Raw genomic sequence first — 288,358 nt, forward strand, 5'->3', positions numbered from 1 at the left:
AGTGCTTTGTTCTCCACGAACATTAATATCAGAGAAACCAGATGCATGTTTCTTAAAATATGTAATAGCAATATTGCCCATTCCCTAAAGACTGTCCGACTGTACAAAATAATTGCATTCCTCTGGAATACGGGTGAAGTGTTAATGTTCTTGGTTGGCTGGAGAATCAACAAATTCCTCTAACATCTAGATTGGCAATCTTTCTTGGTGTATCTGCCAGAAATTCCTCAGATATCCTCGTCTAAGATTTATGGACTGAGAGGTTTATGATATTTCAGAGTGTAGAATTGGCTATTGTTTTACATACAGGTTGACAATAGCCATATTCCATGCAAGTTCCAACAGGCTTCAGCCAGGCAAAATGCAAAGTAGTGATCATAACTACTTCTCGGCAATGTTGATTCCTACTTCTAATTTTGGCCTTTTAGTACAGCTCCGTAACAGTCAAAAAGGTTTTAATAGTAGGAGGTAGGATGATAAAGCTATTGCCATGACGATGATTCTCGGTAAATAAAGGTGCACTATGTGCCACAGAACAAGCACAGATATGAAACTTAACCTCAGACTGCTTATCAACCAAACAGTTAAGGCAAAGGTAAAACAGTAGCCCTATAACTTTCAAACATGTGTATAATCTGGATATTGAACTGGGCATAGTAAGCCCACCTTCAGAACCTTTGCTCAAGCCCACCTTGCTGTGGACACTTCTCACTCACTCTACCCCAAGAACGGGCCCTGCAGGCTTATTTGTAAGGGCCCCGACTCCACCTATCCTCTTGATCTACAGCTGATTGGACCAGACATACGCACATGACTCAAGTTGAGCCAATCATATTCTCTCTATTTGGAATTGAGCCGCACATGCTCCAAAGGAGAGGACTTGCAGGACTATCTGGGCAGGCGTTTGGGGTGAAAGAGTGAACCAGCGAAAAGTGGTCAGCAGGGAGAAAGTAGAGGCACGGGAAACCACCGTGGTGTAATAGCAGGGTGGCAGGAAGAGAGATCAGTTCCTGACACCTTTCCTGTTTCTGATTCCAGTCCCTTTGGCGACATCTGATACGTTCTGTGGCCAACTCTGGCCTCCTTTTTATGTTTACGCTGGTGTGGGTGGTTTTCCGAAGTCCCAGGCCTAGGACACTTGCACTCTGGTGTTCAGGCAGGAGGACTGTCTCTGATTCTTGATGTCACGTCGGCGGAGGGGAGGGCTGGACTGCGGGAGGCATCGCACTGCAGCAACTGGTAGCCACGGCCAGGGGCTTACTGGAGTTTTAGCTCTACCGCTGGGGGCTTGGGAGCTGTTGGTTAGTGGGGGTGTTAATTTTGTTCTTTAAAAAAGGAAGCATGACACTGTGAGTGATGACATTTGAACGTCAACAATACAACATTAAGCCTGTGGAAAGTTTTAATTATGATAGCTAACACAGGAAATTGCATTTATCTATGGAAACTAAATTTAGAAGCCTGGACAGATTGACAGGATCCCTCTTAAGTCCATGTGAATAGCCTTTGCCAGGTGCTAGGAAGTAACAGCAGTAGCAGGGGCTGGCTAGTCCAGGCGATCTTCAAAAGTCCTATCTTCCAGGTTAGGGGAGAATGAACAATTTCTGAAAGAACCCCATTTTCAAGGCTGTTCCTATTCTCTCCCTGCTTTGTGTCCATAAACAAGGAAAGGGTGTGGTCATGACTTGGATTTGTTCTGAGCAGTGTTTGTGTATCCAAGGCCAGAGGCGGGACCCAGTGGGAAAAGGAAGTGTGGGAATGAGTGAGGGAAAGCTCTCGGGCTCCTTCCCCTCCTCACCCTCCATCATCCCCCACCCCGTTCTTAGGGTTCCCTCTTTCCCACGGTGTTCCCTCTACCCACTTCGAATCTCAGTGGCATGAAAACTGGAGGCAACAGAGGCAAGGGAGTGACAGGAACAGTGGTTTTGTGTAGCAAGGACATTGGAGTTGGCCAGAGGTAGGTAAAGCCCTGGCACTATCACCAGCACCACTCTCTGACCCAGACAAGAGGGTCCTCTGCCCTGAGCTATGACCTCTAAAGGGCCCTGGCCCTCCTCAAGGCTCACTCCACCCTGTGAAGAGTCCACCAGAGCCCATATATACCCCTCAAGACCATGTTCCAGGTCCTGAGACTCCAGAATTCCCTGTGCGAGCGGCCCTGCGCCTGTTTCCAGGGCCTGTATGGGCCTCTTATGGGGTCTGTCCTCCCAAGGATGTGTATGCCCTCGAGTTCTGGGTGCCCTAGGGATAGCCGTTTGCAGACAGTATGAAGAAGAGGTGGATGGCACACACTGGAGTATCCATATTTGAATTTCAAAGGTGAGAAGAGAAGGGCACCAGGCCAGGGGCTAAGGTCTGATTCTCTATGGTATACTGCCTCTTTCTGGCTCAGACCAAGGAGTCTGAATATTCTAAATTTGAATCTAGGCTTCCTGGTTGTTACAAAGGTTTATTTGTCAAAGTAGGAGGACAGAACATGTCTAACTGTTAGCCTGATATATAACTTTTGCATATTTATTCAAATGGAATATGAACAAATATTCCATTTATTCATGGAATATTTGGGGAGCTTGGGACAAGAGTACAAATAGGCTCTAACATTTGGGGAGCTTGGGGCAAGAGTACACATAGAGTCTATTTGTAACTCCAAGCTCCCCAAATTTTAGAGGCAGGCCGTGCCATCACTTCAACACTGTTTGACTTTTAGATAAGTATTTCAGGCCTCTGAGACTCAGTTTCCTCATCTGCAAAATAAGGGCACTAACAGTAATAGATATTGTGAGAAATTAAAATGTAATAAGTTGTAATTATTGTTGTGTGCAATAAGTAACTTGGGTAAGTTACTTAATCTCCTTAGTGCCTCAGTTTTCTCATCTGTCAAATGGAAGGACAGTAGTAGTACCTGTCTCTAAGGATTGTTCTCAATGAATGTATGTAAGGGCCTTTGAACAGTGTCCGGCACATAGTAAATCCTATGGAAATGTTTGTTGTTGTTATTGTCCGATACTCACGGCCACTACTATTACCTGGCTGATTGGATTAAAGGAAACAGCATATGTAGCATGTAGGTCACAGTGAGGCACACCTCTGCCACATTTCTGAGCTTATTTGAGATTTGTCTCATACTCCAGACTTATCCTGTGATTACAAAATCCCTACCAGACTTCTTAGGAAGGATGGAGTCTGTTCCTGCTTCCAACTGTGACTGTGTCTTTAGCCAAGTGTAATCTGATGAATACAAACTAAGAGTTCTGTCCTGGGTTAACCCTCATTCTTGTCTGTAAAAGGCTTTCAGATCCACTCAGAAAGGTGCAAAACAAATCTTGCATCTCTGGGCAGAGACATGGTGGTGGCAGAGAGCAAGGAACGGGGGAGGGATGTTGGCCCATCTCCTGAGAGCCACTGATTGCCACTCCTCACTGTGGAAGAGCTTCTGCAGCCCTGCGCATTGGCAGGATCTCAGGGCTGGGCTGGGTTTAGGAATTAACTTGAAGTGTTAATTTTGTAAATATCTAGACAGGGTTGATCCTCCACAAGAGGAGAGCTGATCACACAGAAAGACCTAAAAGCCATAGAGAGCTACAACAGTGTTTCCCAACCGCAAGCCCCATTCATTTCTACTACACAACACGACCTCTGTGGATCAGTAGCTCTTTCCTTTGCTCAGCAACTGAACAGCCCATTCCCTGTTTGTTTCAACTTTGCAGGGGATCACCAATGGGGAGCTGAGATACTAGAGCTTTCCATGGAAATGAAAGTTAAGAAGGGCACCAGGGAGGCCATTGGCACACAGGTGAGCATCTAGCCCCCTGATCCCCACCTTTCATAGCATCCTCTTCCCAAGGACCCATTGCAGTCAGGTTCTCCCTATGTCCCTGTGCCCTATGGACACATTTTGTTTTAGGAATATTCTCCTCCTTATTCACATTAGGGCACCAGTAAGAGGAGCATACGGTATTATATCTCTCGCAAATATTTTTATTTTAAAAATGCTGAAGAAAGCCCTAAGCCAAAGAAAATTAGAATTTACTTGTGCGATTTCAGACAACAGTCAGAAGTTGGAGAGGATTTTTGTCAGGGTGTGGCCCTGAGGAATGACAGACCCTTTGCAAAGTCCCTGTCATCTCAGAATCCATTTATTCAACCTAAATGTTTTCTTCCAATGCTTTCATGTATGATGTTAGGGACCTGCGAGTTCATTGACTTCACTGCGGTTTGGGGCCGGCTGCACAGCCGTTCCCTGGGGCCCATGACCAGTGACCACTAAACCCCTGTGCCATGGTTTCCACTGAGGTTTTTGCTTCGGAGTTCTCTTTTCCTCGTGGCCAAAGCTTCAAGTCCTGTGGACAGTCATAAAATGGTGCCCTGACCACCTTTTATTTACATTTGGTGGTTTTGACCACATATGTGCACTCATATACCATAAGAATGGCATTATTTTTACATGTAGAAACATGTTAGAGTGAGGAAAGTCAGCACCACAGTGTTGCCAGTGAGGGTACACCTGCTTTGATTGGCTTGAGCTGTGCCTTTGTTTTTAAGATCACATTTGATGCGGGATAGAAATATATAAGTTGGTTTGTATGCTTTACTGAACAAGCCCAGAAATAAGTTATAAACATCCTTGTGACATTTCTTTTTTTTTTTTTTTTTTTGAGACAAGGTCTCCCTCTGTCACCCAGGCTGGAGTGCAGTGGCTCAAACATGGCTTACTGCAGCCTCGACCTCCTGGGATGGGATCTCATCATGTTGCCCAGCCTGGTCTCCAGTTCCTGAGCTCCTCCCACTTTGGCCTCCCAAAGTGCTGGGATTATAGGCATAAGCCACTGCACCCACTCATGACATTTCTTAAGGTAGTTGTTATGTGTGACTGGTAACCATTTTTTCAAGAGTTAAACATCTGAGCTATCTAAATTTCACTGCAAAGTATGAAAAGCAAATTAAGTAATCATGACACAATCACTCAAATCAGAAGAATGAGGAGTGCAGTAGTTTTTTTTTTAAAACGGGTGTGGGTAGGGAAACATCAAACCTGATGGTCAAAATTCAGTCAAAATTTCCAGCAACTGGAAGTTTTTAGGAGATCAGTGATACCCCATACAGATGATTGGTCGGTATGATTATCCTTATGGTACAATCAAATTTAACATGTATTTGGTTGCCAACTGTTTGCTGGGTAGGACAGAGTGAGTATGGAAGTCTGGGGTGTGGGAAGGGCATTCTAAGTATGTGTTCTGGGTGTGTCCATGAAGCAGAACGGTTTTTCTCAACTTTCTGTCTATGAAGCCTGGTTAGTTGGACAGCTGCTGAGGGGTTGAACCAAAGGGTATGACAGTCAATATGTTTCATCCATGAGACCTAATTTCAGTGAATGTTTCAGTGGTATAAGAAGCCATATTCTATGCCAGCTCTCCTCTGCTCAGAAGAAAACAGAGCTATTGGTAGTTTATTTCCCATGAAGAAAAAGTTTTGATTCCACCCTGAATGTACCTTTGTTTGTAGAGCTGTTTCCTGTTTTCTCTTATCAAAATATTTCAACTGTAGCTTAACAAACTGAGAGGGTATAGGAGCTTCTGTCCCAACCAAGTCAGATGAGCGTGCTTAATCACAGCTTTGAAGCGCATCCACTGTGTTAGCAAATAGAACACTTTTTTAAAAAAGGGAAAAATATTTTTATTTCATCGAGTATCTTTGATTGGAAAAAAATGCACATGGAATGAATAGCAAGGATGAAGCAAAGTTAATATAGCTCTATTATGTAACAACCAAAACAGTTGCCATGTAACATTTCTATATTTCCTTTTATAAATAAAATACATGGTGTTTTTTCTTTGAATATGCATTTATACCTGAGTCCAGCAGCAGCCAAGCCTTAAAGCCCTAAGACAGATCATTGAGTTCTGCCCTTTTAAAGAGATTTTACATATCTCTGCTCAGTGCCATTATGTGTTGATTTCATAGTTTAACACTTACAGAGTGTGTTTATTTCTCTAATTCCCATTTAGTGTCTGTGTGCATATATTTCTCTATTTCCTATTTCTTCACTACATTGGGGGCTCAGGGTGGATAGTTTACTTTTACTCTCACGGACCACCTGTACATGTGAAATCAAATTCTGAGAAAATATATTCTAGCTCCCCCAAAGCAACATATGAAAATGTTTTATGGCCGGGCGCGGTGGCTCAAGCCTGTAATCCCAGCACTTTGGGAGGCCGAGACGGGCGGATCACGAGGTCAGGAGATCGAGACCATCCTGGTGAACACGGTGAAACCCCGTCTCTACTAAAAAATACAAAAAAAAAAAAAAAAACTAGCCGGGCGAGGTGGCGGGCGCCTGTAGTCCCAGCTACTCCGGAGGCTGAGGCAGGAGAATGGCGGGAACCCGGGAGGCGGAGCTTGCAGTGAGCTGAGATCCGGCCACAGCACTCCAGCCTGGGTGACAGAGCAAGACTCCGTCTCAAAAAAAAAAAAAAAAAAAAAAAAAAAAAAAAAAAAAAAAAAAAAAAAGAAAATGTTTTATTATTGAAAGCTGAATATATTCCAGTTTTCTGGCGAATATAGCTTTGCGGGCTCGAAAATTGAGGACTTTTTTCCTCTTGTTTCTTTCTATAGAGCAGTCAATAGTATTGAACAAGAAAAAGCTGCATGACTTTTAGACCGGAGGAGTGAGGACAGCACTTAGAGGAGGTAAGAGAGTTCATCGTGTGTTCTACATTGAGCTGACAGCGATGTACCTAGAGCATCCAATTAACTAATCTTTAATTTTTGTACCAGGCACACAGCCAACATGTCCAGTTAACCAGGATAAATGATTTAAAAGAACTTTGTAAAAATGCTGAACATAATTTGCTATCACCAAATATAGGAATCTCTGAAGCCAACTGCCTTGCTCATATGAAATGCAATGACAAGATCCAAATTGTGAGAAAAGGAATCCAACTTGGTTGGAATAGGAAAGAAACAAAAACAAAGAATCTCTGGCCCAGAGTCATTTCTGTTTGGAAAAATGTCTGAAGATTAAACTTAGGCCCTGAGTGCACCTAACAGTGCAATCTGCAGGCTGCCAATGCAGCCGTGGAACTAAATCCAGCAGCTCAAGGTGAGAGAAAATTAAGTGGATAGAGTCTACCTCCTGAAGATACTCTTCTTATCAGAGCTTCCTGAGACCTTCCAGACTGATGAGTTCCAAATTACATACAGCCATAGGAAAATAAATACTTGGCCAACTGTAGACATTGGATTTACTTATCTGCAGCCTATTTCTAGCTTCAGAACAACTTCTACTTCCACCTTATAATCCACCACAGCCCAGGAGTTTAAGAATCTTATATTAAAGTATCTTCATGTAGTTTATTTTTTGAAACAAAAATTACCACTGAGAAAATATTTTTTTAAAACCCTCTCCAATTATACATAGTGTACATGCGTATGTGTTAAATATATAACATATATTTTACTCTCACATAGAGGTTAAAATCAAGTCAGTGCCCTGGCCTACTCCCTATGTGGAAAGTTCAGAGAGAAGGGTCTGAACATGGCTTTTTCCTAAGTTTGTTAAGTTTTTTGGAACATGTTTCACAGGATGTTACTTAGGGCTCCAATTGACTGGACAAAATAATCATTACACATACAGAAAAGAAATTACTAATTTCTTTAATATAAAAATGCATCTTACAAATCAATAAGAAAAGATAACTCTCTAGGAAAATAGGCAAAGGAATATCCAGGCAGTTCAGGAAAAGGAACAAAAAGCAGGAAATCAACATGTGAAAACATACTCCACCTTGCTTGTAGTTTAAAAATTTAAATTCAAATGATGATGAGAGAGAAATTTTCACTTCCAATTGGCACAGATTTTTTTTTTTTAAAGACAGAGTCTCCCTCAGTCACCCAGGCTGGAACCTCTCTCTCTCAGGTTCAAGCAATTCTCCTGCCTCAGCCTCCTGAGTAACTGCGACTATAGGCATCCCTGACCATGCCCAGCTAATTTTTATATATTTTTAGTAGAGACAGGGTTTCACCATGTTGGCCAGGCTGGAGCTCCTGACCTCAGGTGATCTGCCCACCTGGGCCTCCCAAAGTGCTTGGGTTACAGGTGTGAGCCACTGTACCCAGCCAGATTTTTAAGGGATAAAACCAGGATAAGATATGAGAAAACAGTCATTTTCATACATTGTTCGTAAGTGTATTAATTGATATAATGTTTTGTGTTGGCAATCTTGCAATACTTACTAAAATTGAACCCCACATTTTACTTCTACTAATGTAACCTATAGAAAACATTTCCCTAAGTACACAAAGACAAATGTACATGAATGATGTGCATAGTTCCTAATAGCTAAACACTGGAAACAAACCTCTGAAAAGAATTTGGTAGATCTATATGTACTTACACAGAAAGGGTTCCAAGATACAGCAACATGTAAAAAGAGCAAGTTATAAAAATGATTTAGAAAATGATTCAATTTTGTTACATGCAGAGGAAAAAAAATCTAGTGTCATATATACTAAAATATAAATACTAGCTATTTCTGGGGGGTGGCATTTTGGAGTATCTTCCGTTTCTATCTCATGTATTTCTGTAATATTTGGTCATATACTAAGGGTAAAATAAAAACAATTTAAAAAATAACAGTATGAACATCACTTATGTAGCTTTCTTGCCAACCCCTAGAAATAGCTAGATTAGATTCAGGATCATGTTAAATCTGAAGCTAAACATGAGGAAACAACAATCAGAGAAATCCAGATTGTGTGAGATGCTACAAGATAACTAACCTGGACTCCTAAAATGTGTCGATATTATGAAAAATGAAAAGAGTCATGGGTTCTAGATTACGAACAACTAAAGAGACCTGACAATTAAACACAATATGTGATATCTGACTGGATTCTAAATTTACACACATATGGAAAAAACATTATAAAAGACCTTCATGGAACACAACTGCATGGGTGAATCTACATGACAGAATAGTATTCCTAGGATCACATTTTGGGAAATGCTGGGATAGAAAATGTCCCTTTAACTGAAGTTTATTGTGCCCCTTCATGCTAGATGTTTCTATATATTTTTTTTCTTATTTAATCCTGGTAATTTAGAGAAGAACAAGATGATTTTCTATCAAACTTAAACTCTAATTATTACTCTGATTGTTGAGAAATGCCAATATATTCATTTCTAGAATATCTTTCCTGGTTTATAGATTTTTCAGTTAGTGCTTAGATATGAATTGTAATTTGTTATCAAGTTGGGGAATTGGGGAATTTCTGAGCTGTAGGGGATCTTATAGGAATTGTGGGATCAACCCTTACCATTTTACAGATGAGCAAAGGAACTCCGATGGGCTATGTGACTTACACACATTCAATTAGGAGAACTGGCTTTGGAAACCTAGCCTCCAAATTCGGTACTCTCACCATAAAACTATTATGATTTACTTAACCCTTGCTGAATGCCAGCAGTGGACAAGGCATCATAACGGCCTGCCCTAACACACCCTTCTGCCGGAAAGGGGCTCAACACTTGAGGAGGAACTGCACGACCATCTTCAGGGAGCAAGAGTATCCAACTCCCCGCACTTCTAGTCATGCAGGCAGTCTGCTGAGTCCACGTTGCACCAAGGCATGCCCTTTGCCTGACTTTTTTGTTACATAAGAAAGCACTAGGAGTTTGAGCCAACACTTTTTTTTCTTTAAAAAAAAAAAAATACAAAAGACAAAGCAAACTGACTGCTTATGGAAGATGGATCACAAAAGAGTCCTAAGTCCTTTCCTTATCCTCCTAATAAACATTTCCCTCACAACATATTCCCAGTAGGCCTCAATCCATCTGGTAGAATGATGGAGGAGATTAAATCATTTGTTCTTTATAAAATGTGTGTAACACTTTCTCAACTACACTAAGACTCCAGATTTATACAACCCTCATTTTATATCTCCCTCTAAGAATAACCTCCTGATTTACAGAATTTAAAGAAGGCAAAAGCCCTTCTCCCTAAAACAGTTTTCTTGACTGGCTTATACCCATTCTTCTTTTAGATGGAGTCTCTCTCTGTTGCCCAGGCTAGAGTGCAGTAGTGCGACCTCACTCACTGCAACTTCTGCCTCCCAGGCTCAAGCAATTCTCCTGCCTCGGCCTCCTGAGTAGCTGGGATTGCAGGCACATGCCACCACAGCTGGCTAATTTTTGTATTTTTAGTAGAGAGAGGATTTCACTATGTTGGCCAGGCTGGTCTTGAATTCCTGACCTCAGGTAATCGGTCTGCCTCGGCCTCCCAAAATGTTGTGATTACAGGCATGAGCCATCATGCCTGGCCTTATACCCACTCTTTCGGAGACCAATGGAATGCCCCCCAAATGTTGATAGTGAAAGGGTGACTTCCCTTGTTGAGGGGGTAGGACAGGCACAGGGCTCTTGAGAGCACAGAGAGCCACATAGGTGACCAAGACCAAGGTTTGTAGAGGTAAGTTCAAGTTTAAATACCTGGAAGAGCACATACAACCTCAAATCTGGAGACAACCAGTATTGCAGTTGAGAATCAAGGGTTTGGAATTGAATGGAAATGGGTTGGCTGCACAGACAGGTCAGGGCCAGGCAAGACTCTCTTGGAAAATAGCCCCAGATTCTAGCGGACATGTGTGGTTTGCCATGTGTGGCTGGCAGGGTCTTGTGTCTTGAATTGGCTGACGTGGCCAGGATCAGGTGGGACCAGAAGAGCCACTGCATGATCAGTGAACTACTGTTGAGATCGCCAGGGCCTGAGTTAGGGTCTGGAGTAAAAACTGGATCCCCACATCCAGGGGGGTCAGCAGGGTGTGAAGTCAAAGGTAAACCCATTGTTGATCTAATAATCAAATTTGACAAATCAAAAGAGGAGTAAGAATCCAAGCATGAAGCCACGGAAAGCAGGCAGCCCAGGCAGCCAACCTTAGAAGTGTATAGTGCAGGGCTGGGGTGGAGAGGGGTTGGGAGGATCCCAGGCCCAAAGAGTAGATGGTACGGCCACTTTTCATTGTGTTCCTGCTGTTCCGATGGGGGCGTATCTGTGTCATTAAAATACCACTGGACATTTGTTTACTCTGTTTCTTTGCAATTAACTGAGAGTATGAAGTAGAGAGGAGAATTTTGCTTATGGGGAGAGTATGTTTGTGTTGATAGGAAGCCCTATGAGAGCCCTTCAGAATTTCAAACATGCAGGCATTTTTCTATGCCGGGCAGGAAGAAGCTGGGAATATGGCTGAAAGGACTGCTCCTTGATTAGCCATACTGAGTTCTCCAGCTGACTAGTTGGAGATCCATGGATCAGATCACGTGCTTGCAATTTGGAGAGGGTATGTAAAGTTCCTCCACTCAAGTCTTAACAGCTCAGCTCAGACAGACACATTTATGCCTAAGCCCCAAGGAAGGGAACCAGGAAGCCCGAGTAGTAGGGAAGGCTATGTTCCCAGCAGGAAAGCCTGAGAACATAGAATGCCAACAGCACAGGGGAGAAAGGGAGAGTGAACCCCAAGGGTGCTCCCAGCCCTACTCAGTGAAAAGGGTAGATGGTGGGGTCCAGCTCACAGGATGCCAGTGTGCCCACCTGTACCCCAGCCTCAACCGCAATAGCTCAGTTTTGTCTGTGTCACATAATGGGTTTTCTGTAACTATCATTCGGCTTTAGATCATTTGAAAATGACCACCCTGTACCAGCAATGCCAAATGCCATCCCCGTCTTAGCTCTGAGTTGGTTGCCATGTCAGACCCTCTCCTCAAGGGATTTACAATCGCTCTGGAAAGCCCAGTTTTATGCAATGGCAAAAAGGAGAGAACAATATAGGATGGGCCTTAACTGAATGATAAGTGATATGTTACAGGCTGCAAGTGACTCACAGTTACCAGAAAAAAAGAGATCCATTGGTTGTGGGGGGTGGGAAGATATGTCAAAAAGGAAAGAAATTTCTACCAAAAAAAAGAAAAGTGGAACTTGAGCTGAGCCTTAAAGGAGGAGAAGATTTGAAGAAATGGGGAGGGCATCCCAAGCTTTGGGAACAGCATGAACAAAGGTATAGAGACAGGAATACTTAAGGCCAGTTTAGGAAACAGTAAATTAAAAAACATATGGATGATTGACAGCATTTTCCATTTTTAAAATGACTTATTCAGACTGTATCCTGAGCAAGAACAATTTCCTGTGGTTTATAAATAGGCCCCAGTTATTTTAGTAGAACTGTAACACTGGTGATCATTCATGAAATGTTCCATGGAGACTTAGTTTTCCAAGGGCCAGGAGAAAATGTATAAATGCATAAGAAATGGTCCAGAACATGAAACACCATCAGTAAAACCTAATACAAGGTTGATGCAGAAACTTTCTCTTCCTAACCAGGTACTTGTCTCCTTCTCCCTTCTTCCTTCCCAGATTTGTTCCAGATTTACTATGCAAAATGCCTAAGGTTTTTTAAAGAACTAGAATAGAAATTGGGAGATAAAGAAATAGGCACAAGAGATGATGTCATTTGTTTAAGCTCACAGGGAAGGCAGTGCCAAGGTTACAATTCAGGATGCCCATCTCAAGTTTCCTTTAACTGATGATCTTGAACACAGAATTCTACCCGCCTCCATAACCCAAGAAGCCATCAGCATTGTACAGAATTCTAATTCCCTCAGTTCCTATGATGAGAACCTTCTCACCAGTCTGGTATGTTTCATAGGTTCAGGATCCCACTTGCCTATACTTGAGAAACATTTCAAAGTTTTTGTGCATGTTATATGGTGAACAAAAGAAAGAAAATACTTACATTGGTAGTTATGTAGTTAATTAGGTTAACCTAATTAACTTGTATTTTGTTTGCAATCAACATCATTCTCAACTTTCCTGTACAATACTGCTCTGTTTTTCAATCTGTTCTGATAGCATTTGCATCACAATATAGTGTTCATTTTGGCCTAAGAGAGATTATGAATGAACAAATCTATTTTATTTGTATTTTTCATTTGGGTTCCACTAACTATAGACTTAGGTCAAAAATGAGCCCATGATTATCCTAACTATTCTACCTCTAAGTCTTAATACAATTGGTAAAAGAGGGAGCCTAGACTTTGCTTACAGCTTTGAGTGATTGAAATTAAATTTCAGTAGCAGCAGAAGCAAGCTACCTTATTACAAAAACTTTCCTAGGAAAAATACCTAACAGTCAATCCTAGCTTATATCTGAAGAGATCACCATTCAATATCTCCAAAACTATGAAATAACACTACTAACTAGTGATTTTACCTGTTTTACAAGCATCTGGAGTTATATGTAAGCCTTTACCGAGATCCCAGCTCTCTAAATAAGAACAGATGTTAAGCATCACTCTCATCCTTGCAACGAAGTCATTTTATGGTGTCATAAAACCACCACCAACAGCATTTCTGCCTATTCCAACAATCCTCCCAAGCACCTCAAAATTCTTAAAATACTGAAATTGAAAAGGAAACTCTACCCAATGTATCAAATGCAATAATAAATGTGTACAAGATGTCATTTAATAGGCAGAATTTGGACCCAAAGAATATTATTTTCATACGATGTTTAAGATTTGCAGGGTTCCTTTTTAGTGACAAAGGTCATATTTGGTTCAGCCATACCACATGTGTAAGTTTTACATTTCATGAGGATTTTCAGAGGAAGAGTGTGAAGGTATTCTTTTTGGACAGATTCTCTTTTATAGTGATATGATAGCAACATTGGATTATATATTAAACCACCAGTTAATTAGAAATTACGTACACAGCCATAACCTAAGAAAGCATGTCCTGTATATATTTTTTGGTTCTCAACATCCCAACATCTTTATCTCAGGGTATAAAAGAACTAGAATAGAAATTGGGAGATTTTTACATTAGACATAACATTAGAGTTAAGTGCAATGTGTGCCCTATAGTCCCAGCTACTAGAAAAGACTGAGGTAGGAGTATCACTTGAGGCCAGGAGTTAGTTCAAGTCCAGCCTGGACAACCCAGGGAGACCTCATCTCTGGAAAAAAAAAAAAAAAAAAGAAAATCAAGTTCTTTTCATTTTGAAACAAACAAACAAAAAAAAACGAAAAGAAAAAACCTAAATGAATGCGCATATGCAAAGACAAAACAAAAAATACCACTTTTCTGAGATATGGAAGTTTAGATAGCTTCTGTGCAGCCCTCAAGAAGTATTTTTTACTCAAGAAGTAAGATTCAACAGCCTTTCTGAATTTTAGCATTACGTATCTGTGAAGAGTGGCAACAGACACAGGTGATCAGGAAATACACCTTTCGCTTCTCTAGTATGGCCTCTTTAGGCCTTCCCAAACTGCTAGCCCTCTCAGCACGATTTCCGCTGAATGTGAAATGCAAACGACTTGGGAGGAGTGGGAAAGGAAAGTGTTGTGGCAAATTTAGTTTTGGAAATGTGAGATGCTATGTCTACCTCTTGGTTGATGTATGAAGCACAATAGCATATTAAAGTACCTGAAGGCCTAACTTGGTTATCTTAGCATTTTCCAAGCTGAGCTGACCACAAAACCCCATCCCCAGCTAGGCTGGGCATGAGTATTCCATGGGTTACTTTGGGAAAATACTGTCTGTGAAAGAGCATGGGCTTTTGATCAGACACAGGGTACTCAACGCTTTCTTCACCACTTAAGAGCTTTGAGGCTTTGGGCAAGTTACTTACCTCCTCTGAACCCTAGTTCCCTCATCTGAATTCTCTGGGAAATAACATCTATTACACATGATCTTTTGAAAACATAGTATCTACTTCATAAATGTTTATCCTCTTCTTTTTTTTTTTTTTTTACAACCCATGGTAGGAGAAACCTTTTTGTGTCTCCACATGAATTCCAAGAACCTCTCAAATATGATCACTTTCTGTCTCCAGTCTCATCTCCCGGTAACACGGAGAAGTGTTAATACTATTTTAGATTCAGACTTCCCAAAATGTAACCTTACTAGCTGTGAGCCTTATGACCTGAGAAAATTCCTACCCTCTGTGTGCCTCAGAGTCCGCACCGGTAAAATGCAGGATAATAATGGCACCTACATCGTGGGGTTGTGAAGATTAAAGATTAACATTGAAGAAGCATTCAGAATAACACCTGGCATAAGGTAAGTGATCAATAACCTCAATGAAGTTACTAGTATTCTTCTAATCACATATTATGCACCAATCATACTCGACTCCTTGCTTCCCAAAGATGCCTGACGTTTTCACGTGTCCATGTCTTTGCTCTTGCTGGCCTCTTCATTTGGAATAACCTTCTTCCACGTTTTCTACTTGGTGAAATCCTAACCACCCTCCAAGGCCCATCCTGAATGCTAACTTCTCTATGCAGCCTTTCCAGATTTCCTCTAACCAGGTGTCTTCCCCCTTAAAAGAATCCCCTCTAGGCCTTGTGACTCTTTCTTGACTCTTACCATGTTCTGCTTTGTATCTAATGAGTTTTATGCTCCTGGAGGAGCCAGTGGTATTTATATACCTTCCCCACACCCCAGCACCCAGCAGTGTGATCCAGCAGGAACAATGTCAGCCTGGGAACCAGGAAGCCTGGGCTCTGGACCCAGGTCAACCACTCTGCAACTTGGGGAAGTCACTTCATAGGAGCCTTGGTTTCCTCTTATTTAAACCAGTGAGTTGGAATAGACCAGCTCTAAAACCACTTCCATCTCTAACCTGTGAAAGTTTAATATATACTCCTTGAGCAGCCACATACGTGCCTGTGGAATTTTGAGCGACTGGAAGGAACAAGGTTTGAGCCCAGAAATAACTTTTCAGAAACCCTTGATTGCTCTGCTTGTGAAAGCAGAAGACTGAAATAACCCAAATAAAGTGTGGCATATGATGGAATACTATGCAGCTCTAATTTAAAAAAGGAAGCATATCATGTGCTGATAAGGAAAGATCTCAAGGGTGTATTAACAAAGAACAAGGAACAGATTGGTATTTGTAGTATGCTGTCTGTTGTGTTAAAAAAAAAAAGAAAAAAAAAAAAAAAAGGAAAGAAATGGCCAGGTGCGGTGGCTCACACCTGTAATCCCAGCACTTTGGGAGGTGGAGACAGGCAGATCACTTGAGATCAGGAGTTTGAGACCAGCTTGGCTAACAAGGTGAAACCCCGTCTCTACTAAAAATACAAACATTAGGCTGGGCGTGGTGGCTTACACCTGTAATCCCAGCACTTTGGGAGGCCCAGGCGGGCGGATCACGAGGTCAGGAGTTCAAGACCAGCCTGGCCAACATGGCAATACCCCGTCTCTACTAAAAGGCGTGGTAGCGCGTGCCTGTAGTCCCAGCTACTTAGGAGGCTGAGGCAGGAGAATCGCTTGAACCCAGGATTCAGAGGTTGCAGTGAGCTGATATTGTGCCATTGCACTCCAGTCACTCTGGTGAAAAGAGCAAGATTCCATCTCAAAAGAAAAAAAAAATACAAATATTAGCTGGACATGGTGGCATGTGCCTGTAGTCCCAGCTCCTCTGGGATCGAGTAGCTGGGGCTGAGGCAGGAGAATTGCTTGAGCCTGGGAAGCAGAGGTTGCAGTGAGCCAAGATTACTCCAGCTTGGGCGACAGAGCGAGACTCCATCTCAAAAAAATAAAAAGAGAAATAACAGGAATATATATTTGATTTTCTTTATATATATACCTAAAGAAACACTAGGCAGGCACCCTGGAAGAGAAGTACATAAGAATATTTAAAACACATTTACTTAGGGGGAATGGGGTTAGGTTGTGAGATGGATGGTGACGGGGCGAGAGTGAGACATTCAATTCATTCCTTTTAATATCATTTACATTGCTAAATAATAAGTACTGCCTATTTAAAGAAAAAAGCTAAAATTAAAAGAGAAATCTCTGATTGCAACAATGAGTATTAACAAAACAGATGTTTATCTTTCTTGTTTCTTTTCTCCTTCCAGAGGGGCTAGGGAAGAACTAAGGAATGATTTGCTAATTTATTGATGTAATTTTGTACTGGCTATGAATTCCTGTAACAAACTTGTCATTGGAAAAGTGAGACTTGGACACTTCAGGTATCGCTGGAGTTTTCTTCTCAAGCCAGCTACATTGATCTCCAGTTCATGCTACTTGACTTAGATGGCTCAGAAACTGGAGGCTTCCATCCATCTGGGATGTAGCTGGTGATCATGTGAAAGGCCAGGGTGGCAGTAGCAGTACCTCTATTCTCTCTGGAGCATCTAGGAGAATTCACTTCGGGAGGAGGCAAGTGGAACCCAGTAAATTATCAAATTAACAGAGGAACTGGAGAAGGCTCTGATTCCTCTCTTAAGTATGGCTAAAGATGGTAGGGCCTGCACTCCAATAGCTAAGAGATAATTCATAGAATGCTTCCAGATAACTTTCCTAGGCTTCCCATAGAATCTACCACTCAGACAGCATAAGTCTGTCTACCAAATTGGTAAAATTCCAGGTTCTTCTCAAATTCAGTTAACCTGCACCACAAGAAACTTAGGACCTACAAATATTTTTATTCCTTCTGTGGTGTCCCATCACAATTTGAAATTCAGTGTATGATTTTTTCAGCCTGCTTTGGTCCAAGGTCCTCTTTGGAGAGAATCCTGAAAGTGTAAATGACTTGCAGCTGAACCAGGCCCCTACTTCACGGGTATGTACTGCATTAAACCCCACACCCCTGCTTGGCCTCGCCTGGGAAAGCTTCAGAAGAGCTCTTCAAAGCAGACCTCATCAAAACAAACACCCCTACCTCTACCCCCATCTCCTGTGCTCTTCAGAAAACAAACAACAATACTTCTCTGTTCACCAAACAGAAGGAGAATTTTCTGTTTAAAGTATTTTTTTCTTATTCCCTATTGGCAGCACTTACTAAGGAACGGATGACTTTCAAGTTGAGTGAACTCTGTTTGAAACATAAGCACATAAGAATCCAGGTGCTTAAAACTTTTTCAAACTTAGAGACATCCTTACAGCCTTCATATAAAAAACATATTTTTAATGTTTTATTAAAACCTCTGTCAGTTTAAAGGAAAGGATCTCTTTGACCACAGATTTTGAGTAACTACATTTACAATGAAAGCTAGTAAGCAAAATGTCTAAGATGCTATTTTCCTTTCAAACTTTTGGAAACAGCTTTGGTGTTAGATGGACCTGGGTTTGAATCCTGTTTTCCTTACTTCCTAGCTGTAAGATCTCAAGCAGCTGACCCAACCTCTCTGTGCCTCAATTTCTTCATTGGTAAAATGCGGATAAGAATAGTACATAGTAGCCAGGCATGGTGGCTCATGCCTGTAATCCCAGCATTTTGGGAGGCTGAGGTGGGTGAATCATTTGAGGTCAGGAGTTCAAGACCAGCCTGGCCAACATGGCAAAACCCCAACTCTACTAAAAATACAAAAAAGTTAGCTGGGCATGGTGGCGCACACCTGTAGTCCCAGCTACTTGGGAGGCTGAGGCAGGAGAACTGTTTGAACCCGGGAGGCAGAGTTGCAGTAAGCCGAGATCGCATCACTGCACTCCAGCCTGGGCAACAGAGCAAAACTTAAAAAAAAAAAAAAAAAGAATAGTACATTGTACATATAGTTATGAGGATTAAATGAATGCATGAAACTCCTTAGCAAAGTGTCTATGTATACATATATGTAGTAAAAATAATAACATTCAAACAATAAAAAATTACTATACTTTATTAGCTAAAATTTAGCAAATGTTTCTTCATTTTTATGAAAGTCTCCAATTTCAGACTTAAATAAAAAGGCCTTTCATTAAAATCAAACTCTTGCTTATGCTAACTCATGAGTAAAAGAAAGAACCCAAGAGAAGAAATCAGCCTGCAATCCATGAGAAGTGAGCAAGGAAAGAATTTCATGCTTCCATGACAAATGTTCAGATAGTCTTAATGTTTTTTATGATCTCTAGTCATCCTCTGAGAGTGAGATGTCTCACTTATGCCATGTATCTATACCCACGCAGCATTTGAGAGTATTGGATGGGAAATGAGATTACCCCAATATCACAAGTATGGTTTAGGGGGCAAAGTGGCCAGAATCTAAGGACTCAATCCAGACAGAAGAGTTTCTCCTCAAATAAGCTACGTGGTAAACCTCTCTGTCTGACCGCTGTGGAGAAGTGATTTTTTTCTCTCTGTTTCTTACCCATAAGCCTATGGATTTCTGCAGTTTCTTGAATGAATTCTAGGTATGAACCTAACCCACTTCTGGAATGTTTTTCTTTTTTTTTTTTTCCCAGACAGAGTTTTGCTCTTGTTGCCCAGGCTGGAGTGCAATGGCATGATTTTGGCTTACTCAACCTCCACCTCCTGGGTTCAAGCGATTCTCCTGCCTCAGCCTCCTGAGTAGCTGGGATTACAGGCATGCACCACCATGCCCGGCTAATTTTGTATTTTTAGTAGAGATGGGTTTTCACCATGTTGGTCAGGCTGGTCTCGAACTCCTGACCTCAGGTGATCCACCCACTTCAGCTTCCCAAAGTGCTGGGATTACAGGGGTGAGCCATCGTGCCTGGCCTGGAATTCTTTATGTAGGCCAGCAAATGATGTCAAATGTGGGGTAGGGGAGAAGCTGGTGAGTTATCTTGAGGCAATGGCACTCTGTCATTATCAAGGATTTATTTGGACTTCCAAAAGAATACCACCAGGCATGAAAATATTAGCCATGCCTACCTTCTATTTATTAAAAAAAAAGCATCTTGACTTGCCACTCATAGATACCAAGGCCATTGTGATGGGGGCACTATGGGAAGCCTGGAGGTTGAAAACGACCTCGTTTTGGAGTGCTTACTTTGTGGCATATTCCAAATTCTAGTTGCCTTTCTTCAGTTTTCTTGAGTCTAAAGCATTAAGGATGCCAATTACTAAAGACCTCATTGACAAAGTCTAGAACAACATTGAGTAAATGGAATACAATGTGAGGCACATATGTAATTTAAATTTCTTTAGAGACAAGTGCAATGGTGTGCACCTGTAGTCCCAGCTACTTGGAAGGCTGAGGTGGGAGGATCATTGCTTGAGCCCACTAGTTCAAGTCTAGTCTTGGCAACATAGTGAGACTAGTTTCAACAAAATTTTTTTTTCCCAGTAGCCACATTAGAAAAAGAATGGTAAAATAATTTTAAAAGTACATTTTATGTAACCCCTTAAATAAAATACAAAAAGATTAATTGCAACATATCAATATTTTTTGAGTTGAGATATGTTGCTTTTTTTTTTTTTAACTAAGCTTCTGGAATCTGGAGTGTATGTAGATTTCATAAAATGTACAGTTGAAACATGCAGATTCAAATATCCAAATTGTTCCAAACATGCTTAAAAGTTTCTCAGTAACTGAAACAATAATAAATTTTTAAATCTTAATTTTAATTAAAATCAAGTAAAATGAAAAATTCAGTTGCTCTGTCACTCTAGCCACATTTTAACTGCTGAACAGCAACATGTGGCTATGGGAAATAACTGGTGGAGGCCGGGCACGGTGGCTCATGCCTGTAATCCTAGCACTTTGGGAGGCCGAGGCGGGTGGATCACCTGAGGTCAGGAGTTTGAGACCAGCCTGGCCAACATGGTGAAACCCCAATTCTACTAAAAATACAAAAAATTAGCTGGGCATGGTGGTGGGCATCTGTAGTCTCAGCTACTTGGGAGGCTGAGGCAGGAGAATTGCTTGAACCCGGGAGGCAGAGGTTGCAGTGAGCCAAGACAGCACCATTGCACTCCAGCCTAAGCAACGAGAGCTAAACTCCGTCTCAAAAAAAAAAAAAAAAAAAGAAAAAAAAAAAGAAAATACCTGGTGGCTACTGTATTGGACAGTGTAGGTTGAGACGATGAGGAAAAACTGCACATTGTCACGTGGAGAGTCATCACACTCTGAGATTTTTCCCTTCATTCTTAGATGCTACTTGCCAAAGGGAGATTTCAAAAACTTTTTTTTTCTTAATTTCTAGTTTGGCTCCAACAGTACAGGCTCAGAATCCTTCTTATATTTCTGTGGTGGGATAATTAACATCAAGCTCCCTGAAAGCATGCAGGTGGAATAGTTCACCTGAGAAATGAATAGTAATAAATCCTTTCTCAAGAGGCACATATAAGAAAATCTTAATGAACATGTAGGAGCCCATTTACCTGATATGACTAGTGCTTCATTGGTCATTGATAAATGATGTTAAATGAGAAACTAATAAAAAATAATTTTTATTTTTGAATTAAATTTCTTAAAAGATCGAGGTGATAGGCATATAACATAAAATTAACCATTTTAAAGCAAACATTTCAGTGGCATTTCATGTGTACTATGTTGTGCAACCATCACCTCTAGTTCTAAAACATTTTCATTACCTCAAAAGAAAAGCCATATTGGCCAGGCGCAGTGGCTCATGCCTGTAATCCCAGCACTTTGGGAGGCCGAGGTGGGCCAATCACTTGAGGTCATGGTTGAGACCAGCCTGGCCAACATGTGAAACCCCGTCTCTACTAAAGATACAAAAATTAGCGGGGCGTGGTGGCGCACGCCTGTAATCCCAACTGCTCGAATCTCTTGATTCATGAGGGGTAGCATGAGAATCTCTTGAATCTGGGAGGTGAAGTTTGCAGTGAGCCAATATCGTGCTACTGCACTGCAGCCTGGGCAACAGTGCAAGACTCTGTCTCAAAAAAAAAAAAAAAAAAAAAATCCATCAAGCAGTAGACCCCATTCCCCCACTCCCCACCCATCCTAGCTCCTGGCAGCCACAATCTGCTTTCTATCTCTAAGGATTTACCTATTCTGGATGAATAAAATCGTATGTGACCTTTCGTATCAGACTTCTTTCATTTAGCATAATGTTTTCAAGGTTTACCCACACTGTAACATGTATCAGTACTTCATTCCCTTTTGTGGCTGAATAATGTTCCATTGTATAGCTGTACCACATTGTCATTATCTATTCATCAGGTGATGGACATTTGGGTTGTTTCCACCTTTTCGCTATTGTGAATAGTCTCCTATGAACATTAGTGTACAGGTATTTATTTGAGTATCTGTTTTCCATTCTTTTGGGCATATACCTAGAAATGGAATTGCTGGGTCACATGGTAATTCTATGTTCTTCTTTTTGACAGACTGCTAAACTCTTCTACAGCAGCTGCACATTTTACATTCCCACCAACAATATACAAGGCTCTCAATTTCTCCACATTTTCACCAACGCTTGCTATTTTCCATCTTTTAAATAAAATTAAAGCCATCCTAGTGAATGTGACATGGTATCTCAAAGTGGTTTGGATTTGCATTTTTCTAATGACTAAAAATGTTGAGCATTTGCTGTGCAGAAGAGCTAAACAGACAACCTACAGAATGGAAGAAACTATTTGCAATCTATGCATCTGACAAAGGTCTAAAATCCAGCGTCTATCAGGAACTTAAACAAATTTACAAGAAAATAAGATAATATTTGACAAAGCCCATTAAAAAGTAGGAAAAGGACATGAACAGACACTTTTCAAAAGAAGACATACATGTGGCCAACAAGCATATAAAAAAAAAGCTCAATATCACTGATCATTAGAGAAATGCAAATCAAAACCACAATGAGATACCATCTCACGCCAGTCAGAATGGCTATTATTAACCAGTCAAAAAATAACAGGTGTTGGAGAGATTGTAGAGAAAGAGGAACACTTTTACACTGTTGGTGGGAGTGTAAATTAGTTCAATCACTGTGGAAAGTAGTGTGGTGATTCCTCAAAGAGCTAAAACCAGAATGACCATTCAACCCAGCAATCTCATCACTGAGTATATAACCAAAGAAATATAAATCATTCTATCTTAAAGGCACATGCACATGTATGCTCACTGAAGCACTATTAATAACAGCCAAGACATGGAATCAACCTAAATGTCCATCAATGGTAGACTGGATAAAGAAAATGTAGTACATATATACCATGGAATACCATGCAGCCACGTAAGAACAAGATTATGTCCTTTGCAGAAACATGGATTGAGCTGGAGTCTGTTATCCTTAGCAAAGTGATACAGGAACAGAAAACCAAATAGCGCATGTACTCACTTATAAGCAGGAGGTAAATGATTACAACACACAGACACAAAGAGGGGAACAAAAGACACTGGGGCCTTCTTTAGGGTGAAGGTTGGGAGGAGGGAAGAGAATCAGAAAAAAATGACTATTGAGTACTAGGTTTAGTACCTGGGTGATGAAATAATCTGTATAACAAACCCCTGTGGCACAAGTTTACCTGTTTACAAACCTACACATATACCCCAAACCGAAAATAAAAGTTTTTTTTAAAAAAAAAACAACAGAATTTTCTGAATGGTTAAAAAAAGTAACATATGCACAACATAAAACTTACCATTTTAACCATTTTAATACAGTTTAGTGGCATTATGTACATGCACGTCATTGTGATACCATCACCACCATCTATCTCTAGAACTTTCTTCATCTTGCAAAATAGTTATGTTTAATAATTAATATGCAATGCCCAGGTATACAGCTCTGATATGCCACCTCCTAAGATATCTCTGGCACTTAACTAGCTGTGAGAACTTGGGCAACTCATTTGGCCATTCGGTCATCCACAGAATGGGGTTAATATTTACCCCACAGAACTGGCAAAAGGACAAAATAAGATAATATTTGATAAAGCATTTCAAAAACTGGAAAACATTTTATGGTTGATACTTATTATTAACATATAAAATGTGAAGATCTTTTATAGAAAGCTGACACCATTTATTGTGATCATTTTATAAATAGTATTGTTACACATTTAGATTACCATCTATTCAGATTTATTACACATATCTTTTACTTTTTGGTTGATTGATTGTATCCCCTACTAGAATGGAAGATCCATGAAAGCAATGATTTTTTAAAATTATTTTACCCATTGCTCTATTTCAGAGCCTAGAAGAATATAAGGCATATCCATCTCTTGGATAATGAAAGAATTACTTTATACAAGAGTAAATATGTTATTAGTGGTTAAAGAATATTCATTCATGATAATAATAGTTTACATATAAGTCTTTAGGTTTTCCCAGTGCAAAATTAATACATGTGAATTCCCAAATGAAATATATTTTAAGTATGAGTAAATTTCCCAGACTAGTTCAGGGCTAAAAGGAAGCAAGTTTAGGAGTAAATAGGAATTTTTAAAATATATGCAAGTTTTCAAAATATGTTCTGATTTTAAAGTTTTGGGCTATTATCAGTACAATAAAAGAGGTTTTAATTGGGTTAATATAATATAAAAAAAGGAAATACTTAGAATATCATTCTCTTTTCTAAATAAAACAGGTTGTAGTAGACGATACTGTTTATCAATATCTTTTTATTTTATTTCATTTCATTTTTTGAGACAGAGTCTCGCTCTGTCACCCATGTTGGAATGCAGTGGCGCGATCTCGGCTCACTGCAACCTCTACCTCCCAGGTTCAAGCGATTCTCCTGCCTCAGCCTCCAGAGTACCTGGGACTATAGGTGCGTCCCACCATGCCCGGCTAATTTTTGTATTTTTAGTAGAGATGGGGTTTTGCCATGTTGGCCAGGCTGGTCTTGAACTCCTGACCTCAGGTGATCCACCCACCTCAGCCTCCCAAAGTGCTGGGATTACAGGATGAGCCACTGTGCCCAGCCTTCCCCTACGTTTTGAATGGAAAGTTAAAATGATAATTTATATCTGCAAAAATTTTGTAATAAAGTATTTGGATGGGAGATAAAGCCATATGCAATCACATGGTTTTAAAAACGGAGAGCAGTATGTTACAAACATGCTATTGCAGACTTCTAGGTTCCTTTAAATCAACCCCGATTCTAATATGAGAAGAAACTTAACAAAGCCGCTTCTGAGATATGTGGGAATAATCCTTCCGAACTGTTATCACTGACTAAGGCTTTTTATCTTTTTCAGATTTTGCCTTCCATAAAGATGTCTTCTCCAATAATTTTTCCAGTTGTGCTATCTTTTCTTTGAATTGTTACTTCTTTTTGGTCGTTGGTATACTGAGTTCTACGGGGTGATTTTTTGCACCTAAGGGTAAGAATTCAAAATTGTGAGGCAGGTATTTATAGTAGAACTCTGAATCCTCGTCTTTCACATTTTTGGAATAATTACTGAGGCTTTACTAGAGTACCTTGCTAAGGTGTGTATGGCTTTTTTTTTTTTTTTTTTTTTAAGGAAATTAAAAAACAACATAAGTGGGAGTGGAATGGGGTAAGAGAGGCGAATCATCCATCAATAAAAATTTATTTAAGTACCGTTGTCTGTGATAAAGGAATTATTTAAGAGTCATTGTTTCAGAATAACACTGGAAGAATTAGTTTAAATGGATGCACTTCCCAATATTGTTACTGTTTTCTTTAGTATCTCACTAACATTGTAGGTGGGGAGGTGCTGGGGTCTATGGTAAAAAATAAATAAGTGCTTTATTTTTTGCTTTCTAGTGGATTTCCCTTATTACCTAATGAGGGCAGCAGCTTACAAGTTGATTCTGTTCAATTCAACAAATGTTTTTTTAGTATCTCCTAAGTGCCTGCTATATGTACAGAGTGAAGAAAGAACGAACCCTACCCTTAGAGAGTTTACCGTGTGGCTGTGTTGATTCACCTTCTGAGAAAAAATGTTATTTGTTTTCCTCAATTTTTTTCCTATCTATCAAAAGTAAACGTAGGTTCAAACATTCAAACCTATGAAGGCCTAAAACGAAGAATCACCTTCAGTTTGCTGTGTAAATTTCATTAAGTTTTATTTTAAAATATTCATTTAAAAATACATACAAACATATAAACTCATCAGACCAGGTTCTAGTGATCTGAGATAGAAGCATGGTCCAAACTACTTGACTGCCTTGTATTTTTGTTTTGTTTTAATCCAGGTGATCAGGTCTTTATGGGGAAAATCCCTGGTGTTTTTTCAAACAGGAAGGGCCCTCCTCCCTCTGAATGCCCGCAGTGCCGTCTTGTGCACCTTACAGAACAAGGAGAAAGTCAGTTTCTTCAAACTGTTTTCTAAAGAGCGTTTCCATTCGGGTTCCTGGTGATTCCACCATCTTTTCTTCACAATAGTGACGGTTCTGGAATTTCTACACAGTCTGAGGGGCTGACGGGGTAGACCAGGTGACTGGGAAGGGGCATGGCACATGACAAAAATTCGAGGAAACGTCCAGTTTCTTTTTCAAGGAATGCGCACAGGGGAAAACGCAAGTCCCCACGCCATCACGGGCCCTCCACCGCGGCCGGACGACCCCACTCTCGGGAATGACTGGGCAGGGCACCTGGCCTCAGGTTCGAGCGGAGCCTGCGCTGAGAGGCAGGAGTTGGGTGGATGAACCACTTGTAGGGTCTGCTCCCAGCTACCCAAAGCGAAAGGGTGGGCGAAAAAGCATTTGCAAAAGAAGAATACGTTAACCTCGCCAAGGAAAGACCCCCACCCCCCCTCCAGCGCCCAAGGTTTCCCACGAAGAGGTCGCCGTCGCCCTTCTCCAAGCTGGGCAGAACCTGTAAGGCATCACCACCTGCATCTCAAACCAACTAAGCAAGTGACGCTCCAAAGCCTCCCTAAACACCCTCTCTCCCCCGCATTCCAAACGCAACATCAAGGGCGAAAAGAGGCTGCACAAGTCACGTAGAAAATTAGACCGCCTCTTTCCATGGCGATAATCGAATTAGCCTCAAATTAAACGTGAAATTGGCCCTCTCCAGCTGTGGGGACAAAGCCCCTATTGTCCTGCTCGGGTAGCGGCAGCAGCAGTGCCCACCCCGCCCCGGCCAGCCTGGTCCCCGCCGCTGGGAGGATGAAGTCCGGGATGGGCCCTGGAAAAGCCTCGGCTGGAGAGGACGAGAACGCGCCCGAGGCTCGGCTCCCTGGCCGAGCGAGCGCCGGGTGGGCAGCTGCGGGGCTCGGGGCAGGAGGAGAGGGCTGGCGAAGCCGAGGGAGCGGGCGGGAGCGGGGAGGGAGGAGGGAGGGAGGAGTGCGGAGGGCGGAGGGCGTGCGGGAGGGAGTCCGCGAGTGCGCGTGTGTGTATGTGCGCGCGCGCCCGCCCCGCGCGCTCCTCTCCCCGCCCCTCGCCCCCTCCCTGCGAGCGCCCTCCTCTCCTCCTTCCCCCGCCCCCCGCGCTCCCGCCCAGCCCCCGGAATCAGTGCAGCTGTTGCCGTGCAGGCTGCGGATTCCTCCAGTCCCTCCCTCGGCCGCCTCTCCTCCCGGAGCTAGCGCGCAGCCCTGCGCAGCAGCGCCCACTGGTCCCGTCCTGTGAGCCCCGGCCCCAGCCGCGGACAGACCCGCGGAGTCGCCTCCCGGCCCACCCGCCCGGCCGCCGAGGAGCGGGAGGAGGACGGGACCCCGGCGCCCCCACCCCATCCCCGGGAGGTAGGTAGGGGGCCCGAGGTAGGGAGATGCCAACTCACTGGGGCTGCCTCCCGGGCAGGCTCCGCGGCGGCGGACTGGCGGGAGGAGGGGCGCGGGCCCAGGGCCGGAGAACGCGGCTGCCCGCCTGCCCTGCGCCCGGGGAGCCGCGTGGGGGCAGGGAGGCTGCGGAGCCCGGGCGGGGGCGGCGCGGGGAGCCCGGGTCGCGGGTGCTCATTGGTACTCGGGTGATGCGGGACGAGGGGCGGCAGGCTCTGCGGTGAGGTGGCCGCAGATCCGCCGTGCGCACCGCTGCCGCCCGGCCCCGGCCCCAGCCCCGGCGATTCCTCCTCACTGCCTCCGCTGTCGCCTCCCTGCAGCCGGGCGCGGCGGCCCCTGGCGCGGAGGTGGGTGCGGAGCGGGCAGCAGGAGGGTCTATTTTCAGGTGCCCTCCCTGTGGCCCCGCGGGTGGGGAGCGGGGGCGGCTGTGACAGGGCCGGGCTCTGCGCGTAGCGGTGCAGGGGATGCGGCCAGGCGTGGTCCCGGCTGTGCCGCGCTGCAGCTGAGCTGGAGGCGGCGGCCCCGCGCCCCCACCCCCGCCCAGTCCCAGCGCTCGCTACCCTTCTGCGCCCGCCCCCCCGCCCTTTCTGCCGTCCCCACTCTCCCAGGGCTGGGCGTGAGCCGCCTCCGGGCGCCGAGCCGCCGCTGCGCCCGCCCTTCAGCTCCTGCCACCCTCTCTTCAACAGGTTTGTCTCAGCGCGGGGACCCTCCGGGCCTGCCTTGGGTAGGTGGGCTGAAAGCCCCTCTCGTCATCACCCCCCACACCACGCCCACGGCCCTCTTTTAGGGGGCGCCTTCTCTTTGTTTTTGTGATAGGAAAGGTGCCAACTGCTGCCATCAGATGGGGAGGGGGTGGGGATCAGAACCCAAACCTCTGTCCATTATTTTTCCAACCCAAAGCCAGGCCAGATAGTGAGGACGGGGTGCGTGTGGGGGTGCTTTGGCGGAGGAGAAAATTGAATTCGGTGGGGTTTATTTGGGAGGGGATGTGCTTTTTTGGCAAGATGGATGGCTCACGGTGCCCTCGCCGTGATGCAGCACAATGCAGCAGTATCGCAGCTTCCTTGGTTCTCGCTGGCGGGGCTTGGCACGGCCGCTCGGCGCCTGCGGCCCCCGCCCGGCCCCACCCAGGCCCGGGGCTGCCCTTGGCCGAGGCCTGAAGCTGCTACTACGTTGTCCTGCAGCTTCTGCTGGATGTGGCGTCAGGAGGACCAGGTCACCTAGGTGTGAGCAGGGGAGAGTCTTCTCTTTTGGGATCATCCCTCCTGCACCTCTCGTTGGGCTGCGCTCGTTCGGAGGGGCGCCCTGCAGCACCAATGCAGGCAGAGGGGAGCCGGCCTGCGGATGCGGATCGGAATCTGATCTGCGACCAGGGGACCTGAGCCATAGGGAGGGGCTGCAGGAAGGACGGGGCCCAGTGGTGTGCGGAGGCAATGGTGCAGTCAGTGTGGGGAGTCGCAGCGTTATTCTGTGGATCATCCATAATGTATAACCACAACCCAGCTATGCATTAATTTCTTTCTACATGGAAAGTTGGTGTTTATTAATTGGACCTTCGCAACTGTGACATTACAGTACCTCTTCTGTCTTTGGTTAATACCAAGCATGCATTTTTTCTATAGGAAACCATTTTATAAATGAAATGATTAATGTGTTTTAGTTTTTATGTCACTAAGACATTTATAAGTATGTTAAAATTCAGTAGGTTGTTTTAAAAGGAATGTATATGTTTTTTAATGGATAGTAAATGATTCCTTTAGCCTGTATTTGTTTTGTTTTCATCGTTTGCTCTAAGTCAAGTACAATTGCATTATTTGGATGCTTTATTAAGGATTATTAGGTGTATGAGTGTCATGATGGAGGGTAAGTTGGTATTCAGATTTCTGTTGATTCAGATAGCCGAGTTTAGTGTCCAGGCGTAACTAATGGGATTATGACAGTAACAGGCTGCATTTGTGTTTGTTTATATGTATTTTTTGTATACATATTTTTCACAGCTGTGACTGGGGAGAGGGTGGAGAAGGGCAGACCACCAAGGCCTCTTGACTGGTATCTAGTTAGGAGGAGATGGTTCCCAGTGTTCTCATGTTTGGTCTCGGCCAGGACACAGGGAATTTCCCTTCTAAATGCCATTTCTATAATTCATTTATTCCGTGTGGGATGGCAAATGGGATATATTTCAAATGTCAACCCAGGCTTTTCTAAAATGTGTAGGTGAAAAAGGAAATTTCAGTATGCTAGTTGGAAGGGAAGGTCAGTGTTTGCAAGCCAAGGGCGTGCCTGCTTGTGTTTTTAAAAATTTCTAGTGAATCCAAGTTAGTGGCTTTTGATTTCATGTGGCTCTGCAGAATAGAACTGCATGTACATTGTGTGGTGTATGTGCATTATTTTGAGTTTCTGTTAGAGAAACTCAAAATATGAAACTCCCGTTAAAGTATGGGACTTTTTGTGCTGGTTGTATAAAATCGTGTTGCGTACAGATTTTTATGAATGTTGTTCCCATGGATCATCCAGACGTTTTGGATTTACTTTGTTGTAAGAAATATCCTGTGTTGATGTCACAGGAGGTTTAGCTGTTCTGACTTACACACCAGGTGCAGAATTCTGTTGGGTTAAGCTCTTTGTAACTCTGTCATTGCTGGAGTGACCAAAACCTTCATCTGAAAGGAGAAGTATTGGGCAGTGAAGGAACTGCTGTCACTAGGTCGTCTCCCACAGTTGAGGTTTTCTGTGAAGAGCTTCTCTTGGGCAAGACTAGTAACAACTATCTGTGATGTTGTAGAGCAAATGAGAAGACCTCACTCTGCTTGTGACACATCCTGAGCAGAGGCTTGGCATTGGCAGAGCTTCCTGGAAGGGTTTGTAGAGTGGTTGCTTTGTCTTGATGTATGAATGTATGACTTTACATGTGGAAGTACTATTTTGAAGTGGAAGGATTTTACTACTACTCAACATAGACATGATTAGTGGAAATCATTCAGTGTGGATACTGTCGAAATAATTTTAAGCTTTTCTTTTTAATAGCGTATTCTTATAGAACATTTTAAAGCCTGTTTTTTTTTTTTTGTTTTGTTTTTTTTGTTTTTTTTACGTGCAATGGCGTGATGCTCCTTTAATTATGTTGCACCGTAACTAGTATCTTCATTTTAATTGGGCTTTATTTAATGTTCTGTGGATCTCCCTATGGTAGCCCTAGTTTCTTTCACTACGTTTTTGGGAATGCAAACCATTCTTCCATAAGGAAGGGGCTAACTACCCCTGTTAGAAGAGTGAGCTTTGTAGGTCTGTGGAAGTGAGTAAAGCATCTCATGGATTTTTCCTGTAAGTTTTCAGTCTTTGCTTTTTCTCAGGGCATCTTTTATTTGCAAAAGACCTAGTTTAGTACTCTGATTTTTCTGGTAGCACTTGTTATTATATTTAAATTTTTATTGTGTAGGAATAACATCATCAATTTTTTTTTCTACTCAGTGGTTAAAGGAAATTATGCCAGTTAGATATACCTGTGTTTCTATTTTTTAAACATCTCTCGAGAAGCCATTTTCATAATGTCCTTTGCTATCATAGTGAGATTCACGGACCTCCAACATTAGAATCTCCTGGGAGCTTGTTACAAATGCAGATTCTTAGGCACCATTCTGAACTCAGCCAATCGGAATCAACATTTTAACAAGACCTTTAAGTGAGTTGTATACACATTGAATGAAGAAACTCTATTCTATTCCTTCAGCAAAGGGACCTCAATATCAAAAGTTTCCTTCTTGCATTTTCCTTTCTTTTGCTGAAGTATCAGCACATTTTTTTTCTTGATGATGGTGACAGAAGTGAGGCACTCACTGTAAAATATTTAATACAAAATTATTTTATAAAGCTGTTCTTTAATTCTTGGTGGAAGAGTCCTATATACCATGGTTTATTTATATTAATCAGTGTTTTAGGTTCTTTTGTTAAACACCTCTGAAGTTGAAAAACAGTTTTTTTCCCCTCTGAAAGAAGAAGGCATTGGTTTTGAGACATCAGAGCTGGAGCCCAGGAAGCTCACCCCTGAGCAAAGGGTCCCCTCTGCTCCCTCTGCTCTGCTCTGGCATCTTGATGTCTGTCATCTGATATAGTCAATGTCCTGCCCTCTCGTCCAGTCTTTTCTTAGAGTTGTTTTTTGAATCAAGTAATTGGTAGGTACAAAATAATGTTCCTAAAATATATGTTAAAGAATCGTAAACCAGCTGGGCGCAGTGGCTCATGCCTGTAATCCCAGCACTTTCGGATGCCGAGGGGGGCAGATCAGTTGAGGTCAGGAGTTCAACACCAGCCTGGCCAACATAGTGAAACCCCATCTCTACTAAAAATACAAAAATTATCTGGGCATGGTGGCAGGCGCCTGTAATTCCCAGCTACTCGGGAGGCTGAGGCAAGAGAATCACTTGAACTGGGGAGGCGGAGGTTGCAGTGAGCCAAGATCATGTCACTGCATTCCAACCTGGGTGACAGAGTGAGACTCTGTCTCAAAAAAATAAAAAGAATCATAAACCAATGGACACTCAGGTAGCCACCAGCTAGTTCAAGAAGAGCCTTGTACATCCAGAGCCCACCTCCATCATCCCATCTGAAACAACCCCATCCTGAATTTTATGCTTATCATTCCCTTCTCTATGGTTTGTCCTTTTTAAAAAATCTTGATTGTGTATGATTTTGAACTTTATATCAACGAAATTATACTTTATGTATTTTTCTGATTCACCTGTTTAGATTAACCTTCTATTCCCAAGGTTTATCCATTTCATGGCTGTATTTCATTGAGTTTCGCTTGCTGTATAGTATTCTACCATGATTTATTCATTCTACTCTAGATGGAGATTTGGACTGATTCCAGTTTTTTTGCTATTGTACAAGGGTTGCTGTGAGTGGTTTTTGTATATGGCTCTTGGTACATATGTGGAGGCACACACACCCACTTGCTGTCTCTAGGGAATGAAATTTTCTGGATCACAGGGCATGTGCATCATCAGCCTTAATAGAGAGTACCAAACTGTTTTTTACGAAATGGTTGATTGTGTTCCCACTAGCCGTAAGTATTACAGTTGTTCCACAGCCTTGCCAGTGCTTCACATACCAGGCTTGAAAATCTTGTCCAGTGAAATGTTATCTCATTGTGATTGTTATTTGCAATTTCTCTGATTATTGAGGTTGAATGTCTGTTTACATTGTTAACCATTTGGGTTCTTCCTTTTGCGAAGTACCTGTTCAGTCTTTTACCCATTTATCGATTTGTAGTTCTATATGTAGGTTACCTACTAATCCTTTGTGGATCTTATGTCTTGCGACAATTACTTCTCAGCTTGTGTTTTTTTTTAAACTCGAATTTGTGATTTCTTTTGATGATCAGTTATTTGTAATTTAGCAGAGTCGTAATCAGTATTTTGTCCTTTAAAATTTGTGAGGATAATTTTGTTATTGCAGAAAAGTTTTTCTTTGTTTGGAAAGAGCATTCGTTTTGGAATCAAACAGGTTCTGGGCCCAAATCCTAATGGTGTTGTATACTAGCCTTATGGCTACTGCTAGGTACTGGCTTTGAGCTAGTTAGTTACTCAAGACCACAGTTTGCTCATTGGAAAAATTGAAATAGTATTAGTTTATCTTACAGTTATGAGGCAGCAGTGTACAGTTCCAGGCACATAGTACGTGTTTGATTGATAAGAGTTCATTCCTTTCTCTTGGGACTGCCTAAGCACTATGACCCACTGATCCCTTTTGGTATACTTTGCAAAAACTACCTTAACATTTTTATGTCTGGAGAGCTATTAAATGGCTTATTCTAACTTTTATTTTTTAAAAGGCTGCATTACCAATGGCATTTATGTATTGATTACTACAGTCTGAAGAGACCGCTTACTAGAAACCCTTATCAGTTTAGATTCCGCTTCTTGAAAGTAATATATTTGTACACAGTTCTTTTGACCATTAAGCATTTATAGTATTAATGATCTCCCTTTGCTCCTACTCTGAGATTACTTTGTAATATTGTTTTTTATTTAATGAATAATTATTGGATACATTATCTTGCCAGGACTTGAAGTTGTTATGGTTTTTGGACTGGCTTAAAGTTGAATAAGAATTAGTTCCTGAATCAAAAAACTGTATACTTTAGTATATAGAATACATTTTATGTACCATACACAGAAGGTAAAATACCTTTTACAGGCTGGATGTGTGACTTTGGCAAACCCTTAACCCTCTGGTCTCAGATCTAATTTTATAAAATGAAAGACTTAGATGAAATCATAGTAGGGGTTAAAACATGGCACATGGCATCACTCGCTTCTGTTCCTGGCAGCCATCGAAAATCAGTAATGGTACTCTTTTTCCGCTGAGCTGAGATAGAGTCTCAGTCATATTCTCGACATGGTGTTCTAGGCAATAACTACCAGTGGATTAAATCTGGCATTCAGTTTTTAAGCTCCTGTACACTTCTAAATTCTGTGATTATAATATACTTGAGAAACTCATTACCTTGGCAGTGTTCAGAATACAATGAGACAGGAAGAAACTAGAAGCAAGGAGACAGGAGAGAAGTGGGAGTCCAGAAGTAAAGGGAGCAAGTTACAGTGGTGGCCAAGGGAACAAGAAGGAGAGGAGAGATGGGAGAATGGTTGTGAAGGCCCAATCCTATGCCAAGCTATTTGTAGGGTGAATGGATGGGAGGATGGATGGGAGGTGGTCCTAGTGGGTGAGGAGCTAAGCTAAGGTGATAAAGATTTCAAATTTGAATAATGACAATGAGCGTGTTTGGTGATGATGACGGAAATAGACAAGTCAAGGGCATGAGTGGATATTTGGGAGGACTATCAGTTTCACTTTAATAGCAGTGTTTGAGTTTGAAGTTCCAGCAGAACCCTCAGTGGAGGTGGAGAGAGGTCATGGCTAGAGAGGCTGATGGGAAGCTTTGGATGGAGGGGCCCTGGGCCCCAAGCTTCAGGCTCTTTAGTTACACAACCCACCCACTTCGCTCACACACTAAGTGACCTTGGGCAAACTGCCTAGATTTCTTTGTGTCCCTCAACATCTTCATCTGTAAAATAGTCGTAATGAGAGTACCTAGCACATAGGATTATTAAAGCCAAATGAGGTAATTCAGCACTCATCACAATAAATTTTAATAATTATAAAATGTCGAATTTTTGCTTAGTTTGACTTAATTTTATGCTTTCTTTCAAATAAGCAGTTTGATTTGTTTAGAAAAGCAAATAATCATTTAGGTAAATAATACTAAGTTCAGTCTGTATTAAACATGTCCCTATACATCATGTCAAAATAATAGGAAAGGAAAATCTGATTAATATATATGTATTTTTTAAACAAACAAGAAAATGCTAAAGCCCTGGAAGCTAAGGAAAGGATATGAGCAGATAGTTTATAAAAGAAGAAATCAAGGAGGCTGATAACTGTAAATTCAAACTCACCAGTGTATGAAATACAGACCAAAATAATCAATTAATTTTTCCACTTAATGGATAGATAAAATGCTCTGGGCTGCTGTGAGATGGGAGCTCTGCATCACCTGTTGAGAGCATATTTTGATTAATACAAAGTTAGGGGAAACAGTTGGGTTATATATACGTAACAGAAGCCTTAAATACTTACACCTCTTGAACTGAAATCTCACATGTTACTTGGTAACCTAAAAAAGCAATTAAAAATAAGGACAAGTTTTTAAACAAGGATTTTCTTGGCAACATTAATAGTGAAAAGGGGACATTTTTTTAATGGAGCATAATCAGATAAATTATGGCACAGCTGTGGGGTGGAATTCAATATAGTGCTTAAAATAATGGTTTGGAAGAATATTACTGAGATGGGATGATGCCGATAATACAGGGGTTACTGGAAATATTTGGATGCAAAACTGTATAGTGTAGTATAATCCTAGTTTTATTGTATTAAGTAAAAGACTGGAAGGAAATACATTAAAATGTTAATAGTTTGCTTTGGATGGTAGGTTGATGAGTGATTTCCTCTCTTGTATGGAAGGAAATTCCCATGACTTAATGTTTCTCTTTTTGAGTTTTGAAATATTTCACGGTAGAGAAGAATACAGTAAATAATACAGGTGACCATAAGGACCATTTTTGTTTGTTTTGTTGTGTTGTGTTTTGTTTTGTTTTGAGACAGAGTCTTATTCTGTTGCCCAGGCTGGAGTGCAGTGACACGAACACAGCTCCCTGCATCCTCGACCTCCTGGGTTCAAGCGATCATCCCGCCTCAGCCTCCCAAGTAGTTGCAGGCGTGTACCACCACACAGGGATAATTTTTAAATTTTTATTTTTTTTGTAGAGATGGGGTTTCACTGTGTTGCCCAGGCTGGTCTTGAACTCCTGAGCTCAAGTGATCTGCCTGCCTTGGCCTCCCAAAGTGTTGGAATTACAAACGTGAGCCACTGCGCCCAGCCTTAGGCACCATTTTTTAATAATTAAAAAAGCAATCAACACTTTAAAAATTCTAATTTTTAAAAAGGAAAGAAAATGTAAATCTGTCCAATTGTAGATCATTATTAAGAAATAGTTTTAAATCCAGTGATTGTTATATCTGTCCTTCTTTGCAATTTTCTAAGAGCAATGATATAATGTGTAAGTTAGCATCTTAAGGGTATAGGTGTGAGACAAATTAGTGTATTCAGATGTATTAATTCTCTACACTAACCTAGGCAGCTTAAAAAGTGCAGAGGACTGGAGTTCTTTGGTATTTCCAATCTCCACACTTGAGTGCAGAGCAGTGGAATTCCATGACGTGCTTGTTCTCACTTGTGGAAACCTAAACACTGCTACTGGTGCTAGTTTGTAACCACTAGACCATCATGTTTCATTGGAATTGGTCAGAAATGAAGATAAAATTCCAAGTGAACATTTTAAAATAAAAATCACTTCAGATTTAGATTTACTTTCAGTGAATGGTATCTCAGCATCTGGGAATACTGTAGGCTGAGATTGAGAGGAACTAATTTTAATATTCTTCCTTTTTTCTATGAAAAGAAATTATTATACAATGTTATGTTTTTGTATATGTAACATGTATGATGCATACATATCGTGTTTATCATATATATCTCTCTCTCACACGTGGAAGAGAGATGTGTGTGTTTGATTGAGTAATCTCTACCACGAAGGGAGGGACAAGGCTATTTTAAAACATTTTAAATGGGGAATTTTATAGAGACAGTATTTTGAAAATGAATCCCATGAATGAGTCAAGTTGTCCTTAGCCAGTGGAGGAAGTGTTTGGGAGGGAGTAGTACTTTCTGTTTTGTGGTCCAAAGTCTCTAACTGTATTGGTACTTTGTAAAATGTAATTTACAAAAATTAATGAATTTCCATGAATTTTGTAATTTTTCTGCCATCAGCTTTAACTGAGTGGTTGTTTGAGTAAGCTTTCAGGATTAATTGTGCTTTGACATAGGAAAATAAGATGTTATCAAGATTGCTTTAAAACTGACCCTTGTTTATGGGAATCATACTTCCATTCTTAAGAAACTCTCAACTGTGAGAGTAAACAGCTGAGCGATTTTTGGAATCGTTTAAATATCTCTGCTCTAGAATCGAGAGTGCCCTGTTAGTTTTGATCTTTAATATACAAATTTGAAGCCACTAGTTGGGCCGTAAAATATGTATTAGAACATAACTATAGATTTTTACCCAATAGATCAACTAGTATGAAATTTAGAATGATATATAAGTACAACAGAATTTATTCCTTTGAGGTATATATGTTCAATGTGTAATTTGTGTAATTAAGTATGTTTATTCTTAGAAAGTTCATGAGCCTATTAACAGTGGTTATCTTGGGTAATGGAATTGCAGAATATTTAATCTCTGTATATTTCTTCTCTCCATATTTTCTAAGTTTTGGGAAATAATTAATAAAGTCTTGCTCTTTATCAAAAATATCCTAACACTTCAGACCAAACCTCATTTTAGCAGGATACGAACTAATCAAGTGATTAATCAGCTAAATATACTTTCTGGTGTTCAATTTTTTTCTACCAAACTTACAAAAAAGCAGTATTAATAATGAAGATATAAAGAACACTGAAATTTTTAAAAGATCTTTTCATTCCTTGTTTGAATGTTCATTTTTGTTACAGCCTTGGCAGTTCATTACTTCTGCAGAGTGTGGGAAAAGCTGTAGGAACTGGGCTGCGAGAGCGCCTGACAGAAACATTTTCCAGGAGGAATCAGCCACTAATGGCCACTGCCTTTGGCTCTGGATGAAGTTTCATTTCCCTACAGTACTCTTGGGTGGCTGTTTCAGGGATACACTTTGTTCTAGTGTGTTTGCCTCAAGGCCAAATATAAATGTTGAAGGGCTGTACATTTTTCTGGAATGTTCTTCACCAGCTGTAAAGTCTTGGGCTGGGATAGGGATAGGGCATTTTTTTGCGGGGGGGTGGGAGGTGGCTTTTTTCTCTTTATCTTATCTACTTGAACGGGAAGGAAAACTTAGATTCTTCCTTAAAACAATACTTATTTATTTTGATCTGTGATGTTTAAACATTTTCCACAGCATTTTGAAACCTGCAAGCATAAGCATAGGAGTGCTTTTTTTTTTTTTTTTTTTTTTTTTTTGAGACAAAGTCTTTTCTTGTCCCCCAGGCTGGAGTGCAGTGGCGCGATCTCAGCTCACTGCAACCTCCACCTCCTGGGTTCAAGTGATTCTCCTGCCTCAGCCTCCCGAGTAGCTGAGATTACAGGCGCCTACCACCGTACCCAGCTAATTTTTGTATTTTTAGTAGAGTCTGATTTCACCGTGTTGGCCAGACTGGTCTCAACCTCCTGACCTCAGGTGATCCGCCCTCCTTAGCCTCCCAAAGTGCTGGGATTACAGGTGTGAGCCACCACGCCCAGCCAGGTGTGCTTTTACAGTGATTACAGTAGTCGTAAAAATTAAAATATTCTTTGTATTTTTATCACTTTAGAATCGCTGATTTTTTTTGACAATGTCTGCTAATATATACAGTATATGTAGTTTTTTTGAATAGCTGATGAAGAATATATACCATCATAAAGGCATAAGTTAGCATAAAATCATCATAACAAAAATAGAAAAGTATTTTTAAGATATCTTTTTATTGCCGAAATAATAGATGTTCATTTTAGATCATATGGAAACTAAAGATGAATAGAAAGAAGAAAATTAAAATCACTAGATGCTACATGACCCCAGAAGCATGCGGTTAATATTTTAGTGTTTCTCGGCTGGGTGCGGTGGCTCACGCCTGTAATCCCAGCCCTTTGGGAGGCCGAAATGGATGGATCATGAGGTCAGGAGTTTGAGACAAGCCTGGCCAACATAGTGAAACCCTGTCTCTACTAAAAATACAAAAAATAGCCGGGTGTTGTGGGGGCGACTGTAGTCTCAGCTACTTGGGAGGCTGAGGCAGGAGAATCGCTTGAACCCAGGAGGCGGAGGTTGCAGTGAGCTGAGACCGCGCCATTGCACTCCAGCCTGGGTGTCTGCTAATATACACAGTATATTAGCAGAGGGATTCAGAAAATAAGGGATTCAGAAGAATCCCTTATTTGGAGAAAGTCCACCCAGCCCAGCTCAGATTTTTCCCTCTTAACTGTGAAAAGGACCATCACTGACCTTTAGTGTTTAAGCCCCAGAAGAAGGCCATTTGTCACTTTTCCTTAGGGCCCGTTATCCAAACGAGACTAACACACACATGTGTGTTTCTCTTTTAAGCCTTTTTTCCTTCTGTGCATTTTTCTTCGTCTCACAAATATGTATTAAGGGTCAATCCTCAAATCTTAGAATGAAGATATAGAGTTTTGACAGTCTGTTGATCACATGATGATGCTCAGCACTCTTGCAGTTTATGCATGTCACATGGCAAAACATAAAATCTAATGACTAGTCTATAGTTAAAGCTGTAGCATGAACACTATCTGTTGCCCGGAGCTGTTTTAGGGGTGGGATGTTAAAGAAAAATGGCGAAGGAAGAGAGAATTCAAAAATTGGTTTATTGTAACTATTTCTCTTTTCTGAATAATGTCTTTTTACAATGGAAAAATACCAGAAATTAAGTTCTCATTAGATAACAATGCTTTCTGTTTTGTTCTGAAGGGAATTCCCATCACAGTTGCATTAATTCCCCTGAGAGAGGTCTCCATATGCTTTGGACAACATCTGATTTTACTTTTGTCTTCTGATTTCAGAGAGTCTTTGAAATGGCTATCCTATAATGTGTCGCAGTGGAATGGATGTGGTTATTATAATCTTGATTTGAAGTGTAATGAATTTTACTGGGCTGGGTTTGGTTGTAACTGATGAAAGCATGTAATAGAGCTCAACTTTCTTGGGGTCTTTGTATTAGCTGGATTCTTTAAAATTCTATCTTGGGATTTAGGATCTGTTTCAAGGAGAGAAAGCTTTATCTATATTTGATTATGCAAGCCAGTTCTTTAAGCCTTTAGGACGTCAGATGGATGGAGGTGACTTACCAGCCTTTGTTGCCTTAACTCTAATATTTGGCTTCTTTCTGAGGAAGGTGCCAAAACGACTTCCACATCTGCGGAAGGAAAAGAGGGAGTGGGAAGAGGGGAGAAATATTTCATTGAAGATAAAAAAAAGCCCTTTCCAGCAATTTCCTTTAGAAACTTGGGGGGTTGCTGTTAGTCTCGTTTGGATAATAGGCCCTAAGGAAAAGCGACAGATGGCCGCCTTCTGGGGTTTAAACACTAAAGGTCAGTGATGGTCCTTTTCACAGTTAAGAGGGAAAAATCTGAGCTGAGCTGGGTGGACTTTCTCCAAATAAGGGATTCTTCTGAAACTCCCAACATGATGGGAATCATTCTGTGTGCAGGTGGCTAAAGCCCATCAAGGAAAATCCTTGATGGTTGCTGTGCCTGAGCTGCCTGAAGCCTGGTGTAGGAGTCTCAGCTTGATCTTGAAGCAGCTGCAAATGTTAGGTCTGGACACTTGGGATGGCAGCAAGACCAGGCGGTGCCCAGAGTGGTCCCAGTGGCCTAGGTTAGGGGAGGGCAGGGGGCTGGAATGTGGCCTTAGCCGGTCCTCTGAGCAGATGAGAATACCTGTCACTATTTTGGGAGATGAATTTTGGTCAGGGATACTAGTCAGGTGACTTCTCTGAGAAGGCCTGGTCCTTCTCACAGCAAGGTTGACAAGTCTGTACTGCCAGTTGTCCTTAAATACCCAATTTATCTCCTGGAGTGGAGTTGGGGAAGTGCCTCTAGCCTGGAGCAAAGAGATTTGCCTGCCATTTGGGAAGGAAAGAAACCAGCACACATCCTGTGTTTCATTCTTTGTTTTGAAGGTAGGTTTTTGTCTGTTTGCTTGTTTTTAAATCAGCACCCACTGCTAAAGGAGATCCCGAGTTTCCCTGATAATCAGGATGATTTCTTATTTTGAAAGGCCTATTTTGCCTTCAAAGTGTGTGTTTCTGACATAGGTTTCATCCTAGTTCTATAAATCTTAATTCATAAAAGGTAAAAGTTTAATTAGAGAGAAGGCTGATGTATCATCTTGTTTCAAAGGAAGACTATTCTTGTCTGTCAGTTGAATTTTATATATATATTTTTCTGGCTGTGAAGAAATATTTTATTGGTATATGCGTACATGCATTTTTTATTCTTAATTATAGTATGTATTTCCACTGGACTACACTCTTGTTAAAGGAAACCTTTGTTCACATGAAGTAAACATATCTTTGGTGAGTCATACTTGAGAACTGCTTCTCAGTCTCCTCAAATTTTAAAGTCGGTGGTATTTCGTGTAAAGAGTGTATCGGTAGCTGGCCTATCTCTGGAATGTTGTGCAGCTGTGCAGAGCATGAGGCTCACGTGTGCTAATTAAATATGTTTTTTAGCAAGAATGGAATGTAGCAGCCTTTGGATGGCTTCAAAAACCATTTCATTTTGTTTCTGAAGAGGGCTTTTTTTGTTTTTGCTAACTATTAACCATTAGAGAGTACACTGACTTTTAGAGGATGTATTACTATGTTAAATTGTTCTGTTCAGCTGAACGGGGTGGCATGTGCCTGTAATCCCAGCCACTCGAGAGGCTGGCGTGGGAGGATCGCTTGAGCCCAGAGCTTCAAGACTAGCCTGGGCAGAGTAGAGAGAACCCGTCTCAAACCCCAGAGTGTTCTTTTCGCAGAGTTAATGGGGCTCATTAAACACTGAGATTATCCTTTAGAACAAGCTTGTCCATCCTGCGGCCTGAGACGGCTTTGACTATGGCCCAACACAAATTTGTAAACTTTCTTAAAACGTTATGAGGTTTTTTTTTTGTGTGATATTTATTTATAGCTCATTAGCTATCATTACTGTTAGTATATTTTATGTGTGGCCCAAGACAGTTCTTCGTCTTCCAGTGTGACCCAGGGAAGCCAAAAGATTGGACACCCCTGCTTTAGAATATACCCATTATTAATAATCTTCAAAATGTGGGGGTTGGGTGGGGTGGTTCATGCCTGTAATCCCAGCGCTTTTGGAGGCCAAAGTGGAAAGATTGCTTGAGTCCAGGAGTTTGAGATCAGCTTGGGCAACATGGTGAGACCTGGTCTCTACGAAAACAAACAAACAAAAGAACAAAATGTAGGCAGTGGTGGCATGACTAAGGTTCTAAGGTTTACCATCTTTAGTTAAGGTGTCCCTTGATCTTGCTCATTTCCCTTGGTATCAGTTCTCCTTCCTTACTTGATGAGTGCTTAACCTTTCTTTGGGAAGTAAGGCATGACATTTGTCCCCAGTTTGAGCAGTTTTCTGATACATGTTTTTTGGCTGAGTGTGAGTTGTATTTTTTGGATTAAACTCCATTCACTCAGACGGTGGTCTGATTTTTTTTTCAGTCAGGCATTGTGCAAAGTGACCTGATGGGGATAAATGGCAGATTGGTTGTGTAATGTGGCAACATCTTACTTGGTTGTCTTTAGAGATAAGTGGGACGTGATTCCAGCAAGGCTGTGCATCAGATGTTGGAATGTGTTGGAGAATTGCCAAGAGGTTGGGAGCAAGCTGTGTGACAGGCACTAATGCAGCCTTGGCCTGCCTTAAAATAGCTGCAGGTTAACAAATATCTTGAAACGTGGCATTTCATTTGAACAAAATTACTCCTCTGAATGTGTTACCAAGAGATGCTTTCCTCTTTTTTATTGATGTTTATTTATTTATTTATTTTTGCTGTTTCAGCTGTTTTAAAACATCTTATGAGCATATGAAGAAGATAATTCTCTATAACATCTTATCTTGAATGATTTTACTGGAGTAATTAGTAGCACATTATCCGAAACTCACTTGTAGTTCTTCTGCCCTGCTCACCCGACTCACTGCAGAATATATAGTCTTTGTAGTTTGAATAAAAACTGGGCCCTGAAGTTTTTTTTTTTTTTTGGTAGACTGAGTCTTACTCTGTTGCCCAGGCTGGAGTGCGGTGGCAGCATCTGGGCTCACTGCAAGCTCCACCTCCTGGATTCACACCATTCTCCTGCCTCAGCCTGCTGAGTAGCTGGGATTACAGGCACCCACCATCACGCCCGGCTAATTTTTTGTATTTTTAGTAGAGACTGGGTTTCACCGTGTTAACCAGGATGGTCTCGATCTCAACCTCGTGATCCGCCTGCCTGGGCCTCCCAAAGTGCTGGGATTACAGGCATGAGCCACTGCGCCCAGCCTGAAGATTTTTTTTAAAGTCCTATATTTTATATATTTGATAGGCATTTGGAAAGGAATTATTGCTATTTGATAGGCATTTGGAAAGGAATTATTGCTGTTTGAACACTAACACATTAGAGAGGCAGAGTGAGTGGCATTGGTTACTTTTCTGTGGAATCTTGTCTTAGCTGATTCACTTTTAGACTTCTTAGTAAATTCATTGGTAGTTTGTCTGCAGTACTTAGTTCTTGTTTGTAATTAATTTACTTTCTAACTGTAGTCTCTCAATTTTTTTCAATAGAAAGGCTTGTTTTTTAAGTCAGAGTGGTAAAAACAAGGGGGGTTGGGAGTGGTCTTTGGAATGGGTCCTGTACTGACTTGAGCCTGATGCTGATATGATCAAGGTTGGGGGGGGCATGGGTACCTGGGTGGAGGTGGGGCTGCCTGTGGGACTAATCTAAACAGCCAGTTAGTTTGGGTGCTCTGAAGATGAAATTTTAAAAAATGCAATATTTGGGTTAATGAGTGGAAGTAAACTAAGAACTTCCAGGATTTATATGTTAAATAGCAGATGAAAACAGTGAGTTATATGTTAAATAGTAGATGGAAACATTGAGTTAACTTTATTTTGAGAGGCTTAAATACAATCCAAGTATGTATACTTAAGGATTTCCTAAAAGATGATATTAGCAGATATGTTAATTATCCTAAAACTTAAAGTCGTTTAGACATTTAGATTGAGACTAATTGTGATAATTTCATAGCTCTGTAGCATATCCTGAAAATGGCTTTGTTTCTTTTATTTCACTGTCTTCATATGTATAAGTCTTGAATTTTGCTTTGTCACTTTCAGTATTTTACACGTATTTTAGAGGTCCTCTCCTTGTATAGAAACATTATGTCTGGTTCTATGTAAGTGCCTTACACAGAGATTTATAATTTGTAATTACTATACTTTTTGGTAAGTAGAATTGAGGTTATTTGGGATATGTTTTTAGAATATGTAAAAACCACATTTTGTGTTTTTATAACATAGAAAAATATCTTTTGGAAAATACGTGTGTGGGCAGCTTCTTTAGATGTATTGATTTTTTCACTTTTAGATGGCAGATGAATTCTATATGGCATTGTTGCCATGTTGGAAAATTTCTTTATTGAGCCTATGACCTATAAAGTATTAAAAATCTGTTTTTGCTTTTCCATTTTATTGGACATCTCCAGTTTTTTTGTTGTTTTGTTTTGTTTTTTGAAACACACATGGCCGGGTACACTGGCTCACGCCTGTAATCCCAGCACTTTGGGAGGCTGAGGCGGGTAGATCACGAGGTCAGGAGATCGAGACCATCCTGACTAACATGGTGAAACCCCATCTCTACTAAAAATACAAAATATTAGCTGGGCGTGGTCGCAGGTACCTCAGCTACTCAGGAGGCTGAGGCAGGAGAATGGCATGAACCCGGGAGGTGGAGCTTGCTGTGAGCCGAGATCTCGCCACTGCACTCCAGCCTGAGTGACAGAGCAAGACTCCATCTCCAAAAAAAATAAATAATTAAAAAAAAATAAAAATAAACCCCCACACACATCTTTGGATAACTGAACTGGTAAACTGAATTAAGGAGAGGTGAACTATAGGCCACCATTTCCTTTTTACTTAGCATACCATTATCTGGTCTCCTCATGTGAAAATATGTTTTGAATAGTTTTCACATCCAACTGTCTGTTAATTTAGAGTGTGCATTCCTTTAATCTTGCAAGAGAATTCAGTCATTCGTTATACGATAAGCAGACAAAAAGTTAAATACTGAAATGTCCCTTTTCTGGGTTATTGTCTGAATTAGGAAAACATTCATTCTAAATTTTACACATGCATATGGGATGTTATCTCTCCTCGTCTCTATGCCTTGTACTGGCACAAGCTTATAGGACTAGGAACAAATAAGCTTAGCATTTAAAATATTCCAGACCTAAAAAATCTATGGAATTTGCTTATATCTGCTGGGGGATGCACAGTCAGACAGACCCAGGGTTTTAATTGGCTCCTTCTGCAGTGTGAAGGCAGATGGAAACATTCCCAGAGTCTGCTGCAGATGGCAGCGGGGTGGACAGGTGAGGCCCACGTGGAAGTTCATACCACTGGTAGGCGGAGTAATGAGTTGGTTTGTGAAATGCTAGCCATTTTAGATGTTTCTACAGCTGTTGTTGGCTAGCTGAAAATAAATTGAACTTGTTGGGATGGTAAAAGTTTTGCTATCTGAATAGGCTTAGGCAAAATGGTGCTTCAGATGCCTATAAAGATATCTATTGTAACATTATTATGATTTTTTAAAGCAGTGATAACCTAGATATCCATCATTGGTAAGTTACAGGGTGGACTATATATATATTCTGGAGGCAATACAGTATGTGGTTAAAAGTGCTGACCGTGGAGCTGTGGTGCCTGGGTCTAAATCCTGATTTCATCATGGGCCCACTTTGTGACCCTGAGCAAGTCATTAACCCTTCTCTGTCTCAGTTTCCTCATCAGCAAGATCAGGATAATCATAGTACAGACCATATAGGGTTGGTTGGATTAAATAAGTTATAGGTAAAGCAGTTAGACTAGTGCCTGGAAAAAATGTATTATTTATTTACTGTATTAATAAAAACAATATTATTATGGAAAACCTTCTAATAACATGGGAAGATTTTTAACATAGGGAGAAAAAGCAGAATGCAAGATTATATAAATGGAATTACCACAACTGTGTAGAAAAATATACAAAATGGATAAGGAAATACTACAAATATTAAGGTTTTGGGGAGAGGAGAAAATGGATGAGATTGCTTGTGATTTTTGCTTTTGTCTCAGAGCTGTTTTGTATTTTCTGTTGTTCTGCAGTAAGCATATGTTATTTCTGTAATTTGAAAAAGTAAACTTTGTTTTGAAAAGTGGATGTAGGCTGGGTGCAGTGGCTCATGCCTGTAATCCCAGCACTTTGGGAGGTCGAGGCGGGTAGATTGCCTTCAGGTCAGGAGTTCGAGACCAACCTGGCCAACATGGTGAAACTACAAAAACACAAAAAATTATAAAAATACAAAATATAAAATTGTAAAAATACTAAAAATACAAAAAATTAGCTGGGCGTGGTGGCACGTGCCTGTAATCCCAGCTACTCAGGAGGCCGAGGCAGGAGAATCACTTGAACCCGGGAGGCAGAACCGAGATCGTGCCACTGCGCTCCAGCCTGGGGGACAAGAGCGAAACTCCATCTCAGAAAAAGAAAAGTGGATGTATCCCTTGCAAACAATTAGTTTGTCAATTATAAGAACAGCTTATTCTTTAAAAGCTTAGGGCCTTCCATTTGGCAACAGTTTGTCTCCTTTTGATTCTACAGTACTTTCACATTCTCATAGAAGCGGATGGGAAATGCTGGATTAGACCACATTATCTACGCTGTTATCTATGTTTAGAAACTTTTAATGATGGCAGATATGCAGTCCCTTCTCTTTGTGGTCACATGGGAGAATTACTTTTGCCTGCTCCCCTTGCATTTCGGTGGTGTGTTTGACTAGTTCTGAGGAATGGCCTGTGTCCAGCCTGTAGTTGGCAGAGCCTCCTGCTACCATATGATAGACATGTAACATGAGTGAGAAACATGCTTCTGTGAGTTTGAGCCATAGAAAGGCATTCTTACAGAGTGCCTTGGAGTAATGAAACTCAAAACTATTTTTTAAGTTCATCATTTAGTGTTTTCTACTAATTCAGACTGATTGTGTAGTGAAAAGAATACAGCCATCAGTAAGTCACATGACTGTTATTAACAGTATGAATTTAGACAAATTATGTAATAGAGTTTTAATTTTCTTGTGTCAAAGGCCTCACCTCCACAAACTACAAACAAACAAAACTTGATGACTTCAAATTAGTCCATACTAGGGTGTTTAGTTTTAACTCACTGCCCTTTAGTGCTTGAAATGAGATACTTTAGACCAAAGTGACCTTCTTAAGGATTCATTCTTGTTGTATGCTTATTCCACATTTCTCTGTATATTTATTTTGTCACTTCTGGTCACTATATGTAGGTTTATTTAAGAAAAATTCCCTTCCATAGTTTATCAGGCAGGTTAGGCTGGTGCCGCAGTAACAGAGATCTCCAGAATCTCAGTGGCTGAAACTCACAGATGCGTATTTTCCACTCATGTTACTTGTCCGTCACATGGTGGCAGGGTGTGCTGCCATCCTCAATCAAGGACTCTGGGCTGATGGGCTAGACACAGGCCATTGATCAGAATAATCAAATGCCCCACCCAAATCCTAGGGTAGCAGGCAAGAGTAATCCTCCCATGTAGCCACAGAGAGAAGAAACTGGGTGTGTGTGATTATTAAAAGTTTCTAACTAAATATAGATAACAGTGTAGGTAATGTTGTCTAATCCAGCATTTCCCATCAGCTTCTTTGAAGCACCAGTTTTGCAGTATGTTAATGTGCGGTTTATAAAGGGCATTTCCTCATCAAGTAAATCTGGAGAATGCTGGGCTTAGTAACATGTACTAGGCCTCTTTAGGGAAGGTCGTCTCAGAGCTGTTATATCCTAACAGGCATTCTAGAGGTAGAGAGTAAAATACGACGTTTCCCGAACTTACCTGACCTTTGAATTATTTTCTTACTTTTCATAGCCTCTCTTGGATGCAGGGTTTCGTAGAATATGCTTTGGGATACCCTAATTTGTCTAATTTGTTCTCATACAAAGCAAGTATTTGGAATTGCATTTTAATTAATACTTGCATTGGGAAGAATCTTTGACTTTATTGTTTGTTAAAAGAGTTGAGTATTTGAAGAGAGATTTCTACTATTACAAATTAAATTGCAGGCAGTTTTTAAAAATTAGTTATTACTGGTTATATGCCTATGTTGAATCCGTAGGACTTTTTCTTCATTTAGTTGCCTTTGTGTTCTAAACTTACCATTGAAAAAAGAAAGGTAAATAAACCTTGACCACATATCTTAGTGGTTATAAAAAAATTAAATTGGTTTGGACAGATGGTCCAAACACACAGAGGTTTTTTTTTTTTATTAGCTTCAGTGTTTTTCTTGGTTCTGTTTGACTTTCTATAACAAGTTTTCTAGAAGTTTTGAAATGAGATACTACTGAAATGAGGGCTCTGATAAGAAACAGAGATAACTTTTGTCAAGAGGTATTAAGTATTTCTCTACCAGAAGACTTTGGATTTAAACACAACATTCTTTGCCAGAGATTTTATGCCTGCGTATGTAACAAATCTTAGTATGGAAGTTTTCACTTAAATGTGTCTGTAAACTTCATGTAATAAACTTTAGGTAAGAAGGAGCCCCCCTCCCAACCCCCGTTTTATAACTGTACATGGCTAAAACTTTATGGCGACTAAACTCTCTTAACTCCCCAGACTTTCGGATTTGTGGCATTACCTTTTTTTTTTTCTTTTAAATAATGTATTTGCTTTCTATTAGAAATCATGTGAAATCCAGGCCAAGAATTCTTTTTTCATTTTCTGTTTTGTTTGCTTTTTTCCTTTGTGAGTAAACAAGTGTGAAGGACAATTGCTGTTTCGTGACAGGAAACACTTTTAAAGCTGTCAGTTACCTCACAGCCCTATCCTACCCTTTTCCTGTTGCCATTACGACTACAGTGACTGGTAGGCTGGGTGCGGTGGCTCATGCCTGTAATCCCAGCACTTTGGGAGGCTGAGGCAGGCAGATCATGAGGTCAGGAGTTCAAGACCAGCCTGGCCAATATGGTGAAACCCCATCTCTACTAAAAATACAAAAATTAGCCGGCATGGTGGTGGGTGACTGTAATCCCAGCTACTCGGGAGGCTGAGGCAGGAGAATCACTTGAACTCGGGAGGAGGAGGTTGCAGTGAGCTGAGATCATGCCACTGCACTCCAGCCTGGGCAACAGAGTAAGAGTCCATCTCAAAGAAAAAAGACTGGTGGTAGGTAGACTTTGCTTTTTAAAGGCGACTTGTGAGGATTTGAGGCAGAGAAAACCTTCAGAGCCACAGTTCCCAGTCTTATCCTTTGTGTTGATATTAGTATTGTTGTGAAAAAAGCATTCATGATCCTTCAGAAAAACAAACATTAAAATACATTTTTTCATATGGTCTGGGGCTGACAGGAATCAGGCTTAATATATCCAGGGATATGACAAACATGGGAACCTGCACTGATCACCGCAGAGCTGTCGATCCTGGTCCCACGGCCCTTGTCTGTGGCAGGTCTTCCTGGGGGAAGAGATTTCACTCTCTTATGAGAATGCTCGTGTTTGATGCCCTCGGATGCTTGTGTCAGGTTCCAGTGATGGTAGCCTTGGAGTCTGCCTTTGAGAGAGGATTTTTTTCCTCACTCTTCAAGGACCTGTAGTGGGTCGCCTGATGGTCCACCCTCTGGACCAGCTCAAATGTTGAGGAGTTTCATGGAAGAGCAGTGCTTTCACATTACAGGGTGCAGCTCACAGTCAGAAGGATTGTAGAGGATTATAGAATTGGGAGTTTTGGGGCTGGGCCGAACCCTATAGTTAATACATCCACATGATTGTATCAAAGAAGAATCCAGAGCTCAGAGAGGCTAGATGCAGTCACACAGCTTCACACAAGAGTAAGGGCTGAAACTATCGCCGTTAACAGATATGTGGAAATGCTCGGTGTCCTTGCAGCTGTTTCCAATGTGCTGAACCTTTTGAAAGGCATCTTACTTCTGGTTACTGGAACCACTTGGGATGCATTTTAAAATTATATAAATGAAGTAAGCCTACAAGTTTATGCTCATGTTTACTGTTTTCGTGTTGTCAAACTATTAATAGCATGAATGGTTAAACATTTGCTGGGAAAATAGAAAAGTGTTCTGAAAATACACAATACCAAAGGTAAAAAAGATACATGTCTGTATATGTGAGTGCGTGTGTATATATATGTGTGTGTGTGTGTATATATATGTTTTATTACTAGGGAAAGGAAGAAAGTGCATTGTGTATGGAACTAAAAGCCAGGACCTACTGCATATCCATCTTTGTTTTAGTAAAATTAACAAACAACTGAGTGTCCTGGCTGCCTGACCAGGCTGAAGGAAGGCAAAGGTTGTTTTAAGATAGAAAAAGATCTGGTTAAATATTTGACCAGATACTTTGATAAGTTGAAATGTTTAAACATTTTCATGCCCAGGGTTGTCAGTGAAGGCTGACTGCAGAGTCTTCTCTGCCCGCAGATGACATGTGCTGTGTATAGCAATGATTTAAAGGCGGATGTAGTTACAGAAAACATGACGCTTACCAACCGCCCCGCAAATTGGTTTGTAACCATTTAAGAAATTTAAGGTATGATTAGTAAAAGTGAAAAAAAAAATGCCTTTTTTCCTATCCTCTTCTGTGGAAAGTAGGACTTGGGAGGGAGTATTTTATAGTGGGTGGGTTCTGTTTCTTGGAACCACACTGCCTGGTTGGAACCCTGCCTCTGCCGGTTACTGACTCTGGTCTTTGGTAGGTGAACACATAATTTATTATCCAAACTAGGTAATTTATGAGAATGAAAGGAGACACTTTTTATAGTTGTACCAGGACAGCAGGCATAAACTAGGATGGTCTGAGGCAAACCAGGTAACATGGTCACTCTAGTCTTAACCAAGTTACCTAATCTTGGTGTCTGGGTTTCTTCACATTGTGAAATGGACATGACTCACTTAATGGGGTGTTAAGATTAAATGCAATAAAACATGTAAAGTTTTGCAATGTTGTTTGGCACATAACTATTCAATAGATGTAGCTATTTAAACAAATTATTTAGGACACTTAATTCATGTAATAACCACTTAAGTATTCAGTTTGCTTTCTGTTGTCTTTGTGTTATTTCTCCCAAGCAAATTTTGCTTTTTTTTTTTTTCCCAAGAGGCAAGGTCTCACTGTGTAGCCCAGGCTGGCCTCTAACTCCTATGCTCAAGTGATCGTCCTGCTTCAGCCTTCCAAGCAAACTTTGCTTTTAATAACATTAGTATTTACTAATGGCTTCTTCCTTTTATGACACCTGCTCAAACTTCATTGCTTGCTTTATCTGAGCCCTTTACTCAGATAAAGTCTCAGAAAGTAAAATTGACTTCTACTTTTTCAGCTACCTGTATATCTGCCACTTAATTATATAATTAGCACCTATGGCCCAGAGATGGCAGCTGGGTATTGGGGCACTCATTTATCAGGTTGTATCTAATTAACATCTGCACTGGAGAGCACCTTTTGAACAGCTGGCGCTGAGATATTGGAATGGTTGGGAGGTTGAGTGGGTGGGGAGTGGCAAAGCTCGACCTATTCTGCCTCTTTTAAAAGTTGGATTTTGGCCGGGCGCAGTGGCTCAAGCCTGTAATCCCAGCACTTTGGGAGGCTGAGACGGGCAGATCACAAGGTCAGGAGATCGAGACCATCCTGGCTAACCCAGTGAAACCCCGTCTCTACTAAAAAATACAAAAAACTAGCCGGGCGAGGTGGCGGGTGCCTGTAGTCTCAGCTACTCGGGAGGCTGAGGCAGGAGAATGCTGTAAACCCGGGAGGCGGAGCTTGCAGTGAGCTGAGATCCGGCCACTGCACTCCAGCCTGGGCGACAGAGCGAGACTCCGTCTCAAAAAAAAAAAAAAAAAAAAAGTTGAATTTTTCCCAGTATAGTGAGATGCAGGGTTGCCAGATGTAGGAAAAACAAAATCAAACAAAAAAGAAGCCAGAATGCCTGGTTAAACTTTAATTTCAGATGAACAGTACATCATTTTTAGTGTAAGTATATCTTATGCAGTATTTGAGGCATACTTATCCTAAAAATTCATTGTTTATGTGAAATTCAGCTTTAACTTGATGTCCAGTATTTATCTGGCAATCCTAGTTTTGTAATCCAGAAAAAAGTTTTATTCTATTCAGCATAACTCACATTCATATGTATATGAAACGTGTAGTCCAGATCCTTTCATAAGTATTGTGTTAATTTTTTAAAAATCCCTCTTGTCTACCCTCCATTGGAATGGATGGTTGAGAAGTCATTACTGAGTTGCTGCGGCTGGTTCCCACAAAGGCCAAGATGAAAAAGAGTTCAGTCTGGTTTGCCACAGCAGCAGGGATTATATTTGTTCTTTGAGAACTTCTTGGCTGTGAATGTGGATGAACTTAAGCCAGCTCTTTCTCCTTGGAGGGGAGTCCGTTAGTTAAGGTGAGTTATTGAAGCCCTGGCCAACTCTAGGAGTTCTCAGTTTTGTAATTGAATTACTTTAGTAATATTAAATAATTTGGGGAGAGAGTTACTTTTAGGTCATTTATGTTTCACTTGTCAATGTAGAGGGAGCTACTTTTATTGTCATTAAGAGTGACATTCAACCGGGTGCCATGGTGAGCACCTGTGGTCTTAGCTACTTGGGAAGCTGAGGTGGGAGGATCACTTGAGCCCAGGAGTTTGAGGCCAGCCTGGGCAACAAACAAAATCCACATCTCTAAATAATAATAATGATGATGATGATAATAAAATCCTAGAAATGAAGAACAGATTTGGAAAAAAAAAAAGTAACCTTCATATACTCTTCCCATTAGAATCTCTCTTGCTGCTTTTGATTTTCAGCAGTGCTGCCCAGAAAACGCTGGTGAGCTTTTTGCCCCAGCTTTGGAACTCTGTTAGCAGTCAACCCTGAAGGGCATGGCATGCCTTTGGGAAATGCTGATTGGAAGATTAGAGGCTACAGAAACCTGAATTTTTTTTTTTTTTTCCCCCAAACTCTGGGTATGATGCCTCTGTTAAATCAAGTCCCCGAGGAAAAGCATCACCAGGTTAATGATACACTTGGTGAAATTAGTAATGGCAAGTAAAGGTTGAGATTCGTGCCTGCTGGACAAAAGTGAGCCAGAGCAAATGGATTTTGGACCAATACTGGCTTTTTAATTGCTGCCATTTAAAGAGTTTAATATCCCCAATGAAAAAGCACAGGTTTCAGATAATCTTTTGAAGAAAAATGCATAGTGGTAAGAGCTTACTGTCAGGCACAGATAGTGTGTGGATGGGTTAGCCAAGGGAAGGAATCCAATTAAAGCTGTTTGTTCAGAGTACTAGATTTGGAGGTGTATTTTATTGTTAACTGGTGACTTTCCAGAAAATGAATTATTTGTATATAAAGATTGATGCTAGCCAGGCTTTATATACTGACAGTTATTTGAAAAACCTCTTTCCTTCCTCCTTTTACCTTCTTTTCTGAGCTCTTTTCCTCTGCATGGCTTCCTTTATAAAGCAGCCCATTTGTTGGACGTGGTTTTGTTCTTGATGAGCCTGAGGTTTGGCATAGTGCCACAGGATTGCATGATGGGGGGAATATTTGGCCTCATTATTTACATGGCTTAGATTTTGGTTTTTGAAGTGTCTGGTTGGATAGGGATTGACTATTAATGGTAGACATTTTCACATTTTGGAGCACTGATCCTCAATCTTGGCAGCACATTGGCATCCCCTGAAGAGATTTTAAAAATGCAGGTGTCAGCCGGGCATGGTGGCTCATGCCTGAAATCCCAGTGCTTTGGAAGGCTGAGGAGGGAGGATCACTTGAGTCCAGAAGTTCAAGACCAGCTTGGGCAACATAGCAAGACCTCATCTCTACAGCAGAAAAAAAAAAAAAGAAAACAATTAGAAACAATTAGGAAAAAAAAGCAGATGTCTGGGCCCCACTTCCAGAGAATCTGATTGAATTGTCTGGGGTACAAAATGGGCACCAGGACTTGCAAGGGGTCCTCAGGTGATTGGCCAAGCATGCATGTTATCCTCTGGCCTCCCCTCAAAATTATGTCACTAGCCTGTGCTGTCCAGTAGGGAGCCATGAGCACCAGGAAGTTACTTATGTTTACATGAATTTAGATGAAATAAACTGAAACTTCATTTCCTCGGTCACACTAGCCACATTTTGAATGCTCAGTAGCCACACATGGCTCATGGCTGCTCCATTGGATAGTACAGATATAGAACATTTCCACCACAGCAGACAGTTTCATTGGGTGGCCTAGATCTAGGATGTCAACAAAACATGGGAGGAGCACGAACATTTAAGAAGCCTGACACAGGAAGGGCAGGCTTGGAATACAGCTAATCCCACAGGACTTGGCAGTACTGAGTTACTCCATACTTTTTTAAGCAGCCTTTTTCTCAATGGTCTTTTGGCACCAGAACCCCCACAGCAGTTGGTGCGATGGATTATGTGTCTCATCTTACAGAAAGGCCCCGTTTAAAGCAGGCTGGTCTGAAGGGGTGTGGTGAGGACTCAGGGCAGGCAAATGTGACCCTGAGGAGGCCAGGCCAGGGAAGAGAGAATGCAGCTTTATTCCTTCAGAGCCGAGGAATGCCCTGGAAGGGAACCGAAGCCTGAGTATTGGGGTTAAACTAGGTGAGAGGAGGTTTTATCTCTCCTGCTGGAGAAAGACCTGCCTCAATAGTTTGCCTCTGCTTGCTCATCTCTAGTGTGTGGGAAACAAGGACAGTGCGAGCACATATTTCCCGTGAAATAAACTCCCATCGTGGGCCCCCATGTTCTTGGAGCGCTGGGCACCACAGGGTTGAGAATGGAATCAATTATGTCCCATGTTTGTTCAGACATAGCACATAAGATCCCAGGAAGGTAGGGTCACGGAAGAGCGAGGGGTTAGAGGAAACATGAAGTATACCAAAGGATGTAGATTTTCTACCCGTTGCTTCCCTCAGCAGGACCTTTTTGGAGATTGTTCCTCCTGCAGGCGTGAGAAACCCTCACGTGGAGAGGCTGTCTGGAAGCCAGCAGTCCGGTCTGTACCATCCAGGCTCTTTGCTGTGCCTTCCTGTCTCCTGCATTTTGCTGGACATTAGCACCTCCCCAGGAGCAGATTTCTGTTGCTTTCTGTGTGCCCACCATAAAGAAAATGCCAAGTGTTCCTGGGTGTGGGAAGTGGGTGGGAAGAGCTCTGAGAATGCATGGATCAAAGGCACTCAGGTGATTTAGGGGTATGACTCCCAGTGGCTTCACAGGGCCTGTAAGTCATTTCAGAGAGTTTCTCCTGTTTTGTCATTGTCTGCTATGAAACCAGGGTGAAGTGTAAGTGCCTGTTACAGACCTCATTCCCTTCTTGCTTTGTTCTTTGTCATTGTCTGCTATGAAACCAGGGTGAAGTGTAAGTGCCTGTTACAGACCTCATTCCCTTCTTGCTTTGTTCTGCTGATCAGGTTAGTGTTCTTGATGGGGTTGTATCCAAATATCTGTATTGGGGCTGGTGTATGGTGGCTCACGCCTGTAATCCCAGCACTTTGGGAGGCCGAGGCAGTCAGATCACGTGAGCCCAGGGGTTCGAGACCAGCCTGGGAAACATGGTGAAACTCTGTCTCTACAAAATATACAAAAATTGACTGGGCATGGTGGTGTGCGCCTATGCCTTGGGAGGCTGAGGTGGGAGGAGTAATTGAGCTCAGGAGGCTGAGGTTGCCGTGAGCTGTGATTGCACCACTGCACTCCAGCCTGGGGGACAGAGTGAGACCCTGTCTCAAAAACAAAACCAAACCAAATATGTGTATTGGCAAGTGATAACTGCACAGTATTAACTGCCTTTCTCCGAGGAATAAATGATCAGGGCCCTCCTAGGAATTTTATATGCTTAGGAATTGTGTTTATTTTCCTCTCATTCACTTCAGTCTTGCTTCTGACTGCCAGAAGAGGCCTGCTTTCCTTCCTTTCCCATTGTGAGTAAATTTTAGACTTTTTGTTAATACTCGTCTACTATTTTTAATTATGTTTCACACTTTTATTTTGCCATTTTCTATATTCTCTTTCCTCAAGCTGAGAGAGCAAGGTAGGAAATGTTAACTTCGCCTAAGAACAGGAATATGGGAAGCTGGAAAGACCAAAAAGAATGCTAAGAGGAATAATAGGAAAGCCAGTGGTAATGACAAGTGTCTTCTGTAATTGCCATCCTGGTAACTTTTCAGGGTACCACTGTTCTTTTATGCTTTATGGATGTTTGAGGCCTTTTATAGGAGAGAATTTTAAAGGACAAGTAGAGAAGTGTTAACTCCTGGAAGTAGTTCATTAATTTTCCCTTCATCCTTTTGCCTGCACCCGGCGTGGGGTGGTTGTGGTTTCGGTGACGAGCTCCCAGAAAGGTGCAGCGTGGCTCATTCCAGGCCTCAAGCACCAGAATACGTTTAGCTTCAAAAATGACAAGTTCGATAAGAGTGTTCAGACCAAGGAAATTAATGCAAAATTTCCTGATGGAGTATGTCAGCGCTATAAAGAAGTTCTTGAGTGTTGTGTAAAATACAAAAAATATGAACCATTATCAAAACCTAAAAAATGTGTTAAATGTTTATGAAAGACAGTGAAGGATTCTTATTACACAATGTGTAGACCATGCGCCTGTGAACTTGAAGTTTGCACAAAATGTGGAAAGAAGAGATTGTTATTCCGTTCAACAAGGAACCAGAAAAAAGCAAAATATTGAAAACAATCTAAGTTCCAACCATAGAAGAAGCTGCAGAAGAAATGAAGAAAGGGATGATAATTTAGATTTTGATGTTGATTTTGAAGACACAGGAGGAGGCCGGGTGTGGTGGCAAGAGCCCTGCTGGGGTCTTCTGATGATTGTATTGAAAAAACTGCTTTTGCTTTGTAACAAGCAAACATAAATGTTGGTACTTTTGCTATGAGTCATTTACTTGAGATCATTTATCAAATGGTGCTGAGGACCAATTTTTGCGGCTAGCAATATAATAATGTCATCTTGTTTCTATATGAGCTAGTTCTTATAACCGTCCGTTCTGAATCTGGTTTACTTTGGTATTAGGTAATATATCATACACAATTTATATTGTTCATGTATAAAATTTGTCCATTTTTCTATAGCTTTTTCTGATTTCCTCATTAGGATTTCTTTTTTTTTTTTTTTTTTTTTGCTGTTTTTTAACTTTTTCAAAAATCAGCACAATGTTTTCCTTTGAAATTACATAGATTACTTGGTTTCCAACATTTAATTAGGTCTCTATCATCAGAAAAAGTTTTCACATAATGAAATTATTTAAGCAATATTATATTAATGGAAAACATTATTCTCAGGACTAATTACTACACACCTTTGATGTGTACTTGTTTGCATTTACTGTATGCATGACATACTACTGTACAGTGAGTTGCAGAGTAATGATGATTCAATAAACGTAGATCTATTTTGCATATTTGTACAGCTTAAGAAATACCAACATCATTTTCTCTGAGAAGCCTTCCCTGATTTTCAGCCTAGATCCAATTCCTCTGACATTTGTTCACAAAGCTGCATACTTTTCCTTCACAGTATTAAGTATCTAATGTCACATTTCTTCATTAATAATTATTGTCAGTCTACCCACTAGACTAGAGCACCATTGCTTTTCTAGTGTTACAATAAATGAATAAATGAATCAGTGAAGTCACGTATCATTAGGATTTCACAGTATCTTTTATGAAATACTCAAAGTCAAAAGTTGGTCAGAATTTCACATTCTTAAATTGACTTTTAATATCATGATATTAATTCACTTGATGGTCTCCTCCTGTGTCTTTTTTTTTTTTTTGAGACGGAGTCTCACTCTGTCACCCAGGCTGGGATGCAGTGGTGCAATCTCAGCTCACTGCAAACTCCACCTCCCGGGTTCACACCATTTTCCTGCCTCAGCCTCTCGAGTATCTGGGACTATAGGCACCCGTCACCATGCCCGGCTAATTTTTTGTATTTTTAGTAGAGACAGGGTTTCACCGTGTTAGGTAGTATGATCTCAATTTCCTGACCTCATGATCTGCCCGCCTTGGCCTCCCAAAGTGCTGGGATTACAGGCGTGAGCCACTGCGCCCGGCCCATCATATCCTTTTTGAATAAGAATTTCTAGGCACCGGGTCCAGGAGTCTGTCTTTTGAAATTCCTAGGTGATTTTGGTGAGCATGCAAGTTTGAGACCCACTGGCCTTACCCTCATGCCTCAGTTTTCAAATGAGGAAACTGAGGACTAGGGAGGGAAAGTGATTTCCTTGCAGTTAAAGGCAGCCAGTGGTAAGATGAGACCAAGGACCTTTCTAAGGTCCCTTACACCCCTGAGAGTCAGTGGCTCTCTGTTTTCACTTTGGATTGCCGTGATGTCTGACTCATACTGTAGTCTTCTTCCTAAAATCCTCTTCTTTTTATTTTTTATTTTTGGCAGCATGTTGAATTCCGCTCTAGTTTCATTCGGTGAGTGCTATTTCTGCTTCATTATAAAAGGTGGTGTGTCACAGGTCCTGTGTGGTCACATAGGCTTAGTGTAAGCTTTGAGAATGATCTCTGGGACCCTTTTTCTCAGATTTCAGTGTTGTGCATTATCTCATCCTGGTGGCTTCTTTGTGATTTAGTTTCCCCTCCTCGCTTCACCATAAATAAAGTCCTATCTCCTGATGTATTTTTGGCTTCAGAATAACTCCAGATGGTACATTTTGTATAGGGAAAAAAAATAACAGAATTTTTCACGCTCTTCTGTGAATTATTTTCCTACTTTCAATTTTAATGAAGTTATTAATCTTACAAAAGCTTGCTTTGTAAAGAGACTAATCTGAACAAACTTGCTTATATACAATAAGTCCGATGGCAAAAATTAAGAGTACAGTTATTATCAGAGGTTAAAATAACAATTTAATTTTCTACAAATAGAAAATTAAGAAAAATAACTTTTAATGCTGGGATTTGACATTGAGAAATGGCTGACAAAAATGGGACCAAATAAAATGCCGTAGTTGGCCAGACGTGGTGGCTCATGCCTGTAATCCCAGCACTTGGGGAGGCTGAGGTGGGAGGATCACTTGAGCTCAGGAGTTCAAGACTAGCCTAGGCAGAACCTGATCTCTATTTAAAAAAAAAAAAAAAAGAAAAGCCAGGCGTGGTGGCATGTGCCTACAGTCCCAGCTACTCAGGAGGTAGAGGCAGGAAGATCACTTGAGCCCAGGAAGTTGAGGCTATAGTGAGCCATGATCATGCCACTGTGCTGCAACCTGGGCAACAGAGTGAGACCCTGTCTCCAAAGGAAAAAAAAAAGAAAAAAAGGAAAGAAAATGATATAACTGAAAGCACTTTGAAAAATACATGGCAATATGCAGATGCAAGTTGCTGCTGATTTTTACAGTCATAATTCTAAGCTGGGTGCGGTGGCTCACACCTGTAATCCCAGTACTTTGGGAGGCCGAAGTGGGTGGATCACTTAAGGCCAGGAGTTTGAGACCATCCTGGACAACATGGTGAAACCCCATCTCTACTAAAAATACAAAAATTAGCCAGGCGTGGTGGTGTGCATCTGTACTCTCTGTTCTTGGAAGGCTGAGGCATGAGAATCACTTGAACCTGGGAGGTGAAGGTTGCAGCGAGCCAAGATTGTGCTACTGCACTCCAGCCTGGGTGACAGGGTACCCTGTCAAAAAAAAAAAAAAAAAAAAAATCATGATTCTGATTTGAGGGCTGATGACAGTTTCAGACGATTAAGAGCTTTTATGAAGAGCATGCATACATTTAGCAATCTCTAATTGGGAATGTTTTGGAAAACACTCCTGAGAATGTAGGTTATTTATAGAAGATGTCCTTTAATTTGATATAATCTTCCTACTGTGGTTTTTATCAGTTGGATTTTTCTGGATCAACGAGAAGACCTATGAGCCTAAAATATTTGTAATTCTAGTTGTGTTTCCATAAGAACATGAGAGAACCTCAGAATTAACCGTTCTTGCTGGTCTCACAGAACACCCCAAAAATCTGTTCAGTTTTGCTAGAGTGATGACAGGGAATGGAAAACAAGTTTATGAAGTTTTTTGTTTTTTTTTTTTTGAGACAGAGTTTCACTTGTCACACAGGCTGGAGTGCAGTCTCAGCTCACTGCAGCCTCCGCCTCCGAGGTTCAAGTGATTCTCCTCTTTCAGCCTACTGAGTATCTGGGATTACAGCTGCGTGCCACCATGCCCGGCTAACTTTTGTATATTTAGTAGAGACAGGTTTTCACCATGTTGGCCAGGCTGGTCTCAAACTCCTGACCTCAGGTGATTGACTCGCTTCAACCTCCCAAAGTGCTGGGAGTACAGGCAAGAGCCACAGCACCTGGCCTGTTTATGAAGATTTTATAAACAGATTTCTAAATTCAGAAAGTATTCAAGGGATCCCCTGTGGTGGCACTTTAATTCAGGTGGGGTCCTGAATTAAAATAGGAAAATTTTAATAGGAAATTTGGACGAAATAGGGAACAAAATAGAAACAAAATTGAGCAAAACAAAATAGGAAAATATCTAGTAGGAAATTTGAACAATCTTGTAAATGGTGATGTGATTCTCCAGAAATTTCTGATTGGGAATAAGCACTTTGAAATATTTGGCTATGTTATTAATCTCCTGTTCCTGAATTTCCCCTCAGTAGTGGATGTGCTTTATTGCATTAAGTTGGATAACCACCTTAGTAGCAAAGATGGGCTTGGGCTTCAGTCTGGTCAATAGGCATCTTATTCAGGTAGATGCCAGATGGGAGGGATGGGGACGGCTTAGTGAAAAAGAATGAGGCTGGAGGTGACTCTTGAAGAATGATTAGTGTTAGCTGGAAAGATTAAGGTGTGGGAGAGTCCCACGTAGGGGAACAGCATGCAGAAAGCCAGAGAGAGAGAAAACAGTGTGTTTTGAGGACCTGTTCTGCTGTGGCTGAAGTAAAGAGGGCTGTGTTGAGGAGTGAAGGGAGCTGAGGCCAGGCAAAAACTCTTGCATGACTTGAAAGGAGGTTTTACCCAAAAGACAAGTGGGGAGGGTGGTGAAACATTTTAGTCAAGCTTGTGTGTTCTTCAAAGCTCATTTAAGCTCCAGCATGGAAGAGGATGGATTTCACTTGGGCAAAATTCAGAGCAGGGAAACCAGTCAGGAAGTTGTGGCAATAATTCGGTCAAGAAACGCTAAGGGACCTTATTAAGGTCAAGGTTAGACTTTGTAAATTTTTGGGTCCAGGAAAACTGTTATTAAACCTGACTGACAGGAAGATTCCCCTGGCATCATAGCCTGTCACTGTGAGGATTTGCCTTCTTTTTCACATAGTAATAGATTGTGAAAAGTCTCCAAAACCATATTCAAGGGTTGACATTCACCCACATTATTATACAGGACTTTAAATATTTTCTCTTTCAGTCATTCTACACTTAGGTAGAAAAAAATTTCATTGCCAGCTAGCTAATAGGATTTGAGCTATTGTGATGTTGACATTCTTGGTGAAGGACTGATCAGAAATTCTTGGTCATCTTATGTGAGAATAACTTCTTGGAGTAAATATGTTCCCAAAGTGCTGCCATTTAAAGTAAACTTTTGAATATCATATCTTAAATGCTTTATAACCATGAACATTTAAATTCTGTGGTTCAAATAATCATTTTTAAGTAATTTACTTCTTCTCTTTTTTTTTTTTTTTTTTTTTTTTTTTGTGGAGACAAGGAGACAAGCCTGTTACCCAGGCTGGAGTGCAGTGGTGCAAACACAGTTCACTGCAGTCTCAACCTCCTGGGCTCAAGCAGTCCTTCTGCCTCAGCCTCTTGGTGTAGCTGGGACCACAGATGCATGCCGCTGTACCCAGCTAACTTTTCTTTTTTTTTTTTTTGTAGAGACGCAGTCTCGCCATGTTGCCCAGGCTGGTCTTGAACTTCTAGGCTCAGGCAGCCCTCCACCTCGCCTCCCAAAGTGCTGGGAGTACAGTCATGAGCCACTGCACCCAGTTTGTTTCTCTTTTTTAAATCCAGATTTTTCTATTAGGCTTTGCAAATAGGCCCTTAAAGAAACAGACAGCATGGCTGGTAAACAAATTTTGTTCTTTAGATTTTCCAGACAAATAATGTGGTATTTTAAGAGCTTTTAACAAAAGACCTCAAGATAATTATTTTTAGGATATACTGTAATTTAAAAAATAACTTCTGAGTATGAGAGTAATACATTAAAGAATATTCCTATAATCCTAGCTCTAAACCATGCTATAATTCTGGTCCGGTGTACAGTTTGCACTCATATACACTCACATTTTTATACCCTTTGTTTTTATGGGTTGTATTCATGTTTAAAAATTGTTTTGAAGACACTTTTTATGGCTGTATAAAGTAGTGTACCCTATTTCTAAAGTAGGTGTGCCCTATTACTGGACATATAGTTTGTCTGCAATTTTTTTTTTTTTGCTACTATAAAAAAGCACAATGATGAGCATCATTGCATTCATATTTTTATTTGAAGTTACCTTTTCCTTATATCCCTAAAAGTGAATTTGCTGGGTCTGAGGAGTTTTACTTAACACCTGTTTCAAAGACTGTGTCATTCCTGTGACCTCATTGCAGGTGGTGGACCTACTGCCCTTTGTACTGACTGACTGACTGCTGTGGTAGATGCCTTCGAACTTAGGCAGACTAGTGACATTTTATATGGGGTTTGGAACATTTATGTAAGTTACAGGAGTCAGAGAACACAAGAGACGTGTCTCTTATGTCTCAAGCAAAGATACCCGCAGCCTGCAGTAGAAATGTAATTGACTACTGAGTGGATTTCCTTTCATGTGGAATAGAATGAGATTTATTGGCTTGTATAAACTAGAGCAGAAAAGTTAATAGAAATAATAAAAGCTGTCAGACTCTGTTTAGCTCTATTATGCTATTATACTCAGATCCTTTAAAAACTGTGTTTAGAAAATTGTTATGCAGTTTAATATGTCTGCAGAATATTGAATGCAGTGTCCATCAGAAAATCGAATCCTTTTTTAAAGTTTAGATAGAACTAAATAACGTGTCTTTTTTTTTTTTGAGATAGGGTCTCACTGTTTTGCCCAGACCGAAGTGCAGTGGCATGATCACAGCTTACTGCAACCTCTGCTTCTTGGGTTCAAGGGATTCTCCCACCTCAGCCTGCTGAGTATCTGGGACCACAGGCGCACAGCACCATACCCAACTGATTTTTGCATTTTTTGTAGAGATGGGGTTTTGCCATATTGCCCAGGCTGGTCTCAAACTCCTGGACTTCAGCAATCCTCCCACCTCAGCCTCCCAAAGTGTTGGAATTACAGGCGTGAGCCACCGCACCCGGCCTAAGGAGCATATCTTGATGTTTCTGGTTTTGTTATAATTTCCTTCTGTGTTCTGGATTGCTCTTACATATATATTCTATTAATTGTGTGTTTTGTGTTTTCTTTTTTGGGAGGTGGAGGGGAGACAGAGTCTAACTCTGTCACCCAGGCTGGAGTGCAATGGCATGATCTCAGCTCACTGCAATCTCTCCCTCCCAGGTTCAAGTGATTCTTGTGCCTCAGCAGAGTAGCTGGGACTACAGGTGTGTATCACTACGCCAGGCTAATTTTTGTATTTTTAGTAGAGACAAGGTTTTGCCATGTTGGCCAGCCTGGTCTTGAACTCCTCGCCTGAAGTGATCCACCTGCCTTGGCCTCCCAAAGTATTGGGATTACAGGCAATGAGCCAGTGCACCTGGCCTTATTTTTATGTTTTTTGAATTTTGGTTAAAATTGAAGAAGAGGGTCCAAGGCTAAGTGCCAATGTAGATATTTGCATGTGAAATTGCTTTTCTGTAGCCCGTGTTGTATTACTTAATAGCCTCTTAAACAGGAGACCCCTAATATCTTACATCTATATGTGAGTGATGATAGGGTGTCTATCAAAGGCACAGAAGTTAATATAACTTCCCCAAAGTCACATGAGTGGGTTACTCTCTTTACTTGGAACACATGCAAAGAAAGGGTCCTCCTTCAACACTCGAACATAATCACAGTGTCACGCGCTTTCTCATAAAGGCCGCTGTAGAGAGTACAGAGAAAAACACAATTAATGGTGCTACCCAAATCCTAAAAAGAATGAGGTACAGTATAGGAATTGGACAGCAGAGTGTTAAGTTTTTATATAACTGTAATTAATATAGACATGACTTACTTGAGAAACTCCAAATGTGAATATTATATTTTAAAAATTACAGGGATGATTATTCACATTATAAAGTGACTCATCATCCCTTTTAAAAAGGATTTATCTTCCTTTTAAGAGGATATTGCCTTGGTATATTTGAGTCCTTGTCTGCTCATTGTTTTAAAAAACTTGCAGTTTCTTTAACAAATTACGGTATGACCTGTGATATTACCCAGACATTCAGTTCCTAGGTATTTAACTAGAGATACCTGTTAATGAAATGAAAACACATATCCATGCAAAAATAATACACAAATGTTTATAGCAGCTTTATTTGTAGTAACCCCAAACTGGAAACAACCCACATGTCCATCATGGGTGAATGGATAAACAAACTGTTGTAGCCATTTAATGGTATACTATTCAGCAATAAAAACAAACTGTTAGTATATGCAGCAACATCAGTGAATCTCAGAATAATTATACTGGATAAGTAGCCAGACCAAAAAAAAACTGTATGATTCCGTTTATGTAGAAATTACAAACTAATCTGTAGCAACAGAAAGCAGATCCATGGTCGTCTGGGGGTGGAGGACAGGGGTAAGTGAGGATGGGCCAGGAGGCATGGGAAACTTCAAAGTGTTGGATATGCTCATTTTGTTGCTGGCAGTGATGGTTTCACAGGTATATCCATATGTCAAAACTTACCAAATTGTGTAACATGCACATTGTATGTCAGTTATGCCTCAATAAAGCTTCTTTTTTTTTTTTTTAAGAATGTCCTGAGATAAGTTCTGTCTCCACTTGTCTGCCAATTGTACCATTCTTTTGTATCTCATCCAGCCTGCTCACAGTCAAGAACGGGGCAGAAGTGGGCCGACAGGTGTAGTGCAGTGTGTGGAATGCTGTGACAGATGTGGGCACAGAAGGTACAGTGAAGACCCCCTGGAGGAGGTGAGCTTGAGGCGAGGGTAGAGAGGGCATCTCAGCGGCGAGTCTGAGAATGGTAGGAGGTTGTGGGTGTGTGGCAGGGGTTGGTATGGAGGAAAGCAGGGACTTGTGTGCCTATCATACATTTAGAGCATTGTTTTGAAAGCGCTGGACATCACTGATGGTAAGCAGGGGACAGACAAAATCAACTTAGGGCCTTGCCCTCTCTGGGAAAGTAAGGAGGCAGGAACCTCAGGTTCAGAACTCAAGGAACCCTTATGTGATGCCACCCCCTCAAATCTGTTTAAATCATGTTTCCAGGAGAACCTTGTTGTCCAAAAAGGCTCTGTCTTGCCAGACAGCTCTGCTTTGTCCAGGAAACTGCACACTACATTGGAATCCCACCTGTACAAATACTTAAGATTTTTCATTTCAAAAATAAAGTGTACTCTGTAGAAACTAAGGAAAATACAGTTAAGAAAAATAAGACAATTTAAATTGCCTTTAATCCCACCACCCAGTGCTAAATACTTTTAACATTTTGGTGTATATTGTTTCAGATATATATATGTTTTAAAACAAAATTAGAATCATAATTTGCGTATGTTTTTACCTTTCTTTCCTCTGAGCATTATTCCGTGTTTTAAGTAGACATAAAATATCATTATTTTTATTTGATGCATGAGAGTCTACTTATATATATGGTGATTTATTTAACCAATAACCTCTTTTGGGGATTTTTTTGGTTGTATAATTTTGTTTAAAAATTCTGGGAAAACCATAATTACTTTATTAAAAAGCAAGTAAATCAAAGAATATAGTTAATTTTTTTATTAACAGGTGCAATTTCTGAATCCATATTAAGGAAAAATAGGCTTGGTCTAGTAGACATTTTAACTAAATGAAGGGAGGTGATCCCCTTCTAGAAGTACCCGTGGGCTTATACAGTAGTTCTTTGTTACCCAGTGATAATTATTTCATCTGTGCTGTTCACAAGAAGTAACCACCTATGTGAACTCTGTTGTTCCCAAAGGAAGATTTATTCCCCATATCAGAAATATGTTTAAAAAGTATAAATAGGCCAGGCACGATGGCTCACGCCTGTAATCCTAGCACTTTGGGAGGTCGAGGCAGGTGGATTGCCTAAGCTCAGGAGTTCGAGACCAGCCTGGGCAACACAGTGAAACCCTGTCTCTGCCAAAATACAAAAAATTAGCCAGGCATGTTGGTGGGCGCCTGTAATCCCAGCTACTCGGGAGACTGAGGCTGAAGAATTGCTAGAATCCGGGAGGCGGAGATTACAGTGAGCCGAGATCACGCCACTGCACTCCAGCCTGGGCAACAGAGCGACTCGGTCTCTTTAAATTTAAAAAAAAAAAAAAAAGGTACAAATAACAGTAACAGTTAACATTTTTTTTTGGAGGGGGGGAATGCTTTTTCTTCTATATATTATTAGAAGCATTTCACATATATTAACTTATTTAATCCTCAAAACAGTTCTAGATGTAAGTTCAGTTTTTTTTTTTCTGTTTAACAGATACGTAAACAGAAGTACAGAATGTTAGTAACTTACCCAAATAAATGATCAACTTATATGAAAACATATCCATCATCACTAGTAAGCAGACTTGCAAATTAAAATAACAAGCCATCACTTTAGAGACCTGCAGTGATCTTAGACAACTTAATACTGGACGCTGATTAAGGTAGAGGGAAACAGGCCCTCTTGTACAAGGTCAATGAGAGGGTCCATTTCTGTAGGAAAGTTGGTTTCTCTCTAGAAAATTTATCCTATGAAGATAATTGGACAAGGTTATAATGATATTACTGTGCTCGTGGAAGTACTGAGAATAGTGAACAACTATATGTCCTGTAGTAGGGACTTGGTTAAATAAATTTTGGCATATCCGTATGGTAGAACACCATACAGCTATTACATATGACAATATGGGCATGTGTTTATGGAGGTCGTTGCTCAGGAAATTGTAAATGGGGATAAACAGACAGCATGGAACATGAATACTCGATATCTGCTTCTGGCTGTTGGTCTTGGGCCCCCACCAGGAAACCAGCATGCCCGGCTTCTTTCTTTGTTACCATAAGGCCAGAGAAACCCTAGAGCTGCAGTGAGGAACTGTCTTGGGTTCTCTGAAAATGAGCATCATGAAAAATGCTTGGCTTAGAAGAAGAAGAGAAGGAATTAGTACATTTTGTTACAGATATTATATTGGTTTCATTTAACAAATGCAGAAACAGTTTTATAACTGGAACATTTAGCCACTGCAAAAACTATGAATTAATTTTTTATTTTTTTTTCAAGTTTTCCACTAAGCTCAATTGAGTACTTTCTTTCTTCTTCCTTTGAGACTCACTCTAACCACCAGGGAGTCACCTCTTTATTGATCTGCCTCTTGATGCCAGGAATTTCCTTTCTTCTACCATAGTTTACCTGTGCTTGACAAAACATTTGGATTCAGGTGTTAGTGTGAACAGTGACTTGATGTGTTAACCTTCTTAGGTTTTTAAACTTTGAACAACTGCGTTTTCTCAAAGGCGAAACTAACTTGTTTGGGAATTGCAGAAATCATAACTCCCCAAGGATGGCTCAACCCTCAGTCCTCCAAGCCATAGAATTTAAAGGCTGCCTTGATGCCACCAAAAACGTCTGTTCCTTTTGTTACAGAAAGAACATTGTGTGGTGTGCTTCCTAGGTTTTGAAAAATATCTGCAAATATTTTGGGAACTGAATTTTGGGAAGGGCTACCCTCTGGCTGAACTCTGCTTACAAAATCCATAAATACAGGGTTCCAGCTCTGCACAGCAGGACAGGTGCAAGTGTGCGCCAGTAACCTCACAGCCGGAGACCATCTCCACAAACATCCTGCCAGGAGGAGAGTAGAGAATAACAAAGGAAAAAAACAAGGCCTCCAGTTGGCATTCTTGTTGAGGAAGTCCATCAATAATCAAGTTCCCGTCAACTTGTTTCTGTATTCTTTTGCTTAAAGAAACATGTTAGTGAGTCCCAATCTGAAAAAAAAACTTTGAGTTTTATTTCTTAGGTTGGGGAATACATACAGCATGGAGTTGGAGCTTCAGTCTCTGGAGCCAAACCCAGATTGAAAGGCAGCAAGAGAGTAGCAGCTAAGAGCATAGACCAGTGCTTCCTCTGGCTGGAGGATGACCAGTGCATTCACAAGATGGGAATGTTCGGTAGACTTGCTGCGGGCCATGTGTGTGACTTCTGAGCATGTGGCTGGTGTGAATTTTAAATTTAATTTAATTTAAATTAAATGTAAATAGCTACACATGGCTTGTGATGATTGTGTTAGACAGCATAGGATAGACTTAGACGCTAGACTACTTGGATTCGAATTCCAGCTTCACTATCGTTTACCTCTGTTACCTTGGACAATGTTCCCGAGCACTTTGTGCCACAGTTTTCTCGTTTGGAAAGTGATAGAAAGATAATAGTGCCTACCACGAAAAAGGTTATTTTGAGGATTAAATGAATTAATATTTGTAAAGGGCTCAGAATTGGGCACATAGTAAAAGCTATATCAGTGTTTCTTAAATAATGCAACTATACATACATCCCTAAAGTGAAAAATTGAAGCTGGATCCATACTATGTTTTCTTTCAAGAAGCTCCCGTGCATCCATTATCAATGCATTTTTCTTAAAGATTCCTTGAATACTGGGGAGAGCAGAAAAGTCATTTATTCGATAAATATGTCTGGAGCCCAACTTTATGCTAAGTGCTGTGCTGGGTGCCGGAGATACATTTGGTGGTGCATAGAGACTTGGTTCATCCTAATAAAAGGGTAACAGTCCTGCAGTGTTTTCACCTAGTGGTTATGGAACTTTAGAATACGAAGGGACTTTAAAAGTAGGGTAGAGGTGTAGATGTAGACAGAGAAACCCAGAGAGACTTTGTGTTTGTTCCTAGTCAGCTGGTTAGGACTTCACCCTTCACCTCCTGTTAGCTCATGCTTTTGCCTTTGCACCTGTGGAGCCCAGGTGTGTCCTGAGGCCCTCACCACCCATGCAGAAGCCTTCAGGTAGGGTTAACATTTGCCCACTTCTGGAAGGCATCCATCTTTCAGTTCTCAGATGACAGTGATAATTCTTGGCCTATTTTGACTCCTCTTTATAAAATAGTGGCAATATTCGTAGTTTTTTTGTATTTGTTTTAATTTTTTTCTCCTTACTTAAGGAAAAGTTGGAAACTCATGATGGTTCCTCCATTTTTTTGTTTGTTTAAACTTTGCTGGTTCATGAGATAGAAAAGTCTGTGCTTAGACCATACCACCCCATGCGGTTTGTGTAAGCCTTAAAAAATAAATATTTCAGCCCCAACATTCATGTAGTACTAAAAGTGAGAGGCTTTTGAACCATAATTGATTTGACAAGAAATGGACATAAGGGAGGAAGGTGACTAGTTGTTTGCCTGTTGATTTGCTTTCAGCACTTGCTAAAACGTAGAGCGAAGGGGAGAGAATCCACTAGTTTCCTTTACATATGAAAAATATTCAAATGTCAGCATGGCCCAGCCACTGACGTAAGAAAACTGTTTCACAGTTAAGTCTCTAAATAACGTCCTGAAAACACAACATTTGTAATTATCTAATTAATAAAGGATACAGGTAATGGAAGTAATATGGAAGGCATTTTCTGGCAGATAAAGCTTCAGAAACCTTCACATCTGCACATGATTACGAAGCCCCTGTTATTACTTCGCTTCCCCCCTTCCTTTAGCCCATGTTTCTCACTATGAACTAATAGTACATAATAATAAAACCCTGGATGTCAGCCAACACTGAGTTTTGGCTAACTTTTCCAGTGTTTGTTAAAGTTGAAAAAGCATTGCAGCTGTTACGCTGGGTACTTTCCAATGGAGGATATGTTTTCCAGATGAAGGCGCAAATGGTAATTGAAATGTAATCAGTATTTTTGGCATCTTGGAATTATAATTCTTTTTACTTTTGTAATGTTAATTGTTCATTTCTTAGGATTTGTTTTGTGTTTTTCTGTGATCTGTAATCTACTAAAAGTGAGAGAATGAACAAATGTTTTAGGCTGTTTTTCATTCTTTGAAAGAAAAAACAATGGCAAGTAGTCACATTTATTAGGTGATGGCTTATTTTAAATAACCACAAAATTTGTGTTTGAAATATTTTATTGTAAGACTCATGTTTCAGGCAACAGAAAAAAAGAAAATCTAAATCTCAAATAGAACAAAATTTTAGAGCTGACTGGAAACTGTCGCTTGGATAGGCTGAAGACTCAGTGGGCTTCAGGTGTTCCCAGGACCAGGCTGCTGGAGATGTGCCTTTCTTTGAGAGATTTGTTCTGGTTTTTTTTGGTCTTGATCCACCGTGCTAAGGAGGGGTGAGGCGTGTCTGCTGATGATTTTATTGGTATTTGAGGTTTATAACATTTTTTGTTTAAGCTAGAAAGAGCTCTAGCTGATTAGCAGTTCTCAATCCTTGGCTGGATATTTTATTTTTTGTTTTGTTTTGAGACGGGGTCTGGCTCTGTTGCCCAGGCTGGAGTGCAGTGGTGCAATCATGGCTCACTGTAACCTCTGCTTCCCAGGCTCAAGGTGTCCGCCCACTTCAGCCTCCTGTAGTAGCTGGGGCTACAAATGCAAGCCACCATGCCCAGCTAATTGTTGTATTTTTTGTATAGATGGGGTTTTGCCATGTTGCCCAGGGTAGTCTCAAACTCGTGGGCTGAAGGGATTTGCCTGCCGTGGCTTCCTAAAGTGTTGGGATTATAGGTGTGAGCCACTGCGCCTGGCTGGCTGCGCATTTTAAAGATCTCGATGCTCACTCATACCTGAGCCAGCCTAATTAAAAATCACAGTATCCCCACAGGTGACAGTGATGTGCAGCCAAGAACACTGTTCCTGTCTGGTCCTCTCTTTATAGACAAGGAAATTGAGGCCCTGAGCAGCTAGGTGACTTGTCCCAAGTCACCTGCTGGGACTGACCCAAATAAAGAATGGCTGATTTCTGGAAGGGATGTCAAATTCTCTGATTACAGATCTCTTGTGATCTTCTCTCGAGGCCTGTGGACTGCCCTGTCAAGGCTAGGCTAGGCAGCTGCAGAGAGCAGGACTCTGGGGTCCCCAGTGAAGAGGAAGCAAGGAGTCCTCATCTTCCTGTCCCCTTTACCCAAGTAGAAATTGCCCTTCCTTCTCCCACATGAGCTATCTGAGGCATGATAAACTGCCACTGGGGCTCTTTGGCTCTTTTTTTTTTTTTTTTTTTTTTTTTAATTGCTTTAGAAACAAATAGGTTTGTAATTAGCTAAATGAGACTGGCAAATTTCAGACCAGTTGCTATATATTACAAAGGAGCTTCTTGAATAGCTGGTCACCTCTGTATTTTGTAGAAATCTTCCTTCTCCCTTTTAGGGAACACTACACATTATTTAGTTACAGTGTTAGGGATAACTGATCATTTCTAATGCTGTGTATATCCATTAAGGATAATTTAAACCAATTAAATGCTAACCTGGCTGGACAGCCAGGTGCAGGTTTGTGGCATCCAGAAAGAGGAGGAGATGGACTTGGTAGATTCTGAGTTGGTCAGTTCCAGCTCTTCGTGTTTCGGAGGCTTTGTCTCATTACTTGCTCACCTTTCTGCTCAGTGCTCCTTGACATGGCAGGTCAGGTTGATGGGAGGTGGTACCTGGATGCCCTGTGCTGGCACTGGGCACTGCACCAGAGAGTTCCCACCCCTGCCTGGGGATGGAGCCTCTCTGGGGAGAAGAGAGCACAAAGGTGGGGGCCTGGGGAGTTGTGAGAAGTGGAAGCTAGAATCTGGAGCAACTAGTGTGTGTAGATACTTCGTGAGAAAAGCTTGATCACGTTTTGGTAAGTATTTGCAGCTCCCTGAAAATTTGTGTTGGGGGTGATCATTAGCATCTTTTGGACTATTTGATAGGAAAACATTTGCACAGTAAAGCAAGACTAGATTAAGGAGCTTTGGTTCATTTCCAGACCTGTCCTTTATTCTTACAGTATGACAACATCACTCTCCAAATGTTAAACTCTGAGAGAAAGAGAATGTGTATTTTTCTTTGCAGGATGTCACTCAAATAATTCACTCATTCCTTCCCCAAACACACTGGCCTCTGAAATGACACCCTACCTCTGCCAAGAGTGAGACTGGTTCTGATTGGGGAGCTGGTGAGTTTCTGCTTTCTAGCCCCAAAGGCCTCACCCTTGTTCTTATCTGGAAGTTGATGGGAAGGTTTGCTAGTCTTCTCAGGAGCCAGTCACAGGACCTCAGGAATGTAGCCTGTAACGGGCAGCTGGCATCAATTTAGTGCTGTAGGGATGGCCAGGCTGTCAGAGTGGTCGCACTTTACCTGCCCCCACCCCTCACACTCTGTGAAGGGTTGGTTTACATCAGGGATGGCTGCTCCTGACATAACTGTCTATTTCTGGCAACAGAGGAAGATGCCTTCTGCCATTTAGGGGAAGAGAAATAAATATTCACTTCAGAGAATACACTTTGAAGTGTGGCTGTGTGTGCATGGGTGACAGCTCCCTGCCTACTTTTCCTGCAAGGTTCTTGTACATCAAGAAAGATTAATAGACTTCCCTTGAAGTCAGACAGAGATGTGTTCATAGAAAATCTAAGTGCAAAACCAAGGGCAAACTCTGGCTTTTCTGGTTTTTTATTGTTGTTGTTGTTGTTTCTCTTCTTGGAATGGACACTGAAAGCAAGGGGAAAGGGCTTCATCATCCCTCTTTCGTAAAGCCTGTTGAGCAGGAACCTTCTGGAGCTTCTAGATGGAGGTTCCTGGAGATTGTGTGAGTGGTGAGCAGTCTGGTTGAAGAGGGCCGGTGTTTGTTGCTTTGCCCTCATTAAGTGTCAGAAATGAGCTCTGCACGGACTCAGAGAACTAACAGATCAGCCAGGGTACCTCAGAGAAGAATGCACTGGAGGCGACTGCCATGTTCCCTCTGTGGTCATGAGGAAAGAAGAGAATTGCTTGTGTGGCCTGGGAGCTTCCCTGGCATAGTAATCACACTGGATTTTACAACTGGGCACATTCTTAGCCTTCAGTTTGGTGATCCCTGTGTTTAAAAATAAATAAATAAATAACTTTTGTTGTGTGGAGCTTAATCTGCTGAGCTTATTTTTGGTCATCCATTCTCACCTGCCTCAAGACACTGGTCACTGGCGTCTCCATGTTGATTTATTATGCTCAGCTTTTTTGCATGCTCCACGTGGAGATATGAACACAATTCTCATGGGAGCTTGGCCCATCTTTCAGCACACTGTGTAAGCCCCTGACTGCCTTCCTGTTCATGGAGGACTAGGCATAGTGTGAGGGGTCTCATTGCTCATCTGGTTAGTGCCTTTGCAGTCAGAGCAAGCTAAGGGAACAATGCCCCCTACCTGTCTATCCTCCTGCAGGCCCAGTGTGGGAACAAGATGCTCTTCAGAGAAATCTCTTTGACACTGGCTGTCTCACCCAGCACCTACACTCTTGAGAATCTGAGGGCCTTAGCAGAATTTCAAAGTGTCCAAGGATTAGAAATGAGAAGTCTCCATGAGCATGAAAGTGACCATCCTTGTAGGTCATTATTTTGATCCATGCTCTCATCACTGGTTTCACAAACAGCCCTTTCCTTTCTAGTCTTTGAACACATCAACTCTTTTTGAGTAACACAGCAATATTAAAAACATATACCCATTGCCAAAAAGCAAAACCAACCCACTTCTGGCTGAGGAACTGCTGAATATCTAACTGTACATCCCTCAGTAGCTGAATATGGTTACAATGCATGGCTTTCCCATATTTTCTTGATGCTTCTAAATGTATTAGTTCACTTTTGGGGGGAATATTTTGGTGCTGTCATAATCTATATATAGAAAATGTTAAGGACATTTCCGAGAACTGCATTAAAACAACCATAACAAACCATATTCTGCAGACTTCAGGTGTAGTATTTTGATTGCTTGGTTTGGTTTATCACCAACTCCTCTCTTCTATCTATTCTCTTCTATCTAATGCCCCACACTATATTAGGAATTTGTTACAATATGACTAATGCTAAATGTGTGTGCATTGATTTTTAAGTGACTAGGTGGGACTGACTTGTTCAAATCTCCTCCATTAAAGCAAATATCTAATTAGGAGAAAAGTAAGGGGGTAATTTGTTAGGAAAACTACTTTCTGAGGTGCCACCACCTCCCCTCCTTCCAACCTGAAGAGGCAGAGAGGTTTGTGTAGACAAAGGACTTGCGAGGCACAGCTGTTTTACATTCTGATGTTCTATGACTTTCTTAAATAAAAACCTTTTGGATTTTCATATCTGTTTAGCTAGTACGAGTATTTCCTCCTTTTTCGAAGGATAAAATCCTAGACTCAATGATATTCTTTGGGTGACTGAGAAGTCATACCAGCATAAGCAGTACAGCTGGCCCCCTGTATCCGTGGGTTCTGCATCTGTGAATTCAACCAACCATGGATAAAAAAAATCCACCAAGTTCCAAAAAGCAGAAGTTCAATTTGCTGCTTGCTGAAAACTTCATTGAATCCATGTGAATGAGGTGATGTATAGGCATTGTATTGGGAATTATAAGTAATCTCTAGGTGATTTAAAATATATGAGAGGATGTGTGTAGGTTATATACAAATACTGCACCATTTTATATAAGGGACCTGAGCATCCATGGATTTTGGTATTCATAAGGGGTCCTGGAACCAATCACCCATGGGTAGTGAGGGATGACTGTATTTTCTAATTAAAATATTTTTTAAAAATAAGCATATGTTTTACTTGGTACCTTATAATACTTTAAAAAGTATAAAATTCCTAAATAAAATAATTGGTTTCGTGATAAATATTTCCAGTGGTGTACTTAAAATGAATGTTTTCATCAGAATGCAGAAGCTGTTTTGAGAACTTTTTGTGCATTATTTTCAGTGGGGTTGTGAAATCCAGTGAAAACGTGTATAAATGTTTGTAGAAGAATACTTTGTTTATGAAGAGAGTGCAAATATTTTCTTAATATGACAACACCCCAAACAGAGGATGGTTACAATTAAAGTAATAGTGATTCAGTTAAACATAGGGATGGAAAAGCCATTATTTTGAAATATCTTCTGAGCCCCATTGAAGAGAGTGTTTTACACACCTTGGCAACCAAGTTTTACTTATTGTAGTATTACTGCATTGTACTGGAGCACAAGAATGGTGTGAATACTTTGTGGTTAAACAAATTATAGATGCCTGTAGTTGTATGAGATCTTGGAATACATGCATTCCGGCTTCCCACACAGTACTCAGTCCTTTCTGTAGCTATCCTGTTGAATATATGGGGAGTACAGTGTACTTTCAGGCAAGATAGTCATTTAACAGGTCGTATTTAAACATTGTTTCAGTGCGTGCTGTGAAAACAACAACAGTAACAACAACAAATCTAATACCTGTCTGCTCTCTGCATTTTTGGAGGGCTCTGGTTGTTAGAAAGTACCTCCTAACCCTGAGCCACTGTGAAGTTGTTGCTCCCTGCCTGCTGGGAAATCTGTGCCAGCTCTCCCAGGGCGGCTCCTGAAGCTGGCTGCCTGCAGATACCTGCTAGGTGTCTCTCCTAGACTTTTCCCCAGGGGTCGTAGCTCCAAGGCTGGGTCTCCTAGATGTCTTACAGCCTGGCTGCCCCTTCTGGACACTCTTGGCTTGGTCAGTACCTGGGGTGATTTCACTTGGTGTCTAACAATGAAACTTCCTTTGGTTATATCTTCTGCTGTTGCTTCACATTGAGCTTGCCACGTTTCCTTGAATTGCTGTCAGTTTTTATCTTTTCTAACCTTGGGAACTTTATTTTTAAAAATCTGGGCCAGGCGCGGTGGCTCACAGCTGTAATCTCAGCACTTTGGGAGGCCGAGGTGGGCGGATCTCGAGGTCAGGAGATGGAGACCATCCTGGCTAACATGGTGAAACCCTGTCTCTACTAAAAATACAAAAAATTAGCTGGGCAAGGTGGCGGGCGCCTGTAGTCCCAGCTACTTGGGAGGCTGAGGCAGGAGAATGGCATGAACCTGGGAGGCGGAGCTTGCAGTGAGCCAAGATCGCGCCACTGCACTCCAGCCAGGGTGACAGAGGGAGACTCTGTCTCAAAAAAAAAAAAAAGAAAGTCTGAACACAAGACCGTATGTGTGCTTGAACAATTTGAATCCCCTCTCGGCCCTGGGACCTTCCCTGTGCTACATGTGCTTTCGGAGGTGGTGAGGAAAGGGCTGACCAGGCCGTGGACCTGTCCCAGAGCTGGCACGCTTGAACATGCCTGCTCAGCCAGCAATGAAAATTTGTCTTAGAAATTTGAAGTTGCTTTTGAAGCTTTTTGGTCGGTGAGAGAACTTAAAAATTCTCATGTAAATATAATTTAAAAACTGAAGATGACTCAATCTACAAGAACTTATCTGTTTTGTTTTTTGGGTTTTTTTTTACTTATAGTTTACATTTGGAAAAATTTACCACTGGATGAACTGAGTAATTTTTTCTTCTTGATAGTAGAGGAATTGGTAGGTAAAGTGCTTCTAATACTCCCCGAAGCTGAGAAAATTTTAAGTATAAAGTTTATTCATTGAACATTTATGTATTGTCCTCTGTGAGCTAGGCACTATATTTAGGGATACATTGATGAAAAAGAGAGAAATACCTAACAGTTCATGGAGAGTATAGTATACTTTCAGGCAAGATAGTCACTTAACGAATTATTACACAGGTAATTATTTAAACACCATTGTAGCGTGTGCTGTGAAAAAACAACAACAACAAACCAATAGGAACATAGGAGAGGCCCAGGGCTGGGACTAGGGGCTTCAAAAGAGTCTCTCCAGATAAAGTTTAGGTTGATGTGGTTCTCATTTATCCATCATCCTTATCTTTAAAATCACAGGATATTGAGAGTTAGCAGTGCCATTGCTAATGAGATTAGAAAGCCTTCATTAATTACAGGATCCTTGGATTGAGATTGGAGTTTAATGGCACAGAAGGCAGCTTTAGGGTTCACTTGGTGAATTAATCTGCTCAGGCTGCCATAACAGAATGCCATAGACTGTACGGATTAAACCACAGAAATGTATTTTCTCACTGTTCTGTAGGGTAGAAGTCCAAGATCAAGGAGCTGTCAGTTGATTTCTGATGAGGCTTCTCTTCCTGGCTTGCAGATGGCCGCCGCCTCACTGTGTCCTCACCTGGCCTTTTCTTTGTGCAGATGGAATGGGTGCGGGGGGACCATAGCATCTCTTTGTTCCTTTTATTTTTATTTTTTTTAATTTTTAATTTTTTTTTTTTTTTTGGTGATACTGGATCTCACTCTGTTGCCCAGGCTAGAGTGCAGTGGCGTGGTCTCTGCTCACTACAACCTCTGCCTCCCAGGCTCAAGCAATTCTCCTGCCTTAATCTCCCGAGTAGCTGGGATTATAGGCACCCACCACCGCACCTGGCTAATTTTTGTATTTTTATTAGAGATAGGGTTTCACCATGTTGACCAGGCTGGTCTCAACCTTCTGACCTCAAGTGATCCGCCCACCTCAACCTCCCAAAGTGCTGGGATTATAGGCTTGAGCTACTGCGCGGCGCCGGGCCATTCTTTGTTCCTTTTCTGATAACTACACCAGTCCTATTGGATTAGGGCCCTACCATTATGACCGCACTTAACCTAGATTACCTCCCTACAGGCTCAGTCTCCGAATACAGTCACATTAGGGGTTGCTCCTACAACATGTGAATTTGGAAGGTGAGCACAATTTGGTCCATAACACTCAGGCTCCACTAAAAATCCAGCTACTGCTCATGCCCAGCCCGTGATTTTTCTCTCTCTGCAGAGTCATAGAATATTAACAGAATTTAGTTCCCTCCAAATGTTCCAAATTGCCCTGACATCCGGTTCATTCTTCTGTGCTGCTGATTTTGACAAAAGAAGCAACTGCTTCGAAAGCATTTTCAGATAGGAAAAACAAAGCGCATATGATGTTGCAGATATTTTGGGAAATAGAAAACTTGTTTATTAGTAACATATTTCAAGGAGATGAAGTTATGGGCTTGATTTTGGTCAAGTAAGTAGTTGAAAAATGCAGTTTCAAAAATCACATCACCAGGGAGATTTTAAAGAAATTCAGAGTGGTGTGGATGCCCTGATCTTGCCTTCTAAGTTTTTTCCCCCTATTGGGAGAACACAGAAACTTGCTGATTCCTTTTGCTCTTATGCCTGATTGAAGACTTCACCAGCTAAGATCTTACTTTCATTTTGCAGTCGTTTGAGCAATAGTAGGAGCCAGGTAAGTTGGACTTACAAGCCCATGCAGCTTTGGACAGGCTGTGCATTATCCTGTGACTTTCTGGAAAGTGTGGTAAGGTATCCCCAGCCTGAGTGTTGGGCTGATTGGCTCGGTTGAATAGGGTCTGGCTCCACAGTAGTCATACTTAACATACTTAACTTGTGGCTGTCACCTATGATAAATGCATTGTAAATCAGAGATCTCTTTTGTGGCTCTAAACTTACGGCAATATTTTAGGCACTATGGCTCATTTTTCTTGTATACTCATGTTTAGATATTCTGGAGAGCCAAAGTGAATCCACATTTACTTTAACTGACTTTTGTTACCAAGCTTGATATTGAGTACCTTTGAAAATAAGCTTTTAAGCAGTCATGTGCAGGCCTCTAATGGATTCCAGACTGTATAGACTGTATTGTTAAACAATATTTTGTTTCTTTTTTTTTTTTTTTTCCAGCTTGATCAGGTTTAAACAGATTTTAGTACCATCCTGGCTAACATGGTGAAACCCCGTCTCTACTAAAAATGCAAAAAATTAGCCGGGCGAGGCGGCGGGTGCCTGTAGTCCCAGCTACTCGGGAGGCTGAGGCAGGAGAATGGCGTGAACCCGGGAGGCGGAGCTTGCAGTGAGCCGAGATCGCGCCACTGCACTCCAGCCTGGGCGACTAAGCGAGACTCTGTCTCAAAAAAAAAATAAAATAAAAAATAAACAGATTTTAGTAATAGAGCAGTGGTCTCCAACCTTTTTGGCACCAGGGACTGGTTTCATGGAAGACAGTTTTTCCACTGACGGTTGTGGGGATGGTTTCGGGATGATTCAAGCGCATTACATTTATTGTGCACTTTATATCTATTATTATTACATTGTAATATATAATGAAATAATTCTGGCGGGACATGGTGGCTCATACCTGTAATCCTAACACTTAGGGAGGCCAAAGTGGGCGAATCACCTGAGGTCAGGAGTTCGAGACCAGCCTGACCAACATAGTGAAACCCCATCTCTACTAAACATACAAAAATTAGACAGGTGTGGTGGTGGCACATGTCTGCAATCCCAGCTAGGGATTGCAGAGGCTGAGGCCGGAGAACCTCTTGAACCCAAGAGGCGGAGGTTGCAATGAGCCAAGATCATGCCACTGCACTCCAGCCTGGGTGACAGAGCTGGACTCCATCTCAAAAAATAACAATAGTAATAATAATAGTTTTACAACTCACCATGATATAGAATCACCTGAGCTTGTTTTCCTGCAACTAGATGGCCCCATTGGCGGGGGTGATAGGAGACAGTGACAGATCATCTGGCATTAGATTCTCATTAGGAGTGGCCCAATCCCAATCCCTCTCATGTGCAGTTCACAGTAGGGTTTGTGCTCCTGGGAGGCTCTAATGCCACCACGAATCCGACAGGAGGCAGAGCTCAGATAGTAGGTATATGCAAACCGTGGGGAACAGCTGTACTTCGCTTGCTTGTCTGCTGCTCACCTTCTGCTGTGTGGCCTGGGGGTTGGGGACCCCTCTAATAGAGGTTTGATCGTGTTAAAATGATAATTATTTAAATGTTTTTTCTAGGATTGATGTTTTCTTCCTTTCAAGTATCATAGGCCAATCTTTAGTCATTTTGTTTATTTGAAAGGTTATGGATTTCTAAGTAAGTTTGGGAAACATTTACCAAGCATACAAAGGGGAAAGGCTTGTTGCTGCAGTGTTAGTGCAAGCAATGGTAGTTACTTAAACAGCTCTTTGAGAAAATTTAACTAATAAAGTGTAAATCTCTGGAAATCTGGGTCGCCATGACAGTCTAGGATTTAGGATATTTTACAAAGGGAAATGATCTTAAAACCATATGTATTTAAGGCCGGGCGCGGTGGCCCAAGCCTGTAATCCCAGCACTTTGGGAGGCCGAGACGGGCGGATCACAAGGTCAGGAGATCGAGACCATCCTGGCTAACCCGGTGAAACCTCGTCTCTACTAAAAAATACAAAAAACTAGCAGGGCGAGGTGGTGGGCGCCTGTAGTCCCAGCTACTCGGGAGGCTGAGGCAGGAGAATGGCGTAAACCCGTGAGGCGGAGCTTGCAGGGAGCTGAGATCTGGCCACTGCACTTCAGCCTGGGCGACAGAGCGAGACTCCGTCTCAAAAAAAAAAAAATCTGTATTTAAAATAAATATATTAAAAGGCAAATACAGATGACATTGTGAAATTAGTGATTACTGCAATCCTATCCAAATATGACCCCTCGTTTTGTGACAGTTTAAAATAAATTTATACTTTTATAACTTACAAATTTATAACCTTCGATGAATGAATCTGAGTAAAGAGAAGGTTGTTCCTATATAACATAAGAATTTTACTGGGATCCAAAGTACATACACTTTAGGTAGGAAGAAGCACTGTGCTTTAGAGTTAGATTACGCTGCGGCAACACAGCTCCTACCATCTGCGTTGCATTTCACGGTTGTCTTTGAGCGCCTGCTGTGGCTTAGGGGCCCTGCTGGGTACTAATGGTTTAAAGAGGAACAGAATAGGCTGGGCGTGGTGGCTCACGCCTGTAATCCCAGCACTTTGGGAGGCTGAGGCGGGCAGATCACTTGAGCCCAGGAGACCAGCCTAGGCAACATGGCGAAACCCTGGCTCTACAAAAGATACAAAAATTAGCCAGGCGTGGTGGTCTGTGCCAGTGGTCCCAGCTACTGGGGAGGCGGAGGTCCTGGAGGCAGAGGTTGCAGTGAGCCAACATTGCACCACTGCACTCCAGCCTGGGCAACAGAGTGAATCCCTGTCTCAAAACAAACAAACAAGAAACCACTCTAGAACAGAACAGAGAGGATGCTGGCCCTTGCAGAGCTTGTGGTGGTAGGGGGAGGTGTATGTGTCCCACATATCACTTAGTATAGTGTTGCTTTTCAGTGCAGTTTTACATATTTCTTTCATTTCATTCTCTTCCAGGTAATTGAGATATGCATTTCCACTTGATAGATTTGCAGAGGATTTTGGCATTGGGATGCTCTAGGAGAAGTCAGCCTACAAATAAAAAGTTCTTTATTGTTCCTGTGTTGTTCAGGCATATGATACTAACTTATGAAATTTCACAACGCATAAGGCAATGAAATGCCAAACCCACCGAAATTCAGGATTGGTATTCTGGCAGCAGCACCATTAGAATTGTACTCTAATGTAATTTAAAACTATTTAGAATTAAATGTAAGACCAAATTTTTATTTATGGTGGCTTAGAAACACCCCACATTAGCCATAAGACCATGGTGCTAGTTCTCTATTGATTTAATAATTTCTATTTTAAAAAATAATTTAGTCAACCAGAAGACATCAGTTAATTTCAGTTTTAATAGCTCTTCTCTGTATGTGGAACAGAAACAAGGATGGCCTTGAACTGCCGTATATGTGAGAGTAGCTGTGTATTTATTTGGTAGGACTTAAAAAATATTTTAGTTGGTTCAAGTTAGGTGATTTTGAGGCTTATAAATGAACACTGGAAAAATTAACCTTTCTCTCTAGATCTACTTTCAACATTCAGCTGATTTTTCAAAGTATTAGAACTTATAAAATTGTATTTAGAATTTAGAGAGTATTATATGTAAGCAGAGAAGAAGTAAGGTACTTTAATTTTTTTTTTTTTTTGAGATGGAGTCTCACTCTGTCGCCCAGGCTGGAGTGCAGTGGCGTGATCTCAGCTCACTGCAAGCTCTGCCTCCCAAGTTCACGCCATTCTCCTGCCTCAGCCTCCCGAGTAGCTGGGACTACAGGCGCCTGCCACCACTCCTGGTTAATTTTTTGTATTTTTAGTAGAGATGGGGTTTCACCGTGTTAGCCAGGATGGTCTTGATCTCCTGACCTCATGATCCGCCCGCCTCGGCCTCCCAAAGTCCTGGGATTACAGGCGTGAGCCACCATGCCTGGCCTGGTACTTTACAACTTTAATGTGTGAATAGTGAAGAAGGATAAATTTCTATGCAGCATATAGAGAATTTTCTTGTCAGGGACTCAAATAATAAATCCATTTGTAATATCACTGTTCCTTGTGCAGTTTGCTCTGTAAAATGGAGGAAGGTGAGGGGGGGTGCCATGTTTCTCTCTTGTATTATTTTTTGTCATAGAGTGTATTCATGGTTATACTGTATAATAATGATAAGTTTTTAAACCATGGTGATGAGATCTTTTTGGCAGAATGTTTTAAAATAAACAGTGTATTTCCCACAAGTGAAATCTTTAAAAACAATTAATTTCCATTATAGCGAGGGTGAATTTTGCCCCTTCAAAGAGTATAGAGCCTGGTTGAATTTGCCCATTAAGAAAAACAAAAAGTGTCTATTGGACTGTATTGTTTATAAAGCTAGAACCACCTTCCACCTTCCAGTGGCATCTTCCATCTTTATAGGAAAGTTATAGGAAAGAGTTTTATCTCTGAATATTGAGAACAGAAGTTCATAATGGGCGTTTTAGCATTTGAATATTGTAGGGAGAAGATGACTAAATCTTCACTGCTCCCCTAAAGTGTACACGTTAGTTCTGGTGGGGAGTAGCCACTCTGAGATTTTGTATCAGAGACATAATGAGTGGGACCCGTGATATGTGAAATTCTAGTTCTTTAGTACAGAGAAATGTGCTCTTCATCTTTCTCTCTTTTGAGGCTTTTTTCGAGTGTTTGAAACCACCATTGCAAAACTTTAACTGAGACAGCAGAAGAGATCTGTACTAACCAACTCCATCTGACTTCTAACCTCCAAGCAGTCCTTGTTCTTTCCTGGGCATAGGCCAAAGTAACTTTGGGAGGAACTTAGTTTGTAGTTTAAAACAAAGATGATAACAAAACCCACTTCTTGCCTGGGGACTAGATTGCCTTTGTAGGATTAACAAATTAACCACACTATTAGAAAATATGGTTTAGGAGTCATGCTGATGGAGGCTGCAAGATTCTAAACCTCCCCAAATGGTTCCTGGGGAGAACATCAGTATTGCAAAACCTAAGATGAGTGCTTGTGACATTTTGCAGACCCTGTCCTCGATGGATCAGCTGGCACCACCCAGATGGATAAACTGGCTTATCTGGTCTTGTGGCCCCCACCCAGGACTGACTCAGTGCAAGAGGACATTTTCAACTCCGTATTCATCTCCAGCCCTACCAATCAGAACTGCCAACTCAGTGGCCCCCTACTCACCAAATTATCCTTAAAAACTCCAGTCTTCAAATTCTTGGGGAGACTGTTTTAAGTAGTAACAAAACTCTGGTCTGCTGCACAGCCAGCTCTGTGTGAATAACTTTATTGCAATTCCCCTGTCTTGATAAATAGGATCTATCTAGATAGCAGGGGAGGTGAAACTGTTGGGTGGTTACATCTTCATTAAAGGAGATAAGCATTTATTTCTTTAGCTTGGATAGTGTTTCTCATCATTTTTTCCATTATTCCCATCCCCAGTAGGAATTTTTTAGATTATTTGTTTATTTTTGTGACAGGGTCTTGCTCTGTCGCCCAGGCTGTTGTGCTTTGACATGATCACAGCTTGCTGCAGCCTTGGCCTCCCAGGCTCAAGTGATCCTCCCATCTCAAGCTGAGTGTCTGGGACTACAGGCTTGTGCCACCACACTTGGCTAATTTTTAATTTTTTTGTAGAGACAGGCTCACTTTGTTGCCCGGGCTGGTCTCGAACTCATGGCCTCAAGCGATCCTCCTGCCTGGGCCACCCAAAGTGCTGGTGTTACAGGTGTGAGCCCCTTAACCCAGTGTGACTTTTTTTTTTTCTTTTTTTGAGACGGAGTCTCGCTCTGTTGCCCAGGCTGGAGTGCAGTGGCGCGATCTGGGCCCACTGCAACCTCCGCTTCCTGGTTCAAGTGATTCTCCTGCCTCAGCCTCCCGAGTAGCTGGGACTACAGGCGCCTGCCACTGCGCCTGGCTAATTTTTTGTATTTTTAGTAGAGACTGGGTTTCACCATGTGAGCCAGGATGGTCTCTAACTCTTGACCTCGTGATCTGCCTGCCTCGGCCTCCCAAAGTGCTGGGATTACAGGTGTGAGCCACCGCACCCGGCCGACATTTTTTTTCTCCTAATTGCCCACCCATGAAATTTTCATGCCATAGATACATTGTATATCTATGCTTATATGAAAAAGAATACAATTTTTTGCCTCATCCCTAAAATGAATTTTCATTCCTTTTGGGGGCGATATCAGCCCCATTGTGTATGTACAGGGAAACCTGGCTGGGTGGGTAACTGTCCTAGGCGTAATTAGACTTTGATGGGGGTCATTCATTTCCTTATTTAAGAACCTTGAGTCTTTTTGATATTTTTCTAACATGGACCACTATTAAAGGGTTCTTGCCTTAGAGGATAGGCCAGTTTGTTCATTTAAAGCATGGGCTTTGGAGTCATACCCACTTGGTTCAAGTCCTCTTGGTTTCTTCATTTTTTTGCTGTGCCACCACCAGCAAAACTTTAGTTTATTCACCTGTAAAATAGGGCTAATAGTAGTATCTATTTCAAAAGGTTGCTGAGGAGGATGGAATGAGAAAGCAAATAAAATACCATGCCCCAGAAAGTATAAGCCATCCTCCCAAAATGTAATTTTTAACTGTGTTAGGGTTTAGTCTTCACCTCTGCATTTTAAAGATTAGATTGTGTTCTGATGGTACAAGATTCAGTAGTGATAAAGATATTACGATAGAAGCATCATACCTGTGTGACTTGATCGAGTTGTTTAACTCTTGGGGCCCCAGTTTCCGTATTTTTGTTATGATTGAAAATACAAAATAAATGGACTGAAACGTCAAATATGGTAGTAATCCTAATAAATGCAAATGGATTATGCTTGCCGACTAAATGACAGAAACTCTTGGGTTAGATTGAAACAAAGAGAAGCATACCTAAAACAAAATGACTCTAGAAGTGTGAAATCAAAATGTCTGAGACAGGTCTCAGTCAATTGAGAGAGTTTATTTTGTCAAGGTTAAGGACACACCAATGACATAGCCTTTGGAGGTCCTGATAATATGTGCCCAGGGTGGTCAGGGTACAGCTTGCTTTTATACATTTTAGGGAGACACAATACATCAATCAGTACATGTAAGATTTCCATTGATTTGATCTGGAAGGGCGGGATGGGGGGAGCCTTCCAGGTCATAGGTAGATTTAAATTTTTTCTGAGTTCTTATCAGTAGAAAGGAATGTCTGGGTTTTGTTAAGGGGTTGTGGAGACCTAGGTTTTACCATGCAGATGAGGCCTCCAAGTAGCAGGCTTCAGAGAGAATAGACTTTTGAGTATTTCTTATTCCACTTAAGGTCTGAGTTGATGTTAATGCTGGAGGGGGATAGTGAGACATGTCCAACCCCCCCACCTCCTTCCATCATGGCCTGAAAGAGATTTTCAGGGATGTCCTTGGCCAAGAGGGCCCATTTCAGATGGTTGGGGGCCTCAGAATTTTATTTTTAGTTTGCAGAGGGTTTGAAATAGTGGGATAGAAAAATACATACCAGGCAAATATTACTATCAATCAAAATAGAGTTCACATGTTAATAGGGACAAAAACTATATTTCATAATGTTAACAGCTCACCTAGAAGCTAAAATAATTATGATCTTGTAACATACTCAGGGAATGAGAAAGAAAATCTGATAATCATAGTGAGAAATATTACTATACTCTGCCACTGATAAATAAAAGTTAGTACAGCTATAGATTACTTGAAATCCAAAATACTTCATTAACAAGAGTTTAATAATTTAATAATTATTAATAGGTCTGAGAGAAACTTTCCCTCTCAGGATGATCTGATTTTCTGAATTTTGGCTGAACTGTATGCAGCTCTATACTGCCTTTTTTTTTTTTTTTTCTTTTTGAGACAGTCTCGCTCTGCCGTTCAGGCTGGGGTGCAGTAGTGCTGTCTCGGCTCACTGCAACCTCCACCTCCTGGGTTCAAGCAGTTCTCCTGCCTCAGCCTCCTGAGTAGCTGGGATTACAGGCACCTGCCACCATGCCCAGCTAATTTTTGTATTTTTAGTAGAGACGGGGTTTCACCATGTTAGCCAGGCTGGTCTTGAACTCCTGACCTCATGATCCGCCCTCCTCGGCCTCCCAAAGTGCTGGGATTACAGGTGTGAGGCCACCGTTTTTTTTTTTTAAACAGTGGATGTGTTCCTGTAAAGCTACAGTGCACTGGATTGTTTTAAAAGTGAAGGCTACTTTAATAACAGACATTGTATGCTTGTGACTTTTCTTGTGTTGTTAATTATCATGCTGTGACTTTTCATGTGTGTCTTTGTATTTATGAGTAGAGAACTCTGAATGGGATGCAATGTCGGTCCCTTTTTGGCACTAGCCCCATGTACCTGAGTAATTATAGGTCAGGCAGGTTATTAAGAAACAGTGGTGGCCGGGCGCGGTGGCTCAAGCCTGTAATCCCAGCACTTTGGGAGGCCGAGACGGGCGGATCACGAGGTCAGGAGATCGAGACCATCCTGGCTAACATGGTGAAACCCCGTCTCTATTAAGAAATACAAAAAACTAGCCGGGCGAGGTGGCGGGCGTCTGTAGTCCCAGCTACTCGGGAGGCTGAGGCCGGAGAATGGCGTGAACCCGGGAGGCGGAGCTTGCAGTGAGCTGAGATCCGGCCACTGCACTCCAGCCCGGGCGACAGAGCGAGACTCCGTCTCAAAAAAAAAAAAAAAAAAAAAAAAAAAAAAGAAACAGTGGTTTCTTAATAACTTGGACACAGGGCAGGGAACATCACACACTGAGGCCTGTGGTGGGGTGGGGGAATGGGGGAGGGATAACATTAGGAGAAATGCCCTAATGTAAATGATGAGGTAATGGGTGCAGTAAACCAACACGGCATCTGTATACATATGTAACAAACCTGCACATTGTGCACATGTACACTAGAACTTAAAATATAATTTAAAAAAGAAACCACTGTTTCTTATAGATACTCCTTGTTGGCAACTGAACAGTTGAGATAGTTGAAGCAAAATTCTCAGACACGCAGTTTGCAGTTTGGTGCCTTCAGAGTCCTTAGAAGGCCTTTTTAAAGATAGCATACCAGCATCCGGTGTACACTTTTTCAATTCTTTTACGAATAAAGTGGGAGAGTTTCAAGTGTTTGCAGAACATTTGGGTCTGTGAATTCTGCCAAAGTAATTGTTACATAGTTTTCTTCCTCGAAAAGGATTGGCGAACGTTGGTCGCCTTCTTCATTTGATTTAATTTGAGCCTTTAGGATTGGGTATTAAGGAAGTGTGTGTATATGTGTGTGTGCATATGTGTAGTGCTAATGAAAATTCCATGTGTTCTCTATTTGCTGCTTTACTCTCTGAAATCTGAGTAGTTCAGATAAAAACATTTTTTCCAAGGGTAAAAACTAAATTAAAAAGGGAAATCTAAATTTTATTGTATGTATGGAGAGGCACCTTATTAAATATTCACTCGTTCATTAGCAGCCCATTTTAAAAATGTGACTTCCTTGAAAGCAGAGTGTCTACCAGATCTATGTAAGTCAGAAGAGTATATGTTTCAGGCGTTGTGACTGATGGAGATAGTACCTGAGTGGCAGCTCCAATTAACTTTGCCCCTGTGCTCTCACCTCCCAATCCTCCCTCCACCACCCGCCCAGGCAGCGCATTCAGAAACAAATAATTAGCAAGCACCTAATGTTACCAGGCACCCTGCTAGGAGTTATAAAGACAGAATGATGGGATTGTGACCTCAAGAGGCTGTGGCTTATTGATGGTAAGTAAATAGATGGTTTGTAATTATGAATCTGTCTTTTAATGACAGGTCAGCGGTGCATAAGGTGTCGGAGGGAGTGCATGTGGGCACTAAGGTTGTCTAATTCAGACCAGGTGGTGGTGGTGGTGGTGGTGGTGGTGGTGGTGAGTGATTCCAGGAGGTTCCTGGGTGTAGTGATACCTGAGCTAGGATTTGCAGGAAGAGTAAAGAGCTGTTCCAGGTGATAGGTTTGGAACTGAGACAAGAACATGATTCTTCTCTCTCAGGAGTTGCAAGAGCTTACGACACAGAGAGTGGGACCAGGCTAGAGAGATGGACAGAGTCCTCATGGAGAATCTCATTTTCTCTCCTAAGGCTTCTCGGCATTCTTCTGAAGGCATCGGGAGCAAACTGGTAGATTTTAGTTTTTAGGGGGTAAAATGACTGGAATTACATTTTAGCACGGTCCTTCTGGTAGCATTGTAGGGGAATGGATTAGGGATTACAATGAGAGATGAGGAGCTGGAATGAGAAACTCCTGCTGGAACTAACTCATGAGATTTTCAGGAGGTACAAGTTACCTTAGGACCACCCTGTGGAGGGAGAGGGAGAAATGAAAGGTGACTGCGAGGTTTCTGGCTGGGGCAACTGGGAGAAGTGGGGATGCCATTCAGTGAGGGAGTGGTGGAGGAGATGCGGGGCCTAGAGGTGGGGGCTGTGAGTTCGGTGTTCGCCAGGTGGAGTTCGTGATTGTTAGGAGACACCTGCACCTTACTGTCCAGGGAGCAGCTGTCAGCACCGGGTAACCAGCAAAGACAGGGAAGTGGGTGATGTCACCAAGGCAGATTCTGTAGAGTAACAGAAGAGGGTGCTTGAAAGGAGCCTGGGGATTATTGTTTCTTCATAGAACAAAAACCTGCAAGTTTATCTTATACCTGTGCAACTTATTTAAGTGTGGCATGTTGGGAAGTAGGAGAACAGGTAAAGTATTTTCCCTCTGGGCTGTTCCAGGTATTGCCTTTACGAATTTTAATTAATATAGAGGAGAACTAATAGAATACTTCTAAAGCCAAACTTTCCATTAGGAAAGTTTCTTTCCTAATGGTTATGACCTGTGGTAGCTCATGCCAGAGCTGTAGAAACCTCTTTGCCTCAAAGATTCAGGATAATAATTTCCATATCCATTTCTGCCTTGGTCCACCTGTTTGAAGAAATGAATTTAGTGTCTGCTTATTGAAGCAGAAAAGAATAAAGCATCTGGAATTTCATCTTACGTGCATCTTATGGAAAATTCCAGTTCATAGAATGTAGGATTAGAGAAGAGTAATTTGAGGGGGAGGATCTTGGCTTTTCTACATATTCCTTTTTATACACACACACACACACACACACACACACACACCACACACACACACCCCCCACACACACACCCTACTGCATCCCACCCCACCCCACAATGGAGAAGAGCGGGGAAAGTAGATAGACACTTTCGAGTATCTTTTTGAAACCTAGTCACAAAATGTGGGCATTACCCGTATCACATGCAGGGTATTACTGTTTTTATTCATTCAAAAGTTATTTAATGAGCTCCTACTGTGGTGATCAAGTCCAGTGGAATCCAGGCCCTCGCTCTGCTAGTAGAGGCACGAGGGCCTTTCTCTTCAAGGGGAGATTCCCTTTTCTTGTGTCAGCCTTACATAGTCCCTTCCCGGTTTCCTAATGGTGGAACCACCAGGCAGAGTTCCAAGATGGCCAAGGCTTCCTCCCTTCTCTTCCTAACCTTCCCACAGCTATTTAAGAAGTACAGATGACTTCACAGCCCACGGGAGGCATGGCCAATAGCACCTGGAGAAAACCCAGCCCTTTTTAGATAACCTCCTGGGACACCTGTATGTGTGATATAACTGTCCTCACAGCTGGCCCAGTCCCGTGTGGAAGTGGTTTAGAGGATGATGATGTTTATAGCATACTGGAGTTTGGAGTCTCCATGCCATGGGCACACTCTTCCATATTCTTGTCCTGACTCTGACTTCTTCACCCTCACATCACTCCCTTGCTGCTGTTGAGTGCCTAGAAGGGACCTTTCCACGATGGCTATGGTGGGAGCGAGGGATATTTTGCCTTGAAATTGCTTTGAAAATAAAATAATGGGTTCTATCACTGTAAATACTCAGTTTTGTCTTTGGACAAAGGACATTGTCTTTGGACAGATGGAGAATATTGAAGAAAAAAGATGTCTGTCTCTAGTAACAAATTCTGTACACTTGAGTGAAACAGTTGAATAAAAAGAAGAACTCAGAGCATTGCTTTTTTTGTTGTTGTTGTTTTTGAGACGAGTCTTACTCTGTTGCTTGGGCTGGAGTGCAGTGACGCAATCATGGCTCACTGTGACCTTGACCTCTTGGGCTCAAGTGATCCTCCCGCCTCAGCCTCCCAAGTACCTGGGACTACAAACACGTGCCACCATGTCTAGCTAATTTTTGTAGAGACAGTGAAGAGGAGTGGGGAGGGCGTCTCACCATCTTGCCCAGGCTGGTCTCAAACTCCTGGGCTCAAGTGATCTGGCCACTGTGGCCTCCCAAATTGTTGAGATTACAGGTGTGAGCCACTGGTGCGAGCCACTGTGACTGGCATATATATATGTATTTATTTTGTACACAGACTAGTGGATAATTTGGATTCTTTCACTTCCCACTTCTGTTTTTTGTTTTGTTTTATTTTTTTCTTTTGAGACAGAGTCTGACTCTGTCATCCAGGGTGGAGTGCAGTGGCATGATTATGTTTCACTGCAACCTCCACCTCCCTGGCTTGAGTGATCCTCCTACCTCAGCCTCCCAAATAGCTGGAACCACAGGCACATGCCACCCCACTTGGCTATTTATTATTATTATCATTTTTGTAGAGATGGGGGTCTCACTGTGTTGTCGAGGCTTGAACTCCTGGGCTCAAGGGATCTGCCTGCCTTGGCCTCCTAAAGTGCTGGGATTACAGGCGTGAGCCACCACTCCCAGCCTAACCTTTCCGTTTTCAGGAACAATAACTGATTTTAAGGAACACCATTAAGAAAGAACATTAGGGAAAAAAGTGCTTTAGTTCTCTGAATGACTTATTTTAAGCTTAAGACAAGAATTATCACTTACTTATTAAGTAATCTGTGGGCTGGGCAAGGTGGCTCACACCTGTAATCCCAGCACTTTGTGAGGCCAAGGCACACGGATTGCCTGAGGTCAGAGTTTGAGACCAGCCTGGCCAACATGGTGAAACCCTGTCTCTACTAAAAATACACAAATTAGCTGGGCATGATGGTGCACATCTGTAATCCCAGCTACTCAGGAGGGTGAGGCAGGAGAATTGCTTGAACCTGGGAGGTTGTAGTGAGCTGAGATCACGCCACTGCACTCCAGCCTGGGCAACAGAGAGAGACTCTGTCTCAAAAAAAAAAAAGAAAAAAAAGGGGGAAATCTGTGGAAAGCAGTTGTTGGTTCAGTGATAGAGAGATTCTCAGGTCGGGGCGGGGCAGGGCAGGGGGCCAGGCTGGGCTTCTGCAGGAGTCAAGTGCGGTGGATGTTGCAGCGCAGGTCTAGCTGCCCTGGAGGTTTCTTCTCATTGGTCAGCAGGTGGCACCAAATAGCTAAAACTTATCTGGGGAGAGGCATGCCTTGCTTGGGTTTCACCTTGGGTTGGGTTGGATTAAATTTTACTTTCGGTACTTTCAGAATTTGGGATTGATAGCACTTTCACATTTTCTCCCTAGAGATAGAATCCTCCAAGGTTGAATTTTATAAAAGTTTTGATATTGATAATAGTCATGAAAGTTAACTATATTCAAGGTCAGATGATTGCATGACAATATTAATTTTCATTTTTTAGAAGGGTTTATGACTTTGAATATTAAATGCCACTGTAAGATCATTCAGTGGAATATACTGACTGGATTAGGTTTCTGAAGTTTTTGTGTTTTTATGAAATCCCATAAATAAATTGCTAATGTAGGTGTGAAAACTAATATACCCATGAATGTACTTAATTGGGGTTGAGTATGTCTATCTGATGAGAACCCAGGATTTTACTCCCATTCAGGGTTTTTCTGTTAGAGCAGAGGTGGGTGACAGTTTGAGTCACAGATGTTGTGGCTCAGTTGTAAGGTGGATTCGGTGCTTCTTCCTCAGGAACATGTGGGATGTGTCGGCGATGCTCTTGGATAGCATGTGAGAAAACAGCTATGACAAAAGAGCAGGCAGTTGTGTGCTGGTACCACCCAAGAACCTACTATTTATTTAAGGTGTAGTTAATTTGTTTCAGCTTATTTACCATGGAAACTCAGTTGCATGTGGCATGTGTGGTTATGTGCTGGAACTTTTAGAAAGCTGCATTTCAAGCACGATAAATGTTTCTTTTCTGCATATATAGGTTTGTTTATTTTTTGTGTGGTGGCATATGTGAGGGAGAAGAATCATCTCTTGGATGATCCTTCTGTGTTGCTGAGTGGTGTCTGGTTTGATTAGCACGCAGGCTGTCGTGAGGAGGCCTGCTGACTCTGGCCCAGGTGCACATCTTGGTGCACACTGAATAAGGCTTTCACTAAATGAGCATCTAGGTACAAAAACCTGACAATAAATTTTTGAGTTTTAAGATGTTGATAACAGCCAGGCATGGTTGCTCACGCCTGTAATCCCAGCACTTTGGGAGGCCAGGGCGGGTGGATCACAAGGTCTAGGAGTTTGGGGTCAGCTGGTCAATATGGTGATACCCCGTCTCCACCAAAAATACAAAAATTAGCTGGGCATGGTGGCTCACGCCTGTAGTCCCAGCTATTGAGGAGGCTGAGGCAGAAGAATTGCTTGAACCCAGAAGACGGAGGTTGCAGTGAGCCAAGATGGTGCCACTGCACTCCAGCCTGGGTGACAGAGCGAAACTCCATCTCAAAAAAAAAAAAAAATGTTGATAACACATGTTTTTTTCTTGGGATATCTTCATACCACTTTAAAAGGGAGGTGGTCTTTTTCCTCCTTTCTTCTTATGTTTGCAGGTTAACAACTTACTTAGATAGCTTTATATACCTGACTGAGCCTGATTCCCCACAGTGAAATTTAAAATATGCAGGAATTTAACCACACCCACAGGCTTCAGGCATAGCACTAGCTCAGTTTCTCAATGCTGCAGGTCTAGTCAGTTCTTTACCAGGTCCTGTCAGTTCTCCCTCCAAAGCACATCCACCTCTAAGCACATCCACCTCTTAACCATCACCACTTCTCCACCCAGAGCTGCACCGCCATCATTTCTGGAGTAACCTTCCAAGTGGCCCCTGCTTCCATTATTGCCGCCTAGAATCTGTTTTTCCACACAGCCCTGGGAAGAATATTTTACAAATACACTCAAGGGTGGTGTCGGTTATTAGCTTAAAATCCTGCAGTTGCTTCCCGTCACACTTGGGCTCGCCCACATCCCTCCCTAACCTTGTCTCCGAGTCTCTCCCACTGCCCACTAGACTTTGCCACACTGAACCTGCTGTTCCTCCCGCATGCTATGCTGCTTCCTTTGCCTGTAACACTGTTCTTCTTGATCTGTGCGTGATTCATTCCTCTTGACATTGAGTTCTCAGTTTCAGGACCCACTCAGAGAGGCCTTCCCTGATCACCAGATCTAAAAATCACTCCCTCTATCACATGACTCTGCTGTCATTTTTTTTCTTTGAACTGTCTTGCCTTTTCTTGTGTGGTTTTTGTCCAACTCCTACCACTAGGATATAAGTTTCCCTAGGGCCAGGTCCTTATTGTGTTCGTTTGTATCCCTAGCATCTGGTGCAGCACAAGTGCATAGTAAGTCTTCATTGTATTTTGGCTCAATGAGTGAATAATGCTATACTGAAGGGAGAAGCTATGTTTAAAGCTCATCAGTTCAGAATAAAGAATAGCAATCGTGTATTGAGCATCTACTGTGCACTGGTACTGTCCTTGGTTGCCATATACTTACATCTTAATTTTTTTTTTTTTTTTGAGATGGAGTTTTGCTCTTGCTGCCCAGGTTGGAGTGCAATGGCATGATGTCGGCTCACCAAAACCTCCAGCTCCTGGGTTCAAGCAATTCTCCTGCCTTGGCCTCCCGAGTAGCTGGGATTATAGGCATGCGCCACCATGCCCGGCTGATTTTTTATTTTTAGTAGTGATGAGGATTCTCCATGTTGGTCAGGCTGGTCTGGAACTCCCGACCTCAGGTGATCCACCCACCTCAGCCTCCCAAAGTGCTGGGATTACAGGCGTGAGCCACTGTGCCTGGCCTTACATCTTAATCTTAAGCATCAGTTTTCTAATATGTAAGTGAGATGTTTAGATAAAATGATCTGCTAGTTCTCTTGTATAACGTTTTATGAATTTCCAGGAGAAGCTTAAAGATTATAATTTATGGTGATACACTATAGGAATAAATGAGTTCATTCAGAAGCCCACATAGGTGTTGATCTACCTCCGATAACATTTCTTTTTTTTTTTCCTTTTTGAGATGGAATCTCGCTCTGTTGCCCAGGCTGGAGTGCAGTGGCGTGATCTCAGCTCACTGCAAGCTCCACCTCCCAGATTCGAGCAATTCTTCCTGCCTCAGCCACCCGAGTAGCTGGGGTTACAGGCATGCGCCACCATGCCCGGCTAATTTTTGTATTTTTAGTAGAGACGGGTTTTCACCATATTGGCCAGGCTGGTCTTGAACCCCCAACTTCAGGTGATCTGCCCACCTCAGCCTCCCAAAGTGCTGGAATTACAGGCGTGAGCCACTGCACCCGGCCCTCCGATAACATTTTTAAATTGCGGAGTTTAAACTTTAGAAAAAAGGAATAAACCCACTATTTTGGGGGCATCCATCATGTCATTCAATCCTCTCAACAACCTCTGAAGTATCTTCCCTCTTTAATGGTTGGGGAAACTGAGGCTTAGAGCTACTAAGTAACTTGACTGAGGTCACACACCTATTACGAGACAGTGCTAAAATCTGAAACCAGCGTTGCTCCAGAAGACCTATTCTTGGCAAGCACTGTTTTACTTTCTACTCAGTCTTATCCCAGTAGGTTCCGTGGGGACTGTATGTACTTTAGACGTCTAAATGTTTTTCCTCTTCTTTCTCATAGAACTCTAAGAAGGAGCTGATGTGGAGGAGCAGCTGAGACAGTTCAAGATGACGACCACAGTAGCCACAGACTATGACAACATTGAGATCCAGCAGCAGTACAGTGATGTCAACAACCGCTGGGATGTTGATGACTGGGACAATGAAAACAGCTCTGCGCGGCTCTTTGAGCGGTCCCGCATCAAGGCTCTGGCAGGTGAGTCCTTCATGCCTGTCAGAGGCCCAGGATGCCTAAAATCAGGATGTCCCTTAAAATCATCCGCCCTGTTCCCGTGACACTGTCCTGTTCGAAGGTTGTCTCACCTCTATTTAAATGTGTCCTGCGAGAGCCAGCTGACCATTTTGTAAGGTAGTCAGTTCCATATTTGGAGAGCTGTCAACTCTAATGGCCAAAATTACTCAGAGCACAGAGTGTTATTTATAGCAATTCAATAACAGCTGCCCTAAGTTTGTAAGAATTCTTTTATTTTTGACAAATCTTACATATCAAAATATCGAAGCATATTATTCCTTATACTCAAAAATATACAAATTTACCTGTGTACTTAGTGCCTGTGATACATTAACTGGCCTGACCTGTACCAAGATGGGTTAGTATCACACGCAAGGATTTTACATCTGAAAAGCAATAGCTTAATCTGGTAAAGGCACGTTTAATACAGTAACAGGTAAGTTTGCCATTGGTTCATCAGTTCGTGGAACATGTCCTTACTTTGTGATTTCTCATTCCCTTGTTGCTGGTGAACACCTAGAGCACACTTTCTCCATGGCCCTGGTGGGGGTGAGGAGTGTTTTACCCTAAAGTTGCCCTGAAAATCAGGAAAGCATTCTGTGGGTCTGAAAACTCAGCTGTACTGAATATATGTAAACCAAGGATCAAAACAGAGTTTATTCAAGGTCCTGCATCTGTACTTTGAGATTTCAAATGAAATTTCAAGTGAAATTTATTCCAAATGATTTTTTTTCTTAATGTCTTTAATTGTGATAAGTAAATCAAAGTTACGACTTGAGAAGTTAAGTTTACTGTTAATTCTAACTGTAACTCCCATTTTTGTTGCCTTTATAGTGGAATCTGATTATGAAGCATGCATCATTTAGAGTCATCTTTATTGTGGACAAAGGAAACCTAACCCAGAGTGGTTTAAGTGACAAAGAGGATTTATTGGTCACACAGTAGGCAAATTCAGTCTTTAAGCAAGACTTACTCCTGGACTTAAATGGTGTGACCATGATCTAGTTTCTTTCCCTCTGCTCTGGCGTTATTTTCTAGTGCAGGCTCTGTTCACAAGCAGGCTCCATCCCGTAGTCCCAAGATGGCTACCCCAGGTCCCAGGCCCCCTTGGACTGTGGACATCCAGCAGAAAAGAGGTTGCTTCTCTGCTTTTCATGGCCCAGATATATCAGTCTCACTGGCATGATTGATCGTGACTTGGGTCATGTGCCTCTCCCACTGGAGTTGGAGAATCTCATGTGCCGTTAACTTCTAAACAGGATGCAACCCTTAGAGTGAAAGTTTGGTCAGTCTCAACCAAACAAGTTGGCTAGAAAAATTGGAATATAACAGAAAAGAGGAAGAGGAGAATGGATGTTGGAGGTACAGCTAACTATGTGCTACAGAAAAACTATTCAACTGCTTTAGGATAATTTGTCTCTTGAGTGGTGTTGATTTAAAGATCTTTCTTGAGTTTGCCTGAATGAATGATTAATCAGTCACTCTAGAATTTGGGCTTCATTACCATTCATTAACATGGAACTGTATGGAAATCATAACCCTGGCTTGTGCTAGTAAAGCGATTTGTAGATCATGAGTCTTTTACTTTCTCATTCCAGGCTGTGTATTATCTCCTTTTTAAAGGACCATTTTGTTTGCAAAATAGAACAGTTCCTTGTTCTTTGCATGTGGTCTTTTCCTACAGTTTGAGAGGAGACCCTGCAGCTGTCCTTATTATCCATCGTTTGTCTTAACCTTTCTAGGATGTTTATCTAGGTCCCTCAATAACTGTAGTCATAATAATAGCAAACACTCAATATGGTACTTACACTGTGTGCCAGGCACTGTGGGAAATACTTGCATATATTAACAGTTAATCCCATAACGATCATATGAGAGAGATTATTACTATCTACGTTGTATAAATGACAAAACAGGTTCGAGAGAGATTAAATAGCTTGCCCAAGGGCATACTGCTGCTAAGTGGCTGAAGGCATACTGACTTTGCAGTGTATATTCTTTTTCAGTATTCAATAAAGTGAAAAAAAAAAAAAAAAAAAAGGATGTAAAGCTCATTGGCAGAGAATATTGCTAGTGAGGTAATTCGAACATGTTAAAAAGATCTTTGGAATTCTCAGGAATGCATCCTGTGGTCTAGAAGAAACCATGAGGAACCATGGCAAGTTATTGAAAAGGAAAGATGCTGCTTCCAGGTTAAATGATATTGGGTGGAGGGGGTGGGAATTGTATTCATTGAATTTACAAGATACCAGGAAAACCATCTGTTGGAGGAAGGTAATGAAGGAAATTATCTTATCCTACTTATTCTTTTACTTATTCTGTGGGACAGAAAAATCTCTGAGCCTTCTAAAAAACTATATGCTGATAGCAGGAGTTACAGAACAATCCAGTAGTGTCTGGAATAGAATAGTGGTTCAGTGGTTCGAAAAGTGGAGGGATTGTTAAAGCACGGGATGCTGGGCCCACCCCCAAAGTTTCTGATTCAGTAGGCCTTGAGTGGGGATGATAATTTACATATCCAACAGGCCAGGTGATGCCCTGACTTGGGGATCACCTTTTGTGACTGATGCAGAGTACTGATGGTCATCCGGTCCCCTTCCTTCGGTGTTTGAGACCACTTCATCTGAACCAAGCTCAAGTCTAGGAAGAAATAAAGTTTCAAACCCAACAGAATTACCTTAAAGATACACTTGGGACCCTTTTCAGAAGATGGCACTGAAAGTAAAGAAGAAAGCTCCTGGCCCTGCTAAAGCCAAAGCCAAAGCCAAAGCGAAGGCTTTAAAGACCAAGAAGGCAGTGTTGAAAGGTGTCCACAGCCACAAAAAAGAAGATCCACATGTCACCCACCTTCCAGCAGCCCCAAGACACTGCGACTGTGGAGGCAGCCCAGATATCCTCAGAAGAGCACCCCCAGGAGAAACAAGCTTGACCACTATGCTGTCATTGAGTTTCTGCTGACCACTGAGTCTGCCATGAAGAAGATAGAAGACAACAACACGCTTGTGTTCACTGTGGATGTTAAAGCCAACAAGCACCAGATTAAAGAGGCTGTGAAGAAGCTCTAAGACATTGATGTGATCAAGGTCAACACCCTGATTCGGCTTGATGGAGAGAAGAAGGCATATGTTCCACTGGCTCCTGATTATGATGCTTTGGATGTTGCCAACAAAATTGGGATCATCTAAACTGAGTCCAGCTGGCTAACTGTAAATATACATATCTCTTTTCACCAAAAAAAAAAAAAAAAAAAAAAAAAAGAAGATCCACTTCATTTGGGAGTGTTGGGAAAGGCTAACCACTTGACTTTGAGAAAAGGGAGATATCTTCCTGTCCCTTATAGGGCAGTGATACAGTGATAGGCCCAACAGGAGTGAGTGCTATTGTGGGGTTTCTGCTGAACGTGCATGTTCTAAAGCTTTGCTTAGAGCCATAAAAATGTACATATTCACATTTCCTGTGTCCCTCTAGGGCTTTTTTTTTTTTTTTTTTTTTTTTTGAGGTGGAGTCTTCACTCTGTCCCCCAGGCTGGAGTGCAGTGGCACCATCTCGGCTCACTGCAAGCTCCGCCTCCCGGGTTCGCGCCATTCTCCTGCCTCAGCCTCCCGAGTAGCTGGGACTACAGGCGCCGCCACCGCGCCCGGCTAATTTTTTGTATTTTAGTAGAGACGGGGTTTCACCTTGTTAGCCAGGATAGTCTCGATCTCCTGACCTCGTGATCCGCCCGCCTCGGCCTCCCAAAGTGCAGGGATTACAGGCGTGAGCCACCGCGCCCGGCCCCTCTAGGGCTTTTGGTAGGTACAATCTAATCTAGGCTTCAGTCTGAATTCTGAGGCAGATTTACAAAAGATGCAGGAATTCATCTTTTAATGGTGCAGTTCGTCTTGTACTGATAGTGGAACCACCACCTGTGCCCTTTACTAAGCTGCTTTCAAGGTTTATGTATCTAAGGAAATAGGGTGAGGTAAACTACTCGTTACTAATTTTCACCCAGTTGACAGATACTTCCTATTATTAGGTTATCTGTGAGTTGTAAAAAACTTTTTTTTTTTTTTTTTTTTTTCTGAGATGGAGTCTCGCTCTGTCGCCCAGGCTGGAGTGCGGTGGCGGGATCTCAGCTGAGTGCAAGCTCCGTCTCCCGGGTTCACACCATTCTCCTGCCTCAGCCTCCCGAGTAGGTGGTACTACAGGCGCCCACCCCCAAGCCCGGCTAATTTTTTGTATTTTTAGTAGAGACAGAGTTTCGCCGTGTTAGCCAGGATGGTCTCAATCTCCTGACCTCATGATCCGCCTGCCTCGGCCTCCCAAAGTGTTGGGATTACAGGCGTGAGCCACCGCGCCTGGCCTAAAAAACACTTTTATAATAACTTTTACTTTACTCGTCTTCGTCTTATTCACCCTCTGGAATTGCTTTTAATTCAATGCAGTGTGATAAGAAATATATTTGGTCTTGGTTCTGGGTTCCTGGCATAGAGCTCCTAAAACCCATGGAGTCTCCTGAGTGATGGGAGTGTCTGTTGTTATCCATAAGGTGCCCCTTTTCTCGCACCTGAGTTTGTGCTAATTCCATGACTTTGGGTAGGGATAGTCTCCCATCACTAGCTAGCCTCAGGATGATGCTGTGCACCCAAGACTGAGCAATTAGAGAAGTGGAACTTTCAGCACCATCCACTCATCTGTGGGGAGGTGGTGCAGGGAGGGTGGGGTGCCCTGAGAGGACATGGAAGCCCCACCCCACCCCAGTACCTGCCCCGTGTACTTTTCCATTTGGCCATTTCTGAGTTGTAACCTTTATAATAAATTGGTAAACATAAAGGGGAAAGTGTTTTCCTAAATTCTGTGAGTTGTTCTAGCATATTATTGAACCTGAGGAGGTTCTTGGGAACCCCTGAATTTATAGCCTGTGGCCTGAGACTTGGAACTGGCATCTGATGTGGGGGCAGTCTTGTGGGACCAAGCCCTTTATCCTATGGGATTTAACAATAATGGTAGGTAGATGGTGTCAGAATTGAATTGAATTGTAGCATACCCAGTTGGTATTAGGGAATCAGACTAAGATATTTCACAGGAGCGATAGCATCTCTGTATAGTATGCACCATGTCGACTGGTTTTCTTGTTTGTTTAGAGATGGGGTCTTTCTGTGTTGCCCAGGCTGGAGTACAGTGGTGGAATCATAGCTCACTACAGCCTTGAATTCCTGATCTCCAGTGATCCTCCTGCCTCAGCCTCTTGAGTAGCTGGGACTGTAAGTGTGTGCCACAAAGCCTGGCTATACCAGTTTTTTTTTTTTTTTTTTTTTTTTTTAATGTAGAAATCAGGCCTGTGATCACTTGTCAAGTACCAGCTTATCATTACAAAAATGAATTGTCCTGGAATCGGTCACTTCCACTGCCTAGTTCTTCCATTTTCCTTAAACTCTGCTGCTTGAAAATCAGTCTGATTCATGTGTGAGTCACTCATCACCACCTCCGGCTCCTTAGTAGCCAGAAACATCAGCCTGATGATCAGGAGGAAGTACAGAGAACTTGACCTGGAGCACCTGGCAGGATTGAAAGCAGCAGCTTTTTCTCCAAGTAGAGAAAAGCTTCATCTGAAAGCTTCCCCCTTAGGCAAGCTGAGTGATAAGAAACCTCAACTCTTCAGCTTGTAAAAGTTTAAGACTTAGATATGTTTTAAGAAAATAATTAGAATTGCCGGGCACGGTGGCTCACACTTGTAATCTCAGCACTTTGGGAGGCCGAGGCAGGTGGATCATGAGGTCAGGTGTTCAACACCAGCCTGGCCAACCTAGTGAAACCCAATCTCTGCTAAAAATACAAAAAATTAGCCGGGCATGGTGGCGGGCGCCTATAATCCCAGCTACTTGGGAGGCTGAGAATCCGTTGAACCTGGGAGGTGGAGGTTGCAGTTAGCCGAGATTGCAACACTGCACTCCAGCCGGGCAACAGTACCAGACTCCATCTCAAAAAAAATAATAATTAGAATTAACATTGACTATTGTCATATACTCCAAAATTTTATGTTTATATCCAAAAATATTTATAGCTATCCAAAATACATTACTATGCAATCCTCATTAAAAGTTATTAATGAGATGCTTTACATTTTTTATACTACGTCTTTGAAATATATATCTTTTGTGTATGTGACAGACTGGCAAGATATATACTTATTCCTAAAGTGGAATGTGCAGTGAAAACATGATAGATGGTATGCCCCACTTCTGAGGTGTTACTGTTTACAGTTTGGAAGGAAGCTGAGGAGAGCATTGGTCAATCCTGTTAACTAGCGCTGTGAAGTAGTTTTTATGTTTTCTGTAAATGATTGCCTGCATCCCGTGATGGCAGGCCCACTTTCCTGACCTCTGACCAGTTGCCTTCGTATCATGGAACATGTGGTGATTCAAACTAAGCTGGACTTTTTGGAAACCAGCTTTTTATTTGAAGTAAAAAGAAAACAGTTACAAAATTTTTTAAAGACTACATCTTCCCCTATTTCGTGTTGATTCTACTACGAGACAAGAAAAGTGCATTTCTGCTTGAGGTGCAGTAACAAAACTAACACGAATTTCTTTCCTTCTTAACTATTTCTCGGATAGAAGATTCATTCTTAGCATAGACCTTATCATTATAGGATTTTTTTTTTTAATTTTCTTAGAACTTTTACTTTTTCACTTAAAGGAGGCACTTGACAGTGGCTTCTTTTTAGCATATCTGAATTGCCAGCCCAGAGCCATTATTAAGTCAAATAAGGGTTACCTGACAGTCAATCTGATAACCAAGACGGCTGCTAAGTGACTAACAGGGAGGAGCGTCTACAGTGTGTGTCTGCTGGACAAAGGGATGATTCACGTCCCAGGCGGGATGGGGCGAGGTGGCACAAGATTTCATCACAGTGCTCAGAATGGCATGCAATTTAAAATGTATGAATTGCCTATTTCTGCAGTTTTTCATTTCATATTTCCAGACCATGGTTGACTGAAGGTAACTGAACCATGGAAAGTGAAACCCAGGGTAAAGGGGACTTGTGTGTGTGTGTGTGTGTGTAAAACATTTGACTTTTAGTGAACGAACAGAGCCAACCTCTTATTGAATGTGTAAAGAAATCTATAAAACATGGCCTATAATGATCTAATTAGGAAGAGGAAACCTATTTACATGAGACTATATATGTATACAACTGCCAGGAAGTTAGTACAGGCAATTATTGCTGTAGTAAGGTGGAGGTTTGCTCTTGTCGCCCAGGCTATAGTGCAATGGTGTGATCTCGACTCACTGCAACCTCCACCTGCTGGGTCCAAGTGGTTCTCCTGCCTCAGCCTCCTGAGTAGCTGGGACTACAGGTGCCCACCACCATACCTGGCTAATTTTTATATTTTTAGTAGAGACAGGGTTTCACCATGTTGGCCAGGCTGGTCTCGAACTCCTGACCCCAGGTGATCCACTCACCTTGACCTCCCAAAGTGCTGGAATTACAGGCGTGAGCCTCTGCGCCTGGCCTGCTATAGTAATTTAGAGGGAAAGATTGATACACACACACACACACACACACACACACACACACACACACACACCCTGTCATTTTAAGGGGTAGGTAACCTAAAGACCCCTGGAACTTGGAGAGAGGAGGCTGGGACCTGAGCCTCGTCATAGCTGCTTCGTTTTCCACTGCAGCAAAACTGAAGAGGCTAGGCTGCAGGTCTCTGAGGACACCTCTCCTTAAAACAGAAAGTCTGCTTTGGGCTGCTCAAGATAGTGTATGCCATCTCACACCTGGACTCACCGTCTAAATCATGTTAGGGCTCTTCTTCTTCACACACCTAACATTCTGTTCAGACGTGACACTTTCCTGCCCCGAGGGAAAGAGAACAGCTTCTTGCATGGTGGAATGAGTTTTTACAGAGAGGATTAACAGGGATTTAATAGCTACCCATTATTTTCCTCATCTACTTTTCAGGCTGTATCCCTAAATTATGCATTATTTGGGATTCTTTGTGAAAGAGGTGTGGTCCCTAGCACACAGTAACTATACTACCATTGTTTGTGAAATCTGAATCTGAAAGAGCATTTTATATCCAAGTCATTCATGAAAGCTATTGAGAGAAAGTCTGTTGGAGTCTTTACACGTAGTCCTAGATTATACCCTCAATTTACTTTTCGCATATAAATGGCTTCCATAGTTTTCTCACCATAGGGGTGGAAGAATCTTTGCTTTACTTTTTTAGGTGTAGTTTTCCTCTGGTTCCTTCCCCTCCCTCCTCTGTCTCTTCACCACTATAGACCCAGTTTCTCCCCTGCTTCCGAAGTCAGCTTGGATTCCTGCTCCTGTTCTACCTCAGATTCTTCTCACCTCAGCAATGGCTGAAATCTCACAGTCGCTGAGGTGAGTGATGCAGGCATGGGAGAACACGCAGATGGAAGCCTCATGCTCCCAGAGTTTCTGACTATTCACCATGCAGTCATCCCCCTTCCTGGCCCAGCCCCCATTCCTGCCCCTCACTCTTTGGGAGCCCAGGTTCTGCTTCCTCAGTCACTTCAGAGAACGAACCTCTCTTGATCCTCATTCCTCTTTTTGTCTCCTGTTCCACCCCTAGCCTTTGTCTAAACTCCTCATTCTCTCCACCCCACCAGAATTCTTTCCCTAAGTCAGTCACTTACTTTTGAGGCGCTCCATTCTTCTGTGAGAAAATCTCATAGAATTGAGAGTTGATTTATGACTGAATTTAAGGAATACAATTGCTCTTTATTTGGGGACTGCCTGTGTAAGCAAAAGAGGAAAAATGTATGTGACCTTTCTGCCTTCTTATCCTTTTCCTGACTCTGTCTGCATGTGTGTTCTCTCTCTCTCACACACATATCAGCTTTATTGAAGTACAATTTACATACTGTAAAATACACCCCATTTGAAGTATACCATTCAGCAGTTTTTAAAATATACTCAGAGTTATGTGACAATTAGCACTGTCTAATTCCAGAGCATTTTTATTACTCCCCAAAGAAATCCCAGGTACATTAGCAGTTACTTCCCATTTTCCTTTCCCCCAGCCCCAGGCAACTATTAGTCTACATTCAGACCCTATGGATTTGCCTTTTCTGAACATTTCCTAAAAATTAAATCATGTAATCTGTGGCCTTTTTGTGTCTAACTTCTTTCACTTAACAAAACGTTTTCAAGTTTCATCTGTGCTGTAGCACGTATCAGTACCTTATTTTTGTCTGCTCTCTTAGATAAGTAATAGTGGTAGATTAGAGAGAAAGAGCAGAAAATACTCTGTAAAAGCTACCAACACCATAGTGCTGTGATTTTTATTTGGTGGTTGTCTGGAAACAGATGGCAGATCTGTTGTAGACATCAGAAACTACTGTAGGCCGGGCGCAGTGGCTCACACCTGTAATCCCAGCACTTTGGGAGGCCGAGGCAAGTGGATCACCTGAGGTCAGGAGTTCAAGAATAGCCTGGCCAACATGGTGAAAACCCATCTCTACTAAAAATACAAAATTAGCCAGATGTGGTGCTACACACCTGTAATCCCAGCTACTCCGGAGCCTGAGACAGGAGAATCACTTGAACCCGGGAGGCGGAGGTTGCAGTGAGCCGAGATCAAACCATTGCACTCCAGCCTGGCTGGGTGACAAGAACAAGACTCTGTCACAGAAAAAAAAAAAGTACTGTAGACTTAGGAAGTTTTTCATTTCCCCAAATGTTGTCATCATAAGGGCCTATTGATGGGTGTTTGGTGTCTCAGATGGTTCTATTTGTTGCCGTTGTTAAATTCACTTCCACAGTTAACCCCTTTGGCAGTTTTCTACCAAAGTGGACCTGTGAGAAAGTTCTATTATAGGGTGATAAAAGGTAGAAATTTAATTTATATATAATGCATTTGTAAAGTTCTGTATACTTTAAAAATAAAACATGCCCCATGATAAAAGCAAACTGAAAATGATGCAAAGTATATTTTTAAATTTAACAATGCAACGCAGCTATCTAGAATTTTATTTAACCTCCATCTTCAGTGATACCATTCAATTTAATTTTCTAATTAGGAGAGAAAATTGATGCTAGGTAGATGTTAAATAGTTTCTTAAGTTGCATTTGATTTTTGATACCAAGTCAATTAAAGAAGATAGTTTTGATTATTAAGCTGCAAATTCACCAGTACTTTTGACATGATCATATTCAATAGTAATCCAGTGGACAGGGGTCCAGGTAACAGCAGAGCTAAATATTTGGTATATGTCTAATGATTGACTTCTGTGAAAAAAATCATTCATAGAAAATTATTTTTGGTTAGGTCCTTCTCGTTATAAGGAATACAGATTCACTTGAGTTCTCTGAACAGCAAAGAGGTGTGTGGTGGAGATGGGGGTAAAAGAAGGAGAGGCCGGGAGCTGTGGCTCATACCTATTATCCCAGCACTTTGGGAGGCTGAGGTGGGAGGATTGTTTGAGTCCAGGAGTTCAAGACCAGCCTGGCCAACATAGTGAGACCTTGTGTCTCCGAAAAGTAAAAAAAAATTAGCTGGACACAGTGGTGCACACTTATAGTCCCAGCTACTTGTGAGGCTGAGGTGGGAGGATTGCTTCAGCCCAGGAGGCTGAGGCTGCAGTGAGCCATGATTATGCCACTGCACTTCAGACTAGGCGACAGAACAAGACCTTGTCTTTAAAAAATAAATACATACATACAAGAGAGTTATTACAAAGTTTCATGCAAATGAGCCCTGAAAAATCTATGTGACAGTGGCTGCTGTGGGGCTGGAGGCATTACTTACATTTCTAATGGGCCATGTGCCTCATTCATTGGAACCCTCTACTTAGTATCTGGTCCTCCTTGACTCAGCTCACATGTGGCTTTGGCATACTGTCGTTCCAACCCCAGCTCTTGCCTGTCCTTTGTCTTTTGTCCTCATTGCTAAATGACCGAATATCCTTGTTTCCTCTATTTCAGATGTCTGTAAGGCTGGGTATGGAGATAGGGTTCTGATTGACCTGGAAGATCCTTTTATACCAGGTCATGGCCAACTGGATTCTCAGAATGGCTGCCTTCAGAAGAGGTGTCCCCAAACATTGGTGAGGAGCTGGAAGCCATATGTACAGAACACATCAGCTCCATCCATCCACAGCTCAGAGGGCCTCTGACTGGCAGTTGGAGGATATCATTGACATGCCTAATGCAGAAGAATTGTGGTGGGGTGGAGGAAGGCATTTTATGTTAGGACTTTGGGAGAAAGAGAATGGAGTATCTTGGATGATCAAGGGAAGGGCTAAATAGCCAATCTGAAGAAAGAGTGAAGGGCCCCTGGGACAGCAGAAATTAAGGCTTTTCATCTCTCTGTCTCTTGTTGTTAGCGACCTTGTGTAAGTGGGCTTCTGTCTCTGCCCCTTGTAGGTAGTCTTCTAGATGACAGGAAACATGGCTGCCCTCTGCTCCTGGGCTTCACTCTCCACCACCTTCCATTTTTTCTGGTTCCAGTTGGAAATATTAGGGGTGTTTGGGAGAAAGGCTGTGATTTACCAGGCTTTACTCAAATGTCTAGAGCAGTGAACTGGAGTGTGGAGTGTGGAGGGATGTAAGAGCATGGCATCTCTCCCCGGAACCACATGGAGCTGTTTCCCCAAAGGGGAAAGGTTGCTGGGAAGATGACAGTAAGTAACAATGAATGTTTACAACACATTTTCAGATAGACTGATGTTCTTGATTCAGAAATAAAGACATTTTATAAAATGCAAGGTGATGTTTACCATTGGTTGCTTACTTAAAAAAAAAAAAAAGGGAGTCCAATAATGGACAGTTTCTTTTGAGATTTTTGAATAAATAAAATAACAGAAACATTAGCATTTCAGTCATTAGAATATGCCTTTAATATGGTGTTTCATTTGCACTGAAGTTACTCTCTTGTGAATATGTGTGGTTGATGTTGTAACTTGGAAACAGTCTATCCCAAGCTTGCTTTTTTGGATTCTCGAGAACCAAGCATTACTCTGAAAGCATGACAGGTGCTTGGTACTAGAGTGCCATTCTAGATTCTTTAGCCGTACAGTGACATAATTACTCTATTAATACACGTTCCTTACTCACATGTAACCTCTTTTGGGGAAACAGACAATGTGTATAAAGTAAGCAATGAATTTATGTAAAAAATGTTGTGATACTTCCCGAAAACCTGAATCTTAGCCTTTTCATCCTCTGGTTGAGAAATACATCTGTTTTCTACAATTCTTACTTCTTACGTATTTTTATTAGTTAATCTTCAAGGGAATTTGCTGAGCTCTAAATTTTGACTTCTTTGCTGCAAGCCTCTGAATTTCCAGAAGTCTCAGATAATGACATAATTCAGTGATGGGTACCTGTTACTGGGTGAGGCTGATAAGAATTTTGCCATTCAGGTTTAAATTTCTGCAGACGCCTTAGACTTTTTGACCATGTATGTGAAGTTGCCTTATTAGTCACAAGATTGTGTCTTTAGGCATCCTAAGAAACAGATGGACTGAAGTCAGAAATGCTGGGCCATTTGTGGAGTCTCAGCCCTTTCTTGTGTTGCATGTTTACCTATTGGTTCACTCTAAGTTTGCAGGAAACCCAAGCTGTCCGCACTGCCTCCATTCTGAGCTCCAGCCCCGGCCGGGAGCCCTCTTGCCTGTATGGTTCACAGTAACCTTTCCTCTTCAAGAAACTTCCTTGGCCCTTGCTATTCTGTACCCCGTATTCTCTGTGTCTTACTAGAGTCATGTGTGTACTCAGGTGGGTGTATCCATAATCTCCCTCCAGCTGATGACTAAATTCCTTGAAGACAGTGACAATGGTAACATTTGTTTCCACATTCCCTACAGCACCTCACCTAAGTCTGAATGCACCTCTGCTTTTTATTGAGTGCTGGTCAGACTGAAGAACTCATTCATGGTCAGAGCTATTAATTATCACTTCATCTGGGGAAAATTTCTGCCTAATTTTTGTGATACCTATTATAGAGTTATTTGTGTTTAATAATTTTACATTAAAATGCATTATAAAATAATGTATTACTTTGTACATTACAATGCACGCATTGCCAAAAAAAAAGTTCAAACACTACAGAAGTGGACAATAAATGTTTCTCCTTCCCCAAACCCTTTCCCATCTTTCTCCCTAAAGATAATTCCTCTTAAAAGTTTGATGTGTATCTTTTGAGATATTTTCTATGTGCTTTTTTTTTTTTTTTTTTTTTTTTGAGACAAGGTCTTGCTCTGTCACCCAGGCTGGAGTGCAGTGGTGCGATTTTGGCTCATTGCAACCTCCACCTTCCGTACCCAAGCCATCCTCCCACCTCAGCCTCACAAGTAGCTGGGACTACAGGCACACACCACCATGCCCAGCTAATTTTTATATTTGTTTGGTGGAGACAAAGTTTGACCATGTTGTCCAGGCTGGTCTTGAACTCCTGGGCTCAAGAAATCAGCCCATCTCAGCTTCCCAGAGTGCTGGGATGACAGGTGTGAGCCACTGTGCATGGACTCTGTGTACCTTCTTGAAAACATTATTATGGGCTGACTATGTCCTCCCACTCAGATTCATATGGTGAAATCTTAACCCACAACATGAGGGTGTTAGGAGGTGGGATCTTTGGAGGGTAATTAGGTCGTGAAAGTGGAGCCCTCATGAATGGGATTAGTGCCCTTATAAAGTAGACATAGGAAATGATCTTTCTCTCTACCATGTGAGAATCTGAGAGGATGGCTGTATGTAAACCAGGAAGAAGTCCTTCACCAAGAACCTGACCATGCTGGCACCCCGACTTCCAGCCTCCAGAACTGTGAGAGAGAAATGGTTGTCAGTTCATCTCCCAGTCTATGGTATTCTGTTTTAGCAGTCTGAACTAAGACAAATTTTTCTTTTCTGGTAATAAACAGAAGTAAGACCAGCTGACTGATAGAATTCTGGAGTTTAATCTTTCTCCTACCAGAGTATTTGTCTTAGATTTTCATTCTAGCAGTATCTGTATGAGGTTAACGTGCTGCAGTGTTAACTTGGTAGAAATGGTTTGGGAAATTTAAGGCATTGTTTGCTAGGATGTGTCTGGAGCTCTTCCACCTTTGTCTCTTTACCTTCCATGTTCCCTGGATATCAGGGATGCTCAGTAGAGAGCATCTCTGAAGAAACTGTCTCCCCAAGGTTGGCCTGCAGTTTGCCTATGTTTTTCTCTGTCATCATCAGCCTGGAGTAGATGTTAGCAGTTGGAGTTTGAGAATTTCATGGTTCGTTTTTCCAGATGTTGGCCACGGTTTTCCTGGAGTACTGTATTGTGACAAGGACATAGAGTATTAGGTGACTATAGTGACCAAGCAAGATAGGGAATGGAATGTTAAAATTGTAGTAGTTTGTATACAGATTACCTCTATTTTGCTGCAACACCAAAGGCCGTTCATCTGCCCCTCACTCTAGAGCACAAGTGGAGGAGAATGTTATTGTCATTTTAACTGATGTGTAATTTAAGCCTTTTTTCCTGTGGTTAATAACAACAAAAACAATCTAGTAACTTCCTAAATCCATGGCACTAGCAGTATGTTATTTGGCCATTGTGGCTCTCCAGTTAGCTTTTACCTTTTTCTCTAGCCAGGGACATATATTGGACAGTTCCATGGATTGACAGTCCCAAAGCTGTTTTATGTGCTGATTTTGGAGAAGTAAACCTACAGACCAAATCTATTAGCCCCGTTACATGTCTCTACTGTGAACATACACACTTTTATACCTGGAACTGCAGAGGATTTGTGTGTGCCTCTAACATTTGCCCTGGTCCCCTACACACACTGTCCGTGAAATTATAATTATTGTCTCCAAGCATTTGAAGGAAGGCCAGTGTTAGTATGGATGCTTGTAAATAATGTAGAGGCATTCAAGACTGCCTTGAGAAATACAGGATGGCGGAGAGGCGAGGCTGGAGGATGCACTTGATACCAATGCGAAACCTAAAACCCCTCACACTGAATTAACAGGTGTTCCCGTGCAGCTTTCTTTGTGCATTCATTTAATCAGTCGTAATCTTCAGGCATGCCCACATGTGGATTTTCTTTTTAACTCCCTCACATTCAGGGAGCCATTTTAATTGACACACACAACACAATTATTGTCCGAACTGAATTTTATGATGGGTGATGATGTTTCTATGTTTTGAAAAACTGAATGGATGACTTCAGAGTACTCATGGAGATGTAACGTATAACTGACTTGTGATTTTGAAAGAAACAATTTTCTTTTTTTTTTTTTTTTTTTTTTTTGAGACGGAGTCTCGCTCTGTAGCCCAGGCTGGAGTGCAGTGGCCGGATCTCAGCTCACTGCAAGCTCCGCCTCCCGGGTTCATGCCATTCTCCGGCCTCAGCCTCCCGAGTAGCTGGGACTACAGACGCCCGCCATCTCGCCCGGCTATTTTTTGTATTTCTTAGTAGAGACGGGGTTTCACTGTGTTTGCCAGGATGGTCTCGATCTCCTGACCTCGTGATCCGCCCATCTCGGCCTCCCAAAGTGCTGGGATTACAGGCTTGAGCCACCGCGCCCGGCCTTGAAAGAAACAATTTTCAACCCTATCAGTAAGAAATATATTTTATATGGCAACATAGTACACACATAAATGTGTGTATATTTGAGAATATACATACACATAAATGTATGTTTACGAGTGTATTTGTGTGTATCCACACACATTTAAATTTCACGAAGTAGTGTTTACATGCACCACATGAGATGCTCTGATACTTTCTATTCTATTCCATTTTTTAAAATGCTAGTATTGATCTATTAATTCAATTTTATTACATGGTGTTGGAATACCCTGTGGTAGTTAGGTACATTTCAAAGTACACCTAAGTGATCTCTTTATTTTTAAGCTTTATTAGAATGAGTGCTTACTGATTTTGTTTAATTCATTTATTAGTGAATGAATGAGTGAAATATTTGAGTACTTACTATGTGCCAGGCGCTGTGATCAGTGGTAGAAATAGTTAGGTGATTAAGTGAAAAGAAGTCTGTGGTCAGCAGAAAAGATTTTCAGTTTTCACCGAGGAGAGTTGATGTCAGTAGACAAAAGGGATTTCAGGCCAAGCAAGTGGTGCCATGAATGGCCTGAACGTGCCTGGCTGTGTCGAGGAGCCACGGGAAAAGCTGCAGAAGGAGCTCAAGGTAGGACTATAGGAGTGGACAAGGAGGGCCGTGGTGCCAAAGAGTTTAGCCTTTATCCTGTAGGCCAGTGGTTTCCAGAATCTAGCTCAGGAGAATTTTTATTTTCAAATAGAAAACTGTTTGTTAATCTCAATATGTAAAACTACCAACTTGGAGTTACGCTAGAAGCGGCAGAGGACCCTCCCCTAGGCTCAAGGCCCTTGTGACTGCCCCTGAGAACCACTGATGCGGAATTTGTCTCAGAAGGATCCCTCTGGGGACACTGCGAAGGAAGGCACAGGGAGGAGGGGAGTTGGAGGGAGGAACACCATTTTAGGGGACTGTTGTGTTCTTCCAGGGAAGAAACAAAGCCCTGAAGCTGAGATTGTGGCTGAGGGCTTGAGAAAGCAGGGCCTTTTCAACTGTTGAATTAGACTCCCTAGGACATGCTCTCCAAGGGGATGGGAAAGGGAAGAGGAAGGAAGAGGAATTTGGTTTGGGTTCTATGAAGCCTCTGGATGTTGGATGCTTGGGATAGATGAGGGTCGTGAGGTATTTTGGTCACAAATCTGCAAGGCAGGCCACTGCTTAGAATGTTTCCCCCCTTTATCATGTGGCCTCTAGTTTTTAGGATTATGTTTTTCTTAGCTCATATTTGTCCGTATTCTGTCCAGCCTTTGGAAACTGTACAGGCCCTGAGGCTCTCTTGGTCTGCCTGTCTGAATACACTTTGGAGGTCCTCCCACGGCTGGAGCACCTGAGTGTTCCTGGGTTTGGATTCAGTTATCCAGGACTGTCAATCTCGGGGGTGATGCTGAGGAAGGAAGGAAGGATGGCTTCAGAGGCCTGGGGTCCCACATGAGGTCCCTGCTCTGTCACCTACTAGCTATGTGATGGTGGGCAATTGACTCTTTTAGGATGAGGATAATATACACCTTATGGGATTGTTGTGGGAACTTAATGTGGAAGATGCCTAGCTCGGTGTGTGCACACAGTGAACGTGCATGTGAAGTGTTAATTATAACATTTCATTATGGAAATAAATCTTTTGAAGGGAGGGCTCCTGTTTCCTCCCTGCAAAGAGGCCTTCCATATTGAGAAATACTGCATTCATGCAAGGGAAGATGAGGAGAAGCCAAGGAGGAGTCAGGAACATTCAAAGGGCACATGTTCTGATGGCCTGGCGACACTGGGGACCTGTGGTTTTGTTTGCTATGAAGTTTAGAGGGCATTTGTGACTCTCAGTCCTTCTGGGAAGCAGGAAAAACACTGAAAAAGACTTTTTTTAAAATTTAAAAAATTAATAATGGTCTTTGCATTTGTATCTTCTCTCACTGTATTTTCCTGTTTCAGATTCACACTCAGTGCACATTAAAATGATCCTGCGTAATCCTAAACATTTATTGAGAGAATGATTTAATGGAAAAATACAATAAAAATATTTTAAACTTTTGATAAATTGGTCCCCCCTCCCACCCCAAAAACAAATGACTGAGGTTGGAGGGAGAGGCAGATGGGATTGGGAGATGCATGTTCTTTGGAGGGAGAGAGACGTGATCAGTGTAGAAAAATCCAAGTCAGACAGTCTGGCTCTTACCGGAAGAGGGTTGGTCCTTCATGGGGGTTAGTTAGCTTTAGTGCTCTGTTCCTCTTGTTGAGACAGCTGTAGTTTGGTATAAAGGGATAATGAAGAAGAAATACTACTAAATTTCCAGGAGGATTATTTATAATACTTAAAATGTGTGTATCACTTTCATCTTGGAGAACATTATAGAACATTACTATAATACTAATAGAAGTCTTTGGAAAGCATTATCCCCCATGTTACAGATTTCAGTCTGAGATTTTCTGAATCAGGTTGTTGTTTACCCCAGCTTGCTCTAGTGGTAATATAAATCAGAGTCTTCTGGGTTCCAGGGCAGTAATTGAAAGCTTCTGATGCCTATCTTTGACCTGCCTTTTCCAACCTTCTTGGAAATTGCCTTCCTTCATGTAAGTATTTGTAGGGCTCTGAATACCCTTTAATTAATGGGGGGAAAACTTGTACCTCTCCCTACAATTATTCCATATTAGAAAATTATGAGTAAGACTTTGAGATACCTCAAGTGTCTCATTTGTGACATCAGAGTGGTGATTGAACTTATTAAACCTTTCCCCGAAGAGCCAGACCTTGCCTAAACTTAACAAAAAGGTTTAGAGTTGAGAATCAGATACGTTTACAGGGTCATTTTTGTCTGTTTGTTTCTGACTGTCAAGCACAAGAGATCCACATGACCAATTTAAAACAGGAGGCCTAAGTGACCTATTAAAAATGTCAAACATTTATTTGTACTAAATACTACACCAAAAAGATATGGCAATATGAATGTTAAGATACAGAGATATAAAATGTATCCTAGATACATTTTATCTAGGATTTTTGGTAGGCTATACAAACAAACTTGAACAAAGTTTTTGAAAAGGAGTAAACTTTGATTTTTTTTATTTTTATTTTTTATTATACTTTTAAGTTCTAGGGTACATGTGCACAACGTGCAGGTTTGTTACATATGTATACACATGCCATGTTGGTTTGCTGCACCCATCAACTCATCATTTACATTAGGTATTTCTCCTAATATTGTCCCTCCACCAGCCCCCCACTCCCCGACAGACCCCAGAGTGTGATGTTCCCCACCCTGTGTCCAAGTGTTCTCATTGTTCAAGTCCCACCTATGAGTGAGAACATGTGGTGTTTGGTTTTCTGTCCTTGTGATAGTTTGCTTAGAATGATGGTTTCCAGCTTCATCCATGTCCCTGCAAAGGACATGAACTCACCCTTTTTTATGGCTGCATAGTATTCCATGGTGTATATGAGCCACATTTTCTTTATCCAGTCTCTCATTGATGGGCATTTGGGTTGGTTCCAAGTCTTTGTTATTGTGAACAGTGCCACAATAAACATACGTGTTCATGTGTCTTTATAGTAGAATGACTTATAATACTTTGGGTATATGCCCTGTACCCTGTTGGTGGGAATATAAATTAATTCAACCATTGTGGAAAACAGTGTGGTGATATCTCAAGGATCTAGAACTAGAAATACCGTTTTACCCAGCAATTCCATTACTGGGTATATATGAAAAGGAGTAAACTTGGCCGGGCTTGGTGGCTCACCCCTGTAATCCCAGCACTTTGGGAGGCCGAGGTGGGCAGATCACGATGTCAGAAGATTGAGACCATCCTGGCTAACATGGTGAAACCCCGTCTCTACTAAAAACACAAAAAATTAGCTGGGCGTGGTGGTGGGCACCTGTAGTCCCAGCTACTTGGGAGGCCGAGGCAGGATGGCGTGAACCCAGGAGGTGGAGCTTGCAGTGAGCCGAGATCATACCACTGCATTCCAGCCTAGGCAACAGAGCGAGACCCCGTCTCAAAAAAAAAAAAAAGGAAGAAAGAAAAGGAGTAAACTTTTATTTAAGGAAGGATGAAGTTAAATAAGCAAAGGTACCCAGAGACCCCACTAAGTGATAGATACTAGCTGAGTGCTTTATTTAATATGCCTACTATTCTATCGCTAACCTACCATTAGAAAAAGCTGGCAGATGGACATTAAAATCTAGCAAAACTATTTTTAGATAACAAAGCTTTTTGATGGCATGTACAAAAATGGATTCAGATGGTGGTGGGTAGGGGGCACTGTCAGTACTGTTACTGCAATCAGGAGCTCTGGGAGTCCACTGGGCTTTTCTAGCTCGACTTTAGAGAACTGCATCCAGCCTCTCTGTCTCAGTGTCCTTATCTGAAAAATAAGGGGGTGAGCTGGATGGATTCTGAGAGCCCTCAGACCTCTAAGATTATGTATATGCTCTTAAGGAGTTAGCACGCTAACGGGCCATTGTTACCAAGGTAAGTTTTGGCGTCTTTTCCTGGTGGTTTCTGTGTACACAGTAAGACACAGAGTATGTATTGGTATAGGGATGATAGCAACCTTTGTCCTTCTCCAGGAAATAATGCCCCGTGACTCTGACTCAAGACCTAGTCTCATGTTAATTTTTGATAATGTTTTATGTTTGATGAGTCAGAAATGCAGGCTCTTGTAGAGTGTTATTAACAAGAACTAGTGTAACTTTGATTATAATCACTACAAATTACAGACCTCTTTCCTGTGTAATGATTTTTGCCGTTTGCCGTTCCATAATCTCTAATAGGCCAACTATTTGGACAGTTTTTTGATCAGTAAGAACCTTGGTCTGTTGCTTCCTAAGCCCTTATTATGAGAAAATTATTTGTAACAGCAAACTATGTATGTACCCACATTGACAGGATATCAGTATTCTTTAGCTGGCTGGGCAAGTCTAAGTGTTTCAGGATAGTTGGTGATGGGGGTATCACAAAACCTTCGGAGTAAGAAGAACTTGTCTGGTATCTGTTAAAGTGATCTGTTTACATGTAGGCATTCTCCTGTATATGTGCATACACACACTCCTAAGTTGTATAAATATGTACCTGCCTGCTTGAATATGATGCGTTCCTGCTATTTCTAAACTACCAATTTATTTCCCCTGTGTTTTGAGGACTCAATCTCAAAGATGCTGACTGAAAAATAAAGTTTTTGAACAATTTCATGAAGGTTGGGTTTGTCGAGATCATGAGGTCTGACTGTAGTGACAACTCTGTGGGAAATGGATAAACTCTGATAAACTCTACTGCACTGCACACAAATGTGAGGCTGGGAGGCAGTAACTAATTAATGAGGCCTTTTGTTGTAAAAATGAGAGTTGGCAGGATTCTGAGTAAATATCTTTTTACCTAAGGGTGGAAGATAGGACTTGGAGAGATCAATGTGTTGGTTGTCAGCATTTGAGAATGTTTGGTTTGAGCTTCAACGTCATAGCTGGGGATCATGTGGCTTTAGAGCTGCTGTTTCTTCCCCTGCCCAGTGGTGCATTCCTTGTCTTTACTGAAGTATGTTTTTAAAATTCATTTTTAATTGTGGTTAAAAAAAACACACACACACATAACATAAGGTTTACCATGTTAACCATTTTTAAATGTAACTTCAGTAGAGTTAACTATGTTCACATTGTTGTGCAATCAGATCTCTAGACCCTTTTCATTTTGAAAAACTGAAACTCTACACCCATTAAACAATAACCACGTTTGCCTTCCCCCAGCTCCTGGCAACCACCAGTCTACTTTCTCTTTCCATGAGTTTAACTCTAGATACTTCATGTAAGTGGAATTATGAGTATTTGGGTTTTTTCCAACTGGCTTATTTCATTTAACATGATGTCCTCAAGCTTCGTCCATGTTGTAGCATATGACAGAAATTTTCTTCTTTTTAAGTAATATTCTATTTGTATACCACATTGTGTTTATCCATTCATCCACTGACGGACATTAGAGTTGCTTTCACCTCTTGCTATTGTGAATGATACTGCAATGAACATAGGAATGCAAGTATCTCTTTGAGATCCTGCTTTCAATGCTTTTGGATATATATCCAGAAGGGGGATGGCTGGACCATATGGTAGTTATATTTTTAATTTTTTGCAGAACCTCCATACTATTTCCCACAGCAGCTGCACCATTTACATTCCTACCAACAGCGTACAAGGGTTCCAATTTCTCCACATCCTTTACTGAAGCTTTTAGAATGTTATCAAAATATGGTATAATGGGAAAAAGGCACCAACATGGTCTCAAGTTGTGTTTTTCTTGGTAAATGGTAGTTAAAAGGATAATGGTGATTAAGGTGTTGGTAATAAAAATAGTAATGAAAAGAGGTGAGTGGAGAGAGAGTTACAGGTGAGCTTGGCAGGTATTAGAAAAGAGCTTAGTCTTTTTCTTCTTTCTCTTCACTCTTCACCTGTCATTAAAATTCTAGTTGTGATGAATAAATCCATTTGTCAGGTATTTTTTTAAAATGCCTCCTGAGTAGGCTGTTCCCTTAGGACACCATAAGAATAATAAAGGAAAGGTCAATGTATAAAACTGAGAAAAAGGATTTTTAAACAACAAAATTTGCTGAGGCCAGCTTTGTGTATGGTTCTACACTGGGCTGGAAGGATGAGATGGAAGCTGTGCTTGTACCATATCCTGGGCTGTCATTCTCTCTGAGCTGGTGCAAGTTGGACATCAGAGAACATAGAAAGATATCACTCATCTAGCACTCAGGACAGGCCTTTTGGCTCCACCTTTGTGTTGGATGCTGGAAGGCAGTGAGTTTTCCCTGATTCCAAACCCTGGGCCCACTTCATTGACTGGCATGAGAAATGCATGCTATTTCCTTTGTCCTTAGCTTTCTCTACCTTCAGATTTGCTCTAGAAATGGCAGCAGGAATTCAGAAGGCCTGCTTTCTAATCACCAGCATGCCAGTAGCTTGCTTTGTAACTCTGGGCACACGGCTCTGTGCCTCATTTCTCATTTTTCTTACTATAATGAGATAGTTGGCTTAGATAAAGTTTTAAAAGGAACTTCTGACACTTGTTAGGACTTTTAGCTATCATCTTCTAACTGTGAAGGATTAAGGTATGGATGAGGGGGTGTTACCTAAGCTCTGTGATTTACCATATGGTGCTATCTCCCTCACAGAGTTTCATCAGTGTTCAGGTTTCAGAAATGGCTAAATCATTTTGAACTGTTCCTTAAAGAACTGGGCTGGGGGTATGGGGTGAAGGTTCTGTAAGACTTGCATCTGGCCAGGCGCGGCAGCGCACGCCTGTAATCCCAGCACTTTGGGAGGCTGAGAAGGGTGGATCACTTGAGGTCAGAAGCCTGGCCAACATGGTGAAACCCTGTCTGTAATAAAAATACAAAAATTAGCCGGGCATGGTGGCATGTTCCTGTAATCCCAGCTACTCGGAAAGCTGAAGCAGGAGAATCGTTTGAACCCTGGAGGCAGAGGCTGTGGTGAGCCAAGATCATGCCGTTGCACTCTAGCCCGGGCAATAAGCGTGAAACTGTCTCAAAAAAAGAAAAAAAAAAACAAACTTGTATCTGTCCTAAAACAGCGTATAATATTTTCCAAGAGCATTATGTCCTCCATGCTGCAGCATATGACAGGATTTCTTTGCTTTTAAGTAAGATTCTGTTGTATGTATATACCAGTTTTTAGAGATTTTCTATTTCTGATCCTTTGGTTTTAGGGGAAACGTTGGAAAAGCCAAGTGAACGGCTCATGGTCACATAGCCAGTCAGTGTTAAAAGCTGAGAATGGAGTGTGCTCTTCACTTCTCTTGAGTCTATGTCTGGTGCACTTTCCATTATTTTAATTAAGCAGATAAGACTGGTACATAAGAAGAGATAAGCAATGCTCTCATAGAGTGTATGATATGTACTGGATGAGGGAGGCTGACATTGCTGGTGTAGTGTTTCTAGGAAGGAGCCATCATCCCAGCTGAGTAATCTGGGAAGCTTTCCTAGAGGAGGGAAGGCTTTGAGCTGGGCTTCAAGGATGAGTGGACTTGGGACGAAGAGGTGAGGGGAGTGTCAAGAGCAGAGGCATGGAAAGCCCAAGACAGGTGGGGCACTGATCAGTTTGGTTGGAGCAGAGGGGACAGTTAGGAGGAAGAGATGGGGACAGACATTTATTGAGCATCTGTCTTGTGTCAGGCACAGTATCTGGTCTTTGCCTGTGCCATCTCAGTAGCCTGAGCATAGGAATGCCATCCTGGTCATGCACTTGTTTGAGGACATCACTTTCTCCCTGGTTTAAAATGGGGAGATAAAGAAAAGAGGGAAGGGTGTTTTATGGTGTCTGTAAAGGTCTCAGAGGTAGCTATAGTATTTAATTATTTTACAGTAAGTCTGGAGCGTGCCTCCTACTTACTAGGCAGATGGCGGGCCTTGGCGCTCCTAAGTGACTGGGTTGTCCATGAATTATTCAGGGCCTGTGCCCAGCAATGGCTGCCTAGCAAAGTCTTATGCAGGGAGGCTGTGCTATCTCAGTGAGAGATCAGCAGAAGCTCAGGTGCTAAGGAGGAAGAAATGACTGCACCCTTAAAATATTTCACATTTTAACACGCCAGGGCTGCACACGTTGTTCCATATCCCTGCAACTGGGTAATCGGGACCTGTTTTTCAAAGAGCAAGAAACACACCTCACACCCCCAGTTACACTACCTACACTCTCATGTTAGAATGGCACACGTCAGCAGGGATTTGGTTAGAAGCAACATTAAAATTGCACAGGTAAGATGGAATAGGAACAGAGTGTTTGTGTGGAAGAAATCCTGCTCTGCTCTGATATTTTCTCAGCCAAGTAGAGAAATGTAGTTGTTGCTTAATTTAGAATGGTACTTACTGTAACTATCAATAGCTGGTACTGTCACTAACCTGTTATTTGCTATGTATTACACCCTTGTGTTTCTGTATGTGTGTGTCCTAGTGTGTCTGATTTCCTCAGCTAGGTTAAAAGTCCCTGCAGAGACGAAATCACTTCTCACCATGTCATGAGTCCCTCCAATAGCCTGTGCCCATGGTTGGGGCTGAGAACGTATCGGATGAGTTGACTTTGGTTCTCTGTAGAGGAGGAGTATGTCTTGATGATGAGATTTGCATGCCCCCCACCTTTCTCTTTTCTCCTTCCCTCTCCAGGTGCCTGCCTTACCTGCCCTCTTCACATTTTCTCTTCACAGCTCCTGGAAAAGGTAATATGGGTGTGAATATACTTGAGGGCAGGGCCCAGAGTCCTGTTTTCACAAAGAATAGATTTGTCTTTATTCCTTACCCATTTCTTTCCCATGAGCTCTGCTACCCAGGGAACAGTATCTTCTCACTGCCCCATATCACTGTCGTAAAACTCTGGCTTGATGGCTGTGAACACCTGTGTGTGTGTCAACTGTTTCCTTCGATGTTGGAGGTGAAAAGCAGAACGAAGAACTCTGGGCTAGAGCAGGCCTGGCCCCAACTGCATTCCTTAGATGTTATTTTCCTTTAAACCACTCTACCTGCAGCAGAGGAGCCCAGCCCTGGCTCTGGCTACTGTTACATTCACAGGCATAGCAACACCTGTTTGCCAAAGCCGGGGCCTCTGGACCAGGGCATTCTTTTGTCTGTGCAGGGAAGCTTTGCATGTGTAGATAACAGACACGATAAGAATGCAGAAAGGTTTGGCTGGGGTAGAAGATTCAATAAACTACATTCCTTCCCTAGGACCTTGGGTGCTTGTTTCCAGTGTAACTTGCCGTTTTTCTCCTGCTCAGCAGTGATCTCAGGTGTTTTGTATTCAGGTCTGATATGACCAGTTAGGCAAGAAACGGAAAGGATATAAATGGAAACCAGCTTTGCCCTGGTATTTCAGATTCGGCTGCATACTTAGATGGTTTTATGGGTGTGGGGGGAAATAGGGGACAGGTGTAAAGAGAGGGATAAAGAACCATCCATATCCTTCACGGAACAGAGATAGTAATTGCTATGGATAGAAAAATACCTTTCGTCCTCTCTCTAATTTTTTTTCTAGTTATTTTGAGTCCTGAAGTTTCAAATCTGATAGTCCCACCTCAAATAAACATTGGCTTTTCTAAAATATAGGACTTCTGTAACTTGTTTCATAGTAAGTATTGTGTTCTGGTTATCTCTGAAGTGTCACTGCTATAAAATGTGATTCTGAGTATGCCTTTCCCAGTGCATGATGGGCTGAGTTAAAGAGAAGGGAATGGAGTGTGTCAGTATATCCCAGAGGGAGGACTGGTCCTGCCACTGAGAAACGCCCCTCTCCAAAAATCCAGAGGGGTGGTTCCCAGCCTTGGTCTTGTGTTCCCAGCCTAAGGTCTGTGATTCCACATGAAACCTGCAACATTGTGCGGCTGATAGCTTCCTTGGTGAAGTAAGAGATGGCCAAAAGTGGGACAGAATTAATTTTTGAAATTTATCCTACAAGGAGTCTAAAGCCTAGCAATCGTAGCCATGAGGACGGTACTATAATAGTATCTTTGTAGACATTTATCTCCCTTAATTTATAAAACAGCTCTATGAGGTTGGTCCCATTATTGGCATCCCAACTTTTCAGGCATAGAGAACCAAGATTAAAATGTGGCAGAGCCAGCTTCGTAGGTCCCAGGTCTGCTTTTTTTTTTTTTGGAGATGGAGTTTCGCTCTGTTACCCAGGCTGGAGTGCAGTGGCGCGATCTCGGCTCAGTGCAACCTCAACCTCCCTGGTTCAAGCGATTCTCCTGCCTCAGCCTCCTAAGTAGCTGGGATTACAGGCACACGCCACCACACCCAGCTAATTTTTGTATTTTCAGTAGAGACTGGGTTTCACCATGTTGGTCAGGATGGTCTCCAACTCCTGACCTCGTGATCTGCCCGCCTCAGCCTCCCAAAGTGCTGGGATTACAGGCGTGAGCCACCATGCCCGGCCCCAGGTCTGCTTTTAACTACCTTTTCTCCTGTAGCTTCACATGTCCAAGCCCTGATTCAGATGCTCACATGGGCAGTACTCTAAGTTGAGAAGTGGTCTCACCCATGGTTTTCTAAGAATAGTGTGAGTTGTGAGGGAAGGGGAAGTGCTCCTGACTGCTTCCAGCTGCCCAGGCCATGGGCCTTGAGTGGGAGGTGCCACTGGGGAAAAAGGAGACGTTCTAAAGAGGTGGCAGGCAGGTAGCAATGGCATAGAAATACCATTGTCAAATATGCTATGCCAGTAGGGCTTTTGAAAATTGTTCTTTTGCGGGGAAAAGGAGATTTCATATAATTTCTTCTGTCTTTTGTTTTTTGCTGGATTTCATAGTGGTATGCTTGGTTAGTTGGTTGAGTTTTCTGGTAAGTGGGGAAATTTCCATTGAAACAGGGTTAGGTTTTTAAGAGGCAGGTTTTAGGGAGAAAAGAAGGTGGCAACTAGTAGTCAGGGAGTGGGAGGCTTTTTGGGCGTTAGTGGAAAGAAAAGAATGATCTCAGTTAAGGATTCAAGAGTGGGAGAGGTGGGCAAGGGGTTCCTAGGAAGGGAGTGGGTGGGCCAGAGAGGTACGACAGAAAGAGAATTAGAGAGATGAGACAGAAACGTAATATAAACCAGTGCCTAGTGCAGCATAAATGCAGTGGCATGGTTTGGAGCCGCTTTTCTATCTGGCCATGCTAATGGAAGAGGATTATTTTAGCATTGTTTTGGTTTCCTATAAAGAAATGCTTAGGAGTAATTAACTGGCTGTGGTCACCCAATCCCAAGGGACTTGACACCGATGAAGAATGAAAGACAGTTGTGGAGATGGCAGTAGAAAGTGGCAGAGAATTTGGCAAAACACATCCTGTGTGAAACTTTGTTGTTTTCTGTCCCTCCCTGTTCCCATCACTTCTTTCCCAGCTCTTGGATTGGTTTTTCAAATCCCAAGGTTGAATGTGAACAAATCCCATCACATTTTGACATTTTGGACATCCTCTCCCAGACATACTGAGTCTTGATAGTGTCTGGATGTTCAGGAAATGAACATCTAAAGTTTCACCCACTCGAGCTTGCTGTAATGCAGGAAAAGCATCCATCTTTCCCCTCAAGACTGTGTAAAGCCTCTTAGAACAAACAGAGGCTTAATCTTACCTTGCCACATGCTAAGTCATACAGAATCTTAGTGTACAGGTCCACCAAGTATGAGAAGAGGAACAAAACCAAACAAGACCTAATAAAGCCCACTCAGAACCACAGAACCCTGCAAGCAGCAAGCTCTGTGTGAACTAGCAGAGCATGTGCCTAATCCTGACTCAAAACTAAATGTTGTAGAGGTTCGTGTAGAGGCCTGCTTAGGTTTAAGGTTAATCGTGATACCACTTATTATGTGATTTTTCAGAAAAGCTTAGGAACCCATAGTAAGCTGGATATACTCTGAGCATATAGGAGAAACAGCAGAGGTGGGGAGATGGGGAGCACGCTGACTTGGTGGATCTGGGGTCCATGTGTTGGCTGTGCCACTCAGCAGCTGGGGCCCTGGGCAAGACACTGTATTTCTGTGAACCTCAACCTTGGCTGCAAACTGGAGACCACACCTGCCTCACAGGGTTAGTCACTTGAGAAAATGTATATGGAAGCATTCTGTAAGCTACCAAGTATGATGGTTCTGGTTAATATGGCCTTTCAGTTTATGTGGAGATTGATGATAACTGGGACTGCAGTTAGAACTGGGACCTAAAGGTGAACCCAAATCACTAATACATTTAATACTAAAAATTCCAGAAGGAATTTTTTGTGACCATAGATTCCAAACTGTTTTGTTTGTGGACAAAGATTGAGAGGCCCAGGGAACATGAGAAACATGCTCAAATTACATAGCTCCTTGGCACTCAGAAATTAGGGTAAGCCTGAGTCCCTGACTCTGGACTTGAGTCAGACCACAGCACTTGATTTGTTCCATCCATACCTTTGAGCCATTTTCCCACTGACCTTTTCCTACCTGTGCCAACTTAGGGCTGAAACCTGTGCACAGAGGACATGCTCAGTTAGGCCCTGCCTTGGAACATCTTCCCCTGAGTCTGATAACCCTCATTCACTAGTCTCATCTTCATAGCTTCTTCCTCTTCCTCCTCCTCTCTCCTCATTTTCTAACTCCCTGTAACCTAGCCTTTGCTTTTATTAACCCAGTTGACCGACTAATTGGCACACTGAATGCCTCTTGTCTAAGTTTTATTTTTTAGTTTGTTTGTTTTGCAGCACTCAAGACCATCTACCCTCTTTCCTCTTTGAGTCTCTCTCCTTAGATTTTCATTCTGTAACTCCCTGGCATCTCCACTGGTTTTTCTTCTTCCTCCCAGACCCAAGCCTCCCCCAGGGCTCCGTGCTTAGCCCCTTGCCTCTTACCTCCTTTCCTAGATTTAACCCCACAACTATCTCAGCTCCCACCTCTGCACTCAGGACTGTATCTTCAGTTTTGAGCTCTAGTTCCACATCCCTGACTTCTCCAGACATGTCACCCAGTGGTATTGCAGGTAACTCAGATTCCACCTGTCTAGAAGGAAATGTGCAATTGTCCCCTGCACCCCTCTAGCCAGCTCTGAAACCCCGAGAGTCTTCTTTGTCCCTTTCCTTTGATTCTCCCACATACAGTTAGTTACCAAAGTCCTTTGGATTAACTTTTACGTCAGCCCATTCTTTTTCATTTGATTGCTCCTTTGACCTGGACTATTGCACTAACCACCCCGTTGACCTTGCTGCCTTCATTTCCTCTCCTTTCTGCCTATTCTTACATACCACTTCCAGATTAATCATCTCTAGAGTCCAGCCCACACCCTCTACTCCCTTGGCTCAAAAGTCTCCAGTGGCTCTAGACCAATCTTAGTTCTAACTTGCTTTTCGGGGCTTTCCTCCCAGCCTGACGGTTCCTTATCCTCCAGCCAAACTGCAGCACTTGCTGGTGCTGTTTCCTGGGCGTCCATGCTTTTACTGTGCTGCTTGAGAGGAGGCTTCTCCCTTGTTCCAGCCTGTTGATGTGTTTCAAGGTCTGATCAAAATGCCAGTCCCTCCTAGAGTTCTTCCCACCTGCCTTCCTCCAGAAGGCAGATGTGTCCTTCTTGTCCTCTGAATTCTTACAACTGCCCTCCCCTGGCCCTTACTGTATTCTTTTGGTACTTTACTGTTTGCACATTTGTCCCATTTCCTTTGGCTAGCAACACTCCTGGTCATTTTTGAATCCTCTAAAACACCTGGCAGTGTGCCTTGCATACATTAAATACTGTAAATACAGAGCAGTAAACACTGAAGAAATAAAGAATGAATACCTCTGGCCTTCCTTTACCTCCTCCGCACTGCTGAACTGGAGGTGGTCAGATGGGCCATCAGGGATCTGTCCTATTCTTTCCTGGTCCCAACACACCAAATGGATTTCCATTTCTTACCTCTGATCCCTATGGGGTTATTAAATGTGGGGTTATTAAACCCTTCCCCAGTGTCCAAACCTTTCTAATACTTGCATGTGTTCACTCTGCCTGGTTCATTCAGTGTTGACTTTGCAGGATTGAGTGTGGCTACACTCGTCCCAGCTCCACTGCCATCATATTATGTGCAACCTGGTTAATTAAAAAGTATTTCATGTACTACCCCATACTAGAGGAAGCTGAAAGGGAGATAATGAGTGGTGACTCCCTTTCTTCATTAAGTGGCCCAAAGATTAAAAATAAAACGTTATAATTTGGCAAAGCACTTTGTAATCTCATTTTCAGGGCCAAAGCTGGGACACTTAAGAGACTTACCATTTCACCAGTATACTTAGTTGTGAAGAAGGGCTTGTTAAAAACATCTTCATTGAGACGGTTCCCAATTTAACTTCTTTTGTAGTCTTGATGGTGGGGGGGGCGGGTGTGTATGTGGGTGGGGGATGCAAGGAGGGGTGCATTTTTAAGAATATACTCTTTAATTTTGAAAGTATGATAATTTTTAGAACATTTCCACATCATCTCCTCAGTGACCCTGTGGAGGTGGGCATTAATTATTACTCAGTCTGACAGCTGAGGTTTAGAAAGAATTCAGGGTTTCTTGTAAGGCCACAGGGTAATGAAGAGGCTTGGCCAGGACTAGAAACTTAGGTCTTGGGAATCCTAGTCAAGTGCTTTTTCCAAGACCAAATGTTTTGTAATGCCCTGCCTAGCCTCCCATCAGCATTGTGAATTGGCAGCACTTAGGGGCTTTAAAATATGTTCTACATCTTAGATGATAAGAAATGTTGTCTTCTCCTCCAGGTTGGGCCTGGCTTTCAAAAGCCAAAGGCTGACATGTGGAAGTATTAAAAAGCTAGTTATGTGGCTGGAAAGAGTTGGGGGTTGTTCAGTATTGAACAGTTAGGTAGGCTCTGGGTTTGTTTTAACTCTAAGCCTGGACAGGATGCAGTTACATCAATTACAAGTGCCCTGGGGACTGAGGTGAACCTGGGGTGGGGGCCCACCTCTTTACTGCAGATTGGAATCCCTGAGGAATGAAATTACCTTCTTCAGTGAGTATTGCTGCAGGGCTCCAAACTGGAAATGCCAAAAGTGTAATTTGTTGTGTGCCTGTTTAGGTAGTGAGGAAAAAGCGGGGACAGGAGGGTGGAGAGAGGGGGGAGAACTAGAGTCAAATGATTTTCCAAGAATACATTTTGATTATTCTCTTTTCTATGTAGAAGATTTCATTTTTGGTTGAGATTGGTGGGAGAAGAAGCTGGGAAGGAGAGATTTAAATTTTTGGAGGACCACAAATTTAGAGGCCTTGTTTTACAAATCAGAGTAGGAATTTGAGGGTAGTTTTCGGTTCCCTCATCTCCCCACCGGATCATAAACAACTCCAGGTCAGGGATCTCGGCCGTGTTTACCTGTGTACCTTTTTCCCACAATGCCTTGCAAATCGGTGTCCTTGCGTCGAATTCCTATCATAGGCCCGTGTTATTCCAGGAAACCACCGCCTTAATATCCCCTGATGGCCGCGTAAGTCAGTCGAGATTCTTCACTGAGCCCGAACTTACACCTCCCCTGTCTGTGGCCCTGCACTGCGCCCTGAGAGTGACTTTGTCTGACTTCTTCCCGGTGGCGCGCCGGACCGCCGCCGCGTGGTTGGCGCCAGCGCACTGGGGCCGTCGCGCGCGCCCAGGTGCGGGCCGCGTTACCTCCGCAGACGCTGGAGAGTGAATGAACCGCGCGGGCCTGGGACCCTCGGGGCTCCTCACTCTCCCGGCCGTCCGGCGGGCACGCTCGCCTTTTCAAGTGATAGTAATCGGAGACTTTTCCGTTACATGAGGCTCAACAAAAGATTGTAATTCCAGCAGCTGTGTGTGGGAAGGCACCACCAAGGCTCGGACCGGCGGCGAGTCCAGGGCCCGGCCCGGAGTCGGCGGCTGCCGGGCGGCTGGGGCGACCACGGCCCGTGCAGGACCGGCAGGGGGCCCCGGGTCGGCCAGGCTCCCCCGCCCCCCTCCTCGTGGTACAGCCTGCGTTTCTCCTACAATGCTGTTATGCTAATCAGGTGACATCACCGCCGAGCACACGGCGAGTGGCTCCTGATAAAATTACAAACCGGCGGCCGCCGCGGGCAGCCGGGAGGAGGTGTGCGCGCTGCGCCCGCGAGCTCCCGGGCTCGGCAACCGTGGCATGCTTAGGATTGGCCATATTTAAGAATTCTTTAGTAGAACCTGCGCCTCCTCTCTGCTTCTTCCTCCTTCTCAGTAATTTATTTCGAGCTTCCAGGCAAGGGCCACGGAAGGAGGGAAAGCACCAAGAAATTAGATGCCTGTGTGGTAACTCCTCGCCGGGCTAAGGTGGACTCTTCTGCAGCGAACTTCCTATCAGATCACCCTGCTGGACTTGCAGACCGGAATGGGGTTCGCCTAAGGATCCGAGCGCTGCGGAGGCTGCTGCGTGTTGGATGGGAGTGGGAGGGGTCTGGAGCGGGATTTCCAGGGCGCAGTCCGCCGGGGCGTTACGCTGGGCATAATGGAATTGCAGAGGACGTCTAGCATCTCCGGGCCACTGTCGCCGGCGTACACGGGGCAGGTGCCTTACAACTACAACCAGCTGGAAGGCAGATTCAAGCAGCTGCAAGGTAAGCCCCCTCCCAAAGGCCGGGCCTGTCCTGGGGCCTTGCCAACGGGGGTTCTTGGAGGCTCTATTTGTGCCATATGGTACGTGACCCTAATGAAGACAGGCGGCTTCACAGCTCGGCCCCAGACCCTGTGGTTGGCTGCGGGTACCCCATTCACGACTTAGGGAAGGCAGTTGCTCATACTTCTCTCCAGAAGAGCCACCATTTGGAGTCCCTCTCTCTCCAGCACCCTTTCGGCTTTCTAGGTTGTCAAATATCTGCTGCACACACGTTTTCTTTACTTTTAGCTAACTTTACATCCTAGTAGATCAGTACTTACAGACTTATTAGTATGCAGGTATTTGATTCCGGGTCGCCACTGCCTCCCAGCCCCCAGCCTCTTACCTCTGGGAAGCTTTAAAGGTGTAAAGTGCACTGCTCAGACCCAGTCCTGTAGAACAATAGCAGAGGGGAGGAGGGAGTGGTCTTTTTGTTCCTAAGCCTTCGGTAAATTAGTTTTTTATTCAGAAGCTTAATTTTAATTTTTCTGATGTGTTGGGAAGACGCTTCCCATTTAGTGGGCTTTGTAATTTCTAATGAAAGCCAGTTATTGTCATTTCAGTGCTATGGGTTGGATTAGTTGGATCAATTACAGGTTTCTTGGAGTCTGTTTCAGGCTTAAATAATTGAATGAGTCCAATATTTTACTGAACATATTTTTAGGGAGAGCAGGAGCCTGCGTGTGCACCAGTGTGCTGTTTGTTTTCCCTGCAGCCCCTGCAGCCCTCAGCTGTCCCTGCCCAGCCAGCAGGCCCTGGCCAGCAGTGTCTCAGAGCTTGTACGTGAAAAAAGGTTGCTAACTGAAAGCAGAACTCCTTCCGTTTGGAAGCCCTTGGAGTCAGTAGTAGGCTGGGAATGGCTCTCGCGCTGTAAAAAAGTAGTATTCGAGGACTGTGTGTTTCTTATTTTAACTCTTCTCAGTGCTGCAAATGTGGTTCCTGTGAGGAGGAAGGAAGGAAGCCGCTCAGCCCTAGAATGTTTTCATTGGGAAGAGGGGGGAGGATATATTTCATTCATTGGTTTATTTGTCTTGTGAAATAGTTGACAGTAATGACACTTTTCTGGAAAACAAGAGGCAGAACAGGACGTGATTTTAAACATTTGCTGGGCTGTGCCGCATTCCTCTGGCAGTTAGCTCAGAGGAAGCTCTCTTCGCTCTGGGGAACGGCTCTGTGTCTCTTCGGTTCATTCCTCTTGAACTCTTCGGCAGTCAAATTTGCTTTTTTCAAAACTTAAGCTGGGGGCGCTTGCAAGTAGTGAATAGAGAAGTTGGGATGGGGGGGGGCGTTCATTATCTAGGTCTGTGTGAGGCCTCTGGGTTTTCGGGTCGGAGAATTCACTGCGTGCTCCTCCTCTTCCCCTGGCCCGGACTCCCTGCTTCATTGTGTCATCCCGCCTAGGGGGAAAGCACCCACCCGGATCGTCAGCCGAAAACCAGCACCACTCCCCCGCCAGCCCACGCCTGGTAGTCTCAGAAAAAATGCAAAACTAGGAGAAAATAGAAGAAGGTATGAGGGAGGAGCGCACCCCTAGGCCCACCCATAACAAAAGGCTGTTATTCTGAAAAGGCTGAGGAAGGTTGTAAAACTGCTCGCGGGAGAAGGGTGGAGCCTACACACAGGAAATCTTAACTGTCCTCTCTGGACCACGTAAAGTTTAAATTTAAAAAAATCGCCATGTGCCCCTGATATTTTATCTCATACGCTTTTTCTCAAGGAAATCCCTTTGAAAGGGGTAAACTTCGTGTTTTGTGTGGTAGCTTTAAAATTAATTTTTTTTAGTGTGACCCTTGTCTCCTAATTTAGCTCCAGTAACTTTCTTATTTTTAAATATTGTGGTTTAGGAGTTGCACAAGTTTAGTGTTGGTATTTCTGTAACAGAAAACCACCCATGCTGAGGAATTGAGAAAGGGTGAATTAACTTTCAAGTATGGTGGACCTCAGGAGAATTACACATTTGTCAGCATCCTTCAGAACAAATGGACCGATTGCATTTTAAACAACCCTAGGAGAATTTTGATAAAACACACACGCACACACACACACACAAAACCTTTCTTTAATTCCCATTCCTGGTTTTGTATTTTGTTTGGTATTTGTAGTTCAGATTATCACATATTTTTGATAACATATAATTTCTATCCGCTGATTTAATTTTGTACATTCCTGCAAGGGTGCCTTTTTTACTCTTCTCGGTATAATCTTTCCTAGCACATAATCTCTAAATATTGGCAAAATGCTCCTCTGAAACTGTATTGGGTTTTTTGTTTTTGTTTTAAGAGACAGTGTCTCCCTCTGTTGCCCAGGCTAGAGTGCAGTGGCAGAATCACGACTCACCGCAGCCTTGAAGTCCTGGCTCAAGCTGTCCTCCCGCCTCAGCCTCCCAAGTAGCTGGGACTATACCATTTCTGGCTAATTTTTAAATTTTTTGTAGAGACAGAGTCTCATCATGTTGCTCAGGCTGGGTTGAACTCCTGGCCTCAAATGATCCTCCCGCCTTCACTTCCCAAATTGTTGGGATTACAGGTGTGAGCTACCTTGCCAGTCCTGTATTGAGTTTTCAATGCCTCTGATATGAATTTATTTATGTATTGTCTGTGCCTGATAGTGCTATGATTTTTCTGGAGTTGTTTCTGCATTTTGGCTGGTTTCAAGTTACTTTCCACACTGGGTCCTAAAAATTTCAGGAGGTGTACCACAGAATGAGATTTGGAGTTCTAGCTAAGGAGAATATGATATTAAAATGAGTCTGGTCTATTTAGGTAAAATAGTTTGTAGAGATTTATAGTTTATAAATTTATAGAGATATAAATGTATAGTTTAAAATAAATATATAGTTATATATTTATATGTAAATATAAATAGTTACATATAGTTTAAAATAAAAAGGATGGTCATAAATTTATAGTTTATAGAGATTTATAGTTTGTAGAGATTTATGGGTCAGTAAATAAGTGTGTTAAAAAAAAAAAAAACCTCATTGAGATACGAGAGCGATGGCTTTATCACACGAAGGCTCCTGGCATAAGAAGACAAGCCCTTCAGCCTCTCATGGCTTTAGCATTCACCACCAACACACACACACCCCCCCTTCCTCTTTCTCTTTTTCAGATTTTCACCTGCAAAATTAAGTTATCACATTCCTCAGAATCAGTTCATGTATTGTATGAAGTTGTATTTTTTTCTCTATTAAAGAGGAATGTTGAAATACAACAAAACCCAACCTCCCATATTTAGAGAACTGTGTAATAACAGAGGTGCAGGTTCATGATAACCATCTCTCCACTTGACATCAGGCAGCTTAACTCCTCATGAGAGAACACTCATCATGCAACTTTCCCCCTCAGAAACAGTTGCTTGTGCCCATTGTGTAAATGAAATTCTAGACTCTAGCTTGGCCTTCAAAGATTCTCCCTAAAATGACTCCACTCCACTTCTTACTCTAACATATTCCAATCAAACCTAGTAGGCAGGCCTACAGCTCTTTATAAAACCCATCCCTGGGTTTCACGCTTATCTTCTACGTTTTGCCTCAAATGCCCTACTCTTCCATTTCATCAATAGAAATGCTTACCTTATTTTTTTTATTTTTATTTTTATTTTTTTGTAGACACAGGGTTTCACCATGTTGCCCAAACTGGTCTTGAACTCATGAGCTAAAGTGATTGGTCTGCCCCGGCCTCCCAAAATGCTGGGATCACAGGTGTGAGCCACTGCACCTGGCCTAGAAATGCTTACTTTTTTTTTTTTTTTTTTTGAGACGGAGTCTCGCTCTTTCGCCCAGGCTGGAGTGCAGTGGCACGATCTCGGCTCAGTGCAAGCTCTGCCTCCCAGGTTCACACCATTCTCCTGCCTCAGCCTCCCAAGTAGCTGGAACCACAGGCACCCGCCACCATGCCCGGCTAATTTTTTGTATTTGTAGTAGAGACGGGGTTTCACCGTGTTAGCTAGGATGGTCTCGATCTTCTGACCTCGTGATCTGCCCGTCTTGGCCTCCCAAAGCGCTGGGATTACAGGCATGAGCCACCGCGCCCGGCCGAAATGCTTACCATTTTTGAAGACTATACCTGCATTCCAATCATTCCATAAAGTTTCTTCTTTCTTGTTACGGTTAGTGGGGAAAAAAGATTTTGTTGAGTGCTTACCATGTACCAGTAAGAGCTTTCTATATGATATTTTGTCTGGTCTTTATAACATACCTGTGAAGTTTTAGAGGTGAGAAGATAGAGGCAAATAACTTGTCCAAGGTCATAGACATTGTTGAGTTTAGGCTGCACACTGTTGTTCTGTAACTTTCTCCTTTCAGACTTCTAGATGTTCATATTCATATATATTTTTTTCTTTTAAATGAAAGAGTGACAATATGAAATGTCCACCCTAACCTGGTTCCCTCTCCTGCCTACCTGCCCCCTGGAGGACTGATTCTGTTGGCTCTGGCTGTGAGGTTGTAATGAAGACAAGATCTAGTTTAAAAAGCATCAAAATGAACTTTTTCTGCCTGCTTTGCAGCCAGACCCTGACATTCAGCATCTAATCTTTCTGGAGAAGGTGCTTTCTCTTAACTATTCTGGCTCAATGCGTTTGCACCAGGAGAGGTATGAAGGGCTCTGTCTTCCTTGGGACATAGAGATTCAAGAATTTCAGGCCGCGAAATGCATTACTGCCAAGTTTATTACATATTGAGAGTTGTCTTGTTGAATTTCTTAATTTTTTAAATTTCTTAACTCTTAGAAAAAGTAAAGTGCTGATTTTGTACCTCTGAATCATGAAGAAAATTTATTCTTAAGTTTTTAGTAAATCCAGTTTGTTATGCTACCTAAATGTTTGTCTTACTTTCTTAAACCGAGAGAAAGAAGATTCCTGGATTTACAACCATTTGTCATGAAGAAAATTTGCTTTTAAGTTCTTAAATTCAAAGTAATATCCTTCGAGTATTTCCCATTGTGACACTGAAAAGAATTAGTGACATATGGTTATTTGTGGGGAGGGGGAATAAGAGGAGACCGGATTTATATAAGAACATTTTGGGGTCTGATGAAAGCATAAAAGATTGGCTTTTTGGTCTGGATACCTGCCAATACTGTAGTTTTTATAAACCCGGACAACTTGGTTGGATGTCCTCCCCCAAAAGAAATAAAAATTCCTTTTACCAGTTTACCAGACTGTCAGCTCAAAATTTAAGTTTCCTATAGTTTTGTGAATTACAATCCCTTTTGAATGGTGTAGTAATAATTGTTAATGACTATAGCACTTAACTTTGTTATAGATCATCTTGCTTAATTAAATGAGATTATTCACAGTACATAGTATGGAATCTAGTACTTAGTAAATTCTAAATAAATGTGTTTACTTGTAATAATAATCCTGCGAGGGTAGATATTCTTTTTTTTTGTTTTTTTTTTTTTGTTTTTGAGATGGATTCTCACTCTGTTGCCCAGACTGGAGTGCAGTGGCGTGATCTCGACTCACTGCAACCTCCGCCTCCCGGGTTCAAGCGATTCTCCTGCCTCAGCCTCCTGAGTAGCTGGGATTACAGGCGCCTGCTACCACGCCCAGCTAATTTTTGTATTTTTAGTAGAGATGGGGTTTTGCTATATTGGCCAGGCTGGTCTCGAACTCCTGACCTTGTGATCTACCCGCCTTGGACTCCCAAAGTGCTGGGATTATAGGCGTGAGCCACCACGCCCGGCAAGAGTAGCTTTATCTACTTTTGTAGATAAAGAAATAGATCATTGGATTATTATCCATCTGCATGAGGCTAGCTTTCCAGAATTCAGGTTTTCTGACTCCAAATTTGATGCTCTTACCATAGTACCACAAAGTGTGGGTTAGTGTGGATGATGGCACCCAGATGACATGAATACATACTGCTGGCATGGAACATTAATGTGTTAAGGGAGCTGCGCAGATTTCTGGACATGGGCTGCTCTCAGTTTTTGTTGCATTAGGAATATTGACAGTCAAGGGAATACCAATTTTTCTTAAATCTTTTAAGAACATTAAAAGTATTATTGGAGGCTAGTTATATAGAAAAGGAGGGTGATAGATAACTCCTTTTGAGGAAAAGATAGCACTTTTCTTAGGAGAGTGAGCCTAAAATCTCCCTGGCTGCTGAGAAAGCTTTCTGGATGATGGTTCCATGTCATCACCTCTCCTCACTCCTCATTCTTGGAAAAAGGGATCTGTGCACAGCCTCACTGCTGCTTCCTCTGCTTTAGTCTCTTTTCATGGCTTCCTAAAGTGTCCCCATGCAGTTGTCCCAGTCTTCCCACAGCTGGGCCCTGAGAAAAGTGCTCCATGCAAAAATGTCTGGGATTCATCTTTGCTGGGATTTGACTCTAGTCCCAGCTCCAGCTCCTGCCACACCTCTACCCACAGAAGTGGTTCCTTAAACCTGCCCTGCGTTTTCGCACCCTTGACACCCTACCCTGTTGGTTTCTTCTGCTGGGAATCATTTCATGTGTCAGGATCATTCTTTGGAGGTTCAGTTTAGATGCCACTTATTCTAGGCATTCCAGGAGGGAGGGGAGGTCAGCATCCCTGCTTGGACTCCCTTTTAAGATTTGAAGTTTCAGCGCTTGATCATTCACCTGTGATTTTCCAATACTGCCTTTTGTTACAGTTCCTGTCTGTCTTTTTGTTTTCCGTATATTTCATGAAGTCTGGGAGCCTAAAGACCAAAGTCTGAATAGTCTGTCGTACACATAGAAGCCACTAAATATTTGCTAAAGAGCAAAATTAATGAAGTCAGTGTTATAGACTCCCTTGTTGCTGTGGTTCCCAAATTAAGATTCTCAAAATGAAGTCCCCATATCAGCTTCAGCATCATCTGGGAATTTGCTGGAAATTTAAAACCTCAAATCTCCACTTCTCCCCTACTGAATAAGAAATTCTGGGGTGAGGCCTACAGATAAATATTTCCGGCTACTCTGCCAGGTGGTTCTGGTGCATACTAAAATTTGAGAAATATTCCCTTATTGGATCATTTGTACAATCTTTGCAAAATTTTGTGGGGGTTGGAGGAGCAGACTCCTTAAGTTGCTCCCAAACAGGAGCAGGTATTATACCTGATTTCTTATAGAAGAATGAAGAATTGGGGGAAAATATGTTTTTCAGAACAAAATTGTGTAACAGTGGGAAAAACATGAGCTAGTCAGGAATGGACTCTGTGCTGCTTAAATTACAGAAGCCATTGAACATCTGTCTCAGTCACCTCTTCTACCTCAGATGACCCTCACATGGGGTCAGTTATTTTCCTCAGTTCTCCCACAGAGTTGGCTCAACAGCCACTATAGAAAGAGATGTAAGTTTAGAAAAAACAGCGATAAACATAATAGTGTGTGTAGGCTCTAAGGATAGTTCAGTAAGGCATCAAGTTTAGTTTTACTTATATTCTTAATAAATAATCTGTTGAATTTAACCTTAAAAAACAAAAATCCCAGCAACTTGGCATCTGTAAGGAGAGGGGGGCAGATCGATATCTAGGCTGCTTTCCTTATTTGAATAACTGCCAGGTCTACTTCAAAAGACTGTGTTGACCTTGGCCTCCCAAAGTGCTGGGATTACAGGCATAAGCACCTGGCTCCTGTAAGCACTTTTTCCAAATTTTTAATATTCTTTGCTGCATTGACCTAAAAGTTTGACAGGCCAAGCATGGTGGCTCATGCCTATAATCCCAGCCTTTGGGAGGCTGAGGCAGGTGGAACAACTGAGGTCAGGAGTTCGAGACCAGCCTAGCCAACATGGTGAAACCGCGTCTCTACTAAAAATACAAAAATTAGCTGGGCATGGTGGTACACGCCTGTAGTCCCAGCTACTCGGGAGCCTGAGGCAGGAGAATTGCTTGAACCTGGGAGGCAGAGGTTGCAGTGAGCCAAGATTGCGCCAGTGAACCCCAGCCTGGGCGTCAGAGCGAGACTCCGTCTCAAAAAAAAAAAAAACAAAAAAAGTTTGATGGTTGTTAAATCATTTTGTTGTTGCAGAGAACCTGCCATTTAAAATGGCAATTATTGGCACTAACTTAGACTACTTTAAAAGCAGTAAGGATCCTAGGAAATAAAATACTAAAATAAAACTTTAAAAAATACAGGACTTGCTTTTTTGTGTATTCTACTTATTAACAAATATTTATTGATTACCTGCTTTTCAGTGAGCAGCTGTCATCTGGTTAAAAAGTATGTGGGTGTGTTTCAGCTGTGCTGGAAATGCTGGCTAAGCCAACTGATTAATAGAAGCAAGTGGAGAAATAAACTTGATCTAGGTAAGAGGTGAGGAACTGAGGTAGGGGAATCCATGCAGGTTCAGGATTACTGGAGCTTAAAGTACAGCATAAGAATGGGGTGGTAGGAAGGATTCTAGAAGGATAATAAAGGATGCAAGGCCCTGTTAGGTTAAGGAATTTGGACAAGACAGTGGGAAGCTACTGGAGGATTTTTATTTATTTTTATTTTTTGGAGACAGGGTCTCTGTCATACAGGCTGGAGTGCAGTGGCACAATCTTGGCTCACTGCAACCCTCCACCTCTTGGGGTCAAGCCATCCTTCCACCTCAGCCTCCCAAGTAGCTGGGACTACAGGCATGAGCCACCATGCCCAGCTATACTGGAGGATTTTAAATAGGAGAGGATTTTTAATTTAATTATTTTTATTTGTATATATTCATGGATTGCAAGTGCAATTTGCTACATTCATGTATTGCATTGTGGTGAAGTCAAGGCCTTGAGTGTATCCATTACTGGAGCAATGTACATGATACCCACCAGGCAGCCTCTCATCCACTTTATAAACATAAATATATATTTTTATGTTTTTATATATATATTCATATTTATATATACATTTCTTAACTCTGGTCACTGAGGCATGCTTTATTCTGTATATATATGTATATATGTATAGAAAGGCTAGTCTGGCTCTTGGTATGATTGTTTTGGAGGGTGCTGGTCAAGGAAGGAGACAGAATACCAGTGTTCTATTTGCTGGAGTGAGAAACTTAGAAATGACATAACCTCCTTTAGTTTTGAAAGTGAAATAGGGGACTTAGAACCTTGTTACTCAGTATAGATAGATGACTTGGGGTTTGTTGGAAATGTAGGATCTCAGGCCGACCTCCCCACAGACCTACTAAGTCAGAATCTCATTTTTTAAAAATCCCCAAGTGCTTTGTATGCCTGTTCAAGTTTAAGAAGCACTGCTGGCAGTGCCTGGTGGCTCACAGCTTAATCCCAGCACTTTGGGAGGCTGAGGCATGCGGATCACCTGAGGTCAGGAGTTTGAAACCAGCCTGGCCAAGATGGTGAAACCCCGTCTCTACTAAAAATGCAAAAATTAGCCGGCTGTGGTAGCGCGTCTGTAATCCCAGCTACTCTGGAGGCTGAGGCACGAGAATCACTTCAACCTGGGAGGCAGAAGTTGCAGTGAGCCGAGATTGCGCCACTGTATTCCAGCCTGGGCAACAGAGTGAGACTCTGTCTCAAAAAAAAAAAAAAGCATTGCCTTGAAAGTAATAGTGTCTACCTGCCTTTTAGCTCCTATGAACAGACAAGGAAATAGTTTCATTAAATGGAGGAGGTTTTGTTTTTTGGGCTTTTTTTTTTTTTTAATAAACTGGATTATTTTAACTAAATATAAAAATAATCTTAAGTGTAATAGTTAATTAAAGGAAGTTTAGTATTGCTCTAAGAGATTACAGGGCTTTAAAACATAGTTGACTAATTCTGAACTTTAGAAGTCTTTATAGAATTTGGCTGGGATTTTCCTATTTGCTAATCCTGCAGTTCTAGAACTTTGTGAGGTTAAAAAAACAGTTTCTTTTCATATTTACCCGTTGATATTAATGGAGAATTACAAAAAATACCCTGGGCCAGTTTCTCTAAATTATTCCAGAATTTCAGCATATGTCCTGGGAAGTAGAGATTTATGAGTCCATACCTGCTTTACGACTTAAACCTTTTAAATACTTTAAAACTATGTTTTCAGAAACAAAGCAAAAATACTCTCCTTCAGCCACACTTCATCTTAGTAGAATGATCCTATATTAAATGAATGTTCCTGTTCTTGCAGTTGGTTAGACTTCAGTCTAGTTTCATGCACATCAAACTTATCTAGTGGTGCCTTCAGGTTTTAGCGCTAATAGGGGATTTGAAGTATGTGAAGTATCTGTTACATGGTAAGTGCTCATTTCCTCCGAGTTTGCAGGTGAAACTTTAAAATTACTGGTTATTGATTGGGTAGGGGAGAAAAAGCACCTGCTGAAACTTGTTGGCCGGAAGTTTTTGCCCCTGAGAAGAAGAAAGGAACAGGGTGGGGGAGATAAGGGACTTCAGTTCTTGGCTGGCAACACTCCAGAACCATCCTGATGGAAGGGATGTGGCCAGTTGAAAGCGGCAGTACTGAAGAGGGTACTGGGGGATGTTCTTTCAAAGACAGCGTTGAAGGTTATTAATGGACTAAGTTGAATTTCTAGCTCTTCCTTCCTATTACTCTAGATACTTTTTATATATTTATTATGTCACAGCAGTATTGACACCCTGAAAAGAAATAAAAGTGAAAGAATAGTTCACGTAAGATCCCACAAGTCCTACAAATTTTAGCTTTCAGTAGTTAATATATATAAGCACATACATATACACACATGCGCAGTTTAATACTATTATGTAGATCAGTTTTGTCTTGGCTTTTTATTTTTTACTTAACATCATCTTAAGCTTTTCATATGTGGTTATTTCTGTGCCTCTTACCAAATATTGGCAATTCACTTTCCAAATCAGACAATTACTTACCAATCTGAGAGCCTGCTTCTCATCTATGGGATGAAGGTCATACAAATTCTGTGTAATGAGATTGTTGTAACAATTAGGTGAGATTCTCTGTGAAAACTGTGTTTGGCACAGTCCCTGGTACCTAATAAGGGCTCGTAGGATTATTACAGATCCTAGTTAAATGGCAAAGCAGGGCCTAGCAGAGTGAGCCTTAAGAACTTGAGTGCCTCAACTCCCACCCCCACCCCCACCCCCAAATCTGTTCTGGGTGTGGTTTCCTTTAGCATGTTAGAAGAGTGTTTAGTTTGCCTGAAAATGCACCCAACTGAAACCATCTCATCCCCTTCCCCCGCTCCCCGGCCGCTTTAGAAAAATCACAAGATTCAGTCACTTGGGCCCGTTGACTTTTGATGTAGTTTGAAGGTCACAATGGTGGTTCCTCTCCCAAGTTCATAAAAGCCTGTGGAGCAGCTACTGCTGCAGCCAGAGAGCATCCAGCACTTGGTCAGAGAGCTGCTTTTGTCAGAGAGCACTCCTGTAGCCAGACTCATATTAACTGCCCCCATGGGTGTGTTGAATGCCTCTACTGTGTTTGCTGTTGAAAGGCCCTTCTTAGCCTTTCTGTCTCCCCCAACCCCATTTTCAAGAGGCACAAGACCTTTAAGTAGCAAATCCAGTAATCACAGTAGCATGGAGACACAGGCTGGCCTATATTTGGTTTCACAAAGGCCTTGTGAAAGATCTGGCCTTAAAGTCCCTTTTTAATGCTGAAATTATGCAAGTGGAAAGTTAATTTGAGGATCACTGAGGCACGCTTTATTCATGAAGAATGTGAGCAAAACGTAAATAAAAAGTCTGCAGGCTCTGTTCTACTCTGGTGGCAAGGAAATTACATAGGCTGTATCTTTTTTGGCTGAATCCCCCTCCCTCCACCAAGAGTGCAACTGTGATAGAATTTTGGAGTGAGAGCTATTGTTTTAAGCACCGAGTGGTTGCAGGTGTGTTTGTGCATGTTGCCTGAAATCCTTTACAAACCATAGACTTGATTTTGGTGGAATTGACGTGCCAATGGTGGTTACAACTAAGATTGTAGAAGACCAAACATTCTGTTGGAATGTGACCTTAGTATTTTGAATTATGTTTATTAAGTAACAGAAATTTCGAAGGTCTATTTTATTTTTATCTTTATTTTTTGAAGGTCTCTTGAAGTTTACAGTGTCTTTGAAAGTCTATGTAGTCTGTTGAACTCTTAAATCCCAGTGAGTTCCTATAGATGCTAGCTTGAGGGTATAGTATTTGAGATGTGAATACAGTCTAGTGCAAAGTGTGTTTCTGGTGCTTGAAAATGGTGCCCTGATTTCTATTGAGAGAGACATTTATTCCTATAAAGGTTTAAACGACTTGCTGTAAAATTCAGTCTTGCAATGACAGAGAGATTACACGCTATCTGCAAACAACTGCCAACCAGATGAAATCCCGGCTGTGCGAAGTCTGCGGTGAAGAATGGTGGGGGTGGCCAGGAGAGCAGTGGAAGGGAAGTGGCTCAGAACCTTGTAGTGGTGGTTTGGCGTGCCTGTCAAGGGCTGTCAGACGTTTTCTCTCTCATTTCAGAAACAAGGGTGGTGGGAAGCACATGGGCTGTGGATTTGCATAAACCAACAGTCAAATCCTAGCTCTACCAGTGACTTCACTGAGCCTAGTTTTCTTCATGGGAAAAGAATAGCCCTTGGGGTAGTTGTGAAGCCTAATTAGGTATGTTATAATTGTATTAAGAGGATGACCAGTCATTGTTTGCCAGGGAGTTCTCTGGTTTTAGCGCTGAACATTCCACATCCAGGGAATCTTCCTCAGTCCCAGGCACACTGGGTGGTGGGTCACCCCAGTTATATATGAAGATACCTATTACTGTTCCCTAATTGTGTGTATATACACACACACACACACACAAAAATACAACAAATACATATATAAAGGGCTTCTGGAAACTGGCTGCCTATTACTGTGTACCTGATACTCAGTGGGTGTTTGTGAACTCCCGGGAGGACAGAGTGTGTGTGTGTGTGTGTGTGTGTGTATCTCTGTATTCCTTCCTAGGGATGGCATACAAATAAATGTTTCGTGAATCAAAGGATGAATGAGTAGGTAAAGTAATGTAAGCAGTAATGCATATGTTTTAAAGTGACTTAGCTGGTTTTCCTTCCAGGGGCCTCTTCTTCCCTGAGAAAAGAGCCACTTAATAAATGATGTGTTGAATGAAAGAATACATCATGAAAATAATTTTGTCCATGATGTGGCTAAACTAAAACTTCAGGAAGGGCTTAGGCTGGGCCTATCTACTGTTTTTGATAAAATGAAATTTAATATGACCCTAGTGACAGCCTCCCCTCACCCCCTTAAAGCTCGAATTTAGGGAACTCTCGTGGTTGGACTCTCACATACTCCCTAGGACTCTGCTGGGTGCTGGGGAATTTACTAAACTTTGGTGAGGAGGAGAGGAGAGGGAAGCCCACGGTACTTAGAGAGACAGAAACAGTTCCCTAGAAATTAGACATCAGATTGTCTTTTTCCCCCCCCTTTCTTTTGAATGAGATGGAGCAAGAATATTTGGACCAGGAGAAAGTTTTAAGGTACATTTACACTAATGTAATCAGGTTACATAGTAAAAAATGTACCCTGGGAAATTGAAATCTATCCATTCTTTTAGGCGTGGCAGCTTATTCACATTTTTATGCTATATGACCATAAAACGAACACAGCTTTTCTAACCGCGAGTGTCTTTGCTTACAGAGATAACAGTGTGACTAATGCTTTGCTAGAAGCCAGGCAGTTAAATCACACTCTGAGCAAATAGAGGCTGGGCTTCAGAAACTTAGATAACACATGAATGTGCAAACTTGGTCTTTTAAACTGAAGACTATCTGAAAGAAAACTGCTTTTGGCCCATGAACTATTTTCCCAGCCCTTTGTGCCTCCCAATCCCTGCCCCCCTTTAAAAAAATATTTGTTTTTCCTCTGCACATATACATATATGATTTCAATTTTGAGATGGGATGTTATTTTTTTCGCTTGAAACACAAGGAAGCAATTTTTTAAAGTCATACTCGTTCAGCAGTGGGCTTGCCTATAGCCAGTTTGACTAGGAGTTTTTGGCCATAGAACCATACAATGCAGTCTTTATCAGGATAGTAAATTCAGATGGGTTTTTGGAAAGGGAGAGGGCTGGAGTTGAGGGAAGGGCACTAGAGCAGTGTGACCCATGGGCCCAGGAGCAGTGTGAATGGGAAAGGGCTCTGGAAGCTGACTGCCTTTGTTTTTGCCGCAGTGTGCTGGGAATCAGAGGGGAAGGCAGGCCCAGACCCCAGCAGATACTCATCTCAGCCATTGTTGTCATTAAATGATTCTGAAATGACCTTTCTTACCTCAATTTCCTGTGAGCTCATAGTTGTCTGCAGACGTGAATTATGTCATTGATCTTTGCTCCCTCTTTGCTTATAAGGGGTAGGTGTTCTCCTCCATGTTTCTGGAAAAGGAAAGCGATGCACAGGTCTCTTAGTAAAGTGGTCCCCAGCATTTTTGGAACCAGGGACTGGTTTTGTAGAAGACAGTTTTTCCACAGACAGGGTGGAGGAAATGGGGGGTGGTTTCGTGATGAAACTCTTCCACCTCAGATCATCAGGCATTAGATTCTCATTAAGGAGTGGGAACCTAGATCCTTAGCATGCACAGTTCACGACAGGGTTTGGCTCCTATGAGAATGCCGCTGCTGATCTGACAGGAGGCAGAGCTCAAGCGTAATGCTCCCCATCTACCACTCACCTCCTGCTGTGCAGCCGGTTCCTAAAAGGCCACTGACCAGGCTCAATACCGGTCTGCTACCGGTCTGCGACCTGGGGGCTGGGGACCCCTGACTTAGTGATTCAGCAGTTGATTTGGGATCCTCTTTTGTTCCTCCTTCCTCAGTGGGAATTCAGTGTTGTAACTCATTTACTAAGGTTGTCTACGTTAGAAACAGAACTCCTATTGGACTACCAGGAGACATGGTCATTAGAATAATTATGATTCTTAGTATGACTCAACCCCTTTTTAATACTCAGTCTTATGGAGGGCCTCTCCTGCAGCTCTTTGCTCAGGGTCTAGGGCCACAGGGGTGTAATTTCTATCTCTGCCCTCAAGAAGCTCACAAACAAATCAAGAGACAGGAAAACAGATCCTATTTTTCTAATAGGATTTGAATGGGTGTATTTATGGGGGGATGCTTTGTATACCTGCAAAACAGAGAACACCTGCCCTCACTACTCCTCTGGGGTTGCTGGGATAATCCGTTACAATAATGTGCATGAACCCCCTATGGAAAACAGAAACTCATAATCAAATCTAAGAAATTTTTGTGAGGGAACACAAACGTTGGGGTTGTCTTTGTTCTCAGGTCCCCTTAACTGGTCTAATGAAGGAAGCAGACACCTTTCCAGTAACAATAGCCAACATTTATTGGACACTTATGTACCAGACTGTGCTATTTATGACATATATTATCTAATTTCACAATCAGAAGAATGCTAGAGATAGGGTCAGGCATTATCTCTGTTTACAGATGAGGAAAGCAAGGCTTGGAGAGAATACCATACAGTTATTAGTGTGGGGGAGCCGGCCTTTGCACCTGGCTGTTGACCACGCCCCAGCATTAAACTATTACCTCACACTGCTTCTCTGAGATAGTTATCTTCTTGGGAGCATTTAGGTGTGGCAGGATCTGGAGGGAGCAGTTGGACCCAAGTCTCCTAGCAGCAGCCTACACGTTTCTTGAGTCTGTTTTGAAGCAACTTCCTCAGCCCTAGCTGCGCAGAAAGCATCCTCCTCTCAGAGTGATGATTTTTATCATGTGGTTTCCTTCCTCCTGCCTTTGGAGGTCAGGTCTTCTCACCCAGGGTCAGAAAGCCCATCAGCTGCTGATAAGCTGCAGCACTTGAGTCACAGGATGCAGGCCTGTGTTTAGAATGGGTCATGCTCGTGTTGGGCACGTGGGGAATCAGTGATCCTGTGGGAGCTCGATCAGTTTGGTTTGGAATTGCAGATTACACCCTTCCACCACTTGGCTCATGTGTCTACTGATGCCTGTGATGTAGTTAAACCACTAACTTCTTTCTCCTGCATCAAACATGACTTTTTGAAAAAGTTTGTGGGGCTTTCCAGCATGAACCAGGCATAAACCAGGTACCTTCACGAACATATTATTTATCCCTTCAGTCACCCTGTGTGCAAGGTGGTATCATAACTGCTTTGTAGATTGAGGAACCTGAGGACCGGAAAGATGACTTGAGGCGGCAGCCTCATTTAGCCAGCAAGTGAGAAAATGGGTGATGGTGAACTTCTGCAGCAAGAGGGGGCCGTTTTCAACATTTCTGTGAACTCAAGGTGTGTGCTTCGTCTAAATGGGTGGAGACACGTAGGAAGGCATAGTGTATACATCCATCAGCACATGAGTAGATTTTACTGAGTTTTTTTGTTTTGTTTTAAATCCGGAGCATTGTGTATTTGATCATTCTTAGAGATTCAGCCAAATTCACAGGTATTAAGTGTCACACCTAACCTAGCAATACAATACACAGCTGAAAGAAACCAGTCAGGTTTTCCCAATATCAGTTTCTTTTTATTTTCTGTTGTGCAACTCCAGAGGATTCAATAATGTCAATTTCTGATAAAGCTTTTGCTATTGATGAGTAAATTCCTCCATTAAAAAGATACAGTCTGCTAATTTGCTTATCATTGATATTGCAAGAGCATAACATTGAAGGGATGAGTAATGCATCTGCATATCTTGAAGGACAAAACTGACGTGTCCACCCACATGTGGATACCGTATTTGGTAAAAAGCAACTAAGGTAAAATTGCCTAAGGGCATGTAACTTGAGCCATAGCTTAAATTCAGGTGATACTGAACGTTGACACATCAGGATTCTTTTGTACACAGAGACGTGGATGTAGACCCACTGGTAGCTATTGCAAAGGCTCTGGATTTTGAGCTGCTGGATGAAATACCTGCAGCTGAACATCTGTTATGATGCAATTAAGCAGTGACTCAGTGGCGTGAAGGTTCAGTTTCGACGCATCAAGGACTCCTTTAAATCTGTCCACAAACCTCTCAACCAAAAGGAGAAGAGAAATATGTACAGATATTTGAGAGAGACTGGGTCCCAACATGCCTCTGCCTAGGCCGTCATGGGAACCCGGTTCTTTCTCTTGACTGAGACAGGAATTAACCTGAAGTACAAGAAACGTGGTTGGATGGGTGGTTAAAGCAGGGCCCAGACTTTGGTACAGTTTAGGTTATGGCAGCAGGGCTAGGGAGAGAGGTGGATGGATGATGGTAATGGTCTGTGTTTTTTTTCCTTTTGTCACTCAGATCCAGCTTTTATTTATTTATTTATTTATTTATTTATTTATGAGACAGAGTCTGGCTGTGTCGCCCAGGCTGGAGTGCAGTGGTGCGATCTCAGCTCACTGCAACCTCTGCCTCCTGGGTTCAAGCGTTTCTCCTGCCTCAGCCTCCTCAGTAGCTGGGATTACAGGCGCTTGCCACCACGCCTGGCTAATGTTTGTATTTTAGTAGAGACAGGGTTTTACCATGTTGGCCAGGCTAGTCTTGAACTCTTGACCTCAGGTGATCCGCCCACGTTGGCCTCCCAAAGTGCTGGGATTATAGGCATAAGCCACCGCACCCGGCCTTTTACTCTTCTTTCTGCTATTGCTTCGGCCCAATTAATAACTTAAAGCTGGAACATTGATGTCAGGTATGAGTAGGTCCAGGAAAATAGCTGTTGGCTCTGTTGCTTCAATTTTTTTTACTGTATACTTTGAAGAAGTAGTACTTTCTAGAACTTGTACTCAAAACTCAACGGACAAAACTTGGAAGGCTGTTGCTTATAATACGCTCTAGTTGATGCACCACAGCTGCCTGGCTGTGAGAATGGAGTAGCATGTACCTCTTAATTAGCCAAGAGTAGGTGTTGTGGATGAAGGCAGGATGACTTTTTAGAACCCATTTTTAGCTCTAAGATCTCTGAGGGAGCCATCAAATCCATCCACCTGTTCAATCAATATTCAGCCAGCAAGTGGGTGTCAAGGTGAGCAGCTTACAGTGCTGAGCACACTGGAAACACAGGTGTGTAAGGGACAGCCACGGTCTCAAATTACATTCTGAAAGGGAATACTAGGTAATTGATCCCAAACATGCAAATAACATTCCTTGGTCCTGGGATGTGGGGGAAGCGTTTTGGAGGAATTGACATTGATTGAAACTTTTTAAGTATGACCTGGATTAGATTATGAGATGATGGGTGCTTGGGAGTAGAGGTGTGTAGAGGGAGTCATGAAACCATGGAGGATGTTGGGGAATGGCTAGAAGTCTACTTGGGACATCATGCAAGTTTATTTTCCCCTTCCATTTCATTTGTTAATGCTTATTATAAGTTGGGGGTTTTGCCTTCTTTTTGTTAGCCAACATCCAGCTAATCTTGGCATAGGTCCAGGGAATCATGTGCTGCTTAGCAGCTGATGTTAGTTAAATGATCTTGGACAAGTGACTTGCATTTCAGTTCTCTTACTTGTTAGGGTTGTAGATCATCTGATAGATTTGAAGACCCCTGCAAATAAATGCATGGCCATTTACCGTGGTCACATTCATTTTACCGAATGTGCTCCCCCAAGGCTCTTCTGGGTAGATGTCCACTGCTAAAACACTAAGCATTTTTGGCTTCTCATACTTTGGGCTCACAAAATCAGTTCTGTGGGAAATCTAACAAGCTACCAAGGAGAGGGGAAGCAAAAGAAAAGGTATATGGATTCACATGCAAAGAGAGAAGGAAAGTAGGTCCCTACCTAGACTCTAACCCTGTGTTGGTGGTGGTGGTGATAATGGTAATAGCAGCCACTTCTTGATACTCCCCTTGTGCAAGCATTGTCCTAAGTACTTCGCAGTATTGATTCATATGCTCCTCATAGCATCCTTGTGTGGTAAGTGTTACTTCCATTGTGAAGATGAGGAAACTGAGGCACAAAGGAAGCTGTGCCCAAGAACAGTTAACTAGTAAATGGAGCCAGGATTCCAAGCCAGGCATTGTGCTTTGGGACTCAATTTTTAACAGTCTTGCTGTGCTGCCTCTTGAGCATTTTTCACCTGGTGCATTTGTAGATCCCACATTAGGATTTTGTTAGTACCCTGGGCAACCTTGATTTGGTGAAGGCAATTGTTGAGAGGTAGAAATTCCTGATCCTTTTTCAGTCTTAAAGGGTTTGCTTAGACTCTCACTCTTCTTTGGTGATGGTAACAAGGAGCAACATGGTGAATGTCATGTAAAATTCAAGCCTTGCCTTATCTTGAAGGACTTTGTTCCCTTTTCTTTGATGGTACTTTGGAGATTCCAGACTATAAAAGACTGAGCCGACAGTACAGACTCTTGATCTGTATTTTCCCAGTATTTGAAATTATTTGTAATGTACCCATGAGAACCTGGAATAAAGGTTACTGGCCCTGAAGTAGAATCTTGGATTTGAAAGTACAGTGTTCACTGCTGCAATGTTGAGCATTTGCTACACAGAGAATAACCTTGGAGAAATGTTCAAAGGTGGTGGCATTACCTAGGAACATGAAGTTAGACCAGAAAACCATATCTCAAGTTCAGATTCTTGGAGATTGCTGATTTTTCTTGACTTTAAATATTTTCAATTCTTTGAGCATTGGTTGGTGTTTTTAGGCTAAGTGGCCTTTTGTTCTGTGATGTCCCTCTGTGAATGAAATGGATAATCCCTGTTTACAGTTAGCTGCTGCCCCTGCTGCTGCTGCCAAGAATAAGTGAAGACTTCCAACTGCGATTTGCATTGCGTTTTCAGGCCACCTTTTGAGTTTCCCTACAGCAGATATAAGAACTGTTTCTAAGAGTTCATTCTTACTTGTTCAGCCTTACTTGTTGTATCCTAAAGCCACAAACTTGATTTTGCTCACATTCATTATGCTCCGTATTTGGCATCAGTGAGGCAAGTTATTTATATTTATTGTTTATACCCTGCCCACTTCCAGAAATTTGGCCTAGGCAAATTTGACCTAGGCAAGTGTCTCCTGATGGGGGGTGTGTGTGTGTGAGATAGTAATTCTGATGTGTGTGTCATGCTAATTCTGCCACTTCAAGAGTCCAGAATCATAAGATTTCTATAGGATTATTGGGTTGGTGAATGCTAGATTTATTCTCTTCTTTGCCCTCTCTCTCCAGGAAAAATCTGAGTATCTTTCTTAGGAATGCCTAACACTGCTAGACTGAAAGGTGCCATGTCACTGTTATATGTCTTTTTCCCAAGAAATTTTCTTTTGAGGGTGTTATAGAGAAGCCCTCTGGTATGAATGTATTAGGTTGGTGCAAAAGTAGTTGTGGCTTTTGCAATTAAAAGTAATGACAAGACTACAATTACTTCTGCACCAACCCAATACATGTTATATATTCCCATTTTGTTCTTTGCAGAATGAAGCTTCCTAGGAGTTTCTCTAGCTCATGACCTCCTTTACCTTCACTTTGAGTTGCAGTGTTCTTAGCTCGTAGAAGGAGCTTTGACAGCACATAGAATAAAGTATAACAGCTTCTGTTTGACCTGAGGCACCCCTCAGGTATAAGAGTGTCACCCAGAGATAGAATACAGTGCCAGGTTATCAACTACCATTTTTTGGGACTGATTCTCTGCTCATGTGTGACCATTATTTGGGGAAATTATATAATACCAAAAACCAGCAGTTTCTGAAAACACCTAAACTCCCCATCTTTCACACTCACCCATAGGGACCATGGCCCCCAGTGAGGGACAGTTCGTCTCCGTATTGGTAGCATTAGCGCACGTACTCACTATAGTTCTCTTAATACCTGAACTGTGGACGGACCAGATCCTCACTGAGCTGAAGACATTGGCATAGTAAGCGAGCCCAGCGTTGCTGTTTGGCCTTGCTTTTGAACTGGAAAGATATATTGCTGCATGGAGTTCTGAAAAGTACCTTTGTAAGTCCCAGGAACTCCTACTGACCTTTGGATTTAGGTAAAATGTAAGTCTTAGGAGAATTGATGAGAATGTAGGAACCAGTTTTAGCCAGTGCATTAAGACTAAAATGACTGTATTGTTTGTCAGGCTTTGCCAGAAAGTATAGTGAGAGAGAGAGAGATCCTAAAACTCTGAAAGCAAATAGCCCACAGCAGTTAACTGTATTGACTTTGGAAACAGGTTATAAACCCAGACCTCTGTGCTGAACTTGAATGGGTATTTCTTTTCTTCTTTCTGAGGGTAAAAGCTGCTGATGAGAACTGCTCTCTGGTGTTGCTAGGACAAACCTGTATGACCTTTATGTAAATAATTAACAGGGGAATATTTTCATTTACATTAAAACCATATATGAAAGAGATTTCCAGGCTGGCTCTGACAGCCTCTGGCCCCACTGGAGAAGGAAGCCAGCACTGAAAAAATTCAAGCTTCCAGTCACATGGAACCTGAGAATATTCTCTGTGACAGCAGTGGCTGTGAAGCTGTTTCTTTAAAGTAAAACCCCATTTGAAGGTTAGTCTGGGGTGACTTTACTGTTACGGAAGGAGTAGATTTTGCTTCTTGATCGGTTCGTTGAGTGGTAGAGGTTAAAGGTACAACTAACTACTAATATATGTGGAACTAAAAAGCGTCTGAAACTTGTAGCAAACCGGTAATATTTAGAGGCTTCTGCCCACTCTGGCTAGGCACCTTTATCTTGTATACCCATACCAGCTCTTCACATCCTGTTTGTTGAATACATAAAGAGCAGATTTATGCACATTATCAGGAAAACAATTCGAAGCACAGGTCTTGTGAATGGGGAAGACCACTAGCATTGCCATTAGCTACTTATTTGTGTGTGTGTTGGAGGGTGGATTCTAATTGAAGTATACTCATATTCTCACCCTTTAACAACAACAAAATCGCCAAAATCTTCCCTCTGGCATTGTTTATTGATAGAATGGGAAACTTACTGCTGGTAACTAGTTAATTCTGAAAGGGTTTGGATTTCTACTGTATACTTCCAAAAGTACAGGCCTAGGGGAGCAAGGTGAGAGACACACATAGCCAAAAATGTGTAAAAACTTTATTTTTTAATAAAAATTATAGGCCGGGTGCACTAGCTCATCCCTGTAATCCCAGCATTTTGGGAGGCTGAGGTGGGCTGATCACTTGAGGTCAGGAGTTTGAAACCAGCCTGGGTAACATGGTGAAACCCCATTTCTACTAGAAATACAAAAATTAGCCGGGCATGGTGGCACACACCTGTAATCTCAGCTATTTGTGTGGCTGAGGCATGAGAATCGCTTGAGTCTGGGTGTCGGAGGTTGCAGTGAGCTGAGATCACGTCACTGCACTCCAGCCTGGGCAAAAGAGCAAGACTTGGTCTTAAAGAAAAAGAAAAAATATATAAATATATTCTCTCTCTTTCTATATATATGTATATATGTATGTATATATAAAATCTCATACAACATGTTTTGAAATATGCATGCATTGTGGAATGGCTAAATTGAAAGTTAATACATAATACATTTAAATTAATACAAGTGTAGAATGGAAAACAAAGGGGTTGTGCGTAGTCATCAAGTACTTCTCATTAGCAAAAGCCCATTTCATTTGCTTAGAATTGAGGAGGAGGGGATGCTCTAAATTGAGGATTCTCCATAGGGGCTTCTGTGAGACACGATGCTGACTGTCCCACTTGCCCAGGACATGGGTATCCTTTGGTGCTGACAGCATTTGCTGTTGCTTTCCAAGGAATCATGGCTGACATTGAACTTCCACTGCCTCTGGGCTGCTTTGCTCACTCCTCTTAGGCAGGCAAGCTGACCCTTGGGAAGCTCAGCATTTGGCCTTCGTGCTTTGGTTTCTTTGCCCTTTTTCTTTTTTTTGGAAACTTTTATTTGTTCCGGGACCACTTTGAGGTTGAAGGTACAGCCCACAGTTTAAGAAAACTGTCCCAGACCTGAGCTAATAAAACGAGTAAAAGCCTTTTTCTCTTGTCATTACTACTTCCTCCTCACTGACTAATTAGCCAGCTGTAGCAGGTCTCATTAAACTTCATTAATCCTAAGCATCTGTCTGTAGGAACAGCCTCAAGATAAAAAGAGGAAGCTCCGCTAAACATTTTTGTTGCTGCTGCTAATTACCACAAGCTATGCTTTTTATTAATTAATGGCTCTGCTTGCCTCCAAATCCTATTGAAGAACTTTACCCATGCCAGACAACAGGCATTTCATTTTTTTTGTAGCAGCAGACATACTGCTCTGTGGTTTAGTACATGGGATACCTGTAAATTATCAGGGCCGAGAACAGGGTAGCTCTGGAAACCAAGGTAGAGAAAAAAATACATCTGGAAGTCTGGTTGTGTGTAACTTGAACTTGCTCAAAGCCTTCAGTTGACACTGATGCTTTTTAAAAACATGCAGTCATAAATTATTTCATCACTTTGCTCAAATACATGATGGCAAAACAATCACAAAGCTAGTTTTCTTGACTCACTGCTTCCAGGGTCTAAGAAAGCATTTTATAGCCAAGCGTGGTGGCTCACACGTGTAATCCCAGCACTTTGGGAGGCCGAGGCGGGCGGATCACGAGGTCAGGAGATCAAGACCATCCTGGCCAATACAGTGAAACCCGGTCTCTACTAAAAATGAAAAAAAAAAAAAAAAAAGCCGGGCGTGGTGGCGGGCGCCTGTAGTCCCGGCTACTCGGGAGGCTGAAGCAGGAGAATGGCGTGAACCCGGGAGGCAGAGCTTGGAGTGAGCCGAGATCACACCACTACACTCCAGCCTGGGCGGCAGAGCGAGATTCCGTGTCAAAAAAAAAAAAAAAAAAGCATTTTATTGGGGCGGGGTTGGTTGTGATGCCAGAGTGTAAAGGATGTTAACGGTGACACTTAAAAAGGAAAATGTCCATCTTGGTTCTGGTCTGGTGGTGCCTGAGAGCAGGGACTCCTTGAAGGTGCGAGATGAATTATACTCCTCCCAGGTGTCAGGCAGGGGAGAGAAGCACCCTCCATCTAGAGATAGGGAGGATTCTTTCTGATGAGGGCTTCTGCACTGAATTATGTTAAACTGCCGTTTCGGAATCGTCAGGAATTAAGGTTGCAGGATACCTTAAGAGATTTAATTCAGTGTGTTCCATTTAGGTTGGGGGGAAACTTACTCAGCATTCAGGCTTGAACCCCATTTCATATCACTTGGGGCCAAAGGTCCTTGCTAATGTAGAACTCTCTGTAGAGTGGTTGGAGCTGTGGAGTCAAACTGCTGGGACTGTGCTTGCTTCGTGACTATGGGCAAATCACTGAATTTTTCTAGGCTTGAGTTTGCTCTTACGCAAAATATGTCTTGTGGTAAGAGTGCCTACTTCACAGAGTAGTTGGGAGAACTGAGTTTTAATGAAGTGCTTAGAAGAGTACCTGGCCCTAGTAAACACTCAGTATAAACCCTGACTATAGGGGTGTACATGGAAGAAGATAATTTAATTCCTCTGTCATCTAGGACCATGCTGGAGCCCTTCCCACTTGTGTAGCTGAAGCACTGGTGGATCAACCCCCATTCGCCTCTGATCTTATTCCTGCAGCTGCTTGGTGATGTCCCCTGGACTCAGTTGTCAGCTCTGAAGCTTTGACCCCTTGACTCACCTCTGGTCAGTTGGTCCCACAGTGCTTTGCTTGATCCTCTCTGTTGCCACCTGTTCCCATGCAGTATAATTACCTGTTAAAGAGGCTGTTGTCAGTAAACTGTAAACTCTTTCTGCATCTATCCTTATTTCTTACTGCTTAGTAGAACAATTTAAAACCTTTTTAAGAATGGATTTGCTTTTCTTGTAGATGAAACCTGAGGTGTGAACCCCAGTAAATAAAGGGTATGAGATGGGAGCTTTTCTGACCAAAGTGCAGGTGAGAAGATACTTGGAGGCTGACCCTGGGCTTTGCTCTTTCTGCATCCCTTGCTAGGAACATGATTTGGAAACTGCTACCCCGGCATCCTGTAGACTTCAGTGTTTCTTCAGTGAATGTCACTTTTTAAAAATTAATATCCTCAGTGTCTCCATCTATTACAAGGAAGTATTAATGTTTGTTAGCCATATTATGCTTATAAATGCTATATAAAGTTAACTACCGATTTAGTATTCCCCAGAAGAAAGACATGAAAATTCAGGGTGGCATTTTATTTTAGAGTATTCATTGAAGGCAGCAGTACACATAGGACCTTTTGTGATGCCCCAGAAGAGTATGTTTTCCTCCAGTGAGTGCTCTTTTTATTCCTACTCATCAGTCCCAGACCCATTGGGTGAACCTCTATTCTCTTATCAAACAAAAAATCATTTCACATTTTTCCCTTAAATGGAAATGCTCTTTAAATTTTTCAAAATTAGTATGTGCTCCTAAAAACACAAAAACAGAAAATCAGTCGCGTATTGATAGAAATACAGAAGTGGAAATGCCTCCTGTCTTTGCTTCTACTCCCTTGAGAGAAAACAGTTAATAGTTTGGAAGATATCCTTGGATATCTTTTTATGCAGTTACTTATATTTAAACTTATATTTTCATAGGATCATACTGAATATATACACTGTTCTATAAGGGACTCTTGTATTCAGTAATATTATATGGCCACTTTCCCAAGCCTGTATGCTGTAGGTTTTACTTACTCTTTTTAATGCATACATACTCTTCTTTTATAAGGATATCCCATATTTTAGTTATTCAACCTACTAATGTATATTTAGTTTCTAGTCTTTTCTGTTTTGCTGTTGCTATTCTTTTTGACAATTTTTTTTAAATCTGTAGTGCACATTCTGTACATCTTCGTCTTCTTGCACAAGTATTTCTAGAAAACAGGTATCCATAGATGTGATTAGTAGATGGAGGAAATACATATTATAAATTTCAATATCGCTACCTACCTTCTCACCAACCACATGTGAGTGTCTAGTTTCTCCACGCCTTCAGTAGGTGAAAGGATTTGTCTTTCTTTTTTTTTTTTTTAATAGGGTTATAGTTTATTTTCACCTACTTCCACCTAGTCCTGAAAGTGGGGCCTCTGCTGTCTGCCACCCCAGCAGAACATCTATACGTTTCCAGCCCTTCCCACCCAGATTCAAGATTATTATCTTTATGGAGGCTGTTGAGAAGCAGCTAAGGTCATTATTAAACAATAAAATGCCCCTGAAGAACAAATCAGCTGGAGCAAGAAGCTTCCCAGGCTATGTCAAGGTAGCTGAACAGTAAGACTACTCCTGAGACAATATTGGCTTACTGTCTTCCTCCTTACAGCCAAACTGACAAAACTGCAAACAGCCAGGTCCCCACACCTTTTGGAAGCACCTGACTTTTTGGAGTGGGAGATAAAGCCTTGTGTGTAGGGACAAGGGAGAGATGGGGTGGGAGGCTTGCACGTGGATACATCCATGGATGTTATAAAGATCTGTATTCTGTTTTATGGGAAGAGGTTTGCATTTAAGTTTAGCAACACTCTGCAAGAGGTTTACTTTTCCAAAATAAATAGAACAACAGAAAAACAGATCTCCCATTTATGCCCTCTTGTTCAAAACTTTCCTTTTTCATTTGAAGAAAATTAAATTTAGACAGATGACCAGTTTTAAGCTTAGAAGATTCAGTATGACCCAGGCCGTACATTGTCTTGTATAAAAGTGTGTTTAAAGCTTTGGTTAGTGTTCCTATAATGCAAAATAGGGTTTGATTTAAAGTAACAACACAGGAACACTCTTGTGTTCTATAAACTGTCAACTGTCCTACCCTCTTCTGATCAGTGTGAGGGATCTTGTGGTGCCACCCTGCCTGTTGGGTAGTTATCGTGGGATTGAATCTGAGGTCATTTTCTCCTCCAGTTTTTCTGTCCTCCTTTATTAAAACAAGGCAATGTACACTGGGTACTTACAGGATTTGTCTGCCAAAACTCTGTAATATTTGGCTTTGAAAGAAATCTTGTGTAACCACTATGTGTGAGGTTGAAGAAAGCCACAAAGGAAGTTAGCAGAAGTGTTTTTCAGTGTTTAACCCTATGTGCAATAACTTTCTCTTTTACATGTTAAGATATCTTTAAAATAATTGAATGGTAGCTGAGTATCAATTATCTAATGCTGTGAACTCTCATGGAGTCAGAAATTACTCCTTACATATTTAAGGAGAGAACTCTTAATGCTTTTAGGTGTCCTTCCCAGTGTCCTTATATTAGTTACTCAGTAAGTGGTCGCTGTTGACTAACCCAAGATGAAAAAATGACAGGTGACCTTTATGGCTGAATGTTGGGTACTGGTGTTCTACCTGGAATAATTTTTCAGGCAGTGGAATAGTTGGCTGAGTTAAATATCTAACCATGGATTGGGTCAGCCTGTCATCTAGTAAATTACTTCCTGAATGAACAATACTCTGTGAGAAGTGAAATTTTGGGTTACACATTGGGGTATCACTTAGAAAATAGTACTAAACTTTAAAATTTAGTTTCAGGATTTTCTAAATCAGGGAGCAGCTTGTCAGTATAAAATTATACATTTTGTTTTTTAATCTTGTCACGGTCGTTCGTTACTTCTGAAATCCAAGTGTGGTTTGGAGACGACTTTACCCCACTGTTCCCCAAGCACACATTGGAAGTCCATGGCTTACTTGCGTAGACAACTGTGATTGTGGAGTTTGGCACTGGAATTGAGACAGTCGTATTTAATTTATCAATCTGTCATTTCAACTCTGAATGTTTCTACAGTGGGTTATGGTCACTGGCCAAAAAGGGTTTAGGTGACTAATGTGTAATGTTCTTCAGAACAGAAGCCAATTTTTAAATCCTTTTGTATTTATGTTCATTTATTTTTAAATATAATTTCTCTTCTCATTAAGTGGAATCTTGTCCTAATTCTATAGTTTCAAGTGATAACTTGGCAATGCTGTGGCTTTCTTTATTCCAAAATGCTAATCCTTTTCAGATAAATTTATACATGCTGCATAGCCTTATTTGGAGGACTTCTGTATCTTAGCTTATCTTAGATGGGAGCTTCCATAATTAATTCATTCAGGGATTGATTATTTTAGTCAGTGCTATACTGTCCACGCACAGTAGACAGCTTTGTGTGGTGGCTATAAGTCTTTGACTCCCTCTCTTTCTGGTCTGTATGTCTCTCTGGTTTAAAAGAAAAAATATCGCTCAGACCTTAGCTTTTTGGATTCAATGAATTACTGTTAACTTTGACATCCTCATTAAATAGGAGAGCTGTTGGAAACTGTCACGAGTGGCTGGAATTGGTACTGTTATCTTGTTGGCGACGTCAGCTTCTCTGGGCATCTGTGCAAAAACATTGAGGTAGAGCAGAATCCTCTTCTATCTTGAATGTCTGAAGATAATGTGACTTGTGTGTGTGTGAAAGAGTTCTGTTTTTCCCTCTTTGCCCTTTTTGTCCTTAAGAATTCTGGAAACCTGGAGTAGATTGAAAACCACAATAAGGAAGGGCCGGGGAGCACGTTATTTGATTTTTTAATAAACTGCCTCTGACTAGCTTACATACTCCATAGAACATTAAGGCTACTTTTTGTGTGTATTGCATGAAATAAGAAACATCGCAAATTTGAATTCCCTCTCAATACCTCTGCTTAATCCAAGGCTTCTACAACAAAAGCCTACCTTTAGCCCTTGAAAATGAAGTAGAGGATTTTATCTTTACTGGTGAATTTGTGTGCCACATGGTAGACTGGTGTAGAATGTAATATTTACTGCTTCTTTAATATTGCTTAGGAAAAATATCACACAGACATCTCCCTCCTCCATATGTTGCAATTATACTACTTTCATAAAGTCTTGAGTGTGCCTGTTAACGGTTGTTGCCCTTTAAAACATTCTTTTCTACTCAGTCTGTATTCGTGTTAACGTTCTGCCATTCTGTGTTAAGTTCTGCCGTTCTGTGTTAAGTTTAATAATTAAGTGTATGGTATCAATTTAGTTCTAAGCTTTTCCTAACTTCTAAGGGCATTGCAAGTTACTCTCTGCCCACCTTGAATTGAAGTCCCCTTCCATGGAGAACTGGGGGAGAAGAGGTAATGGTGTATGAAGTGTCCATCAAAGTAAGAACTGAAGAGCCTTCACCTTCTGGGAAGGGCTGGGAAGTTGGAAGATCAGGCATCAAGCTGTTCCACCCTTCTCATCCTTTGAAGGTGAGGGTGCAGCCTTGAGGTCTAGCCTGTGGTGATTACTGTAGTTTGTCCCTCCTGACAACTGGGGTGGCACACTGTGCATCTGATAAGTGAAGGTAGCCAGATAAATACCCGCTCCGCTGGGGAGTGGAGGGGGCCCCGAGTTCACCCTTTGACTGACCTGACATGTGGCAGAGCCTAGTAATATCACTTACCAGAAAATGCATGTGGTTACTGAGCATTAACCTGGCAACATATTCAGTAGCAAAATTTAAAATAATACCCAGTATGGTGCCTTGCCTTATTCATAGCAAGCACTTAGTACCTATTTGCTAAGCTGATTTTGATTTGAAGTAGAGTCTTAACAAATGGGATGTGGGATCAACAGTGTTATTATATTGAAATGTTTTAAACCAGGACATGCCAAACTTTTTCTGTAAAGGGCCAGATAACTGTTAGGCTTTGTGGGCCACATGGAGTCTCTATGGGGTATCAGCAGCATCCTCCCCTTCCTCTTCCTCCTCCTTTTAACCACCCTCTTAAAATGTAAAACCTGTGTAGCTCCCAGGCTACATAAGAAGAGGCTACTGGCTGAAGTTTGCTGACTCCTGTTTTAAATTAATCTTTTAACTCAATCTGAAGGAACTGACCAGACATGAATGGTTATGAGTTTTTTCTTCTTGTTTTGGGGAGGTAATGTCTTGTTTTCCTCAGGCAGTGTGGGATGGTGGTTGGAACTAAATAGATACCATCCCACACTCCCTGTGTGGGATGGAGTGCCTCAGGTGCTTTGGGATTCTTTAGGGTTCAGATAAATGTAGGCTCTAATTCTGGGTGTTTCTTTGCCAGCAGCATACCTTCGGGGGGATCCCAAAACCAGTCTGTGCCTCAGCCACCTCAGTTAGTTAGAAATAACAGGCTGTAATGAAGGAGGGAAAGTGAGTGAAGGTCCTAACACAGCATCACCAGTGCACGTCTGGGCTTACTTCAGCCTTTGCCCTAACTGATCAGTCATCCTGGCTGCAGTTCCTATCCTGTGGAGATGGAGAGTAGCAGGTTAACAGGCTCAGGATACAACTTGCTGTATGTGAAAGCGGTTTGGAAGTTTGCTACCCATTTTTAGTCAAATACGGTGAACAGTTACTGAGTATTTTATCACAAGGTCCTAATTCTGTTTTTTTACATTTGCTTTTTCCTCCTGGTTTTGGTACCTTACACTATTGGTATTTTTGTTTTATTTTTTAAAAATTATTTTTAATTTTTGTGAATACATAGGTGTATTTTAAAAATTATTTTTTAAATTTTTATGGGGCATGTAATGTTTTAATATAGGTATGCAATGCTTAATAATCATATCATGAAGAATGGGATATCCATCCCCTTAAGCATTTATCTTTTGTGTTACAAACAAGCCAGTTGTACTCTTAGTTATCTTTAAATCTACAGTTAACTTACTATTGATTAATTCACACTGGTTCCCACCTTAGCTCTCATCTTAGAAGAGGTGGTTGTGTTGCTTTGCCTCTTATTTTCAGAGAAAGCCCCCACCATAACCTCAGCTCCCTCCAGAGTCTTGGCTTCTTATGGATTGTGACTTTATGCAGCTCACCTTGACGTAGGACTGTGACAGAGGCAGGACCCTGGGGACAGAGCCTCATTTCTCAGTTATTGTGGGTCTCCTCTCAGAGGTTGTCCTTGCGATGCCTTGGTCTCCACGTTGGCAAACCGTGGTTGTGCCACTCAGAAGAAAGACCCTCTGGAAGCTGCAGGAGAGGCGGCCCAGCGGATGCAACCTGTAGGTGCCAGGTCATAGAGAGCTCATGGTGAGTTTTGTAGTCTGCCCATCAAACTGTACGCACTAGCAGGCAATTGCATATTTGCTTCACATGCATTTAGAGCAGAAATTTACATGTGTTTTGTCCATGAAGCAAGTTAAACAGTTAAGGAAACTATTTTAACTCAAGTTCTATTTTTATACAAATCAGCAAACGTGAATTTAAGGCCTTCAGACTAGTCCGTCACAGGGAGGACTTCAGTCAAAAGATTAGTTTCCTTCCTCTTGCTGCCTCAAGATAACAGTTGGATTCTCTGTTATCAATACAGCCAGCTGCCTGTTTCCGGCTTCCTGCTCTGTGTATTTTGCATGTTACTCATGGGAAATGATTTATTTATTTTTTCAAGCTAAGGCACATAGGGGGACTCCACCCTACCACTATTCTTTTGTTTTGAGTTAGGATCCTTTTTTATTCTTTAAAACAATTCAAGAATTGAATTTTAATAGATAAATTGTTATAGTTGGTATAAATTAAGTATTGTGACAATTGGCCTGTTTGGGTCATGTTTAAATAATGTTGTAATATGTTACAATAATGTCCTAATCACACTCTTGTGTATTTTGCAACTTCACTTTACCGCACAGGTATGTGGTGGCAATTGCCCAAAGGTAAAACAAGCAAACAAAAAATGAAATTTGTCAACATTTTCGGTTGGCTCTGGACCCATTTTAATCTGAACGACAGCACTACAAAATTGCATTTTTATCCATATTTCAGACATTGAGGAAAAATTGCAAGAAACAATTCAGCTGTCAAATATTTTTAGTGCTCTACGGTGACAACATTTAACTGCCTAGGGCCTGTCTTTGTGATTTGAAATTTCCCTCCTCCTCAACAATTTCAGTGAAACCACCACCACTACCACCAAGGTTTATTGAGAAACTAGTCACTGGGCACTGGAGGTTTGCTGATTCATTCAACAAATGTTTATTGTGCACCTACTTTATGTCAGGTATATACTAAAGTTCTAAACAGGAATAGGATCGGGCCTTTGCCTCTGACCCAACTGCAGGTTAATTGAAGAGACAGGACACAAGATGTATAATAAAAAGATAAGAGACCACATTGGTAGAACTAATCTTGGCTGGATCTTAAAGGAAGGGTAATAGAAAACTGCCTTCCAGGTTAGAAGAATGATATAAGCAAAGATGGGGAAAAGCAGCGTGCAAAGTGAGAGTTCAGAGCATGAGAGTAAGACCTGTTAGGTTGGAACAAAAGACGGTGTGTCAGGGAAGTTCCCAGATGAAGCTGATGTCTTAGGAGAGCCCGTTTGGGAGTTTAAATGCCAGACTCAGAGATTTGGACTAGAGATTTGGACTGTCTTCTGGATAGCTGGGGTCCATTGAAGGTTTTGGTGCAGTGCTGCAACTTTGAAAAACCACTATTTGAGGAACATGACTGTGGTAGTGATGTTTAAGGTGGATTAGAATTGGAAGAGAGGCACAAGGCAGGGGAGTTCAGGTGGGGTCTGAAACCACCCAAATTGTGGTGAGCTTTGTTCAAAACACACAAAAATACATTGCCAAAATTATTCTCTTAGCAACTGATACTGTACTTCTTTGTAATGTCTTTTTGTTATTTTTTAACTTTTTATTTTGTATCCCCAGCTAGATTTCTAGTTCATTGAGGGTAAGAGACTTTATCTTAGACCCAGAGTTCTAGGTACAGTATGCGCTTTGTAATATTGAAGCTCACGAATACCCTCAATTTCAGATTAGTCAGCTAACACAGTATTACCGATTTAAATAGTGGGGATATGTTCATGGGAGGATTGCTTCCTCTCCTTTGGATTTCTTCTTAGCTTCCATCCCTGTAATTCCTTTCTCTCTTACTTTGAACCCAGATCTACACCTAACTTAACTATATGTCTGTGCAAAGCAAAAACTACACGATTGCCGTCTCTTACTTAGGGGGTAGGCCATTATCTTAGCACAACTGAAGAGCCTGATAGAAAATATTATTGGGTTATACCTGCAGGTTCAGACTACTTGAAAAGTAAAAGGAAGATTCCATCTGTTAAGCCAGGTATAAATTCAGTCTTTAGGGGAACAATGAATAGGGTCTTTTGACAGTTCCTGATTCTATATTAACCTTTTTTTCTGTCCAGGGATGTTCCATGCCTTCAGGCTTTCCTTCATTCCTGGCTCCCATCCCTTTCCATAACCAGAACTGTGGCATATGGTGAATATAGTTGTGTTTGGCACTCTGTGCTGAGGGTATTGCAGAAAGATGCCGTACAATCATTTCCATCATGCAATGCCCTTCTGCTCATCAAAGCTATTTCTGTATCCTGTAACTTGACTCATGCTAACACAGTGTTCATTTTTTTGGTTATAGCAAATTCTCCAGAGTAAATAAATATGGGGCTGGGTGCAATGGCCCACACCTGTAATTCCATCACTTTGGGAGGCCAAGGTGGGAGGATCACTTGAGACCAGGAGTTTGAGATCAGCCTGGGCAATATAATATAATGAGACCCTATTTCTACCAAAAGAAAAGAAAAGAAAAGAAAAAGTTAGCCAGGTGTGATGGTGCATGCCTATCTGTAATCCTAGTTACTCTGGAGGTTGAGGTGGGAAGATTGCTTCAGCCCAGGAGTCCAAAGTCACAGTGAGCTGTGATCACACCCCTGTACTCTAGCTGGGGTGACAGACTCCTTCTCTAATAAGTTCGTTGGTTAATTAATTTAAAAATATAAAATAAAAAATTATATGGAAGCATTACAGCCTTTCAATATTTATCACAGTCATTCCCTAAGAAGAAAAGAAGTAGGTGTTATGCTTCTAGAAGAGGATGGTGATGGAGAGGATATTCACAGCCCTTTGTTTTAACCATTAAGCAAATGTGTTTCTCAGTACCTTTTTTTCCTTTTTCCTTTTCTTTTTGTTTTTTTTTTTTTTTTTCCTGAGACGGAGTTTTTCTCCTGTCACCCAGGCTGGAGTGCAATGACGCCATCTGGGCCCACTGCAACCTCCACCTCCCGGGTTCAAGTGATTCTCCTGCCTCAGCCTCCCGAGTAGCTGGGATTACAGGCATGCGCCACCATGCCCAGCTAATTTTGTATTTTTAGTAGAGATGGGGTTTCACCATGTTAGGATGGTCTCGAACTCCTGACCTCAGGTTTTCCACCTGCTTCAGCCTCCCAAAGTGCTGGGATTACATGCATGAACCACTGCACCCGTCCACCTCATCCTTTTTTTCTAATACATCTGAGAATTTCAAGTTGCTTGTCAGAAACCAAACAACAAAAGAGAGTGAATCTCAGCACATGACAGGAGAAGGTGTAGCTATGCATTTTAATCCCTCTTGCCTGACTGGAGTGGGAGAGACAGAGCCAAGGACCTCACTACTACTGGCTGGTGACACTTAGCAGCGCTTAACCCCACTGAGCCTTGGGCTTTGCTGGAGATAACTAGCGCCCCACCTACCTGATAGTTTGCTGTGAAGATGTAGTGAGCTTTGAGAAAGTATGAAGTGCTATTCAGATGCATGGCAATGTTATTGCAGACACCATCTTACAAAATTCTGTCTGTAGGAAGGAGCACCATACTAGGATTTCCCTTATAATTTACTGCTTCTGGGAATCAGAATCTGATGTAAATGTTGCCACTCACTTGAGGGTGGGTTTCTTGACTCAGTAGTTCTCATTGACAGTAGTTGGCTAATTTATTTATCTCTGAGCCTGTGGAACTACAGGCTGAGCTGGTTGGGTCTTTACACTCAGAACCACTTCAGGTTCCTAGGTTCTTGGGGCTCCAAGGACATTTTGGTAGAATTTGTGGTCCTGAGAAGCTTATTTTGAGACCATTGTTAGGAGCCCTTCTTTCTGTCTCCCACCCCTGTCATGTCACAGAGACGGCCTCACTACGCTTCTCCCATGGAGGGCTGCTGGTTCTTTTTGTCCTTTTTTCACTTAGTTTTCCGCTTTCCTCCCTGGACTGCCAGAGCTGCAGCTACCTTGAGTCCTGGGTTGTGTTGGTAAGTAAGTGATGTCCAGGCTGCTTAGAGGTGGGGTCCTCAGGCGTGATCTTGGATCCCACTTGTACCACATTGGACAGCATCGCAAAGAGAGGATGGTGGGAAGTGTTTGAACCTGAAGGCCTTTATGTGGAGAAGTAAGACCTATTCTGCATACTCTGAAGGTAGTACAAGCCTTACTGGGCCATAGAGACAGGCCTAGTCTTGATGAAGACACCATCCCAACAGATGGAGAGTTACCCAGTAATGCAGCAGACCCTTTACAAAATAAGGACTTTCCTTAGGATGGTGAGATGATGGGTGATTCTAAGTCTTGTATCACGGAAACACTTTTTTTGGTTTTGTTTTTTGTTTTTTGTTTTGTTTTGTTTTTTGAGACAGAGTCTCACTCTGTCGCCCAGGCTGGAATGTGGTGGCGTGAACTCAGCTCACTGCAACCTCCACCTCCCAGGTTCAAGCAGTTCTCCTGCCTCAGCCTCCTGAGTAGCTGGGATTACAGGCGCGCACCACCACGCCCAGCTAATTTTTGTATTTTTAGTAGAGACGGGGTTTCACCATGTTGTTCAGGCTGGTCTCGAACTCCTGACCTCATGATCCTCCCGCCGGCCTCCCAAAGTTCTGGGATTATAGGCGTAAGTCGCTGCATCTGGTGGAAACACTTTTTTAAATGTTGTGAATGAGGCATTATTGCATAGTGAGTGAGGACCCAGGCTCTGGAGCCAGCCTGCCTGGAGAGTTGTTAGCTGCTAACAACTCTCATGGGCAGTTGTGGGGATTATAAGTGCAGTTAGCCCTCCGTATCTGCAGATTCCTCATTTGTGGATTCAGCTGACAACAGATCGAAAATATTTGGAAAAAAATTAACAATACAATAGAACGTAATACAAATAAGATGCAATATGACAACTTACACAGTACTTACACTGTATTTGTTATAAATAATCTAGAGATGATCTAAAGTATACAGGAAGATGTATGTTGGTTATAGGCAAATACTATACCATGTTGTATAAGGGACTTGAGCATAAGAGGTTTGGTTTCTGAGGGAGGTCCTGGAACAAATTCCCTGTAGCTACTGGGATTAGATACTGAAGGACGACTGTGCCTGGGACATAGTAAGTGCTCAGTGAATGCTATAATTATATTTTAATAAAAAAGAAAAAACAAGTCATTTTCTTTCCATACAACTATTAAACAACCTTCTGCCACACATACAATTTCCTCATGTTCTGGACTTTTTTTTTTTTTTTTTTTTGAGGCCGAGTCTCGCTGTGTCGCCCAGGCTGGAGTGCAGTGGCTCGATCTCGGCTCACTGCAAGCTCCGCCTCCTGGGTTCCCGCCATTCTCCTGCCTCAGCCTCCCGAGTAGCTGGGACTACAGGCGCCGCCACCACGCCCGGCTAATTTTTTTGTATTTTTAGTAGAGACGGGGTTTCACCGTGTAAGCCAGGATGGTCTCGATCTCCTGACCTCGTGATCCGCCCGTCTCGGCCTCCCAAAGTGCTGGGATTACAGGCTTGAGCCACCGCGCCCGGCCATGTTCTGGACTTTTTAAATAGCTGGCCCAGGTGTTGAAGAAGGGATTTTTTGAAAGAAAAGTAGGTAAGTTCTAAAGCTTGTTCAGTCCTGAGATTTTATGATTCCATGACCCTCTGGTAAGTTTCTTTTTTTGAGACAGAGTTTTGCTTTTGTTGCCTAGGCTGGAGTGCAATGTCACAATCTTGGCTCACTGCAACGTTTTTCTCCTGGGTTCAAGCAATTCTCCTGCCTCAGCATCACAAATAGCTGGGATTACAGGCCCACCTGGCTAATTTTGTATTTTTAGTAGAGATGGGGTTTCACCATGTTGGTCAGGCTGGTCTCAAACTCCTGACCTCAGGAGATCCACCTCTCAGCCTCCCAAAGTGCTGGGATTACAGGCATGAGCCACTGCACCTGGCCAGTTTCTTAAATGATTTGAATTAATGAGACTATTTCTTTGCTGGAGAAAAGGAGAAGGAACTAATTTAGAGCAGTTACAACACTCTGGACATTTTGGCATGCACTTTATCTCCCCATGTTTGGTGCTGGGCAGTCTTTAGATGAGTCCTTATAGTATGTAAGTTTAGTAAACTGCGGGAGGGTAGAGGGGGCAAATACAGCTGAGAGATACCCCCAGAGGGCAAGGGCACAGAAGTGCTTGTTCCTTGGAGGCACCACTTACCAAATTTGGGGCAGGGCTGGCTGGGAACCTACTCAAAGGTTTACCTGCATCACCTTCTTGGGGAGGACTTGATAACAGCAATACAAGGCTCAGAAATGGTAAAAGGAGAATGGAAATGGTGTGAGGCACAGAAGTGCCCACCTCCCATCGCCCAAACCCAGCCCGCCCCGCTGCTGGTGCTCCCTGCTGCTGGTGCTGCTGCTCCTCTGCCCTGCAAAGGGCGTGCCCTTGGTGGCATGAGTGGGCCTGAAGGCAGGGCATTTCTGCTGCTTTCGAGCTGACCTGCAGATCATCAAAGAGAATGATGAAAGAATAGCAACCCAACTTGGTGGGGGCGCTCTCTGGGGAGTGTATTCCAAGATTTCTCAACCTTGCACTGCTGATATTTTGGGCCGGATAATTCTTTGTTGTGGGAGCCATCCTGTGTACTCTAGGATGTTTAGCAGCATCCTGAGTTTCTACCCTCTAAATGCCAGTAGCATCTACCCCTGAATCGTGACCATCAACAATGTATGCAGACATTGCCAAATTGCTAAATGTGCCGAGGAATCAAAATTGCCCCTGCTGGAGAACGTTGGGTCTAAATAACCAAACCAGTATGGAGCTTGTAAGTGCTACCTTCTTGTATCACCACGGTTGCTTCATGCTCATAGGGCTGGAAGTCGGCTCACTGCCCTCTGCTGCCCCAACACCTCCTCACGCGGCTAGCCCCAGTCACAGCAGCTTGAGCTTGGAAGCACTCCTGGATTGCCTTTCATCATCCGTGCCAAGGGCCTCGTGCTCCTCCTCAGACGTCTGGCCCATCTCCCCCAGTCTTCCTGGGTGGGGAGTGCAGGGGTGATGTCATTGTGCCTTCCCAGGAAGGCTAGAACAAAGGAGGGAGTCCCCAAGGACACGCAGCCTCATCCTCTACTGAGCCACCGAGTGGATTTCTTTTCCCCTCTGTCTCCCTCCTTCTGGCTTCAGAAGTATTTGCTGTTCACCAAGCGCTCCATTGTAAGAGGACACGCTCGTTGGCTGGGGCTTTGTGTGTCTCTGTTGAGTCCTTTTCCTGCCCCTCTTGTGTTATGAGGGTGTTGATTCTGGTCTGGTCCCTGGATGGAATCTTCTATGTCTTTTCCAGTGTGAGGGTGTAAACATGAGGAACTTAGACCCTGCGTGATTTTTCCAGCACTCTTGCACTTCCCGGGGCCTGCTCCTGACTCTGAGGAGAGTTAAAAGGGAGGGGAACAGGAAGAGAGGGCAGGAACGCAACAGCTTATTTTTTTATTTTTGACATCTCTTCCCCCTCTTCTTTCCTCACATCTACCTTGAGATTCTAAGAACCGTGGTAGCCCTGGGGAACCCTCCCAGCACAGATCTCAGTCTGTTTCAGCTCTGTTCTCTGCACCCACCCATGACCCCTCCATTTGCTTCTCTGTGGGGAGGAGGATTGGAGTTGGGCTGTAACTCTTTAGGAGAGGGCACTAAGGAAGTCTACTGACTGTTGTTTCTGGCAAATCCTCAGAGTTTCCTTGTAAAGGAAGCTGTTAATTTAAAACCTGAAAGAAGTTGGGGTGCTCCTTTAGTGAGTGATTCACCCAAAAGAGTGACAATTGGCTGAGGAACACATTTTGTGCTCGTTTATTTAGAAATACTTTAATCCAAGCAGGTTTTCATTTTGATCTTGCTCCCTTGCTTCATTAAAGACATTTTCTGACTCCAGTATAACGCATAAAGGATTTTATAATTCACAAAAAAATTTGTTAACCCTAAATACATATAAACTAGGAGTTAACTTGCCTCCTCGATAAGAGGCCATCTGTGAAATGCACCATATGTATTCTGCTCTAGACCTGCTCTTTCAGAATGGCCAAGCTTAGCCCCAGAATTACAGCTCCTGAGTCACTGTAGTAAAGTTGCCACCCATCACAATGATTGCATGATCAATAATGCATGTGGTCTTTTCTGTAGGACCTGTCATGATGTTATTGGTGCAGCTGCTTCTCCACTGCAGCCTGCCCCTCACTGTCTTTTTCTCCTTCCCCTAATCCTGTCCTTTTTGATCCTGTGTTTCTGGTTGGCCTTTGTCTCTGGGGAAGGGCCTTCTTTCTGTCTGGATGGGTAGTTCCTTTTTGGGAAAGGCAGGACCTCAAGGAGCCGCTGACTGTAGCAGGTGGCCGGGGATCTTGGCAGGTGCCCCAGTTGACTCTCCTGCCAGGTCGGCAGCTGTAAAACCTCAACCAATGTCATCTCTGCCTCATTCCCTCCCTGTGGTGGGTGGTGGAGTCAGTTCAGCAAAGCCTTCAGACAGACCTTCCTGAAGGGCTGTTTGCTCTCCTTCTGGCCAACCTGAGAACCCAGTACTCTCAGGCTACTGGGCACATGCCTTATTAGCAAGGGTGGCTTTTTAGTTGTTACCCTGCCCAGTGGTTTTGAAATACATGCCAAATTGTTGAGCTATCTGTTTTTTTTGTAGATTCATGCATAGTCATTTTTGTGGTTTGGGTTTGCACTAGGAGTAGGTTTTAGATTCTTGGCATAAATTCATACTGGTGGAACTAGATATAGGGTATGTAACATAGAGAGCAGAGTCAGGAGTATGAGTGGCTGGGTCCGGGGCATATTCTGTGGATGTCTGTTGAAGGTCTTCAGCGACCTATGTTTCGAACATTCTGCAGAGGCAAGAAGTTTGAAAGCCTGTTTGTATGGTATGTGAAGGCCAGTTCTGGGCAAATATGTCTAGAGTTTTATACTTTAAATTGGACATAATTTGATCACTGAGCCTTGAAAAACGTGTAACACTGTTTCCTGGATGACTTGAATGTACAACAATCACACTTTAGACCATAAATCAACAGTTGCCTTTTCAGCAAAGGATCACAATATGGAGATTATAGTTTTCTTCTCCTTTTATAGAAGAGAACATTGAATCCTCTGTTGAATCACATTTTTGTTGAAACCCTGGGCCCAGACCCTGCTTTCCTGTTGCCTGCAATGTCTTTGCATTCTACCATGTTGCCTGCCATTTTCTTTGTTGTTTTTGGTGTGTGTGACTGAGCAGGTGAAGGGGGTCATTGCAAATCAAGGTCATGAGTGAATTTACCTTTTCCAGTGTTGCCCAATCCTTTGTAGATGAGGGAAGCAGTTTTCTGCCGTCTCTTGAGATTTCCTACCCTACACCCTTTCATATACCCACCTTTTGGAGGAATAATAGCTGTAACATGTACGTTGGAAATTTTACCAGTCAAGTATTATGGTATAGGGCAAGACTGCAAAGGACCTTGTTGTCATCTGCATCCTGCTGCCTCTTCAGCAGGGATGGGAGAAAAGAAAGAGGAGCAAAGGATATTCTGCTGGCAACGGGCCTGGGCGCTCACATGTTTAAGGACTGGACAGTTCCTACGCAGATGCTCCTTGACTTATGAGATTATATCCCAGTAAACACATCGTAAAGTCAAAAAATTGTAAGTTGAACCATCAGTAATCAGTGTTCTTTCTCAAAGATATGACCGCAGTTAAGGGGTGCTAAGTAGAGGTGTCCTTGGAGTTCAGTTTTGCTGACCTTCCTCTGGCTGGGGTCTTGTGGCCCTGCTAGCATGTGCCTGCTCCTGCCAATGTGTGGTCAATGGTAAAACAAGTTCTGCTCTGCTTGCAGATGAGCGTGAAGCCGTACAGAAGAAGACCTTCACCAAGTGGGTCAATTCCCACCTTGCCCGGGTGTCCTGCCGGATCACAGACCTGTACACTGACCTTCGAGATGGACGGATGCTCATCAAGCTGCTGGAGGTCCTCTCTGGAGAGAGGCTGGTGAGTGGGGATCTTAGGAAGCGCCGTGCATTGTAGGTGGGAAAACATTTTTGAAAAATCAAATGTGGACTTGTCTCCTGTTGAATTCTGCAGTAAATGATTGATAGTTTTGAGGAGAATCTTGAGAAGTGAGTTGAGCGCTTCACAGAAATCCTTAGTGTCACATTCCGAGCCTGGGTGATGTTCTTGAGCTGTAATAAAACCGCTTCGTTCTGGTAATTTGCAAGATTGCCACCTTTGGTCAGAAAGAACTTGGCTGGGGTCCCTGTTAAACAGGGCATGGTGCTGGAATTTGAAGGGCCAGGCTTGGGCGCTGGTTTCTAGACGAACCCGTATCCCACATGAGATGATGGAATGTTTTCCAAATTTGCATCTTTCTGGTTGTCTAGAAAATCTGAGCTGCCATCTTAAGGTGGCAAGCATTGAATTCAGTGGTCACTGACGTTTTCTTCCTTGCATACTTTTTATTTTAGGGGTGGAGGGAGAGGCTGGTGTTTTGTCATCTCCTTGGGAACAGAGCTTCTGATGAATTCACCCTGCCTTTTCAGGCAGGAAAGTTGTCAGCCTGCAGTGAAAATTGTATCCCCAATCTGTTTCCCAGAGCTGCTGTGGCCCTCTTTAATGTGACTCTTGTTTATGCACCTTAAACTAAAGCTTAAAGCAGTCACTGTGACTGATCCAACAGGTTTTGTCTCGCCTTGGTTTGAAATTGGTTGCTGTATCCTCCCAGAGCACATGTAGTGCCATAGGTAGAGGTGGGTCTGAGCCAGAAGCCAACGCCCAGGGATGGAGACCACAGCTGCACTGACATCACCAGGAAAATATGATGCTGGCGGTTGGCAGGGTTGCCAGAAAGCCTTATTTTTAACTTGATCTCCACCCTGTAGCTTGCCAGCTGCAGTGGGCCTGTGTGCAGACCAGCCCCACACCTCTTACCGCAGGCAAGGGTCTAAGGTTGTACCTCGTCCTATTTGTTATCAGCCCACAGACAGACTGCCTCTTTGAGTCTGGGTAAAAATGGAGCCAGAAGAGTATTCTCTTCCCTGCCCTCCTGTTCAAGAACAGGGATCTCCAGAAGATAGTGAAGCCCTGTCTTCTCTGTAGTGAGTTTCATCCATGCCCTTTGTTCCTGAGCATGTACGTCTAGTGGCCTCATTTTCTGTGAGGGTTTGTGGGTCATACTACACAAATAAAGGAGGCCCCTGCTCAGAACCATGACAGCTATAAGAAGGCAGTTGGTTTGTGGTGTGGGGGTGAGGGAGTGGGCCCACACGGGGAGTTTGAGTAGGCCATTTATTGCATTTTGATTTGTTTTTCCAAAGTGAATCTTGTTTGAGAGCCTAGACTAGAATCATTGTGATATGCAGCTTTAAATATAATTTTTATAACCAGACTTCCTTTCTCTGCCTCTCAACGTTTTTTTGTTTCTTAGTATTTAACCTGGTATGATTATTTATTGATTTTTTTTTTTTTTTTTTTTTTTTTTTGTGGAGTGGGAAAATGGTGTTTTGAAAGTAGCTTAAAAAAATCATTAAAGGTCACATAGATAGGAATTAGTCTGAACATTTATTTTTGTTACAATAGGGTCCAATCTTCTAGGCTGTAGGGAGTAAATTGTTTGCCTTTAAAGACCCATAATAATTTTATACCAAGAAGATTGTGTCCTTGATAATGTCTCCATAATAAATGGGATCAGGCCCATTGCTATTTTGAACAGGGCAAGAAAAGTATAAGTAGGGAGAAAAACCAGTAAAGCGTAATTCTTAGATGTGTATGAGTATCTCCCACTCCTCTCCTTATTTGCTAGCAGTAAGTTTTTTTGTGAACCCAGATACCTAGGAGAGTAAGGATGGAGAAGATGGTACAGTGGCTACCATCTCCAGCCTCTTAAGCAGTCCGTGTCAGTGGTCTTACAGAACTTGGTAAAGCCCCAAGTGCCTTCATTTGTATTACCCATTCTTCACAGCCATCCTGGGTTATATAGGTTGGCCAGTCTAATTTTCTTATTCCAAAAATAAAGATACCACAGATAGAGTGCTCTAAAGCTCTTGTTCATCTGGACTGGAGATTTTAAGTCCCTTTGGCCTCATAGTCTGTTTGGTTCGTGGAACTTCCTGGAAAGGAAACACACCACACACTGCCTTTGGCTGTGGAGGTTGCCAAGGCCTCAAGTTAAAGATCCTCCCTGCAGGAGACCTCCATGAGAGCTTGCCCCAAAGGCTCCTTGCATATTCAGATTCCAGAACTAATGAGGTGGTTAGAGCTTCCAGGCCTGGGTAAATGAATGTCCCCAGCTAAGTGTGTCATCAGATAACATTAGCTGAGCTTTCTGCACCAGTGGTCCAAAACCCTGGGTAACATAAACATTTGCACTCTATCTGGAGCCCAGTCTTTGTCAACCAGCATTTTAGCCCCAGCACTTAACCGCCAGCTTGGCAGTAGCTAGCAGATAAATGTTTGAGGGACTAGGTGATTCAATTTACTTTATTAATAGATTCTTAGAGCCAGTTCCTTTACAGAGGAGGAAATGTGTGTTTGTGTGCATGTGTGTTTTCTGATTAAAGTTCAAAGAAACATTAGTTTAGTGAACCAGACAATGCCACCCTCACCCCACCCTGGATTTTGGCTCAATAATATTTGAGTTAAATATGAGCAAGTTTTATGTAGGCATTTGGGTTGTTAAGGAACTTGATTTTGAACTACTCAGCAACATCAGAAGGCAGAGATCTCGGGTCCTGGCCTGGTTATGATCTGTGTCCAGAAGTGTCTGCTCCCTCTCAGCCTCAGGTGTATCAGCTCATAGAGCAGTGAGAAGACTGAGGGCTGGGCCAGGAAGCTTCTGCTAGTCAGGATTAGATTGATTAGAAAGAAAACTATTCTTTTCTCATTTCTTATTCTGAAATCACTATGGTCTATAAGTCTCCATAAAGGTCTCACTTGAAAAATCCCTTAAAAATACAGACCCACCCTTTACTTTAGCATCGGATTGGCAGATAAAAGTGTGAGCACAGAATCTGTGCTGGCCACTTAGTAATTAGACCTAGATCTCAGGGCCAGACTAGGATGAGACTTGAGGGGTGAAGGTTTGCCCTGCAGCAGCGTTGACATGAGAGAGAGAAGCCCCTGGCATATCAGGCCTGCACTTTGGTGGTAATGTTCTGCCCACAGCTCATAACCCGTTTGAGACGCTCACCATTGCCTGCCACCTCCCTTCATGGGCATCTGCAGTGAAGAATGGTTCTCACCACAGTGGCCAGTTTTCTGCCTTGCTCCTGGCCAGACTCAGCCCTCGCCTCTGACTGAAATAAAGTGAGGTTTTCCAAACACCTCTGCCCTCCCGCAAACCCCACCAAGTCAGTTATCACTGGTTTTTGCTTGCCTGTTGTTTCCTGACGTTCTATATTCTGTCTTCTTACATCAGTCAGTCTCTGAGAAAGCAACAGAAAAGTGTGTGTGTGCGTGTGTGTGTGTGCGCGCACGCGTGTGTGTGTGTGTGTGTTGCCACCATTAATTTCAAAACAGCCTGAGCTAGGTGGAGAAGACAGATTTAACATGAGATTTGTTAAGCCTTAAATCCCACATTGAGCTGCTCTTTTTTCATAAAGCCTTTGTTAAGAGAACCATACTGGTACATGTTGTTTATTGAAACAGTGTTTGTGGACTGGCCATGGAACCTAGCTGGGTTTTTTAAAAACATCATTTATATGGGAGAATTTACTTTTGTTTTAAACAACCAGACACAGAACTCCTCCATTAAATGTGGGTCTAATCCCACAAACTTGAAAAGTGAACTAAGAGTCCTAAGTGCCACATGATAAAGTGCCAGATGAATGGCCCCAGAGCCCTAGAGTTCAGAAGGGGAAATAAGCTCTCTGGACGGGATGTCAGGAAACCTTAGTAGGTGGGTAGGATGTGGGTAGGGTTCCAGCTGGGTCCAGGAGAAGAGAAGAGTTTCACAGGCGGGGCAGCCAGAGTGTGAAAGCTCATAGTTTGTACTAAGTGAAGAGAGCATTTGGAGGTAGCAAGCAGCAGGCACTGGTGTAGGGCAAGTTTCGCAGCTAAACTGGAGGGGTTTTTTGGAAAGGAATGGTGATGGTAACTTCCCTATCACTTGTGTTTACAGAGTACTCTCCTACTCTTTTCTCATTCAGTTCTTACAGTCTAATGAAGTGGGCAACTGTTACCTCTGGTTTACAGAAAACGGTTACCAGTGACTTGCCAAGGCCAGTGCTGCTAGTAGGCGATACGGTGTGGACTGCAGCCCACCCTACTGACTCTTGAGCACCTCCTTTCCCTCGGAGCCCTTAGGATTGGGTCCCAGCAGGGAACAAGACAGGCAGGAAGTCATGGGACACAGTATGGTGTTCCCTGATTAATCCTAATTGGGCCAAAATAACTAATACTCCTCTGAAAGCTCAAAGTTTCATGTGTTGGAAGGAGTTTGGGGACTAATGTGAAGTGAGTTTGGCTTTGTAGCATATTAGAAGAAATTTTGGAATTAGTGCTTCCCATCTTACCCTGTGTATTCAGTAGAGGCCCTTGTTTATGAATGTGTATAGCAAAAATCTATGTTCAATTAAAAGACAAAAACATAAGCAAGTGCCTGTCACACTGATTTGCTGAGATCAGTGTCTTTTCTCTATTTCCTCTTCACCTGAACAAGAAATCAGCAGGTACTATAGACTTCAGCTTTGGTGCTAGTGAGTCCTCTACCCTGCAACACCCTGTAGATTGTTATTATACAGCTGTGAGTGACTTTAGTGACCACCAAGTTAAATCCCCTCACTTGGTAGATACAGTAAGTCAGGGAAAAGAAGTGACCAGCGAGGCCACCCAGCTGGGTTGTGGCAGATCTAGGCCTCACTGGCCTCTCTCAGTGCCCGGGGCTGTGCTCTGTCCAGCACCACAACCCTTGGTGAGTTGTCACTCCAGGTAGCTGCAGGGTTGCTTTGGACACTTACAGAGAAAGAAGGGGTGGGGGGTACAGGCTGGAACAGGGCATCGCAGCACCCCAGAGATCTCCCACAACACCCTGCCAGAAACCTTCCCTTGTATCTTCCTTTCCTATTAAAAAAAGAGGACAGATCAGCTCTGTGAAGCTTTTTTTCTTTCTTTCTTTCTTTTCCTCCCCATCTCTGGACTGACAAAACCTTTGCCATTGTGATTACTCCATAGTTCTGCAAATCCTGATGCCTTACAGAGTGTGAATTACCCAAACTCAAGGCTAGGCGGACAGGTGGGGCAGAGTCAGTGGCCCAGGAGGGACCATCCAGCCCCCTCCTTCCTCTCTAAGGGTTTTGGGTCCATGCAGGGGAATTTGCCTAAGGCCATACTGCTTCTTAGGCAGGGCCTGGACTGGGCTTACTGCTCCAATAAGCAATTAGAATTATGTTATCAGATCCTAGAGATGTTTATGTGGCCCAGTAAGTTTCCTCTCCTCTTTTAGAGTGAGAAAGAAGATGGGTCTGGGATGGAGATATGACTGGTAAAGGTTTAGGACTAGACGGGACCTTGGGAGGGGGAAACAGGAAAAGCGCCTGTGAAAAAACACAGGAATCCACGGACTGTAGGGTGAGGGGAAGGGAAGCTTCTTAAAATGATTTAAAGGAGGATCAGTAAAAACAGGCATTTTCCTCAGAGGAACTGCTGTCTGCCTGCAGAGCCCCCGATAGTCATGTGAGTCTGGTATCGACCCTTGTCCCCATGTTAAGGGCTTAGTTTCACTTTCCTGTCAGAAGGGACACAGGACAGAAGTGCACATGTTGATGTGGGGATGGACACATGCCGCACCAGGGAATCCGATGGCCAATAATGGAGGCAAGACAGAGACACTCCTTTCCTTTGCAGAATTAGCCACTCTTGCAGGCTTCAGAAAGTGTTTACTGCTGAGAGGCGCCCCCCCCACCCCCGCTCCATTATGTTTAATTTTCTCTATTGTTACCTCTTCTTCCTTTTGAGAAGATGAAGTTTGGCAATATAAAAATAGCTCTTTAAAAAAATGAAAGCCAGCCAGCAGATGGGAACCGAGTCCCTCACTTCCTTTCACATGGAAGCATGTACCCTTCTTCCCTGTACTGTATTCTGGGTTTTTCCTGTAGCATGAAGAGGACAAGCTTTAAGTCCTGGTTCACCACATACTAACTAGCTGGTAGATTGCTTCATCTCTCTGAGCCACTGTGTCTTCATCTATAAAATGACAGGAATAGTAATTATTATAATGCTGGGTTACTGTGAGGATTAGATGTGATCACAGCTGTCAGCCGCCTAGCAGGGAGAGGTGAACACACAGTAGTTGCTCAGTAAATGGCAGCTAAGAATTTTCAGATCTTGGGAGCTTTGAAGTTTGTAACATGTTTCTATGGATAGCTCTGTGAGATCATGATCACCTCTTGAACTTAATTTCTTGTAATTACTGCTTCCTAAACTTGTCCAGATATTGTGCCTTAAAACATGTGAGAAGCCCACTCTGAAGCAGGTAGAACACACATTGTGGGAGTGTGGTGTACTTGAATTTTAGTCTCAATTCGCACTCCCTTCATGTTGTACCATCAGGAAGTCATCTCACCTCGCTTTGTCTTGTTTATTCTTGTTACTCTGAGGCTTGATAGTTTTTGAGTTGCATCCAGGTCTGGAATGAACCATCTCTTAGCTCATCTGGCATAGCCATTCACCATCAGCATGGGGTCCCTGTGATGTGGCATTGGACTTCTTCAACCTGCATGAATGTGTTTGGGCCCCATCACCACCCTCCCTCTCCCACACCCTGGACCCCATGTTCATGTGGAAACACACACACATTCCATTGAGATTTTGTAGAGAGAGAATAGAGTTGTGGAATGTGTCATACATGTTTCCTGTTTGTGGGGAGGAGATTCTGAGAGGACCACTTTTTCTACTGCACTCATTTGAATGTAAGTGAGACAAGTGATTATTTGAGATCAAGCTTTCAGGATAAAGTCTGAAAGAACATTGGTTATGTCCTGCTGGTTGGAGCCTGGGAAGGTACCGACAGTCCCCATCTGTTCATTATTATCTTCCTTAACTTCTCATAATTCCATCCACACTGTCCCCTCCACCCTCTTGGAGGGAGACTTAGGAGAATGGCTGCTGCAGTTAGAAGTTTCTGTCCCCCTTGATCTGCAGTTCCCATCACAAAGGCACTTCCTTTGTGATGAAAACAGCACATGTAGGTGGACCACTCACTATGTCACTGCTCAGGTGCACAAACTGACAAGAAATGAGAGGAAAAGGCCCCCGAACAGCAAAAATGTCAGAAGCCCCTGCACCTTTCTTAGTGGCAGTTAGTCCCCATCCCTCAAATTTGAAGTTTTGAACCAGGAGCTTCGTTCAATCCAGAAACCACCTGAATTTGAGAAGAAAAGGGGCTGCTATGAATAGTCACGTTTCAGCGTGAGAAATGACAGCTGATCCAAGAGACGAAAGGAAAAACCTAAAGAGCACACGTGAGAGCCATATGCGGAGTTCTGCGACTCCGGGCCGGGAGAGCTGCTCCACCCACCTCTTCTAGGGCGACACTGATTCCACCAGCATCCGTTTCTTGGACAGGAGCGTGATGGCGCCCCGGACAGCTTTAGGAGGCTGACGGGTGTACTGTGGAAAGAGAGAGCACCAGTGTCACCTCAAACAGCACTTGCAGAATGAGAGTTACAGAGTTTTAGATTAAGCCCACACCTGTTTTATATCTATTTTTTCCACTTCATTAGATTGCTTGATTTTGATGCAACCTGGCATTGCACAAATAGCAAATTCCAGCATTTCCCACATACCCAAATTAAAATCATTTTGAAGTTTCTGAAGGCAAAATCCACCTCCTGTTTCTTTTTTGGGGGTAAGGAGGATATCCAATAATGTGAGAAGCTTAATGTTTAAAGACATTTCTTTTTCCATTGCTATTATGGTCGGATTTAACTGACCACAGGTAGAAAATATTCAAGGGGAAGAACAATGAAAACAATATAGAAATAAACAATGATACAATTTTTAAAAAATATATTATAACAACTATTTACATGGCATTTATGTTGTATTAGTTGCAAATAATATAGCCATGATTTAAAATGTATGGGAGGCCAGGTGGGGTGGCTCATGCCTGTAATCCCAGCACTTTGGGAGGTCAAGGTGGGTGGATCATTTGAGGTCAGGAGTTCGAGACCAGCCTGGCCAACATGGTTGAAACCCTGTCTCTAATAAAAATACAAAAATTAGCCAGGCATGGTGGCGGGTGCCTGTAATCCCAGCTACTCAGGAGGCTGAGGCAGGAGAATCTCTTGAACCCAGGAGGCAGAGATTGCAGTGAGCCAAGATCATGCCATTGCACTCTAGCCTGGGTGACAGAGCGAGACTCTGTCTCAAAAAAAAATAATTAGTGAATTTTTAAAAAAGTATATGGGAGGATGTGCATAGGTTATATCAAATACTGTGCCATTTTAGATAAGCGACTTGAGCATCTATGGATTTTGGTATCCTTGGGGTACCTGGAATCAATCCCCTGTGGATACCAAGGGACAATTATATTGAAAATAAAATTTTACTACTTGTGGTAGGCCTCTGCATATAATCTTATTTCCTCAAGGCCAACCACATTCTTCTGTTTTTGCTTGTCCTCTTTTATAGGAGAAAAGAAAGTAAAAAATAATAATCTGAGACTGGACAGACTTAAAATGGCCACTTGTTACCCAAGTGACCTTCCTTTCAGACGTTTTCCACGCAGCACATAGCTGAGGATCTTAACTACCCAAGGGAAAAGCAGGGAATGGACAAGATACTAAGTTAGGGCTGGCTGCTGGCCTTAACTGCATGTACCTGGGTTGCTGCAGCCTGGCCCTCTTTCCCCTGTGAGGTCAGCTTAGCACACACCAAGCCCAGTCTGTCTGCTGGCATTCAGTTCACTCTGCACATAATTCTGTGCACAGAACCGGACCAAAGACCCCTGAAAATATAGAAGTATAAAGCCTCATCCTTGCACTTAGGAAGGGAACAGTCTAGTTGGAAGTAATAAGAGTGATAAATGAAACAATAGCAAAATTATAATGATTGGTTCCGGGGTTCTGTGGTCCAGATTGTTAGTTGTAGAGTTGTGAGGAAAAGGAGAGCTGTGAGACCCAGAATGATTGGAAATGGAAATATCTCCAGGAAGGAAAGATGGGCCTTGGCCCGAGCCTTGGAAGGTAGATAGGTGTGATAAGGTGAAGAGACTGGGGAGTCAGGACGACGGGTCACAGGCTGAGTGCATTCTTCTACATGTGGATGTGTGCATCCTGCTGGCATCTTTATAAGATGGTGACATCGACTCCAGCTGCAGCCTCTACTAGAGGCGGAGTGATGGGAAATAGGAAGGAGAGAAGGATGGAGCCAGATGGGTGAGGGCACGAGCTTGGTGTTGGTACAACAGATAATAGAAACCCATTGTGTGTGTGTGTGTGTGTGTCTGTGTGTGAGACACACTGTGGACCCTTGAACGAAGCAGGGGGTTTAGGGGCACCAACCCTATGCTATTGAAAATCTTCCTATACATTTGATTCCCCCAAAACTTTTAATAGCCTACTCTTATCAATAACATAAACAGTCAATTAACATATTTTTCATATTGTGTATATTACATTACTGTAGTCTTAAAGTAAGCTAGGGAAAAGAAAATATTACTAAGCAAAGGAAGAGAAAATATATTTGCTGATTCATTAAGTGGAAGTGGATCATCATAATGTCTTCATCCTCGTCTTCACATTGAGTAGGCTAAGGAGGAAGGTGGGGGTGTTGGTCTTGGGGTAGTAGAAGTGGGAGGCAGAAGAGGCGGGCATACTTGATGTAACTTTATGGAAATAACATAAGCAGTCTTGAATGATTGGAACCCTTGCAACAAATTCAGTTTGTTTTCTGGTACTGCTTTTACATCCTCTTCCTCATCATTTGTCATCTTTTTGGAGGCACTCATTTTCATCAGGTCATCTTCCGTTAATTCTTCTGATATGGTGTCTGTTAGCTCTTGTATTTCTCCAAGATCCATATCATGAAACCTTCACCCTTCTACCTTTTTGCCATATCCACAACCTCTTTCATAATTTCCTTCATTGGCTCTGTCCTAAATTCTGTGAAATGATGTATAGCATCTGGACATAATTTTCTCCAGCAGGAATTTATTGTTTCAGACTTGATGGCTTTCACAGCTTTTTCTATAACAATGACGGCATCTTCAGTGGTGTAGTCCTCCCAGACTTTCATGATGTTCTCTCTGTTGGGGATTCTATTCCATAGCATCGACAAACCTTTCCATAGAGTTTTGTGTAGTAATGAGCCTTACAAGTCCTTATGACCCCTTGATCTAGAGGCCGAATTAGGGATGTTGTGTTTGGGGGCCAGGAGACCATGTCAGTGCCTTCAGTGTTGAACTCATGGGGTTCTGGGTGGGGGCATTGTCTAATACCAAAATAACTTTAAAAGGCATCCTCTTACTGGCAAGGTACTTGGAGACTTCAGGAACCAAAGCATCAGTAGAACCAATTCAGAAAAACAGTTGTCACTGTCCAGGCCTTCTTTCTGTACAACCAAAAGACTGGCAGCTGGTATTTATTTTTTCCCTTCAAGGCTCAAAGGTTAACAGCTTTATGGATAAGGGCAGTCCTGATTATAAACCCAACTGCATTTGCACAGAACAGTAGTTAGCCTATCCCTTTCTGCCTTAAGTCCTGGTACTCCACCTCTCTTTCTCTTACTAGGCTTTTGTGGCATTTTGTTCCAGAACAGGGCTCTTTAATCTGTGTTAAAAATTTGTTGAGACAGATACACTTTTTCCTCAATGATTTTCTTAATGGCGCCTGGGAACTCATCTGCTGCCTCTTGGTCAGCAAAAGCTGCTTCTCCCAACTCCTTGACATTTTTTAAGCCAAACCTCTTTCTGAAATTGTCAGACTGGGAGCTCTGTGAATCTTTCCTGGTTCTGAGGGCTACCCAATTAAAAATTAATAGTCCTACCATCCTTTGCTGGTGTTACATTCTCCTTCACCTTCGTATGCCTTTAAATTGTCATATGATAACTTCACTTTTTCTCAAATCATATTAGTCTTTAGGTATGCCTCTCTTATGGCAATCCTGTACTCACATAAAAGATGCATTGTTAATTATTTATTTATTTGTTTATTTTTTTGTAGAGACGGGTTTTGCCATGTTGCCCAGGCTGGTCTCAAACTCCTGGGCACAAGCAGTCTGCCCGTCTCAGCCTCCCAAAGTGCTGGGATTACAGGCACGAACTGCTGCACCCAGCCAAAAGCTGCATTTTCAATATGAGATAAAAAGATATTTCACAAAAAAGTGCAAGGTCTTTGCATCTGCTGATGTAGCTTCAGGGATGGCTTCACAAATTTCCTTTTCTTTTTTTAGTCTTCAAATGGTGGGCCACCACAACTGTGGACCTCAATCTACAACACATAGCAAGCAGTTCATCCTTTTCTTGTAGTGTCACGACTTGTTCTCTGCTTCTTGAGAGTACTTCCAGCATCACTAGTGACACTTTGGGTCTCATGATGTTAGTCAAGGTTTACAGTATTGCACTAGACACTGTGAAAAATACACAAGAACTTTTACTGTGATACCCAATTTACTAGAGAGACCATGTGGAGATAATTAGCATCATAGGCATTTTAAGTGGGCACTCACAATACTTGAGCTCATTGCAGTAGGAGTTAGAGATGGCTCTGAAATTATTATAGTAGTACAGTATATACCAAGATTTAGTACTACACAAATGGTGCTGTTACAATCTGTATTTGTGTGTATGAGTTTTGATAATTTTTAATTTTATGACAGATTTGTATATATTTTGTGGTAGTAAATGATAAAATAGACTACCATCTACATATATTTTATGCATTCATGACATACCTTGTTCTTAATTTTTTCTGATATTTCTAGGCTAGGCCATTCATCTGAGTCTTTTCAAATTGTCACAAATCTCTAAAAAACTTTCCAGTGTATTTATTGGAAAGAATCCATGTATAAGTGCATTTGCACAGTTTAGGTCCAACTAAAGGTCAACTGTGTGTGTGTATCTAGTACATTTTTATAGTAGATGTGTATGTACTTTTACAGTAGATGTATATATACTTTTATAGTAGATAGTATGTTTTATAGTAGATGTATATATACATATAGGCATTATCTAGTCTCTCTCTCTATATATTTTTTTGTTCATTTGTTTTATTTAAAATGTTCACCTTCCAAAGGCCTCTTTTATATTTTGATAAAACTGGGTAAAAGGAAAGGAACATTTGGGGTATTTAAATTGCACTACACTCATTTTTTCCCCTTTTCCCCTTCTTTTCTGTAAGTTACACCTTTTTACTTAACCTTCCCCATCCCTCCGCACACAACCACCACTTGGAAATTCTTCTGATTTGATGGTTGTGTTCCCTGTTTTCATTTTGAGCCAACCTTAAGGGTTGCCAGCAGGTGGCAAACCTATTTTTACATTCCAAGTAATCAAAATCCTCACAGGTCTTTGTCATGCAGCTGCAAAAAAATTGTATGGATGGCGGCAGTAGCACTGAAATTCTTCATGAAAATTGGATTCTCTCTTCCCTGAACTTAAACAAATGCTCATTTGTAAACTATATAGCTCCACAATTAATCTCTAAAGAGAAATCAGTTACCATCCCGTTAAGTAAACTTTTCTTCTGTGGCTGTTAGGTAAATACTGTCCTTGGACTTAATGAGTACACGTGTTTGTTAATGTTCTGCTCCAAGCAGGAGAGCATCGCATGAATGGGCACGTGTGACTAGGCAGTAAGTCGGGGTTCATCTCTACTCTGTTGAGTGATGTGTCTCTGCCTCTGCTCTCCTGTTTCTAGCCTAAACCCACCAAAGGACGAATGCGCATCCACTGCCTAGAGAATGTGGACAAGGCCCTTCAGTTCCTGAAGGAGCAGAGAGTCCATCTTGAGAACATGGGATCCCATGACATCGTGGATGGAAACCACCGGCTGACCCTTGGCCTCATCTGGACCATCATCCTGCGCTTCCAGGTAAGAGTCTCTGCCCGGGGTTGCTCAGAACTTAGGCTGACCTCTCAGAGGTATGAGCATCCTTGTAGAGCCGGCCTCTGTGTGTCAGAGGGATCAGGAAGACCAGGTTGAAAGCATGTCTCAGAGTCAGGTGTGTCATACCCAGTCCTCAGAATTGAATGCTGCCTCGTAGGCATGTGGAATCTACTACATCCTCCTGCAATTGTACTAGCCCCTGATAATCTTAGCTCTCCTGTCAGACACGTCTCAGTGGCCCAGGGACTTCTAGACTGCATCCCAGCCCACCACTTTGCTGGCCCCTGCTCTAAATGCCTGGTCTCTGCTGCTTGGCTCTCAGGAGCAAAGGTATAAGGATGTGGCCAGTGCTAGGTTATTAGCTTAGACTGCCTCAACTTCACTCAACTATGACATGTGTTACAGAATATTTTTAGGCAAAGCTGTTGAGGGTTATGGCGTGTGTGTGGGCTCCATTTTCACCTTCTCATTCTCTTTGGATGTGAGGAAGCAATTTGCAGGAGGAAAGTACAAAACGCTTGTGTTCCTTTGAACTGATGATGATTTTACGGGTTTTGTTATACTTGAGGAGGAAGGCTCTAAGTATAGAAGTATTTTAAGCCGGAAGGTACTCTCAAGGTCTTTTTGTTCACCACTTTCACTTTATGAAGAAATTGGGGACCCAGAGAAGTTTGAAACCTTGCCCCTGATGACGCAGCCAGCCAGGGCTATAGGGGGCGCCTCTGACCCCTTAAGAGAGGGCACTCATTTTGGGACTGTGCAGCACTACGGGTGTGATTATTGGTTCTTTCTCCAGGCGGATGCTTCGTGCTCATGCGTTCCAATTAAAATTGGAAAGGCAGGAACAACTTTGTACTGTAGTGTCAGGTTTCTCTACAAACAAATATTCTAACAGTCCTGTCTCCTCAGTGACTGTGTTCTCTTGCCATTCCTTCCTGTTCTGCCCCTTTAATAAAGATCTGCTTGATTTTTCTAGGTAAACAAAAACCTCACACAAAAAGGAAAAACGAAAAATCAAATTATAGCTTGCTTTGTTTTCTTATTGAAACTCTGAAATCAGCCTGTGAACAATCCCTTTTCCTTCTCACTTGCCCTAGGATTGGGCTTCAGATAGTGTCCTGAGTATATATGTGGGAGGAAGGGGTAGGGGACTAGAATGAGTTACAGGAAGAAACAGCTTCCTGACTGGCTGGTTCCCAAGCTGGCTGATCATCTGATGCCATTGGGAAACCATCTTAATAATTCAGGTTCCCAGGGCCCAGCCCTAGTAATTCTAATTAAGTAGGTCTGAGGAGAGAACTGTTGTTGAAGATGGTACAACATCATTAAAGGAGTTAATTACAGCAATCAAGGACATTTTTTCCCCGGACAGAACTCTTATATTTCTGTCATTTAGATCCTGAATGATTTGAAAATGGAGTAGCCATTGAATCCACTAATTACTGCTCTTGTGTCTTATGGCAACAGAGGTGAAATTATTAGCAGGACACTCCTCAAGCTTCACCCCAGTTTTATGGAGTAAAATGTTGTATTTCTCTTACCTTTGGCCTGCAGTAATCAGAGCGTGGACGGGCATCCTGACTGGGGGCTGTCTTGAGAGCAGGTCAGCACCCAGGTCAGGGAGCTGGCACACACAGCCCTTTTCAGGATTCTCAGCGTGAATTGCGTTGAGTCATTGACCGGTTCACTTCCTGCCAGTTTGCCTATTCCTATAATTCAACTTATAAATGCTGATGTGTATTTTCTTCCTTTCTGTTGCAATGAGAGGCATAGACTGCTAATGTTACCGCATGGCCTGCAGTGTTGGTGTCTGACATGACTCAGCTTTCTTCAGCAGCTTTATTAAAACATTACCTATTCTACAAAAATAATATGATTATGAATCAGCCAAGGCCCAGTTATAGATATCTAGCATATCCACAAGGATACTTGAGGTATCCTTATAGATACATGGGGTGAAGCTTCCCTGTGTATCTACAAGGGTCTCTCCTTCCCCCAGCTCCTGAATATACGGTTTTATAAGTTCCCAGTGTGTGTGTGCGTGTGCTCTCACTGCTACCAGGATATGGCCTGACCTGTATGTGCATAGAGGTGTCCATTAAATACTGATGATGACACAGATTTTTATAATGCTGCCCCTTTAAAAGAGAGTAAAAGGGCCAGATACAAAGTGGCTCATGCCTGTAATCCCGGCACTTTGGGAGGCCAAGGCGGGTGGATCACTTCAGGTCAGGAGTTTGATACCAACCTGGCCAACATGACGATACCCTGCCTCTACTAAAAATACAAAAATTAGCCAGGTGTGGTGGCACGCACCTATAATCCCAGTTACTTGGGTAGCTGAGGCAGGAGAATCACTTGAATCTGGGAGGCGGAGATTGCAGTGAGCCAAGATCACACCACTGCTCTCTAGCCTGGGCTGCAGAGACTGTCTCCAAAAAAAAAAAAAAAAAAGGTGGTGAGAAACTGGAGTGGAAGTCTCTCAGTTTGCCTAGTTTAAATAGGGAGCTGTCTTCATTTCAGAAGGGTAGACTTCGTTTCCATATGGACAAATCTGGAAACTGCTACCCTTCTTCGCACAGAAGCATAAGAAAGCCAGTGAGTTACTATGTGAAGTTGCAGCCTGACTTTCCTGGTGAGCCCGTCTCTCACCCCTTGAGTGAGGGTTCTTCTTCCACATTCCCTTTCTGCACTTGAGCTAATGATCCTAATATTAGAGACTGGGGTTTATGCAAACTCAGGCTTCACCTTCTTAACACAATTAAAAATAGAGAATTTTTTAAAAATGTAGTTGTTTCAATTCCCAAGTGTTTTTCCTAGTTGAAAGTTTGTAACTTTTTAGTTCTGTATTTATATATTTTGTCTTCATTCTCTCTGTCTCTTTCAAAAAGAATTCTGGGAAGTGTTTGTAGATTGAATGGAGTGAAGGTTGTAGGGAGCATGACAAAGCAGAGAAGCTTAAAACGGCTACAGCTGGAGGTGATGAATGGACTCCTGGCCAGCACCATCCACTCCTGACTCCATTCCACATTTTACTGTACAAGAGGAAACCTTCATATAGTAGACAAAAGTGTATTTGGAGCATTTGTCTAAAATTACGTAGCTGGCAGTTGGCGCCTAATCTAAGAACTAACATTCATGGACCCTTATGAGCTCTGCACTTCATTATATCATTTAAGTGCATAATACTGCTGTGAAATTAGCCACTGTCATTATTTCCATTCCTCAGATGGGGAAGCTGGGGAACCTGCCCAAGGGCACATGGTAGGTGATGGAGCCTGGATTCACATACAGGCAGTCTGACTTTGGTGCCAGCTGACCAGGCTTTGTTTATAATGTTGCAAATATGCTGCCTCTGAGCGGCTTATGAATGCACACCATGGAAGCACAGCGCTTAAGCACACACTTGCTCTAATGGTTTGGAAATGGTGCACACAGTGCCCTCATCAATGAAGGCTGCACCTAGTGTGGAAAATGTTTACTTACGAAAAACCGAACTCAGTATTTTTCTGGGGGTCTGATGAGATTCCAGATATACTGTGTGAACCACTGTGCTTGCTTCTCACTGGAAAGATGGGCTGTCTCAGGGGTAAAAATGACCTCTGATAGGTGCTGGGAAGTCCCTACAGCCTTCTGTCTGTGCGACGTAGAAAACCTAGTTCTGGTTGTGTTTCTGGTTGTGCTTCTGAAGGAAGCAGTTTTCATTCACAGGGTAGATCGTCTGCAGGACAAGGCTTTGATCTCCAGTTTATTCTTTATGTATAGGCAGACCTGTTCTTCAGTGGCTCTTTGAGACAGCTGACCCATCTATTTGTCTAATATTTCTTTGTAAATCTTAGATCCAGGATATCAGTGTGGAAACTGAAGACAACAAAGAGAAGAAATCTGCCAAGGATGCATTGCTGTTGTGGTGCCAGATGAAGACAGCTGGGTGAGTGTGAACGCAGAGGGTATTGGGGCTGCTGCTTCCAGGACTGAATTCCACTGCAGTCATCACTTAGAAGGTGTTGACAGGTATCTTTTTCACTGCTTCCATGGGGAAGTCTTGTTAACACGTAAGCAGTTGATATGACTTTTCAATTAGCTCTCGGAATGGAAGGAGTTCTAATTTATATTTTAGACCTGTCATGTCTTCATAATCAGTTTCCTTCTCTTTATTAAGGAAGCTCCAAAGAGCATTATATTTTGAATTTGAAAACCCTGGAAGCATGTTTAGGAATCATATCCATGATATTTTAAGAATACAGTTGTAGGTTTTCTTCATCCTTTAATTTCTGTTTTGGGGAGCTTTCTTTGCACAGTAAACATTAGCATAACCTTTTAATATTATCTGTGTCAGTTTCCCTTTGATTTTTTCATTGAAATTTCATTGAAGCTGTTTTTAGAGAACCGCACCTTTTGTGTTGCTCACTACTGTTAGGACTCAATTGATGCTAAACCTTCGAGTTCTTAGCAGATTGGTTTAAGGTTCTAGGTACTTACTGAGACCCAATTTTAGGTTAATTAGATTTACTGTCAGAACTTCTTTAGGTATAGACGTAACTCTAATGAACATGAATTCAGAATATGAAAATCAGAACTCTGTCCATTATGAGAGCTAGCTGAAAAGTGATCATGTCTATAAAGAGCTTATGGCCTAATAAAAGGGTCAAGTCAGGTATGAACCTTTAATCAGCCACTGATATAAAGTTATTAATAGTCAATATAGTATCGAATAGCTGTTTCATTATGGGTAGGTTTCAAACATAAATTTTTCAGGGATTTTTCATCCAATTAAGTGGCATATGGAAGAAAGAAAGCTGAGTGTCACATAAACAGGTAGTCCCACCACTTCTTGTCCCAAAGTAACGTGTGACAGGGGACTGCAGTTCCTGGTGTCTTTGTAGGTACAGTAGAAAGCCAGTGGAAGCAGAGGCCTCACAGATGTCTAGGTTGTCGTCACTTTTTCCTAAATAAGAGTAGTGTTTTAAATCTACAACACAGTTCACATGTTTTGTGAGATTGAATTACCAAGCAAGAAAAACCACATGGATGCATGTTTTATTTTTATTTTATGGCAAGCTAGAGTTGATGGGATTTTTGTTCTGACTTGATTGTCCTTAGTGATATTCACTGCTTTAGGTTTTACAATACTTACAGACTTATTTATTAACAAAGCACTTGGCAAAAGTATAAACCTCCATGTGGTAATTGTGTTGCTTTTCCCTTCTGCTTTGTCCTTGGCAGGTACCCCAATGTCAACATTCACAATTTCACCACTAGCTGGAGGGACGGCATGGCCTTCAATGCACTGATACACAAACACCGGTAAGTCCATACAAATCATCCTAGCAATTGTGGGGCAAAAGGTTGCTGTCCGTCCATAGCAGGTTTGGGTGACTTTCCCATATCCGTTGCCTTAACTGTTGCACCATGGTGGAAATTCCTACATTCCATGTGAGGAAAATATGGGAGAATATGTAAATTCTTCCACACAAAATAAACAGGTTCACCCTTAATCTTTCTTTTTTCTTAATAAACTTTGAAGTGTTTATTCAAAAATCAGGTTTCATTGTTTGATGATTCCATAATAGTATATTTTAGAGTTTTACTCCACTAAGTGGTGATTTTAACCTTTTTGGAGTAACAGTCATGTTTCATTGGTCATATTTCTTTTCAAGCCATGATTTTTGTTGTGTTCCACTGTTCTGCACAGGCCTGACCTGATAGATTTTGACAAACTAAAGAAATCCAACGCACACTACAACCTGCAGAATGCATTTAATCTGGCAGAGCAGCACCTCGGCCTCACTAAACTGTTGGACCCCGAAGGTAGGGACTCAAGGGATAACAGGTGGGATTTGTAGCATCTGTACTATCCAGGTGTTAATGTAAAATCTGTTTTGTGTCAGTATGTTTCATTTGTATGGCATACTTTGGGAATTATCAAAGGAAGAGCTTAGTTTTGGTTATGGGAATTTTTTGAGGATTTGTGGAAAGGATGACACTCAAAAAAGGCCTTGAAAGATGAATACGATTTAAACAGAGTCTGAAGGAGAGTGTGTGCAGGCAGAGCTACTAGCATGAGCAAAGGTGCAGAACCAGGAAAGAGGAAGGTGTGTTTGAGGACTAACAATTCAATGGGAATGGTGGTTAGGGTAATAGTGTGGATGGGATCCCCACGGGGCAACAGGCAACAGGGAGTCATTGAAGGTTCTTAGCTGCTGTGCTCGAAGTAGAAAAGTAGAAAACCTGGCATAGGCTCTCAATGAATGCTTGTTGGCTGACATTTATCTGAAGGTGGCAAGCAGGTTGGATGGGGATGGGTGGAGATTGGAGGCAGGGGCCTTGTTATGAGGCTGTGCTTTGCTTGTGAGCAAGTAAGAGTTTAAATGAGGAAGGCGTATTTGTGAAAGGGGAATGGAGGTGGAAGGAGCAGCAGTCACAGTCCTTTCTTACAGATTCATCCCATTCTCTGCATGGAACTAATCCCTCTTTACTCTGTGAGTCCCTGTGTGACTTGGAGCTGACCTGTGTGGAGCAGTCCCCCAGGTTGTATCTCCCTTACTTAACAAAATCCTAATTCTGGGTTTCATTTCAACGTGAGCTCTCATAGGAACTTTTTCTAATTTTGAGAAGCATTTAAAATTTCAGGATTTGTTTGTAGTGCTGAAGATTTATAGATCCTCTCAGCTGTGAACAAATATTGGAGAGGGAAAAAAACCGTGTGTATGTGAGTGAAAGTTTAAAGTTCTTTTAAATATAGAACAGGAAGTTTAACTCCCCAAAGGCAGATCAAGGTCATGAGGCCTCCAGGCAGGCTTCTTACTATTTTCCAATGCATCAGATTCACTGATATGTTGGTTACAGGAAGTTGAGATAAAATTATCTTTGTACTAATCCATTAAATGATTTCTCAATATAAACAGAAAACTAAAATTCCTTGGGTTTCAATAAATCTTCGTGCTTAACCCCTGTCTTACTATGGGAAGGAATTTTTCCTTACCCCACTTTCTTTGTGCTTTGATAAAGAACCTTTTTTTTTTTTCCCCTATCACAGTGACAACATTTTTAATAACTTGCTCATTACTTAATCTTTCTAATCACCGCCCAGTATGAAAAGGGGGATTGGTGTTCCCCAGATCACAAAACAAGGAGCTAAAACTGGCAGCTGATTTCACTTTTGTCCTGTGGTTTGATCTTGATTATTAGTTGTCCGGGACCCCAAAGAGCATCAGTTAAAATCTACTTGTAGATAAGTTAAATAAAAAGTTTTGCCTTCTCACTTCTTTGAGTTTTGTTGACATTTTGTGTTGATTAAATTGGATACTTACACTGGCATTTTTTTCTGGCTGTCCTCCAGTTCACTCTCCTTTGTGCATACTTTGATGGGTTGAGCAGACACAGGAGCCCTGGGTTAAGGAACAGTAGCTATGATTCTGGCCCTCACCGCCACTGGCTGCCTAAGTGACCCTGGGCAGGGAGCATGCCAGCAGTGCGTCCTAATGTTCTCTTGTTTAAATTAAGAGAAACAATTTTGCTCCATACAAGGCTGTCAGGGGTGGCAATAGGAATGGGGGTGTATGTATGAATGTATATTGAAAAAAGAGCCTGATGATATCTGTTAAGAGCTGTCCTGTGTGTTCTTTTCACAACCTATCCCAAGTTGAGTGCTTTACTCAATATTGCCAAACTTCAAAGACTTGCCATTTTCAGTTGTTTGTTCCTTCTCTCAGTACCTATTTATTGACCACCTGCTTTGTGCAGGACAGCACAGCAGGAATGTGGGAGGTGGAGTGGCTTGCCAGGACAGGCTTCTACCCTTGACAAGGACTGAATTTTGTAAGGCAAACAAAACATGCATAAAAAACCATAACCTGGCAAAAAGTGGACTATGCGTCCATACGAAGTCCCAAGGGAATAGAGGAGGGAGACAATAATGTCAGCTGTAGGGATCATAAATGGTTGTATTGGGTAGTAACTTTTGAAATGGACCTTGATGGATAGTAAGAAAGTTACAGGATCAGAAAGGCCATTTCAGACAAAGGGAGATCATGAGTAAAGGAAGTCATGTTGGAAATTATGTGGTATGTATAAGGAATGGTGAATGGTCAAGTTTGATTCAGAGATACAGTGCTAGGTGCAGTGGCTCACATCTGTAATTTCACCTACTTAGGAGGCTGAGGTGGGAGGATTGCTTGAGCCCAGGAGTTTGAGGCTGCAGTGAACTGTAATCATGTCACTGCATTCTAGCCTAGGTAACAGAGTGAGACCCTGTCTCAAAAAAATTTAATAAGGAATACAGTAGCTGAGAGGTAGGACGCTATAGAATTTAGGAATGTCTAGAACAATGCTTGACACTTAAATGAAGCGTGGTGAATATTTGAGAAATTGATGGAAAAAAGGAAAGGAAAGTTATAGCCAGATTCTAGAGGACTGAAGCGCTTATACTTTATTCTTCATACTGAGTAATTTTGAGCTAGGAGGAACTGTTCATAGCTGTGCTTCTGGAAGATCAATCTGGGTGCACTATGTGTAAGGAAATCAAGTAGTAGGGAAAGCTGGTGGAGGGAGCCATTGTTTCAGGGCTGGTTATGTGATAGGATGGGTCTGAACCATGAGTCACAATAAGGATTCCACAAATAAGGGTCATCCCAACTCAGACTCAGTGACTAGCTGCTGGATACTGGTAACAAGAAGATAAAGATATCTAAAGACTGAGTGACGTGGGGCGGTGCTGGTCCTGTAGGAAGAAATAAGAACTCAGGCAGAGCAAACCCAGTATTATGGTAGGGCAGGGAGAGGAACTGTGTGTCTGTGGAAGGCATTTCATGAATATTCACGTAATAGGGAATCGGTGAGATGGTTTCACCCTCATTGTCCTCGTAATTAATGCACTGATGGCAGAACGCTCAAGTACAAACATGAAGACCCTGCACCGTTCCGTGTTGTCCAGCAGTCGTTACATTCATTCCTGCTGCCTGGGTGGGGCACAGTAGCATGCAGTACACTGAACAAAGTCTTCTCTGGGTTACAGACATCAGCGTGGACCACCCTGATGAGAAGTCCATAATCACTTACGTGGTGACTTATTACCACTACTTCTCTAAGATGAAGGCTTTGGCTGTTGAAGGAAAACGAATTGGAAAGGTGAGCTCATGCCAGTTTTGTGAGTTGTGAAACATAATTAAGGTTCATTGAGCCCTCATTCTCCCATGCACTCATAAAATTTGCCAATAGCAATTTGTAGTGGGCTCTCCAGATGGTAGGGAAATCAGCGGAAGCCTCTTCATCCTGAAGGGTAACAAGAGGTGGGAGAGATGGCCACCATATTTAGGAAAGGATTTGGGGGCTAACTCAAACCCAGAAACATCCTTCTCCTCAACGTCTCCAGGAAACTGGGTATTGGAAATCTGATCGAGTTGGCTAATGTCATGGGTGTGACATCCTACTTACCACAGTTGAAAAAGTCCTAGCATCATGCTTTTTACTTTTCATTTGGCGATGTTCACCTACCATGTTTTCAAAACACCTCAGACCAGATGACATTGTCCTCTCAATGCAGTGAAGTAAAAAAGTAATGGGTATTTATGGGACAGGATCAAGCTAAATAGAGCCCTTTTTGTTTCTCTAGGGATTTCAGATGTTAGGCTACAGAAATCATTCAGAATCTCTTTGCTTGGGGGTTGGGAAGTTACAAAACCAATTACAGTTAGGCTGTCATTGCTCACAAATAATCAGTCTAGGTGCCTCTTAGCAGATGGTTCCTTGAGTTAACATGCTTGTGCCCAGGTGCGGCCGAACTGTTTCAGAGCCGGCCAAACTGTTTCAAAGCCGGTCATTTAGTGTGTGGGCACTCGTATAGGGTTGCAATCGTATTTAACTTATGGAGCGACATGATCTTTTTAATTTTTCTATCCCTTGTTTACAGGTGCTTGATAATGCTATTGAAACAGAAAAAATGATTGAAAAGTATGAATCACTTGCCTCTGACCTTCTGGAATGGATTGAACAAACCATCATCATTCTGAACAATCGCAAATTTGCCAATTCACTGGTCGGGGTTCAACAGCAGCTTCAGGCATTCAACACTTACCGCACTGTGGAGAAACCACCCAAGTAAGATGCAGATTATAGTGTGTGATCATTAATATGGAAAGACACATCACTGTAGCCAGCCAACCCTGTGTTCTGATTTCTGTAATCTCATCTCTTAACTGAATGCCTCTCAGTAGCATGTCCTACTCCTTTTCATCTGATTCTGTGTTGCTGAGATTTATGATAGATCATGCTCTCTCTGAGCCCTTCCCAATAGAAATGTACCACTGACATACAGGATATATGAGAATTCTAAGAAATGGTACGAGTCCTCAACCCCTTATCCAAAACCATTGTGCCCAGTGTGTTTCAGGATTCCATAATTTTGGGATTTTAAAAAAACAGCACAGCTCATATGTTGTATATTACAAGACCCCAGATGGGACTAAGGCAGTAGCCCATAAGCCCAGTAAGTATCTGTGGCAAAATGTGTAAATATTCACATTGCATTAAAGACAATAAATAATTTCATAACAGTTCAGATCAAGTTTTGCAACCCCAAAAAAGTTTGATTTTTTTTCATGTCTTTTTTAAGTTCATAATTGTTGAATAAGGATTGTAGACCTTATCTATTGCTTACCATAGTTCCAAAGTCATTTTTTTCTTTTCTGAAAATGGTTGCATATACCTTGGTAAGGTCTCTGAAACCCATTGAAAATTACATTAGGTAGACATTTGAAATAATCTGTGTTGAGTGCATTCAGCTACACTGAATGAATGAAGTAAGTCCGTTGTCCAGGATTTAGGGTTTAAAGCTTGACTGAAGTGAATACAAAGATTATTGCATGCCCTTGACACCCTCAAATATAAATGTCAGCAACAACAAACAACTACGAAAAAATTCCACAGTTTGGTATGTTTCAAGGTTTGTAACAGCCAGTGAGCAACCTCCTGATGTCTCTTTGACATACATTTCACGTAAGTCAGACCAGAGTTAAATGATTTTTAAAATGCATGACTGTGTGAAATTTTTTTTTCTCCAGTAACAAATGAATGTTTTCCCCTGTGTTTAGATTTACTGAGAAGGGGAACTTGGAAGTGCTGCTCTTCACCATTCAGAGCAAGATGAGGGCCAACAACCAGAAGGTCTACATGCCCCGGGAGGGGAAGCTCATCTCTGACATCAACAAGGTAAAGTGGATCTGGACTCTGCATGGGCCCTGACCTCCTGGAGGCTTCAGGTTCTATCAGTATGTTTCAACTGCTAAGAGGACAAGAGACTGGAAGGGGCTGTCCCCACCTGCTGAATTGACAATTGGCAGCTGGTGCTCAGGTGTGGCAAAGGACCAAGCAAACAGTGGTGCCGGGCTAGGCTGCTGGAGGCTTCGGGGGGTAATGTTAGATTTCATCAAACCAGCTTTGGCGCAGGCTATACACCTTGCTACTCAGATACATATCACTTTACTTCTCATCTGAGGCAATTGTTTGAAACATCTTTAAATTACAGAAAGGAGAATTGAAATTTCACATGTTTGGAATCATAGTGGTTGTGGGGCTTAGGATGTTGGCTTCTTCCATTAGAGAAGCTGTCAAATAAGCAATTTTAATCATCATGCCTGTTATGCCTGCAGTTATAGAAATTCACAGCAGGCATTATTTCCAACTAGAAAGAAATTTGAAAATTCTAGAACTCTGGTCACTTGTACACAGCTACATTCCTTTTTGCTGCTCATTAAAAAAAATTTTTTTTAATGGGAGACAGGGTCTCGCTGTAGCTCAGGCTAGTCTTGAACTCCTGGCCTCAAACAATCCTCCCACCTCAGCTTTCAAAGTGCTGGAATTACAGGCATGAGTCACTGCATCTGACCCCACTTAGATTCCTGTGAGTGGAATGTTCGATCTTTTTTTTTTTTATGTGAAGAAATACGTTTCATAGGAATGAATTTAATATGGACAGTGGGTCAGGATTTTGAAAGAAATTTCAGATGTGTAAATTTTTTTAAAGTGGCTCAGGGTGGAATGAATGAGAAATTCATATGAATTCTTAGAAAAATCATGTATCTTTTTTATATGATCAAAGCTATTTAAGATAATTTATTTCCTCTTAAAGTAAGAGATTTATGATTTACTTATATTGCTTCATATCTACAGTTTTGTTTTCCAAGTACAACACAGAATCTTTAGATTTAGATGACGGAAGAGCGTTCCCATGAGGATACACTGAGAGAAAAACCCATTTTTTTCCTCAAGGCTTGAGAGTCAATGATGGTGGGAATGGGATTTCCCATTCAAGTTGTCAGGTCTTTTTGAGAAATACTAGCTGTTGACTGTAGCCACGGAAGTTTCCTTGAACACTACAGGAAACTGTTTGTGTTTGTGTGTGTGTGTGTGTATTTTCATTTTTGTAGGCCTGGGAAAGACTGGAAAAAGCGGAACACGAAAGAGAACTGGCTTTGCGGAATGAGCTCATAAGACAGGAGAAACTGGAACAGCTCGCCCGCAGATTTGATCGCAAGGCAGCTATGAGGGAGACTTGGCTGAGTGAAAACCAGCGTCTGGTGTCTCAGGTTCTGCTCTTGACATTATTAAAAAGACTGTTCCTGGGGTAATCTAGAAACACAGACATATGCCAGGGGCATAGGGCCAGAGGACAGCTGCTTATCGACATTCGTTATTCTGGAGGAACTGTCAGGTCACCTTGGCTACTTCCCATGAAGAGGATGTTTATAATTTCTATATATATATTTCTATTTATCTAACTTTTCATAGATGTGGAAGCAGCTCAAGCAGAGTTTGTTTAGAGCCATTGAGTGTGTGTGAACTGTTCACATTTATAAGTTCTAACAGTTTCTCTCTTTTCTTTAATCTTTGACCAACTAATCCTTCGAGGCAGTTAGACTGGTTGTGAAATAAGCAAAACTGGCTTGCTTTTCCACCTGACTTGATATAAGCTATCACCTGCTTTAGCTTTTCAGTCAGGTACTAGATATGAGCTGGGCCCCTCTGCAAAATGAGCAGTTACTAGTTTGCTTTGAGGAGGGCATCTAAGCTCAAGGCAGAGACCAGTGAGATGGGGGACTCAGGAGTCAGATTTAGATTTGAGACCACCAGGGATTAATGTGTGCTCAATATTTCATGTCTGTTCTGTTTCCTTTGGCAGGGGGGTGACGGGCAGGGGGCAGGAATGTTTTGTTTTTGTTTTGTTTTGTTTTGAGGCGGAGTTTCACTCTTGTCATTTAGGCTGGAGTGCAGTGGTGCCATCTCAGCTCACTGCAACCTCTGCTTCCCGGGTTCAAGCGGTTTTCCTGCCTCAGCCTACCAAGTAGCTGGGGTTACAGGCACGTGCCACCACGCTCAGCTAATTTTTGTATTTTTAGTAGAGACAGGGTTTCACAGTGTTGGCCAGGCTAGTTTCGAACTCCTGACCTCAGGCGATCTGCCCACCTCAGCCTCCCAAAGTGCTGGGATTACAGGCGTGAGCCACCGTGCCTGGGTGGATTTTTTATTTTCCTTCTTTTCATTCCGTTTCTCTGTAGGACAACTTTGGGTTTGACCTTCCCGCAGTTGAGGCCGCCACAAAAAAGCACGAGGCCATTGAGACAGACATTGCCGCATACGAGGAGCGTGTGCAGGCTGTGGTAGCCGTGGCCAGGGAGCTCGAGGCTGAGAATTACCACGACATCAAGCGCATCACAGCGAGGAAGGACAATGTCATCCGACTCTGGGAATACCTACTGGAACTGCTCAGGGCCCGGAGACAGCGGCTCGAGATGAACCTGGGGCTGCAGAAGATATTCCAGGAAATGCTCTACATTATGGACTGGATGGACGAAATGAAGGTAAAACCTGACTGAAAGGAAGGAGGATAGAGCTGATCCAACCAGCGCTCTCTTCGCTGGGACTCATTCACTAAACCCATACATACAGCTGTGTGCCTTGTCTAACTGCCCACCTGTACAGCTAGAGAGGAGCCACATCACCCATGGGAAGATTGCTAGCTCAGGAATTGAATGAGACATGAAGTGTGAAGAAGTTCAGTAGCTAGAGCTCTGTTTCTGTGATTTACGTCTGACGTAGATATATTCCAGTGTAGGGAATCAATCACATTGTGGTTTTCTTTATTTTTAATTTTTCGGGGTTAAACTAACTTGCCATTTTCATTGATCTTTGAGTGAGTGGTACTACTTTGGGCAGGGGTCCCAGAGAGGTGGTATGGGGAGAAGGAAGGAGTGGTAGGTGCCGTGGACAGAGGAGAGGTCGGGAACCAGGCAGCCAGAGTTCTGAGGGTGAGTGCCTGAGTTGCCTAATCCTCTTTGAGCCCTCTTTCTTGGTCTTTAAATGGAGATCATACTTACTATCTACCTCATCCAGTTATTGCAAGGATGGAATGCAGTAGTATGTGCACAGATCATAGGATGGACTGGATGGCAGTGGCTGCTCGTGCCATTTATTGACTGCTCTCAGCATAGAGTTCCAACCTTTCCCCCTTCCCAGGAAGAGACCTGCTATCATGCCATGGCCCTGTTCCTGTCCTCCGATGCAGGCCATGGAATGCTCAGCCATGTCAAGCAGTTCTCCAGCTGGAAGGGCTTTAGCCTTGTAGATAGAAGAAAATAGGTCAGTTTTCAGACAGTCCCATGAAGCCTCCTTTGTCTCAGCACACTGCGCTCCCAAGCTTGACCTTACGCAAGAGATTCCCTTCCCAGGATATAAGCTGTCATCTGTTGCCTACCTCTTGGACTGTTCCTGGCAGAGGGGCAAGGGCACCTGATACCATCAGTTTTCCCTCCTATTGGTCCAGATTTATGATTTTTTTAGGTCTTATCTCTCTTGATCTCTCAAAATAGAAATGTTCTTAAAATGTAGCAGAGAGGGACTTTTCATTTTGTAAATCATGATGCACATTGTAACTCAGTTGGTCCAGAGACTTCTCAGAAGTAAGAGTGAAGTAGAAATCCCATCTGACAAGGATGTAGAATGAGGCCCCCAAATTTGGCTGGTTGATGGAAGAAACAAGAAAATATTAGTTGGTTCAAACTTAAACCCTAGAAGTTGCTTGGGGTCTACTAAGCAAGACAGCCACCTGACCCTGCTCTCCTTATTGGTTTAAAGATGTGGCTTATAAGCTTTTCAAGTAGATTCTTCTCCCATTGATTGTGTAAGTATAGTAGAGGCATATCAATAAGCTCTTAACGGAGGAAAAACATTCACTTACAGGCTCAGCAACTTCTAAAAGATTTCTTTCAACTTGAAGTGACCAAGTCTATCATCTTTATTTATTTGTTTATTTTTAAGTAGTTGTTGCAGCGGTTTCTTCTTGAAGTTTCAGTTTATATTTTGGAATCTTTCATACAGCACCCCTGCCCACCCTCCCCACCCCCACCCCTGCTGGCCCTCACCACCTTTTTCTTCTATTCTGCACTTTTTAGTGTAGATTTGACTTGCTTATTCCAAGGTTGGTGATTGTTAGTTTGTGATAGCTCTCCTGACTCAGGCCTTCAGGTTTGATTTGTTTTGTTCTGGTTTGTTGACCATCATCTTCCCCTGAAGGTGTGGGGTCCATGGCAGACTAGAGGGAAGGCACAGCTTCATTGCTGGCTGTTTGTCCAAAGATTATGTCATGCTGAAGTCAAGGCTATAGTCACAGATGTCCTTTTGATTGCTTCTTGTGCACAGGTGCTAGTATTGTCTCAAGACTATGGCAAACACTTACTTGGTGTGGAAGACCTGTTACAGAAGCACACCCTGGTTGAAGCAGACATTGGCATCCAGGCAGAGCGGGTGAGAGGTGTCAATGCCTCTGCCCAGAAGTTCGCAACAGACGGGGAAGGTAAGGATGGCCCATTCCAAGCATTACCTCCAGATCACCAGAGATTCATATTTATAGAAACACAATGGGGCTTTTGAAGTTACTCTTCCACTATACATTCCTGGTGGGTTTGTCATGGGAGCATGAGATACAGTGGAGTGGCCTTCTGAACACTAATTCTGTCTTGTTTTTCTGGAATTCATATGTCCTTTCCTTAAATATGCAAATGCTGCTTGGCTTTGAGTGGCTTGGTGTTTGACAGTGAGACTTTTGCCTGACCTCACTCTTTCTGGCCATGCACTGACACCCTGGTGTGGCTGCTCCAGCGGCTCCTGGTTTTCACAGCTGGTTGCACATATCTCTGTTTGGAGGATGTTTAGAATGATTTGGTTTCGCTTCGTATATTTCTAGAAACAATTATATGCAATTGCCTTTTTCATATGATTCAAGTGCTTTCTTGCAAGAGGATGATCACTTGGTCTGCGGTTGTGCCAAAAAAAAAAAAAAATTTATCATTGCCCTCACTCTTGTTCTAGTCAAGATATTAGAAGGTGCTCCATTGCCTTATCACATGGCCCTGCATTTAGATTAGCAGTGAGCTGGTAATCATAAGTACACGGGGTGTAGCTCACTGCCTGTCGGTGAGCCTGCACCCATGCTGAGCTCCATCACACACCTACATTCCTTCCTTGATGTTAAACAGGTTACAAGCCCTGCGACCCCCAGGTGATCCGAGACCGCGTGGCCCACATGGAGTTCTGTTATCAAGAGCTTTGCCAGCTGGCGGCTGAGCGCAGGGCCCGTCTGGAAGAGTCCCGCCGCCTCTGGAAGTTCTTCTGGGAGATGGCAGAAGAGGAAGGCTGGATACGGGAGAAGGAGAAGATCCTGTCCTCAGACGATTACGGGAAAGACCTGACCAGCGTCATGCGCCTGCTTAGCAAGCACCGGGCGTTTGAGGACGAGATGAGCGGCCGCAGTGGCCACTTCGAGCAGGCCATCAAGGAAGGCGAAGACATGATCGCGGAGGAGCACTTCGGGTCGGAGAAGATCCGTGAGAGGATCATTTACATCCGGGAGCAGTGGGCCAACCTAGAGCAGCTCTCAGCCATTCGGAAGAAGCGCCTGGAGGAGGCCTCCCTGCTACACCAGTTCCAGGCAGATGCTGACGACATTGATGCCTGGATGCTGGACATCCTCAAGATTGTCTCCAGCAGCGATGTGGGCCACGATGAATATTCCACACAGTCTCTGGTCAAGAAACACAAGGACGTGGCGGAAGAGATTGCCAATTATAGGCCCACCCTTGACACGCTGCACGAGCAAGCCAGCGCCCTCCCCCAGGAGCATGCCGAGTCTCCAGACGTGAGGGGCAGGCTGTCGGGCATCGAGGAGCGATATAAGGAGGTGGCAGAGCTGACGCGGCTGCGGAAGCAGGCACTCCAGGACACCCTGGCCCTGTACAAGATGTTCAGTGAGGCCGACGCCTGTGAGCTCTGGATCGACGAAAAGGAGCAGTGGCTCAACAACATGCAGATCCCAGAGAAGCTGGAGGATCTGGAGGTCATCCAGCACAGGTGAGCGGGGCACTGCCAGTCACTGGCCTGTTCCTTGTGACCACTAGTGGCCCAGGAGGTGACCACCCTGTCAAATTGCCGTTTCAGATTTGAGAGCCTAGAACCAGAAATGAACAACCAGGCTTCCCGGGTCGCAGTGGTGAACCAGATTGCACGCCAGCTGATGCACAGTGGCAACCCAAGTGAGAAGGAAATCAAAGCCCAGCAGGACAAACTCAACACGAGGTGAGCACGCAGCCAGCAGCCTGCCAGCCTCCCACGTGTGGGGCCAGGGAGGGTGAGGTCACTCACTGAGCCTTGCTGTTGGGAATTTCCCACATGGGGTCATTGACATTGCAACACGATGTCGTGGCATTGGCACCTGCCTTTTGACATGTCCTTGTTTTGTAAGAAGTGTCTCTCAGGGCAACATCGTTGGTTGCAGGAGGATGATCTGAGCCAGCCCAGCACCTGCCCCTCTGCACACCAAAGTTAGGGCCTTGGTGTGACCTGTGTCCAGTGTAGAAGGTATTAAGATGACACCTGTGCTATCCATTTTAAAGTAACTTCAGGAACAGGACTCTAGCATGTTCAACACTTAATTTGCCAATGGAAAAGTCCTGATTGTCAGGGCAGACCTTTGTTCCGGTCTTATCTTTTTGTTGAGTAAACATGTTTGAGTAGGTTGTGGCATCTGGCCCCAGTTTTGAAGGTTACCATCAGTCTTAGAGTCTTAGATTTGGAAAACATTCATTAGGTGGAGTTCAGAGATGTATAAAATGTGTGTTGCAGACATGAATTAATTGACTCTGGGAATGGATGTGTTGTAATTGCTCACATTGGAGCTCTGTAACACATTCCTCTTTGTGACAGGCTTTTTCCAGATTACATTGCATCCCTGAGCCATTTCCATTATATATGGTGTTCGTAGTCTGAGTGAGATAATTTTCCAGAAAGCCTGTACTCAAAGCAAAGATGGAGAAAACAGATAAGCAGCATTAACCCATCACTGTTCCTTTTGCAATCCAGCCATGGTCGGTCTTCCCTTTTTCACACTCGCTCTCTGCCCCTGCACTCACAGGTGGAGCCAGTTCAGAGAACTGGTTGACAGGAAGAAGGATGCCCTCCTGTCTGCCCTGAGCATCCAGAACTACCACCTCGAGTGCAACGAAACCAAATCCTGGATTCGGGAAAAGACCAAGGTCATCGAGTCCACCCAGGACCTGGGCAATGACCTGGCTGGCGTCATGGCCCTGCAGCGCAAGCTGACTGGCATGGAGCGGGACTTGGTGGCCATTGAGGCAAAGCTGAGTGACCTGCAGAAGGAGGCAGAGAAGCTGGAGTCCGAGCACCCCGACCAGGCCCAGGCCATCCTGTCTCGGCTGGCCGAGATCAGCGACGTGTGGGAGGAGATGAAGACCACCCTGAAAAACCGAGAGGCCTCCCTGGGAGAGGCCAGCAAGCTGCAGCAGTTCCTACGGGACTTGGACGACTTCCAGTCCTGGCTCTCTAGGACCCAGACAGCAATCGCCTCGGAGGACATGCCAAACACCCTGACCGAGGCCGAGAAGCTGCTCACACAGCATGAGAACATCAAGAACGAGATTGACAACTATGAGGAGGACTACCAGAAGATGAGGGACATGGGCGAGATGGTCACCCAGGGGCAGACCGATGCCCAGTACATGTTTCTGCGGCAGCGACTGCAGGCCCTGGACACTGGATGGAATGAGCTGCACAAGATGTGGGAGAACAGACAAAATCTCCTTTCCCAGTCACATGCCTACCAGCAGTTCCTCAGAGACACGAAGCAAGCGGAAGCCTTTCTTAACAACCAGGTAAGATTTGTTCCTGCCTTTGCTTCCTTTCCATGAAAGCAGCCCTGGCTGCCTTTTGAAATGTTTTGGCTGGGGCAACTGATTTAACCCACACCTGTATGGAATTATATGGATAATTTAGAGACAGATTTTTTCCCCAATACTCTTGAGGCACTGAAATCCATCACATTGTAGGGGACAGGAATTGAAGATTGCCATAGGAGCTGCTTTGCCTTACAAAGTACTATTTGATTTCAACTGCCATTTAGGACATAGTATGTCCTCATAATTGAGGTATTGATCCCATTTAAAAGATACAGTGAGGGCCAGGCATGATGACTCACTCCTGTAATCCCAGCTTTTGGGGCGGCAGGGGCAGGAGAATCACTTGAGCCCAGGAGGTCAAGGCTGAAGTGAGCTGTGATTGTGCCACTGCACTCCAACCTGGGTAGCAGGATGAGACCCTGTCTCTTTAAAAAAAAAAAAAAAAAAAAAGTACAGTGAAGGTTTTTTTTTCTTGAGACCAATCTGTCTTATTGCTCTAAAAGGGTCAGGGACTTCACCTGAGGACACAAGGCAGCGATTAGAGAAATAAAAACAGCTGAGGATAGTCACCAACTTCAGGGCTGCTACTGTCTCAAAGAGAGGGTATGAAGGGTACATTACTGTTGCCTTGACGGGCACGTGAGAGGACCCTTGAGGCTGATGCACAAAGCTTTGGTTCCTTTCCTCAGTCAATTTGGAAAAAAAAATTTAGAGCATTTAAACCTTGAGGAAATTCAGTCAGTTACAGTGTCCCACTGGGTTTTTTTACCTCCTAATTTTTAATTTGATGTGATTTAATTATTTCATGTAAGTGTAATGAAGAAAGTGTTGTGAAGTATGTTGCATGGAAATGTAGAACACAGGAAAATGAGATCCTTCATTGATCCTCTATGACTTGTTTCTCTTTTTAAATAAGGAGTATGTTCTGGCTCACACTGAAATGCCTACCACCTTGGAAGGAGCTGAAGCAGCAATTAAAAAGCAAGAGGACTTCATGACCACCATGGACGCCAATGAGGAGAAGATCAACGCTGTGGTGGAGACTGGCCGGAGGCTGGTGAGCGATGGGAACATCAACTCAGATCGCATCCAGGAGAAGGTGGACTCTATTGACGACAGGTACAGTTTTCTGAGGTTCTTAAGGGAGACTTGCACGTTGGGGCTCTCAAACTTCTGAATCATTGGCCAGAAGCCCTTGGGAGTGTGGGCATAAATTTCCCAGTGGGCGGAATATGGGTGCCCAGCAGAATTTCATCTACCCAAACAGAAAATTAGTGAGCCGTGCATGACTGCCTGAGAATGTGGTTCTGGTGAGACATGTACAGGTGTCCACAAAAGGAAAGAAAGCCTGAGAAGCCAAGCTAATTCTTAACCAAGGACCTGTAAGAGCTGCAATGCTGCGTCGCATTCAGGTGTAAGCCATGCCCTTTGAGGATTGACACATGCTTGTGTCACCTGATAGGACCCCTGACGCCAGGTATTCCCAGCCAAGCCCATGTTCCCCTTCATCCATGAGAAAGAAACCTGTCAGCAGAGTGGGAAGGGAGGGTGAAGCTGGCTTATTCTGAGGACCTGGCAAAGCCACAAAGGAACATAATCTGGACTTTTTTAGAAAATTGGCTTGGATAGTGCTGTAATAGGATCTTTTTCATGATGAGAGGTAAATAAGAGCAAAGGTTATTTTCCTCTTCTGCCAGGGCATCTCCAGGATTGGATACACTTTCTTCATTTCTTGTTTAAAATTATTTATTTACTTGTGTGTGTGTGTGTGTGTGTGTCTGTGTGTCTGTGTGTCTGTGTCTGTGTCTGTGTCTGTGTGTCTGTGTGTCTGAAAGATTTCCTGCCTGGCTGGAGGCCAGTGGACTCCATTTGACCCTAACTCTTTGACTCACCCCTTACTCTTGCCTTGCCCTGGTTACTTAAGTTGGAGGTTGGGGCAGATCAGGGGTTGGATGCACTAGCACAGGCCAGTCTGGACCAGCCACTGGATCAGTCACTAGCCTCTGTTCCAGTTTGGGTTGAATTTAAGGGCTTGCTGTGAGACTGATATCATCAAAAAACAAGCTCTTCCTCTGTGCCTTTCTCCTGGCCTTCAGGTGTATTGGAAAGGAAAAATACTCCTTTGCTTACCACATCCAAGAGGGTTTCCTCGGACCCCTGGTCAAGTTGACTTAAAATAAGATGGGTGGAGAGGGGATGACTCTGTTTCCAATAAAGATTGAGCTCCTGTCTTTAGCACTTCCAATCTTTTTTTCTGAGCTGATTCCCAGCCTGAACCGTATGTTCTCTAGGGTGGTATTGTGGAATAGAGCATAACTTATATTACTTATAATTTTGTATCTGTTGCTTTTAAAACAGCTGCAAAAAAGAAAAATAAATCCACCAAATCCTCCCTAAATGAGTGTGAGAAACAGTGATTGGGCAAAGCGTTCTTAACCTAGAGGAAAAAAACTTCCTTTTTTTGTAATACTAACTCTGAGTATTTTGTAAATAAGGTATCCTGTGTACTTCCATGTTAGATGCACACAGCTGGTTTCCTGCAGGCGGGCTTGGCTGTTAGGGACATGTGCATTCAGGCAGGCGTGCAGCTGTCTTGGTGCTTCCTTGGTTTCTTTTTATGTCCCCAGTGCTGCAACAGTACAAAGCTGTTGGAAGCAGATGATGCTGTCAAGACTCCTGGATATGAGAAAACGTTTCAGCAGCAGCAGTCCTCAGTTGTGGCTTAACCTTCCTTTTGCCCTTGACCAAGAGCCCGGGCTCCTGCTGTTCCAGAGCTTCCTTAGGATTCCTCAGTTTTAAAAAAGAAATGTAAAAATGACCCTGTATTATCAATAAGCATAATAAAGATGGAAGGAGGGAGCTTCCAGATGAGCTGCCATCGGGAGAACTACATTTTCTTATTTTTCTCCACTGATGTTAACTGAACTCTGATTTCACTTTAATATCCCCAGAGGCCCACAGAACTGAAACTGACCCTAGAGGGTACTTGTCTGTTATGAAAACACACACATTTGTGAGTTCCAGGTGTTGCAGGAGCACAAGCTAAGTAAACATCTAAACCTTCAGATCTAATCCCCGCTCCTCGAAACATCCTGACACTGTGGTGAAGCGATTCTCCTAGAATGTAAAGTCATTATAATGTGCTTACGTTCAGGAAATCTCCTGAGCTGTTGAAATGAAAGAGTACCAGAACAAAGACACTGACTCTAACAGATGTGGGTAGGGCATGAGTGGCCTTCAGAGTGCCTGTGAATGGGGAGAGACTGTCCTCAGCCTGCCCTAGCGGATGTGAATAGGGAGGGAGGGAGCTCCTGGCCAAAAGGGAAATTCCAGCCACAGCACAGTTCATGAGGGGCAAGGAACAGTATCTAGCTTCATAAAGCAAGACCCTCTCTCACACCGGAAAACAGGCTTAGAAATTACCCAGTTGTTTCACTCAGGCACCTGGGGTTCTTGACTATTCACAGAAACCAGAACACCCACATCTGCTTCATGTGATGAGGGAGCTGTTTTGAGTCTTCTGTCGGGGAGAGAAAGTGAGAGATGGAAAAGCACTCTTAGTTCTGTGGAAGCTACAGCCTGGTTTTAGAAGGTCCTTCTCAGGCCCTTGCCTATAATTGAATCCAAGATCCAACGTGGAATTTCCTGAGTTTCACTTCCTGTGAATGATGTCCGTTGCACTAGTAAACCATTAAGCCACACTCACCGTCTTTTAAGTGTTTTGTGAGTCAGCGGCAGTCCCAGATGCCTGCGTGGCTGTGTTTCACACCACACAAAGGCCGTTGTCACACCTGCGCATAGATCGGCGTCATTTGGACATGCGATTCTAAATCCTTGCCTCCTTCTTCCCATCTTGATGGTCCCACTGTAAAAGAAAGGCTGCCCGGGCAGGTATCTGCTGGGCATGCGTGAGAGTTGATTATATAAGAAACACATTCAGGATTCTGTCTGGTTGTATTTCTCCCTTAATGAACCTTTCCAGACAGTGTTTGAAGTTGCGTTCATTTCTATTTCCGTGAGAGGCGAGGATGTGTGTCCTGTTGTTAATTTCCAGTATCTGGGATTCTTCCCTGCCACTGTAGGACTTAAATGAGATGCCATGCCGAAGGAAATGGAATCCTTTGCGTTCTTGAACTCCCCTAGAAATAGAATTGGAATTTGAGGGAAGGGAATTTCCTTTTGACATTCCTAACCCATCCACATTCTTAGATGACTAATTCTTTTCAGCCCAAATTCACTAACAGTCTTTTATTTTTTTTAATTTAATTTTGGTCTCTGATGATAGATGCAATGACATAAAATGTCTCTGGCCTTTATTATTTTTTGTTGTTATAAAAGCAGTAAATGTCTAACATTTTCAAGGGGAGAACTACTGCCCTTAATCCCATCTGTAGCATATGCCATTTGAGTGTTTGGTTTCTAAGCCATGCATTGGAGTTTTGTATTGTTTAATATGTATAAACTCTTTTCATTTAGCATTATAGTATAACTATTTTTCTATGTTTGCATTTTGCCTGTGTGGGATAAGCATATTAAAATCTCTTTTCCTGGAACTCCTTTCAACTTTAAAAAATTAAAAAGGCGTTATTTCTATCTAACATATGCCTAATATTTTTATTTATAATAATTGTATATAATACTGTAATTTACATAGTATAATGATATATGATGTTATAACATGTAAATATGTATAATTTCTACTGTTCTGTAGCCACTGGTACCTGCAGGAGCTATAGGGGCAGAGGGCTTTTTCTTTTGGTTCTCCAGGCAGACAACGGCTATGACACTGCATTGTCCACAGCCACTGAGGGCCTGTGTGGTGCATGCATCTCTACTCTAACATCTTTCTTTCTCCTGGGGAAGTTTTTTCAGACACCAGTCAGCAGCACGTGTTCACCATGCTGCTTTTACTCAGCGTGGTGGAGAATCCAAGGCTGTGTGTTCTTCCTCATCCCTGCCTCAGGGTTTGGCGGATGGAGGAGAGACCTTGTGCAGGCACAGGCAGTGAGAAATTGCTCTAAGAATCAGAATGGAAACCCAGCTGTCCTCAGTTGCACTCTGCCTTTATCCGTCTTAATACCCTGAATATAGACTGGCTTTCTTGCTTAGGCAACTCAGGAATATCAAGGAAGTGTATGTGTGGCAGTGCTTCTGAATCCTCAGTGGGTCCTCCCCTATTGGAAGTAAAGCTCTCCCCTGTTGTAGTGGAGCCACTGGAAGACAATCCTTTGCTAGGCATTCACGCTGCTCTTTCTCAGTTTCCATCTCTAAGCCACTGGATGCATGAAGGAAGTTTGCCAAAGAATGCTGTCACCTTCACAGCAGATGGGGAAGGAGCCAAGTAGGGAGTGAGCACCCCCTTTACCTTAGTGTTTACCAAATTCAGCAGCTCTTTCCAATTCTTGCAAGTTATTTATTTAAGGTTTTGTGTTTTAACTTCTTTGAGCTTTAATTACCCTTAGCAATTGATTAAAAGTGGGATTGAGTTAGTATATAGTCTTATAGGTCTAAAAATTTTCATTCTTTTTTGTTTTATTTTTGGTGAGTTTTTTTCAAGATGAGAAACTGTTTATCAGGAAACATTTGTTTAAAGCCAGTTACATGATTATATATATTTTCTTAGCCTTGTATGTGTCACCCAGTTATAAGCTTCTTCAAAATAAGTTTCCAGTTCTCCCCTGGTGCCTAAAATAAGGACTTGTACATAGCATGTGCTCATATTTTTTTCTCAACACCAGATTAGGAGGCACCAGATTTGTATAGATCATTTGACAGTATGTTCGGCCTGTTGTGTAGTTTGGGCAGGTGTTTGGGTCTCTCTGGGACCGTGGCTTACTACTTTGGAGGATGCTAAAATCTCTTTATCTTGTCTCTTCACATTATTGAGAACTGCAAGCGAACTCTTTTTAGCGTAGTTAGAAATTCAGGAAAGAAATTGATTTGTATTCTGCATTTCAAGATTCTCTACTTTCTTCTTTAAAAATTATTTTTGTTACCACTCTAATAGACATAGGAAGAATCGTGAGACAGCCAGTGAACTTTTGATGAGGTTGAAGGACAACAGAGATCTACAGAAATTCCTGCAAGATTGTCAAGAGGTATGTTGCTTTTTAATCCCTCCATTCCTGGGTTCCAGTAATAGCAATTGCCAACCAGCATTTAGCACAAGAGCCTTTTGAATTATAAAATTAATGAAACCGGAAATCCATAGCACCCATTTGACTCTCAGGCAGGGATATGTGGCACTTCGTCAGTTCTCCAGCCTACAAGTTACAGCTTAATTAGATCATTATAATCTAGAATATTATATTAATAGTATAGTACTGCACTGTTCATTACAGTAGCCACCAGCCACAATGTCTTTATGGTTGGTTGGCTATTTCATTTTAAATTAACTATAATTAAATAAAACTAAGAGTGTAGTTCTTCCATCTCTAGCTATATTTTAGTGCTCAGTAGCCAACTGTGACTAGTGGCTACCATGTTAGACAACACAAATATAGAACATTTCTATGGTCAAAGGAAGTTCTATTGGATATGGATGTCCTAGAATATTGTGCAACCTAAAAGCATTTAGTGTCATGTTTTCACTCTTTAAAGCAATGTACATTTCAACGGTGTGGAAGGAAAGAACTAAAGGGAACTGAAACTGGCTACCAAGTAAGAAGTGGAGATTTTAAAAATACAAATTAGTTTCTTATTCACTTAAGACCTTCATCTGTCCATCTTTCAGGCTCTTCCCATGTGTATCTAACATGCAAAGAGCAGTAATGCTGATTCCAAGCACCAAGTTTTAACATGTGGTATTAATCTGATGATCATTGTACTATTTCATGTTCTTCTGATACATTCACAAACTTTGAAATTTAAAGTTGGCCAGAAAAAAGTGGTTTCTCTGCACGCTAGTTGGAGAATAGCATCTAGCCGATTTCACATGTGAGTTTATGAGCATACCATATTTCTCTGTCTGCCGGAGAATAACAGACACTCAGCCCTCTCTGGTTTATTAAAATAAAAATCCTCAGGCAAAAATGGGGTGAGGAATATCCACACAAAACTGCAGGAACCTTGATGGGGCTAAGAGTATGGGGGTAGAATCAGGTCATATGCTGAGAATACAACTCCTATCATCACAGACACCCTGCATGCAAACATGTGACTGTGCATTAAAAGAAATACGGCTCCAATGACAGCTGCGTTAGATCACGTATAACAGAAGCAATCCTTTGCGTCCGTTAAACTGCTGTCTTACTGTGAATCTTGCAATATGCTCTTGCAGCAAAACCTTAAGAAGGAAAGCCCCTAAACTATGAAGCTTAGGGTCTGTCAGCTTTAAGCACCACATTGATGAATCTAGGTCTCTGGGGGATTTGCCTGGAGCCAGACAGGCTGAAGACAGGAGTGCCTCTTCTAAGTGACACGCAAGCATTAGTAACCCATTTGAATAGGATACTCACTTACAGAGGCATTCGTGTTCAAGACAGGGCGTAGAAGAGAGTAATGGGATCTAAAGCTAGCTATATGGTGTTGGCCTAGTGTGCTGTAGTAATACCAGTTGCCATTTTTCACCATAGGGAGTAAAAGGGATGAAGAGGTGTTTGCAGCTTGGACTGTGCCTTCCACAGATTGGTAGTCCCTGTTCCACGTTGAGGAACCATCAGTGACTCCCTGTAACCTCAGCCCGTATTCCTGGGGATGGGGAGGTCAATGGGATCCCACACTCCTGCTTTTAAAGGGCAAGTTAATAAGATGAAATTCATTTACCTAACCATGGTAAAGCTAAGGTTAAATCTGAGAAAAAGAAGGCCGGGGTGCGAGCACATGAGTGGCCAGGGAACCCTTGAGAGAAACTCATTTGTATTGGAAATTTCCAGTCTCTTATTTTCCACTGACATATGTAGATTTCACAAGTAGACATATATGGGAAAATAAATACATAAAGTTTTAGTTCTTCCCAATGGAATCACAGGAAATGGTCAGTCTTAATAGGTCTTTAGATCTTTGTTTCCACTTGCTCTAAATTAGCATCCCTGGTTATGAGGAGTTCTCTCCTCCACACACACCTTGGCTGAGTTCCAGTGATTGTGAGGCATGCCCAGGGGCTCTGTCTTCTGTGACTTCTCCTCAAAGGACACAGGAAAATTTAGGTGGGGCTTTTTATGTCCAGGAGGTGATTTGCATATCTCCATGTGACTGCTCTGCCAACTCATCCTGGTTTATCCTGTCTTCCCTTGTTCTGCCTGTCTGTCCTTGAGCCACATTAGAAGTTAGTACAGCCATAGTGCGTGTGGGAGGTGTCGTGTATCCCACACCAGCATGTGTAGTCCCTGCATGGTTGGTGGAATTTAGGTCAAGCTTGGGGGCTCTAAAACTCTTGGTATAGTACTATAATCAAAAAGGGTGATGCAGTCATTGGCTATAAATTTTCCCATCATTCAGCCTTATTAAAATATACCCCTTTTAAGCCAGAATCTTTTGAGAATGGTGTTTGTGTGTGGACCAGCCCTACATATGATAATCTACCTGTCATTCTGGTAGATATTTACAGAGCACTCAGAGGTCAAATTTATTATTATTATAGGATGTTGGTATTGTTCAAGATATGGGGAATCCAGGGGTTTGTCTCTTTTTTCGGCTTCCTTCCTTGTTGGGTGCCTTGGCTAGAGAAGGTGTGGGTTGTAAGATCCACCCCGTTGCCACCCGCATAAACACCGCCTAGATGAGGACAACTATTATGCCAGCAATACAGTATGCTGGCATATACAGTATGCTGGAATGAGCAGGGACCCTCCTATTCCCAGTTACAGTGGGAAGATGGAGACCATCATCATCTTTGTAGTGTTTTTGTTTTGTTTTGAGACAGGGTCTCTCTCTGTTGCCCAGGCGGGAGTGCAGTGGTGGGATCTCAGCTCACTACAGCCCCCACCTCCCGGATTCAAGCGAGTCTCCTACCTCAGCCTTCCGAGTAGCTGGGATTCCAGGCAAGTGCCACCACACCCAGCTAGTTTTTGTATTTTTAGTAGAGATGAGGTTTCACCCTCTTGGCCAGGCTGGTCTTGAACTCCTGGCCTCAAGTGATCCACCCTCCTTGGCCTCCTGAAGTGCTGGGATTACAGGCGTGAGCCACTGCACCTGGCCTGTAGTGTTATTTTAATGTGATGTCCTGAAAAATGAATGAATGATTTTAAAGGTATTCCTTTTTTTGTTGTATTTCCTCACACTGTACCACCTATTTTCTGGAACTGATTTTTATTTTTCCAGGAAGGCAGGCAGTATGTCTACATGTGTCTGGTACAGGGATGTGAGTTAATCCTTTGCTGTTAGCTTAATTCAGTGATCAAAGTATTTTTTCCTTATCTTTTTCCAATCTGCACAGTGTTCTTTTCTGCAGAGAATGAGTAAATTCTTAAATGACCTTTGTAAATGCCCACAAATAATAACTGTAGCTCTGGCTCCAGAATGCTGATGAACTAGCAAGTTCCACAGATCCATTTCATTGTGCTGTATCGCATGATGCTTTATCTGTAGGATGATGTGTTCAGCAAAGAGCAGATTTGTTTATAAGCCTCTGATTTTTATGTAGCGCTCCCTCTCTCTCTTTTTAATCCCTCTTCGGTAGGTGGTTATGAATAGTGAAAATATGTGAATGTCCTTGGCACTTGGAATCGATAAACGCCTTCTATTTTGTGTGTATGTACAGAATACAGGGAAACATTTTGTCATTCAGTTTCCCTTTAACCTCTTTTCCCCTAAGATTGAATGGCCATAGTCTTTCAGATTTAGCTGCCCAGAAAACTGGAACATAGATAATTATTTCAAAGTAGGAAGTGCAGTGCTTTTATTGTGTGATACATCCATTGTCTTTGATGACAAAGGGCTTTATGAGATTTGCTAGTTTTTCCCTCAACCAAGAGTGACATCAAAAATCTCACTACCTTTTGCTTTTAACCCCCTCCCACCCTCTGGCCCCTGTGCCATTCCCTGCGTGGTGAGTAGCCCGAGAAAGGTAAGGACAGTACCCAAGAGTTCACCAACTTTCAGAGCCGGGGGCTTCTGTGACCCACATCACTATCCTTGACATCATTTCCAAAAAACAAATCTCTGGGGGAGCCTTTCCTGGCAGCAGCCCACAGCGGGAGTGGAAGGGCCTTGGAAATGTTAATTCTGTAAGTACTTCTACTGGTTTTATGTGCCACTTCTAGATCTTTGTTGATAGATCCATGAAGGATTTAAGGTGCCAATTTGCTCTGACAATAACTGGTATAAAAGTGGGCTTCTCACGGTCACTCAGGAGAAGGGACATGGTCCCTTCAGTTGGTTGCTTCTGATTCCAGGCTGGCTCTGCATTCTTTTGTGTATCTTCAGCCTGGGCAAAAAAAAGCTCTTCCTAGGTTAGCACAGCAAATGGGGTGGGAATCAGAACTCTGGCATGGCCCTTACAGGCAGGCAGTAATGAGCCAGGGCCGATTCGGGATGGAAGCCAGGAAAAGTGGGTCTGGGCCTGGCGTTTGGCTGACCCCAGTAAGACAACTCCTTTCTCAGGTCTGTCAGCGGCCGGCAGCCTTTGTGTGGCTCTCCAGAGTTCAGATCCAAGCGGACATGTTGGGTCTCAAAATCAAGTCCTGTGAAGTGTTCTTGGTATGAATGAAAGGTTTTTAGAGAACTTGAGGCTATAGAAAAAGAGGTGAAGGTGACTCAAACTTGAAGGAAACATTGAAAGGGCATCATTGTTGCCTTAGCCCTACAGTGAGCAAGTTATTTATGCCTTTTGGCATTCCCTTCGATGCACCCGCAAAAAGGAGGAGGTTATAAATAAGCAGTTTTTGTTTTGTTTTTTTAAATAAAAAAGAACTAAAAGAGTTAGAAGGATTGCCAAATGGGGTAAAAGTCAATCATGATTAACATGGTATAGCTGACACAGGTATTTGGAAGAGAAAAAGGGTCGTGTCTTGGACTGGTCAGGGCAGAATTTTAAACACGGGCCTTTTGTGGGGAAAGCCAGTTTTGAGTGCCAAACAGTTTGAAAGCTGGCTTATAGAGCTTTTGTACTTCTGGAATGAATATTAGATATAGTTTGGAGCAGAGCTCAGGTACAAGCTCCATCTAATGGACACCTGTCATGACGGGTCGGAGTTGTGAAGTTAAATATTTGGCTGTCTGTCACCATGGAAATGTGTGTAGTATGCATAATATGACATAAACACAACCCATTGCAGGCGGAAAAAAAGGCTGATGTCTAGGATCACAATCGCTGAATCCTTCTGATCTTTCCCTAGCTGTCTCTCTGGATCAATGAGAAGATGCTCACGGCCCAGGACATGTCTTACGATGAAGCCAGAAATCTGCACAGTAAATGGTTGAAGCATCAAGCATTTATGGCAGAACTTGCATCCAACAAAGAATGGCTTGACAAAATCGAGAAGGTGAGTTAAAACATTTGATGTGGCCATGGTGAGAAAACAAACAGGGTAGTAATAACCTCCTTTTTATTTAGCACATTTTCCAAAACATCTGAGTCTTATCTGTACATTTACGTAAGTTACACAGCCAGTAATAGCAGCTCTCTTTGCACTTACGGGTTCCTGAATTCAACCCATCAAAAGGGAAAAAAACAGAAACCCAACCAGATAGTAGAAAATGCTTGATTTATCTTAGAACGAATATTAGGCATTTAGTTTCTGTCATGCCTCTCATCTGCTGTTGCTGATGGACTGTGAGCTCTCATGCAGGGATTCCACTGTCTTGATCATATTATTTGTGTTGCACTGTGACAGATTGCACATAATTTTAAATATATACATATTTTTTAAAATTCCTTTTTCCTGTGAGACTACTGTATACCAGGCACTATAATAATTATTATAACATGTAATTCTGGCACAGAGATTCCGTGCAGCATAACTGAAGATGAATGTGGAGTTCCCCACCCCTCCCTTCTCTCCTTTTAGACTTTTTAAATTGTTTCAGATTCTTCATGGTTAAAATAATGTGTTGGCGGGGCATGGTGGCTCACGCCTGTAATCCCAGCACTTTGAGAGGCCAAGGCGGGTGAATTACTTGAGGCCAGGAGTTTGAGACCAGCTTGGCCAACATGGGGAAACCCCATCTCTATGAAACGTACAAAAATAGCCAGGCCTGGTGGTGTGCGCCTGTAATCCCAGCTATTGGGGAGGCTGAGGCATGAGCCCAGGAGGCAGAGGTTGCAGTGAGCTAAGATCACGCCACTGTACTTCAGCCTGGGTGACAGAACAAGACCCTGTCTCAAAATAATAACAATAGTAATAATGTGTTTTATATCATCTTTGGTCATGGAGTAGAGGGGATGAAGTCAGGTTATTAGCATTCATTATTCCATTGCCTCAGTTGAAACTGTTTCAGCATTTAGCATTTATTGCTTCATTCCCATGAAACCCATGTAACATATGCAAGCTAGGCCATCGTTGGTTTTATTGAGCAGTAACTTCATGTGGAAACACTGTGTGTTGAATGAGTGGGTAAATCACAGATCAAATGTCCTAGGTTTGTTTTACACAGTGACATTTTTTCTGTAGCAAACTGTTTATTTACAACCATGCTGGTTTTGTTTTCCAGGAAGGAATGCAGCTCATTTCAGAAAAGCCTGAGACGGAACCTGTGGTGAAGGAGAAACTCACTGGTTTACATGAAATGTGGGAAGTCCTTGAATCCACTACCCAGACCAAGGCCCAGCGGCTCTTTGATGCAAACAAGGCCGAACTTTTCACCCAGAGCTGCGCAGATCTAGACAAATGGCTGCACGGCCTGGAGAGTCAGATTCAGTCTGATGACTACGGCAAAGACCTGACCAGCGTCAATATCCTGCTGAAAAAGCAACAGGCAAGTGGACAAGCCATCATGGACTTGGGTTTGTTTCTGTTTTACAGCCGTAGTCCTTACAGTCTTTTCTCACCCACTGCATTCTCAGGAGTCCACCTTCCATGGGAAGGCATTTGTAACCCAGAAAAGTACTTGCTCTAACAGCATCATACAACATTTCCAGAATAGAAAGCTACCTGTCCAGCCTAGAAAGACACAGTATTAGGAGTATTGGGTGTCGGCTGTCTGTGTATGGGATTGATAATTTTCTTAGTTAATAGGTGTTATCGCTATTTAACAGTTAAATAAATACTCATCTCACTCAATTCTGCATTTTACATGAAAGAAATATTCACATACTTTGTTGTTTAACATCTTGATTTGTGACAGTTATCTGAGTTGTTCAAGGCACTTTATAGATAATAAAAGTAACTGTTTATATTACATCACTGTAGAGGGCTTTAAGGGCAAATGAATTTACCTCAAATTTACTTGAAAACAGTTCCATTGATGTTGAAAAAGCTAATCAGTGGCAAAATCTTCCAGTGGCTCCCATTGCTGGCTTTGCAGTGTGGCCAAGTCCCTGGCCCAGCAGTTCTGCTTAGAGCCAGTCACTGCAAAAGTAGTCTCTGCTGAGCGCTGAGGCTGCTTCTTTGCCTTCAGATGCTGGAGAATCAGATGGAAGTGCGGAAGAAGGAGATCGAAGAGCTCCAAAGCCAAGCCCAGGCCCTGAGTCAGGAAGGGAAGAGCACCGACGAGGTGGACAGCAAGCGCCTCACCGTGCAGACCAAGTTCATGGAGTTGCTGGAGCCCTTGAACGAGAGGAAGCATAACCTGCTGGCCTCCAAAGAGATCCATCAGTTCAACAGGGATGTGGAGGACGAGATCGTGAGTCAACCCCGGCTGCACACATGGCTTTTCCACAAGCCCCCTTGCCTGTCCTAAAGCCCATGTTCTCACTTCTCAGTCAACCTCACCTTGGGCCACGTTGGCAAGTTGAGCTGTCAGAGTCCACGCTCTGGATGGTCTAAAGTTTCTTTCCCTTTTCACACTAAGTGCAACTCCATTGTGCCTCTCATGTTATCTAGGGATACTCTAGGATTTTAACGGCCCTAAAACAGACTTTTTAAAAGTAATGAGGACTCACAGTGAGTCTGATCTTGAGGATGAGGTAAAGTTGGAAATACTCTCCCTACCCCTGTCTCGGAGAACAAGGGCATGCTTCCCCAGACAGCCCTCCCGAGGGGGCTGAGCACTCTCTGAAGCTCACCCTTGCTGTCCCTCACTGCCCCTCACCGCTCTTGTTTCTGTTGTGTATTTGTTCCTCTGAGTGGATCTGACCACTTATTTACAATTTTTCCCAGTTGTGGGTTGGAGAGAGGATGCCTTTGGCAACTTCCACGGATCATGGCCACAACCTCCAGACTGTGCAGCTGTTAATAAAGAAAAATCAGGTAAGCCTTTCTGCTCGGGCTATCTCTGTCTGATAAATAATTGCTCTAAATTATGAGACTGAGAATGGCAGAGAGTTTTGAAGCCTTGCGATTTCTTTTTGGCCCTAACAGCTTGACATAAGCACCAGACGGTTGCCATTTAGCAAGCCTTTGTGTGTGTTTTCTACTCCCTCCAGACCCTCCAGAAAGAAATCCAGGGACACCAGCCTCGCATTGATGACATCTTTGAGAGGAGCCAAAACATCGTCACCGACAGCAGCAGCCTCAACGCTGAGGCCATCAGACAGAGGCTTGCCGACCTGAAGCAGCTGTGGGGTCTCCTCATTGAGGAGACGGAGAAACGCCACAGGCGGCTGGAGGAGGCACACCGGGCCCAGCAGTACTACTTTGACGCTGCCGAGGCCGAAGCCTGGATGAGCGAGCAGGAGCTGTACATGATGTCAGAGGAGAAGGCCAAGGTGAGAGGAGGCGGGAAGCATCCCTGCCCCAGGTGAACCTTGGATTTAAACCCTGAGCTTGCTTTCTGCTGGCAGCTCTGTCTTCATAAAAACTTCCCTTGTAGCCTTTGAGTGTTAAGGGGACACCATGTGCATGAAGGTGTCTGAAGTCCAGCTGCTGGTTTCCCTTTGCTGCAGCATTTTCTTATCTGAACCCTAGTGTGCCATTAAGACCAGGTTCATCCCTTCATCTTTGAAATATGCCAGAGTCCTTCCTGCTATCTATTTATAGGTTCCCTAAACTTTACAAAATACAGGATGGCTTGGAGACAATTTGAAAGTATTGCAAGGTTCCCGGAATGCTGTCATTTACATAACTGATGGACCTTGAGGAATTCCAGTGAACCAGGCACACTTGGTCTGCCCAAGCTTTTCTCTGAGAGGGGCCCTGCTCATTCTGTGTCCTCCTTGTGTTTATCTTCTGCACAGGCTTCTGTGGTCCAGTCCATATGAAAGCTCTTGGAACATGTCTGTGTTCCACTGTCCATACCGTACCTCTGGAGTTTCTCTTTCTACTGATCCTTCCTCCTACCCTGCTGAGCAGCTGGTCTGTCGCTCCTTAAGGTGGTGTAGGGCCGGAGGGGACAGCTGTGGTTGTGACGTTTTACTGTCTTTGCAGGATGAGCAGAGTGCTGTCTCCATGTTGAAGAAGCACCAGATCTTAGAACAAGCTGTGGAGGACTATGCAGAGACTGTGCATCAGCTCTCCAAGACCAGCCGGGCCCTGGTGGCCGACAGCCATCCTGAAAGGTGAGTGCTGCTTCATGAGGTTGAGACCCGGCTGTCGATTCCTCTCAGTGAGGGTCTCTTGCTAACCCCCACCAAAAGAAAATGGCAGCATTCATCGTGAATTGCTGGTAAGGCAAATCTTTGAGAAGCATTTTTAAAACAGTCCCATCATTTAAAACATCCTATCATGATTAGGATGGGTGAACTGTTAACACTAGGAAATTGCTCTTGTGGGTTAAATATCTCCTTCTAGCCAAGGGTCTTCTGAAAGAGTATTGGTGTCATGAGTCAAAAGTACAGGTTGACTAGGCTGGGCAGTCAACGTACAGTGGCTTAGACTTGTAATCCCAGCACTTTAGCAAGCCAAGGTGGGAGGATTGCTTGAGCCCGGGGGCCAAAGACCAATCTCAGCAACGTGGCGAAACCTCATCTCTACAAAACATACGAAAAACAGCTGGGTATGGTGGCACACATCTGTACTAAGCTACTCAGGAGGCTGAGATTGGGAGGATGGTTTGAGTCCAGGAGTTTGAGGCCACAGTGAACCATGATCACACTGCTGCGCTCCAGCCTGGGTGACAGAGTGAGACCTTGTCTCAAAAAAATAAAAATGATCAGAAGTACAGGTTGACTTACATGGTGGATACAGATAGTCATAGCACTTACCCTTGGGTTGAAAAAGTCATCCAGTTTAGGGAAGTAATTACTAGTTTTAAGAGGAGCATTAGACAAGAATGCATGGACCTATAAAATGAAGGGGCTCCCAGGAAGAACAAAATGAAAACACCTCCTAACTCTTAGATATCAAGTGATTAGAACACCCTCAAGGAAAAAAAAAAAAAGAAGTGAGTGTGTAGTACTCATCCACTCTATACCAGGCCCCTGTATTAACTTCCAAAGCAGTCATTTTAGGCTTTTTGTGTAAATACCTTTTATGATTTGGAAAGGAATTGGCCTTGTGCATTTAACCAGGGCAGGTTAGGGGAGATGAGGTCAGTGGCTCTGTTGGTGTAGGAGGTTCTTAAGATGTTCATGATCAGGATTCATCACTCTGGGGAGAAGTTGGAGGGAGGGGGATTCAGTCTCCTGACTGAGCACCTGGGACTCATGAGATGGAGCAGCTGGTCCAGCCCTCCTAACAAGGATGGGCACTGAGCCCAGAGAAGGTAGAGGGCCGTGCATGCCACACTGGCTGTGTCATTTGTCCCTCTGGTAGCACGGTACCAGAGAATGCAAGACTGCTCTGGATTTTACATTAACTTAGTTTTTCTTTTGCCACCTTCCTGACTGGGAAGATTTTTGCATTAACTTTTAACGTCAAAGGAAATCCTGATTTGCAGAGCCAGAGGTGCAGAGAGAATTTCCTCCTCTCCCTGCTAAATTTGCCTACCCCCACTGTTCACTGCAGCAGAGTGAGGCACTACCCATCCCTAGTGTAATAGTAGGGGTAGGCGAATTTAGCTTACACATTGGCTCTTTTGTTTACATATTGGCTTTTCGTGACTTCAAATTGTGGCCAATTTCAGAGTTTTATTTTTCATGCTAAGTAGGTTAACCAGAGTTTCCTTTGAGAAATATGATGAAATATGTTCTCCCATTATCTCCACCTCATTTGTTTTTCCCCTGAAGAAAATTGACATTTAAGATTCTTTTTCTCCCCATTGCTTCCTTTCTTTTTCAGTGAGCGCATTAGCATGCGGCAATCCAAAGTGGATAAACTGTACGCTGGTCTGAAAGACCTTGCTGAAGAGAGAAGAGGCAAGCTGGATGAGAGACACAGATTATTCCAGCTCAACCGGGAGGTGGACGACCTGGAGCAGTGGATCGCTGAGAGGGAGGTGGTCGCAGGGTCCCATGAACTGGGACAGGACTATGAGCATGTCACGGCAAGTACTTGAGACAGTGCATGAGTTGGCTGTGCAGTGAGCAATGGTGTGGAAGGCCATTTGCATTCCTTATCTGTGAGCAGATGAAATGCCCTGGACTCCAATCAGAGGTCTTGGGGTTTAGTTTTAAGGTGGTGTTTCTTTTTTAAGCAGGTGACTTGCATTTAGGTTGGCTAACCTCTCTGTGCACCCCTTCCGCCGGTAGTAAAAGGAGGTGGAGGTAGTGCCTCACTCTGCTGCAGTGAGCAAGAAGGAAACCCAGTTGCTAAGAGGTTCTCGAGCTAAGATCTGTTGTTCTTAAGTCTTGAGTATTATTGGTTACATCTTGCTTAGAGGCAATTTCTTTCCAAAGGGTATTCATGTGATCAAGAAATACAGAGTTCACAGTGCTCTCACTGATTTCCTTACCCATCCCTGTTTCAGATGTTACAAGAACGATTCCGGGAATTTGCCCGAGACACCGGGAACATTGGACAGGAGCGTGTGGACACGGTCAATCACATGGCAGATGAGCTCATCAACTCTGGACATTCAGATGCCGCCACCATTGCTGAATGGAAGGACGGCCTCAATGAAGCCTGGGCCGACCTCCTGGAGCTCATTGACACAAGAACACAGATTCTTGCCGCTTCCTATGAACTGCACAAGTTTTACCACGATGCCAAGGAGATCTTTGGGCGTATACAGGACAAACACAAGAAACTCCCTGAGGAGCTTGGGAGAGATCAGAACACAGTGGAGACCTTACAGAGAATGCACACTACATTTGAGCATGACATCCAGGCTCTGGGCACACAGGTGGGTAGGGCAGCCACCCAGGGGTGCTGGGGAGGCTTTTTCTCCATAGAACGTCTTTGGGCATTTGTAAGTATCTCCCTGTTCCTTGGCTCCTCAAAAGAATTGCCCCAATTAAGCACATACATGTACCCACTTTGTAATAGTGCTCCATCTGGGAAAACTTATCAGTCCCTAAAGGTCTGCGTTTGCCACATTTGCGAACATTAGATGAGTGCCCCCATGATTAAAATAAATACAGCAGATGCATACACAAACGTTTGCAAGTTATAGGCCTCAGCAAGTGTTTTTACTATGTTAGCATATCCATCCAGAACAATTTCCAAAATAATACCTTACTATTTTTCATCAACCAGGTTCTAAGTTACATGTCTAGAAAAAGAAAGAACAGGATTCTGCGTGCCTCATCCCCAGTATAAAATGACTGGAACTAAGACTTTGTTTAAAAGATGTTTGACAAAGTAGTAACAATATAACAGAATCTAGTGTAATCACTCTCTAGTTTTCTTTCTGATCTCTGCACAGTTTCTTGTTTAGTCTTCTGCCTTTTAATTGAAAAACAAATGTAGTTTTTTTTCTTCTAAGTTTCGTGGCCCTAGAGAAGAAGCCAATTTTATTTAAGATGTTATCCCTGATTATGTCAGGGGTTCTTGTTGTTAAGAGTATATTGAGTATCTAAATTATCTCAGCTTTTTCTGTTAAAAGCCAAATAGTAAGTATTTTCAGGTTTATGAGATACACACACTCTGTTGCAGCTCTGCCCTCTGTTATTGTAGCATAAAGCAGCCATAGACGGTGAGAAGATGAATGAACGTAGCTGTATTCCAATAAATCTTCATTTACAGAAACAGGCCACCCAGATATGGCCTTGGGCTGACCCAGTCTAGTGCCTCAGCCTCTAGATAGCTTTGGTATACTTTGGGATTTGTTCTGTGAAGGGACCACCTTGATTGTTGTTCTCTCTCACTTCCCCTTAATTCCTGTCACTATGACTGCAAGTTTAATTTACCTCTTTAAGCTTTGGTTCCCTAGTAGTTTAAGGATTGAGGTGCAAAACATACGACATAGTGAGATCTCTAGAAATGTTTTCTAATTATTATTATATAACAAAAGTTTAGGGAAACATGAGATACCTAGAGATAGAATTAAAAAACACCTTAGCAACGTAGGTCTTTCCTCTGCACCTCTAAAATCATTTACTTTTAGAACTGCAAGACACTTGAGAGACAGTGGAGTTGCTCTCTCATTTTTTCATTAAATGCCTTCGCCTCATTAGACTTAGAGATGAGGAAGCCCAAGAAGGGTCTCGGAACATCCAGGGTAGGAATCTAGTCCCTCGAGTCTGATAGTCTGCACCTCGCCATACCCACTGGGCTATGATGTTTATAGCAGTGAAAAGGATGTGTGTCCTACTGCAGGTATTGACCTGATCTGGGTTTCTTTTCACAGAATAACAGCAGAAGGGAAGGCTCTTGGTGCAAGCTCCCAGGAGCATGTGGTGCTTCCTCTTTGGTTGTTTCCTTTTGTGCCAGCTTCTCCTGCCACTGTCTCCATTCTGCACGGGAGCTGTGGGAGTGACACATAGCACTGATGGAGGTCTTGAGTGGTTATGCAAAGCAATAGTTCATATTTGTGGAAATTTTCACTTTTGCTGTCCTCTTTTACCTTACATTTTATTGTCAGCAAATTGAAAACAGCCAGAGACACGGAAACAGGTGTTTTGAAAAATGTGGTTCATCGTGTAGGAAAATTAGCTTTTCAAGTAATTTCCTGGGAATTTGTTCATTGTAATTTGAGTTAAAACTGAGCCATAATCAAAGAATATTTCCAAAAATCCTTTAGGATATGGAAATCAAATCACACTGGAAACCAGAGCCTGTTGGTTCTTTTTTGCATCTTTTGCAGAAACTGCTTTTTTTTTTTTTTTTAAACCTATTATCACCTAAAGTGCTTCTGTGCAATCGGGGGTCAGTAATCCACCTCCCCACAAGCCCTAGTGCTGCCCATCCCCACCCCCTTTTACCCCACTTAGCATTTCTCCATGTACTACTGTCATAGACATCTAAAAGTTCTCATCATCCAGGACAGTTGTCTACAGACTTCTTTGATCACGCAGCTTTATCAGTACATGATGATTGGGTGTCCATTTCCCTATATATGTATGTCTTTAATGAGGCATTGTACACAAGTATGGCACTACTAGTGTTACATACTTTATATAAGACATTTAAGAGCAGAAAATTTAACTATAAAATTAGCCGCACTTACTAGCTTCAGTTTTAAAGACATATACTGCTCCCCAAAAAAAGGTAAGAGTATATTCTTATTTTTGTTTTTACAGAGGAAAAATATTATGCACGTTGTCTATACTGTTTATTCCAGTTAGTTGTCATCTTGGAGTGCTTTTTGTGTGACTACATAGAAGCCCTTCCTCATTCTTTTTCATGACTGAGCAGGAGTCTCCTGCTGGATGCACCATCATTAATTTAACCAGTCATTCACTGATGGTCACTTTATTTTCAGTCTTTTGCTTTTACATATACTGCTGCAGTAAATAATCTATGCATATTTCATTTCCTAAATATACAAGAATATATATGTAGGATCAGTTCCCCAAAGTAGGATCATAAAATCAGAAGGTACCACATTTATCATTTTCATGGGTACTGCCCATTTACCTTCTGTAGAAACTGTAGTCGGTTACACTCCTGTCTACAGAGAATGAGTTCACTGACAAATATGTCATCGCACTTGGATTTTTGCCAACTAATAGATGACACATTACAGTATCTCCATGAAGCATCTCTTCATGTTTAAGACCCATTTGCATTTCCTGCTCTCTGAATGTTTTCTTCATGCCAGTTTCTGTGTTGGTTTGTTGGTTTTTTCTTTTTTTTCTTTTCTTTTTTTTTTTGTTTGATGACTGTCATAGCTGAAAAAAATAACTCAACCAAAATATGTAGATGTAAGTAGGAGTGCATCATTGGCTCCATTTACCACATCACAATTCTCAATGCGTATTTTTAGATTTGCAAGGTTTTTGTTGAAATGTGGCTATTTCAGGCTTCACCTTCTTTAACATTAATTAGTTATTTTAACCACATAGGATGCCACGTTTTTATACTTTTTGAGTGTAAATGTCCCATGGTGAGAACTCTTACAGGCGATACATACATTGTATTCACATAGCAATGGGAAGTCGTTTTCAAAATGTGCTCTTCATGGCAGTTTCCCATTCATCATAAAGAACTTAATAATGTAGTTGAACAGATTTATAGAAAATTTGGGTTTTTGTGAGTTGGATCTCCCCAGTGAAATTGAGGGCTCCTTAAGGGGCATGGGCCATGTTTTGACTCTGTGCTCCCTTTAGTGTGTGAGCAGAATGGAAGAGGGTGATGGTGGGAAGGCCACCATGGACTGACCTGGCTCATCCCCCACATGGCTTCACAGGTGAGGCAGCTGCAGGAGGATGCAGCCCGCCTCCAGGCGGCCTATGCGGGTGACAAGGCTGACGACATCCAGAAGCGCGAGAACGAGGTCCTGGAAGCCTGGAAGTCCCTGTTGGACGCCTGCGAGAGCCGCAGGGTGCGGCTGGTGGACACGGGGGACAAGTTCCGCTTCTTCAGCATGGTGCGTGACCTCATGCTCTGGATGGAGGATGTCATCCGGCAGATCGAGGCCCAGGAGAAGCCAAGGTAATGCTTTCAGCCCAAAGGAAATTGGACTCATTGGCCCTTGGTTAAAACATAGGAATCTTCCAGAGAGAAGCAGGAGCCTTGAGAGCAGTTCCTGCCTGAGTGAGAGCTTCAAGGCCAGAGAGGGGGTGGGGAGGTGCTTGGAGTGCAGCACCACTGCTTTGGTTACCTCGTGCACAGCATCACCAGGGAATGGGGGTGCCTGGGGTTACCAAAGCCTCTCCCATTCTCCCTACTCCTGGCTCCCATTTCCCACAGTCACTCAGGCCCTCTTGCCCACATCTGTGCTTGAAGTAGGACCTTGTGCTTCAAGTAGCCACATACCTTGAGCATGACTAACTGCCCTGTCTTTGCAATGAGATGACTTTTCTGAGTTATTTTTCTGTGCCTGTTTTTTGGATTAAAAACCACTCTATCCCTTTCCATGCACTTTACTAAAGGTGTCACCCTGAATATCTGCTTTAATATGGTGTCCTTGGGTTATTATTTAATATTTGTCCTATATTTTTGGCTTCGTTTCATGCAAATTAGTGAAGAGAAGTTAACAGTAGAACACAGAGGTACATATTTAACCTCCAGTTCACCCCTCTGCCAACTCCAGCCCCCACTGTAATTGAGAAACTATGCCACAATAAAAGGGATTTTTTATGATATATATTTTTGAAGCAGTTGTATTTCCTTGATCAGAATCAGTAGGTTTTGATCCATGCTGGTCACTGCTTTCTAGGCTAGTTCCCATCCTGTGTATCTTTTTGTGTCTCAATAAGGAGACCGTATTAGCTGCTCTTTGATATGCATATCCTGAATCTTTGACAGCTAACTCATCAAGGTGCAATTGGGGCACCTGTTACTGCTTCTCTGCTTTCTAGAAGAGAGTCTTTCTGACTTGCATTTCAAAGGAAAAGTATGAACAGAAAACCATTGCTTTTTCTGGCACCCACCTGGCAACCATTTTGAATTATTCAGGCAGACACACAAAAACAAAAGCAGCCATATTCTGAAGTTTGGTTGCCTGGCTGGTCCTGAACTGTGCTGTCACTGTGCTTTGGCTCCAGTGGCCCAACCTAAGCTCAGTGAGTGATTCAGACCTGAAAGACCATCAGTTTCCTTCAAATTAATTGTGTGTTTTAAAACCTACAGATTTTTTGAAAAGTTTGATCTAATGGAAGCATCATTTGTGTAATTTTAGGGATGTATCATCTGTTGAACTCTTAATGAATAATCATCAAGGCATCAAAGCTGAAATTGATGCACGTAATGACAGTTTCACAACCTGCATTGAACTTGGGAAATCCCTGTTGGCAAGAAAACACTATGCATCTGAGGAGGTAGGGTGCTACTTTGCTTTGGAGCTGCAGGATAAATGCAGCTGGTGTCAAGATGTAAAGTGACTTTGTTTTATGTGTGTGTGTGTGTCAGAGATAATGTGTTTACATTCATATACGCACACGTATGTTTTAAAACTCCTTTCCTGTGCATCTAGAATAATACAATTATGCAAGACTCTAGGCCCACGCTGGCAAATCTGTGGCACAGAAGACAATTTTTGAGGGCTGCAAAATGGACTCCCCTTCCTCCCCAGTCAGTACTCTTTTAGATGATGCCAATGTCCATTGACTATGCCCTAGATCAGTTTGCTGTTGAGTGCATGGTTGGTGATTCTGGTTAGGACAGTGGTAATAAAGAGGTCAATTATTAGTTGTGTGTGTGGCCCCCTGCATGGGAATGGGCGTCCTCTCCAAGAGGTCAGGGCTTTGTCCCTCTTGCTGTCCCTTTCCTGAACGTGTTTGCTGCAGGGAGCCTCCTCACAACAAAACAGCTTTGGCAGGGCTTCCCCACCTTCCTCCTGCCGCTTCTGGAAGGAGCAGTGCTATGCTTTTCTTTCCTCTCCCAGTCCTCAGACAGACTGAGCAGTCCTTAGATATCTCCCAGCTTAATAGTGGTCTTTGCAGAAAATGTATTTTTCTAATATAAAATGATCCCATCAAGAGGATGTGGTGCAGTCCATTAAGATGTCCCGGGGATTATCTTTTTCATACAGATCAAGGAAAAATTACTGCAGTTGACGGAAAAGAGGAAAGAAATGATTGACAAGTGGGAAGACCGATGGGAATGGTTAAGACTGAGTAAGGACGTACTTTGTTTATCTTTCTGCTCTTTTGGGTATCCGTGGAAAGCATGCACGTTTATTTTCCTGCTTTAATTCATTAATGTTATCACTTAAAGATTGTTTGAGTTTTAGATGCCTTTTTAGTGCCCTGTTTTCACCATTTCATGGTAAATATTATTTTTAAGAATCTTCCTATGGCATAGTCATTTTTCACCCCTTGATTGATCTCAGTGTCATAGGTGGGAATTGGATGTTCTTTAGGGATGACAATTTGGCACCTCCCTGGGAGAATACAGATAGAAGCCCTCTCCCCCATTTTTCTTCAAGAATTCTTGCTTCAGAGTCAAGGTGGAAAGTCGGTCTCATTAAGTCATATTTGGTGCTCTTAGTGGAATGTTGATAACATAATAAAATAAAAACCAACGTCTATTAAAATTTTGCTGTGAACGAGGCATTGTTCTAAGTGGTTTTTAAATGTCTTTCTGTATTTATTCCCCAAAGTGACCCTGTGAATTAGATTCTATTTTTAATTCTCATTTTATAAGGGAATATGTGAGCTAATACAGGGTTTGTAATGTACAGTATTAGGAATAGCATTTCATAATTGGTATGAGCACTAACAGCCCAACTCAAGCATTGCTTACCATGCTTTGCCATTCTGTGTTGGAGTTCTGGGCTCTGTCATGATGTTCTGACTCCATCTATGCGTGTTATGGGTGTTTACTAGAAACCAAATGCAAGGGCCTTTTCTGAAAGGTGTGACAGCACATTCTGTTGGGCCCAGAGCCCTCAGAAATCCCACTTTTTGACCATTCTTTGCAGGAGGATTTGATCTGTATGTTTTGAGAATTGTGGGGCAGTTTCATTCAGCTCAGCAAAACCCACATTGCACACTGAACCAGGCACCAGCTTGTATGCCAGGGACACAGTGATGACATGCACAGTACCTGCCTTGAAAAGCCAACAAGTCCCTAGTGCAGAGGTGGCATCTTCTTCATGTAGTCATGTTGGGGGCTACCGAGGTGCTGAAAGCAGATAGCTAGCCAGCTCCTTGGGACGCCAACACTTCCCACAGTCCATTTTTTACCTCAGTGACCCCAGGCTTTGCTGCATGAAATGCAGTGAAAATCAGTGTTAACTGTAGCACAAAGCCCGGTTCTAACCTACCTTCTCATAACTATGGTGGAACTAGTGTTCCCTCACAGGTGGAGGAACGGAATGAAACAGAGCGAAAGCCTTGGTCTCCACCATCTGTAGTGTTCCCATATCCTTCCCTCCCTCTAAACCCCCAAAATAAAATACTACTGCCCAAAAGAGGGCAAGTTAAGAATGCCTGCCCATCTGGCTAGGTGTAGATTGTGAATTCATGCAGGTCTCTGAAGGCTTAGCTCATGAAGTGGGGCCGAGTGAACAGAGCGTTCACTGTAGACCTGCGCCGGGCAGTATGATAGCTGCTGTCCCACGTGTGGCTCTTGAGAACTTGAAATGTCTCAAATTGAGATGTGCAGTGAATGTGTGCCATTAAATGCACATCAGATTTAGATTTAGAAGGAAAAAAGATTGTAACAGATCTCAGTAGTTTTTTTCATATTGATTACATGTTATAATGATAATTTTATACATATTATGTGAAATACACTATCAAAGTTAATTTCACCTATTTATTTTTACTCTTTTTAATGTGGCTACTGGAAAAGTGAAAGTTGCATGTGTGGCTCACATTACATTTACATTGGACAGGGCTAATTTAGAGTAGATGATAGACTGGTTATGCAGGTAGCCATCACCAGAGGGCAGCAGTGCCAAGAGATAAGGCCATATGACTGCCCCATCACCTCCTGGTCAACATGTACTAACTCATGGTACCCTGTGCAGTTCTGGAGGTCCATCAGTTCTCAAGAGACGCCAGTGTGGCCGAGGCCTGGCTGCTTGGCCAGGAGCCGTACCTGTCCAGCCGAGAGATAGGCCAGAGTGTGGACGAGGTGGAGAAGCTCATCAAGCGCCATGAGGCATTTGAAAAGTCTGCAGCGACCTGGGATGAGAGGTTCTCTGCCCTGGAAAGGCTGACTACAGTAAGTGGCCACTGGGCCCTTTGCCTGTTGGTGCCATGGCAACTTTTTCTTCCTGCTTGCCTTTTAGACCAGGGAATTCACACGGTTGATCATTTTTGTTTTTTGTTTTTTGTTTTTTCAAGTAGTGAAGATCTTCTTAAAATGGGTGGCTCCTGTGGAGCAGGACCTAGGGAGAGGGTCAGGACTGTTACCTCCTCAGTCACATCCTGGGCACCTGCATTTATGATCCCTTATAATAGCTTCCTGCCTGGGGATTGATTGGTGGTGGTGGTGTTTTTCTCCAAATCTTTCATTCTCCCCTATCTCAAAAAAGCTTTGTTCTCGAGGTGGCATGGCCTCAAAATTTTCTTCAGTTTCAGAATTAGAATTCCCATCAAATAGAAGCTTAATCCTATTCTGTTGTTAAGTCCCCATTCCTGATCCTCTCTTCTGTCAACATAAAGGCCTTAGAATAGGATTTGTGCACTGGTGTTTCCTCTTCCAAGACTTTTGCTTTCGTGGTAGAAAGCTGATCCTTTGCAGTGTACAAAATGGTGTTTCTGATTTCCAGTTCTGGGCATTTAAAATGTACCTGCATACGTTTGTGTTAAAACAGAGTACTTCTGGTGCATCCATATGACTCATGAAATGGCTTTGTTTCAGTTAGACTATTCTGTGGCTTTTTAATGTGTTGTTTGGGTTTTGGCTGAACGCAGATCCCCACCACAGCACAAGCGGCTTCCTTGAGAATTATTGCAGCTCTGTCCCTGGTGTTTGTCTGAGCTCTCCTGGGGAGTCCAGCATGAACCCTCAGGCTCAGGTACTTTCCTCCTCAGCAGAGTTGAGAGTTGCATAGTTAATTTAGAAATTAAACCCAAGCTCCCAGGGGTCCTACAAACAGCTCACAGGAATTTTGCCAGCCCATGGAATAGACCATTTCCTGTAGTTTTAGGTTGTAGCTGCAGTTCCTGTGAACCTAATTCCATTTGGCTCACAATGTTAGAGCGTCTTCTTGTCCAGTGTGGTCCAGTTTAGCAAACTAGACAGGAGGACTTCCTGGGTTCCTAGAACCTTTTTCTGCAAAGAGGCAGAGTTTGGGACTCTACCAAACATCACTCTGTTTTCTCTTAGTTGGAGTTACTGGAAGTGCGCAGACAGCAAGAGGAAGAGGAGAGGAAGAGGCGGCCGCCTTCTCCCGAGCCGAGCACGAAGGTTTCAGAGGAGGCTGAGTCCCAGCAGCAGTGGTGAGTCCCAGCAGCTCCAGAGGCTGGGCCCTTAGTCTCGGTGGCCAATGAGGTTTATGGGGCATCTTTCTGAAGCCTTGCATTTCTAGGCCTAACCACATGCCCTGCCTACTCATTGCTTCCATAGACTGTTTAAAGTCTGTATAGTTACCCGAAATAATCTTGGAGGACACTGATCTGTCCACAGTCACATAGGTATGTAGGTGGCAGAAGTAGAATGTAGACAGTGCCCTTTCTCATCCTGTGTGCACACAAACAGTATGCTCAGAACTTCCATATGATTAAATGCATGGAGTGAACTGCCCAGATTTTAGGCCAGTGATTTTGTGGTGATGCTTTTTTTGAAAGTTCTAAGTCACTTCACACAGAGGGCAGCAATTATTCTCTATTTCCAAAGGGCTAATTATTTTGCTATGGTAAGAGCTCCATGGCAACCTCTAATGCTGCCTTTATTTGGTGGGGCGGGGCATAGGGCATTCCTGTAGTCATATTTTCTATCTAGAGTCTATTTAAAACACTTGGAAGTTTCAGATTTAAAAAGAATTACATTATGTGAAAGGGTTGCTTGTAATAAAATAGAGTGATGATGTTCTCCCACCCTCTCTTACTATTTCCTCTTTCTCCTCTTCTTCCTTTCCCTTCCTCCTCCTTTCCCGCCCTTCCCTAACAGGGATACTGCAAAAGGAGAACAAGTTTCCCAAAACGGTTTGCCGGCTGAACAGGGATCTCCACGGGTTAGTTACCGCTCTCAAACCTACCAAAACTACAAAAACTTTAATAGCAGACGGACAGCCAGTGACCAGCCATGGTCTGGACTGTGAAGTTCACTACCATTTGTCAAGAATCAGCCTTTCCAAATCCTCTGGGTTTTGACTTTTTGGCTTCCACTTCACCCAAAATGTTAAAATTTTTACTTAATTCATAGCCTTCCTTGGTTTCATATTTGTTTGCATTTAATTCATGTTTGAGTCTCTTAACTGATGGATGCCCAGCTGCCTTAAAGCACCATACTTATTTTTTGTTTATTTATTGTGAGCTTTTTACTTTATTAAGATTTTACAGCGAAACCCTTACATGAGTAATTGAAATGAAATTAAATGAGATTACAGCATAATGAAGAAGAAAACTAGAATCTAACAGGTATGACACATTCAGTTATTCTAACAGGACACAGTACTGTGCTATATGTAGCCCCCTTTCCAGATGTTATTAACCTGTAGTAGTTTACTGTTAACTAGGAAGACTGGTGTATGAGGAGGGAGACATTCTATAATAAGATTAAAACCTAAAGTCAGCTGTGTAACATTCCATGAAAGATGCATTCATTCATTGAAGATGACAAAAAGGGAGTTGGATATATTCTGGAAGCTGTTGTAATTGCAGGCACACAATCTCAAACGTTTTGAGACCCTTGGGTCATTTATTACTTTTTACAAACCAGTTCCTCTCTAACTTTTTTTCTGCCAATTCCTGAATTGAAAACTGTAGGCTTCCTTGCACAGATGTTGCAGCCAGCCTCAGGAGTAAAGTGCCCACTGACTGCTGCCGCCACCTCTGTCTCGCTCCCTGTCAGTGCTGCGGCACTTGGGACACAGCAGGTGACAGCGGTTCTCAGCATGTTTTAGAAGCCTGCCTCACAGACTTCCGTGCCTCTCCATTCAGCCGATGACTTCAGGGTGTCAAACTGTTTTAATTTTTCAAACAAATGGAACAGAAGCCATTGTGGTTCATCCTGATTACTTGAACGTTGCACTTGGTGGACCGTGCCTGGGAGCGCTCGCATGCCCCCTGGCTTCAGAAGTCATGTCAGTGTCTAGACAAACTCCACTCTACATCTTGGATTAGTCTTCTGATTCATTGTTCATTTCCTCAAGACTTTTTGTGGAATTATCTGATAAAGGAAGCTTTTCGGATGGTATCTGTCAGGACACCAGCATGAATTGAAAATGTTTTCACAAAAATCCTTTTCCTTAGAAATAAAAGCTGGTGACAGAGATGGTTTCCTAGTACCGATAAAAAGAAAACCAAATCCATATTATACATCAAAGCCTTGTGAGACATTCACTTTGCTCCTTTGCCATATTTAGATGTGTTAGTAGAATCAGAAACCTGTTTTGATATGTGTTCTCCATGAGTTAAGTCTGATTTGTCTTTTTATTTCATGATGCATGTCTTTTTTTTTCTTTTGTCAGGATAACGTCATATAGCATCTTGTTTGTTTTTCCTTATCTCTATGTACATATCTATCTACTTCTGACTGTAGATGGGTATATAGATAGATGCCAAGCTTCTTATGTTCTGGGGGTAGTGTGCATCATTATTGGGTCTCTGCCTTAAAACACATCAAAATTCATTTTAGAAAAAAAAACTGCTTTGTCTTTGGTCATTAGGGAGCTCTAATGTGTGTTTCTGGCTCCAAATTACATTTTGTGTTTTATTGATCTATATGTATATATGTGATGTTTTCATATATATATGTGTGTGTTTAAATTTTGTATCACCAGGACTGATACCCAATTTGACACTTTTTGTATCTAGAAGACCCTCCAAAAAAGGAACCACATAAGCACACAAGAAAAGAGTGCTATGATGCTTTTAGCATTTGTTATCATGCCTATTTTTATCTAGATTTTTTAATGTAACATGTCATAACAAAATTTTAATTACAATTGGATTGTATTAGAAGAAGAAAAAGTATTTTTATTGTTTTGAGTGATGATGCAGAGACTCAATGAACTTGAAAATAGCATTGCTTTGTGCACTTTGAAAACCAATCAGGTGTTTTCTGTGCTACTAGTTGTCACGTTGCATTTATGTTCACCTCCTGATTTAAGTATCTCGGGTGTGCCCAGCCACTAAAGCACTCTGGACTAATCGCTAAAGAGAAGCAACGTGGGGTGGGGTTGCAGGGGATGTGTTCACATGTACCCATCATTTGATCATAGCACTGTGATTGCTTTTGATGTGTGTCTCTGGTGGTGTGTTGTCTGTTGGCATGCTTAAAGCACATGTCCATTAAAATTCATTTTGTTCCTTTTATTTTCCTTGTTTTCTTGGTTAGTGATTCATTTGCATAAACATTAATGATCTCTGCATACTGGTTTGGGGTTTTCTCTTTCCTTCTAACTCTAAAGAAAAAATTTTTGCTGCAGAATTATCCTCAGAAGAGGCTTCCCTGGCCTTCATCTACCTTGCAGTCTGACCAAGTATGATAAATTTTAGCCGTTTTAAGGAAACATTTCTCTACCCAGGTCATTGCTGTCACTAGCAGCTTTCAAGTCAAACCTGCAGCACTAAATTTTTTTTTAACCTGGTTTCTCTACATACTAACCCCATGTCTCTCTGGACTCACACCTGGCTCAGGCCTTCCAGACCAAACTCATACTTCCTCCTCACCAGAAGTCTCCTGAAATCTCACTCTAGAGAAGATTTATCACCTTTAAAGTCCACTCACATTGTTTTGACTGAGGGTTTTGTTTTTTGGGTATTTCCCCTCCTGCAACTCTCCTTTAAAAGTGAAAAGAGAGAGAATGGTTTAAATAGTCTGTTGCTCATAAGCACGTATCTGCAGTCTGTCACTTGCAAGGCCTGGGTGATCACCATGCAGCACTCGTGCACACACACACCCCCACATGTCTTTTTGTCCTAATAATCCATTTTCCACATTGCCATGAGGGTAAAGGGTTCCAATCAAAACCACCCTTAAACTGTCTAGTTTCTAGTCGTCCCTCAGCCCCGATGCTAATTATGATAGTTTGCATAGACATAACTTAAACTTGTGATTCTCCCTCCTTCTAGAGCTTTTTTTAGCCCTTTCCCCCCCAAAAAATTAGTTTTGTTCAAAATCAAGCATTGGGCCCAGCCATTAAGTTAAGACCTAATAAATGAGAGATCCAGTTCCCAAGAGTTGATAGATCAGGTGTTCACATGGTGGTGGCCAGTCTACCATTTATCCCGTCAAGGTTGTTACTGCTAATTTGGTGTCACTTTGGTCCTGGGCAGCAGTGGTGGGCGACGTATCTAATGAGCGTGCCATTGACTTCTCCATGTTTGTCTGTGTACGAGGGGTGCAGGTTGTCTGTAATCCACTAAAGTGTCAGCCACACCCAGCTTTAGTAACTCGCTAATCGCACACCCTGGGTGTATCAGCCAGGGGCTGCTACAGTTAATGGTACAAAGTTGATGGTACACAGGCTGAAAATGATAATGAATCAAGACCCTACTACATTTCCAAAGCCGAAAAGCCATGAGGGTTACAATTTAAATGAGCTTGGGAAGGAACGCTCCCGAAGACGTCTCCAGCCTGAAGGGTCAGAGCCGCTGGAAGCCTGGCTGTCTCTGGGCTTTCTCGTCTCAGTGCAGCAAGGCACCGTGATCAACCAACCCGTGATGGGGAAGGCCCTGGTTCTGTCTTTGTTTGGGGGTAAATAGCTGTGTGGTGTTGAGTGACTGTGATTGGCTTTTCCAGCTCCTTTAACACAAACTACAACCCACTCACGATACAACTTCGGCAGATGTGGTCAAATTGATGTTTGTTGACTTGCCTCATTTCCTTCCAGCTCTTAAGTTCCAAAGTCTAACTGGGATGGTAGATGTGAAATGCATGATTGTCGTCCTAATTTCTGCATGTGTTTATGACAATGTGTTGAGGGGAGGGGGAGGAGAGCCAGAGAACATTTTCAGGAACCAAGGTCTTTCCTTGTCTTACTCTGGGGGAATGCCATGTAGCTCTGATAGAGTTGTCTATCGGTCTGTTTGTGAATGCCCTTTCGCTTAAACTTCCAGCCCTTCTGGTGGCATCCTTGATCGTAAGGTGGCTGCTGTATAACGTCCACTCTCTTTCATATTTAATATGTGTGATTGTTACTGTTGTCTTTTTGTTTTAAAGTAACCATAAGAGGAGATGATCTGAGTTATATTTATTGATCAGAGGAATAGAGTGCAGTAAAACTCATACTGGCATTTCGCTTTTCTTATTTCCCTGTAAACGGGCGGGTATTAATCCATTCCCACCTTCTAATGTCCTTGGTGTCCAGCTGGCTTTGTGGGTGTGCAATGGTTTTACTGTACTGCCTCGATCTCTGCCAGGCATTTATACACAGCCACATGTGCGAGTCAGGTAGAGCGTATGTGGTCACCCCCATGGCTCATGGAGTTAGCTGAATGGCCTCTCCGCTGTCCCTAGATGGCAGAAACGGTGGATACAAGCGAAATGGTCAACGGCGCTACAGAACAAAGAACGAGCTCTAAAGAGTCCAGCCCCGTCCCCTCCCCGACCTCTGATCGCAAAGCCAAGACTGCCCTCCCAGCCCAGAGTGCGGCCACCTTACCAGCCAGAACCCAGGAGACGCCTTCGGCCCAGATGGAAGGTTTCCTCAATCGGAAACACGAGTGGGAGGCCCACAATAAGAAAGCCTCAAGCAGGTAACAGCAGCAGAGCCTGCCACAGTAAGATGGGAAGTCAGCCTATGAAGGGATAAGGTGGGCCACTCTTGAATTGGAAGAGAAGTATGTGCTCATGTAGTTTTATTCCTTTGGTAGCTTCCTGGACATTGCATTCTTCTTGGGCTGACGCTGGAAAGCAGGAGTAGAATGCTGGTTATTCACTGAGAGAAGGAAGAGTTGAGTTTGGATGGGAGTAGCTAGACGGGGCTTTAGTAGTTTGTCTGGAGAAGGAATTTGCTAGGTTGAGACTGAAGAGTCTTCTTTACCTTAAGTGAATGGTTTCATTTAGAAATCCTCGTGGGTTTTTTGTAAAAAGCCATTCACCATTTCCCCTGCCCTGATCTCCATATCAACCTTTATATATATATTCATTGTCTCTCAACAGCCCCCATTTTTTTATTTAACAGATGGGGAACCAGAGGCTCTGAGCGGTTAATAAAGCTCACTTTCTGTGGAAACCTAGTAAATGGCAAAGCTGGAATAGGAAACTGCAAAGCCTATGTGCTTAACTAGTAAACCCAACCACCTGGGACCACCATGTCTTATTGTGCAGTTTGTTTGCTGTGCAAGGCGATCAGAATATCTAAGAACTGCCATTCGCATTGAGAACAACATAGGGATTTATATATTAATACATGCTGGTGTAATACAGGCCAGTGTTCTGTTAAAATTAGTATATTAGGGCAGTTTGCCATACCATAGGGGAAAAGCCACTTTATTCTAATTCACCCAAAGGTACCGTAAGTGCTGATGGCTCTGGGTCTGTCTTTCTGTCAAGTTGCCAAGTCACATAAGTAATAAACCTGCAGCTGGAGGAGCTGCTGCTGGAGGACAGGCATGTTTCAGACAAGGAGCATGGCCTGTAACCCATGACCATAAGAGGGCGCTACAGCAGAGAGTACTAAACATCAATCAAAGTGAGCTCAGAGTACAAGAGAGTAACTTGCTTTTCTCCAAAGTAAAAGAGAAGACATAGCCCTCAAACACCTGCCCTGTGCCCTGTCCCCGAACTCTCCAAGGAGAAATTTTTTCTGTTGTTTAGTGTTAGCAGAATTTAGGAAGGGCTTGTAATAAGGAAGGTTGAGGGTTGGGCGGGATCACACTGTGTTGTGTGAGGATCATTTCCATGTTAATGAAATGTTTAGTTCTTCAAGGGGAATGTGGTAGAGACTTTATCTCCCCTGCCCTTTTTTTTAAAACTGCTCAGGTCCTGGCACAATGTTTATTGTGTCATAAATAACCAAGAAATGGGTTTCTACAAAGATGCAAAGACTGCTGCTTCTGGAATTCCCTACCACAGCGAGGTCCCTGTGAGTTTGAAAGAAGCTGTCTGCGAAGTGGCCCTTGATTACAAAAAGAAGAAGCACGTATTCAAGCTAAGGTGAGAGTCGCCATGCTTCAGGGCTGCCAGAGTGGGTTTGCATTTACTTCCACTCTGAAGGTTGGTTTTCTTAGACAGCTGCTGTGATTAGTTTGTTCTCTCTTCTGCCATTTTAAATCCCCAATAAAGTGAAAAACCAGTTTGGCACATGTCTCAGGCTGAATTCTTTGGCAACTGTGGCCAGCCACCAGCTTCCCTGTGGTTAACAGTACAGCTGAGCATTGAAGGATAAGGAGCTTTTGATTTTATAACCAGGCACTTAACTGTTCCCTAAGACTTAAAGAGAGCTAGTCACATTTCACAGTTTAAGAGAGGCTTTGAAAAATAGTTTCCCCATTTTTTCAGCTTATCCCGACCCAGGAGATGCTATTCTTTGCTCATGAGTTATCTGGAGATGGGTCAAGTGAGTCATCCTGGAGCTGGATGGAGACAAACAGGAAATGTTTGGATGGGGCCTGGGACCCTGTCCTCCCCTGACTCTCCCAGTAGATGCTCCAGCTGCCTCAGAACCATCTAGTTCCAAATATCTCTACCCTGTAGGATACATGTACCTCCCTACAGAGTGGAGTTAATCTCAGAATTTCTCCTCACAACTGGAAGTAGGCAGAAAAATTATTTTATCTTTTAAAAATGTAAAAAATAAACATTTTAGTGGTTAGGATGCTTGTTTACTGATTTGCACTGTTGCTTTGGGATCTGAAAAGCTTTGGTCTTCATTTATTTGTATGTTTCATGCCAGTTGGACTAGGCCAAGGGCTGCAGAGGAGAGAGTGTCAAATGATTTGATTTATTGAGCTCTGCTGCTGCGCAGTACAGGCAGGCTCTTCGGGTCCTGGAACACTTTACATTTTGTAAGACAATGCACCGGCAGCTTGGCTCCTTGGCTGCTTTCCCCTTTGTACTCTCTTCATGCAGCTTCAGAGAACTGGGATATTAGTGAACGGCAGCTACCCTCTGCTACACAACAGTACCCTCTTACTCTCCGCAGCCACAGAGTGAACCTGTGACCCCTCCAAGCCTAGGGACCTCCCAGTGTCACACTAATAGGGCTTCTTAATTCTAAGACATACAGTAGAAGAAAAGTTGAAGAGACATTTTCTGTTTGCCTATTCTGAGACTCTGGAACATGTGAATGTAGGGGATACAAGCTCAGTAGCAGAATGTCAAAAGGGCTCGTTGTGTTCAAAAGCTTTCTCCTGAATTCAGTTTAGACCAGTAAGTGATCAGGCATCCACAAGTGAGTTTTATCACAATAAAGCCAAATGTTATGTTTGGGGTTTTTTTAAATCTTTCCATTGGATTGAAGCACAGGCTCCCCGTGTGTATCATTGGTGCGATTTTATGGCTTCTTGATCTCCAGGGGTCCGTTGCTGGGCCTGGGCAGGTCCCCAGGCTTGTTGGTGACATATGCAGGTTGACGCTTCTGTTGTGACTCCTGTGGTCTGCTTCTGTCCTCTGTGGGATATGGGAGTTGGGGGATTTTTATTTCTCTGTAATTAAGTGGTGACTAACTTTCTTCCTTGAAATTACAGACTAAATGATGGCAATGAGTACCTCTTCCAAGCCAAAGACGATGTAAGTTTCTAAATGTTATTTCTCTCCAGTACTTAGGAGTTTGCAAGTGTTTGTGGGATGATGGGCTTTATTCAGAATGTTCTTCGCGTAAATGATGATCAGTGATGGTTTCTATCATTGGGCTCCAGTCACCAGCACTAGAAGGTGTTTGGTTCTGTCTCTAGAAGGCAGTGAATATGATCTCGCTGTCCCTTTGCCGAGGCAGGATCCCTTGAAGTCAATGGAGGGAATCTTTGCTCATCCCCTCCCAGGGATGAGGCACAGTGAGGTGGTCCCAGGACTGGTTGTGGATCATGATGGGACCCCCGCTGCACCCTGTGCCCGTAGCCAGCTGTTTAATGGGTGTGTACCTCACCTCAAGGAAAGAGAGGGTCCATTGATGGAAAAGTAATACCTATAGTGCCCTTAAATGTGAAAAAGCACCTTCTAGGGTGGGATCTGACCACCTCACAGATTGAGACCAGTCTTCCAGCTCTTACAAGTTTGTAGGGCCACTTACTAGGTGATGAGTAGAACTGAATTTTCATGAGAAGCTGAACCAGCTTCCCTCTCCTGTACTGATAAGGCAGAGGTGCATTTGGGGACAGTGCCCAGAAGTGACTCTGCTCACCCCTCAGTTGGCCAGGTGTGCCATTCTCAAGCCTTGGCGCCAGAACCCCTCCCACCTAGCCCTCTTAGTTGAGTCTTACCTGTGTCCCTTCCTCTGTCCAGGAGGAAATGAACACATGGATCCAGGCCATCTCTTCGGCCATCTCCTCTGATAAACATGAGGTGTCTGCCAGCACCCAGAGCACGCCAGCATCCAGCCGGGCGCAGACCCTCCCCACCAGCGTCGTCACCATCACCAGCGAGTCCAGTCCCGGCAAGCGGGAAAAGGACAAAGAGAAAGACAAAGAGAAGCGGTTCAGCCTTTTTGGCAAAAAGAAATGAACTCCTTTCCTTCACCTCCTGCCCTTCTCTTACCTTTTCAGTGAAATTCCAGCATGCAAGCTCAGAACCAACACATTACTCTCTGTGCCTAATGTTCCTCAATGTGGTTGATTTTTTTTTTTTTTTTTTTTTTTTTTTTTTAATTTATAGAGCATTTCTGGGGGGTGGGGGAAACACACCTGAACACTTTATCTCCAAGTTACAAAAGTTTGAGGTGCAGAGGGAAGGCCAGATTTTTTTTAATGAAATTATATAGATTAGATCTCAGTATTTAAACTGTTCCTCAATTTTGTGAGGCTGTGTTGGAAATAACCCGCCTCTAGTGCTGTTGGTATGCAAGGCAGCGGTGCTTAATCAATATTTCCTGTGCTTACCAGAGACAAAATGTACCAATATCCTGACACCATTCTCTCTCCATTTACTTCCGGTGGTTACCCTGAGTCTTGACTATTAGAAGTGCCCAAGATGGGGCTAACCTTTATTAAACAGATCACATATTATGATCTTGCTGCAGCCACAGTGCAGCTCCACATTAACTCTACAGACCAAACCATTTGTATCTGGCATCACTTACTAACACATGACATGCGGCTTTTCTGCATCAACTGCTATGACGGTTAAGAATGTCAGTATACAAGAAGGAATAGAAAACTGATACTGTTTTAAATAATCTGTAATTTCAATTTTTTTTTTTTTTTGCTGAAATACATTATATTGTATGTTTGAGATAATTCTAGTACAAAGTATAATAAAACTAGATGTATAATAAACCCTTTAAATCATTGGTAAGTGTACAAGTGGTGGAACTGAAGCATTTACTGGACAAAGTAATGTTACTTTAATGGTTACTTGCTCGTGCGTTGCCACACTGTGTTATAATTTGCTTCATTTCCTTGCTATTTGATACATAGTGTGCATTTCTCTGTCACTGTAACTATTGTAATGACAAATTTTCATCTTACTGCACAATCAAAATGACATTGATAGGAATGAACTCCAGAGGCTGGGCCTGAACAGGGAGGTGGTCGCTCAGGCCTGGTGCTCAGTCGTACGACCTGTACCTCTCAACTTTTGCCCTATCTGTTAAATATATGCTATGTCATTAAATGCTTTTAAATCTAGCACGGTGACTAAGTGTTGTTCTTCCTCTGCTGCGTGTGCAAGCCCAGTAGGGAAACTGCAAAGGGAGAAATGACAAACAGGAAACATTTTATAACCAGTCTGGGCTCACTTTTGCATTTTTTATGCATGTCTGGTGCACAAGCTTTGGAAACTACAGTAAACAGTAATAAATGTGACTGTTTTGTAGTTACACATTCAGGCTTTATCTTTTATTTATGAAAAAGTTACCAGAGCACTTGTGAGATGTGAGCTCTGAGATAGGGGTTGGCAAATTTGTTCTGTAAAGGGATGGAGATAGTAAATATTTTAGGCTTTGTAGGCCATAACTGTCTCTGTTGCTCAACTCGGCTGTTGTGTAATACAAAGGCAGTCATTGACAGTATGTGAACGCCTGGGCATGGCTATGTTCCAGTAAAATTATTCAGGGACACAAATTTGAATTTCCTATAACTTTCGCATGCCATATAATATTTTGATTTTTTTGTAATGATTTCAAAATGTAAAGTCTACTTTATACAGATCAGACCAAAAAGGAAAAAAAAAGTAACAGGCAACAGATCAGGTCTGGCCCATGGGCCATAGTTTGTGACTTCAGCATAGAGTCGTGGGTTATTTACAAGTGACATACTTTTCCTGGGTTATCTGGATATGCTGACTCCATGCCGCTTGCATAAACTAGCAGCAATGGATGCTAGTATTATGGATGTCCAGTAAGTTATTCCACAAAGACCATGCCTAAGGTGGCATCAACCCTGGGCTCCACAGCTGAGTGTCATCAAAGCTTTCTCTTAACTCTCTTACCTCTAGGCAAACTGAGACCTCACCTTCTCCCCTGTTTCCCACGACAGTCCTTCGCCCTTGCCATGCTCAGGGTTGGAATCAAGTTGTTCCATTCTCAACAGATCAAAATGTTTAGTTAAGGCAAAGTATCTTGGAAACAATTGTGATTGATTACAGTCTTGTACTCTTGACAAAGCTGTGCAGATGGCAAAAAGTTCACACCAGCAATCCTGGAATCCCATAAGAAATACATAGATGTTGAACATCATGCACATAATTTCAACAGTTCGCAGATCTCTAGTTACGAATCTGGGCTTTCATGGTATTTGCTCTCTTCTTGCACTTGATAAGGATCCACTGAGGCCTAAATGTGGAAGATGATGGGCAGCAAAAGGAGAAGAGTGTCAGAAGACCCCAATCAAGACGTGTTCACCATCAGAAGTTATAGGCCACACAGGGTCATGAGCTTCAAGCCTGGCAGGGTAAATAATAGTTTTTGGGTTTTGTTGTTTTTTTTTTCATCCTTTCACTGTCATATTTTTTGAGGTTTTTGCACATTTCTTATTGCCATAATGCTGTGCTATTTTACCCTGATTTTGGCCCCTTAATAAATCTGAAGAGAATTAGTGAAAATAAGGCTTAGGATGTGAAATGGCATTGTCACTTGAATCAAGGCCGCTTTGTGTCCTACTTGAGCATCTCAAGTTGGGATGCATCTTCTGATGGCACTTCAGGATTGTGCTCTGCTTGAACTGCCTGTGTTTTTTTTGTTGTTTTTTTGGGAGGGGGTTTTTTTGGGTGTACGGAGAGTGATGGTGCTGCTTACAATTCGTGGCATCTTGGGTAGATGAAACAACGTATCAGACTGGGTGATGGGCACATTGTCATCTCACCGAGTTCCTGGAACTGTTAGAATTGCTTGTGTGTGGGGATCCTAGGTTAGTTCCCCTGGATATTGTTTTCTCAGTCAGAATTCTTTTATAAATACATATTTCCCTTCATGTAGTGCTACAGTCCATATAGAAAAGGCAGGATCAATGCTGGAGTCTTTCCCATTATTTGCATTACTTTCCTATAATCAGCATTATTTATGAGTTCGTTCCTGTCCTCCAAAGATGAACAATTTTTTAAATATGAATTTATGGGCTTAAATATATTTGAGTTTTGTTCAGGTGACTTCCTCTTTGTTTTTTGGTGAGTATATTTTATAATTTTGAATCGACCTTTCTAAACATGGCCCATAACACAAAAACATGTTTTAACAAAGAAGAAAAAAGACTTCTTTCCATCAAAGCTCAATAGAGACTTCTCTCTATTGAAGATCATGGTGAAATATTTCATTTTCCACTAGAATATTTTTAAATTATTCATTTGCTTTATTCTATGTTATAAAAGCTCAGAATAGCAATACTAATACTACCACCACCAATATAATTACTGAGAACAGTTTTTTTCCTTTTAAACTCTTTATTTTGCAATACTTGCATACTGACATGCAGTTGTAAGAAATAATACAGTGCTCTTTATGCAGTTTCCCCCAGTGGTAGCTCGCAACACTATAGTATAATATCATATACAGAATATTGAGTCAAGATACAGAACATTTCCACCACCACAAGGATACCTCCTGTTGCCCTTCTATAACCACACCCACTTTCCCACCTCCACTCCTTCCCCAACCTCTGGCAGCCATCAGTCTGTTCTTTATTGCTGGAAACCTGTCGTTTTCTTCCCCCAACAAATATGTATTGAGCACCTACAATGTGCTGGGTTTTGGGGATCCACTGAAATGTGTTATTTCAAGAATGTTGTATAAATGGAATCACATAGGATGTAACCTTTCAGATTGACTTTTTTCTCTGACGTAATTCTCTGAAGATTTATCCAAGTAATATTGTGTATGTCAACACTGCATTCCTTTTTGTTGCTGAACAATATTCTATGGTATGGATGTACTACAGTTTTTTAGCCGTTCACTTACTCAAGGACATCTGGGTTGTTTCCAGTTTGGGACTATTGTGAGTAGAACTATATTAAACATTTATGTTTGGGGTTTCCTATGAACATAAATGTTTATTTCTCTGGGATAAAGAAATACCCAGGAGTGCCGAGAACAATTTTGAAAAACATTTATTGTACATGGTCTTTCCATTCTCCCCTTCAGCCCCATTTTTAGGTAGGTTCACCGCATCTGCAGTGCCTGAGCAAATAACGCTTACTCTCTGCTTCTGAGCCCTCATTCAGTCTTCTACAAATCGTCGTATATTTAACCAGTTATGTCAATGTCTCCCATTTGGGTTGAAGCTGGTTCCCTTGGAGTGCAGTGTGTATGTGTGTGTGTTTCTTTCTTGAACCCGCCTCCCAGTTCTCTGGATCAAGCACTTAAAGTGAAGTGCTCTTTTGTTACTTTTCAGAACTGAATAAAAATTTCCCTTGGGGAGAAATAAATGTGAGCTTCAAAGTTTTTCAAGGTTTAGACCCAACTTAAAGAACACAGGCCACCCTAGAAAAACGAGTTTTTCAACTTGGAAAATTCAACTGGCCTGCCTGTGAGAAAGAATGGTATATCCTATTTGAGCTTTGAATGGTGTGTGTGTGTGTGTGCGCGTGTGTGTGTGTGTGTGTGTGAAAGTGAAAGGTCAGCCTTAAAAGGATTTCAGAAAACAAGTGAAAGGTCCTGCTCATTCCCTTTCATGTAAATTAGGGATGACGATGTGTGAGTAGCTGACACTTCTCTTCCATGCGGTTCAGGGCATTTTCACTCAAGTTTTGAAGAAGCTTCACCAACCTCTCATACTCGTGAACTGGGCTGATTTGGGAGAGTGAGTGATAGTGGGTAGAATTATTTGGTAGAATTCAAGTTTTTCCAAGGTAATGCCTCATTTTGACTCTTCTCTGCAAGGGAGCTCGGAAGACCTGCTTCCTCAGGCATAGCCGGGGTTTCCTATGGCCCCTGGCGTTAGTTGCCTGACCTGGGATTCAGTGTTCCTTTCAACCTGGTGTAACCTATCAGGGTTTGTTTTTCTTATGGTAAGGGCCGAGTCACAGCAGGAAGAGGGCACATAGGCATAGGACTATGTAATTGAAACTCAGAGAAGCTGGCAGGAGCTTCCTACCCTTTACTCCCTTACCCGGCACCCACAAGGCCTGTGGCTTCCCCGTGGTGAGCCCGGGCTCTGTGCGTTCTTGCCCCAGCACAGACATCCTGGAGGGCGGCCATGTTGGGGCCCCCAGGGGCGTGTGGCTTGCGCAAGTTTCCACTTGGCCTTGACTTGTCTTTTCGGAGATTTATCACACGGGGGAGACCCATTGTGTCCGGGAGTGGAAATCAGGAAGGCAGGACGTTAGTGGTGTTTCCTGAAACTGGTTCTTTAAAGGGAAGGGGAATTTCCCTTACATAAGCCCGCAGGGACTTTCTCCACAGGGCGGGGCATCCTGTGTTCTGGAGTCTGGGCGTTGGGCGGGAACCTGGGAGTTTTCTCCAGTGTAGCTGAGGCCAAGTCTTGGCTCACAACATGTCTCCCGGGCAATCTGCTCCGTTTTCTGTCATCATTTTAGTTTCTCAGTCATAGTGAATTATTTCCAGTGTTCCTGTTGCTCAAGGTTGCTTTTTTCCGCCCCCCCCCCCCCCCCGAAGGAAAGAGTCCTTCAAGGTTTTAATCTTCCATCTTAGGAGAATGTCCACAGCCCTAACTAAAATGGCCGTGGCCAGGCGCGGTGGCTCATGCCTGTAATCCCAACACTTTGGGAGGCCGAGGCGGGCGGATCACAAAGTCAGGAGTTTGAGACCAGCCTGGCCAATATGGTGAAACCCCATCTCTACTAAAAATACAACAAAATTAGCTGGGCGTGGTGGCCGGCGCCTGTAATCCCAGTTTCTCTGGAGGCTGAGGCAGGAGAATTGCTTGAACTCGGGAGGCGGAGGTTGCAGTGAGCCGAGATCACGCGGTTGCACTCCAGCCTGGGCAACAGGGTGAGACTCCGTCTCAGAAACATAATAATAATGGCCGTAAGGAGCGTGCATTTCTAAACCAGTGCTCGCAGGTGTGCATACGGGGCCCTCTCCTGCTGCCATCTGTTACACAGGTCTGTCATCTTCCCACTTGGGTTTGAGGACTCTTGTCTTTCCTGGGGACACGTGATTGGATTACTTCATCCAGCTTGCTCAGCCTCTGCTCTTCTGGGGAAAGAAGGTAGGCTCTGAGGCCAGACTGAATGGTGATCCTTCACCTCCCAGCCCCGTGACAAGCATTCCCTTATCCCCTCTGCAAAGCATGCACCACCACCAGCCATGCTGGGAAGCAGCCCTTGTGGAGCTTACAATTGTTAGACTCCTCTTCGTCTGCTTCATCTGAGACTTGGTCTTTAGAAGAGATTAAATGAGCTGACGAACACCACACTCCATAAATCGGTTCCTTCTCTCCCATGGTATTCTGTCAGGCAGGAGCCTCTATTTTAAAGCATATTTGCTCATGTGTTCAAGGCTGCCCCTGACTTTGCAGATGTTGATACCCACCCCCACCCCTGCCCACCTCCGTGTTTTCCCTCCGAGGTGCTTCAGTTGGGGCACACCTGGCTTCAGAGAGCAAATGTAGGTTAACAAGCAGGAAGGACCTCTAGGGATCTAGTTCTCCTTGCTACCACCTCCCAAGCTCCCTTCTCCAGCAGGCACTGGGGGGTTACTTCAGACACTGGCACAGCTCATCAGCAACAGGAACTGATATGGGAATGCCGTAAATTTACAAATTAACCAAATGTCAGTCTAAGAAATATTTTCTTTTGAAAGAAGGCCCTCCAAAAGTCTCTCATTCTGTTTCTTTGAGGAGTCAGAACATCATTTGGCTGGGAAACAATCTGTGTGGTGCACACTGTCCCTGCTGCCTGGCCCCGTGGTGGGGGTGCAGCTCCCTCATCACCCAGCACCCTATCATTTACAGAGTCGCCAGCTCTGACAGAGAACTAATGACCCAAAAGCCAGGGGTGTCCCATGTGCCTGAGAGTTTTGCTGTAGATAGGAGGGTGACTGAGCTGGGGACACTGAGCCCGGGTCCCGGGGAGGTCATTTACTCGCATGAGGGTTTGAAGGAAGAGGGCGCCACTGGTGTTTGGAAAAGGAGAGAAGGCAGAATGTCTGACTTTCCTCAGGTGGGGAAAGAATTTAAATTCCATAGCCGAACAGTTTGCAAAGATGAACCCATCCTTATGTTCTCTTTTCAGTTGTGACACAGGATTTCTATCATTTCTCTATCACAGTTGCCTCAGGAAGCGGGGAAGGAGGGGGAGCAGCGCTGTGGCCAGAACATAACCTGATGACCCCCTCGTGTCTCAGATCATCGGGCACTGGGACTAGTGGAGGCTGTCCTTATAGCACTTGGTGCAGAACCAAGAGGAACACCATTTCTGCACTGGCTCTGACACAGCCAGCATTTGGCCAGGTGCCTACTGTATGCATCAGGTACTGCCCTTAGCACTTTCCCCATGTTAACTCATTCCAACCTTCACAATGACCCTGTGAGGTAAAGACTTACTACCGAGGTGTTGTTAGACCCACAACCTGAACTGTCACCCCAGAGAAAAGAAGACTGAGCTGAGCCAGAGCTGGTAGAACCAAGACCACAGTGCTCTGAAGCTTTAACATGGTCTGGCTGACCCCAGGACTGACCTTCCCCCTGCCTCATCTCCATTCAGCTGCCTTGATATCTTGAGCTGAGAAGGAGGTATGTGTTCAGGATCTCAGTGGCATCCTACACTGTGTAACAAGTGAATGTGTGAGTATGAACACACCGCATAGGAAAAGGGAGAGAAGCCAGGAGCTCACGCTGGATCTGATCGTGTCAGGACAACTGATTGAAAAAAACCAGTCAGTGATTTAGGTATGGGACTCTGAACCACTGGTTTTGTTTCCACCCTTTGTTCTTCTCCAAATAGAATGATTTTATCTTGCTAATATTAATAGGTAACCAGCTATAATGTTGTCCAGGCAGTGTGCTACGTTTTTAAGTTGCGTTCTCATCAAATCCTTGTAGCAGTTCTACCAGGCAATGTCTTCATTGTACAAAGGAGAAAACGAAGGCTTAAAGAGTTAAGTACTTGTACAAATAGCAGCTGGATATTTGAATTCTGACACATCTCTCCAGAGGCCACGCTCTCAGACTACACTAACTGTCCCCCACCTAGATTCTTTTCCTGCACTTCTCTGCGTGCTGAGAAATGGTGGTCATGGAACCAGGGCTAGCTGGGAGGGCATCTCATGTGTGTAAGCCATTGCCCCAGTGGTGGGCTTGCAGAGAAAGGACTGGATACCCAGTGTCATGTCTATTCAACAGCCATGCAAGACTGGGTTCTTGAAGCTACAGCTCTTCACTGATTCCTTGAGCATCCATGTGACTCTAGAGTTTAATTATGCAAGTGCAAGCTTTGCTCTCAAATACATGTGCAGTGTAATTAGAGGATAGCTGATGCCTGATTCACTGGCCTTACAAATCTGTAGCTGCCCAGATTTCAACTGTCAATACATGCTGAAGTCCTTTTCGGATCAAATTTAAGTTCAGATAAAGAGTATGTGCTGGGGACACAATAAATATTTGGAAGGAAGAAAAGATGGAAGGAAAGAAGTAAGGAAGGAGGAAAGGTAGGGTGGAAGGATCCTCCAAACAGCTGGGTCCTCTGTAGCCTCACAAGGTTGGCAAGATAAATCACAGCTCAGCATAAAGCCTATGTCAGTGTTTGATGTTTAAAAAGTGGGGAGGAGAGGCTCAGCCCACAGCCTCTGTGGACAGGTTTTCTTTCATCTGCTTTCTAGCCAAAGGATGTGAAGACAAGCTACAGAAACTGATGGGTTGCAGCTGAGATAGGTCAGATTTTCACTCTAGCTCCCTGAACTGGCCACAGGGCCCCTTCGTTCCCTGATTTCCATCGTTCCTCTTTCCTCTGATGGCTGACTCTCCCCACTGTCACTGCATCTGACTCTTACTGCCTCCTGAGCACCTGCGGCCCCATCTCCTCCAAGCTCTGAACTGCACAGGCATCTTCTGAGGTACATCCATGTTTGGGTGCCCAGCCGGCTCTTCCTGCAGGTCTTCCTGCTTTCCTGATGTCCCTCAGCTCACAACCTCTCTTTTCTAGCAGAGCATAGACAGGAGCTCATTTCTGGGTGCCTGGTCATCATTTCTTTCTTTAGTTCCATTTTACAAACCCAGCTGTTGTATGAAAAACAGGGCATGCTAACCCTGTCTTCCATCCACTAGGGCGGAGCTGACAGTTAAAACAAGGCTCTTTCCCAGCAATTAGACCTCCATTTCTCAGAAGAGGAAAGAGGGGAAGGGTGAACACACAGAAGGGCTCATTTTCTGTTTGTCAAAGGAATAAATGGATTAAGGATCCTTGCATTTCAAGATTTCAGAGATGGAGTCTTTGTAAGACAGTGAGTGCTGACTGAGAGGGAGCTGCACCCCAATCACAGGGCCACGCACCCAGGGACAGTTTGCACCTATGTGGATTGTTTCCCAGCCAAATTATGTTCTGACCATTAACTCAGGCATTTGGGATTCCCCAGAGAAACCAGAGTAGCATCACTTGGGGGACTTTATTTTTAAAAATAAAAATTCGGCCGGGCGCGGTGGCTCAAGCCTGTAATCCCAGCACTTTGGGAGGCCGAGACGGGCGGATCACGAGGTCAGGAGATCGAGACCATCCTGGCTAACACAGTGAAACCCCGTCTCTACTAAAAATACAAAAACTTAGCCGGGCGAGGTGGCAGGCGCCTGTAGTCCCAGCTACTCGGGAGGCTGAGGCAGGAGAATGGCGTGAACCCGGGAGGCGGAGCTTGCAGTGAGCTGAGATCCGGCCACTGCACTCCAGCCTGGGCGGCAGAGCGAGACTCCGTCTCAAAAAAAAAAAAAAAGCAAGCAAGATAACTTACTCAATAATAACAGTTCTCCAGGTTGCCAGAGTCTCCAGTCTCTAGTTGGTGTAGCTCATTCCAGCAGCTCAAGGCTTAAGGTGAGAACCAGCCCTGAACAGGACACTGTCCCATCGCAGGGCACATTCACACACACCCCACACTCACACCAGGACCATGTAGACACACTGGGGAACCGAACATGCACATCTTTGAGGGATGGGAGAAAATCAGAGCACCCGGAGCAAAATTCCTGTGGATGTGGGGAGAGCATGCAAACCACACAGACAGTGGCCCTGGCAGAGAATCAATTTTTTTCTCATCATTAAAAAAAAAAAAAAAAAAAGGTTGAATGAAATGACATTATTTGAAGACCTGTTTTCATTGTTATGCTACAGACACGATTGTTTTTGTTTTTGGTAACTATCATATGGCATCTCAAGCTTTGAGTTTCTTTGACTGCTAGCTAGGGTCAACTTTTTCTCCTGTGTTTGTCATCTTCCTTCCTTCCTTCCTTCCTTCCTCCTTCCCTCCCTCCCTCCCTCTCTCTCTCTCTTTCTTTCTTTCTTTTTCTTTCTTTTTTTTTCTTTTCTTTCTTTCTTTCCTTCTTTCCTTCCTTCCTAGCTTGCTTGCTTGCTTGCTTGCTTTCCTTTCCTTTCTTCTTTCAATTTTTTTCTTTTTTGTTGAGATGGGGTCTTACCTGTCACCCAGCCTGGGGTGTAGTGGCATGACATGGCTCATTGCAGCCTCGACCTCCCCGGCTCAATCAATCCTCCTGAGAGCTGGGACTACAGGGATGTGTCACCACTTTCTTTTTGAGTGAATTGAATTTTTCATTCATATCTGATTCACTGAGGATTCTGAATCACAAGCCACAAAAACCAACTCTGGCTAACTTAGCAGAAAAGTGAACTTATTAAGGCTCCCAGAATCTCCAGGAGGACAAGAGCACCAGGCTTAGGGCTTATACAGCCAGGAACAATGTCCAAAGTCCAGCCTAGGGCACGCTCCTGGAACTTGTCAGTGGACTCTGACACTGCCGGGTGCCCACCATGACACCATACTGTGCACAAACCCTGCTGTGGGAATTGCTGTCTTTGACGGCAACATGCTGCTACAGTAACAGCTGTCCCCGCCACTGCCATAGCAGAACAGATTCTGCCAGGCTCCCCTTCTGCACATGACCAGCCTCTAATTCAAAATCGTGCAGGTGTACAGCTGACAGATACCGGCCATGGATCTGTGCCCTTGCTGCAAGTGAAACTGGGAAAAGACCTCCTCATATTCTGCAGAAGGAAGGTTCTGCCCCATGAGGTGACAGATTCTGCAAACACAGGAATAGCGTTTAACAAGTAGCTGGCTGTGTGAATTTCCCTTTGCTGCTATACCAAGTTACCACAAATTTAGTGGCATAAAACAACATAAATTTATTATCTTACAGTTCTTCCATAAGCAAGAAGTCTGACACAAAAACCCACTGCGTTAAAATCAAGGTGTCGGCAGGGCTCTTTTCCTTTTGGGATGCCCTAGAGGAAATTTCAATTCCTTGCTGTTTACAATATTTAGAAGCTGCACACATTCCTTGGCTCATGGCCCCTTCCCCATCTTCAAAGCCAGCAATAGTGATCAAGTTTTTCTCACATTGCATCACTGTTGCCATCCTCTGCCTCCCTCATCTACTTTCAAGGACCGTTGTGATTATATTGGGCCCACCTGCATAATCCAGGTTACTCTCCCTGATACAGTTTGGCTCTGTGTCCCTACCCAAATCTCGTCTCGATTTGTAATCCCCACATGTCGAGGGAGGGAGACAGTTGGACCATGGGGGTGGTTCCCCCACGCTGTAGTCATGAGTTCTTAGGAAATCTGATGGTTTTGTAAGTGTTTGGAAGTTCCTCCTTGTTCCACTCTCCTGCTGCCTTGTGGAAAAGGTGCCTGCTTCCCCTTCCACCGTGACTGTAAGTTTTCTGAGGCCTCACCAGCCATGCAGAACTGTGAGTCAATTAAACCTCTTTCCTTTATAAATTACCCAGTCTCGGGTAGCATCTTTATAGCAGTGTGAAAATGGACTAATACAATCCCCATTTTAAGGTCAGCTGATTAGCAACTTTTTTTTTTTTTTAAATGGAGTCTCGCTCTGTCACCCAGGCTGGAGTGCAGTGGCCAGATCTCAGTTTACTGCAAGGTCCGCCTCCCGGGTTTATGCCATTTTCCTGCCTCAGCCTCCCGAGTAGCTGGGACTACAGGCGCCCGCCACCTCGCCCGGCTAGTTTTTTGTATTTTTTTTTAGTAGAGACGGGGTTTCACCATGTTAGCCAGGATGGTCTCGATCTCCTGACCTCATGATCCGCCCGTCTCGGCCTCCCAAAGTGCTGGGATTATAGGCTTGAGCCACCGCGCCCAGCCCTGATTAGCAACTTTAATCCCCCTTTGCCACGTAATGTTAAACATATTTGTAGTTTCTGGGCATTAGGATGTGGACAGCTTTGGGAGACCATTATTCTGCCTACCACAGTTGCCAAAAACAAAAAAACAATGAAGCAATCCACTGACACATCCTTAGTCTACTTATTTATTGGCATCATTCTGATTTGGTTATAAATTGAAATGTTTTCTCCAGATTTTTACCTTTTATCAATTACACCAACTGAAATATTTGCCTCAGTCTGCCGTTTTGTTTTTGTATGAAATTTATGTTTCAGTATTAAGGTCTATTCATTTCCTTGTGGTTTTATTTCTTCAAAACTGAGGACATTAATCTACTTTCACAGATTTGGTAACACATTTATTTTGTACTTTTTAATACAATGTTTAAATTTAAGTAAATTCTTCTGAAATATATTTTGATGTCCTGTATAAGGGCTACCTCTACCAATTGTTTTCCCTGATCTCTAGCCAGTTATCCTAATACTATTTAGTGAACAACCTCCATTTGACCTCTTTTCCTTTTTTTTTTTTTTCTTGAGATGGAGTCTCGCTCTGTCACCCAGGCTGGAGTGCAATGGCATGATCTCAGCTCACTGCAACCTCCGCCTCCTGGGTTCAAGCAATTCTTCTGTCTCAGCCTCCTGAGTAAGTGGGACTACAGGTGCACACCACCACACTGACTAATTTTTGTATTTTTAGTAGAGATGGGGTTTCACCATATTGGCCAGGCTGGTCTCAAACTCCTGACCTCAGGTGATCCACCTGCCTCGGTGCTGGGATTACAGCCATGAGACACTGTGCCCGGCCCTCTTTTCCTATATTAAAATATTAATAGCTGATTTTTATTGAGCATCTAATATTTACTAAACACCAGGATTGGTACGGTTAGCATTATTTTATTTTTGTCTCTTAACAAAAATACAAGATGAGCCCATGTCTATTTTGTTCCCATTGAACTCCCTGTACCTCGTGCACAGAGTACCTAAACCTAATACACAGCAGGCACTCAATAGACATTTATTGAATGAATAAATAGCTAAAGTAAATTTGTATTTGAATCAGTCCTTGTTGATTTCATTAATTCACTCTATCATCCTCTTCTGTATTTGAGTCCTATTTCTAGTTTCTTAATGTTTTTCTATTTTTTTCCACTAGCACCACACATTATATTATTGCCTTTTTTTTTTTAACTCCAAGGGTTTTTAGCTGTTGTTTTTCAAAGTTTTATTTTGTTTACACAGAATTCAGTCCAGTATAAATATCTGCGTTCAGATGTAGGTGCTGGTGGCTGGCAGGGGCGATGGGATGGGATCGATGGTAGTGGGGCATATGTTTGGTAGAGTTTGTAAACTGGGTGGACAGAGCTTTTGATTCTGAAGATTGTGATGGCTACTATTGTGAAAGAGAATCTTGTGAAAAGTCCACCAAGTGATGCAGCTCTTGATAACTTCCTTATCATTGACCATTCGAAATGTAATTCATTTGGACTTTGCTGTCTTTATACCTTGATGTGCAAGTAGGTCTAGTCTTTAAACTTTCATTTCTCCCTGAGTATTTGTAACAGAGTAGGGTTTGTATTCATACCTGGAGACTTTTTATGATGTTTTCATTTTATTTTTGGAGAATTGTATTGTTATCATTTTCTCTCATGTTCTGAACCGACTGAGAAATAAGAGGTATGTGGATGAAGGCCAAAATATCAACTTTATTACAGGTGAAGGTTAGGTTGTAGGAGGTAGCTTCGTGCTTATATCTGAAGCTGAGCATATGATAGATATACTTGCCCAGTTATAGAAGGTACTGGACCATCTCAGGTCTCCTCTGATGAGGGCAGGACATTTGTTATTAAGCCTATAGCTTGGCCAAGAGCAGAGAACATGAGCTCCATGCAGGCAAGCTGGGTTTCCATGAGCAAAACGGGAAGGGGCTGAGCTGGGCTTGCCCTTTCCCGTCAGATAAACCACTCTATTGCCTCGGGGTGGAATGAGAAAATGGGGACAGGAAGTGGAAACCATAATTTAGCTCCAAGTGGGGGTACATTTTTTCTTATCGTTACCTCACTTTTTGTTCTGTTGATGTATCATGTTTAACCACTTAAGTTATGTGTTCTGTACTGTACATGTACTTTAAATTCTTCAGCATAGGTACTGTGATATAAATACGTGTGTTTGCTTTAATCTACACTCTGTGAGTATTTAATTTTCCTAATTCAGAAATATACACTCCAGGTTCATGAGGCTACTGAGTTCTCTTTATCCCTGATTAGCAAGAGAGGCTCTATTAGCCCAATGGAAGTTTTCAGTCCAAATGAGTGCCATCAAGATGTGGATTGAAAATTACAGGCAATCCTACTCACTAAATAAGGTTTAACATTTCGGTGGCAGTGAATAAAACGTCGTTGAATAAAACGACGTTCCATGAGTTCATACAGATACAAATAAATGAATAAATAAAGAAGGGAAAGCTCTTTCCTTATATTGTGATAGAAATTCAACAATAAAACATAGAAGAAATGATCAAATTAGAAAATCATCAATGTTGCCCAAAACAGAGGGTGAGAGTTTCATGATAAACTGTATATTTACACACTCTCAAAGGTATTGAGAGTATTATACACTCTTTCCAGTATTGATTATTAACGACAAAGGTGAAAGTAGTAACTTTATTCTGAAGAATAGTGGAGTGCCCCACCTTAACCAGTCACCAAGATTAGCGTCACCACTATAGGGGCAAACCAATTTCATATGCTTCCTGATAATGATACACCTAGAGGGACACATTTTCATTTCTGTGATATTTTTGCCAAAAATGCATGGCCTTAATCTAATCAAGAGGAAGTATCAGATAAAGTCAAATAAAGAATATCCTCCAAACTAACTGGTCTTTATTTAAAAATGTCAAGGTCCGGAAAGGCAAAAACTGATGGAGGAACTGTTCCAGATGAAAGGAGGCAAAACTAAATGCAATGTGTGATTCCAGAATGGATCCTGGGCCGAGAAAAAGAAACAGCCATAAAGGACGTTACTGAGACAATGACAACATTTGAACATGGACTATAGATTACATAATAGGTTCATATGATGTAAAATCAGAAATTTACATAAGAACATAAAAATGTTCTTATGCAGAGGAATGTCCATCTCAGAAAAAGACACTTATATTTAGTGGCAAAAGGGCATGATATCTCCAATGTACTGTCAAATGATCTGGAATAAATATTCATAAAGAGAATGATAAAGCAATTAAGAAAAAATATGAATTATTGTTAAATCGGGATGAAGGATACACAGGAGTTCCTTGTACTAGTCTAAGTTTAAAATTACATCAAAATAAAAAGTTGCCCCAAAACCACTGTGCAATAAAAAACACAAAATCAATATTAACAATTTTTAAAAGCTTCTCAATAGTCGACTCCCTTTAGAATGCTTCTGAGGCTTGACTGATTTCAAAACTGCCCTGTGTTCAGTTGGCTTGGAGGGTCCTTGTGCCTGCAACTGACTATATCCTGCCACCAGGAGACTGTCATGTTTCCATCTAGTGAACTTCTTCCTTTCTGTTTCTTTTCTTTTTTCTTTTCCTTTTCTTTTTCTTTTTCTTTTCTTTTCTTTCTTTCCTTCCTTCCTTCTCTCTCTTTCTCTTTCTTTTTCTCTCTCTCTTTCTCTCTTCCTTTCTTCCTTTCTTTCTTTCAATGGAGTTTCATTTTTCTTGCCAAGGCTGGAGTTCAATGGCAAGGTCTCAGCTCACTGCAACCTCCGTCTCCCAGGTTCAAGCAATTCTCCTGCCTCAGCCTCCCAAGTAGCTGGGATTACAGGCGCCCACCACCATGCCAGCTATTTTTTTTTGTATTTTTAGTAGAAACAGTGTTTCACCACGTTGGCCAGGCTGGTTTCGAACTCCTGATCCATCCGCCTCAGCCTCTCAAAGTGCTGGGATTACAGGCGTGGCCACCACACCCAACCCCATCTAGTTAACTTTCTATGAGCAGAATGGGGCTGGGACTTCACTGAGTTTTCCGAACAAGTTGTAAAACTGTTTTGTGCCTCCTTGTTAATAAATATTTCTATGTGTTGCAGAATTCAATATAGGACTTACTTTCACTATAACCTGATAGGTTATAACAGAAGCTATAGACGTTCACAAAAGAAGTCTCTTGTAAATAACCAAATCATCTTAGATGAGTTTGCAACAACTTGCCCTTGGTCATCCAGGGATGTGGCTCTCCTGGGAGACAAGATCTGCAGTCCACGCAGCGAAGGGTCCTGCTCCTGCCTGTGTGGACTAGCTAGCCACTGTCTCTTTGGGTATCCGTTAGACTGCTGCTGGCCCGCAGATGTGGATTTATCACAAAACGGAAGTTTCAGGACCCTTCACTTGCTCAGGCTCCTTCCAGGGCCCTATACCTAATTTTGTATTCATCATTTTATGTTCTTTTTTTTTTTTTCTTTTTCCTTAAACTGCTCCCTCTCTGTAAATTGTATAAGCTTCAGGCCCCACAAAATCTGCTGGGTAGCTTAAATTTTGTCCCCAGAAGGTTCTGACGTGGGTCAGAACAGTACGTTAAGTTCCAAGGTCTCTATTACACAAAGCTGAAAATGTACTCCCTCTCCCGTTTCTGATCCCGTTTAGGTCCAATCACATTGTCTATCACTAGGAGTTCTACAATAAGAGGAAATAATAACATTAAGATACTCCAAAAAACAAAATGCAAACATTTTATGTATGTATGTATGTATTTTTTTGAGATGGAGTGTCACTCTGTCGCCCAGGCTGGAGTGCAGTGGCACAATCTTGGCTCACTGCAACCTCCGCCGCCCGTATTCAAGCGATTTTCCTGCCTCAGTCTCCCGAGTAGCTGCAATTACAGGGGCGTGCCACCATGCCTGGCTAATTTTTTTTGTATTTTTAGTAGAGACAGGATTTCACCATGTTGGTCAGGCTGGTCTCGAACTCCTGACCTCATGATCCACCCACCTCGGCCTCCCAAAGCGCTGGGATTACAGGCATAAGCCACCCCGCCTGGCCTACAAAATGCAAACATTTTAAAGGGGCCTCAGATGTGGATATAAATCCTTCTTCTCTAGTAAATTCTCAGGGAGAAATAAAAGTTTAAAGAATAGACCTACTTACATGTTAAAGTCCAAAGGTATTAAAATCTGAAATCAAATTATCTTGCCCTTGTGAGTTAAAGTTCAAGTAAATGAAAGTCAATTTAAAGTCCATCTCCCCACACCCATTTCAAATTCCTAGTGGCTGGGGGTCTCAATGACTGGGTAGAGTTGAAGTCCTCTTAACGGCTGTAAGTGGCACCATCTCTTCCAGGAATGGAGGCGGTTCCTTAAGGCATAGCCTTGGTTCCCACCAAATTTAGAAAATGAGTGAATCTCCATCCCTGAATCCATTTTCTCAGAGAAAAAAAAATGTTTTTGGCATTGCCAAAAACTATAGCAGGCACTCAATTGTGCCTAAGGAAAGGAAGGTGGAAGAAAAAAATCCCTTCTTTCTCTGGAACAGACCCTAGGTCTGAACCAATGTCCTAAAGAACGGTAAGTCCTGTGGAGTAGTAGAAGTAAGCAGATAACAAAATTGAAAACATAGTGTAGGGCAGGTCTTCATGTAACACATTTACTAGGTGTCTAATGGTGCCATGGACTGTCGTCTTCTGGGGCTGCAGTGGTGACAAGGCCCTTCCCTGGCATGGATAAGACCCGTGTATCCCAGATGCAGGGTGGCCAGGCTTGCTCATAGCTTGAGGGAAAAACAGATTTACCAAGACAGGATATTGGTTTGAACTCCTCGCTTCTGAAGTAACAGAGAATGATGGTTCATCTTGATTTGATAGCAGAGCAAACCACAAAGAAAGTAGTCATCTGGGAAGAGGAAGGGTTAGAAAGGAAAAACAAGAAAAGCAATTGAATACCTGTTTCCTCTGGCCTTGCAGACACCAAGCTGTGACAATGTGAGCGGGCTTCTTAGAGAGCCTGCCACTGTACATCTTGACTCTAATTTTCTTATTTTATTTTATCTTTATTTTGAGACAGGGTGTCGCTGGACTGCACTCCTGGACTGGAGTGTGGTGGTACAGTCAAGGCTCATTGCAGCCTCGACCTCCCATGCTCAAGGAATTCTCCTACCTCAGCCTCACAGGTAGATGGCTGGCTCCAATTTTGAAACAGAGATTGCCACTTTTCTTCTAATTTACTATTATTTTGAAAATGACTTTTTTTTTTCCTAGCATCCTCCCCAATCCCACTGCTTCTCAGGGCATAAGTCATTTCTCTTAACTCTTTTCTGGCTGCATTGCTTTGAAACTCCTACCATTGAGCTGGCATTGCTCACTGGAAATATTCCTGCCTACTAATGCATGTGTACCACTTGCACACATGTGCTCTGCTAAATTGCTACTCCATCTTGACATTTCACTCGTCTGCCTAGACTATGATTCAGGAGTCTAAACAGATATAGCTGTTCACATGTTATGGTCCTTTCTCTTCACCTTTGTAAGGAGATGGGGATATATGTGAGTTAACTTAACTCCCCAACCAGGCCATTAACAGCCGGAAGGCAGGAAGTTTCAGTCAGTATCAGAGGGAAAATCTGACTTCTAGATGCTGGAGCATACACAGAGCACAGGGGATGGATGACATCAGTCCTTTATTTTACTCTTTAGATGCATATTCATCCACAACAAGGCTTTCTGTTTACCTGCCTTCTCTCCTCACTCCTGAGTCCTCTCAGTCTGTTTCACTTGTTGGTTGAGATGAAAAGAAAGCAGCATGGGTATGTCCATAGAAGCACTAGATGTGAAGTCTCCATGAAGCCAATATCTTTCTGATTCTAAGGAATCTTTATCTATACGAAGGTGACAAGGTAGAATCAATTAAAGGCAGAATGGATTCAGACATCTGGGCAGATAATTGCAGTCAGCCACAAATCCAGTCATTCTGCTGACTTCTCTTTCCTTTCCATTTTAGGATTCTCACTTTTCTGACCTACGATTGTCCAAACAGGGTGAGAGTAAACTGGGGCCACTGATCAGACCTAAATCAAGGATTGTGAAGGTATTTGCAGTTCATTGGCATACAGTTGCATCTCCATTTTTGCAATGTTCCATGATAACATCCCTTAGGCACAGGCTGTGTCCACAAAACCTTAAAATTAATGGAAAGTAAACATTTAAACCTACTAGTTGATTGCCCATTGTGATACCATTAATGATTTTTCCCCTGCTTGAATTAACAGAATTTTGGGCTAACTGAAATATCAAGACAACTTGTAATCCCAGAAAACCTAAATGGGAAGTCATTTCCCAGTATGATCATAGAGCCACCAAAAGGACCACATTTGAGGTAAATATACAACCAATAGCATCCTTCCACATAAAGAATAATCAGAAAAACATAATAAAAACAGATCGTTTTCACAATAGAAACAAAAACCGTAACCTACCAAGAAATACCTTTGATGTGAAATATTTTTGACCCAAGAGAAGAAAACCAATGAATGAAACAAAATTGCGGTGACAAGAAAGCTTGACTAGATGGAAACAAGAACCATGTTCCTTTTTAAAGGAACAAATTCTACTCAATCTAACTTATAGGTTTGACCACTTTTCAATAAAAAACAGAATGTTTTTGAAAGTTAAAATTATTTACCTGAACTAGAGAATGAATAAACATAAAACAAGAAATAGCGTCAAAGAAAAGGATTGTGATGATCATGGTGGGTACTAGCACCACCATTTGTGAAAAAATATTCTCAATCTGTGATGGAGACTATAATACTGATGCATGTCAGTGGAACCGGTGCAAATCAATGGAATAGAACATAGCAGCTCGTACATAAATGAACATTATGCATAAGAACCAAAACTACTATAAGGAAGTTCATATGATCAATGGGAAAAGAAAGATTAGATACCCTTAAAAATACCTATTCATCTTCCAATTGCACACAGAAATTAATTCTAAATGAATTAATGAAAATTTCAAAAAAGCAACAACTATCAAACTAGATTATAGAAAGGAATCTTTGTCAGACCTCTGATGGAAGGGAGCAAAGTATATAAGGTAGATATGAACACATAAAAACTTCACACTCTAAAATGCAATAAAATAAAGGAAAGCAAAATCAGGTGACAGAGGGCGAATATCTCTACTGTAAAGGGTGGAGAAGATTTAACATTTGCTGATTTTTTTTTTAAAAAAAAGCAAAGCCTCTAAGATGTCAATATGGGCAAACATTCTTAGGGAAGAAGTAAACTGGTCAACACAAATGAAAAAATGTTCATCTTCATTAGTTGCAAAATAAGTGTAAACACAAAACATAAATAGATTCAAATTTTGCTTATTAAATTGTATTTTGAATGGTAGTATATTCCCATGGTTTAAAAATCAGAAAGCATAAAAAGTGTATAGTGGAAAGTCTCCTTTTTGTGTTTATTCCCCAAGTGCCAGTTTCCCAACCCTGTGCTTAGATTTTAAAATATGATGGATCTATGCAAATACAAATATAGATTTTCCTCCTTTTAGCCTGAAGGTAGCATACCAAAAACATCATTCTGAAATTTGCTTTTTTGACATAATAATATATCCAGGAGCTCTTTTCATATTGGCTTGCTCATTTTTTATAGTTATATAAAACATTTTTTCATTAACATTAATATGTTGAAGTATATATGAATTTAAATTGGTTTTATTTAGAGTTTTGAAATCATTTCAGAGGTACACACATATAAGATATTTACAAGTTATTCATTCAACATTTGTTGAAGTCCTACTATATGGTAGAAAACAGGTATATATCTAGAGACTAACTGACAGCCTGGTAAATTAAAAAACTCCATTGTGTAGCTATCCTACAGTTTATTTAACCAGGTCGCTGTTAATGTTCATACTTTTCCTATAGCTGATTTTTTTCTTTACAGTCTTCTAAAGTTTCATAATTACATTTAATAAATTTTTATTTTAGGCTGGGCACGGTGGCTCACACCTGTAATCCCAGCACTTCGGGAGGCTGAGGTGGGTGGATCACAAGGTCAGGAGTTTGAGACCAGCCTGGCCAATATGGTGAAACCCCATCTCTACTAAAACTGCAAAAATTAGCCAGGTGTGGTGACAGGCGCCTGTTCCCAGCTACTCAGGAGGCTGAGGCAGGAGAATTGCTTGAACCCGGAAGGCAGAGGTGGCAGTGAGCTGAGATCACGCCACTGCACTCCAGCCTTGGCACACCAAGTGAGACTCTGTCTCAAAAAAGAAAATTTAAAAAAAAAATACACATTTTTATTTTAATAAAAAGAATGTGCATCTCATTAATGCATTTAATAAATAAGTTGTTAGAATTATTGATTTGATTATTAAAACTACATCAAAATCTATAGATGTTAATTATCATTCAGAAATATTGAATCCTCAATTTCAGGGGTTAAACATAAACATAGTCATAGATACCTAAGAGGATAAGACCAATCCCTGCAAAAATGTGCTACCATGAAGGCAACTCAAGATTCAGTAATACGATATTACGACAATATTCTGTGAAACAATCTGTCAGCATTTTCAGAAATATGACATGCAATGCCTGGAACACCGGCCAGCCAGGCTGCTTGGTAGACATGTCAGTGAGGACAAGGCTGCGCCGGGGTGACATATGTTTTTAAATAGCTCAGTGGCCAAGCACACTGCAAGGTATCAGACATCCCTCTTACATTTCAGTTGAATAGAAATTTGGAGCTGCATCTTTATCAAAGGTAAATATGTACAGACAGTAATAATGCTTTCCTAAAAGAAAATCTCGGGTAAGAACCCTGTGTAATGAAGAAAGTAGCTTATTAACACATAGCTCAGCTATCTATTGCTGTGTTATAAGCCATGTCAAAGCACAGTAGCTACGTGATTTTTTATTTCTCATGATTCTGGGGGTTGACTGGGCTCCACTGGGAGGAGCTTCTGCTCCACATTGGGTAGCTGAGATCACTCATGCAACTGCATTCAGGCGACAGCTTGACTGGAGCTGGGATGTCCAAATGGCCTCTCATCCTCCAGGATCTCCCTGCACTTGGCTTTTCATCCTTCAGTGGTTCCTATTGTTTGGATGTCCCACCCAAGTCTCATGGTAAACTGTAATCCCCAATATCAGAGATGAAGTCTGGTGGGAAGTGTTTAGATCATGGGGGCAGATTCCTTGGGAATGGCTTGGGCCATCCTATCCCCTTGGTGAGAAGTGAACTCTCACTCTAAGTTTTTGTGAGATCTGGTCATTTAAAAGTGTAAGGCACACCACCCCCTGACCATGCTCCTGCTTTTGCCATATGATGAGCAAGCTCCCATTTCACCTTCCACATGAGTAAAGGCTCCCCAAGGCCTCCCCAGAAGCTGAGCAATGTTGGCACCATGCTTGTACAGCCTGCAGAACCATGAGTCGGTTAAACCTCTTTTCTTTATGAATTACCCAATTTCAAGTACTGCTGTATTGCAATACAAGAACAGCCTAATACCGTAGTCTAGCTCCAAGGAGCATTTGAAGAGGACAAGCGCCCATGTGCAAGCCACATGGCCAAGGGCAGTGTCAAGAGCTTGAATACATAATACATAAGGGCATGACAACCAGTAAGTGTGTTTCACTGAGGCCATCAAAGTATAAAACTGCCACATCATTATTTTTCTCTGTTTTACTTGAAATGATAAAATTACTAGGAGGGAGCAAGCAAAATACTGAAATAGTGCCAGGGGAGACCACACAAGAAATTCCTCTAACTTTAAAAATCAGCCTCCTGCTGGATGTAGTGGTGTGCACCTGAAGTCCCAGCTACTCAGGAGGCTGAGGTGGGGGGATCATTTGAGCTCAGGAGTTCAAGTTCAAGACTAGCTTGGGCAACATAGCAAGACCCCATCTCTAAAAGAAAAAAAGACATCTTCTCCAAATCTTTTTTTTTTTTTTTTAGACAGAGTCTTGCTGTGTCACCCAGGCTGGAGTGCAATAGTGTAATCAGCTCACTGCAAGCTCCTGCCTCCCAAGTTCACGCCATTCTCCTGCCTCAGCCTCCCAAGTAGCTGGGACTACAGGCACCCGCCACCTCACCTAGCTAATTTTTTGTATTTTTAGTAGAGACGGGGTTTCACCATGTTAGTCAGAATGGTCTTGATCTCCTGACCTCATAATCTGCCCACCTTGGCCTCCCAAAGTGCTGGGATTACAGGAGTGAGCCACTGCACCCAGTCCCGTCCTCTCCAAATCTTAAGAGTGCAGCTGAACAATGTTGATTACAAAGGGGTGAAATGTGTAAACTTGTTGGTAAAGCTCATTTACTGATGAGCTTTACAAATGAGCTTTACCAAAGGGCAGCACACTTTTAGAAAATGTCAGTTTGTTCAGCTAATGGAAAACAAGCTTTACCATATGGATGGGTCCTTTTGACTCTCCTTGCCCAGGGTTCTTTGGGGAATCTCTGCTGTGGGCCCAGATGTCTCTGCAGGCCATCAGGTTGAAGCAGGGGGATGAGTGCAACCACATGGATGGTCTGATTCCAGCTTCATCACTACCAAAGGGCTTGAGTCTCAGTGACAGTAGGTCGATCAGAAGGAGGAATGATTCCATCAAAAATAAAGCATTCAAATTCAAAAGACAATTCTGCACAGAGGATGAATAATTAATCAGGTAAGGTATGGTAGCAAGGAAACTGGGATTTTGTTCACATGGAAAAACAAACAGACCAACCAAATCAACAGACTCACCAAATCTCGACCAGCTGGAAGCAGGCATATTGGCTGCTAATATGGAAAATTATTTTGACAGTAAAAAAATTAATGACAGTTAAAAAGATGAATGTGGAAAGCACTGCTTAAACCCTTAAATGATGAACAATATCAAGAAGAAAAGACAAAAAGAGGATAGTAGTGAAAACAAAATACAAAACAAAAACCAAAATAAAAAAAATAATGACAGTTAAAAGGATGAATGTGGAGAGCACTGCTTAAACCCTCAAATGATGAACAATATCAAGAAGAAAAGGCAAAAAGAGGATAGTAGTGTAAACAAAATACAGAAGACTTACTTCAAAAGGAGGAGCAGAGCAAGATGGCTGAATAGAAGGCTCCACCAATTGTCTTGCCTGCAAAGGCAGCAATTTAACAACTATTTACTCACAAAAAGCTTTTATAAGAATCAAAAATCAGGTGAGCACTCGCGGTACCTGGTTTTAACTTTATATAGCTGAAAGAGGCATTGAAGAGGTAGGAAAGAGTCTTGAATTGCTGACACCATCCCTCCCCTGCCCCCTGGCAGTGGCAGCATGGCACGGAAAGAGAATCTGTGCACTTGGGAGAGGGAAAGTGCAGTAACCGTGAGACTTGCATTGAGCTTAGTGCTGCCTTGTCATGGCAGAAAGCAAAACCAGGCTGAACTCAGCTGACATCTACCCATAGAAGGAGCATTTAGACTAGTTCTAGCCAGAGCATTGTTCCCCATTCCAGAAGATGGAACTTGAGCTGTGGCAAGCCATGCCACCCCAGGCTAAAGTGCTCTGGGGCCCTAAATAAACTTGAAAGGCAGTCTAGGTCACAAAGACTGCAACACATAGGCGAGTCCTAGTGCTGAACTGGGCCCAGATACAGTGGACTTGGGGGGCACACAGCCTACTGAGATACCAGATGGGGTGGGTAAGGGAGTGCTTGTGCAACCCCCTCAATCCCAGGCTGTATAGCTTGCAGCTCCAAAAGAGACCTCTTCCTTACACTTGAAGAGAGAAGAGGAAAGAGCGGGGAGGACTTTGTCTTGCACCTTGGATACTAGCTCAGCTACTGTAGGAAAGGGCACCAATCAGAGCCATGAGGCCTCCTTCCCAAGCCCTAGCTCCTGGATGCCATTTCTTAGACACACCCTGGGCCAGAAGAGACCTGCTGCCTTGAAGGTAAGGAACCAGTCCTGGCAGGACCCATCACCTGCTGACTAAAGAGCCCTTGGGTCTTGAATAACCAGAAGCAATAACCAGATAGTATGCCCTGGGCCTTGGGTGAGACTCTGAATCTTACTGGCTTCAGGTGAGACTCAGCATATTCCCAGCTGTGGTGACTGTGGGGAGAGACTCCTTCTGTTTGAGAAAAGTGAGGGGAAAAGCAAAGGGAACTTTGTCTTGCACCTTAGGTAGCAGCTTGGCCACAGCGGGGTAGAGCACAAAGTGGGTTCTTGTGGTTCTCGATTCCAGGACTTGGGAATTGGACAGCATTTCTGTACCTGCCCTGGGCTAGAGGGGAGCCCACTCCCCTGAAGGGTGTGTCCCAGGCCAGGCAGCATTCACCACAAGCTGACTGAAGAGCACTTGAGCCTAAAGGGAACATCAACAGTAGTCTGGCAGCACTCCCCACTGGGCTTAAGGTGGCAATAGCCATAGGATGAGAACTCCTCTGCCTTTGGAAAGGGGAGGGAAGAGTGGGAAAACCTGCATCTTGTGGTTTGAGTGCCAGCTCAACCGCAGTACAATAGAACACCAGGTAGACATCTAAGGTTTTTTGACTCTAGTTCCCTGATTCCAGGATAAAACCTCTGGACCCACTCTGGGCCTGGGGGAACTTGCCACCCCAAAGGGAAGTACATAGGTCTGGCTATCTTTGCCACCTACTGAATGTAGAGCTCCAGGGCTTTGAGTGAACATAGGCAGTAGTCAGGGAGTGGTTACAGCAGGCCTGGGGTGAGACGCAGTGCTGTGCTGGCTTCAGGTCTGACCCAGCACAGTCCCAGTGGTGGTGACCACAGGAGTGCTTGTGTCACCCCACCCCAAGTTTCAGGCAGCTCACAACCGAGAGAGACTTTATTTGTTTGGGAGAAAATAAGGGGAGAAAACAAGGGTCTTTGCCTGGTAATCTGGAGAATTCTTCTGGATCATATCCAAGACCATCAAGGTGGTACCTCTATGTGTCTGTAAGAATCAGACCATTTCTGGGCTAGGGCTGCCCTCTAAGGCAGATACAGCTTAGATCACAACACCCAAGTCTTTTTGAATATCTGGAAAGCCTTTCCAAGAAGGACTGGTACAAGTAAGCCCAGGCTATGAAGACTACAATAAATACCTAACTCTTCAGTGCCCAGACGCAGACAAACATCCACAAGCATCAAGACTATCCAGTAAAACTAAATAAGGCACCAGGGACAAATCCTGGAGAAACAGAGATGTGTGACCTTTCAGACAGAGAATTCAAAATAGCTGTGTTAAAGAAACTCAGAGAAATTCAAGATAATGCAGAGAAGGGATTCAGAATTTTATCAGATAAATTTAACAAAGAGATTAAAGTAATTTTTAAAACACAAAGCAGAAGGCGAGGCGTGGTGGCTCATGCCTGTAATCCCAGCATGTTGGGAGGCTGAGGGGGGTGGATCAAGAGGTCAAGAGATCAAGACAATCCTGGCCAACATAGTGAAACCCTGTCTCTACTAAAACTACAAAAATTAGCTGGGCATGGTGGCACCCGCCTGTAGTCCCAAGCTGCTCAGGAGGCTGAGACAGGAGAATCGCTTGAACCCGGGAGGCCGAGGTTTCAGTGAGCTGAGATTGCACCACTGCACTCTACCCCAGCAACAGAGCGAGACTCCATCTGAAAATACATAAATAAATAAAACAAAATAAAAAATAAAGCAGAAATTCTACGAAAAATGCAATTGACATACTGAAGAATGCATCAGAGTCTTTTAATAGCAGAATTGATCAAGCAGAATAAAGAATTAGTGAGCTTGACAGACTATTTGAAAGAAGACTTTGTCACAGCAGACAAAAGAAAAACAATAAAAAGCAATGAAGCACACCTACAGGATCTAGAAAATAGCCTCCAAAGGGCAAATCTAAAAGTTACTCCCTTACAGAGGAGGTAGAGAAAGAGAGAGATAGGGGTAGACAGTTTATTCAAAGGGATAATAACAGAGAACTTCCCAAACCTAGAGAAAGATATCAATATCCAAGTATAAGATGGTTATAGAACACCAAGCAGATTTAATCCAAAGAAGACTATCTTAAGGGTTTTAATAACCAGACTCCCAAAGGTCAAGGATAAGGAAAGGATCCTAAAAGCAGCAAAAGAGACAAATAATATATGGAGCTCTAATATGTATGGCAGTAGACTTTTCAGTGATAACCTTACAGACCAGGAGAGAGTGGCATAACATATTTAAAGTGCTGAACAAAAAAGCTTTTACCCTAGAATAGTATATCCAGTGAAAATATCCTTCAAACATGAGAGACAAATAAAGACTTTCCCAGACAAAAGCTGAGGGATTTCATCAACACCAGATCTGTCCTACAAGAAATACTAAATGGAGTACTTCAATCAGAAAGAAAATAATATTAATAAGCAATAAGAAATCATCTGAAGGTACCAAACTCACTGGTAATAGTAAGTATATGGAAAAACACAGAGTATTATCACTGTAAACTACTCTTAAGTAGAAAGACTAAATGATGAATCTATCAAAAATAATAACTACAACAAATTTTGAAGACATAGACAATACAATAATACATAGGTAGAAACAACAAAAAGCTAAAGAGCGAGGTGGGAGGACAAAGTTAAGGTGTAGACTTTTTATTAGTTTTCTTTTTGCTTGCTTGTTTGCTTGTTTATGCAAACAAAATTAAGTCATTAAAATAATGGGTTATAGGACAGTATTTGCAAGCCTCATAGTAACCTCAATCAAAAAACAAACAACAGATACATAAAAAATAAAAAAAACAAGAAATTAAATAATACCACTAGAGAAAATCACCTTCACTAAAAGGAAGACAGGAAAAAAGGAAGAGAAGACCACAAAACAACCAGACAACAAATAACAAAATGACAGGAGTGAGGCCTTACTTATCATTAACAACACTGAATATAAATGGACCAAATTCTCCAATCAAAATACACAGAGTGACTGAATGGGGGAAAAAAAAGACCCGATGATCTGTTGTCTACAAGAAACATACTTCGGCCGGGCGCGGTGGCTCAAGCCTGTAATCCTAGCACTTTGGGAGGCCAAGACGGGTGGATCACGAGGTCAGGAGAACAAGACCATCCTGGCTAACACGGTGAAACCCCGTCTCTACTAAAAAATACAAAAAACTAGCTGGGCGAGGTGGCAGGCGCCTGTAGTCCCAGCTACTCGGGAGGCTGAGGCAGGAGAATGGCGTGAACCCAGGAGGCGGAGCTTGCGGTGAGCTGAGATCCGGCCACTGCACTCCAGCCTGGGCGACAGAGCAAGACTCCGTCTCAAAAAAAAAAAGGAAACACTTCATCTGTAAAGACACACATAAACTGAAAATGAAGGGACAGAAAAAGATTCTATACCAATGGAAACCACAAAAGAGCAGGAGTAGCTATACTTATATCAGACAAAATAAATTTCAAGATGAAAACTATAAGAAGAGACCAAGAAGGTCATTATGTAATGATAAAGGGGTCTATTCAGCAAGAGGATATAATAATTTTAAATATATGTACAATCAACACTGGAGCACCCAGATATATAAAGTGAATATTATTAGAGCTAAAAGGAGAGATAGACTCCAATATAATAATGGTTGGAGACTTCAACATCCTATTTTCAGCATTGGACAGATCTTCCAGATAGAAAATCAGCAAAGAAACATTGGACTTAATCTGCACTATAGACCCAATGGACCTAATTTATATTTACAGAACATTTCCTCTAACAGCTGCAGAGTACACATTCTTTTCCTCAGCACATGGATCATTGTCAAGGAGAGACTGTATGTTAGGTCATAAAACAAGTCTTAAAACATTCAAAAACATTGAAATAAAATCAAGCATCTCCTCTGATCCCAATGGAATAAAACTAGAAGTCAATAACAAGAGGAATCTTAGAAACTATGCAAACACATAGAAATTAAACACAATGCTGCTGAATGACCAGTGGGTCAATGAAGAGATTAAGAAGGAAAATTTAAAATTTCTTGAAACAAATGATAATGGAAACACAACATGCCAAAACCTGTGATACACATGAAAAGCTTTCTAAGATGAAAGCTTATAGCTACACATGTCTATATCAAAAAAGAAAAAAGAAGAACTTTAAATAAACAACCTCATGATGGATGTTAAAGAACTAGAAAAACAAGAGCAAACAAAATCCAAAATTAGTAGAAGATAGAAAATAATAAAGATCAGAGCAGAAATAAATGAATTTAAAATGAAGAAAACAGCACAAAATATCATTTGCAAAGATAAACAAAACTGGCAAACATTTTGCCAGACTAAGGAAAAAAGAGAAAACCCAAATAAATTAAATCAGAGATGAAAAAGGAGACACTGCAACTGATACCCTAGAAATTCAAAGGGTCATTAGTGGCAACTGCAAGTAACTGTATGCCAATAAATTGGAAAATCTAGAAGAAATTGATAAATTCCTAGGCACATACAGCCTACCAAGATTGAACAATGAAGAAATCCAAAACTTGAACAGACCAATAACAACTAACAAGATCAAAGCCATAATAAAATGTCTCCCAGCAAAGAAAAGCCCAGGACCCGGGGGCTTCACTGCTGAATTCTACCAAACATTTAAAGAAGAATTAATACCGATCCTACTCAAATTACTCCAAAAAATAGAACAGGAGGGAATACTTCCAAACTTATTCTACAAGGCCAATATTACTCCAATACTAGAACCAGACAAAGACACATCAGAAAAAGAAAACTATGGGCCAGTATCACTGATGAATATCAACGCAAAAATTCTCAACAAAATAGCAAACTGAATTCAACAACACATTAAAAAGATGATTCATCATGACCAAGTGGGTTTTATTCTAGTGAGGCAAGGATGGTTCAACATATGCAAATCAATGAATGTGATACAGCATACCAACAGAACAAAGTGTAAAAACCATATGATCATTTCAATTGATGCTGATAAATCAATCGATAATAAGTCATCATATCAATTGATGTTGATAAAATCCAACATTCCTTCAAGATAAAAATCCTTGAAAATCTGGGTATAGAAGGAGCATACCTCAACATGATAAAAGCCATATATGACAGACACACAACTAGTGCCATACAGAATGGGGAAAAACTGAAAGCCTTTCTTTTGGGATCTGGAACATTACAAGGATGCCTACTGTCACCACTGTTATTCAATGTATTACTGGAAGTCCTAGCTAGAGCAATCAGACAAAAGAAAGAAATAAAGAGCACACAAATTGGAAAATAGTAAGTCAAATTATCCTTGTTTGCAGATGATACAATCTTATATTTAGAAAAACCTAAAGACTTGACCAAAAAACTGTCAGAACTGATAAACAAATTCAGTAAAGTTGCAGGATACAAAATCAACATAGAAAAATTAGTAGTATTTGTATATGCCAAAAGTAAACAATCTGAAAAAGAAATCCAGAAATTAATCCCATTTATAACAGCTACAAATAAAATAAAATACCTAGGAATTAACCAAAGAAGTCAAAGATATCTACAATAAAAACAATAGAACACTAATGCAAGAAATTGAAGAGGACACCAAAAACTGCAAAGATATTCCATGTTCACAGATTAGAATAATTAATATTGTTAACATGTCCCTACTACCCAAAATGATCTACATATTCAGTGGAATCCCATCAAAATATCAAGGATGTTCTTCACAGAAATAGAAGAAAAACAATCCTAAAATGTATATGGAACCACAAAAGACCCAGAATAGCCAAAGCTATCCTGAGCAAATAGAACAACATTGGAAGAATCGTATTACCTAACTTTAAATTATACTACAGAGCTATTGTAACCAAAATGGCATGGTACTGGAATAAAAACAGGTATATAGATCAGTGGAACAGAATAGAGAGCCCAGAGATAAATCCACACATCTACAGCAAACTTGTTTTCAACAAAAGTGCCAGGAACATGCATTGGGAAAAGGACAGTCTCTTCAATAAATTGTCTGGGAAAACTAGATATCCATATGCAGAAGAAGGAAACTAGACCCCTATCTCTTGCCATATAAAAAATCAAATCAAAATAGATTAAAGACTTACATTTAAAACCTCAACCTATGAAACTACTAAAATAAAACATTAGGGAAATTCTCCAGGACATTGGACTGCACAAAGATGTCTTGAGTAGTTACCCGCAAGCACAGGCAACCAAAGCAAAAATGGACAAATGGGATCACATCGAGGTAAAAAGCTTCTGTACAGCAAAGGAAACAATCAACAAACTGAAGAGACAACCCACAGAATGGGAGAAAATATTTGCAAACTATCCTTCTGATAAAGGATTAAAATCAGACTATATAAAGAACTGAATAACTTCATAGGAAAAAATCTAATAATCCAGTTAGAAATGGGCAAACGATCTGAATAGACATTTCTCAAAAGAAGACACAAAAATGGCAAACAGGGGTATGAAAAGGTGTTCAATCATGGATCATCAGATAAATGCAAATCAAAACTACAATGTGATATCATCTCACTTCAGTTAAAATGGCTTTCATCCGAAAGTCAGGTAATAACAAATGCTGGTGAGGGTGTGGAGAAAAGGGAACTCTTGTACACTGTTGGTAGGAATGTAAATTAGTATAGCCACTATGGAGAACAATTTGGAGGTTCCTCAAAACAATTTGGAGCTTCCTAAAAATAAAGCTACCTTATAATCCAGCAGTACCCCTCCTAGGATCAACCCAAAAGAAAGGAAATCAGTATATCAAAGAGATATCTGCACTCCTATGTTTATTGTAGCACTATTCACAATAGCCAAGATTTGGAAGCAACCTAAGTGTCCATCATCAGATGAATGGATAAAGAAAATGTGGTACATAGACACAATGGAGTACTGTTCAGCCACAAAAAGAATGAGATCCTGTCATTTGCAACAACGTGAATGGAACCAGAGGTCATTATGTTAAGTAAAATAAACCAGGCACAGAAAGACAAACTTCACATGTTTTCACTTATTTGTGGGAGCTAAAAATTACATAATTGAACTTACGGAGATAGAGTAGACGGATAGTTATCAGAGGCTGGGAAGGGTAGTAGGAGGCTGTGGGGAAAGCGGTGATGGTTAATGGGCACAAAAGTTAGAAAGAAAGAATTAACAAGATCTAGTATTTGATAGCATAACAGGGTGACTATAGTAAAAAATAATTTAATTGTACATTTAAAAATAACTAACAGAGTATATTTGGATTGTTTGTAACACAAAGGATAAATACTTGAGGTAATAAATTTTTAAAAGGCTTCAAGAATAACAACAACAACAAACAATGAATACAAGTAAATTGAACTTGCTCATTAAGGTCATGTAATTTGGAAAATAGTGCTTACTTTAATTATCTTTTTTCCTAAATATTTTAAAATTATATGCTGAATTAGAAACATGCATTGGAATTTCAAATATATATAACAATTTATTAGGTTGGTACAAAAGTAATTGCTGTTTTTGCCATTACTTTTAAATGGCAAAAACAGCAATTACTTTTTTGCCATTACTTTTTAAATGGCAAAAACAGCAATTACTTTTGCAACAACTTAATAAAAGAAGAAATAGATTAACATAAATGTGGCATTTTGAATAAAATTACTTTATGTAATTTTTCATTAAGGCAAAAACTAACAATTCTAAGTGGCAATTAGAGTGACTCATCAATCAAATTATTTGATTGCATCAAAATGAAAAACTCAACAATTTGGCATTTTAAGCAATGAGTCCAAAGATATTCCAATTATATTGTTTAGTCCCCAGAGTATCTTTCCCCTTGTCTGGGATTGTCCAATACTGAAAACCATGCCTCTTCCTAAAATATAGTGAAAGATACCTTTTTAAGACGTTTCCTAGGTCATCTAGACAGGGCCCTGCGATGTGGTGATGAGAGCTACCATTTATTGAATGTCTAGTGTGTGCCAGGCACTGTGCTAAGTCCTTTATATGCTTATTCTGTTCATCATCATCATCCCCATTTTACAGATGAGGAAACAAAGATACAGAGACAGATGTTAGCTTGTTAAGTCACACGTCTAGTAAATAGTGGACACAGGATTTGCATCAGGCAGACTGACTGTGGCTCCAGTTTCCCACTGATTTTGGAGCTGTATTGAAACAAGCACCAGGATAAATAAATCTGGGAGTAACTGTGCAACCAAAGAAAGGAACCTGAAGAATTGTTGACATGTGCAGCTCAAGATACAATCTGCTGTCCCAATTTTCCTTTTTCTACTCCCTCTTTTTTTTGTGTGTTGCTACTTTTGCAAAGCAAACAAGCTATCCAAATAGTCCACCTTTTAAACTAACTGTAGACTAGAAATATCATTTATTTATAAGTAAAAATTGTAGATTTAGTAAAGGAAGATTTAGTAAAAAATCAGTAAAGAAAGTATTTTCTGCTTAAACAGCATGAGTTTACCTCTTGGTACACAAAATATGGCCCTGTATTAAAGACATGGTCTTCTGTCGCCATCTTCAGGAAGAGATATAAATATCTCCTTTATTTCGTGCTGTCAATTTTTAGTATATTCATGATTTAACCAAAGTTTGTTATATACAAATAGATAAAAGCAGAATTAAAAAACATATTTCTTAGTACATTTAGTGCACTAACGGCCAGTATTTAAAGAGGATCTAAAAACTAGACTTCAGTATAGAGAAAGAGGAGTATTGTATTATAAAAAATGGATTTTGACATTTTTAAGGAAAATTTGGGGTCTTCATCAAACTCCAACATTACTGAAATATGTCCTAATAAAATATACCTGTAAGCATTGTCTTGCTTTCCAAAGGCTTATGTTCAATGAGCAGAGAACAAGGTGCATCTTATTTCCTCCTACGCTTATTTCTGTGGGCATGGAACTTGCCCTTGCCTGGTATTCCTTAGAACATACTTAGATCTTGGCCCCAGAGAGCCTATCTTGTTCACTGATCTATCCCCAGCAATCAGCAAGATTTGTGACCCATTGTAGGCACCAATAAACATTTGTCAAGTCAACACTTTCCTTGTTGTGTTCTACAATGAATCATCCTCTACTGTATAACTTTGGAGATAACCTAGATTTAACCAAAAATGTTGGTCAGGCTCACCCAGCTTATCTTATCAGTAAGTGAAATGAGCTTTCTCTAAGGCAAGCCCCTTCAGGATTTAAAAAAAAAAAACACCCTGCTTTTCACAGATCCTAAAATTCTGTTATGAAAAAGTCACCTTTTTGAGTGTTACCTTTTTAGAATTTCCTATTAAAATTTCACACTTCATAGGAAAATTAACATCTTAAGTGCTGTTAACTCTAAGTTTGGCTGGGCTCAGGGGAGCCTTAATTCCTGGGTTAAGGGATACCTTATCAGGGGTACTACAGCAACTGTGGGAGGTGAGGGGTTAGGGTATGGGAAGAACATATTAGAATTTTTACATATGTCATCTTTAAAATGTCTTTGTTTTACATGACATTTAGGGTATATAACTCATTTTTTTTTCCTTTTTTTTCTTTTTTCTTTTTTTGAGACAGAGTCCCGCTCTGTCACCCAGGCTGGAGTGCAGTGGTGCAATCTCGGCTCACTGTGACCTCCGAATCCCAGGTTCAAGAGATTTTCCTGCCTCAACCTCCCGAGTATCTGGGACTACATGTGCACACCACCAAGCCTGGTTAATTTTTTTGTATTTTTAGTAGAGACAGGGTTTTACCATGTTAGCCAGGATAGTCTCGATCTCTGGACCTTGTGATCCACCTGCCTTGGCCTCCCAAAGTGCTGGGATTATAGGTGTGAGTCACTGCGTTCAGCCGTGGTATATTACTTATTAATACAATAGTACGTGTATATAATTTATTCTTATATATTTACACATATATCACAGTACTCACTAAAAAAAATTATTAATAAGTTTGAAGATCAATGTTTAAAAAACATGACTTTGGAGTCAGACCTACACTTGAAGTACAGCTCTTTCACCTGTAGACTGTGGAAAACTGGATAAATTCTTTAACCTCTTTAAGTCTTTATTTTCTCTTTCATAAAATGGGAATAATAATATTACTTTTGCAAGGTTGTGGTGACAATTGAATGAGTGGTCTGTAAAGTATTCAGCCCTGGGCCTACAAAATATTAACAGTTCAGTAAATACAGCTGGCTTCATGGGGTTGTGATCTGTATAGTCAGGGCCCTGAGTTCTGAGGTGGTTGCATTTGGCTTAATGCTCTGCTATGGCTGCCTTGAAATTCTTAATAATTTTTGAACAAGGGTCCTGCATTTTCATTTTGTACTGGGCCACGTAAATTATGTAGCCAGTCCTAGTAAAGGGTAGCTTTTACTGCTGGCCGACCTAATTGCTGTTCAGGTCTTTTTAGTTCAGTTATCTAAAGGTTTGTACTTTTTGGTCCACATCACTGCTTAAGCTTCTTTAGGCTACAGAAGTTCCTTCTTTGGGGATGAGCACAGTATTTTTTCTAATGTAATTTTTTGTTAGGATATAATTCACATGCCATAAACCTTACCATTTAAAAGGTAAAATTCAATTGTTTTAAGTATATTCACAAGGTTAGCCAAGTCTCTTTATTTTATTGTATTATTTTTAATTTTTTTAAGACAGAGTCTCACTCTGTTGTCCAGGCTGGAGCACAATGGCACAATCTCGGCTCACTGCAACCTTTGCCTTCCAGGTTCAAGCGATTCTCCTACCTTAGCCTCCTGAGTAGCTGGGATTACAGGCGTACACCACCATGCCCAGCTAATTTTTGTATTTTTAGTAGAGACAGGGTTTCACCATGTTGGCCAGGCTGTTCTCAAACTCCTGACCTCAGGTGATCCACCCGTCTTGGCCACCAAAGTGTTGGGATTACAGGCGTGAGCCACCGTGCCCAGTCCCATTCTTTTTAAAGAACCCTAGATTAGGAGTGAATTGCACTGATTCTACATTGTTTTCCCCACCCTTTGAAGCAGGATCTAATAAGTGATGTGTGACTGAATTATACTACTTCACTAAAATATATTGCCCATAACAAACTAATGCTATTAATGAACTGGCCATAACATTTTAGAGGTGGGAGAGATCCTAAAGATCATTTGGTCTTACTCCTTCATTTTATGGTTTAGTAAATTGAAACCTAAGGAGACTGACTGCTATGTTCAAAGCCACAAAGAAAGTGGTTAGAGCTGTGGTTAAACCCAGGTCTTGTTTTAATTTCATGTGTCCCTAGCTCTATGATTCTGTCATTCTGTTTAGACTGTTCACCTTTAGACAGCAGAACTAAAAACCTCACTAATACGGAAAATTAGTTATTTGCAGGTACCAGCAGCAGGGTTCAAAAGAGTAAATTTTTTAGTCTCCTTCCCTTTAGTAAAGTGAATATTTTCAGAAATTCAGAATTTTGGGTGTCAAGCTATTTGGATAATTGTTTCTCTAGTTTTCCTCACTCTAGAGCCCAACTACGTGATATTGAGGCCTTTATATTACCATTCAGTGATGGCATAATCCTGTCCCTTCTGTGTGCAGTTTTGGAAATTTATTCAGCCGTGCTGCACAGTGGTAGCAATTTAATGAACTTGTTAACATATTATTTAGCTCATTAAAGTCTTTGCATTTAAGCAATGTTGATGCTTTTAAGGTTGTGAAGAAATTTTAGTTTAATGCAGAATTAGTTCTAATACATTCTAGAATTTTATCAGAAAACTTTGAGAGAATAGACACCAATTTCATGGCCAGGCAAATTAAAAACACAGTAACAGTAACTCAGGCAATCACACAGACTCATGCATAATTAAGTTAAATCCTCCTTTTACATTTTTTGGGAGTCTTCTTTGGGAGGATATTTTAAATATTGATGTTGTGTAACTGTAATTAATAATAAATATTTGGAGTGTATTGATGACCGTGGTGGGCCTTCCGGAGCTGCCGCTGCCATCACGCTGGCTGCAGTGGGGCTGTGCACGCGGTGGTGGCAGGAGCCGCTGCAGGAGCAGCAGTGGCGGTGGTGGGTCCCCTGTGCCCCACGTGCCCTGTGCCCCCCCCCCCCCCCGTTCCCAAGGCAGCCAACTGCACCACCCTCACCGTCGCACAGCGAGGCAGGACACACTCCCACGTTTGGAATCTCCGTTGGTGCTTCAACCTTGCTCCACGTCTTGGGAGCCCCCCAGCACCCAGCTGAAGGCACAGCCAGGACTCATGGGGCCGCCTAAGAGCACAGGGTTTGTTTGTGCAGGATTGGCTGGAGCTGCTGCGCCGTCTGCACCTTGCCTACCTCTGCTGCAGGCAAAATGCGGAGGAGGCTAGCAGTCCCTGGAGCCCACCCCTGGGAGACCCCTCGGAGCCTGCTGTCCTGGGAGCCCCCATGATGGGGCCAGGCCGAATCACCCACTGGCAGGGGAGCAGTGCGGTGGGGCATGGAGGGGCAGGCAGAGAGGGGCCCGGAGGAGGAGCTGGGCCCGTGGCAAGGCCGTGTTCCATGGAGTCGGCAGGAGCCGGGAGCAGGCAGGAGCCCCACCTTCCCAGAGACAGCTGTAGCAGCCCAAGTTGTGGCTGTGGACCCAGGCCTCCCTGTGCTCTTGGGGGCCGGTAGCAGGCAAGAGCCCTGCTCTCCCAGGTGCGGCTACAGCCGCCCAGCCGTGGCTGCTGATCCAGGCATCTCTGCACTCTTGGGGGCCAGGAAGGCCCCCCCTCCACTTTACCCCCGCAGCCTTGGAGGTGTCTGCTCCTGCTGCCTGGCCTCTCCCAGCTCCTGGTGCCCACTCTAATGTCGGAGCAAGGTTGGGGCCAAGCCCAGGTGCTGTTGCAGCCCAGCTGGGTGTGTACACACTCTGGGCAGCGCTGACACACCAGTCCCCTGCCGCCTCAGCCTCCTCTGGACTTTGGGCACCAATAAGCCCGCAGCAGTGGCTGAGGGCAGCTTTGCACTGGCCTGCAGGTGCCCCTGAGCCCGAACAGCCTGGGCACCATGAAGGCGGCAGGATCAGACAGGCTCCTGGGAAGCAGGCAAGTCTCTAGTGAAGCCCCACCTTCCATCCGGGGAAGGTCGAAGCCTGGCGGCCGGGCTGCTGGTCCCATGATCAGAGTGGGAACCTGTAGCTTTTTTCAGGTCGCCCATGGCTGCTAATGGTCTGATTGGCACACACTTCCTCCCCTCTGAGGTCCATTAAAAAGCCACGGACTCAGACCTGAAGACATGATAGGACGACCTACCTACAGAGAGGACCTACCCTCTCTGCCGAGAGCTGAACACTCATTGGGAAAACCCTGGCTACCGAGAGGAGCTACCTACTATGGGTCTCCTCTGAGCTGTTCTATTGCTCAATAAAGCTCCTCTTTGTCTTGTTCATCCTCCACTTGTACGTGTACCTCATTCTTCCTGGACACAGGACAAGAAATCGGGACCCGTCAAATGGTGGGGCTAAAAGAGCTGTAACACAAACAGGGCTGAAACATGCCCTTTGCTTGCCACGTTGCGGGCAACAAGAAGGAGAGAAGACAGAAGAAAAGAAGACCTGCAGCCCTTCAGGGAGCCCAGACCTAGGAGCTCCCCGAGCCAGGTCTGTGACACCCTCTTTAGGGCTCTGCGGTTTCTGGCGTCTCCAAGCTTCTGAGTATCACCATGTTCCCTGATGTCAGCTGTGGAAGTTGCTTATGGTATGCCTGGTCCAGCAGCAGCCTTGCGGGGAGCCAGCACTGGAGCCAGCACCTGGAGCTGCCCACCCTGTTGCAGCTGGAGTGCCTGACTGTGCACAGTGGCCGGACCCCACCTCTGGCCCACACCCATTGCTGCTCCACGCCTGACTTGCCCTTGGCAGGTGTGGGATCCAGGCCAGTAGTGCGAGCCAAGCGCAATCTTCCAGGCAGAGTGGGCGTAATGAACCCAGTGGGCCAGAGCAAAACCCAGCAAAGGCACCACTGGCCACAGAGGTTGCTGGCTGGCCAAGTGACACTCCAAGGATCCCATAACACTATGTGCTACGCATTATAAGCACTTTACATACATTCTCCCATTCATCGCATTCTCACAACATATTTATGTAATGTTTTTTATTATCTATGTCTATTTTAAAAATAAATAAACTGAGATATTAAGCGATAAATAACTTGCCCAGGGTCACATATCCAGATGGTAGAATTGGACTTGAATGGAGATGTCTGACTCCAGAGCCCAAATCCTTAACCACCACCCTACACTTTCTCCCTATTCTCGTTGGAGAAAATGATAAACCAAAATTTTACTTGATTCATTTTAACGAAACTATAATTTAACAATGAAACTATAATTTATAATAATGAAACTATAATGAAAGCACTTTGCAAGGATAATGATGAGTAAACACCTTCAGATGGAAATAGGCCCAAGAGAAGATTCTGTAGCAGATGCTGCTCTTCCGATTATACTCTTAGCATTTTGGCTGAAATAGAGAGGACGCACCCTGTCCAGAATCCTGGCTCTAACAATATTTGGAACAGTTTAAAAATATTAATTTTAAAAACTGGAAAAAAGAGATATATGGGGCATGTAAAACATATAGAAAGTAGAGATAATAGTAGAGCAAACTTGCATGTGCTCATTATTCAGCTAGAGTAATGATCAGCTCAGGGTCGATTTAGCTTTACCTAAAATCCCACCCACCTCTCCCTACCCTCCTCTCCCTACCCTCTTCAGATTATTTCTAAACAAATTAAGCAAATTCACACTTCAGATCTTTTCATGGTGAATAATTCAGCATGAATCTCTAAAAGATAAGAGCTCTTGTTTGAAAGCATAACCACAATACCATTATAATCTCTAAAATGTAATAATACCTTAAAATCATCAAACATTGAGTATTAACAGTTCTGTGATTATCTCATAATTCTTTTTTTTTTTATACAGTTTGTTCAACCCTGGATCCAAATATGCTCCAGAAGATAAGTTGGTATGTCCTTTAAATATGTTTTAATAAGAGTTTCCCCTGCTGTCCCTCATTTTTAATTCTTATAATTTATTTGATTAAAAAACAGATTGTCTTTTAGAATTCCCCAAGTATCAGTTTTGCTGATTGTATCCCTGGGGTATTATTTAACACACTCCAATATGATGACTACAAAAAGCTTAAGTTTTTCTTTTTAACTTTACAGTCAATCTTTAGGGATGCCTCCCTTTTGTTCATTTTGTCCTTAAGTATACCTTCAGAAATGTACAATTTTCCACTTTTTAAAATCAATGTAGTTTCAATTTACTTTTATCTGATTTTGAGAATTTTTTTCATATGATTAAGGACCACTTTAATTTCTTCTTATGTGAACTACCTGTTCATACTTTTTGATAGAGTTACTGATTTTATTTTTAATCAAAAGAATCTCTAATATATTTCCTTTCCCTGTGGTATTAATTACAAATATTTTTTCCCAGTTAATTGTTTTTCTTTTCGCTTGCTTAGGATACTCTGCCATGCAAAATATTCTTGATTTTTTTGGTAATAGAAGGTATCCATTTTTGCCCATGTTGCTTCTGGATTTTGAGTCATGGTCAGGAATGTTTTTCTCATCTCCAGGTTGTGGGTGAATTTACTCATGTTTTCTTTTAGTACTTGATGGTTTTATTTTAACATTTATATTTCTGACCCAGTTGCAGTTTATTCAGGTGTCAGGTATAAGGAATGACTCAAATTCTACACTCTTCAGAGCAGGTTTTAAAACTCAGGACTTTATAAAGATAACAAAGGGATCTGTTCAAGATGATGGAACCCACGATCTCTGGTGTAATCAGAGTAGGGTAGTGATAGCAGTAGGGTTCTGCTGTCTCCACGTCCAGCTTGTTTTTACTGAAGAACTGGCACTAACACCTTGTCCCTGGGGCCATGAGAAAAGTGTATGCTCTGCCCTACTCAGGACTGGCCCCCTCTTCTCCTATATCTGCAGATTGCCCTCTTGTCCAATGGCCTGTGCGGCTCCATGCTAGGAGTGGGTTTTCTTCATTACAGACACTTTCTGGGGGAGTTCTTACTCTTCTCATGTGGAAATGCCAAGTTCCCATTTAGTATGGAATCTTAATTCCAATGTCAACCGATATTTGCGCAGGGTTTTGCTGACCTCCTTGTCACACTGACTAACCTGAAAAGTGGTCTGGCCTCTTTGCTTGGGCCTTTAGAAATCTCTAAACTGAGTACCTTCTCTGGGCAGGCTGTGTTCTCTTTGGTCAGTGAGGTAAGGAAATTTTTTTTTCTGCTACCTTTAGTGAGCATAGTCTCTTTCTAAGGTAATAATAATAATAGCTAAAAGGTATTGACTGCTTTGACAGGCACCACACTTACCCCTCATGCTTGTAGGGCCAGGGCAAGAGTATTAAAAAAGGCCCACATTCCATATGTCTATGTACTTCAAAGTGAGATATCAAATACACTTTTAAAAATGTCCTTACAGGCCGGGCATGGTGGCTTATGCCTGTAATCCCAGCACTTTGGGAGGCCAAGGTGGGTGGATCACCTGAGGTCAGGAGTATGAGACCAAGCTGACCAACATGGTGAAACCCTGTCTCTACTAAAAATACAAAAATTAGCTGGGCGTGGTGGTGGGCACCTGTAATCCCAGCAACTTGGGAGGCTGAGGCAGGACAATCACTTGAATCTGGGAGGCAGAGGTTGCAGTGAGCCGAGATCGCGCCACTGCACTCCAGCCTGGGTGACAGCGTGACTCCGTCTCAAAAAAAAAAAAAAAAAAAAAAAAAAAAAAAAAAAAAAAAGGCCTTACACTGAAAAAATTACAATATTCTTGAGAGGCCTTACACACAGGTTTGTGGGCACTCAGTCCATACATGTATGCCCCAGGTACATGTTCTCCTACCCCACAAATCACTTTCCTTTCAGGTCACCCTCCAACCTAGAAGAACACACTCCAGCAGAGAAGTCCAGAAGATAGCCCTTCTTTAGTAAACGGGCTTAGAACCATTGGTGTAGGGAATTCCACGGTCTCAGATATCTGGAACATGGTCTTAAAAGTGGGGGTGGATATGGGTTCTGGGTGGGCGTGCTTCTTTGGCCTGGTAGAATCTTTGCTCCATAAGGAAAAGGGAAGTCTAGATGGGCCCCAGGCTGCTTTATATGTATTTTACGCATTCAATCCTTACAACAATCCTATGAAATAGGTAATGTTATGCCTATCTTACAGATGAGGAAACTGAAGCTGAGAGAGATTTAGGTAACTTGTCCAAGGCCAAAAGGCCACTAAGTGGCAAAGTAAGGATGACAATTTTGATAGTCTGGCTCCAGAGTCTTGCCTTCTGAACTGAAAGGATTGCCCCACTGGACTATTCCAGGATGATATCAGTGTAGAATATTAATCCCTCCCCACACCAATACTCAAGTATTATTGCTCTGAATACATAAACACTCAATAAAGTTATTATGGACTCCTTATTCTCGGCAATCACCTGAGCCTCCTTTAGTAGAATTAAAGTATCTCTAAATTACCTTCCAGCTCTAGAATCCTTATTCTTAGGTGGAGTTTATTACAGTTTCCTCTTTAGTGTAAACTTCAACAATATTCTAGAATGTATACCTGAAGGGAACACACAACTATTAATAATAGTTATTAGTAATAATAAATTTTTAAAAGATAGACTCTCACTCTGTTGCCCAGGCTGGAGTGCAGTGGTGTGATCTCGGCTTATTGCATCCTCTGCCTTCTGGGATCAAGCAATTCTCATGCCTCAGCCTCCTAAATAGCTAGTGCTACAGGTGCACACCACCATGCCTGGCTAATTTTTGTATTTTTAATAGAGATGGGGTTTGCCATGTTGCCCAGGCTGGTCTTGAACTCCTGGCCTCAGGCAATCCACCTGCCTCGGCCTCCCAAAGTGCTGGGATTACAGGTGTGAGTCACTGCATCCCACCTAGTAATAATAATTATTAAATGATTAATTTAGGAACCTACCTACCAGTGAGATTATTGCACATCTTTAAGATTTTTGAAACACAAATTAATACCTTCTATAGGAAACTCTCATTGCTCTTACTAGCAAACACTGATAAAACTTAATATCTAAGAAAAGATTTAAAACTGGGGGAAATACAGTGCAACTTAGTATAATAGGAAATTTAATATATCTAGAAGATATCATAAATTGTCCAAAAATGTAACAAAGCAAATAGGGTATTTCTTGGTATGGATTTTAGAGAAAGCAAATAAATTAGCGTATAGGGCCCACTTGGGAAGAATGTGTAATGACGCCAGATCCAGTGGTCCAGATCTAACAACTAGATGTTACCCCTATTATAAGATACCCAAAACATTTGAAATGTGTTGAAAGTATAGCATGCATTATTAGCTATATGACTAACTTTTCACATTCTTTCTTTGAGGCTAGTGTTTCAATAGGGGCTTTATTAAAAAGGTACACTATGACTGACATATTATCAGCAGGAGAAAAAAAAAAAAAAGAATTGTTACCAGCACTAATGTCTGGATTAAGAAATATTAAGTGATGTGAAGTTTCAAATGTCTGTACATTGCAAGTTGGTCTTCAGGCAAACTAGACTTTATGTAGAATTCTAGCTAGTTGCATTTGAAAGACCAGACTCTCTCTGGGTATCTAGGCATGCTTTGTAGAATAGGTCCTTTTCACACAGGGATTAAAGAGGCTTCTTCTCACTTGTCTGACCTGGTTCTTTCATGTTATCTTTATTGTACAGAGAATAAAGAGGAACCCCATCTTCAGAAGAAGAAATCATGAAAACTTTTCATTGATTTGATATTCTCTTAGACTGTACTACCTTCCATAGCTGAATAGACAGAAATTCTTTATCCTTTATTGAAAAAGTTTGAAAAAAGATGGGAGGGCGATGGGAAACTTTAGAAGTTTTTTTTTCCTCCACAAATGACTGATAATTCCCCTTTCCCTTTAGCCCTAGCATTTTATATCTTCTAATGTGACTTATATAGTTTATCTAAGATGTTAATTATTTCTGTAAACATGCTAAACATAGAATAAGTTCTGGATGATAGACAAAAATGCTGAATTTTAATTTAAAAATCAATCCTTTCCTTTATGAATACGAAATCTTTTCTGCTCTAAAAATAACTGCCATTTAAGGAATTGAACAGACAAATGATTGGCACATATAATATGCAGGAAATCCACATTTCACAACCAAGTAAAACGAGTCCAACTTTGTTTTCATTTTTATTTTTAATAGCTTTGTTGAGATATAATTTAGATAGCATACATTTTACCTCCTTAAAGTGGTGCTCTTCAGTATATTCAGAATTGTGCAACCATTATTACAATCTAATTTTAGAACATTTTTATCATGCCTGCCCTCCAAAACCCCATACCCATTAGCAGTCATTCCCATTTCCCCTCCTACCCACCTCCAGCTATAGGCAACCACGAATCTACTTTCTGTCTATTTATATTTATCTATTCTGGACACTCTGTCTGAAAATGGAATCACACAATATGTGTCTTTTGTGACTGGCTTCTTTCACCCAGAATAATTTTTTTTTTTTTTTTGAGATGGAGTCTTGCTCTGTTGCCCAGGCTGGAATGCAATGGCACCATCTCGGCTTACTGTAACCCCCACCTCCTGGGTTCAAGTGATTCTCCTGTCTCAACTTCCTGAGTAGCTGGGAGTACAAGCACTTACCACCATGTCTGGCTAATTTTTGTATATTTAATAGAGATGGGTTTTCACCATGTTGACCACACCCAGAATAATATTTTTAAGGTCTATGTTGTAGCTTGTATTAGTCCACTTCTTTTCATTGGAAAATAATTTTCCATTATGTGGATATACACATTTTATGTATCCATTCACAAATTGATGGATATTTGGATTATCTCCACTTTTTGGCTATTATAAGTAATGCTGCTATGAACGTTCATGAACAAGTTTTTGTGTGGACGTATGTTATTCTCTGTCCTGGGTATATACCTAGAAGTGGAACTGTTGGGTCATATGGTAACTCTATATTTAACTTTTTGAGGAACTGCCAGATTGCTTTCCAAAGCAGCTGCATCTTACTGAGATGTAATTTATTCTCATAAGCAGTGTATGAGGGTTCAAATTTCTCTACTTCCTCTCCAACACTTATTACTGTCTTTTTGATTATAGTTATTCTAGTGGGTGTGAAGTGTTATCTTGTGGTTTTGGTTTGCATTTCTGTGTTGGGTAATTATGTTTAGCATCTTCTTGTGCTATTTTTATTTTTAAGTCTTTTACTTAAAAACGTGGACTCTAACCCCATTTGTTGATAACTGGTTATTCACTACTGTCAATTTTTATTAGTTTAATGGTATCTAAAGTATGATACCAATGAGGTCAAGGTTACAAGTTTTAGTTCCAAATAATTGGTTAGTTTCATACAGAGGAAACTGTGGTTAAAGAGCTACACTCATATGTCCTAACAATGTCCATCAATCTGACAGGCTTTTAATTTATTTTTATTTTTTTGAGACAGAGTCTCACTCTGTCACCAAGGCTGGAGCACAGTGGCACAGTCTCAGCTCACTGCAGCCTCCACCTCCCAGGTTCAAGCAATTCCCCTGTCTCAGCCTCCTGAGTAGCTGGGATTACAGCTGCATGCCACCACACCTGGCTAACTTGTAATTTCAGTAGAGATGGGATTTCACCATGTTGGCCAGGCTTGTCTTGAACTCCTGACCTCAAGTGATCTGCCCACCTCAGCCTCCCAAAGTGCTGGGATTACAGGTGTGAGCCACCACACCAGACTGATCTGAGAGGTTCTTGATCTTGCCGGTTATCAGGGTGTGGATTTATCAATCAAAGGATGTGTCCTAATGACTCCAAATATCATTTCAATAAAAATAAAATTTATTATTCATAGCTATTTTTAAGAACAATGATTTATTGTTTTAATAAAAATAGTACATGCTAATTTCAAACATTTTTGAACCATCAAAATGATACAAAGAAGAAAGTAGCAAATCTTTCTAAATCACATTGTTCTAAACAAAACCAGTATAGCTTTTGTTAACTGTATTACAATATCTTGATGTATAGATACAATTAGATGCATGGATTGATAGATGGTTGAATGAATGGAAATAATGTCATGAGAATATGACCATACTATACTATTTTAAAAAATAAAAAGTCCCGTCTCAACTAATTTTACTTGGTTTAACAACAACAACAACAAAAAAGGAAAACTGAAGAATGGAGAGAGTTGTTTCCCTACTAAATTGATTCAATGCTCACTTTCCATCTTTTTACCATGGCTTCACCATCTCTGATTCTTTTGCTCACTTCTTGGGTGGCTATATATCATTGTCAGGTAGTTTTTATTTCAAAAAGATCCCATGGGAGTGGTAGCAGAAACTTCTAGTGAATACCAACATTTCTTTCTCCTTTTCTTCTTAGTAAAATATTCATAATTGTAGGCAGGCACAGTGGCTCACACCTGTAATCCCAGCACTTTGGGAGGCCAAGGTGGGAGGATGACTTCAGCTCAGGAATTTGAGACCAGCCTGGGCAACATAATGAGATACTGTCTCTTAAAGAAAAAAAAAAAAAAAAAAAATCCTGGCATGGTGGCATGTACCTGTAGTTCCAGCTACTTGGGAGGCTGAGGTGGGAGAAACCCTTGAGTTTGGGAGGTCGAGGCTGCCGTGAACTGAGATTGCATCACTGCACTGCAGCCTCAATGACAGAGTGAGACCCTGTCTCAAAAAACAAACAAAAAATTAAAAAAGACCTATAATTTTAAATGTACATACTTTCCCCTGCACCCAAGAATATACAGTACAATCCTAGCCTCCCTTGCAGCTAGATGTGCTTGGTTACTAAATTCTGGCCAATGGGATATAAGCAAAAATATTGTATGAAACTTACAGAAAATATTCTAAAGAGAGAGGATATGCTCATCTTCATTCTCCTTCCTGTTAGCAGGTATGCAAATATAACCACTAAAGTTTGGTCTACCGTCTTAGATCATGAGGTGAAAGACCTGTGCTGGATGTAGCAAGACAGGAGGGAGGATTCTGAGGATCTGACAATTTCTTGAAGCTGCTGTACAAGGCCTTAACTGCTTATCTCCACACTTTTTATGTGAGAAACTTCTACCTTCTTTAATGGTTTGAGATCTTTAGTCATTTGCCATTAACCATCATAACTGTCACAGTGCTATATAATTTCTTTAATATTTCAGAATATCTGCCTGTTGCCTTTATACATAATTCAGCTAGTTATAACTCTGATGTTACACTTTGTTCCTCTCAGAACTTACAGACATTGCTCCATTTTTTCTGGCAGCATTGCAAGTTGCAGTGTAGAAAACTGAGACCAGCCTGATTTCCACACACATCCTTGATTTTTTTTTCTATCTAGATCCCTGAAATAAATTTTCCCAATTTTTTATTTCAAAAATTAAAACAAGTAGAAAAATATCTAGATTCAGCAATCGCTGATATTTTCCATATTTGCTTAGTCTCTTATGTATGTGTATGTCTGCATGTGTATGTATATATTTCTCTATTTCCATTCACATTTCTTCCTGAATTAGCTAGAAATAAGCTGCAAACAATATTTTACTACTAAATACTTCAGGATGTGTTTTGTAAGATTTTCCTAAAAATAAAAACAGCAATTCCTTAATATCCTCTAGTATGCACTCTGCGTTCAAATTTCCCTAATATTGTTTTTCCCCACATTCTATTTAAACTGTGGGGAAAAAAACCAAACCAAACCAAACCAAACCAGCAGGATCCAATCAGGATTCACACACTGTTTTTCATTGTTACATCTCGTTAGTCTCTTTTACTAAAGCAAGAATAATTCCTTGCTTTTTAGTTTTTTAGTTGTTGTTATTACATTTACCTTTTGATGAGGCTAGGTCAGTTGTGTTATATACTGTCCTACCTTCTGGCTTTACCTGATTGTTTCCTTGTGATTTCAATTAACTCATTCATCTATGCCACTTTTTCTATAAACTGAAAGTTAGTTCTCAAGGCTTAATTAGACTTGGGTTAGATATTATTTGGTAAAAATGTTTTATGCAGCATTTTATACTCATCACATCAGGAGGCAGGAGGAGCAAGTTGTTCTGCCACTAATGATACTAAGTTTGATAAGCTGAGATAGTGTCCCCCAGATCTCTTCATTTAAAGGTAAGTAATCTGTGGATGATTTTTTTTTAGCATTATGGGAACATTCTTTCATCTCATTATTTCAGTATATAGTCGATCCTTGAACAACACAAGTTTGAACTGTGTGGGTCCACTTTATATGAGGAGTTTCATTCTGCCTCTGCCACTTCTGAGTTAGCAAAATCAACTCCTTCTCTTCCTCCTCCTCCTCAGCCTACTCAGTGTGAAGACATTGAGGATGAAGACTTTTATGATGATCCACTTCCACTTAATGAATAGTAAATATACTTTTTTCCTCCTTTCTTCCTCTTTTTTTTTTTTTGAGATGAAGCAAGGAGGAGCAAGTCACTTCTTCACTTCTTACATGGATGGCGGGAGGCAAACAGAGAGCTTGTGCAGGAAACTCCTGTTTTTAAAACCACCAGATCTCGTGAGACTCATTCACTATCAGAACAGTGCAGGAAAGACCCACCTCCATCATTCAACCACCTCCCACGGGGTTTCTCCCACAACACATGGGAATTGTGGGAGTTACAACTAAAGATGAGATTAGGGTGGGGTCACAGCCAAACCACATCACTGATACCTTAAATTCATGCTGTAACTAAGTTCTTCTCCAGCAGAGAATGTAAACTGTCTTCCAGGTGGGGTTCTTCATCTATCTTTTGCATGTTATGTACCTTTCTTTCAGGATTTTAGTTTGTGTTTGCAATGCCCTTTCTTTTCATCTTGCTCATATTGGATAGGGGCAGCTATTTCTAGATCACGTATCTCCCTATTCTGATATATTTTATAGAAATTATTGTTTACATCCTTCCCACTTTAGGAATGAATTGATCTTATCAGAGCTAAAATATGGTGGCTCCTGTTTTTTCTCCCCCGCCCCCCTACTTTTCTGTAGCCTAATATTGGAAAAGAGCAGAGTAAGAAAATGGGTGAAATCTGTTGGGACTAAGTACATCCTCCATTAAGGGACAAGGTTTTGCTCTTGCTTAAGGTACTATGAAATGACCAGTTCCAGGACCTATCCCATGCAGCCAAAGATATATCTCACACCTGTGAATGTTGGATTATTCCTTTGACTCTGCATAGTACAGTCATCATTCAACCACCACCCTGATGATGGCAGGTCCTAGTGAAACTATTTTTTGCTGAAGACCTAAAGTCATATGTAGGGTCTTCTCTAAACATATCCCCCTTCTTCACCTCAACCTTTAAAAATGTATACATACATTTGACTTTTCCAAATTGGAGCATTTTTGTGAGAATTTTCATGAGTTTTTCAACTTATCTTCTGTCCTTAGTACTGTTTGTTGAATCTTTTTCCCCCTTATTATCTAGGAAACTTCAGGAATTCTGAGACCTTGCTTTACTCAGCTATTACTTTCTCATCGTTTTATAATAAATGGATCTATGTCTTCGGTTGGGAGGTGTGGGAGTAGCGGTTTATAACACTAGTTCTGTAGTTGGACAGACCTAAATTTGATTCTGGTTCTGCCACTTATTGAATAATCTTGGTTAAATTACTTATTCTCTGGGTCTCAGTTTCCTCACATTAAAATGAAGTTATTTACTTATAGGGTTGTTGTAAGGATTAAAAGAGGTAAGGGATGTAAAGTGCCATTTATTTTTTTTCCCATAGTTTAAGAATCCTCTATTTTTAGTTAGGTACATGGTTGCCCAGAATAAAAACTAGTTCCTAAATCTCCTTGCAGCTAGGTATGCCTATATAACTAAGTTCAGACCAACAGGATATAAACAGAAAAGACTTGGGGTAGCTTTTTCTTTTTTTATTTTGAGATCTCACTCTGTTGCCCAGGCTAGAGTCTACTGCTGTGATAACAGCTCACTGCAGCCTCAATCTCCTGGGCTTAAGCAATCCCTCCCACCTCAGCCTCCTGAGTAGCTGGGACCACAGGCCTGTGCCACTACGCCCAGCTGTTTTTGTAGTTTTTGTAGAAAAGGGGTGTCACCAAACCCCAGACTGGTCTAGTACTCCTGGGCTCAAGCAGTCCTCTTGCCTTGGCCTCCCAAAGTGTTGGGATTACAGGTGTGAGGCACTGTGCCTGACCTAGGGTAGCTTTTGAGCATCTTCCTTTTAAAGGCAGCCAGGATGTGCCCCATGACCCTTCTCTTCTTTGAAATGTACTTGAAATGTATGTTTGATGGCTAGTACTACATCTTGGACCATGAGGTCTAGGGACAGCAGAGCAGAGTGCTGGCATGCTGCCAGTAGCCTGAGTACTCAAGGATTCCTTTAAGCAGAGCCATCATTCTAGGCCTGTACTACCTCCAGGTTTTTGTCAGAAATAAAATTCTATCAAGTTTAAATCATGGCTATTTTGGGTTTCATTTACAGGTGAACCTACTCTACCATCTAAACAATTTTTTTCATCATTCTTAGCATTTAAGAGCAACATCTGGAGTCAGACTGCCTGAGTTCAAATTCAGGCTTTGTCACTATTTTGTGCATTCCTGGGCAAGTTACTTAAACTTTCCTTACCTTCATTTCTTCATCTGTAAAACGAG

The 288,358-nt window shown here is 42.3% G+C and overlaps 1 protein-coding gene across 3 annotated transcripts; it reads left to right on the forward strand.

Annotated features, from left to right (window-relative positions):
* Nucleotides 1-27,162: 27,162 nt before the first annotated feature.
* On the forward strand, nucleotides 27,163-238,711 carry SPTBN1 (spectrin beta, non-erythrocytic 1). Of its 3 annotated transcripts, XM_025354672.1 has the most exons (36): nucleotides 27,163-27,354; nucleotides 95,040-95,234; nucleotides 168,523-168,674; nucleotides 181,535-181,708; nucleotides 185,563-185,654; nucleotides 186,950-187,030; nucleotides 187,419-187,534; nucleotides 190,740-190,852; nucleotides 191,634-191,821; nucleotides 192,814-192,931; nucleotides 194,149-194,307; nucleotides 195,277-195,579; nucleotides 197,417-197,570; nucleotides 198,253-199,123; nucleotides 199,211-199,348; nucleotides 200,184-200,940; nucleotides 201,881-202,083; nucleotides 206,972-207,062; nucleotides 212,241-212,387; nucleotides 213,556-213,819; nucleotides 214,462-214,686; nucleotides 215,163-215,252; nucleotides 215,429-215,710; nucleotides 216,369-216,499; nucleotides 218,160-218,364; nucleotides 218,788-219,162; nucleotides 222,610-222,854; nucleotides 224,044-224,182; nucleotides 224,896-224,980; nucleotides 226,840-227,036; nucleotides 228,147-228,259; nucleotides 228,930-228,993; nucleotides 233,445-233,683; nucleotides 234,912-235,085; nucleotides 236,618-236,660; nucleotides 237,372-238,711. In XM_025354672.1, exons 2-36 carry the CDS (start codon nucleotides 95,087-95,089, stop codon nucleotides 237,588-237,590), a joined length of 7,095 nt encoding a protein of 2,364 aa, XP_025210457.1. In that variant the 5' UTR covers nucleotides 27,163-27,354; nucleotides 95,040-95,086; the 3' UTR covers nucleotides 237,591-238,711. The 3 variants fall into 3 exon arrangements, with proteins under 3 accessions (XP_025210457.1, XP_025210459.1, XP_025210460.1); XM_025354674.1 differs by lacking the exons at nucleotides 27,163-27,354; nucleotides 95,040-95,234 and adding an exon at nucleotides 127,375-127,871; XM_025354675.1 differs by lacking the exons at nucleotides 27,163-27,354; nucleotides 95,040-95,234; nucleotides 233,445-233,683; ... (1 more) ...; nucleotides 236,618-236,660; nucleotides 237,372-238,711 and adding an exon at nucleotides 127,375-127,871 and having other exon boundaries at nucleotides 228,930-231,298.
* Nucleotides 238,712-288,358: the final 49,647 nt, after the last annotated feature.

The sequence above is a fragment of the Theropithecus gelada genome, chromosome 13 (assembly GCF_003255815.1).
Source record: "Theropithecus gelada isolate Dixy chromosome 13, Tgel_1.0, whole genome shotgun sequence".
NCBI classification, from domain to species: domain Eukaryota; kingdom Metazoa; phylum Chordata; class Mammalia; order Primates; family Cercopithecidae; genus Theropithecus; species Theropithecus gelada.

What these genes read in the sequence shown, in the direction of transcription:
- SPTBN1 (XM_025354672.1), top strand. Translation starts at nt 95,087, where the DNA reads ATGACGACCACAGTAGCCACAGACTATGACAACATTGAGATCCAGCAG. An exon ending in GTTCGCAACAGACGGGGAAG is followed by an intron (nt 197,571 to 198,252) that starts GTAAGGATGGCC and finishes GATGTTAAACAG; the next exon opens with GTTACAAGCCCTGCGACCCC. An exon ending in GTGGACTCTATTGACGACAG is followed by an intron (nt 202,084 to 206,971) that starts GTACAGTTTTCT and finishes CCACTCTAATAG; the next exon opens with ACATAGGAAGAATCGTGAGA.